The following is a 288358-nucleotide window of genomic DNA, read 5'->3' as shown; positions in this document are numbered from 1 at the left end:
TTTTTTATGTATTTCGTTCATTTTTTTTTTCATATTTACATTTTACTTAAATACTATTCTATTAAACAAGCCTTAAGATTCTTTTTATGGAAATATACATACATAGTTCATTTTAAAATAAAAATTATGTTTTATGCAAATTAAAAATAAATAGAAATGTCTTACTTGACATTCAGGACAAATGTCCGAAAATTATTGTTGTTAGGTTTGTATTTTAAAAGGGCAGGTTAATATCAATAGACATGGTATAAGATTTAGATTGGCCTTAACGCATATTTAAACATATTCAAACGATAGACAAGAACATAATTGGTCCGCATATGGGTAGTCAGAAGCCAGAAAGTCTGAAAACCAGTTTTACCAAGGAGTACCGGGTTGCCCGGGTAACTGGGTTGAGGAGGTCAGACATGCAGTCGCTCAATTTGAAACACCGGTGAGACTAGAAACCCGACTCCAACATAGGAAAAGGCTAGTCAGTAGGCTTGTAATGTTATTCTTGTATTTCCAAATAGGTACCCTTCTTAAATATTACACACGTTTACGGACTAGGGTTGAAAAAACTTTTCATATATGTTCATTAAATAAAAAAATATGAGTAAAAAAGTGTGTCGCTAAGTTACCCTAAAATTAAGGTTGGTCTGAAATTACTTCATTATTTTAAAATAAATAAAAATCATACCTGTCTTAATAATGGCGTCGACATGTTTTGTCTAGATATCCGTCATGTCGAACACTGGGAACTGGGAACCTCTCACTGTCAACTCTTGCGCAGCACTTGCGTCAACTGTGCGAACAACAACCTAATATATTATATTTATTTAATAACTTCTAGAATTGCCAGACACAAATCACTTTCTGAAAAGGTGATTTAAACTTATCCATACTAATATAATATAGTTGTTTGTTTATTTGTACCTTAAAGGCTCCGAAACAACTGAACCGATTTGAAAAGTTCTAGTTGTTACTATGTTAGGGTCGGCTTCCAGTCCAACCGGATGCAGTTGAGTACCAGTGTTTTATAAGGAGCGACTGCCTGTCTGACCTCCTCAACCCAGTTACCTGGGTAGGCCAATAGCCTTTTGGTAGGACTGGTTGTCAGACTTACTGGCTTCTGACTGCCAAAAATGTTCCATCATAGATGGGAAATAGAATGCGCTCCGAAACACAGTCATTGGTGTCAAGATATATTTAGAAAGTGCATACAGACCCGGAATCGAACCCACACACTCATACTCGAGAGGATGTTTCTTTACCCACTAGACCACCACGACTTACTCCGAGTATCATAGGCTATATAATGTATACGTATATTTCCCCCGGGACGCGGGTGAAACCAAGGGAAAACAGCTAGTTTTTTTACAAAAATGACAAGTATTATTGTTTGTTTTATTTATTTATCTTGCATGAAGGATGGTTCACTCATCTTTATGTATTAATAACCTTCTACTTATCTGTATAATTAATTAATTTGATAGGGTACGGTTGCTCTGAATGGGCCACTTAACTTCGCGACCTCATAATAATATCTCAAAAAGAGTAAGTTTTAAAATAAAAACAGTTTATTGTTTTTATTTCGTAGGACATTTATTTTAAATTAAGTACTTCTTTTTTTGTTTGACCAATAGATGGCGCTATTTGTCCTGAATTTTTTTTTTATTGTTTTATTATTTTTTTTGTAATAAAACTATCCTATGTCCTTTCTCAAGTTTCAAACTATGTCTGTACCAAATTTCACACAAATCGGTTCAGTAGTTTAGGCGTAAAGAAAAGACAGACAGACAGACAGAGTTACTTTCACATTTATAATATTAGTTAGGATAAAACATTTTTTTTGTTGCTTTTTTTTACCATGGGCACGTTCATTGAACCACCAGGTTGCCATCAATGGACTTCGAGGAATTTGTTCTAGAGGTTCAATCGAGGCAACCAATTATATAAGTTTTAGTATACGTAAAAAAGTACCATTTCAAGAACATGTATGTATACACAGCAGGGCAATCAATATGGGCTATCTATTTATGTCCTCCAATGCACGGGTGTGTCAAACACCAACTTCCAGCCTACCGGCTGCTTTGAGAAAGTTTCTAAAACCCACAAAGCGATATACTTAATATTTTTGCTACACCTATATGCAACATAGATAGGTGAAATCGGTTTTGCACACATCTCAACGTCAAAATTCCTATTCAAAAAACTTTCCCTTTTTATTCAAAAAAATTGCAACAAAAAACGAGGCCTTTCTCTAAAAATATTTATAGAAGTAAGTTGGTATAGTTCTTCGTTTATAACAAAGTCACTGTTATAATATACTAGCTTCTGCCAGCGGTTTCACCCTCATCCCTTGGGAACTACTTCCCATACCGGGATAAAAAGTAGCCTATAGCCTTCCTCGACAAATGGGCTATCTAACACTGAAATAAATTTTCAAATCGAACCAGTAGTTCCTGAGATTAGCGCGTTCAAACAAACAAACTCTTCAGCTTTATAATATTAGTTTAGATTCACTTCATCTGCTTATACGGGAATAACATGATTCAAAATTACTTACTCGAACGGTCCTATTGTTATTTTTTAAATCTGGTCTTTCTAGGAAGATGAAAGCAACAAAACAAGGGATCAGATAAAAACTGACTGCACTAATGACCACCTTGCGCTGACCCTTTATTGAATCACAATCCATTGTTATATTACATTGTATTGTTAGACTAGAGTTGCAAAAAATCATTGTATCGTCTAATTAATCATAATCTCTTGTTTTCAGTAATAAATAAGGAAAGAAACCTAGAAGGGAGGGCCTAGATCTATTAATTACAAAATAACAGAGTAAAATAGATGGCGTCGTGGTGGCCCAGTGGGTAAAGAATCGACCACTCAAGTACGAGTGCATGGGTTCGATTCCAGGTCAGGCTAATACCAATGCAACTTTTCTAAGTTTTTATACATGTAATTTCTGAGTATATCTTGGACACTACCGACTGTGCTTCGGATGGCACGTTAAACTGTAGGTCCCGGATGTCATTGAACATCCTTGGTAGTCGTTACGGGTAGTCAGAAGCCAGTAAGTCTGACACCTGTCTGGAAGTTTCTTAATTGAACTACAGTAGAGAGCATTTTGTGATGGCATAGGAAGTTAGATTTATTCCTTGGATAGATCTATAGCCCTGAAAAATATCGGTAAAAATAGTCATTTTTACTTACGTGCCTGAAATCGAACTCCACACTATTCAATCCAATGACTTCCTAAATTCACTCCAATGATTTAACACACCAACTCACTTTTAATCTTCAATTCATAAACAAATATGTACACACTACTACTTATCTTTAAAAATTAAGACACTATAAACAAAAATAAAAGTACATAATTAAAACTGACGAATTTCGTTTGTATACCTACTGTATCGATTCATCAAAACTGCTCGACTAAATTGTGGTAAGACTTATAGCGTTGATACATAATACTTTATGGACCCCCACCGTAATATTTAAGTCCAGTCGGATTTGAATACCATAGTTCAAGCCTAGATCAGAGACGCTAAACCTCTGTGAGTTATGGGTTGCAACTTCTTTTAAATAAATACACATTCTCTTCTTTGGCAAAACATCTTGTCTTCAAAAAAATACTTGAATGTATTGAAAACCAAATTTCTTTTTTAGAATACACTAAAAACACAGCACACTGCAAACTTTTAATCGACCGATAGTTTGTTTGGACTCATAAATCAGTATGAAAATGAATTGCAGTAAGTACCAACTCACATTATAAAGATCAGGTATTCAGCTGGTATCAGACCGACTGAAAACTTTCACAAGAATAAAGATTTAATTAAGCAACCTACTTAAAAAACCGGCCAAGTGCGAGTCGGACTCGCGCACGAAGCGTTCCGTGCCAGAGCGAAAAATCACTTTTCAACCGACTTCAAAAAAAGGAGGAGGTTCTCAATTCGGCTGTATTTTTTTTTATGTTTGTTACTCGATTTCTCAAAGACGCCTGGACCGATTTCAAAAATTCTTTTTTTATTTGAAAGGGTATGCTTGTCATTTGGTCCCATCGTCATCAAATCAGGATCTGATGGTGGAAACCCTGAGAAATCGAGGGCATCTCTTGAAAATTGTAGGCGAGCATTTGGTAAAAACTTTATACTTATGTGTATATCTGATGAGACTACAATACTATGGAGGTTTAGGGCAGATCTGATGATGGAGACAACAGAGGATCGAGGGAACTCCTAAACGGCACATCTTAACTCTCTCGTGTTTGGGCTTATATTATTCGTATTGATGAGAACTTTCCAGTTATGCGGATAGTGACAACTATTCTTATCACTGAAAAGCTAAAAATAAAAAAGCTTTTTACAAAAAAAATAAAACCGACTTCCAAAAACATCAAAAAGCCAAAAAAATAATATAATTTTAAGTGCATCGGCCTAGAAGTCGGTGGGAAAATTAAATTAAGGACATCCGTTAGACACCGACTTCTAGGCCGATGCACTTAAAATTATTTTATTTTTTTGGCTTTTTAGTGTTTTTGGAAGTCGGTTTTATTTTTTTGTAAAAAGCTTTTGTTGTATGGGAACCCCCCAAAATATTAATTTTATTCTAGTTTTCAGTATTTGTTGTTATAGAGGCAACAGAAATACATCATCTGTGAAAAATTCAACTCTGTATGACGGTTCATGAGGTGCAGCCTGGTGACAGACGGACGGACGGACGGACGGACGGACAGAGGAGCGAAAATAATAGGGTCCCGTTTTACCCTTTGGGTACGGAACCCTAAAAATACCAACCGTCGGGACTGTCAGTGACTGTTTAGTCTGCAGTGCCTTCACTTGATAACCCCTGATGAACACTTTCTAAGAAAAAAAAATAAGATGCACTTGTACATGTAACATTTATATTTATTTTTACTGATACTTGAAGAATGACATGACGTAACTTCATATTTTGTTACATAACGAAGAATTGCTGTCATTGAACATCTTTGCCAGTCATTACGAGTCAGAAGCCAGCAAGTCTTACCTGGGGGTATTAACTCGTCTGGGTTATTGGGTTGAGGAGGTCAGATAGGCAGTCGCTCCTTCTGCATCTGGTCTGCATCTGGTTAGTTAGACCAACATAGTTTTGGGAAGAGACTGGGCTAGGATGATGTAACAAAGAATTGTTATTTTTATATTTTTTGACACACAGTTTGCTACTGACTTTAATTTTATACTAACAGCCTTTTCACACGGGTGGCCTTTCCAACGATGCTCGCGACCCTGAAGAAAAACACATATATAAGTAAGAGGATTTATTTGATTGCTATGATATTTTATGAAGATTGTAAAACCTCGGAAAACCTGCCAATGAGAAAATTCTGTTAGTCCCATGAGATTATTGTTCCGACTAGGTACTAAAACACGACAGACAGTCGTGTCTAGTTTCTCTCGCGTTTTTTAAGGATGTTTACATAACATAACCTAGATAGAAACCAAAAAAACATGGTGTAAATCAAAATGAAAGTTGATGGATGGGTTTTTGATTTTGAATTTGAATTTTAGATTGTAGTTTCATTGGGATATTAGTTATATACTTATTCAAAATTCATGAACCAGTTATTACTTATACCTAACTTTGTATTTTGAATTTTAGTTACTCAAATATAAGTTTTTTATATAACAGTAGGTAATACTAGCAGTTCCTCACCATTTCAGTTTACACCCAGGACACAACTCATTGCTCAGAGGATAATTAATCAGTGTTATCCAAGTACCTAGCGAGTAGCAATTTTTCAACTAAGCAAAACAAAGGAAAACGCATTTAAGGCTTATACAGCCTCGTGAACTTTTTGAGTTCACGCAATTTGTACAAATAGACTTTTTTTCAAACAGTAATTAAATAGTAGATACCTATGGCAAGAATGATAAAATAAAGCAAAGAGTATTTCATAACTCCAGCACGATTGGTTTTCATTAATATCCAAAGATAAATTATGCTCCTGTTGAATTACAAAAGCAAAAGTTTTTTTTTAATGACTGCGTGTTAATTTTTCACAGGAAATTTTTTAACAGATTTGTATATTAGTCTGTTAACACTTAACCACTTCTATTCTCATTGGGCAGCTAAAAATCCTGAATAATAATTAAAATGCAAAAGCCCTTTAACGCCAAAATGACTGAATCGATGTCAATAAACTTTGTGACATAGATTGCCTAGCTAGAGCTTGAGAAATAAATATATTGATATATGCTAGTAAATAGTTTGAGTTTAAGTTGGAAATGGTGTGGGACGCATTTTCCTCGAGACGCGAGTGAAACCACTGGAAAAACTAGTAGGTACTGTATAAAAACTCATTAGCGTTTACTATCATAGTTCACAATTCCCAAGACACATTCAACAGGGCCACTTAATAACCATTTTTAATAACAACGTTATAACGTGTTCTTGTGGTACCTAATCCATTACCTAAGTAGGTATTTTAGTAAACAATATCAGAGGTCGCCGGTTCAGTTCCCGGGAAGGTAGTTAGTGAACGTACGTCGTGAAGTGTACACGTAACATATCGTTTCAGTAGTTTTTAGCAGTGGAAATTCAATCGTATTTATATTTTTCAGTTGCTCATTATCTAAGTTCTAAATCAATATTATAAAGAGGTGAAGTTTGTGTGTTTGTGAGTGAGAGGTAATTTCAAGTTTTGCTGAACTTTTTGTGAACATTCGAATTGAATGTCAGGCTATATTATTTTGAGAAGCATCTTTGCGAAGCAGGTGAAACCATTAGAGTATCTTGAGCAAAAAAAAACTTCCTTAAAAGTGTTTTTCAATTACTCTTAATTTTCGAAACATTTCAATAAGTAATAATATCTTTGTTCTTGTTATGTTTACCACATACTTATTGCTCAAATTGTATAACTAGGCGCCAAAAAGTTGTTAATAACCTCTCAATAAGTAAATATTTATGTTTGCTCGTTTTTTCTAAGCCATTCTGAAATTAATCCTATTAAGTAGACAGTATGAAGGAAAAGCGTAGGGGTATAGTAACCTTCATGGATAGGTACCTACTTATCATGGAGAACAAAATGACTAGCGGAGGTGCCATAACGGAAAATCTTCTAAGAAACGTTACTGTCAACGCTCTTATACGCCTTTTATTGAACCCGATATTTTTTTGTAATACCAAAAACAGAAGTCTCAAAGAACCAAAACGCCACGCTAGTTCACTCATAACTGACACTTTCGGTGTACTTTATGTGCACTTATGTATTTGACCTAGAAGGAGGCGCCTGACCTACTTGCATTATGGCATCTCCGCTCATACATATTTCCTTACTCCGTGGTACTTGTCATATGGTCAACAAAGGTGTGTGACAGTGGGTGCGGGTTAAAGCAACTGGGTTATTGTTTTATAAGTACTAATATATCCTTTTTCACTGCAGATAGACTATTTACTTATCTATAATTTTTTCTGTTATGTACTCTCTGGTGCAGTAATTTTGGCGTGAAAGCGCGACAACCTATTTTAGTTATTATGATTTTTCTACAGAGATTTACCCCATTTTTGACTTGGTTTTCCTTTTAAATGTGGGAAAGGCTAGACAGATGAATTCCTTGTTAAATCTTTTTTAGTGTACATACGTGTTTTGGTGAGAATTCCAAGACTTTGATTAAGAATTGTTATTTCCGTGACTAGACAGATCTAAAGCCCTCGTAAATCCCGTAATGACTGTCCATCCATCCAAAAGTCTGACAGCTAGTCTGATCTTAAAAAGGTTAACTACCGGAAAAGCTATGTGGAGGTCAGTGGGCTTATTAAAATGAATGGCTCATGTGATGTTCAAACTGGGTAACATTGAGATAGAGTACCTACCTGCACACTAAAGACGAAACAGTCGGCCATCGGTTGACCAGTTGGTTGGCAATTTTTTTTAAAGAAAATCTTGATTCCAATCAAAGTTTTCAGTCGGTCTGATACCGGCGAAATACCTGATCATTATTATTTGCGCACTCTTCATACTGATATATACATATATGTATGTGCCCTAACAAATTATTATCGGCCGACTAAAAGTTTGCAGTGTGCATATAGTCTTACTCGTAAAATAGTTATGTATGTAAGAGAAATGACTCAAAAGTTTATAGATTTCTAATGACACACGAACCAATGTTTACGAACCGTATCGCAGGACTATAACATACTTTGTAAACACTCCAACTGAACCGAAGCTATCTTCATTCCGTTTGAAAACACTTACATGGCATCGTGCCATAAGATTTCTATTTATACGTCTTTTTGTTTGATGCTGTTACGTTTCCAGTCACTGCTCAGCCCTCAAGCGTACTAGCGTGATAGTAAAAACACAAAAATACTCGTGACAATATTCTCTATTATGTTATGTAAATTTCATCGTGATTGGTGCAGTGGTTCCGGAGTTATGTGCGTGTAAACTTTGGTCAATGTCAGGGTTTTCAATGTCAAGTGTTATGACTTTTGTGTGATATTGTAGTCTGTGGTTATGATTAAGGGTTTAAAGTAATGCTATGAGGTAATTTCAGGTAATTATCAGCTTGCCCTTGAGGCAGGTTTTAACCTATAAGTATGCACAGTTTTAATTTTTATCCAAATTCGTTTAGTACATACTTAAGTAGTTTTTTGCGGGAAGGATTCGAAAAAGAAAAACAATCTGTCATATGTTAGGAAAATATTTTTATACGAGTGTCGTTTTCTAATTATTAGTAACTAAATAGAGCAATTAAACATGATAACAGAGTCGAGTGTAAACTATTTCTTAAAATTGTTCGGAAAAAATAGTTTTTGAAAAGGCGGGAAACTGACAGATTTTTATTGACATAAGGCAACTTTAGGTGGGTACTCAATTATGCTCAGGCATTTAAGTAACGAAAAACGTGAAAGACTGTTTGAAAACCTACCTTATAAATAAGGTGCATCTGAAAATCTATGTAAATACAGTAAAGACTATTATTTAATTAATCGAACCAATATTAGTAGTTATTTTACGTACGCACGTAGAAACTTGTGATAACGACCTGTTAAGATTGTTTACGTTCAGTAAAATGCCTAATCAAATAGAGGTATAGACGCATATCAATAAGAAATCAAAAACCTTGAAAAATTGAGTGTTGCTTTATATCTAATCGTGTTGATTAGACCAATGTTACCTACACCTGGTCATTAGGAGATGTCATATCTTACTATATCTTGGTTGCACAAAAACAATAATTTACGTTGGTCTATATAATTATAGGCTAATCGATTAACCTATGAGGGAGAAGTCGTGGTGGCCTAGTGGGTAAAGGACTAACCTCAAGTACGAGGGCGCGGGTTCGATCCCAGGTCAGGCAAGTATCAATGCAACTTTTCTAAGTTTGTATGTACTTTCTAAGTATATCTTAGACACCATTGGCTGTGTTTCGGATGGCACGTTAAACTGTAGGTCCCGGCTGTCATTGAACATCCTTGGCAGTCGTTACGGGTAGTCAGAAGCCAGTAAGTCTGACACCAGTCTAACCAAGGGGTATCGGGTTGCCCGGGTTACTGGGTTGAGGAGGTCAGATAGGCAGTCGCTTCTTGTAAAGCACTGGTACTCAGCTGAATCCGGTTAGACTGGAAGCCGACCCCAACATGATTGGGAAAAAGGCTCGGAGGAGGAGGAGGATTAACCTATGAGAAGTGCCTATGAGCAGTAAAAAATCGTGGTGGCACAGTGGGTAAAGAACCAACCTCTCAAGTATGAGAGGTTCCAGGTCAGGCAAGTACCAATGCAACTTTTCTTAGTTTGTATGTACTTTCTAATTATATCTTAGACATCAATGGCTGTGTTTCGGAGGACACGTTAAACTGTAGGTCCCGGCTGTCATTGAACATGTTTGATAGTTGTCAGAAGCCAGTAAACACCAACCTATCTTACCAAGGGGTACTTGGGTTGCCCGGGTAACTGGGAAGAGTAGGTCAGATAGGCAGTCGCTTCTTGTAAACACTGGTACTCAGCTGCATCGGGTTAAACTTAAAGCCTACCCCAACATAGCTGGGAAAAGGCTCGGCAGTTGATGATATACTTTAGTATAGATATTATTTGGGAAATTGTTCATGAATCGAATCGTCGTGTATGTGTCCTTGGCCATGGTATTAATGTACTTACCTAGTAAATCATTCAGCCATCTCCTACGACACACGTGTCATTCATAAAGTATTTGTACGATGTCTAATTTGAGCACAAATCGAGCACGTGCTAAATATTTCCGACATACTTTTAATTGCACGTGATATGCAATATACGTTTCATGATGCTTTTATACGTAACCAGTAGGTAGTTTTCCCGCTTCATCAACCGCGTCCCGCCCGTGGGAATTCTTCCCGTACCTGAAAAATTTGTAGTAGCAACAAATTAATTAATAATTAAACAAGCATAAAATTATTCCCTCTTATTGTTACAGGTAAGGAAAGAAGTAATCAGAGAATTGTTTTTTTTTTTTTAATAATAATAGGTATAGAAAAACATCCGTAACATTTTAAGTACGTAGTATAAAATGTGGGATTACATGAGTTATTTCCACATTGCAATAATTAATTTAAAACAATTGTATCACATGTATCGTTAACTGATTTTAACTAAAATATGTATATCACAACGTACGTCATATTTCCTATTGGCAGAGATCTCCTAAAACTGGGATTTCAGAGTCGTGTGAGTCGCATGTTTTCAGTGTAATATAATAACGTGATAGTAGATACATGCGTAAACCCAGAATAAATATTACTTACATATGTACAAATATTGTATAGTAAGGTGTATCTGAAATAGTTTGACGACCTCTGTGCCAAATGCCAAATTACTGTAATTTGTAGGAAATTGTGAGCAATTACAATGACGTAATTTATTAAATCGGTCTAGGCATTTTCAAGAAACAAAAGAATGTTTAAAAATGTCTGTAGATTCTATTCTAGATAGACTAATAAATAGTTTTTAGACTGCTTACAAGCTGCGAAAAAAACTGAGTAACTTTGTGTCCCGAATGCCAAATCTTAGGAAAAGCTTATTCAATAGGTCTAACCAACTTTTCCATTACCCAGAATGTGAAAATTACATCATAGATACTACAATAATTACAAAATATTATATTTTTAATGATAATGACATGATTGATAGATTTGAGTTTGAAAATACCGAGTGCTTAATTAGTCTGGCGCTGATAATAATCAAGTGTAATGACTTGCCAAAAAACAATTCTTCAATCTTCTCTTCAATTAAAAAGTTGATTTGATACTGCGGATCAATCGGACGTATCCCAGTTATTTCTATATCTCCACGCTAAGATGACTTTATCTAAGCACTTATTTTATTAATGTCAAAAATATAAATTAGGTTGATTCTGCGCTTTTACTACGAGTTCGTTACTGTTGCAGGCTAACTCAATATGATGTAATCGCAAGTTATAAGTTTGTAAATAGAGTTACTGTTACGGCTATGTGTACAAATCTCCTTTTAAAATGAATTCTCTCCATTTAGAATTTTGGTACCTATTCGCTTGTCATTCATATTTTTTTCTATTTATTAAATAAGCATTACGAGACTACAACACAATGTTTTACAAATCGAATCAACCACCTAATCTATCTAATCAGATAAGCTGTATATCTACTCAGTTAAAAGAAATAACTATGTATACGAAACAAGACAACAGCTTTACATAACTAAAAGAATTTTCCTCGTAAAAACAGCAATTATAAAGATTACCGCCAACAAACATACATATAAAACTTAATCTCTTAAACATTACTTTTCAGACATATCAGAACCCACCACGGTCAGACCTCAGAATCTAAGCGCGTATTATCATTGGAATCGCTTAGATAAAGTTCGCGTTCCATCACAGTAGCTATGTAGTCGTCTACTCGGAAAGACTGTGATAGTGTTGTGTGGTATTATTTCAAAATGGCGAAGAAAACTACGGGATGGATCACGCCGTTCAAAAAGCAGGTGAGCTGGTGTTTTTGTGTTTATTTAGAGGTGCAATATTTGGGGCATTTGCCAAAAAAAATGTATGTTTTCAGTCAGCTCTATGTTTTTTTTGTGACTACTTTTGAATAAAATTGAGTAAATAGTGATATAATACAATATGCGGAATTCTCAAGACCGTAGTTGATGCTTATTTGGCGCGTGGGCAAAAATCTGTTTTGATAAATGATATAATAAAAAAATTGTGATCGTTTTTGTTTTTTTGGTGTTAGAAAGATTTTTGTATTATAACTGACCTGTTAAATTGTTCTATTAGAAATAGCCCCTTTGAATGTTCATATGCATGAGTACAGGTAGATTATGAAATGATTTGAACGAGACCTCTTGGTCGCCCCCCGTAGATGGCATTGCTCGATGAGGTGAGCCGACACTGATCCTAGTCTTATAGTTAAGTTTGTACCTATCTACGAAGCTGGGTAGTTTTTGGCGCCACTTTTTTTATGAAACATAGAAATTAGTAGGTATGGCTAGGCTAGGACTTTGAGACATTCCTTTTTATAATTGACTAAAATTATAAGCACATTTAAATTCAATCCATTTGATTTACTGAAACCTTTGGAAAAGTACCTAGATACCATTGGAGGTCCCTATATAGGAGCGTATCTGATGTCTGACATAATTCTTATCGATTTTATCATAACACATCTGGCGACAATAATCTAGATTCTAGATAGTCTTGTCATGCAAATTGATAACTAATTTACGTACAATAGAGTGCAAAATACATATGTATACCATTTCAAATGATATTTTTAGGTCCCTAGGAAACTACTTGCTGCACAGGGTTAAAAATTTGACCAAGTATAAGATATTCTGATGTAAAGATTTTGTAAAGTTTCTTTTAATCGTTTGTAAAGATTTCGTGTCGTTTGTTGAAAGAATGTCAAAAATCCAAACATTTACGCTGTTTTTCGTATTAAAATTTAAAATTTGGAGGGTCGACTCTTGAATATCGAGACCTAGGTAACTGTAATACATTTTTAAAGTAAAAAAAAGATGTCAAATCTGCTGATCGCGGCAAAAACTTATCAAAACTTACGTAACATTCAATCAGATAGTTTTTTTTTTTTATTTCAATATTTCGACATCTACTTATTGTAGGTAGATTGAATAATAACTATGTATCAGAAAGTAGATTATAGCTTCAATTGAAAAAATCTCTCATTGTTTCTTTTTTATTTTCCCTATTCAATATAACGTTTTTAATCCTACGTTAGAATTATAAACCCATTGAAGTTTATTATTATTAAAATATATACCAGTAGTAAACTTGTTTTTATATATCTCATTCGTAATCGCGATAAGATATATAAAACGCCTGTAAAAGTAATATCAAGCTTATCTTATCCATCACTGTTTATAGTTTAAAGCACCTTTCATACGTAAGTGGGTTTAGGGTTCCATACCTAAGTTTCTGTTGGTCTATTAAGAGGCTTTATTTCTTAAAACCGTAATATGTATACGTAATTTACTTTCATACAAGAACAAATCAATGAATGGGTGCAAAAAATCGTACATTTTCGCCATTTGATGTTCACCAGACATTTTTTCCTTTTTGCCACATGTTGATGGTCATTTGATGTTTTTAACACCATGCATAAGATTGTAGAGTTACAGAAAAACCCGTCTCCTGAGGGTAGGATTTTCTTCATGTCCATATTCAATTGTTCCCTTAATAGGGGCAAAAAACAATAACTTTTTAAAGTAACACTACAACCCCAACGCCTTTAATTTTCGTACCCGCCACGCCACGGCATGGAAATCTGACTCGCACTTGACCGGTTTTTATAATTAGGTACTCGCGTGATGTTATTCTGTTCAAAGATTAAAAATGCCTAAATAATATTTATTTAGCATATTTAGGTAATCCTACAATAATAAAACTTTAGTTCCTTAGCAGCAAACTTGTTTGACTTTCTACAACAAATAGCAAATTAGAAAAAGGTGGCTATATGACTTTATTTAGCTTGTAAACATAATAAAATCTTACACTATTACATATCGTTGTTACTAAGAGAATCTACGACCATTACTTGATTAGGTCAACTAAGCAACACATATATGTACTTCTTACTTAATGATGCGGTTTTTCTTGGCATTAATGTAGAGAGGTATTAATATCGTTTAATTGATCTCCTGTCAAGTTCTGTTGGCCTGGTACAGGGCTAAACCTATAATGAGCAACACAGAATCACTAACAGGAGGTAATTTGTTGCAGAGATGTGATCCTTGTACTTACTAGTTTTAAAGATCCTGATTCTAATGAATACTTTTAAATGCGAATTAGAAGATACTTTAGACCTTTTTATTTTTGCTGGAAAATCATCAAATGACCCCCTCTCGCGTGGGTGATTATGACTTATACCCACCATGTTCCTTCTGGAGCCTTTTATGTGCCAGGGCTGCTATAATATAACTCTTTCGAATAATCCTGCAGCCCCGGCAGGCCGGGCATCATTTTAAAACGATTTTCTATCTTGATCTTTTGAAGTAGAAATAAATGTACCTATATAATGTGTTTTTTTTTCATAAACATATTTTAATGTGTGTGAATTGTGAATTTCAAACACATTAACATTAAGTAAGTACTTATTTTTATCTGATTTTAATTTCACACCTATTTGTAGAACAAAATTGCAAGTTCCGGATTATTAGACTTTATAATGCTCGAAAGCAATTAGAATGTAAATATTTTTTTATATTGAAATGCGCGTATGTGGGAGTTTCTTAGAAGATGTGAACGCCTCAAAGTATAATTATAGTTGTATTTTTTTATGCTTTATTCATTTTGATTATAAAAAATTAATAGATTACGATGAAGGTATTTGTCTAGGATAGCAGCTCATAATTATGTCCATAAGTTTAACAATGTCTAGTAATGCCTGTAAGGTTTCACCAAAATCTCTTCAAAATCTTACTAGCGTGAAAATAGTAATAACCATCCAAACAAACATTTTTTTGTACACTTATAAGTGCTGCAATTAGATATTATTAACATAATATAATTTGCCAAGTTTTTGTGCCACGGAAGAGATCCTTACTGCAATTATCGTTATCACATAATAACATGAATCGATACCATAAAGTAAATATCGATATAGAACTCTCGAGTGTGATCGAACAACAGAACAATAATATTCATGAATGCACATGAATTATGATATAATCCTATAAATAGAATAGAATTATACATATCTTAAATAATCCGATGACTTTGTTAACATATAAATAATAGTAAAAAGTAGTCGAACATAATAATACTTACATATGTATATCTGTCGCAGGGATATGATAAAAACGGGGATTTGATCAATTCCCTAAGGGATATGATCAAATCACGGAGGATGTTAAAATAACAACACGATTTTATCTTTTCCCTAAACAAATCTAGTGAATTGAACAAATCCCTAAATTGGTTCAGTGAAATGACAAAAATAATTTTGCTTTGATATTTTAAAGGTTTATTTGGTAAGATATACCTACATAATTATGATAATCAGGTGTTTGTAATAAAAGGAAATATTGATATAAAAAATCAAAATTACTCAGAACAATTTTTTTTTGTTTTTTTGAAAGAATGAGCTAAAATTTCTTTAAAAAATAAAAAATATTTCAGTTGCGTATGATATGCCTATTTGTAATAATCACTTATTAAAACATGTAGCTGATTTGTGGCATCGTGAATTACATAAAGGAATTTCTTACAGACACAAGACAAGAACTGATATGTTTTTTTGTCATTTCACTAAACCAATTTAGGGATTTGTTCAATTCACTAGATTTGTTTAGGGAAAAGATAAAATCGTGTTGCTATTTTAACATCCTCCGTGATTTGATCATATCCCTTAGGGAATTGATCAAATCCCCATTTTTATCATATCCCTGCGACATATCGTCCTCCTTTCCTATACTAATATAATAATGAGGACACATCAGTGGCGGCGTAGCATCGGGTGGCACCCGGAGCGGACTACCTATTGAGCACCCCCCAAAAAAAAAGACAAAATATAATCACGGACTAAAATTGTAAATTAAGGCGAGGAAGTGGTCAACAATAATTCCATAACCGGCACGCGCATCTAAGGCGCCAAAAGGGGTCGGAGTGTCTGAGCGGGGCGAGGATAACAATACGCGCGCTAGCTTATAACTAAAAGTCGTAAGCGACAAAATGGTTTTGTAATTTTATTATTTAGAAATGATAATTTGATAAAAAATCCTACTACAATTTTAAAGAGTATGTATATGTCACCGTAAGATTACAAACATCGTTAGATTACAATCTATCTCGAGAGATTGTAAACTGTCGAATTATTGTGAACTGTAACATCTGATTGCAATTTAACGCATTACTTTTCGCTATATTATAATCTATCGATGAGAAATTGTCAAATTGTCAACTGTCCGAAAGCTCTCCCTGATTGGTCAGTCTTTTTGTAAGATCGACCAATAATCCGTTCTGTTCCCATTGAGTTCCCGTAGAGTTAGGAATGAAATAGAGGTGTCAGTTAAATAAAATAAATGCTCTTCAAAAATTCTTCAAGGATTTATTATTTAGTACGAGTATGTAATTAATATTCCTGACATATGGAGAGAACAAATTGTAACGAAATATTTATTCTTCAAACACAAATTGAAATTGGAAACATATTGATTTCTGACACTTACGCGAATATTAGACATTTAAATAAAACTACTTTTACGGATTTTATCGCGGTTATATTATATTATTTAATCCCGACTTTTAAAACCGACCGCGATAAAATCCGTAAAAGTAGTTTTATTTAAATGAAACTGGAAAATTATAAGAAACTTTTATAAAAAAAAAAAACAAAACCATTAGGTAGTTTGTCTTCAAACACAAATTCATTCCTAACTCTACGGGAACTCCATGGCAACAGAACGGCTGGTCGTGATTGGTCGATCTTACAAAAAGACTGACCAATCAGGGAGAGCTTTCGGACAGTTGACAATTTAACAATTTCTCATCGATAGATTACAATATAGCGAAAAATAATGCGTTAAATTGCAATCAGATGTTACGGTTCACAATAATTCGACAGTTTACAATCTCTCGAGATAGATTGTAATCTAACGATGTTTGTAATCTTACGGTGACATATATACTCAACTACTAAAAAAGTTAAGAGGCTTTAATCGGTCCCGTTTGCCCATAATATGTGAATCTCTTTTTAAAAAGAGGTATGTTTGATATATTTTTCTCTGTTATAAAAGTTACCTAATCATGTTTCTACAACTAACAAAATAAGGTTTATATCATGAACTTTCAGGTAACCAAGTTGTATTTTGATCCGTTTTGTATTTACTGAGAAAAATTGACATCCTTGGCGCCAAAAATTCCAATTCGTTCGTTCGTTCAAAAATTCCAATTCGTTCCAAAAACTTAAAAATCTTGCAGAAATCATTCATGGTGCTTTTTGCTAGGCTTAACATAAAGAAACCGGAGGCAGATCACTGCAAAGTTATAGAGCGCTAGCGAAGCGAGCCCGTAGTTTTTGAGTTTCAGGACATAAAAAAAACCGAAACATGTTTTACAAATCCAGCGTCAAATGAAAAAGCCGCGAGCGCAGAAATTTTTGAGTTTTAGGACACAAAAGTACTCAAACATGTGTGAAAAAAAGCACTGCAAAGAGAAGAAGCTGCGAGCGTAGCGAGCGCGAAATTTTTGATTTTTGGGACGCAATGATACCTAAAGAAATTAGAAAGGAGACGATGTTAAGTGAAAGGCGCGAGCGCAGCGAGCGCAAAATTTTTGAGTCTTGGAACACAAAAATACTCAAACAAGTTTGAAAAAAATAATTCAAAAGTCAAAAAGCTGCGAGCGCAGCGAGCACGAAATTTTTTGAGTTTTGGGACACAAAAGTCCTCCACCTCCTAAACAACTAACAGAAATCGTCAGCGTAGAGCGTCAGTTGTTTTTGCTACTTCGGTGCTTTAACTTTTTTTTAGATTGAGGACTCAAATAGTAAGCAGAAAAAAGTAAGAGAGGGGTGACAGCCGGACTGGCACCCCTCTCAGTGCCGCCTAGACGTCTTGCGCATGCACTGTTGTAGTTTTGTTTAAAATTTGAGTGCAGTGACTGGTAGTGAATCTGGGCTTTGCAGATTAGAATGGCACCCTCAGTGACTTCTGCCCGTACCATCCTGGTCGTGCAGATATGTGCCGACCGAGATGGCACCCCCCTAGACGTGGTACCCGGGGCGGACCGCCCCCTCCGCCCCCCCCTTACGCCGCTACTGGGACACATAATTATGTTTGTTTGTAACCTAAATAACCTAAAGGCTCCGAAACTACTAAACCGATATTAAAAATTATTTGTGTTGGCTGCTACACTTTTCCCAAGTAACATGGGCTGTATTGTATCCCGTCTGGGCAGTACTTCTCGGGACGCGGGTAAAATCACGAGAAAACGGCAAATTGTGAATAAAAACTATGACTTGAAGACTTCGCTGTTAACTTTTTAACGTACTTTTTCTTGCTAAAATCTAATCCTAGGGCGATTTCCTGGAGGCAAAAAAATAGGCCTTGAATTCTAAAGGCTGATGAGATAAACTTTTATCTCCCTAGACTCTTACTGGATATGTTATCGCGAAAATATTGCCGACAACTAGCAGTTTATATGTTAATCTTATCGTAATATTATCGGAGTGGTTGAACCATATTTTGATCAGCTGATTAAAGATAATATAATCAAGGACCTCTTATATACATTGAACTTCAGTTTTCCTAATAATGTTTACTTGTAGCTAATAATTGCAAGCCTATATTCTATAGCGTCTGTACCGGGGAGTCCCACATACCCCTCTCCCGTCAGCGACAAAAAAAGGCCTACATACTATACTTGCCTCGCATTTAGTGAAAATTTTAACTAATGACAGTTACGTAGAAATCATATTCAGGCGTTACTTTGCGTTGATTTGATTTGATTTGAAATACAATTCAAGGGAAAATATTTAGCGTTAATACTGCAAGACAATAAATCGAGGGTTGACTTGATACTGGATGTAGACCTACTATCAGGCATATGCTCATGCGTTTTTTCGTCTATAGGTACTATGTCCTATTTGGAGTATAAAACGCATTTTCTATTCCTATTTCAAACAGGAATGCCATCTAGGTAATAAGGAAATGTTTACAAATAACATCAGTTTAGTTCACGCGCCGGATACCATACGTTTTCAAGGGTTCAAAGGCAGATTGAGTTATCGATGCAGACCATGTTTAGGCCAGCAATAGATGCAATAAAAGATCGAATTAAGATCATTAAAAAAGATCGTAGATTAATTAACACATAAATCGTGCCCCTGTGCCGTTGCAGCTAGCAAATTAAGTTATTTTGTAGTCGGTACTTGCTCTTACAAATTCTATAGGCGCTTAGGTCTTTAAAGTAGTAATCATCATGGGAAACTCAACCTGTCACAAAAATTATCATTATTTACGCATCAAAACCATTTCTTTAAATTTTACTTTATACCCAGAACTAGCTTCATATAGACCCTTTTTGTTAAGATATGAAAACTTCAGATATATCATGCGCAAAATCCACGAATTTTAATTCATATAAAGCAAGTCAATCTAACCACCTTTTCACAATGTTCCAGTGCTTCGTGACCCTGGGAGTGTGCCTCAACATGGCAGCACACGGGCTGGTGATGGGGTTCAACGCCATCCTGCTGCCGCAGCTGAGGAAGCCTGACTCCATCATACCTATTGATGACTCCTCAGGGTCATGGATTGGTGAGTTTCATTTGTTTTTTTTTGTTGGGCGTGAGATGACACATAAAATTTGATTTGTTTAGTATAGAACTACATAATAGTGGGTCCACATGATACATATTTTAAGTTTCTGCAAATATTGTACGAACGTAAAGTCTGTAAAAATTGTGTAAAAATCTGAAGTTTGATTGAAAATATGTAGGCAAGATGTTTGTGCACACTTATCATTGGCTCAGACTTTATACAGAATTTTGTTGTATGCACGATTTGTTGTGCCGACAAAATTCTATGACAGCGTGTGTGAAGTTGGTATTTTGTGAACTCAGATAAAACTAGTTATGAAATCCTAAATCTTCAATCAATATTTGTTTCTCTTTCCAGCTTCCATCATCGGCTTCGCTCTCGTAGCCGGCAACTTCATCGTCCCTCCCGTCATGGCCAACTACGGCCGAAGAACAGCCAACCTGATCAGCGTGATGCCGCTCATCGTCGGCTGGTTTGCCATCATCATGGCTAAAAGCATCCCTGTCCTTCTGGTTGCCAGGTTCATGCAAGGCATGGCCATGGGTATGAGTGCTTCTCTAGGCCCAGTCCTCATAGGAGAATACACCAGCCCTCATAACAGAGGGGCGTTTTTAACTCTAATATCTCTGTGCATAGCAACTGGGGTCCTGACAGTCCATACCATGGGCTCCTACCTTCACTGGCAAACGACTGCCCTCGTCTGTGCGTGCATTGCCTTCGTAGATCTAGTCATTATTATTTATTCACCCGAGTCACCAAGTTGGCTCGCTGATCAAGGCAGATATGAAGACTGTAAGAGAGTCTTCCGCTGGTTAAGAAGTGAGGAAGAAGAAGAAGAACTGATGAAGATGATTGAAGCGAGCACCATTGTAAGAGAATCTAAAGCTGATGCTAATATATCTCAGTCACTTGGCAAAAAGATACAAAGTGGCGTCGTGTATTTAAAAACTACTTTTAAGAAGAAGGAGTTCTACAAACCTATTTTTATTATGATGCATATTTATACTTTAGGTCAATGGGCAGGAGCTAATATTTTAGCGGCGTATACTTTAGATATCTTCCATCATGTTATAGGTACTGATGTTAATATAGCTCTCTTGGTCATCACTCTCGATGCACAGAGGATAGTGTCAAATGCAATAGCAGTATTAGTGATTAAGAAAATCAATAGAAGAACAATGTTGTTCGCTACTGTTAGTGTGAACTTGTTTGCTTTCTTGCTAACAGCAGCCTACACGTACTGCAAAGGTCAGGGCATGTTGCCTCATTTCCTTGACCACCCTATGATCGGTGTGGCACTGGTCCACCTTCACATGTTCACAATCGCAACTGGAACCGTTCCGTTGCCATTCATCATCGCTGGTGAAGTCTTCCCTCTCGAATACAGAAGTCTTGCTGGAGGTATCAGTGTGCTTTTCCTGTCTTCCAACCTCTTCATAACTGTTAAAACCGTGCCATTCTTTTTCGGAACTCTTGGCATACACGGAGCTTACTGTATCTACGCCGCTGTGGTCGGCTACTGTCTTGTCATAGCTTACTTCTTCTTGCCTGAGACGAAGGATAGAACTCTTCAGGATATTGAGAATGAGTTCAGAGGTAGACCGCTTTCACCTGAAGAGTTAAAGTCTACTCAATCTTTAACGTCATGGAAGTTACATAGTAGAGACAGAAGATGCAGCAGCCCTGTAGTATAAGGTATAATAGTGATATATGTTGTGATACGTACAATGAAATTATTTATATGTATAGTACATTAAGAAATAAGGATAGCAACTTGTTAGATTAGAATAGCACATATGAAAGCCTGGATTTCTAGGTAATAATGTGAACAAACAAATGTAAATGAAGAATGTCTTGTAAATAGCGTTTGAAAAGGTAGTGATTAATTAAATTATTGACAACTTGATATTATTTATTATAGTTAAGTGTTAAATATCATTAAATAAAATTGTGAATAAGAATTTTGTGCCAGTTTTATTTCAGACCTTATTTTACCATAATGCTAGTCATTAATTTAAACAATTCAACTAGTTTTCCCCGAGGTTCAATATTAGGGCCTACTCACTTTTTAAGACAAGAATATTATTTTTCTCAGATTTTTTGTCAGTTGTTTATTTTCATTAACTTTTATTTAATGTTATATTATTATATATTTATTTTATTACTAGTGAGAATTGACAAGGTGTTATGGACTACTAATATAGAAAATGTGTTTGGCATAATATCATAATCATTTACGTTGACTAAACAGGCAATTAAAATACAATAGCGACTTGATATAAATAAATTAGCCACAATAGAAATCGAGATACCAATTCATTAAGAATTCTTTTATTTCCTTTGAAAAGCAAATGGATTTCAGAATTCAATGCTTTTTTTGTTTATCAATTTGACAGAAAATACAAGTTAATTGCACTTTGCCTTGTTCTAAATCAATAGTAAAAGATCTCTATATAAATAGTACTATTTGAATCTTGGCAGTTTTAGACCTGATTCTAGATTGGAGTGTAGTGTTTTTGCATAGTCCTTAAAGGTAAGAATTTCCTTTGGTTTTCTAAACTGATAATTTTTTTGTCTAAGTATATGAGGAGTTTCTATACATAGTGTAAACCTTTCCAGTACCGTACACTCTAGATTTTTTCTAACCAACTGTGAACTGTCGGCCGACAATTTAGTCTACAGTGGTATTCAAACTGTCTGATTTTTAAAAATTAAACTAAACGAATTATTTATTTCAGAGGAATCATTATTTCTTATGTAAATATTCAAAGAAACTCATCGTTCGTGAAAATGATACTGACGGCACTAGTATTGATAGTGGTAGTAGCAATATCTGCCATACCTGACAATCCTGATGACTTCGTGGATGTTGGCCAGTGGAAGACACTGCTGATTGTGTACCCTTGTCTCAGAAGCTACTCTTTGTAACGGAAATACACTGACAAATATTTAGAGCGTAAGTATGACAATACATTGTTCGTTTCCATACTGCAAAGAAAAAGCAAATGAAAAGGCTTGTTCCCACCAGCTCTACATATGCCTTCCCAACGGGTCCAAAAGGAACAAAAATGATTTGAAATTTCTTCCCCCGAGCTCCAAAAGATTTTAAATACAGGGACGTAATTTTGATATTTTGCTGAAATTACACACTTTTTTTTTTTTTTGGAGCCATGTGGAAGGAATTTGAAGGTAGGGTATATTTTTTTTCTAAAAAATTTTGGACCCAATTGGAAGAAATGTATGAAAACTTTGCTAACAGAAAACAGTGTGTTTTTAGCAAATGGGAACAAGCTATTTAAAAGTACTACTTAGCTGTGGGCTTTGGTGCATCAGTCTTTTCTATTTCATTTATCAATTTCAGGGGTTTGAAGGATTACTACCTATGTCTACCTAGTGATTTACATAAAATTGCAAGAGGATTAGTACGAGCATGAAACACCAAACGGTCCGCAAAATTTCCAGTTTAAGCCTACCGACGTTCCTATCCTCGGTCTGTGGCACTTAGGAGTTGACCAGCTTAATTTTAGCCCCTTCACTGGTGATGGTGGTCGATTCTGAGCACCGGCACGCATATATGTAAACCTCTACGGCAATTGCATTTTTGAGCCGTTTGGGATTGAAATCTTGGGACCATGGGGCCCAAGTGCCCACAGACTCTTTCGAGAAATCAGTTAGCGATTAGTGGATGTCAGGTAAATAAGTTAAATTTTGAAGTAAATAGGTACATATGTGGTCTTACCTACTTACGGTCTTGGTGTTACCTATCAATCTACGATGAACCAGGATCCCTATCCGATTCATTGCCTAAGTAATTGACATGACATTTTAATGACCTAGACCATGCAATCGGATTGGGATCTTTAAATAGATATAGGTTAATACTATTTCCTGAAAATCGGCTTAATTTTATTGCAATTTGTATTCAGTAATTAATCCAAAACTGCTGCTTTAAAATACTTGCGAATTCCGGTTTGCCGTATGATAGCTCTAACTTAACTGATAAACTGTTTACATACTAAAAATAATTACTGCTGTCTGTAAAGTACTTTTTAATTTCAAGGAACTGCAAGATAATTAAGGTATTAGACCAAATAAGCCGACTTTAAACACCCTTTCCTAAGTTAGAATAAAGATAAAGTTTCTTAAACTTGAAAATAACAAGACTTAGTTTACCATAGCCATCACGGGCCTGCTAGAAGAGATTGCTCCTTAAATAGGCTGTGCCTTTGTACTATCTGGTCTATGTTTCTTTTTATCTATATTCCGTGTGTGTAACTGTGTAGGTACATAAACAGTTAATTAAAGAAATAAATAATATATCATCGAAGATAAATTGCATCTCATAAACTGTAACATTATACCTAGGAAGTGATGCAACAATTAATCGAATCTAAATAACTTCAATACGTTTATTTAAATTAAAACGAACAATACACGATATACCTGCAACTTGTGATGTAAGATGGCGGATGTCATTAAAATAAAAACGTTTATGACTTCAGTTTATAAGGCGATGCGTTCCTTTGGTAAACAGTAGTGTCTTACCTTGCAGCTGCACCTCGTGTTATAAAGTAAGTTTTTTCAGTCATTATCATCATCGTCATATTGAAGCCTTAATATCTCCCAATATTTAACGCCAAGCATCCAGTACTACCATCATAAGGAAAATCCCAGGGTGATTTACTAAACTGTAGCCCCTGGCCATCACCATCTAATTAGCAGAATTAAGAAGAAGAAAATCTGCCTTAACTTTATCAAAAGTTTCAGCCCCAGACTTGAAGGTTCCAATTATTTTCGAATACTTCATTTGCCTGGCCAAGTCCGCAACCATATTAAAATAAATAACTATCGATAAGTTAAAGTCTCTTGCTAACTAAGTACGTATTTACCACACGCAAACCGCTTGAATTTGGATTTAGAATTTGCTAATGAAAACTAATCGTGATCTTCAAATCCAGTAACATAACCTAACTTGATAATTGATATTATGTGCGTATGTTAAAAAAGCAATTAACACAATTTATTTCCACCACATATCCGTGTCGAGTATTTTCCAGTGAACCTTGTGATTTTAGTATATTTTCTACTTTTTGTGTATCGAAGTTTCCATTTTTCGCAGCAAACCTAGTGTACTTTTTCATGGTTCAGGAAAAATTGAAAAGAAAGTTGAGATATAATAATTTAAAGCGCCCAAGTTAAATTAAGCCGCACTGAGGAATACTATTTATTACCTCTTCTAGGTCAGCCACAGCTGGTGTTCCAAAAGGATCAATTCTAGGACCATTTTTTTATTCATCCTTTTGACTAATGACCTTAACTCTATAATACCGATGATACAATAAATTTAATTTAAATTCGTTGCGTATTCCAGATCCTCTCATCCACAATGATCGAAGTCAGGCGCAACGTGTCCAGGGCTGTCACCATGTTGGTTCTGATGATGTGCTGGTTCAGCGCGATGGCTTTCAGGAACAGTAGCCGGATCGCCAGTAGGAAACCCAGGATCAACTACTCCGTAGACTTTGATTGAAGATCTTGATAAATGAGCGAATCAGTTTTGGTTTGTTTGATTGATTAAAATGTTTTTGTAACTGATTAATTTTGTTTTTATTTACTTTATGAGATGAGAGAGAAATGTACTCAAAATGAAACAACAAAACTGTAATAAATATTTTTATTCTGTACATTCTACTTATAAAACTACTTAATATAATATAAGCTAAAGTATAATCGAATCTAAAATGGTATGGGACTACTACATCTCCTTTCCGACATTCTCCTCTTATATTGCACTATCGGGTCTGCCTGCAGTGACTTCCTGACCTCAATCTCCTCAGGAGCCAGAGGTCTACCTCTAAACTCATCTTCAATCTGCTGCAATGTCTTGTCTTTAGTCTCCGGCAGCAAGAACCAGATGACTACCATGCAGTATGTGATGATACCACCATACACCATGTAGGCCCCATACATGCCTACACTATCCACTAAACCTGTAAACGTTTTTAGGACCAAGAAGAACGTTGCTGAGAAGGATGCCAAACTGATGGTTCCACCAATACTTCGGTACTCCAAAGGAAAAACTTCTCCACCAATCACATTTGGCAATGGTAACATTCCAGTAGCTACCGCAAAGAATTTCATGTTGATCAGTAATATTGGTATCCATAATGCATCGTACGGGAGAGTCCCTTGCTGTTTGAAGTACACATAACCAGCTAAAGCAAACTGTGTAAAGATTGAGAGACCACCAGTAGCAAACATCATGGTTCGTCTCTTAAATTTGTTTATAGCAAATACTGCTAAAGTATTCGAGATAAATCTTTGGGCTCCTAAGAATATCATCCAGAAGTGAGCATTGACTTCAGGTCCCATGACAACCCCTATGATCAAAGTTGAGTACGCAGACATGGTGGTACCACCAGCAAAGTTGACCAACACATGAGCGTGTAACATCAGAATAATTGGCTTATAGAATTCCTTCTTTTGTATCGTCGTCAACATTCTTCGTAAACGGTTCTTCTTTTTTCCAAAACTAGCTGAGATCTTCGCTTTTTCGAAGAGTAGTCTACTCTCAATCATTTCATCTAGTTCATCGTCTTCACCGGGACCTCTAAGCCAGTGGAATACCCTTCGACATTCCTCATGTCTTCCTTTTGTAACCAGCCAGCTCGGAGTCTCTGGAGAGTACATAGTCATGACAAAGCTTGCGAAAGGAAAGAATACGCAGACCAGTGCTGTCTGCTGCCAACTAAGGAGAGATCCGATGAGATGAACGAAGAATACTCCAAAGGATTGGGCTAAGGAAACGGTTGTTAGAAAGGCTCCTCTGTTTTTGGGGCTCGCGTATTCTCCAATGAGGACTGACCGAAGAGGTGATAGCATGCCAATTGATAGACCTTGTAATATCCGTGCAGCGAAGAGAATCTGCGAAAAAAGAATATTAATTCCAAAAATGATAGGTACTTTATGAATAAAAACTGTACAAATGTAAACATGTCTACGGAATTCTAAGTATTGCTCGCAGCTCCAAGCTTTACTTAAACTAAATTGAATCTAATTTAGTAGTGTTATAACAGTAACTAGAAACAGCCAGTTAGCCACAGTACTTAAAACTAAAAAATTCCAAGGTTTTTAAAACATCTATGTACCCTAACATTATCAGGGGCGGTTTCAAAAAGATGAACTTACCTCAAAGTTAGGAGCCATGGTAATGATGAACCAGCCTACCAGGTTGGGTATGGTGGCTGCGAAGTGTGCCATCCTTCTGCCGCACCTCTCCATGATGGGGGGCGAGATGAAGCTGCCCACCAGCTGCGTGATGCCCAGGATTGATGCTGGAAACAGTAATGGATACTGTTATTAATCAACCTTCTCTGGTAGGAGAATATGAATTGCAGGTGTCTAGAGACTATGGTGAAGTCGATTCTTGTACTTGGTAAATCTTAGGTACTTCTCCATAAGTATTTACCTACATGTTTAAAACTGGCCTGAGGACGTCCTACACTACGTTTGCCGAGGCGCGGTCTCCACTCTAGAACTCGTTTACCCCAACGGTTATCGGTTCTTCGGCTAATATGGCCAGCCCACTGCCACTTCAGCTTGCTGATTCGGTAGGCTATGTCGATGACCTTGGTTCTCTGACGGATTACCTCATTTCTGATGCGATCCCTCAGAGAAACGCCGAGCATAGCTCTTTCCATAGTACGCTGAGCGACTTTAAACTTGTGGACCAGCCGTACCGCACGGTGGAGTGATGACTTGCGCAAGACGGCTAGCAGGAGCTGAGGATGCGAGAAGCCGAAAATCGATCTCAGTGGCGTGCACTTGGAGAGGCCTATGTCCAGCAGTGGACTGCGATAAGCTGATGATGATGATGATGATGATAAAACTGGCAGTGTTCCGCGGATTCACCTTATAGAACCTTCCCCCCGTAGAAACTTTCTCTTGTACCCATTTAATATATAGCCTATATTAATATGTCGTGGATAATAAGGAGATAGTGTAGTTTAGTTTTCCAACTTCAGTTTCAGAGACTTTAGGGTATGGACTCTAGGATATCGATATTTTAGGGATGTCATAGCTTTACACTAGGAATGGGTGAAGGTTTGGCTTCTACTGACCAATCCATGAGGCAGCCACAGGGTCCAACTGGAACTCAGAGTCAGGTGGCAGCAGCTGCGGCAGCAGGATGGCGGGGTAGCCGATGACGCAGCCGTGACCGATGATGTTGCTGCCCACAGCCGCCGTTACGAAACACTGGAGATAACGTATATAAGTTAAAATATAATATAATAATACCTCTATTAATTTATTTGCTCAGATATTTACAACAAGGTGGTTACAGAAAGTTTTAAGAATCCTAGTACATTCCATTAAATTAAGTCTTGCATTTTTCACTGTAACTTCTTGAGATGAAAGGAACCCTTTTAATTTAATATTAAAATTGTCTGACTGACTGTCCCAGGTTCGATTCTCGAGCCTACCAAAATTATTCCGCACGCATGAGATAGAAGTATTCTGTTGTGTGGAGAGAAACTTGAAACAACATTTTATATAGGCAATTGAACAAGGGATAATGTTAAACGCGCTTCTTGAGACAAGCAGACCAGGGGCCAGTCAAAATAAAGGTAATAAGCATTTTCTTCCAAAACTTGGCAGGTTAAAAATGAAATATACTTACTTGTTTCCAAAATGGACCTCTGCTCTTTTTTAAAGACATCACAAAAACTTAAAAAATAATTGACGACACAGCTCACGATTTGCTACATTGAGTAACTTATTTAATACTTAATTCTTGGTTTATTTATTATTGTTTTACTAAACACTTTCACACATGTGTAGTTCAAAGTAAAGAATAAAGTTATATAATAACCTTATAAGGAATTATCTGCAATCAATTTAATCAGTTTTATTAAGAGGTGTCTGTTAATATTTATCTTTACAATGCATATCCTATATCTACATACGTATATGAGTACCTACGGAGCAAAGATTATAGGTGACACCCGGTTTTGTGGTGTAATTTACTCTTTATTAACAAGCTTCCAAAGTGCAATAGTTAGATGATAATATAATACAAGATAATGATGATTTACGGTTAATAACAAATAGGCTTAAATCTGCAATACGCACTAAAACTATTATTGATCAGTTTCACAGGTTTTAATATTTATAACTAAAACATGACACGAATTTTGAGCTTCGATCCCAAAACCGCACTCTTAGTTACCGACTTTCCTACCACTACACTATAAACAGTTTATCAATGACAACAAAAAAAGTTTAACCAATTATATTTTTGACTAATGTTCATTAAACTCTTGATAATCTACCACTTATTTCACCAACCACGATTATAAAAAAATCTAGCCAATTTCACGTCTAAGTATGTTAACTTCAAATATACAAATATATGGATATTCTTTACATCTTAACTATAGGTCGTGATGTATCCATTAACAGGGGTAAATAGGAGTTACCTTCGGAGCACACTTGTGTCCATCTACATATTATGTCATGTGATTCATCACGTGGTTATTAACATAATATTATTTATAATTAGCAAATCCTAACACGTATCTTAATAATGTATTTATTGTGTATATCATATGTCTTTTTAAAAACCTCTGATGCAAAGATACCTATGGTTGTCACAACACTTTCTGCATGTAAACTTCTGCTATGAACTCTTGTCATAGAATACCTATGTATCTTCATCTATAGATCGTTAACTAAGATCTAAATACATGAATTTTTAGAATCATGGGGATTGATAATAGAGAATTCAATACTTATGAATAAATATGAATATGAATATGAATACTTAAAACTTCAAAAGAAAGTTTTGTAGGAACGGAGTGACATAGTTTACATGGTTAAACTGTGTACGTTAACTGCACAAACCTAGGCTGTAGGCTGGCATAATTTAGCAAAAGGTGTATAATATTGAGAAAATCGGATCACTACAAAATTAGTGACAACTCATTAGTATGTTTTGTTCAATTGCAATAGTATTGATTTAAAAGTTCTATTGATCTGCAATTTTCTTCATTATTGTAATGTGCTATTAAATATACGGCAGGCGCTTAAAACCTTCAAACGTACTCCTGCGCATTGCCTTTCTTATATTTTAAGTTGCGATTAAGTCTCGTGGCTAAGTCGATCAAAAAGTTAAGCAATGGGCTAACTTGGCTCAAAAATATAGCACAACTACATATGTACGTCGTCGTCTTCTTCGTCATAGCCTAAAAACGTCTACCAAAAATATATATAGGCCTTCCCCAAGCTGTGGAGATTTGCTCATACTCACAGCACATGGATATGGCTGTTGATAAGAGCAGCGTGGATATTTACTTCAGATAACACAAAATAGCTGTGATCCGATTATTAATTAGTCCCCTAATACAGATCTGATCACATAACATTGTACTGACTAAAACAAATTCAGTTCAAGATCAAACATATGTTATAGTAATACAATACTTTAATTAAGAAAGAATGGTCTAGATTGTAGGCATAGTAGGTCACACATGGTCGAGATAAATTGGGTCAGTGTGGCTCAGTGTTATGGCACTTGAAACTAGTGTTTAAATATTATATTTTGTAGAGATTAAAAAGGCATATTGTCGGTCTAGTAGAGTAAATCTATCTTTTTCCTGCCATTTTCAAAGTTATCTGCGGACTGCCGTAAAACAAATAGCATAAAAATAAAATTTGGAAAAATATGCTCAGCACAGTCTGCAATCTTTACCTATGTCTCAAACTAACTACTTTTGGAGGTTTGGCAAATTTCAAATTCCTCTCTCCTGGACTGGTATATCTTCGTATTAATTAACATTTCCTCCTTCGGTAGAGTTAATCCAGCCTAGGCTGTTACCTAATCTGCTGTCATTTTTATTATTCCGCGTTGAATGCCAAGGGGCTGGCAGATATAAGGAAAAATTCCTTATGAAAAATATCTTATTAGGTTAAAGCACGAGCGCTTCTCAGAATCCATTTTTGGGTTTCAGAGAACACTACCCGCTGCATAATTTCTATCTGTTCAAAAAGAACGAGGACATTGCCAGACAAAGACAGAAAGATGTTTTTATGTGTACTAGCCGTTTTCCCGCGGTTTCACCCGCGTCCCGTGGGAGCTACTGTCCGCACCGGGATAAAATATAGCCTATGTTACTCACAGATAATATAGCTTTCTAATGGTGAAAGAATATTTAAAATCGGTCTAGTAGTTTTTGAGTTTATCCATTACAACCAAACAAACAAAGTTTTTCTCTTTATAATATTAGAATATAATTCTTCAATGACATGTACGATGTCACGTCTGGCAATTCGTAGAAAGTCGAACGGTACCTAAATTTTTGCGACATATAATTTTCCTATTAGAATTCCCTATAGAATTATGTCATTGAATAATAAATGATAGAATATTTTTAACTAGCTGCGATACATGGTATTGCTCGCTTTTTGCAAATAAAAAGAAATACGTTTATTTTTACACAATACTTTTTTAATATTTTAGTATTTGTTTACCAGTAAAAGCTCCCTGAATACGAGGAGAGCTGTTACTTATCTAAGTAAGTAGATGTAGAAGAAAAACCGTACACACAAACATCATAGTAGGATTTATCAACATTATTTTATATATGTGTAGGTATGCAGGAAGTACCACAAGATTGATAAAAATAAACAACAAGCATTCCTGTACCAATATAAAACATAATTACCTAGTATTTATCAGACATTGATATTTGTCAAGGAAAGGATACTATGTTATGATATACTCAATATACTAAACTAGTGATGTCATTAAACTTCCCGTAGGAAGGGTCACGGTTATCGATATTTTAAATTAGAATATTAAATGAATCTTGAAACAATCAAAATAATATTACGTTTTCATAAATGATGATTTATAAACAGCAGTTTTTGTGAAAAAAAAAATTATAGACACGGGTCCTACACATTTTGTACCCATTTCCCAAAAAAATTGAGTTTCGCAATATTTCATTCATAATTCTATTAGGTAGTAATATTGATTATTGTACGATAATTGCTCGTTGAACAGCTATTAAGTTTATTGGTCCAATAAATTAACGTTATTAATCTATCATACACCTACACTGTGCAAAGGAAACTGATACTCCATCAGTAGGTAATTACTTATAGCTACGAGAATTATGACTAATAGACATTAAGAGAAATGTACCTAATTATTAGTTTTGTTATTTTGTCATCATCATACTGCTGGGCACAGGCCTTCTCTCACACAGAGAAGGATTGAGCATTAATCACCACGCTTGCTCATTTGATGACGTTGATGATTTCAGACTTTATAGTCCAGGTTTCCTCAAAATGTTTTTTATCAGCCATTGGTGGACAAGATATAGGTACTTAGAAAGTACATACAAACTTAGAAAAGTTGCATAGGTAGGTACTTGCCTGACCTGGAATCAAATACACTCATACTTGAGAGATAGGTGCTTGACACATTGGGCCATCACGACTACGTATTTACCAACATTTTTTTTAATTTAGCTTATGTTGTCCCATAACTGGGCAAAGGCCTTCCGTCTTTCCCTATCGATCGCTATTTGTGGCCAGTCCTTGTGGAAGCTGTCTAGATCTTCTCTCCAGCATTTAATTGGTCTTGTACCTACTTTTAACAATTATTTTTTGTGTCCTATTTTTCAGAGTCAAATATGTCAGACCTATCGATATTTTTTTGGTATCCTTAACATTAATACGTTTCACATTCGAACGTGCCAGAGGCCACTAAAGCCAGCAATTACTTACCGGTAATTATTATGAGATGAAATAAAATGTTCTTTACAGTTTAAACCTGACTCTTAGAATTAGTGAAAGTTGATGGTAGTCAATATGTTCAATGATCATCAGTAACAAGTTATTAAAGACATGGAAAGTGACAGCTGACTGTCAGAACCCGGAACCTCGGTGTAAAGCAAAACACCATTTCGAAGAATCGAAAAGTAAATAAGACATGTGATGTTTTAAAAAAGAATCGTGGAGGGCGCTAAGCTTGTTCGTTTTGTAGTCTAGGTTCAAGATTTTCTAAGTAAAGTTAAAGTGACAAATTTTTAGATAACGCTGTAAGTACATGAAAAGATAGATAAATAGATTACTTACCCGAAACGTGTGACAAGAACTTGGTAACCAATACTTAAGCAGTTTTTTATAAAAAAAAATAAGTCCCTATTTTTTAAGTAAGTAAGTCTATCTTGTAAGTAGTTTTTATAAAAAAAATACTACCTGTTTATTGGTTACCCCAAGTTCTTGCTATCAGAAGCCGTTTTCCATGGCTAGGTATCTAAAGTTCATAGACTTTAGACTAGAATTTGATAACAGTAAATAAAGTCAAAGTGTTAAATGAAAAGTAATTAGCCTTTTCACTCAATTAGTTTATCGCCTAACTTCTAGAATAGAAATCGAGCATTTCTCTCGTTTATTTTACAGTCTTACATAACAAAGTCATGGTTTTTTGGTTACATCATTCGAATTGGCTAAGTAATTAGCTTTAACGATTCATAAGTGGAGATTAAAACTATGTTAGAAAAAATGTTAAATGGACTTTTTTGCACTTAATAATAATAATGGCGTCCACGGCCGATTTCGGCCACGGCGGCTGTTCTCATTTAAGGAGATCAGCCAGCTGCGAAGGACTTATTATAGTGCATATTGTGCACAAGCATTTGCGCAGACACAGGTGTACTCCCTATTCCTTCACTCTCATAGCCCGATGGGACGGCAATCCGACACGACCGGAAAGAGATCATCCGCAGGACTCACATTTACGTGCTCTCCGATGCACGGGTGAATCAATCACCAACTTCCAGACTACGGGCTGCTTTGTGAAAGTTTAAGAAAATCCACAAAGCGATTTCGGCCCGACTCGGGAATCGAACCCGAGACCTCGAGCACAGCAACCGCGCTTGCGACCACTAGACCAACGAGGCAGTCACTGAATCAATAATTAAGGTTTTCAATAATTAATTAATAATAATAAAGCCCCGCAGGGCATCTGAGGCGGATGACGGGGAGTAGCGACCCCGCGGGGCTATATATCCGAGTGCTCCAGGGAGAGTATACTGTCCCCCATCTCCGGCTTGCCGGAGTGAAGCATGACGGGGGATAGGTCTCCCGCCTCTTGGCTTGCCTTCATCGGCCGGTCAGAGTGGAGTCGCTAGAGCAAGGTTAGTCCTGCTCGGAGGGTAGGTGCCTCGTGGTAAGTGGCGAGTGGGCCGGTGATGCTGGACCCACAGGGAGCGCGTGATCTGCGTTTAAAGTCCGCCGAGGTATCCTCATCCTTCTCAGCCGCTCATGTCCCTGTTGCCCTCTTGTTGCTTTTCAGTGACTGATTCCCGGGGGCCCAGTAAGTGAGTTGGCGAGTCTCCACCTGCCATTTTAACATGTATTTAATACATTGTCATCGGCAGGTGCCATAGTTCCCGTAGTTTCCCCATTCCTAGTCCATTAGCATCCCATCACAATAGCCCAAGTAGTTTTCATCCATAGTTAGCAATAGTTTAGCCCAGAACCGGGGATTGTCCTTGGGTACATTTCTATAGTGAATACAGGGATAATCGTCGGTTTTATGTCACCATTTCATTAAAGTTGTCTCAAAAGGGCTTCAGCGTGTTGGCTTCGGCCCCACGTTCGCCTCCCAAAAATCCGGGACTCTGTAGTTCCGAGGTCTGGTAGAGACATACAAGATAATAATTGATGGTGGACGAGGAATAATAGACGTAGTCAACCTGCATAATAAACAAATAACGAATTTAAGACAGTATTTTTACCAACATGCACAACACTCTACACTTCATGAACTCATAACACTAGCTGACAATCGCCTTACACCACTAAACCTAGCTGACCGGAACCTGCAAAAAAATGAAAAAATTGTTGATAACAAGGAAAAGATCGCCACATGGAAGCAGAAGTCCCTGCATGGACGGCACTACCACGATCTGCAGCAACCACATGTCGACAAGAATGCGTCGAACGCCTGGCTGCAGCGTGGAGAGCTGTTCCCAGAGACGGAGGCCTTCATGATGGCGATCCAAGACCAAGTTATTGACACCAGAAATTATCAAAAATACATTATACGCATCCCGAACCTTCCTACTGACACATGCCGACATTGCCACTCCAGCTCAGAAACAATACAACATATAACGTCTGCCTGCAGAGCTCTCGCGCAAACTGATTATAAGCATCGGCATGACCAGGTAGCGTCCATCGTACACCAACACCTTGCACATAAATTTAATTTTATACAAAAGAAAACCGCATACTATAAATACAAACCAGACACAATATTAGAAAACAGCAGCCACCGCATTTATTGGGATAGGACCATTATCACCGACAAGACTATACATTTCAATAGACCAGACATTACACTATTTGATAAAACCAACAAAACTGCATATTTAATTGACATTGCCATCCCGAATACCCATAATATTCAATCCACAATAGCCGATAAATTAACCAAATATCAAGACTTAGCCATTGAACTTAAACGTCAGTGGCAAGCACAAACCATACACATAGTTCCAATAGTAATATCTTCAACAGGCATAATCCCCAAAAGCTTGCAACGCAGTCTTGAAATCCTGCAGATCCCGCTGTACACATCACACATCATCCAGAAAGCTGTTATATTGAACACCTGCCGCATCACTAGAAAATTCTTGACAACAACATCTGTATCGTCTACATACTCCATTACATAACCCACCAATCACGCTTGGCTACGGCCCGTGTGGTTGGAGTTTCATACCCCTCAATGGGAGACAAAAAAGTATATACCTTAAATAATAATAAATCTTTATTAGGCATTCCAGAGTATACAGTAATAATTTACAATGACAACCGCACTAGGCAAAGCCTGTATCGCGGCTATCAACAATACGGTTTCCTTAAGGACTAATGAGATCAAAATACAAATTCATGAAACACTGAGCCAACAAGCCTTATTTAGATCTGTAGTTTATATCCTAAAATAACTAAGCCAACAAATGGCTTCCTTAACTTTTTAATATATCTTTTACCTACCTTTACACCTCCAGGCTTCTCTGTGACATTGACATCATTATCAGCCTTTTCATTGTCCCACTGTTGGAAACAGACTTCTTCTCATACAGAGAAGGAATGTGTCAGTTTGTTTATACAATGTTACAAGGTCAGGAAATTATAGATTTTATACATCGATCCTGTACAGTAGATTATTTAGCTCTCATCGCCATAGCAGAAATCTACGCAAAACAATTAAGGATGCATGTCTTGTCACTTCCGACTTCTCCTTAGAAGAACAGAAGCTGTATGTTTTACATGATAGTGAATTAACTGATGACGCAAATGAGATAAAATAAATAGTATTTATAAGTAAGACAAAGAATTTAAAACAAATAAGCTGCGCACGAGTCAGTTTCATCATATTTTTATCAGGGGTGTGTGAGTAATTATTTATCTTACTTGGCTACCAGTAAAGTAATGTTCGATGTTTTTATATTTTTACCGGGAATTCTTATCAAAAATCCAAATCTACTTAGTACGTACCTATAGGACGCACAAGAGTTAGCCAAACTTGCTATATTCCAATCTAAAGATGTCCACTGTTGGACAAAGGCCTCGGCCAAGGTTCGCCACTTTGATCGATCTTCAACAACCCGCATCCACTGCTTCCCGGCAACTTTGGCCAGATTGTCCGTCCATCTAGTGGGTTGGGCATATAGCTTGCAGAACAGATGGTAAATGAGGCAGAAAAGTTCTCGAGAGGCGACCACAACCCGGAAGATGCAACATAGCCAGGATCCCACTGGATCTCTCATTGCTCGAGAGTATTTATTGCTATGTGTGAATATTGTATACCTATGTACGTTAATCCTCTAAAATCCGAAACAAATAGTATTTTGAATTAAGGAATAAATGCTGCTTTAGATCTATGACCAAAGTACTTTCAAAGACTTCAAGCAGCCGTCAATAAAGAACTAAAATAATACAAATAATGACGCAATTACAAAGATAAGTCTATCAATACTACCAGAAAAAATTAAGCCAAGTGGCATCTCCTTGAATTGATAACGCGCACGCGCCGGCCGCCATCTTGCTGCGTCACAGATCAATCATATAATTTGTACTCTGTTTCATAAATAATCATATTGTTTGTTAACTGTGTGATACCAGGAATGTATGTGCGTAAATAGGAATGTTGTGATAGGTTTTTTTGCAGAGTTAGTTAGTTACTGTTGTTGACTTTGTCCAGCCAGATGTCAATTAAAGATTGAAAATTATATCTGTTCTGATTATACTAATGATAAATAGAGGAGCATAGGTAGTCTTATTCTTAGGTTAGCCTATTGGATGAACACGGTAATTAAAACTATCAAAAATAAATTGATCCACTTCAGGTGCCAATCTGACCACAAATTCTATATGCAGAGTCAGCAAAAAATATGCATTAACACAATCAAAATTATCTACAAAATACTAAAATGTTGAAAACATGATAGTGTACAGGACAATCCTGTACTCAAATGGCTTAATACTTTTGGAAGACTTCATTGTTCAGGTATTTTGTGATTTTGATTGAGTTATTAAACTTCTGATTCTAACTGTACATATTAAAAAACACAGCCAAAAAAACAGATTTCTCTCTAAATACTAAATGATAAAACACATTGTTTTTCGGCCTAGATGACGCATATAAATTGTATGATCTCATTGACATCACAAACATGTTATGTTGACTTATCACCAAAGATTGATCCAAATCAGGCGAGCTCGTGTTTCATTGTCATTCCTCACAATTATCTTCTATTAGGATGTACCGAGGACTCTTACATAACCTTAGAATTAGATACAGCGTTTTTTCATAATATAATCTACTTGATCTAGCCAGAAAGTCTGATAAGTGGTCTTACTAAGGGGTATCGGATTGATCGGGTTACTGGGTTGAGGAGGTGAGGTCAGGTGATCTGCTCAGTGTACGAGTATAACATTGGTCGCACTTACCTTCGGATAAAGGAGTATTTCAACGATGGTGAAACTACGGAAATACAAGATTCTACATTGCATTTTCCTGACTTTAAAAATACTTGTGACCAAAAAGGGCCCGATTTCCTAGTTGAATCTACGATAAATATTTTTAGTTTGAATAAAAAGCATAAATATTAAAAAAAAACAGCAGTATTTTTAAAGTAATTGCTAGCGCTGATTCTTAGATGAAACCGGTCTTTAAACTCATCACGTGTTTGACTTTGAAAGCTCTTATTAGCCGTAACAGCAACATCATAGATCAAAGCAATTTTTCGTGACTGAGAGTTGCTGAGAGAAAGGGTACTTGCAAGAATATAGAGGTATTGTAAGCACGTTAAAAACCTAATTTATCTACTAATGGCTACAGAAAACCAGTTAGGAATCTAACAATTTTCAGACGTTTAACGTCTTAAATTTTCCTTGAGAAAGCATCATGATCAATTACCTGAAAACAAGTCAAGTACCTACCTGCTTCTATTACACCATCTTTAAAAATATCAGTTGTAGCCAAGTAATCTCCCCGGAAACAATACTGTTAAGGTTTTTGCAAGATTAGATTATTTCCTTTTGGCGGGATGAACTTAAGAGACCTTGAGGTTGTTCTGAAGCTGTGATCTTAACATTGCAGATAAGATACGATTCGATAGAATTGCATAAGGACTGGTTATGTATTACCGTAGAGTTTGTTACTCCAATTCTTCTTCGCACATTTAGGAGCAATTTTTTACAACCTCAGAAGTTGTATAAAAGCCGTTTTTCATCATTATCAAAATTTTTAGGTGAAGTCGGCGCACCGTGTTCTTCTTTCATACCTTCCGTTCTATCCGAACCATGAATATGAATTTAACTGAGATTATTGCAATCAACAATTCTCAGAAGACAGATGAATACCAACATTCAATTTAGTACCTAGTTGATATCAGGGCAGTGCAAAAGCTGTCTGCAGGTGGAGTTGAATTCGCAAAGTGTAATAATTTTAGTTTTGAGCAAGCACTTGAAGACAGCGCCTTTACAAACCATACACCAATCAAGATAGCCATAAATCTAGAAAGATATGATAGAGTGATACTCATGAGTATCAAAATTTTAAAGGCGTGTTAACCTCACATTTTCCCCATCTTATGTTTTTAATTACGACAAGTAGACTCAAAACTCAAAAAAAGACAGGTACCTACCTAAGCAATATCCCATCAGAGTCTTAAGCAATAGATTGCTTAAGTCTTTGAATCGCTAGGAATATTGGGGTCAGCTGCAAAACTGAGCGGCCATCACATAACCTGTCATTTCTCAATATGTTATCAAGTGCATTTAGCAAGCTTTGCTATTGAATGTGCAGCTGGTTATCTTTAGTGTGATTGAGTGTTTGAAACTCGTACAAAATATAGTCGGCCTATAGAAAGCAATGCTAACTATTCATTCAAGTTTGACTCCAAAAGCTGTCGTAAAAATGTGTGTAAAAATTTTGATTTATGTATTCGTAAAAACTATGTAAATAGAGTAATGTAATGTGGAAAAACATGTAGAAACTGTGATGAGTAATTTGTTTAGGAAAAAGGAAATGCTATAGAAAAGAAAAAGGTGGACTTTGAAGGTGGACCTCTGAAAATACGTATGTGTGAAATTTGATTTCCCAGTTTTCTCCGTGCCTTTGGGCTCGATTGTCACTATGATGATAAAAAAGGGTTTTTAAACGTGTACTGATGAGTTAATCCATATAGTATCCATAAAGTATTATGTTTTCTCAAAGACCGGCACGAGTACCGAGATATCCACGTGTACTCCAATTAAACAAGCTTTATAAATTATCCTTTTCAATAAATCTTTAACGACGTTGTTTGTTTATTAAAAACAATAAGTATACGGTATAGCGTGCGAATAAACGTGATAGATTATATTATCATCGCATTATCTGTGTCACGTTTGACAACATGCTGTACCAACCTGAGACCAGACGGTCTCAGGTCTCTGGCTAAGGCCTGCCGGGGCTGCGGGTTGTTCGAAAGAGTTACCGCGGCCCTGGTAGGTACATAAAACGCCTACGACGGAACACGACGGTTTTTAGTCAGTGAGAGTCTTAACACTCCCTCACCGCTGCTAACCCACAGCGGGACCCACATTTGATGATTTTTGACGTCGTTAAAAAAAAGACCAGACGGTATGTCATTATTCCCGTGGAAGATGGGTAGGTCTTTAGTATGGGACGCCACCGGTGTCGATACTCTTGCACCATCCCACCCTGCTAGCTCGGCGCGATGTGCTGGTTTCGCTGCTGCGGCTGCAGAGAACCTCACGGCGCGAATATAGAGTACCTATAGTTATCGGCACGGATAATGAGCTCTCGGCGGAAGAATGGAGATCACTTTGCACTTAAGGCAATAAACCAATTTATTTTTTTATTTATTTATTTATTTATTTGAATCAGGCATCTAAGGCCCATAGAAAAATACAATACACAAATACTATAACATTAAATAAAACATACACTAATACATATTTATATAAGTAACTTACGTTGTCGGCGTCGTGTTACGCTGCGAGGTGTCGCGTAGCCATCCTAAATCATCAATAAATCACTTCTGCGCAGGTGAAGGTCAGGGTTCAATATCCTTGCCGATAATTATACCCTCGTAACTATACCTTTGAGCCATTTGGGGTTGAAACCCTCCGGACGTGGGGTACAAGTAGTCATCTGCTTTATAACGATCTACCGACTAGCTGACATTTCAAGTGACCCAAGGACTGGTTAATATTTTGGTCAAAAGTTAAACATTGACATCCAACGTGGCAATGCTTTCAGCGCCATAAGATACGCTTCCAGTGGGCAGCGATGGAGAAAAATACAGGAAAATCGCATCGAATTACTTTTTATAGCATGATCGGAAATAGCTCATCTATTTGTACAGCTAAGTACATAATTGCACAAGGAATATTATGTATGCAAATAATTATTATGTACAACAAACATTTCTTTGTTGAAATTACTTATTTACACACATTGTCCAACGAGGTAATTTTTTTTATATGTATTTTCTTTCGTCATAATTCCTGGAATGTTCTCTTTTTATATCTCTATGTGACTATTATCCTTCACGGATTTGATGAAATATTGAAATTAAAGTTGCAGTATCTACAAAATATTTTTAGGTGCCGATGTACTTCAGTCATCCTCATCCTCCGAGCCTTTATTTCCCAACTACGTTGGGGTCAGCTTCCAGTCTTACCGGATCTAGCTGAGTACCAGTGCTTTACAAGAAGCGACTGCCTATCTGACCTCCTCAACCCAGTTACCCGGGCAACCCAATACCCCTTGGTAAGACTGGTGTCAGACTTACTGGCTTGTACTTCAGTATGAGCTTATGTCAATTGTTTTGTAACTTACCTCCTACACTCAGTAATTAATCAAACTGATTTGAATACAATAATTTACTAACGAGTGTTCTACTTTCTTCTCATTTGTTAATTGAGTCAAGGTGGTTCAAAGTTCCATCCGAGAAAAATAAAAGATACTCTGAAAAATACAAACAAAATAAGTACATAACTCCGATTTCCTTACTTTTAGATCCATGACATAGGGTTAGTTTTTAACCGACTTCCCAAAAAGCGGAGGTTCTCAATTCGACTGTTTTTTTTTTGTTACGCGATTACTCAGCCATTTATTAATCGATTTTGATGATTCTTTTTTTTGCCATCGACTTCTAAATATTTTAAGATACCTACGTCGAAAAAATTACAAAATTATGAATTATTAAACTTTAAAATTTTTATAGAAATTAATACAAATTTTCCTTCTAGGTTGGTTCCTATTTAAGTCTACATTATTTATCAATGAACAAAGTCCAAGATTTTTACTGAGTCACCAACCAATAGTAAAATAATGATCAGACAATACGGAAGTCCATAGTAACAACAAAACTCAATATAATTTGATAAATAACAACTTTTGAGGAAAACCAACTCCAAATGTAATTAATTTCTTATTAATAAAAAATATTTTTGTTGGTAATTTTATACTTAACTCATCTTGTAAAAAAATATGTGAAGGCAAAGTTCATTAGAACTGTCTTGAGGAAACCCCATAGCTGTTAGAACGACCAAAGTCCTTTGATTCTATACAAATATTCTTCTTAGAATGATCTTGCCAAAGTATTGGGTTATATTTTCTGGTCCAAAGGTCATTTAAACAGTATTCTCTTTTACAAAGTTTTCGTTATAAGAACAATATCCTGCTTTTCGTAAATAAACTCAAAGTCAAATTATTTATTTCATTTATGTTTTTCGGGAAGAGTGGAGCTTTCCAACCGTGAAAGAATTTTCTAATCGGTTCAGTGGTTTCGGAGCCCCTCTCTTTATTATATACTAGCCGTTTTCTCGCGGTTTCACCCGTGTCCCGTGGGAGCTACTGCCCGCACCGGGATAAAATATAGCCTATGTTACTCGCAGATAATATAGCTTTCTAATGGTGAAAGAATATTTAAAATCGGTCCCGTAGTTTTTGAGTTTATCCATAAACAATAAAAGTTTTCCTCTTTATAATATTAGTATAGAAGTATGGAAAACCTGCACACACATCACATTCTGAGAGAAATAAGTCAATAATAATTGTTATTTAAAACCTAGTGCTATCAACATCATTATGATCAATTATAAATTAATTTATCTGAACAGTTTGTTTTATAAACATTATTCGCACGTGGCTCAAGAGGTGATTGTTAATATAGATAAATAAATAAATAGCCTATTTAGATCAAAAGGTTTCCCTAATGATCTAGTCCTCCCTATTCCCTACTAATCTTATAAATGCGAAAGTAACTCTGTCTGTCTGTTACGCTTTCACGTCTAACCCACTGAACTGATTTTAATCAAATTTGGTACAGAGATAGAGTTGACCTTGAAAATTAGGATAGTTTTTATTCCGGACTTTTGAAGAGTTCTCTTGGAAACGCGAAATAACCGAACTTACGAAGCCGCGGGCGGAAGCTAGTATCATATATAAGCAAGCGCTACTTACTATAAAATCCTGGTTTTCAGTGTGAACTTGAAATATATTTTAGGATTTTGATAATCAGTTCGGCAATCCAGACTAGTCATATTTTTTTGTTTGTTGTCTGAAGAAATCCAGAGATAGCACCGCCAATTGTATTTCTCTTTGTGTTTGTAATTTCCTGTGTTTTTTATTGATATTATAATGAACAATAAAGAATAATCTATCTATCTGTCTTGAGAAAAGTCTAATCAGATTTAAATATCAACCTTCTAGGCAAATACTTATAACTAAAACGAACTTAATCGTAACTTAAGATCTTTATTACTTTTTTATGTCGCTCTGGAATCCTATAAAAGATAAAATAAATATTCCTCATACCTATTTAGGGTACCGTAGTCAACCTGAAACCCTCATAGTTTGTAGTAAGTATATGTGATAGGATTTAACATGATTAAGTACGACACGCCCGATATACTAATGCTAAACCTAAAGCTGAAGAGTTTCTTGAACTACTTTTACGATTTGAAAAATTCTTTCAGTGTTAGATAGCCCATTTATCGGAAGGCTATAGGCTATTTTTTATCCGGTATCGCACATAGGCTCCCACGGGATGCGGCTGACACCGTATATAAAAGAAGTTGGTATTCATATGTTTGGTTATATTATAAGCACTTCCTCAATATCTTCAGTTCGAGCGTCACGCTATCATTCAATCACGTTCACCCATTCAATAGAATCGGTCATGGTATGCAACAAATGATTTTAACAAAGCTTCATTCCATCGTTTCCTATTCCTGTATAACTTTGTAAGCTATCATACGCAAATGGATTATTAGTAAAAAATATATATAATATTATGTACTTACTAACTGTTCTTAGAAGTTACTTAAACTATGAATAGAAACTTGAAAGAAAATTTTTCAAAAAGCAAAATGGCAAATGAACCTTTCTTTACAAGCCCACAAATAGTTGAACTCGATAAAATTACGGTTCAAGTTAACTCTATTGTAACAAATAGAAATGTAATTATTTTGATTTAAATCAGTCGCGGAATTGAATGATTTCCTTATTGCTTCATTCATTTGTTTTTTTTTTCTATGCGTACACAATCTCTTGCGTAGGTATTGTGTGTACTTTGAAATCTATAAATAATTTCACTTTTATTTAGCTCTATTATACTTTTTTACATAAAAAATCATTTTGCCATTTGTGCTCGGTGGGAGGTGGACTGTATTCAATGGTTGCGGTAAACACCGAGATAGATCGAAAAACTGGGCCTTAAATAAAACAATTAGGTAAAAGAAATCAGGAAAAAACGAGAGGGCGGCTCGCTGCGAGACGACGCGATGACAACTCCAAAACAAAAGACGAACTAAAAAACAAAACAGCTAGTTAGCAGCCAGTGCTGCAAGGAGTTCGCTTAATGCATTCGAACCTCGCCCTCGTTGGTAATTTTATTTGTTAAAAAACATTGAAATAATATAACAAAAATTATAGTATACATTAAATAAAAGGATACACAACAATAAACTAATTACATCGTTAACACGATTGTTCTATAAAGGTTGTTGATAAATTCTCTTCTTTAGATAAATAAACTGTAGTTACAATTTTGAAAAATAGGTTCTTTTAAACAACTTATAAGCAATTTAAAAACCTATAAATTGCTCGATTTTTGAAACGCGTAGAAATCCAGAAATTCTCAGCCGTATCTATTTACTGTTTTGCGTAAAATAATAATAAACATCCGTACCTTAATTGTTAATATTTGTATTAAAATATTAATCGCGGGATTGTTCGAAAGAGTTACCGCGGCCCAGGTACCTACATAAAAAGCTTAAGAAGGAACATGGTGGGTTTTAGTCAGTAAGAGTCTGACACTCCCTCAGGCTGCAGCCACAGCGGGAAGCAGTCATTTGATGATTTCCCATCAAAAAACCCTAGATATTAATACAAATATTAGGTATTCCAAGAATAGTTAACTTTCTATGAACCTTGCGAATAAATCAATATTGGTACAACACTTGCACTAACGGAAGCTTTATCTTATTTTCTCTGACAATACACAAGACATATTGCATTATTGATAACACTACTACATTGATAACACATTGATAAGTTTGTTTTGATTCCTACGGTCTTATTGACTCTTATTTATAACCTTTCCCGTCTGTCGTTTTGTTTTAACTAGTTTAAAATCAAGTTTGGATATGTTAGAACTAGTTAAAATCTAGAAATTTTACTAATACAGACAAATATACATTGTAACTGTTGACTTATTATGCAATTAGTTATTTAATATCTTGGTCTTTACATTGTTGAATAAGAATTTAAACTAGTTTCGTACGAAATGACCGGATCCTGACTGAATCTTTGGAATATTTGTTAAATGAAGTTTTCATTTTCTCTTCCGTATCTCATCTCTCTATCGCTCTAAGGTTTGCTGTTAGAGAACCCAACTCTGGGTTCAGCTCGCCTTTGTCTTTGTCACATGTCTTCTCTGTATTGTGTGTATTTTGAATATTTTGTGTACAATAAAGAATAAAGATGAAAAAGTGCACATTAACATAATATCATCTGCTAGCTGTTCTAGTTCAGAAGAACCGGCAAGAAACTCCATATTTTTATCATCCATAAGTATATTTTAAGGAGTAAGTAGTTCCTTTGTTCAAAGTATTTGTGTAAAAAGTCCTGTCAACATTGTCAGCCCCTAGTGTTTAGGCAAATGGAGTAGATATAGTTTAGAGATCTTTCTCTATCTTCAAGGTGTGTTAACAGAATTCTCCTTGGTCTTAATTATACCTAACCTAGTACTTGTACCTAATTCTAAAATAAATAATTAATATACAATACAATCTAGGGAATTAGCACTCGTCATCATATAACGCACATTTACGAAAATAGCTTCGATTCGATAAGACTTCTCAGTTTGTAAAACCTGCACAAACCGTTTTTTCCAGTAGACGATTCTCATGAGGATTTCCCACTCTTATGAACCCTTATGAACCTACTGTATTCATGTGCAAATAAATACTTTGACTTTGACTTTACAAAAAAGATGTGACACTATAACACACCCAGAATTGCCTTAAAATTTAAATCCATTTTTTGCCTTTTACCTACTTATTTCCCATCCTCGGATTGCCCATATATTTTTTCTTCAATTTTTGTCGTATCTTCTTCCTTTGCATTGGTATAGAAAAACAAAAGATTAATACATAGCCGTATCAGTAAACACACTATTTTTACGCGTAATTTTAGCAACGTAATTCATACAAAAATAAAACACGATACCTAATAACTTGATTTACTCAAGATTTTTTAATATAAATAATAGTAACAGCTGATTATTTGACTCTGATAACCCGCAGTGTGCGTAAATGTCGAGGGAATTCAGAAAAACATGACGTATGACGTCATTTGTCACTATGCTGGTGATTAAAACCAGAAAACAATTGAAGATAGATACTTTGGAGCTATCTACGTCAGAAGGTAGGCAGAGAGAGGGCGTGTCTTTGAGAGGTAAAGTCTACCACTGCAGATAATACCTATGTATAGTTATTCAGATTAAATTAGACTTATCATAGCATATTGGAAGGTAAGAAACAACTTAAACTAGGTATTGAAAAATACTACTAAATCAGTTATGAATTAAGATTCAGGTATTTTTGTTAATATTAAAAACACCGTTGACCCACAGAAAGTTCCATGAAATATTTCAGTACTTGCATGGTTTCCCCAGAATTTTGGTAAGCTATAGCAAATAGCTTCTCCCAAAATATCTCAAGGTGTTTAACATTATAACCTTTCTAAAAAATGTATTCCCTTCATTTGACTTCGGAATTTCCAAATCGTACATCAAGATAATTTTTTTTCTTGACAAGTCACTGTTTTCTCAAGCATTAACTAGAATCAAACGAATCTATTTTTGAGTATATATTATGTACATAATTTTGCACGAAAATCCTATGGCAAACATTATTTGGCATTTTCCAAGTGGAAAAAAATACGTATCATTGGAAGAGGCTGGGAAGATGATACGTATCTTACATATAATTATTTGGCAAATATATTACAAAATTTGGTTCACAGTAAACAAACGCATATTACAAGGTAGCTAATATTTAATTATCAGTAAGTAATTAGTGTATATTCGATATTTTCGTTGACATAATTGGTCCTCATTTGTAAAGTGGTCTAGGTGCAGTATGCAATATTAAACTGGTTGGGTACCGGTCTGTTACTAGGCCAGTTGTGTTAAATACTTTAAACTTGGTTAGCAACAGCAGTTACCCTTCAAAGAACGTAATTCTATTCTGTTTTTTTCTTAATCTATCCATTTTCTGAGTTGAGAAATGAGAATGCCTTGGTATCTATCTACGACCTGGTTACTTGTGGAATCCGCTATGATTCACTCTGGCAATGCAGGTACCTAATGCTGAGATTTGAACCTGCTTCACCCGATTTCGAAGACTCAGTTCGTCAATTGTAAAGATGAATAGATCTACGGAAAAACAGCTGAACTTTCTCTGTGTAGTAATTTCCTATTTTTGAGGAAAACAAACAAATTACTGATTGCTTAATTAGCCTCAAGCTATATAATAGTGCATACAATTTTTGAACAGTTTATACTATCTACCAAACTAGGCAAACGTATGTAACCCAGTTTGTTTAGAATTAGTAAGTAGGTAATTACGAGAGTCAAATGTGGTTCCCAAAAGTCTAAGCCCTAAATATAACATTTAGTACCCGTAAATAAACTTAATTACACTTGTTTCTATGAATTATGTATTTGTATATATTTTACAAGCAGTTCGCGTGTAAACTCAGGCGCAGCACAGATATCGGACAGTCGGACACTTCACGGACTTTGAACTCTATATTCACACATTTATCGACAAAAATTATCGATATCGATAATTTTACCTAAAAGTTTATGCTTCTATCTGTGACAATTTCCTGGATTTCGTAATCTTATGTCTGAGAGTCGTTACGCTTATCGAAATATATTTACGTACAGAGAATCACTTTCATTTTATCGATGACCTTGATAGATTTCACATCACGAAGAGTTCTGGTATCAACGGCGTTCACTCATCTGAGACTGGACGTGACAAATTACTTCTCAAATAATAATAATACCTACTTTGCGGAAGTCAAGTGCACATAGGCTCATACAATATTTGTTGACTGTTTACATTTTTTGTTGCTACTTTTTTTGAGGCAAATCACTGCCGGTTTGTTTGATGGTAATAAGTTAATAACAGGCAGTTTGGTACCAGAAGTGTGGCAGATCCATTATTCACTCACTGTAGTGATAAACTGAAGTGTATGTGTGCAATTACAGAAATATGCATTTGGTATTATTTGGCCAATGAATAATGACATGTTGAAACGTTCATTATGTGCATAATGGGCATTAACATTGTCTGAAAATGATGTAACTTTGATACCTACTTTCATATTTCACTAAGGTGTCTGATGTCGAAAAATAACAAATTGCATACTTGTGTCTTTTCACAGAGATATTTTATTTTCCTCCATTCCAAAATCCTCTACCACACACACACAAAACTCTTTATTATCAAAAATTACAAATATTTTTGGACGCTTTTTGTCGTACCTATGCTTTTTACTAAAATAATTTTTAATTTGAATTCTAAATATTTATTAATTTGATTAATATATAAAAATAAATTTGTACGATAATAAATATACGGGTGAGAATGAGAACAATTTTATATCATCGATATATGCCGAGTCATTATGTCCCGCCTCTATTCGACAGACGTTCTCGGGTACACCGCTAGAGCTAGAGTTGTGCGTACTCAGTTGTATGCCGAACGGTCACAACACTAGTCGCGCCAATCGTTTCGTCGAAATACATCGCAATCGCGGGAATATTATAGTGAAATATTTTGAAAGACATAATTATTAATTTTGTATGAAAGTTTGAAGTGAAGTGTTTGCTATTACTGGTAGGTTATTTTTCTTTTTAAATTTTGAAAGTTGTTTTACTTTTGGTTTGAGTATTTTCTTTGTGAAATTATTCCTGTGACTGAAAATGTAATGAGCTGTTGTTTTTTTTCATATAGTTTATGATTTAATTGGGCATGTACCTACTGTATAACATGGTCATTGATTTTCATTCATTTTCTCTAATATTACCTGAAAACTAAATGACTTAGGACAAAGTGTATGTAATTTATTCCTCAGACACACAATATTTTTTATGGATTATTATGGATAGCGAAACAACCAAGATTAATAGTTTTTCTAAGCTTATACACATTTCAAGTCATGTGTGCAATACCCACAGACGCGACCCCATAGCGCTAGAATTTTCTTAAGCTTCGCGAATTTTCCAAACCTTTTCTACAAATATAGCTAACTAGCTATTTTTAGTGTATGTCGATCACACGCGGTTTCTTTCAGTCTTCACAAAACAATGTCATGCGTTTAATTCATGCAATAATTGGTGCAATATAACAGTTTTATTATAACTTAAGTAGGTAAATAATATAATGTATGAAAAATGTACATCGTACGCAAACATTCACATTGTCGCATGATAAGGAGAAATTATACATACTTATAATATTTTGTATATTTGTTTCCTGTCAATAATATTGTAGCACACTGCAAACTTTTTGTCGGACTCAATATAAATCAGAATGGTAGTATTATACAATTGAATTATCTTGATAGAACTATTAACATTTTATTGAATTATTAATGTACACACTATACATATATACAAACTTAAACTAAGTACTTATCTTTATACAAAACTAAAAATAAAATACTATATACAAAATGTATATAAAAGTAGGTATTATACATATAAGTAGGGGTACCAAATCTGTTGTGCAGTTGACAGCACTAAATCAAGGGAAAACAGCATTTTTTATAGTGAATGACAGGAGTGCACCAAAAAAGGTCAGACTATACACTTAAATGCGCATATGGTACTCAATTGGTTTAATTTTAAATTACAAAGACTAGGTATCCAGCCAGTAACAGACAGAATACAGTTTGATTGGATTCACAATTATAGTGTTACCGTTATCGAATGGTTTTGTGCACCTGATAGCTGTCAATTCTCAAGGCTAAATAACATTTTTTGAACTAACACAGAGGATTGTCAATTGCACCAAAAAGCGTTCAGACCCTACTTTCAAAACAACTGTCAGCAAACCTTCGGGCCAAGTGAGGACCCACCACTCACTTTAAACTGCAGATTAAGTACATATCTTGGAAAACACCTAATTTTACGGGTCATTTAACAAAGTCTCATAACACTGAGGTTATCAAGTTTTGGAGTTCAGATAGACAGTCACCCTATCAGTAGGTAATTGTTACGTGAAATTTGTAAGAGGTGAATGGCATTAACATTATGTCAAAGTATTTACAAAAAAGCTAATTTCCCTATTAATAGATTTTAATTTAATTTAACTACGACTTTGAATTATAATTAAAACAGTAATAGATAAAGTAGTCGACGAACGACGTGTTAATTTTAAATAAAGAAAAGAAAATCGACAATAAAACAACAAATTAAAGAACATTTCCTGTCAACATGACCTTATTTGTATGTATGTATTTATTTATTTATTATATTTTATGTTTTATTTATAGGTATATATTTTATGTTGTGTAGTTTTATCTGTCTTTTGTTTAATGTTGTGCACTTTTTAATTTTCTCTTCCCTATCGCATCTCTCTATCGCTCTAAGGTTTGCTGTTAGAGAACCCAGTTCTGGGTTAAGCTCGCCTTTGTACATGTCTTCTCTGTGTTGTGTGTATTTTTATATGTTTTTGTGTACAATAAAGAATAATAAAATAAATTGCCGGAAAACAAATTCTGAAAAAATTATAAGATAAGAAAATAAATTTTCTTTTCCTTCAAATAAAATAAAACTAATTAAAACACAGTGTTATCTAATGCCAATGACCTGTAATTAACTTTCTTTAATTTTCTCTAAAACTAGAAGATACATAAATTATGCTCATTTCTTTTCAGATATTTTATTAAGAATTTTCTTTTGAGCTATTTTATACTAAGGAATTTTAACTTATTCTTTACGCAAATACAGATAATTAAGTAATTATAGTGTATGTAAAACACAGAATAGTTGCGTATTCCATTTGACCTAATTACAAATTAAAGAGATAAAGTTTATTGTATTACATGATAGGTTTATATTCGTTACATATTAACGTCTGTATATAAACGATAACATATTTTATGACTAATAGAAATTTTTGATGACTCTTGCATCATTTGATCCGAATTCTGGTATTCTTATTTTTTATTTCATCATCATCCTCCGAGCCATTTCCCAATCATGTTGGGGTCGGCTTCCAGTCTAACCGGATTCAGCTGAGTACCAGTGCTTTACAAGAAGCGACTGCCTATCTGACCTCCTCAACCCGGTTACCCGGGCAACCCGATACCCCTTGGTTAGACTGGTGTCAGACTTACTGGCTTCTGACTACCCGTAACGACTGCCAAGGATGTTCAATGACAGCCGGGACCTACAGTTTAACGTGCCATCCGAAACACAGCCAATGGTGTCTAAGGTATACTTAGAAAGTACATACAAACTTAGAAAAGTTGCATTGGTACTTGCCTGACCTAGGATCGAACCCGCACCCTCATACTTGAGAGGTTGGTCCTTTACCCACTAGGCCACCACGATTTTTTTATTTAATGCGTAGTATTTTTGTATGTTCAAATAAAATGTAGCCTATTATACTATTTTATTGGCACAGTTTTTTTGTAATCTTTTCACTTCTTTCGGAGATTGCGATTTATGCATGTATGTATACGATTTTTATTTTCGTATAATATAGCATTTTAATTTCAAATACTTATACGTATATAGTGAGTACATATTTGTTTGAAAATAAAAACCATTTTTTTTCACGGCCCAACCGTACTTTTTAAAAAATCGCGTTTTCATATACCTAGTTATAATTTTACGCAAAACGTAGTTCATTCGGAGCTTGCTAGTATTACTTATATGTTTTTATATGTTACTTATATGTATGTTTAATGTCTTTGTTTGAAGTATAGCCGATAAGCTGATGGTCATCATGATAGTTAATTTTATATTTCAATACCGACTTGTATTTGTGCACGTGACTATTGAAATCGCTTCTATTTTTCTTCCAGTGTTATCAAGATATTAAGATTTTACTGAGATTCTTCCTTCCCTTCCTTAAATATTTTTTTTGATTGTTATTTTAGTTTAAGGATACATATATTTTTTCTGTAAATATTAATCATCAATAAAAAGCAATTAATTATTTACAACACTGATACAATAATTAACAGAGTTGTTTTTATATTTATCAGAAGTTCTATAGCTGAAATAATTGCCGGCCCTGAATATTTTAACACCGTTGACACAAAAGAACAATAAAAAAACCATTTCCCAGATATAACAGGGTCGGGACGCCAATAAAAATAATGTTAAGTAGGCTCGCGAACTATTTTAATGTGTATTTTCTCTCACGCAAAAACACATAGTTTTCTTACAAAACTGATGTTTACTACTCTTTCTCAGTTTGCGTTATTTCTGTTTGACCGCGACAGTGAACAAGGTTGTAAGCTCGTTAGACAGTTTCAAAACATATGTTTTCTTGTCTGTATCTGAGACGTCTAGGTTCGCTTACCCAGATAAATAAATTGATGGGTAATTTTCTTAGCATTTTTTCCTGTGGAAGCCATGTAAATTTTTTGGCTATTATTTGAACATCTCAGCACGGCAGTCGTTACGGGTGCTCAAAAGCTAGAAAGGAAACCACTCCTACCAAAGAGTATCGGGTTGTCCGAGTAACTGGGTTAAGAAATTTAGCTAGGTCGCTTCAACTCGCTTCATGCAAAACATTGGTTCTTCGCTTCATCTCGGTAAACTCGAAGCTGACCCCTAGGTATATAAGTACCTAGTTGGGAAAAGGGTAGACAGATGATGATTTTCTTGTTAGGACAAAGCCAGGAATTTGGATTCAGAATAGTCCTTTTGCAAGTACAAGGTATTTACTGCAAAACGAATCCCACTTGCGGATATTTTCTATGCTAATAGTAAACCATGTTAGTTTAAATTTTCACTTGTTTGTAATTTCTGCCGCACTTAGCGTTTATGGCGGCAAAACAGCAGTTAAATTGAATGGAAATAGCAAATAGTCTGTTAAGTGTTACAAGCACTTTAGCGAGACTTGAAAGCTGACAAGAGATGGTTATTTCAAAGAAAATTGATTGACTCAACATGGGCATGATTTAATATGATAAAAATAACGAAAAGTAACCTTAAAGTAAGTTGTATGCCGCTTTAAACTTCATTCTGACCGCACTAAGCACTAACAGATTTAACCCTCGGTTTTCCGCGTAAAAATAAACAATTGACAACTACCTGTATCTGAAGCTTTATTGTCGCACACAGGAAAGCCAAGTAACCAATCCGAAAGTATAAAAGCGCTGCCTGCCGTTTGGAACTCTGTCTACAGTAGAAAAAAATAAGAAATTATAATATTTTATCAGTATTAGTGAGATCGAAATCGATCTCAGTGGCGTGCACTTGGGGAGGCCTATGTCCAGCAGTGGACTGCGATAGGCTGATGATGTGATGTGATGTGATTAGTGAGATCGTGATGAACCATAATCATATCATGTTTAATATCAACTATGCAGTAGGTATTTATTTGCCAATTTGGACGGTAGCGAGGCGGAAGACGGACGTTGGCAGCGGCGGTCATGAAACTCGCCAGAATCAGCGTTTATTACAAATAGAGCTATTTTAATGTTTAGTATATAACACTAAATATGTGGTGAATACACAAATTTTGTATAAAGTTGGTATGCTCTGAAGTACGAAGTTTAATCAGAGACTTTCTTCGGCCTGTGAGAGTGATGATCGGTTTCCAAGTACATAGGTAATTTGCGCGTTGTATGCTTACATTATCCCATAAAAATATATAAATCACCGATAAAAATACCCAGAAATAGGCGTGTAGGTAATGGATAAATAGTATTAATTAATAAATACTTGGTAACTTGCAGTTCTCCTAATGTGACATTAACAGCATCATGACACATTACAAAACTACACTCAAAAGAGTAAGTTTACACAGCTTTGTCTTAACTAAGATTTTCGTGACATTCTTCAAAAAAATATTTGTTTAAAAACACAAACTCTCCACAGCTGATTCTACGTAAACAATACTACGAGCATATGAAAGAATTCATCAGTTCGCGTAAATTGGCAACTTACCAAACATACAAGGTTATGTCGGTTACACGAGACTACAGAGTAGCAAACTGCAGACTAAAAAGTCGGCCGACAGTTGCCCCGATAGTGGGGCTTAGCGATTGTTCGAAAGAGTTACCGCGGACCTGGTATATAAAAGGCCTGCGAAGGTACATGGTGGTTTTTAGGCAGTAAGAGTCTGACACTCCCTTACTACTTACACGCAGCGGGAGGAGTCATTTGATAATTTCCTATTAAAATAAAATTAAAAACTACCCGATTATTGGTAAAAATGCTTATAAAGGAAATCTAGACTCCAATAAAAAATTTCAGTCATTTTGACACCGGCTAAATAACTGATCTTTGTAATGTGCGTACTACATAAAGTAAATAACCACTAGAGAGCGCACTCGCCAATTTCTTCTAAGAACGCAACTCGCCGCTGCGGGCGGGGGGACGCGGCATAATCCGCGGCTACTATTGGTCAGTTCAAGGTCGAGTTGCATGAGTACGCCCAGCAAGGGATTGTATCTTTCAATGAAAAAATATCAATAAAATGCATTTCATCGTAGTAATAAATACTCAATAAAAATCGTATAAGAATATTTAATCAAATAAGTCTATAACAAAAAAGAACTCTATGCAAGACAATTATTGATTCTTAAAATGTATTAATTTAGTACGAGTTTTTCGAATTAATGTTTTAAATAAACGTCGGCATTGTTTTAATTTTTTATAAACAATCGGGAGTGAAGTGCCTCGAGCAAACAACGCTGTATTGTGTTGGGGTCCAATTTTTCCTTTTGATAGTATATATCCACTTCTCTTTTATTTCTGGAATCTTCAAAAATCTAAAATGAAAATATTTATTTTTTTCGATTACATTAAAAGTAATTTGTGGAATCACCAGGAACAGCTGCCTGTGACGTCGCTATGGTCAGTTAATTAACTCATTAGCCAAAATAAGACATATTTTTTAATTAATGTAAATGTTCTATTATCGATATCCACTTCAACCTTAAAGGTAACAGCCCAAATTTAATCGATAAGAATACAAAGGGCAAGAAAGATATGGACGTATTAGAATTTCTAAATGAAAGAAAGGGACTTTCCCAAAAGACATCAACGAGCGTGAGCGCGGTTCACCAACCACCAATTTAAATAGACCCCTGTGATATTTCGTAATATAATTGAATCAAAGCCAAATTTTGGTATTGATACTTGCCGATGCCATCCTTTTTGTAACCAGATGTCCTGGATTGTGTCCCACACACTTTCCATCACGCATGTAAGCATTTTTTTTATTTTTTACTAAATAAAATCCTCAGTAATTTAGCGTGTTCGCAGGTCATAGACTTGGTCGCTACTAAAGGATCGTACTGATCGTAGCCTTATAGTACGCGCAAAATCACTAACGTTTGGCGAGCGTCGGGGCACTGTATGCGCAGTCAAGTGGTTTTATAGTCTTTGGCGTACTACAACACACCTTCATACTGATTTATGAGCCCAAACAAATTATCGGCCGACTAAAAGTTTCTAGTGTGCTCTGAGAGCCCATTGAGACTAAACACATGTTTTTGATGGATATCATGTGTAGGAAGGTCACAATAGATATTTTATTTAAAGAACTTTTATAGTGACTTTCGTAAGAAGAGAAAGCTCAAAAGTCTGGTCGACGAGGTTTCTTTTAATCTTGATCGATAGGAGATACATTTTTAGCGAAAGAAAAAACATTGGTACTTTCATTGGTAACCTAGTCTATAGGTACTGATATATATAATAAAGAGGAAATATTTTTTGTTTCTTTTTTTATACCCTAAACGGTCCGAAACGACTGGACCAATTTGGAAAATGCTTTCACTGTTGGAAAGCTTCACTCTTGCTGAGAAACATAGGTTATATTTTATCCCACTATAGGCAGTAGTACCCACGGGACACGGGGGAAACCGCGGAAAAATGGCTAGTTATTCATATACAAACTTCGTGAAAATTCCTTAGCAATGTATTCATAAGGTTAATTTAATGAATATGATTACTACTTATTTATAAGTAACCGGTATTTATTTAAAGTTTTTACCGTTGTTGTTACCAAGTCTATAAATAACGAATAAAATTCCAAAGGTTTGTAAAAAAACAGACAGTCAAAAGCTATGTTAATCTGCGTAGAAGTTACGTAAAAGTTAGAAGAAAAAGTAACTTGTTGGGTCCAGTTACATCATTCAAGTTTTGCAACCTACTAAACAGTAACTTGTAAGTCTAGCAAAAATAAAAATATTTTTGAACAGTTATTAAGTATAAACCTTTAGTTAATATTCTATGTAAGCGTATAAAAAGGGCAATGAACTCATATTTTTTTAAAGGAACCTTGTGTAGATACTTTAACTGTCATCTTATATCTGATAAATGTCACGATACTACGAGAAATACATATTCAATACTATCGGTCACATATTTACGTACAAACTTCACTTTAATAGCAAGTTTGCGTGATTTCTCTAATATATAAGAATTTCGTTTTTGTTCGCATTAAAATAATGTACTATCGTTCTAACTAAATACATTAAAAATATACAGAATAACATAAAAATACCAAATATTACTGAATAAAGATAGGTTTGATATTTATCCAGGTGCTTAAAATAATTACTTATTTTATTTTCTAGAGAATTTTTCAAATCAGTGTAAATATTTTATATTATACTACAAATCGCTAACTAACCACGCTTGAAAAATAAACACTAAAATTAGTAATTAAGCAGTAGTAGTAAAGACCAAAATAACTTTACGACGGAATTACTAAGTTTGTCTCCCAAACAGGTATTCCTAGTACAACTAGCATTTAACTAGAGTTAACTGGTTCCGTATATAACTAACTGTAGAGGTATATAAAGTGCTCAGTTTATTTAACCACATCTGGTTTGACTGGATGCCGTCGGGAAAGGCTGTAAAATGTTAATTTTAGCTAAATATAGGCTTTTTATGAGAGCCATCATTACCAGATTTAGCCATATTATGAGAGTTTTTAGTATTAAAACGAGTTAGATGGTTTGGTTTATTAATTGTTTATCTTGCCTATATGGATTTATTGAAAAATTCAAGTTCACTTTTCGGGAAGATAGTAGCTTCCCAGATGATCGGCATCCTCGGGTGACATAGACCGATAACATAACTCATACATATGTACATATGTGACATAGGTAGATGAATTTATCCGGGTAAGTACTAAAAGGTTTCCCCGGGGCCATGATGAAACCGTGTGAAATAGCTAGTTCAAAATAAAACAGCGTATTCGGAATATTTTATAACCATATAATATAAACAGGTGGCCTATATTCTTGGAAACAGGAAAATAAACGCGATAGCAAATTAGGTATTGTCATTCGAAATTACCAGAAAACGCCCATCATGACACATCAATCGGTGCATACTTTAATAAATAATTTAATATTCGTATTGAATAAACTTTCCTCTTTTTTGTTACTGAAAAACTATGTCATATAAATTCATTCGTTTCACCGAAGGTAAAACCTGCATTTTCATAAATGTTAAAAACTTTTCTCTTTTTCGATGTCAACAAATCTTTATAACAGTTAACATTTTACATTACTAGTCTAGCTAACTTAAAACATATCTAACCAAAAAAGCAAGTCAATTATACAAGTTTATTTTTAACTTTCGATCGAACCTCAACTTTGTAACTAACTGATACCGAGACAGCGCGGTACAATCTCATTTACATAATCATATACAACGACATTTGAAAGTACCTATTACTATTTACTCCTAAAATATACTGCAGTTAAAACATAAAACTTTACTCTTTAACAAATAAGTCAGGTTTAACGTTATCGCAAATCTAAATCTAACTGTTTCTAGTAATATGCGCGTAACATTTAAATATTATGGTAGTATGTACAGTAAACTGCACATCAGTGGTAACTGTTTTAAATCTTAACTCAATAGTAATAAGTACGATTTTCATATAAAACTATTACCACTGACCTGAAGTTGACTGTACAAACGTATGGAATAATAATTAGATTTGTCTAATCTGATGGGAGTTCCTTATGAGAAGATCAGGTGACTGGTAACTTACAGCGCATTGTAAGAACCATTAGGTACTTAATATTATAAGTGCGTAAATGATCGACTTTGTGTGTTCGTTTTAAGGCGAGGAAGTGGTCAACAATAATTCCATAACCGGCACGCGCATCTAAGGCGCCAAAAGGGGTCGGAGCGTCTGAGCGGGGCGAGGATAACAATACGCGCGCTAGCTTATAACTAAAAGTCGTAAGCGACAAAATGGTTTTGTAATTTTAATATTTAGAAATGATAATTTAATAAAAATTCCTACTACCATTTTAAAGAGTATGTATATACTCAACTACTAAAAAAGTTAAGAGGCTTAAATCGGTCCCGTTTGCCCATAATATGTGAATCTCTTTTTAAAAAGAGGTATGTTTGATATATTTTTCTCTGTTATAAAAGTTACCTAATCATGTTTCTACAACTAACAAAATAAGGCTTATATCATGAACTTTCAGGTAACCAAGTTGTATTTTGATCCGTTTTGTATTTACTGAGAAAAATTGACATCCTTGGCGCCAAAAATTCCAATTCGTCCTCTTAACGCTTTCACTGTAAAACAACTGAATCTCCGAGTATGTAGAAAATGGAGAACCGAATGACTGGCGGAGATGTCATAGCGACCCTAAAGACGGTAAAATTCTATTTTATTTTCCGGATTTCTGAAATTGGCTTTTTCTACGTATGACACTATATACTTTAGAAATATTTATCTGTTATCTAACTGTCAATAATTATTAGGTAACTAGTGAATAATTATAATTATTGGTAAGCGTCTCCATCAAACTGAGTAAACAATTAATTATGCGATTTTCTAACTGATTATATATTTGACCATGAAGTACAAAAAGTAAAGACGATTGCTATTGGCCAACTAAAACTTTCAAGTGTGCAATAAAGATCGAATAACACGCATTTTTCATAAATTCTGTACCGATAATTATTTTCTGAGTAATAAATCATTTAAATGCACTGAAAAAACTACGGGTTATAATATATGTAACTGGGTCAAATACCTAGAAGAGATAAGAAAAACATTTTTCTTGTCATGAGTATAATCAATAATTAAGAAATACCTACTGAAAAGATAGCAGGCACTCTTAACTAGTATGATTACACGGGTCAGAAACTTTTATAATATAAACGAATATCTAAAATGGTTATTACGGACTTCATCTTCTCAAGAGCATTTTCATAAGGATTTTCGACGCCTTTTCAATCAAGTTGATATCCCAGTAACTCGTGGTAACCTATGTATATATTTATTTAAATATTGAAACATCAGTTACTATCTGAATATTGCTATAAATCTCGGGCTTTCTGTAGTAACTAAGTAGGTATATGTAGATACTCCGTTTGTTGCCTACCTATAAATATTTCTATAAAATAAACCATGGATATTGCGACTTAAAACGAACTAACTAACTCCATGAAATATTCATCATAAATAACTTGTAGAAATTCTATCAATTTCTCACGGTTATAAAAAATAATATGTTAAAACCAAATACCTATATAAGTAGATTAGGCCTATGCTTAACATTTTAATTGCTGGTTTTCCCCAAAGGGCAAAAGTTTACCTATAACACAGACACACCCACATTCCTTAACTTGTATTTATCTGAATGTCTTGTAATAAACTACCATCAGTTAATAAAATCCTTGTTCATTAATTATTATTATTTCATCTCTTATCAGCAGTATCCCTGAGAGAAGAATTCTATTGGTAGTTTGAAACCATCTCCTGTCATTGAACATCTTTTCCAGTCGTTACGGGTAGTCAGAAGCCAGTAAGTCTGACAACTAGTCTTGCCAAGGGATATCGGGTTGTTCGGGTAACTGGGTCGAGGGGAGCAAAAAGGCAGTCGCTTCTTTTAAAACACTGATTCTCAGCTGCACCCAGTTAGACTGGAAGCCGACCCCAACACATTTGGGAAAAGGCTAGGCAGACGATGAGTTGAAAACCGTCTCTCTTCTGATCCGTTTTGATAGAATCTGGGCCAATGCTGCTATTAAATTCTCCGACTCTATCAAAAGTAAACTAAGTCTAGTTTAGTTTTGCTTAACAGCAGATCAACAAATAAATCAATCAGTGTAGTTATAAACACGAGCCAAACATCCTCGGATAACAGTCACGAGGGCATATACTATCAGGTACTAGACGTCACATGATCACTCAGGAATGACCTCAAAGCCTTATCTAAGTTCAATTACTATAAAGCTAGTTATGACATCAGTAACTGCGATTTGTTCAACGGGTGTGTCTACATTCCTATCTCTATGATATTTTTAGTATTATTTAACTTTTTGGTGGCAATTATCAGACAGGTTAAGTAATAGATCGCTTATAATAAGCTTTAGAGTATACTACATTTACAAATAAAGTATCTTGTATCTACCAACTTTTCGGCGGCCGATAATTTGTTTAGAAAGTTGAATGGTAGTCCGCACATTACAAAATCAGGTATTTAGCCGATATCAGATCGTCTGAAAACTTTGATTAATCAAGATTTTCTTTAAAAACTTTGTTTGCCATCCATTGGGTCAACTGTCGGCCGGTTGTTTGGTCTGCAGTGTCTGGGTACTTTAATAAAATAAATGTTCAATAGCAAGACAATTTGATAAATACAACGCGACATCTCTATAACTCGATGCGTTTTCCGAGTTTCGTGATATTAAACTTATCTTAATAAATTGACACTAGCAAATGCCTAAGTAAACGTGTAGGAATAACAAAGCATGGTCTCTAACAAAACATGCACTTAACCTTTTATTGCATAAGACATGCCATCCATTGTTTCAAGCTAATTATTCCATAAAGAAGATTTACACGTATTTACTTTAAAAGTTTCCGATGGTGGAAATAACAACAACATAAAGGAAATGTTAGTCATAATAACATTGGTGAAAGTACCTACGCAAGAACATGATAATTTTGCTAAAAAAATGACAAGAAAATAAATGAAAACCAAAATAATAACATTACAAAGGCATTCTAGCTTGATAAATGCCAAGTAGACTCTCACAATGAGTTTTCTACAATCAATTCACCTTATTCCGCTACACATGCATAAAGCGCTATCAATATTGACAGACACAGAAATGACGAACAAGTATTGCTTCACACAGATACCAAGTCGTCAAGTGCTCCAGATAACAAATACTTAAACAAAGATTTATATTTACGATGGCCGATAAAAACGACGTGATACTGCACTCTTTACCTAAACATTATTTAATTAATGACTTTATTAATTGCTGTCTCTTTGTTCACAGAACGAGCATGGCGATAGGTGCAGCCGAAAAAGATGAATTATCTATAAGTGCAATCGAAAATAACAACGCAATTGCTGATGAACAAAACGCGCTAAATGATGATGAAAATGACACTGAAAAACTATGTGAAGTACATAAGAATAGTATTAACGAAGACAGTTCTAAGGAACATAATAACTTAACTAAGCTAGCTGATGGAAATGACGGAGATAATCTTAACAACAAACAAACAAATGAAACACCAAATAAATATACCAACGATAAAGAATCAACCAAATTAGAATTAGGAAATGACCAATTAAAAAATGCTAAAGAATCTTACGCAGAACTTAAAGATGCTGAAGGAAAGAAAGAAGACAAGAAGATCCCCAGGAGGACGTCGAATTACTTACATAATATACAGATGACGAATTCTTCATTAGGACTTACTCTAGGTGGATCGGAAAAGAAGGATACGGCATTGCTGACTGAATCTAAAACTGTTGCTCGCTTCTCGCCGTTATGGAAACAGGTATTTTTTACTTTCTTATTTGTCATAATTTTTTTGCTCCGACCCTAAAGAAATGCCATCGGCCAAGTAACTGATAAGTACGAGTATAAGGTAAGTAAGTCTTCAAACGCACATTTGAAGTTGTTTCTTAGCTTAGGTTGTCTCGGAGCCTCCTGACACAGGCATATTTACATGCCTAAAAGGAGACTCCAGCAACTAATTATAAGAAGAAAATTTTGTAAAAGAAATAAAGATTTTTGTATTTTGTATTTGTATAGTGCATTAGAGATTTATCTATCACTTAAAACCTCTCCACATTCAACCTCTAAATAAATAATTTTCTACTCTGTGCTTATCAATCATAACAGCAATCATGTCAAAATTCCTCTGAGTCATCGAATGCAAAGTCAGAAACTTAAAGAAACTAAAACTAAAAGAAGATGTATATTTCAGACGCTGGCATCATCAGCACCGATCCTTCTGACGTTCGTGGCTGGTCTGACGTCAGGGTACTCCGCGATCTTACTGCCTCAGCTCAAGGCGACCCCGGGACCAATACCTTCAGACGAAGACACTACGTCGTGGATAGGTAAGATTCATACTGTGTGGTTTTAAGCAATATTGTAATTTAAAATGATGATAATAACGTGACTCATCATCCTCCGAGCCTTTTCCCAACTATGTTGGGTTCGGCTTCCAGTATAACTGGATTCAGCTGAGTACCAGTGCTTTACAAGAAGCGACTGCCTATCTGACCTCCACAACCCAGTTACCCGGGCAACCCGATACCCCTTGGTTAGACTGGTGTCAGACTTACTGGCTTCTGGCTACCCGTAATGACTGCCAAGGATGTTCAATGACAGCCGGGACCTACAGTTTAACGTGCCATCCGAAACACAGTCAATGGTGTCTAAGATATACTTAGAAAGTACATATAAACTTAGAAAAGTTGCATTGGTACTTGCCTGACCTGGGATCGAACCCGCGCCCTCATACTTGAGAGGTTGGTCCTTTACCCACTAGGCCACCACGACTTTTTGACAAAATAAGTTGCAAAACAACCTGCAATAAATTAATCTCTTTACTTTTCTTATTACAGCGGCAATGGCAGCGTTACCAATGGCTCCCGGTTGCCTCGTGTCCGGTTGGATGATGGAGAAGTTCGGCAGAAAGACATCACAATACATCACCTGCGTGCCTCTTCTGCTCGGCTGGATCTTCATCGCGACCTCCTCCAACCTCGGTCTCATGCTCATCGGCAGATTTTTCACCGGCCTGTGTGCTGGGTTGGCCGGTCCTCTCGTCCCCGTCTACATCGGAGAAACCACAGAACCAAGATACAGAGGATTCTTCCTCGCAGCAGTGTCATTAGCCATAGCTGTAGGAATACTCGTAGCCCATATTATAGGAACATTCTGCACTTGGCAAACGACGGCAATCATATGCTCAGTATTCCCAGTATTAACTGCCGCGCTCTTAACATTTGTACCAGAAAGTCCCACCTGGCTGATATCACAAGGAAGGATAGAGGATGGAATCAGATCCTTTTATTGGCTAAGAGGATACGGTGAAGAAGCAAAATTAGAATTAAAAGGACTCGTCGACAGTAAGAAAGCTCTTGATAGCGCACCAAAGTTGTCGTTGAAAGAAAAGTTGATAAGCCTTAAGAGTCCCGAATTGATAAAGCCTTTAGTGATCATGATCTTGTTCTTCTGCACTTGTCAGTTCTCTGGAGTGAACGCAGTCGCATTCTATTCAATTGAAATAGTTGAGAAGGCCGTCGGGAAGGGTATCGATCATTACCTTGCAATGTTGATAATAGATTCATTAAGAGTCGTCATGAGTGTGGTCGCTTGTGTAATATGCAAACAGTATGGAAGGCGACCTTTGTGTTTCATAAGTGGCATTTGGACTTCCATGTCCATGGTTGGGCTATCAATGTTCCTTTTTTGGAAGCCCGAAAATATGTCATGGCTGCCTTTGATGTTCTTAATGTTCTACATATGTGCTATATCTATAGGTTTAGTTCCCTTGCCATGGATAATGTGTGGGGAAGTATTCCCTACAAAGGTGCGAGGTTTAGGATCTGGTATCAGTTCAGCTACAACATTTTTTGCATTTTTCACTGTTGTCAAAACTGCGCCAGGTTTGATGAGTAGTATAGGAGAAGTTTTTACTTTCCTCTGTTACGGAATAATAGCCTTACTTGGAACAACTCTCATGTACTTCATATTACCAGAAACTAAAGGGAAAAGTTTGCAAGAAATTGAAGAGCGGTTTAGAAATGGTAACAAATCTGATGGGCCTAAAGTGTAATTAAAATAGACGTATTATTTCAATTATTTGTGTTGTAATATTGCAAATGAGGCCATAACTATTAGGAAGAACAATGTACAAATTGTATGGAGTGCTACTCGCTAGAAGCGATATAATTTAAAAACTGTGATACTTAGGTAGTCAATTTAATTAAGATCGATTCAAAAGATGGTGCTAATACTGCTAATGTATCTACGAATATGAATTTAGGAGTCTAAGTTAACTTAATAAAATATATTCTTGATATTTTCAAAAGACATAGAGTGATTTTAAACAATTATACAATATTTATAAATTATTCCGAATTATTTTATGATGTTTATCTACTTGCACTTAAGGATGATTGAGATACCTATTTTAAGAGATTTTGTAACATTCCATTGTAAAGACAAAATGTTAGAAAATACTTTTATTTTAATATATTTTTCTTGTATTGTTTGCACGGTTTTGATGAAAATTATAATCATAAATGTTTAGGAAAATATCTAAAGACAATAAGAAAAGCTAAAGAGTTTGGAAAGTTTCCAAATAATAAACAAACTATAGAAACTAACATTTATTATTACAAAATTGGTAACAAAACAGATTAAAAATAGTGTCTATGTAATGGCACATTATTTAGTTAAGTTAAACATTATATTAAATGCATTTCGGTACTTTCTGTCTACGATTAAGTACAGAGATTCAATTAAATCATACATTTATTGTTTTTTCCAAACTTTTGTTTGTTTATGTACATTATTAGTTGATATTAAAACAATCATCCTAAATATGAAATGTTATTGGTGTTATTTATTTTTCGTTTCGATTTCCTTGTCCAACGCAATCTTCCATTTTTCATTCTATCATTGCATGAGCTAATTCATCAGACACATTTTTATAATCACCAGAAACAAGCGAATTTTAGTTTAACTTCTTCAGGGAACGATATCCTATAGGTAACCGAACTCTGACAAAAGCGCAGTCATATTTTGCTGTAATCCGCTCAATCTCATGCAATGACAGTTTGCTCCCTAGTCGTCTACTTGGATCTTGGCTTGACCAAGCGCGAGGCTGGCGGCGCGAACTTGGCGAAACCTTGCTGGTCAAACACTGGCAGTAAGTCACGGACCCTGGCTGACACGGTGCCGCCCGTGACCCTGGGGACAACCAAACTTTAACATTTTGTTAAAAACATGTGCTTGTGCTCAACAATATTGTGAAGGATATAGTTTATGCTGTAGAACCGGTGTATGCAATGCTTATACTGTCGTGACGGTGCTATTAGGTAGATTCAGGCATTTACTGCTACAGTGAGAGAAACCAAGATGAAAGTCTTGCTTGTGACTCAAAACACACAGAATTTATTATTATCACACGACTAACTAAGGTTAAGTTGAATTCACGGGTTGAATTTAATTGAAATTAAATCTGCATTTAACACACATGTAAAAACTTAAAACAACGATTTCTTAAAACAACTGTGTACTTTGGAAATTGAACGCGAAAATTAAAACTCATAGTAAACAGTTGTTTCAACATAATTGACGGTTATGTAGTCGGTGTACTTGAACCTTAGTTGGCTTATATAAAATAGTCTGAGAAACAAAATTACCTGCTGGGCTTGATGAGCTTAGCAGCTTGCGCCGGCGTCGCGAGCTCAGTAGGAAAGAACGTGGCGCCATAGAAGTCCAGGCCATTCTGCAGCAGGATGTTAGCTTCCTCAATGTTGGCCAGGGTGACGCGGATCACGCTGGTGGCCTCCTTGGGGATCATGCTGCTCACCAGCTCGCCGTCGATGGTGGTGAGGGCGCGGGAAGACGTCTTCTCTATCGGCTTGGGGGTGGAGGTTCCTGAAATGAAGACGAAGATATAATTCAAAACTTATACGAATCAGTGTGGGATGTTTTCTTATAGAAGATGGCAAATTGTTAGTTAATTTTGAAAAATGCAGACTTTATGGTTAGTATTTATAGTAGGAGTGTAAAAAGTGTAGATAATTAAAATGCAAAATATGTAACAATATGAATACTTAATTAAAACAAGATCATTGTCCCAAGCCTCACAAAGTATTTAAAAGACCAAAGAAAAAGCAAAGTAATCGTTGCAAATAAAGCAAACAAAGAAAGGTGCGATACAAATACCTGTACTATACCAACCAGTGTTTCCATCCTTGGGGGAGCCGGAGAAGTGGAGGCGGACCACTTCCACGACGGAGGTGAACTTGTAGAGGGCGTGACGGACGTCCTCCTCGGGAACCTCGTCAGGAATGTCGTACACGTAGATGGTGAACGTCTTCTGAGGTCGGCAGGGAATGGCGATCTGAAAGACGAAGTTGATAAAGAGTGTCATTAATTAGAATGGACTTCATAACAGCTTTTAGCTAGTAATAGACAAGTGGATGAAGACTTAGTGGAATATGAAAGAAATAAATATATCCAAGATAATAGAAAGAGACTACACATGTGATGATGGAATGAAAGAAGGGCGAAGAGCAGTTAATTAAGTCGCATTTAATGAAGGAATGACAATGGAAAGAGACAGGAATGGAAGTTTTGAAAGCGAGATAAAAAAGCAAACATTTTAGAAAATAAGAAACCAATTACCTTCCTATAAAACCTGGATCCAGTTACTTTATGGAAACCTTTCTTGAAGACCATTTGGTAGTCATCAACGCTGGAGAATTTAAAGAGGATGCCAGTAGCGGTCTTCGTGAGTGAGAAGCAGCCTTTGAACTCCATCTTCTCGCAAATGGCTGAGGCTTTCTCCATGCTGAGGCCGTGGGAGGGGGTGAGGAGGAATGCGCCCTTGGTCAGGAAGTGTTCCGAGTCCGAGATATCGGACTCGCTCTCTCCGCCCTTCATCAGAGTATGGATCTGTTCCTTCCACATGTAAGAGTCTGACATCTGGCAAGGAATTTAATATTTAACTTAAAACTTTTATTACATTAGATTCCAAATAAAAATGAATGGGAAAATTCTTAATTGTAAAACATATATTGCCAATATTTTGGGAGTGCCTCAGGGATCTATACTGAGCCCTTCGCTGTTTATATGACTATAATATTCGTAATATGTAATTAACCTACTTATTTACTCTTCCACTATATCATTATGAAAAAGCTATACATATATGTATCAACCACATCCCGCCCATCATGTTACCTTAATCGATTTATTAATGATCTAGAAAAATCCTAATAAGAATACAATAGATCCCATGAATAGTGTTGCGACAGTAATGATCTATAATCGCGATCCGCTTCACTGGGCACAGGGTGCGCACGCGCAAGAAATGTTCCGAGCTTAATTGTAGCATTGTTCTTTTAGTTTCCGGCTGTCAAAAGTTTTAAAGGATTTATGATTAAGATATTGTGCTACTGTGTCACTGAAGTTAAGTCTGAAATTAATCGACTGTGTAATGTGATGAACTACTTAGAATAAGAATTTGGTCACGAAAAAAGATATATTTTGTTTTGATTCCTAATGAGAGTGGTAAACTTCAACTATCAGAGCAAGTGGACTAAATAGTAGATATGCCACATATGGTCCTTCTCTAAAAGTTCATTAAAAATCTAATTTGAAATTGATTAAGAAAATTAAATTAGAAGCGCTATACAACAGTGCCAATATAAATGATACAAATAAAACCCATCCAATTAAAAATAACAAACTAAAAACCCAGAAATTGGCTCATAAATTGAAACTAGTGCCATCGTTAAAACGATACAAAGCGTAGGAGTAAACCCAATTACTAGAGATGATACTAACAAAACAGACAGACATGTATTGTATAATTACATAGTTTTTAAGTGGGCGACTTTGAAAACGGACAAAATTGCCATCAATTGCCATGGTGGGTCACGTAGCTCCCAATATGGTGCAAATGGCTGATACTCATTAATTGGTTAATTCTTATAGTGTGGTTTAAGGTCAGTATTTATTGAACCAATTGTGAGGCGATACATCGTGGAAATTGGTTCAGTTACCACGAAATAGGATGTCTTGAAGTTGTTTTTAATTTAAAAGTAATCAAAATCAAGGACATGTAGAAAACATGATACAAAAATGTTACAAACAATAGGTAGAGTTATTGTCAAAATTAATGAAAGAATCGTACATAGAAGATTATATTAGAAAGAAATCTCCTTACAAGGATGGAATTTAATAAGTTTTTAAGTTGGAATTTTCTGATATTAAATGAAGATACCAGTGTAACTTATTATAATTATCGAGTTTCTTAGAAATTATAGGTAGGTACTTCTTATTTAGTAAAAGTTTCTTATTAATTCCTGGTGCCATATGTGAGTACAAAAATGTATATTTTTTTCAGCCTTTTTTAACCCTTATTCATGTTATGAATATTAAAGTTAGTATGTTTTTCGAACTTTTACACCCAAGAATAGAACAGATCAAATTGATATTAAATTACATATGAAGGTTACTATTTATCCTGGTGCGGGTAGTTGGGTAGTAGTTATCTCATGACGAGAATGAATCGTGGGGAACACCTGGTGGTGAATATTGTTAACAAGGCCTAACACATAAAGCGCCTGACAATTTATGCATAGCGCATAAAATACAAGTTTGTCGTACTTAAGTTGATTGCAGTATGATATGGAAAATAAAGATTTTCTTCGATTTTCGTAGAGAGGTGTTACAACCTAAAGAAGCACTTATTTTTAAATTAATATTTAGGTAAGCTCTGTTTTTTTAAATATAATGTAAATTTCTCATAAAACAGTTAATAAGTTCAACTTTAGCTTTAGTTTTATGAACAGAAAGAAGCTCATAAAATTGCATCTTAGAAAAAGTTAAGCAAACCAAATTATTAAATCACAAAAAAAAGGTTTCTATGCTACCCCAGAATCTTAAACTTTCTAAAAACACATGGCAAAGAAATTAAATAATAACCCTCCTTATATCAAAGTCGGATAAAAATTAAGAACTTTCTTACCATTTGATAAACAATAGATTTATAAACTGAAGAGGATTTTGTCTTCAAAACTTTTCCAAACTTTTGAAACTACTACTTATTTCGTAGATTTTAACCACTTTTATCAAGGGATCTTTTTGGAAAAATATCCTTATTAATTCTAAGACTAACCTGTCTCCCTTTATCGCTGTTCTTCTTCTTATTTGTGGGGGTAGGCGTCTTGTTATCTTCCTCCGTTCGATGCTCGGTGTCTGAAGCAGCCTCGGCTAAGGACATATTGTGTCTGGCGAGGACGGTCGCTTGCCGGCTGTTTTCGTTGGCGAATGAGCGCCCTGATGCGTGGAGGACCGCTCCTAGGAGGCAGGAGTAGAGGTGGCGTGGAGTCGTGTGTGGGATGCGATGAGGTTTATTTTTGTTTGTTTGAGTGGGTGGTATGGTGAAGGTGATAGGAGTATATGAGGCATTTTAGTGCTAAAATGCAAAGGATACTGGTCTGATTAACTTTGTCGAGGGTAGGTATCTAGTGTGTAGAACAATAAAAGTTGAGTAAGATACTGGAAATATAAAGTTTTGTTTCAAATAGTTATCCCGGCCTTGATGCATAAATGCTTATCTTCGAGTCGATTTGCTATCTAAAAAGATTCTACTGAAATAATTCTTTCAAAAGTTTCTCCTGCTGATAATTGCTCAGAATTATTGAGTAGGCGTAAATATCTTAGTCTACAGGACTTTATAACATTTATTTTAAATGTTCTTTAGTACATCAAAGAAAATCCTTCATAACATATGATGATTGCATAATAGTAGATCTTTACAATACCCTTCTTAGCAATCGAGTAAAAATAAAAATACGAATGCAATTGTTCACTGAAGTCGACTCGACAGTTTTTGTTTAATTTTTATTGACAGGAACTACAGTAAGTATCCGTATGTACAACATCGTTATGTCGTAACCGAGATAGCTTCGATATAAGGGAACTTGCACATGCACTTACTAACGCTTTGCTGAACCTTTGGTTGATGATATTGATTTAAAATAATATTAATATCACCTGTTATAAGTACCTTCCTATCGAGGCAAATTACAACTACGTTGAGATTATGATGTGAACTTACTTTTGAGTAAATTATAAAACCTTTTGTATTTCTCTAATAAAACTAAGACTACATAATAAGTTGGAATACTGCACACCTAAAAGCCATGTGACCATTTTCAAAATAAAGAGCAGGCTTCTAGACTTCTTTGTTTTTTGGTAGTCGAAAATTTAAATACATTTAGGTACATTTCAAGTCATTTACGGGGTTTTACGAACAATCATGCTTGTATCCAGCAGTGAACGCAACTAAGTACAAATAAGTCCCACCGCCCACTGACACCTAAATTAGTAAACCACATACAATTGGATACAAAGCTACCTAATTGTTATGTAAACAGTATGGGAATTGCTTGGATAACCGATGAATCAACTAATAACTATTACAAACATTTATTTAATCTATACTGTTAAAAACCGCTGAAGACACAAAAGTAACATATATTCGGTATAGCGGGTTCGATTCCAAGTCAGGCAAATACCAATGCAACTTTTCTAAATTTGTATATACTTTCTAAGTATATTTTAGACACCAATGCCTATGTTTTCGGATGGCACGTTAAACTGTAGGTCCCGGCTGTTATTGAACATCGTTGGCAGTCGTTACGGGTAGTCACAAACCAGTAAGTCTGACACCAGTCTAACCAAGGGGTATTGGGTTGCCCGGGTAACTGGGTTGAGGGGGTCAGATGGGGCAGTCGCTCCTTGTACAGTACTGGTACTCAGCTGCATCCGGTTAGGCTGGAAGCCGACCCCATCGTAGCTGGGAAAAAGGCTCGGAGGATGATGACAAAAGCAACATGTGACCAACTTTCAGATTCCAACATACTGAAAGTTCCCGAAAAGCAACCAAAGAATTTAACTCGGGTTCTCTTTCGAACAACCACCTTTGGATGATGTACAAAGTTCTCTATATCATAGGGTGAGTGACTGCTTGATGAAATGCCCATAGGTCGCCAATGAGCTATGACAGTGATATAACTCTGCCGAGCCCCCAAGTTGAAGGCCTTGCTCATACTGTTCCTTATGATATTAATGAACTGTGCCAAAATATTTGGGTTCCTTACCGAAATTAGGAAAACGAGCCATTTGTGAGGGTTCTGCCAATATCTTTGAACAAAATGACGCATGTAAAGTGCGTTTCATTGAAAATAAATGCTTCTATAAAATTGGCGTATAATTAGATATACCGTAATAAATCTATTTTATATAGCTGTCGTATTCTTACAGAAGCAGTTTAAATCTAGGTCATTTATATATTTTGGTTTAAAATCACTGCTCTATCGAATACTTTTACCAGCTTCCTCTGGCAGTTTCACCCACGACTCGTGGGAACTCCTTCACGGACCGGATAAAAGTAGCATATTAATAGCCTTTCTTGATAAATCTGCTATCATACACTGCAAGAACTTTTCATATCGTTCAGTAGTTCAACAAAACTAGCGCGTTCAAGCAAATAACAAAAGTCTTCAGTTTTATCAATTACTAATTAGCATTTCTTTTGACGTGTAATCAGGAGCCAGAAAGTTTGATAAACAGTCATTAAACAGCTTTTCCGTGCACCACCTATTTCGAAGTCTATTTGTTACAGGGTTACAATTTCTGAAAACAATAAGCTGTGCCATTGTACTATCTGTTCTATTTTTCTTCTTCTCTGTATTCTGTGTGTGTACATAAACTGTTAAATAAAGAAACAATTGAAAATCCCACCCAAAACCACTTACATCAAGGTATTTTTATGAAGTACTCTCTATAATATGTGACAAAAAGCAATATTTTTTTTGTTTGTTTGTTTGTGGCTCTGAAAATACTGAACCGATTTGAAAAAATATTTTTAGTAAGCTACACTCTCCCCGAGTAACATAGGCTATACTTTATCCAGGTACAGGCAGAAGTTCCCACGATACGCGGGTAAAACCGCGGGAATACTGCTAGTGACGTATAAAGTGCAAAGTCCATAGTTGAGTTGCATGCTGTCTTCACAAAGTGTGCATTCCGTTTGGTCGTGTTTTGTTTTGCTATCAGTTCCTAATGATAAGAATGCATGTAGATTGAGATTACTTGGACAGGTAGGTGAAGGTCAAACATCGATTTCGGCAATGATAAGGATAAGATCGCGTATTGTTTCGCCTATATTTAGAAAAAATAGCTTTCTTAGATTCTATTTGATTCTAAAATTAATCAAGAATTAGCACATGAAACAAGAGTAGGTACAACAGTACCAATCAATCGAAATCATCTGACTTTTTAATTTAAAGCTAGCTTATGTAGTTTTAAAGTCATTCGGAGATAACTAGAGATGACCACTATTTTGCCAGTAAAATGAATAAAATAGGTACACTATATTTTAGTTTAATTAGGTACATTAAGCGTAGATTAAAATTAATTAATGGCCTGTTATAAAACCCTCCCCCATATTAAAATTGTAACTACTTCGTTGGAAACGGAAATATTAAAAATCTAACACTTATTAATTTAGCTCATTCAGTTTTTGTCTAGTTCTACCGGTCTTACAAGCAATTAATAAAATCGTAATTAAACTAACATGTCCGCACAATTGGAGATCTTATCTCTGACCGACAGCGAACCTACTACCACAAGGTCCGCCCTGTACTTCTGTAAAAACAGTAGGTACCTAAGACTAACCAATTTATTTATTGTCATGTTCTAATTACATTGAGGTACAGTCTCATAAAGAAAATTTTTATATTGTACAGGCATGCTGCAAAAAATTACAATACTTACCTACATCTTAGATATAGAATATTATTCGTATACGCGAAACAGATAATATTAAGTAGCTTAACTATTCATATAACATTTAACAATCATATATCATCTCTCGGAAGTCATTTTGAAGAATTTGTCAAAATATCTTTCAAATTCTTTCAAAACAACGGTACAAACTTACCAAATTTCTATATGTGAATAGGTATGCTTGATGACTTGTCTATTATTGAAATTGCAAAGCTATTGACCTTTGTAAATGCAAGTGTCGGTCAATACACCACACGTTCCTAGATTACATAATATTCGCTAAATGTTAAAACATAGTATTACGTAGGTATATAACAACCAACCATACATGTAAATGTCAATGATCAAAGATATAACATTTCTTCAACAACGCTAAGTTTATCATCTGCCTAGCATTTTTCCCTACTATGTTAGGGTCAGCTTCCAGAACTATTGCCTATATTATCCCCTTAACCAAGTTAACCGAGCAACTCGATACGCCTTGGTAAGACAGTAGTTTATATAATCCTACATTATAGTTTATGTATTTTAATTTGAATATGTTATTTGTTTGTTATGGGTAACTTCCTAAATCGGCTTAGCAACGGATTAGTCACAGTTAAACCGATTTATTTTATAAATAATTTAAATGAAATGATCGGAACAAATACCATTAAGTACCTACAATAGTACTTCGTAAGTCTCAATGACTAGTATTAAAATTGAAAGTAGTAAAAGTCAAAAAAGAAAGTGTAGGAGAAAGTCAAAAGAGGCGGTAACGAGACGGACATTCTAATCTAAAACCAAAAAGAAAACTTAACCAGCTTTCTCCCATCCTTTTTTGTTGAAAGGAAATATTCTTGAACATTCTCTAGCTGGGAAGAGTGCTGGATTCTTATCGACTGAGGGTAAAACCAGCTCATCTCCCGATAGGTAGTGAGGTGCAAACCCACCCCTTACTTCGCCTTAGGGGCGTGCCCTTTAAAACATATGTGGGCGGGACCTTCTCCTATCTCGTCGCCCCTGAACCTTTTTCCCATCTTAAGGTTCAATTTATCTCCATTACAAATGTCACAGGTATGATTTCAATCGGTTTCGACATTTTAGCATTAAATCATAACAAGCGGATTATCTGAATTTATTATAATATTACGCATTTATTACGTTGTAGAAAATTTTCTAAGTCTTAAACTATTGTTCTATTTATCTATATCTTATATCTATATCGTTTAGTGACAAATATGGCCCAAGAAATAGCAAGAAGGGCTCGTAGTTGAGCTAGGTACGCTTGTTGGAGTCCGATCATGGATGGGGTATCTTTCATAACATAGCGAGAAACCATCCATCGTGCCTCTGATCAGGCCCGCCGTAAGCGGGCGTGCAGCGCGTGCACAGCACGCGGGCGGCACGTCCTAGGGGGCGGCAAATCTAACGAGTTATCACGTAATATTTAAAAAATATTAGAAAAATATTAGATTGCTGTGTCTCGTATATAAAAGTGAGGGAATAGACTAGTTTGTAGTGCTAATTTTGCACCAGACCATGTTTTGTGTACAAGGCTGATCTTCTACTAACATAGCCATCGCTGTCGGAAATCGGCCTAGGAAACATGAATTTTATCGCGGCAATAACTCGGCTAATTTATTGACAAATCCAGACTCCTGTTTGTTACTATCAAAACACCAATAACATCCACATACGTCACTTACAACAGAGTAATACTACTTACAACATTCCTTCTAATATCTTTGCTAAGTGGGGCCCAATTGTATCGACAACCTAAACCTCAGTTTTCCTAAAACAACTGTTTACTACGAATTTTCACGTTCATAACCTCTCGCCCTTATCCAAATTTTATTTAGGGTTGGCGCAGCATGTTTTATCCTTCCATACTTTTCTATTCATGATAAATTCGGACCTTAACATACTGCAATATGTTTTGGTAGAAGTTTTACAGCCTGCCTGACGCCAACCCTCATTGGGAATGCTATTGAGGTGGTTTGTACGCCACGTTGCGGGTAGTCCAAAGTGCTGGTGGAATGCACAAGGCCTTAGCTCCCTTAGTCGCCTCTTACGACACCCACGGGAGAGAGATGGGGAGGTCATATTCTGATCCGGGACGGTCACGTTGAATTTCAAAACAAACAGTAATTTTAACAAAACTGACGTTATGTTGTCGGTGAACTTGGGCCTCAGTATGCATATAAATACATTAGAATCCAGATCACAGGTCAGCATGTTTTATTCATAGATGTAAGCAGTGTGACCAGCCTCCACTTGGTGACATTTGTGGCAATTGTGACCAAGCTGCGTCTGCGCAGGTATTACATATTCGCATTTTAAACTAATACGATATCGATACAGATTATGTAATGTGTGTTTGTCTGTATGTATGTGTTTGTAAATATAAGTAGATCGTTTTATGTTTGTAGAAAAATGGCAAACGTTTATTATCGAAAAGTTTAGTTTTTTCACCTAACACAAAAAAAATATAATCGTTCTAAAATTGCAGGTAAAAACTGGTTCTACCTTTTCAAAGTCAGTATTTTCCCTATCACGAGATAGCCTCAAAAAAGTGTAAATATAAAATGTATAAGCAGCAGGCAGAGTTTGTAGATAGGTACTAATCTCGATTACCAAAACATTTAAATTTTTTCATATTTTAAAAGCCTGTATTATATTTTTTTGTAAACCATACAACAAAACAATACTCAATGAAAACAAACCTTAACCTTTATAGTGTATGCAACACACCTCCTAATTACATTTCTAGCAAAAAATACTACTCATACTGAAAACTATTATTATGTCCGTTTGTCTGTCTTTTAAATCTATATCTAAAACTTTAAAATATACGAGTTCATTGCACCAATAGGTACTTATGTTTTGTTTGTTGGACCCCAAAAGGTTCTTCAACTGACTCTTGGTAGAAACAAAAATACTGAGTACCAATAGGTATGTTTCTGTTCAATCGGTGCTAAAATTAAACTATTTAAACTAAATTGGAAAGTTGCTTTGTTACGTTTTGACGTTTAACGCTGAATCTATAAATTGATGCAACATTTTATGATTGGAAGACAGCACTTAATTTTTATGAAACACCGGGAATTAACTTCGTATTCAAGAATGATCTAGTATGGTATATTTACATACTACATATTATAATCTTAATATTTTTTATTACATATGATTTCCACTCAAAGCCAGTTTTTTTCGAATCAAAATCTAATCAAAGATTAGTTTTTTTTTCAAGCATATCCGAGCGCAAAAAGCTGTATATAACACATGGTGGCTTACGAAACCGGTTAAATTAATATTCTGAACACTACTACAAAGTAACTTGCATTTTCAAATCAACCTTATGCCCAAGTGGTAGAGTCGAAAATTGATTGGCAAGTTAGCTAAAATAATAATTATGTATCTTTCTTAGAACAACACTGTTTAATATTTCTATTCAGTAGTTGAATGGCTATCGAATGAGATGTAGATTTTCGAAATATTTTCAAAAAATAAGTTTTTTTTAATCAATGCAACTTACTTCGGTCATTTGTGCTACTTACACGTAACTTATGTCAGTGTTAAGTTGTGAAAGTTAAGTTGCAGTGTTTCGTGTTATTTAAATGTCAAAATTAAGGATTTCACCGTTTGTTAAACAAGTAAGTTTTGTGACATTTTATTATTTACATAAAGAATAAAAATATTTTCCAAAATTAAGTAACTTAGTGCAGGATTTCTTATTTATTCGTAACTTCTCGCTGTCAAAAGAAACCTTAACCCAATTTCTGCGGGTAAAGTCAACATACAAAGCCTTGTTGACAAATAACTACTTACTTGTATTTTAAGAATGCAAGTTATTTTGAGTTTACTTGTAGTAGAATAAGATTTCGAATAATACAATAATACATAAGAAGCATCAAATTATTAAATACATTACACATTTCTGCCTAATATTAATTCAAAATAATACTCGTTAACAATTTTAAACCACTAGATACACTATAACTGATAGTTACGAAAGGTAGAATAATAATTTTGTTTCCAATTTTGACAAAATAAAGAAGGACAGTCGACCTTATCCCCAGGAACATTTTCTAAGAAGTTATTATATCCTTTCTTCAAGTTCAAAAAACAATGAGGATAATATTTACTTAAATAAATTGATTACACTTAGGGAACTTTTGTTTTTATATTTATTCAATATTCTAAGATAACATAAAATGCTTTAACTAATGCTCTGTGTTAGTTTTTTTTATATATACCTATATTGAGGACTGCATAAGGATGCAGACATGGCAGTAATATTCTAGATTACGAAATGTTAATTACATCATTTTCGAAAAACTTTTCAAAATCGAACACTCAAAATGTTTGTACCTTCTTCTAAGTTACGTAACAATCAAAAGCCATTTTGATTACCGTTAAATTAAATAACTAGGTACTTAAAAACATTTCATAACATGAATGACAGGTTACTGTGGTAATATAGCAATACTTGACACATTGACCTATTTATTTAAAAGATGTAGACAGTGTATAAATACAATTAAAACGAAAGAAAATAACTGTACCTACCTTTATTATACACCTACATAAACAATACATACATAACTACTACTATTATTACATAGTAGACACATATCATATAAAACTAGCTTCTGCCAGCGGGTTCAGTACCTAAATAAGAATTTTACAAATTGGACCAAAGTACTTCCTGAGATTAGCGCGTTCAAGCAGACAAACAAAACAAAGTATAGATGAAAACACAACTATGATGCAATGAACAGATAATTATCTGTTCATTGCATCATAGTTGTGTTTTCTGTAACAATATGGATCTGCCTAAGCCGGCCTATAATGAAATCAAGATAAATTGCTAAACTCATTTATATGCAAGATCTGATGTCCTACTAATGACAAAAAATATGTTGAAAAAAATGACGTTTTCCAAAATATCAAATCCAATATGAGAGTCTGTAATAACTTTGAAGTCGAGTTTACAGTTCGTGGCTGTCACTTCTTCTATTATCTCTCAAAATACATTCAAGAAAATAGAAAAAGTCAAAATCCAATGAAATTTTATTCCATTCAGGCCTTTACAAGCACTTATCAAAGTCAAAATATGACTAAGTTTGATTCCAGTTGCCCATTTCAAAAGTAGCTTCCTATGGAGAAGAACGGGCGAGAAACTCTATACGTACCTATTTATTTATTTAATACTAGGTAAATGCACAATGGACTTAACTCATTAGGCGGTTCCTCCCAGTTTACCTTTAGATATTTATAAGTACTTAACTTTTTCTAGCTGTCGCATTTTGGCTTTCTCTTATTTAAATATTCTGCCTGATAAGTAATTTCGCACGACAGCAATTATCTAGTCACCTTCCTATTAAGTAAATACATAATTACTGAGCGGAAATTTCGAAGGCCAATTTCAAAACAAATCCAGTTATTTTGATCGTTATACTGTTGGTACGGTTTAGACTAGCATATTAGGTAAACTAGTTGTTAGAATGTAGTTAAAATATTTATGTTAACTTTGCGGTTAACTGGGTAAACCGTGTAACTATTAACTTAATTGTTTGGAATGAGGTTTTTATAATTATTTGTTGTATTGCCTGTACATGGTTTTAATGCGTTTGATTTAATACTGGTAAGGCCCAAGTTCACCGATAACATAAAATTCAGTTTTCTTGAACAACTGTTAGTAAATACGTTTTAGAGCACACTGCAAGCTTTCAGTCAGCCTATAGTTTGTTTGGGCTCATAAATCAGTATGAAGATGGATGGGAGTACGTTAAGTCTGCAGTGAGCAAAAATTGCTTTAAGTTGTCGATGAAGTTGGAGCTTAGTGCGGTAGGTATGTAGGTATACGCGTAAGTCATGGTAATCAAAATCAAAATTCAGGTTCTAACTCAGTCATGGGGATATGATGTCATTTAGCTCCGACCAATTACTTCGGGGATTGGGGAAATCCAACCGTATTAAGATATTATACATGTAGGTGGCACATGGTTATTTACGTTTTAAAAAATATACATTTGATTTAAGAAAAATACATTTTCATACCATTATTATCATTAATGTAATTAACGCTAGGTTGGACAACGAAATATATTTAGTGTGGGAAAACAGTAGCTTTCAGCTGAGAGAGATAGGCAAGCTACAGGTAGATAAGAGTCAATAACCTGCTACTTACCCGTAAATCTACTGCCGTGAGAAGCTGATAAAACTTAAACAAGGATATTGAATAGGCCATTTGGTGTTTTATATATACATACATGTATATATATATATACATACATGTATATATAAAACTTACATACCTGTTTATTAGCTTAACTTTATAATCAACCTATACCAGCAGTTTCACTTACCGCACTCAGATTTATTATGACTTGTGTAATCTATATCACTGCCAAATTCCATCAAAATGCATTCACAAGTTTATGCGTGAAAGGAACACACGTCCATACATACAAACTTACTCGTCTCTTATTGCAGTGTTTCGTGACCGCGACGGTATGTCTCACCACCATCGGCCACGGCTCCGTGGTGGGCTTCCCGGCGATCCTGCTGCCTCAGCTGAAGGACCCTGACTCCAGCCTCATCCTCAGCAAGGAGGAGGGCTCATGGATAGGTGAGGCAACATACATTATCTTCAAAGTAGACCTAAATGTTGGTACTGCACCTGATCTCTCTCTGGTGGTGTCGGATTGCCGTCCCATCGGGCTATGCGAGCGAAGGAATAGAGAGTGCACTTGTGTCTGCGCAAATGCTTGTGCACTATACTTAATATGTCCTACGCAGTTGGCTGATCTCCTTTGGCTGATCTCCTCCGCCGTAGCCAATAATCGGCTAGGAGGACATCAATAGAGAGAATATATGTATATAGGCTGATCAAATTGAGAGTGCCTACTTAGTAAAAAGTAACGCTACAGAAATATTCAGTGAAATTAATACTGTCAATTAATCAAACTTATCGTTGAGACTATTATTATACGGAAGTTTGACTGCCTGTAGATGATACCGAATTAGATAATTCTGAATATATACAGCTTATTGTGCATTTGTAGGCAAAATTCAAGGTTAATGAAGTAGATATTTCTCAGACTAACAGTAAATATAAAGTCTAGACATTCCCAGATAATTTAGTTACTTCCTGAGTTAATGAAAGATGAATACCAGTAATGCTATGCGTGGGAACTATGTTATATTGCCAATATCTGAATGCATCTGCATTAATTTGAAGTCTAAACAGTTTTCAGTACCATTAATTCAAACAGTTAAGAAACGCAGAAAAATTGTGTCCATTTCGACCGCGCGGCCACCTCATAATTTTTGATGAAACTTTGCCAGGAATTAGTAGTAATTTGTTACTTTTCACTCCTCTTTTCCTGAATTTGTTACAAAAAAAACCAAGCCGCTATGACAAAGAACAGTTGGCCGCTAGAACCGCCACTTGCCGTAGTCATCGCCCGTGATTACTCAGAAACTATACAATGCAGATAGACGAATGATACATCAAAAGAAAGGTCTTAATTTGTTAAATTTGTTACAAAAATAAAAAAGGTCAAAACGTAGATATACAAAAAGTTATGCAATGTTAAGTTTTCAGGTTATGAGTAGGTAAGTATATCACCGTAGGCACCAAATTAATAGAGGCTAATGTGTATAGAAAATTAGTCTTTAATTTGTTACAGCGAAAAAGACAAAAATACTAGAAAGCAGGTTCAATAATATGTTAGAGTCGATTTTAGTTGGCCGCGCGGACGGCAATATGCCTAAAATACAATTTCGTTTTTCTCGTTATTAAAAGTAGGTTTTAGCTTAATTAAAGTACTAGTCGATGGGTAACGTAACCTAGTTTGAATAAATATAGCGAATTTAACTGCAGCATTCGTATTTTAGGAGATATTTACAAAAACACAGTGGTATGAAACTGTATGAGAGTAGGGTGTCCATGCATTTTCACATATTCGAAATTTTCGTTATTCACGTCTTATTTTTTTAGGGAGAGTGCATACTTTATAAAAATCAAAGTCACAAATAGATTAAAATTTCTTTATTCACAATCAACACAAAGGCAAAAAAATCAATTGTTTGCCTTTGTGTTAACACAATGTGTCAAAAATGTGACACAGAGTTGAAAGGTGAACTTAAGCTAGGCGAGATCATAACATTTGATTTAAACGGAGCTGCAGACTCAGTTTTACTCACTGAATTGCCGATTACTCTTGGCATTAAGGATAATTATTATTTTTTAGTTGGTACTATAGAATTTATACCAGGCACAAAAATAGGCCACTATAAATGTCATTTTTTAAATAACAATAAATATTTTTGTTACGACGACAATTCTTTTAAAATTGAAATAAGTACCTCTAAGAAAATATGTCTACATTGTGTAATAACGAAAATATGTGACACAGAATTTATAAATATTATGTTAGTTTATGAAGATTTTATATTTATCTGGTTGTCTTTTATTACTTGATTTGTTTGCCTTTGTGTTGATTGTAAATAAAGAAATTTTAATCTATTTGTGACTTTGATTTTTATAAAGTATGCACTCTCCCTAAAAAAATAAGACGTGAATAACGAAAATTTCGAATATGTGAAAATGCATGGACACCCTACTCTCATACAGTTTCATACCACTGTGTTTTTGTAAATATCTCCTAAAATACGAATGCTGCAGTTAAATTCGCTATATTTATTCAAACTAGGTTACGTTACCCATCGACTAGTACTTTAATTAAGCTAAAACCTACTTTTAATAACGAGAAAAACGAAATTGTATTTTAGGCATATTGCCGTCCGCGCGGCCAACTAAAATCGACTCTAACATATTATTGAACCTGCTTTCTAGTATTTTTTTGTCTTTTTTCGCTGTAACAAATTAAAGACTAATTTTCTATACACATTAGCCTCTATTAATTTGGTGCCTACGGTGATATACTTACCTACTCATAACCTGAAAACTTAACATTGCATAACTTTTTGTATATCTACGTTTTGACCTTTTTTATTTTTGTAACAAATTTAACAAATTAAGACCTTTCTTTTGATGTATCATTCGTCTATCTGCATTGTATAGTTTCTGAGTAATCACGGGCGATGACTACGGCAAGTGGCGGTTCTAGCGGCCAACTGTTCTTTGTCATAGCGGCTTGGTTTTTTTTGTAACAAATTCAGGAAAAGAGGAGTGAAAAGTAACAAATTACTACTAATTCCTGGCAAAGTTTCATCAAAAATTATGAGGTGGCCGCGCGGTCGAAATGGACACGAAAAATTATCTAGCTTTACCATTATACATGAGTAGGTATATGTTGTTTATCACATTAAGCAAAGGCTATGAATCCAGTCTTTCAATCCAAATTAAAATGGAAACTATTGAAGAAATGCTCATATTCTGAATGAAAAGTAGAAGTGGCTAGCTTACTAGCTTCCGCCTGCAGTTTCAACTGCGTCCTGTGCTAACTGCCTTATTCCGAAGCCGGATGGCGACAAAAACTATCCTATATCCTTCTCCTGGTGTGACCATGGGATATAGGGATTCATTTTTATTATGTATATTAACATGTCAAGGTCATTATTCCAGCGTCAGTGACAGCGATCTCCCAGCTGCTGGGCAGCTTCACCACGCCGCCCATCATGGGCCGGCTGGGGCGGAAGGTGGCACACTTCGTCGTCATCGCCAGCATACTGCTCGGCTGGACTGTCATATTGCTCGCTAAGAGCATGGAAGTAAGAAATTAGCTCTAATTATTTTAAATACTAACCGGGCTTGCACTTGCGTCCCGTGGGAACTACTGTCTTTACCGGGATAAAATATGTATAGCCTATGGCACTCAGAAACATACATCAACTACATATCAGTGAAAAAAATTTGGAAATCCCAAAAGCGGTTACAACGATTACCCCCTTCACACAAACTTACAAATGCCTCTTTATAATATTAGTATCTCAGGAGTGATACATAGTTATCCTACCTAACATTTTAGTAATATTCTAGTTACAAGGAGAAGTAGCATTTATAAATAATAACTGCAATAGATCTAGGTGTCCTTATTTTACGCTGAACGATAAATACAGACGTTAACGCGTCCATAATTGGCGTGTACACCTTGATTACGTTCAAGTTTAATTGACTTATTGACCTGTTTGATATGCACTAGTGTACTGACTTCCTGATATTCAACTATTGTGTTTCTTTCCAGGCAATGGTGGTAGGCAGAATCATTCATGGCATGTCTTTTGGATTGATGCTGCCTCTACGCTCCGTACTCCTCGGGGAGTATACCAGCCCAAAGAACAGAGGTGCATTTCTCACGACAATCTCCGTAGCCCAAGCCTTTGGGATTCTGCTCGTCCACCTCGTAGGATCTCTGGTTTCCTGGCAAAAGACCATCCTGATCCTTATTGCCTTCCCACTGGCCAGTCTACTCATGACTTTCTACACCCCTGAGTCTCCAAGCTGGCTCGCCGCAAGAGGGAGATATGAAGAATGCAGGAAAGTCTTCCGATGGCTCCGAGGTGACGGAGAAGAAGAGGAATTAGAAGAAATGATTAGAGCTAGATGCGAATCGACAAGTACCCCGATATCTAACTGTAAGGATCTCATGGTGTTGTTGAAGAAGAAGGAGTTTTACAAGCCTATAGTTATTATGATACACAGTTACCTGATGGGAGAGTTCTCAGGCGGTGCCCTCATGTCCTGCTACTCCACAACAGTCATCACTCTTCTGGCTGGTCCTGAAGTGGATGCTCACGTGTGGATGATAGCTCTAGACACCCAGAGGAACATTTCCAATGCTATAGCAGTATTCGTAGTGCACAAAGTGAAGAGAAGAACAATGTTCATGGCGACGGGAGGTCTCTGCATCGCCAGCAACATCGCTATAGCTTGCTATGTGTACGCGAGAGTTCTCGGTGTGTTGACATACACGGCAATATGGCTGCCAATATTACTCATTAATATACAGTTCTTCACAGTAGCTGTGGGGATGGTTTGCCTGCCTTATGTCATCGCTGGAGAGATATTCCCCTTGGAGTATCGAAGTGTTGGCAGCAGTATAAGCATAGTTTCCATAGCTTGTGGGTACTTTCTAGTCACGAAGTCTTTCCCTGCCATGGTGGATAGTATAGGTCTGCATGGTTCGTACGCGGTTTATGCAGCCGCCATGTCATATAACTTGTGTGTGGTCTGGTCCCTGTTACCTGAGACCAAAGGGAAGACCTTGCAGCAAATAGAGGAGCACTTCAGAGGAAAGACGTTGGTTCCTGAGGAGATAGAAGCCAGGCAACATTTGAAAGATAAGAAGACAGATGTTGAGAAAACTCACACTGATGTTTAGTGTACAAATGATTTAATATAATTGTGAAACTGGACTGTCTGCGATGTAGTATAAAATGTAAATGACTATTTGTGTTACACGATGAGAAGTAAGTAGTTCCCAAGTTTAGTTACCTTCCATGAAAAAACTGTTTGAAATTCAATAATTCGATGAAAGCTGCTAACCAGAAAACTAGAGAGCCTGTAACCTTTAAAACCTCCGTAAACATAATTTAATTACAAAAGTGTTGTACAAACAACATTATTTTCTCATAGATAATTCTAGAGATCTTTATTGTACATTGATAGCCTGTAAGGATTAGATTAGATTAAGTTAATAAAGTGAGGATTTTGTACATAATAACAAAGTTATTGAATTAATCGTACTTATTAATTCGTTTTATAATTAATTTTGATAAATAAATGTGATATTGCTAGATACTTAATGTAGCCACTCAATTGTGAGAAACGTAGTTTTATAATTTTTATCTTTTGTAAATAAACAAATAAGTATTTTCTGATTAAGATATATTTTTTATTCACGTTATCTTACACACATATTATATTCCCTCCCATTCATAACAGAACTTCTATTTCTAATCCTTCAATGTACCTAGCTATTTGTTTTACAGTATCTAGACTTAATCATATAATTAGCAATGAATCAAATTACAAAGCTAAAAAAGGAAACCGAAATTACAAAACCATACTCCATTATCCTTGACGACCCATAAATGTCATTGACACAGTCACTGCGCCATGCGATCTAAAATTAAGATTGCACGCCGTTGTATGAACGTTCAACTGTTTACAACTGAATTGAAATTCAGTTTCAAAGTTGAATAATACATCTTGTTTCAGTTTGCAAGTTGGTTTGTTGTGACCATACGAGAAGTCATTGTACTTGAAAAACTCGATTCACGAAGTTCGTTCCAGTGACTGTTTCGCAAAAACCGGCATACAACGTGACCAAAATAAACATGAGTCGGCCTTGTCGTTCGCTTTGGGAAGTTTTATCATAAAGTAAAGAAAGACGTGAATGAGTGAAGTGTATTCTTAATTTTTCATTTTGTTAATGGATGGCAGAAATCCTGTGTTTTAGACTAATTGAACTCTTGAATGGTTCAGTAGTGAATCTTGTGTAAATGTTGGCGTTTTGTTAAGTAAACTGCTATTAAGATTATAAAGATTATGTTCCCACTTTCTAAGTTGACATTGCATTCAATTCGGCGTGTGTTTAATCTTAATTTTATCATGTCTGATACCGAATGTAGATCAGATAATTGCAAATATTTTGTGGTGAGGTAGTAGAATAGTGCTGTGTATGCTTTTATGTCGTCTCTCGGTAATGGCGAAGAAGAAGGCTATATTTTCGCCATTTTTAAAACAGGTGAGTGTTTCTTTTACTTATTATATGTGTTTATTCTGTCTCCTTCCACGTCCGACTGCACACAACCTCAAAAGTTATCAGCTTGTAAAGATTAAGATAGCAATGTGTTATCACATTTTTGCATTCGTGCTCGATTATGACGAGATCCTAAGCGGTGGCTCCCGAGTTTGATTAATTACAATAACAACACTTTAAATATATTGAAATAGTCATGTTGTTCATGCTCAATCTTTCTCTGCGTGATAGGAGGCATGTGCCCAGTAGTGGAACGATAATAGGCTGGCGATGATGTTTCTTTCATTTATGCTAATGCATTAAACACCATACTTAGACATCTTCTCTACAAATATCATATTATCTTCTGGTATTATATTACTTTTCTCTGATGACAAATTATAACGAAGCATAGAAACAGCCAAAACGATGGCATGTTATTTTAATAAGGCAATGCTTTACTGGTGTCTTCTAACAGTGTTTCGTGACATCGGCGGTGGGCATCAACCTGATCGGCCATGGTGCCGTGGTGGGCTTCTCCGCAGTCCTGCTGCCGCAGCTGCACCAACCCGACTCCGGTATACCCACCAACAAGGAGGCCGACTCTTGGATAGGTAAGCTCTTCCACATAAAGTGAACCTTTACCAAATATACTTACGAATACATAGTAGGAGAAAAATGAAAGACCATTCGACTTGAATCAGATATAAAGGGTGTGTTCTTACCAAAACAAATTTTAGAATAACAAGCATTTCCGAACCTCTGCTGATCACATAAAGTTTTGCGAACTACATACTTTCAACACACCACAAACCAAAGATGTTGAAAACTCCTTCCATGGCTTGGCTATAGCCGTAAAGACCTCACAACTTATATTACATGTTCCAGCATCAGTAATTGGTATAACCCTGCTGATCGGCAGCTTCGTCGCGTCTCCGATAATGGGCCGCTACGGACGGAAGGTCGCCCACTACACCGTCAGCGCGGCGGCACTCGTGGGCTGGTTAACTACTCTCTTAGCTGAGAGCTTCGAAGTAAGTATACCTCCTACTTATAAGTAGTTGCAGCCCACCATCACATGTGCAGATAAACATGAATACTAAAATGTTTCAGGTCATCCTCCTAGGAAGAATCATCGGCGGCCTGTCATTTGGCATGATGCTGCCCCTTCGTTCCATCCTCATCGGTGAATACACCAGTCCAAAGAACAGAGGAGCTTTCCTCACCACCATCTCCCTCACGCAAGGATCAGGCATCTTCTTCGTACATCTTGTAGGATCCCTCCTGAGCTGGCGAAGAACTGTCCTCGTGTGCCTCTTCCTACCATTCATAAGCCTCGTCATGACTCTGTTCACGCCAGAGTCCCCAAGCTGGCTGGTCTCCAAAGGAAGGTATAATGAGTGCAGGGAAGTTTTCCACTGGCTGAGAGGTGATGAGGAAGAACAAGAATTAGAAGCCATGATTCAAGCAAGAATCAACTTCGAAAAGACTGTAAAAAATCAAAAGAAGTTGGATGTAGTAGCAACTGTGAGGAAGAGAGAGTTTTATAAGCCAATTATATTAATGGTTCATGCGTATGCCATGGGACAGTTGTCTGGAGGAGCCAGCACGGCTGCCTACGCCACAACTATCATCAAACTGATCATGAATCCTGACGTCAACGCTGACGCGTGGATGATAGCCCTCGACACTCAACGCATCGTTGTCAACACACTAGCGATCTACATCATCAACCGATTCAAGAGGAGAACTATGATATTTGCATCAGGAGGACTATGTGTCGCCAGTCATTTGGCTATAGTAGCTTACGTATATTCTAAGCAAACAGGGTTTTTGACATACGAAGCTATATGGATCCCAGGTATTCTGCTAAATCTGCATTTCTTCTCAGTGTCTGTGGGCATGGTGCCTCTACCCAGCGTGATAGCTGGTGAAGTTTTTCCATTGGAGTACAGGAGTATGGCTGGTAGCATCAGCTTGGCGTCCGTAGCTGGAACGATGTTCTTAGTGCTCAAAACATTCCCTGGTCTGGTGGCGAGTGTAGGAATAACTGGAACTTACTTGGTGTATGCTGGATTGCTGACGTATTGTCTGACTGTCATATGGTTTCTGATGCCGGAGACTAGAGGCAGGACTCTGCAGGAGATAGAAGACGAGTATAGAGGCAAAACGGTAGTTGATGAGGAGAGGCAGTCGTTAAAGCAAGCGGAGACGGAAAGATGACATGAACACATTGTTAGACATGAGTAGAGAAGATGTCGTGAAAAAATACTCCCAAGTTTTATTGAGTTTTGAAATAAACGTATTTATAACTTATACTTATTTATTATTTTGATCTACTTGTAGCGAACAATATAAGTATGGAAACGGTGTAAATTGCTGAAGATGATTGCTGAGTAAATTGTTTATATCCTTATTTACGCTGCTATCGAAGCTTATAGTTTATTGCCATTTACCGCTCCATTTACAACTCTTTACACCTATGTATTCATAGAAACAGCTGATTATTGTTTATTTATCGTAGACTTCAGATAATATTCGGTCGTCTGATAAGCAAGTGTGATTGTCCTACTTAATCCATGTCCTACGGAAAGCAACAATAAACTTTATTGTTCAATAACGTGACGTTGTTTGTTTTCTTCATTGATAACTACTTCGTCTATAGTAGGTTATTATTTATCATCATCAGTCTGCAGTAAAGCCTTTCTAGGAGACCTAGGGGACACGTTAAAAATAGTTGCGTTCTAAGTTTGGGCACCAATGACTGTGTTTCGGATGGTACGTTAAACTGTAGGTCCCGGCTGTCATTGAACATCCTTGGCAGTTGTTACGGGTAGTCAGAAGCCAGTAAGTCTGACGCCAGTCTAACAAGGGGTATTGGGTTGCCCGGGTAACCGGGACGAGGCGGTCAGATAGGCAGTTGGGAAAAGGCTCGGGAGATGGTGGTTAAAAATAGTTGCGTTCTACTAATGCCATCTTCCATCTTCGGATTGGTTTTTTGAAAATAAAAAAGCATCTAGTGTCCTCAATTAACGTCATGTAAGGCGATAACCATGAACTACATAGATACTTATCTGTGATCCTTATAATTTGCTGCAATAAAGATATTATAATAACAATTAGTAAAACCGTAAAAATGCGAATGGCACTTTTACGACCGGTGCAAGATAATAAGCGTTTACAACTCAACAACAGGTGTAGTTTCCCATGCTTCATTTATTTTTCATTTTGTAAATTAGATGTAAGTAAAAAAATATAACCTTTCGAGAAAATAGGTACCTTTTTAAAGAAATCCAATAAAGTCAATGCAAGAAAGTATGTTAACTACTGGTAAAGTTAAATCAAGAAATACTGAAATAACTGGAACGAAACTGCTCACAGCGTGAACAATAAGTGTTCTAGATTCATCTATAGGAACATAAAAATGGGGAAGCGACTGGCTGACACTACGAGTGACCCAAGGGCTGGTTTTCATTTCGGTCAAAAGCAATGCTGCCAGCCTCTTGGGTACGCTCCCGGCTCCCGGTGGGCAGCGATGAGGAATTTTTCGACGCCCTGTAATTATTATGTATTTATATAATTATAATAATGTGAATTTTATTAATGAATCAAATTATTCACACAGCAACTACACCCTTCTTTATATACCACACCGTTTCCTCTCGCAGAAGAAAACCATTTCACATGTGACATCGGCTTATTTAGATTGATCCAAAACGATTTCATGCAGTCGAGGCATCTCCAGTAGCTAGTAGAACATGAAGTTCTTTAGCCTAATTGTCGAATGCAGGCCAGTGTCACAGTGTCAAGATGCTTATCATCATGTAGTAGGCATTGTGAGACAGGTCCTCACCGCGTGGACCACAACCTATCGACGTTATCTGCCGATAAACCTCAATAGTATCGCTTAGTGCCGCTATTGTGAGCGATAGTGATCATTGTTAGGCTTAGTCGACATCGACGGACTTTTGAGATGAATGGAATTTTATATTTTGTTTTTTAGAACGGATTCTATTATACACTAGCCGTTCAGTAGGAGTTACTGCCCGTACCGGGATAAAATACAGCCTATGTTACTCGAGAAGTGTGTAGCTTTAAACCAGCGAAAGAATTTGACAAATCGGTTCAGTAGTTTCGGAGCCTTTAGGGTAGAATCAAACAAAATGTTTATTGTGTTAGTATAGATTTTGTACATAATTGACACGAATCATTTGTTTATTGATCTTTTAAAGAAAGATTGTTCGAGTGCATAATTACCTCTAAACAAGTAATGATTTTGAAATTAAAGAAAACGCTAATCCAAATAATAAAATTCTAATAAAACTTATAATGATTTTTTTATCAACAATTACACTTTGATGTATTTATTTGTTAACCAGTAACTAGCTACTTATTTCTGTAATATCAATCATTTCTATAATTATGAATTAAATACCTATACAATTCACTAACAAAACGGATTAAGTAACTATCTTTGTTGTTATTGTAGGTACCTAAATTGCACAAAACAACAAAACACAAACTAATTAATAATCGAATAGATAAAACGTATCTGTGATTGCTTTCCTTCACGTTAATTAATATCCAACCGGTACTGAGGTAATAAAGCATCTAGAATATTTGTACGTCTATGCAGAATGTGTTGGCAAGCTCACAAATATTACTATGACCGTGTTGATAGGCAACACATGACTTAAGATATACTCATTATCTTAATTAGTTGCAAAATCACACACACTCACTCAACTTATCAAAATTATAATCTGAATGATAAATCCATGAACGAAAAATGGACAGTTTGATTCTCAATAGTTCACCAGTGCGGATCTGCCCTTACAAATATCTTTATTTCCATATTATATATAATCCTTTGAGTGCAGTTAAAATGATATACGTATATTTAACATTTTATAGTGCTTGTCATAAACATGTGAGAGCTAATCGGATAACAAGGGACTTTCGTTAATAGCTCTTTTTTAAGAAATTCTTATAAAAATGTGCTGATATTCTTTATTGTGATACTAATTTTAAAGTACCTATTATTTTATATTTTTATAAGTTAATTAGTGCTAGTTTATTTGTGTTTAATTTAATGGAACTGTGACGAGTGTATTCACAATGGGAAAAAGAGGAATTTCGCCATTTTTGAAACAAGTGAGTACCTACAGAAATTTTGTTTTCTTATTTATAAATTGTTACATACCTATGTATGTTTAAAACTGCTATTAATTGGCAAAGAAAAATTACACAAGTTCGACGAGATACAGCAAAAGTAATTGTCTATCAGTCTTTCAAGCAAAAATATCGAACAGATTTGGATGAAAATAAACGTATTTTTCTAAATAAAGTTACTAAGCTGAAAAAGTAATAAAACGAACTTGAACGAACGAATCTTGAACTATAATGAATTTTCTACGGAATATTAAAAAAACGCCTTAATTAGATCAACCATCTGTAATCACTGAAAACGAGAAAAATTAACGGTGCATTTTCAGTTTAATATCTACGTATTTGTACAAAACAAGTCAAGCCTATATAATGATCTTGATGTAGGTCATGATATTATCAATTAACAATTCCTTAAGAAGAAAGGCCTTTTGCCTTTACGGATCAACAGGACTGCACCGATTCGAAAAAAAACAACCGTTCTGGAGCTACGGCGACATTGACCGACAGGCTTTTTTTTTTTACCCCAGGACGTTTGAAATCGCAGAAAACCAGCTGCTTTATAATTTAAAAATGATATTTTCCTCTCAAAAGAAAAATAGTTATGTTGCAAGTTAGTTAACTTGCTTACCATATAAACTTTTCCTTCTCGTCTCAATTCATGCTAGGGTTGTCTGGAAAAGATCTTTGAAGCTTTGTCACCTAATTTATTTTTCATTAAGATCAAAAAGGTCGTTAGTACCTTATTAATATCTATAACTTATTTACTTACCAGTGTTTCGTGACGGCGGCTGTGGGCAGCAACATCATCGGTCACGGCTGCGTCATCGGCTACCCCGCCATCCTGCTGCCGCAGCTGTTGGTGCCAAACTCCGAGATACCCATGACCAGCACTGCTGCATCATGGCTAGGTAAGGTTTCACACTAGATATGTGTACTGGAACTACAAATGAAATGGTTAAAGTTACAACATAACGCCCCGATGATCCTTAAAAAATGGCCAAAAGTCGACCGGTGTTCGCTGATTCGGTTCTTTTAAAGTTAATTTAATTTATAATGTATTCTTAATTCAATTTATTCTACAGAAGAAAGCGTTTTTCCTATTGCCTTAATTACACAAACAAATCTTCATCGGGCTGCTATTCAGCCAATCTACATAGTTAAGACACTATCATTAATATTTCCGAACACCGAACAACAAAGCATTCAAAACCTCAAACAATATCTTGATTATTATTATTTAACTTTGAGCATTGTATCTGTTAAACAGCATCAGTATTAGGAGTGACCCAGTTGCTGGGCAGCTTCGTCACGCCCCCCATCATGGAGCGATTCGGCAGGAGGACCGCGCACCTCGCCGTCACCATGCCGGTTCTCATCGGCTGGTTTATTACCATGATGGCTACTACTTATGAGGTAAGCAGAAGTCTTAGTTTTTACTTCTTCTCTGGTAACATCTCATCACAAGACAAAATGTTCAATTCTTTAATTTGTATGATCAAACATCACAGCTCATTTCCACTATGAATTAATATACTTACTTTCAAAATTCTTATTAGATTGTTTGGTTTCAGCCTTTACTTGTGGGAAGAATACTTCAAGGTCTGTCGATTGGCATGCTCTCACCACTACGATCAATCCTGATTGGGGAGTACGCCAGTCCCAAGAACAGAGGGGCTTTCCTCACGACTGTCTCCTTAACACAGGCATTTGGTATTCTCTTCGTGCACGTGGTAGGCTCCATCCTCAGCTGGCAGAAGACTGCGCTGATCTGCGTGTTCTTCTCATTCTTCAGCCTCGTCATGACCCTCTACTCCCCTGAATCTCCCAGCTAGCTCGTCGCCAGAGGACGATACGACGAATGTCGTGAGGTCTTCCATTGGCTTAGAGGAGACGACGAGAATGATGAACTAGAAGAAATGATAAATGCCAGAATGATGTTCGAAAAGGCTAAGCAGGAGCAAAAGCAGGGCAAAGCACCCAACCGAGTGAAGTCAGCCATGGCGACTATACAGAAGAAAGAGTTCTACAAACCCATCATAATAATGATACACGCGTATGTGATGGTGCAGTTCGCTGGAGGCACCACCATGGCGGCTTACTCTACCACTATAATAACTTTGATCATGGGCCCCAATGTAAACCCACACTTCTGGATGATATTTTTGGACACGCAGAGGTTTATCTCCAATACTGTAGCAGTATTCTTAATTAACAAGATAAAGAGGCGGACTATGATGTTCCTGACTGGCGGGCTGTGCGTTGTGAGCCAGTTAGCCATAGCCTCCTACACTTACTTGAAGCAGGAGGGCATCCTAACTTATGATGCGGTGTGGATACCAGCTCTGCTGATCAACCTGCAGTTCTTTACTGTAGCAACTGGTATGCTGCCGTTACCAAACGTGATAGGGGGAGAAGTATTCCCCTTAGAATACAGAAGCATTGGAGGGAGCATCAGTTTAGCGACGATGTCAGCTTCCTTCTTCATCGTGCTCAAAACATTTTTAGGATTAGTAGAAAGCATAGGAATATATGGAACGTACTGTTTGTACGCATGTCTTCTCACATACTGTTTACTGGTGATCTCATTCCTGCTGCCGGAGACGAAAGGGAAGACTTTACAACAGATCGAAGACGAGTTCCGAGGCAGGCCGCTGGCGCCTCGGGAGATTGAAGAGAGGATGGTGTTCCAGTCCTGTCCAGTGCTCACCTATAAGAGGGAAATGTCTGCCAGGAGGTGCAGCACACCGTTGTTACATTAGGTTATTTAATTTCTAAGTTATTGACATTTGTTTACGCTTTGATGATGTTGTGAGTGATAATATATGGATGACAAAGTTTACCTTTACTAAATGAGTTTTCTTATTTATTTTTATTTCTATGAGGTTTTGTATACCGAAGAAACAAGGTCATCGGTAATGTCTTTATCTTTAGAGTATTTATGTGGTAATTATAGGCTACTTGTAGGACACAAGTGCGGATGTACACAGCAGTAAACAATTAAAAGCTCTTGTGAATTGCGATAAAATGAACGTGCTACCACTTGGCTTTGAATAACAAGTACAAAAGTAAGTCAAGAGCCTCTTGTCTGATGAAACATCACTTTTCAATAAAAATAAGTGAAGATGGAACTTGACACAATTTTTATGACATTTATCTGTTGAAGTGTACCTGCTTTGATTTGGTTCAGTAGGTCATGTCACAAAATACAACAGAAGTCAATCTCATGTATGTACTTCACTTTTCATGCCCAAACTCGGCGGTCGCGCTAGGGCTGTCAACTTTTTTATAAAACTAACGTGGTAGTGGTAAACCAATACCTAATAATAAAATATTTAATGTGGCTTACAAGAGGTTAATAAACACTTTCAAAGGAAATTCGTTTGAACGAGATACCGAACTTTTGTAGAAACCGCAATTTATAATTTTGTTATTCATAAATATATACTTATCCTACTCTTTACTTGCGAAAAAAATATTTTTGTATGTAATGGGTTGGTACAGTCCCTGATCTAAGCTTGCTTCTGCCTACAGAAACCTTGATGTGCGAGTTTTATTTCGTCTACCTTACAACATACTCTTGCCATGATCACAAAAATTATCAACTCCTACTAGTAATAATCTTTGAGGGTAGGTTGGGAAGTTCCCCTGGGTCGACACTAGCAAAACTTATTACGGCATTGGGTCAGAGGCCGCCGGGCCGCTTACCTACCCACCTAACTGTACCTACCAACAACTAACTGTACCTAACAATTTAATACGACTTTTTTTGTTGATCCATTATTACTTTTTCTTTTGTTATTGAAATTAAAAATATTACAGTCAAATTACAGTTAGTATCACAACGCGTGCACATTTATTTACCTTGTGTGTGGCGCGCGTATCTCAAGAAAACGACAGCCGCGCTCGCACTGTTTTGAGTTGTTTTGAGACAGCGCGTCTGTGAACACGCACACATAACACCTATGTCTGCGTGACTCGAACGCGCTTTGTATGTAGATTGACTTCTGTACCTATGTATTTTGTGGTCATGTTTCAGAGTTAATTGCGTATTTCTTTACTTTCCATTATTAAAGAAACCGACTAAACTAAAGGTGATAAAAAAGAGCATAACAGAATAGAGGCGAGAGGGGACAAAGAAACTGGTTTTATCAAGCTGTGGATTTAGCAAAAACATCTGAATGCCAATCATACAAATCTGTAGGTATTATTAGGGCCATAACAGATGTGTTTGGAGGAAATTGGGACTTACAACAATAACAATACTGTTATACGTAAATAAGTATCTCTCATCTGATAAGTAGCCTATCTCCAAAAGACGTCATTTGAACTTCTGCCGAAACACACAAGTTATCTACGTGCGTATTTTCGTACTATAATAGGCACTCACGGTCATTTACACACTCGTTTAGCATATCGTCAGTCAACAAAGCACAGAAGAGAGCAATATTGTTTATCTTCGACAGCACTCATTCTGATAAGCGATTTGCGATCGATTGACAACTATAAGTATGTACTTCACTTGTTTTGTTCACAAAAATATTATTATCATATCGATATTTAATACATTGATATAGTTTTCCCGGTTGTTAATGCTTCGTGCCGATGCAATTTAGATCTGCTCTGGAGAAGTATATTGAGAAATAACTTTGTCATACATTTTTATACTTCTCAAATGAGGACCTACATATCTATTCAGTAGCGTGCTAATCATAATCATCAGCCTTTTATCGTCCAACGGCTGGGTACAAGCCTTCTCTCACACAGAGAAGGATTAAGCTTTAATCACCACGCTTTGCTCAATGCGGGTTATTTATACTCATACTAAATCATAACACATACAACTACATGCTAATCATAATATATTCCTAGAAATCTAAAAAAACTACTGCAGAATCATCATGATATTTCCTTTCAATATATACAATATTCATTGAGCCTACTGTTACTATGTAGTTGCACGTTACCACGCGGGCGCAAACAAATCGGAATCGGTAATTATCTACGTATTGCACGATAGCTAATTGATTACTTGTGATGTCACATAATTGATCGATTGTATTGTTTTGTATGTTTACTAAACTTGAAAATTATAATAAATTTAATGGACTTATCATCATCCTCCTGCCCTTATCTTTCTATCTTGTTTGTGGTCGGCGCAGCATGTTTTCTACTTCCACACTCTTCTATCTGCCGTCATCTCACGAGTAACATTTTTTCGAACCATATCGACTTCAATATGTGGACTGGAATAACATTAAAAACACAGATAATATTTTTCTATAATTTTCTATATTTATTTGGTACACAATATGCCGATCTGTCCAACGATACGGGACGACATTCATTCATTTACATTTAAACAATTTAATTTTACACTAAAATACTATCGGGTATAGTACACGAGCCTCCGGTATTGTTGGACAAACGTAGACTTTCACTTAACTAAATATATTCTGTACAATTATGTTTGCGCACTATGCGCAAGTTTGCGCAAATAGGGGGAGGGATTTGAACGTCATAATTATTACTTAATTCAGTAAACTTGGCACGTTGATAATTTAGGATAACATATTGTGAGACCAGAGAGTAAGTATTAAGTTAATATTTATGTACCTACTTACGTCTATTTTAGTATTCTATTAAAATGTTAATCTCTAGTTGTCTTATACATGTCTTTCTAAGTAATTAATGCACCTACCATGTTATCTCTGCATCACCTTAAGGTTGACTGGAGAGAATGCCCATGGCATTAAGTCCGCCTTTGTAATTGTAAGATTGCATAAAGTTAAATAAATAAATAAATAAATAAATAAGTAGTAAATAAAAGTGCCGAATTCGATCACAGGATTTAAAATTGAAATCGAAAACAATTAAAGATATTAAGTAGACAATACATTTTATAAACATGATTCAGTTAAGTACCCGCTCCCCCTATTCGAGAAACCGTCGCGTGCGCAGTAATCGGCCATACATAAATACAATTATATTAACATAACATCAGATCGGACGCGGGCTGGCAGAGATCAACACAATGCGGTCAACTTTGTATTACAGCCAAAGCGATGGTCATTGGTTTGACTACGACCATTTTTAGGCAGTTATAAAGAAAATCTGCTTTAGGTAAAGTAATTCTAACGGTATTTGTTCTGGTGTAAAGCTGTATTACCTACTGAGAGACGATTGGATTTGTCATCTGCAATTTTAGTATGGTAACTATATACCATGTACCTATAGTGTGACAAAAAAGTGAGATACATTCGATCAGTTGTTCTTAGTCAAACCAATACCACCACGTCAATAAAAACTAGCAACAATCCAAACAGTTAAATGTAACGGTTGAGACTTAGCGCTAAATGGCTGGCGGCTTCAGCCGTCTTTAACAAATATAAATCTTGTCTACTAAGCAATAGAGTTCATATTGGCTTTACAATTTGTCATACTGATATATCTCGATACGATCACAACGGCACACCTCTGCAAATATTAGAATTAGTTTACTTACAAAAATAATGAATTTATTATTTAGTGTAAAATACTAAAACTCAAAGGAAAAGTCGAAATATGAATTGAATTTTATATTACACTTAAATAAAAATATAATGACTTTGATTCAATGAGCAGTAAGTAAACTTTTCTATACACCAATAAATAATATTAATTGTGAATTAATTTAAGTAATAATTAGATTAATGTTATGTAGAGTTGTGCCCGTGTGATTGTGAATTAAGCATAGATAATGTACTATGTTTACAGCGAGTTGCTACGTAAATAAATATATTAGATACCTTACCAGAAGTAATTTTTATCAAATGGGTTATTTTATAGAAAGTTGTCGGACCCTTTATCATTGTTTTACATTTGTTTGAAGTATCTTTGCTTTGTGTGACAATCATTGTTGTCAAAAATAACTACTATTTGTAAACGCTAGGAAATAGGAAAGAAGGATATGTTATTTAAATTGACTCGCATCAACTATAAACAAATTGGAACAGAAAAAGAACATCTGGTAAGGTATTAGCTTTATTTAATCGTCTTAACATAAACTATCATATAAACATTGATTCACAAAAGGAAGGCCAGTGCATAAATATTCTCCATACAAACATATTAGAACAGATACTAATTCAGTCAAATATACTTAAAAATACCTCAAAATTCTCTGAAGACATTTTTTTTAATATCTGTAAAAATATGTGATTAAGGTCAACTCACACGTGCCAGACGCATTTGTGGAACAATGTGTGTGGTTAGTGTGAGTTGTCATTAATATTTTCTTACAAATGGTTAGGCGACAGGGTCGCAAGCTCTTACAACATTACGCTAACAAGTATGGCGTCGGCGCCTCAATATACATACATCGAACTACATTTAAACATTATTTACAATATGATAAACGATTCGACCAATATCAAGCAGACGTAGGGTACTAATTGGTCTTGGAACTCAAGCAACGAGGTGACTGTGCCATATCTTCCCTATCAACATAAATAATTTTGTAAACTGTAACTTATATGCCGTCGTAAGTACCTTCTCTAGTTTGTGTTGTGTGTGTATTTATCTGTACAAATACTAATGCAGAATGTTTTTAAGTTTAATGTTGATAGATGTAAAGTTTCGATCGAAATGTTTAGAGTAATATAAATACAGAGCAACCACGATTACTTTACATAAACTTAATAATGTTTTAGTGTAACAGTGTAAAATGTTATAGAAAAGTGAATGTAACTATTCAGCTCGTCGACATTTGTTTTTTTTTTCTTTATTCTGTAAATTCTGTTTAGACATATTTGATAGATTTTTTGTCATTTTCGGCACATCGAGTGGGTTATTTTTTATTGTTTGTTTCCATATTGTTGCCGTGTATTGTGGTAGTTCGACAGTGCCTTATTTCACACACAAACACGCCTCACACACACACCTACTTACACTATCAGTTTCTTGCAAAAATTTCCATTACAATAAAAACTTTTTAATTTTTTTCGCTAAAGTTTTTTTAAAAAATATTTACAAAATGTTCTCGTCTAACCAGAGACCTTGTCAACTTGCGTCATTCTTATAACATTAACATGAATGTGGCCAAACTCAATAAAATACAAAAAGATTGGTTAAAAAAAAAACTTTTTAAATAAAATAAGAATTAGTCTAAGAATACAAATAGTTAATATTAATTAATCAAAATGATATAAGATTCACTAATTTTAAACGATATTGTAGCAAAATAAATAAAGTACAAAATCAGTAAAAAAAACACTTAAAATATTTGGCTACATTCAATATTAACATTCGACAGGACTGGAAAATGCATTTATACATAGATATATTTATAATTTCAATTAACAATTAATTTGGTATCAAAACTTATGAGATGGGCCTTATTACATGCAAGATCACAAGATTACTTCATTTGAAAAAATATGCGTTCAAGCAATAATTTTGCTACAATGATTTTATATCTATGATCGAATTCCAAAAGATTTAATACCAAAAAAAAACGGTTAAGGACTAGTCATACTTACAAAACTTATGTTTTATCCTATCAACCGATACGATATTTTGCGACTTTCTTACGCTAGTCCCTTTACATTTACATATAATACATAATTTTACAATTTTCCCAGTCCCGATACCTTAATTATTTGTCACGAGTAATAAAAATAATAACTCTAGCTATCCCGCTCGCACGCGCTCGGAAGATACCATCCTTGTAAAGAGAGAGAGAGACATGTATATTTTGCTAATATATTTTAACAACAACATTGGTTTAACATCGATATTGAATATATTTGGGATGGAATATTTACTGTAGGGGTGGATAACATCTCGTATAAGTTTTTTGTTGTGTAGTAACAAGCTTTTAATTGTATATTTATAGGTCTTTTATATACAAGTTTATCACAGCTTATCTGCGGTCTTGACTATATTTTGCAATCTTTGAATAGCAATTATATTCTATACACCTTTCTCAATCATTTGATCGTTAAATGACTCAATAGTTCATGTTGAAATAACATTCAACTTTAGGTAACTTGGCAACGTTTCATAAATATCTTCATATGGGTTCTTTCGAAAATAGTACGCTAACCTAGGGCACCATTTCTAAGACACATCGATATATACTCCCCTTCTAGTCACCCCTATAGTAAATATTCCCCCTTATTCGGGGAGTGGGGGGACACTACATACACCGATTTTACGTCCAAGTGTCTGACAACTAATACCATATCAATAACAGCAAAATTGAATTATATTTGAACACCTATTAAAACATTGAATGACTTTTAAATTCACTACTGAGCTCATCTTTATCATGACACATTTTATTTCGACATAGTAGTCTTTTATTTTAATTATCTTGGCAAATGTAGCAATTATTTCAAACTGGCAAATATCATATTTAACTTGGTTTCCTGTGTCATAATAAATGAAGGCTTAAAAATTCATTTAAATCTGTTTTAAACCACATTGAGATAATTTGAAAACATTTATTTGAACTACAATTAATATTTTGTGATTTTAGCGCTGGTAACATTTCTCTTGTCATATCAACACTGCAAAAACTCATTGGACTGCAGTACTTGCTCGAAAATGCTTTTCGCTAAGTAATAACTCTTTCATTGTAAAATCAATCGTATGACTTGGCAATAAGCGTCAATTTGTCGCGTTCAGTAAATCAATTGCTATCAAGTTGTGCCTACTTTTGTCTCTCTACCCTTCCGGAAATTGAGGAAGAATCGAGCGAATATGACATGTATGTATAATCTGTTTTAGTTAGTACGTATATTTATTAAGTCTTTAAATTGTCTGACTGAATATAACAAAGATTTTGAATCATACTTTCTCAAATATCATATTTGCTCGAAACTTCTTATTACAACTCTGTATGTTCAATTTACTTTCAGAAATGTTCTGAATACCAATTTATGGACATTATTCATGTAATCTGTGTTAGGATCAAGTAAACATATTGGAATATAGTCAAGTATGTTCACCTTAATTTATTTCGACATGTTTGTATAAATTGATTTAGTTGTCAAAACAATTTTATTTAGTTCTCGACTATATTCCATTACATTACTTCTCACCACTGTCAATTTCAACAATAGAAATGAAACCCATTAAATATTCCGTGTTAGAACCACATCACTGTCAGTCAACTACTTCCACATAGTCCATGAAGGCAGGCCCCGGGCCCCGGGTCCCTGGGCCCCTACTGGCGGGGCCCGCGGGCGCAGGTGCCGCAGACGTAGTCGTCGTCGTCCCGCAGGGCTGCGCGGGAGAGGCCGACGCAATGCATGTGGAACCACTGGTCGCAGCCGCCGTCGCATTGCACCCAGTCGACTTTGCCTGTAGAGGTGGATGCTGGTTCAATTAGTATACAGGGTTATTTATAAAGTTGTAAGTAATTAAAAGTATAAAAAAATAATTGTGAGCAGGTGAATCAAAGAATTATTTAATTGATTAAAATGATATGATATATGTGTACATTTGACGTAGTAATATAATTAATGAGTCTTATAATTGTGTGTACAAACATAATTGAGTAAATAATAACTATTATTCAAAAATCTAAAATCGTTTATTCAAAGTTGGCTGCAAAACAGCACTTTTTGAACGTTAGGAATTAACAAAAGACAGGCCCCAAAACAAACTCCCCAGCAATGCATATTATGACTTTCTTTCATTCTTTACATTCTTGTAGATTATCTAGGATTTTTTACATGTACACGGTAAAAAAGTTAAAGTCAAATCATTTATTTCAATTAGGCTTTTACAAGCACTTATGAACGTCAAAAAATATAAGTAGGTTTGATTCTAGTTGCCCATTCCAAAAGTAGCTTCCTATGGAGAAGAACGGGCAAGAAACTCCATGGTTACTCTCTTTTAAAAATAATAGGTATTACAGTTAGTATGTATTGATACGTACGATAATAACATGCAAAGATTATGTAGAATCAAAAGAGTTCCTTATAAATACATCGGATCGCCATGTAAGGGAGCACATAAATGTGTTGCAGCATACATACCAGTGGGCCTGAGGCAGTTGTGCGCGGCGCAGTCCTCGTCGTCCTCCGCCGACGACGCCGACGACGAGCTGCTGCGCCGCGACGCCGCGCCGCGAGCCGTGCTGCCCGCGCCACCCGCGCCTGCTGCCGCTCGGGCTCCGGCTGATGGGGGAAATGTTATTGTTAGAATACCAGCCCTTAAGGGTACTAAAAAGGAACCTCATTGCTAAGTCTCTACTATTCGTGGTTTTGTTAGAATTCTCCTAAGACTTGGTGTCTAGTCGGTGCATGTGTCCATACCCCACTACCGACAATAGCAAATCTTCAGTACTAACGACAAAAAACTTAAGAAAAACATAGTTAATGTGTTTTTACAGGTTTGTATCCTTTATTTTATTTATATTATATATCCTTAGACAAATAACAATTACATGATTACGTATCGTCAGGAACAAAAACGTACAATTTATAAGAAAAGTTACAAATTAAATGTATAGGATCTTAAACGAAACTTGGAACTTTGTACTGTTGTAACGACATTTAGGATGCGTCCAGAAATCAATGTTCCGATACAATTAATGTAATAAGGAATCCTAGATAATAATATGAAACTTACCCATCCTAGTCTGTCGTGGATGCTTCCCTCGTGTGGTGGCGGCGAGTCCTCGCTTGCGCCGCTCCTGTCGCGCCATGTAGTGCTTACGCATCATCAGACCTGAGCCTGATGATACTCCCTGTACACCAAACAATACAACATTATATTTAACTGATTATTTAGTAAATGGAAGAGACTTCTAAGGAAAACCATAATATCTAAATGATACTTGAAATAAAATATCTTTAAGAGTTCTAATGATATTTTATTTCAAATATGACATGAAAAACCTTAAAACGTTACTTTGACATGCATTTAAAATTCTTATTGATTGGATAGCGTGTTAGAAATGTTATTAAAAAGAATGCGTACCTGTTTCCTATTTAGATAGTTTGTGGTGGTTGCTGTGCCTCGTTTGAGCGTTGGTTTTGCAGTCGGTTGTACTGTAAATAATAGAAAAGTATTATGAATTATTTATATCCCAACATAGAAATTATAGTTTATGATGTAGTGACTAATTATGATGAATTTAAATGTTGAAAATAATTAATAAAAATAGTTGAATTTGTTTACTAATATGTTGAAGTCTTATTTATTATTATTGATGCTATGTTGCCATTACCACGAGTCTAAAACGATCATATAAAATTTAAATTCTCTCTAATTTAAGTTTTATATGATTGTTTTAGCACATTCAGCACTGTTTCAACATCAAACAAAAAATAGCATCCAAAACACCTGTTCTTTTTTGCTGGGAAGAAAAAGTTGCGCTATAAATTACCCAACCAACACAATTATCAGTATGTTAGGTTTAAAATATTATACTACAACAACACTCCATAACAAGTCAACTAACCATGATGATGCCTAGTCCTGGTCCTCTTGAGCTGGTGATGGTGCCTGGGCGCGCGCTGGTGTCGCTTGCGCCGCCCCGCGTCGTGCCGCGCCGCGCGCCGCCCCTCCGCACCCCTGCAGGCTAGGACGGCGCCCCAGACTGATGCTTGCTCTTCTAGACGTACCTGTAGGTAATATACGGTTTATATCTTGCACTATTTCATGCCGTACCTATACCAAAAAAAAGTTGGCTATCGGTACAGAAATACCTATATCATCGCATACGGTTTTGCAAAATAATATCGTTAAGTAAATAAAACAATATTAATAAAAATTATAACCATTTTATAGCAATCAGAGAGATATGTACACGCAACGCAAATCTACAGATAATGGTTGTCTGCGCATAAGGGTTGCAATTTCAAGGATACATTAAGGTGGATCTCGATATTGTGAGACATAATCCACGACACACAACAAATGTCTCGCCTGGAGGTATACAAATTGAAAAATGATAATAACGTAAACTCATATCGCCTTCGTTTACGAAACATGCTTCAATTTTGCTTAACTATGTAAATTATAAGAAACGTTTACGAACCACGTATCGGCGAATACCACTCCTTCACTACATCTTGCCACTACAACCACAATATAAATAAAAATATAAGAATTATACCTCTAACAAATCTCCCTCCAGCATAAGATCTTCTAATTTCTGCAGTAGTCCGGGAGCGACTCTCGCGCCCGGTGAGCGCGGCGTCGCACTGTACGCGTGCTCCACACTCGCTGATGATCTGAAAGTTACAAATACATATATTAATAATAAACATATAAATAAAGAAATAGTTGCTGTATGAAAATAAAGAACTGCTTCGTTTCGGGTACATGAAAAAATCAACAATTAATTATTCAAACATTACTTTAAGGACTGTAAAAATTAACAAAAGACAGCCCCGCAAACATTCACTATTACCACTTTTTCTGTGCCTTTGCTGGGAAGAAGTGGTGCAACAAACTCTCCAGCCTCCAGCAACACATGCCTATTTAAAGGTTAGAAGAACTTTAAAACATTAATTTAAAAATTAATATTTGCTATGTTCTTTTTATTCAAAATCAGCCTTTTTACCTCAAAAACAAAATCTATTGATTACAAAAATAAAATAATAACCTAATAAATACAAGAACAAACCTGGCATTTTGTGCATTATGTGAATCATGTGCTCTTCCGGTAGCCTTCTTGAGCTCAGCGTTAAGCTTGTCGGCCTTCTCCCGACTGCAGGAGAGTGCGGGCAGCGCGGGCAGCGAGGCGAGCAGCGGGCTGGCTAGCAATGCGCGGGCGGAGTCCTGCCACGCCATGGCGCGCTCCGTCACGCACTGTAAGGCTTCGCCCTCCGCTAGACGGACTGGTAACTTTTGTAGCCATACCTAAAACAACAATTTCAAATTGTATTTTTTAATGTACAGTAGCAGTATTATGACCATATTCACGGTCAATATAGGCGGAGTCATAATAAACAGATTTTACTGTAATTAGTATGTAGTTGGAATGTAATTAGAATCCAATAGACTTTCCAGTTGGGAAGACTGTTTATTAAATATACATACTATCTTTAAACCTAATTGTAAAATCGGAAAAAAGATAATTTTTGGATAATAAGAATAGGCTATAGAAGTATGTAATTACTTCTTCACGCTAATACAATATTTTTAGTTATAATTAAAAAAAAAACTGGCAATCGAGTCGTAAGCATGTTAAAAGATAATAAAAGAAATAAACTATTATTGCCAAAAAGTACAAAATGTAAAAAGTAATAACTTACCAGTAATGCGAGTATACGATCAAGCCTGGGTCGTTTGGTCCGCATGCAGTCGGAACATAGGAACTTGGGTTCGGTGTTGGGGAAGGGAACTTCTATCCTCTCCGGGGATTCCTCGCGATCTTCTTTAGATGCTGCTATACAGGATGCTGTAACAAATATAGTACAATACAATGAGTTTCATGTAAAATTAGAGGCAAGTTCGACATGAACATTCAACTGACAGGCTAACATTATTTCAAGATAAGATTGGCATAATAAGTTACTTTGTTTGTCTAGCTGTTGCAAGCGCGGCTGTTGGGCACGAGATCGCTTTGTGGGTTGTATAAGCTTTCACAAAGCAGCCCGGAGCCTGAAAGAAGGTGATTGATACACACGTGCATCGGAGAGCACGTAAATGTTGGTCCTGCGCCTGATCTCTCTTCGGTCATGTCGGATTGTCGTCCCATCGTACTATGAGAGTGAAGGAATAGTGATTGCACTTGTGTCCAAGCAAATGCTTGTGCGCTGTAATATGTCCAGCGCAGTTGGCTAATAACCTTACATGAGAATAGCCGCCGTAGCCGTTAATATACTCGGTACAGTATAGTGTAGGTGTAGCTTACCATGGAACCAGTCCTTGCAGAGCTCGCACTGCGTCATGACGCCGTACTGGCGCTTCTGGCACGTGCAGAACGTCACGCCCGCAGACACCGGCGCCCGCACCTCCTTGCGCAAGTTGCGGGCTCTGCACACAACAAAATCATATTTATATTGGAACTATGGCTTATATGATAACATGTGTATTCGTCAATATGACTCAGTATTCTGGCCAGTAGAGTACTTATAACGGCATGAATACGACGCTATATTGTACTTTTGAGACAAATATTTCAATATGGCGTTGATTGGTGATGTAATAAGCACTGGCGAGTAGACAGTGTTATGTTGTCCCTACTATTGTATATCCTACTATTGTATATGCTGTGCTCGACAGGGTCCGTAACTATGACATAAATTGCCTGTATACCAACAACTGTAAATATTACGGTACTCATATGGTATTGAGTATAGAATTTGTAATGATTCGGCTGATATGATAAAATAAAATATTACAAAAGTCATCATCTGCCGAGCATATTATGTATTATTTCACAAAAGTAAGGTTGTACATTGCAAGGAAGGAAGAATACAAACATCATTCAATAATACAACAAGAAACAGAGTCCCAAAAGAAGCGTCATAATCAAAACTGAGTAAATTTTCAACGTTATGTCTACGAGCATCCTAACGCCTATTGTTTATAGTGCTAATTGGGAATAATGTGAAATGTGAGAACATGATAATTATTATTATTGTTTGATTTGTTTGCTGACCTGAGCTCCTTAATAGCATGCAGCTCCTGCTGCTCGGCGTGCTTGAAGGCCTGCACGATGTCGGTGGGCGTGGAGTCCTCGCTGAAGTGGCGCAGGAACAGCCCCGCCTCCAGCGACGACGCCTCGCCCGCCCGCGCCCGCCGCCGCCCGCCCTCCGCGCCGCCAGCCTCCACTCGCGGCGATAGGGCTTCTAGTAGTGTGTACTGCCAGTTCTGTGGACAGAGGATAATGTGTTATTTGGTATACAGGGATTGTTGTTGAATAGTTTCACACGTATGTACTTATGGTAAATGATAAATCATTTTTCCTTCACTAAGAAAACTACAATGATTTTTAATCGATTTTCATATTTATTAGTATTGTTACACATAATCCTGGCTACTGGCTTGTAAATAAATGTGTTGGCCATTTTAAAAACCTCATTTAATTGAGATGAGAGAGTACACTATACTTCCCGTATAGTGTCCGTGTATCCCGTATCCGTGTATCTCTCCCTCTCCCTGTACTACATTGTTAGATCATCCTCCGAGCCTTTTCCCAATCATGTTGGGGTCGGCTTCCAGTCTAACCGGATTCAGATGAGTACCAGTGCTTTACAAGAAGCGACTACCTATCTGACCTCCTCAACCCAGTTACCCGGGTAACCTGATACCCCTAGGTTAGACTGGTGTCAGACTTACTGGCTTCTGACTACCCATAACGACTGCCAAGGATGTTCAATGACAGCAGCTGTACTACATTGTTAGATACAGGATCCAAAAAGGTATTTTTTTATTGCTTTTCGGTATCATGACAAGTTGTCAGTTTTCCTATATATACCTATTAGAAAGCTCTGTCTCCTCTGTTAACTCAGCCGTGTTTTAGAAACATTTCAAACTTACTCATTTAACATCATATTCTTGTATCCTATAGTGTAACATTACCTGTTTGAGGAACATGTCAGCGGCCCCGCGCTGCCAGTCCCGCGCCGAGTGCAGCGCCTGCTGCAGCTGGTGCTTCTCGTACAGCTGCAGCGGGATCTGCTGGCCCTTCTTCACGATGCTCTCCACACTGTGCATGTACGGATACAGCTCTTTCGATTGCATTTCTTCCACCTGAAACATAGTGAAGAAAAAACTTAGTAGTTAGTTGTGAAGGATGTAATGCTGCATAGTACACCGAGGTTTTGAAAAAGGTGCTAATTACCGGGATGGTTTGGGTTCATTGGGAAAGGCCCAGGTTCAACAGGAGACGGCAATTGGCTGATATAATAATGACGAAAAATAGAATTTACTCTACGAATATTGATTGCTTGCTCTAGTCACAGTATGGAGCTGTTTCAGAGGCTTGTAATGGAGACGTGTGGCCGTATGTAGTTACATAATCAGTGCTGGACCACTGGAGTATCCAAGAACGTATATCGTGTAGTGGGGTTCCTGGTCCGGTTGGACATGTTCTGCTGCACAAGCCTACCTTGTTGAGCCAGTCCCTGGCATGCGAGACGGCAGTCTGCAGCGCGTGGTAGGACGGCAGAGCGGCCTCGATCTCCTCGCCGTCGGCCAGCAGCGCGTCCAGCTCCGACAGCGTCGTGTACTGGGGTTCCTGGTCCGGTTGGACATGTTCTGCTGCACAAGCCTACCTTGTTGAGCCAGTCCCTGGCATGCGAGACGGCAGTCTGCAGCGCGTGGTAGGACGGCAGAGCGGCCTCGATCTCCTCGCCGTCGGCCAGCAGCGCGTCCAGCTCCGACAGCGTCGTGTACTGGGGTTCCTGGTCCGGTTGGACATGTTCTGCTGCACAAGCCTACCTTGTTGAGCCAGTCCCTGGCATGCGAGACGGCAGTCTGCAGCGCGTGGTAGGACGGCAGAGCGGCCTCGATCTCCTCGCCGTCGGCCAGCAGCGCGTCCAGCTCCGACAGCGTCGTGTACTGGGGTTCTTCATCCGGTTGAGGGTGTTTTGAGGTGTCGATTAGAACTGCACGAGCTCGGGTTTCCCATTCTTCGACTTGTGCTGGAAGATAAAATGTAAAGAATAAGAAACATGAAATGTAATGAAATAATTAGACCATTAATTATGTAGACGTTCACGTACGTAAACAACTGGCTGACTATGAATTTTCACATTAAATTTTCAACATTAACCTTTATTAAAAGAAAAACGGATAACAAATGCTGTATTGAACATGGGTCTCTAAAGATATAGATAAATAAATAAATAATATTGGTCAAGATTTTTTGCAGATCAAGTGCTGCCAACAGGTCACCATATCTTTTGCGGTCGGATCATTGTTTCACTGTTCCTAACCAAACAACACTTCTGTAAAACAAACAATAATACATACCTTTCAACTTATACAACAGCGACCTCTCCATTTCCACCCTATGATGAGGCACAACATTGTCCGCATCGTTCAGTAGACGCTGTATAACGTCCCTCGTGAGAGTGGAGCAGTCCTCCCGGTAGGTGCGGACTTCCTCCAGGAACCGAACCTGGGCGAGTCTGGCCTGTAGGGCGGGAAGCGCGGGGAGGACTATGCAGAGACGGGAGCCGAGTTCTGATGTCTGTGGAGAGAGATATTTGGTCAAAGTAAAATAAAATTGTGGGTAATGGTGAGACATATTAAACGTCGGACACTATCTGTTTGGACATAGGTAATGCTAAACTATACTTATTTGGCACTACCATCCATTTACATTGATTGTGTAAATAAATATTTTTTCTTTCCCCTTTATAACAAAATTGGTTTCTTTAAAAGTTAATTTGTGGAGAAAAGGTGTCCATCTTTGAAATCAAACTGAAACAGTTTTAGTGAAAGTAGAGATTTTCTAAAACATCATGAAATGAAAGAGCAATCATGATAAGACTATAGACATACGAACAAGATATAGGTATAACGTACCTCTTCTAGTTCTCTGACGTAAGTTTGATCTGTCTTGTCTAAATCTTTGTTCAGTAGTTCCGTGGCTCGAGTCTCGAACTCCGATGTTTGTCGTAACACTTCTTTTACTGCTGATCCTGTCGAAAGTCAAAATAAAAGTAATCAAACATTGTACTTATACTTAGTGTACAAGACTGTATTTTCAGAAGAGACTTTTGGAAACAATATTTTGCTACATGAGACATAAGCGGAATTGTGTGAGGAATTCAGTTTCATTTAGTTTTATGAGAACTAAATTTGTTTTATACAGACAGAATAAATTGTGTTGCTGGGCAGATTGTTCCTCCACTTCTTCTTCCCAGCAAAAACACATAAGTGGTGAAGGGCGGGCGTATTGTTCCTCCACTTCTTCTTCCCAGCAAAAACACATAAGTGGTGAAGGGCGGGCGTTTTGGGGGCTGTCTTTTGTAAAAGTTACCTTCAAAATGTGCTGATTGATATTCAGCCTATACAATGTGTCCCGGGGATAAGTGACCGCCCGAAATTTTTTGAATATTTGTACAAAATTAAGGATAATTTCATTTATATTTTTGAAAAAAATCATTAAAAAAATTTTATTGTCAGGCCTGTTAATAACAGGTTTTGCTCTTTTTTTTCAAATTTCAACTGACTGTATTTTTGCATTTGTTTGAAATAGCAGCAAACATTGCTGTGAGCTTTTGTAGGAAATATCATGTAGTTTATTAATAAATTAAAAGAAAGTGATATTAAGGGGGCATTTATTGGACTTATTTTGAAAAACCTGAAAAAAAGGCGTTATTTTCTTTGAATTTTTATTTTCTTTTTTTTCTAATAAATGTTTTATTACATTTTTGTTATGTTTGATAATTTTAATTGATAAACTATGATGTCGGCTAGTCCATAAAGAAAAAAGAATTTAAAAAGATGTAAAAACTTAGGAAATATCTTAAAAAAACTGCAGCACGTCACAGTATTTACTAAAAATCATTAAAAAAAAACCAAAGGCGGTAAGTCCCAAATATAAGGGAAATTATCCTTCATTTTGTACAAATATTCAAAAAATTTCGGGCGGTCACTTATCCCCGGGACACATTGTATATTTGGCACATCCTTGGCAGTCGTTACGGGTAGTCAGAAGCCAGTAAGTCTGACACCAGTCTACCAAGGGGTATTGGGTTTCCCGGGTAACTGGGTTGAGGAGGTCAGATAGGCAGTCGCTCTTTGTAAAGCACTGGTACTCAGCTGAATCCGGTTAGACTGGAAGGCGTACCCAACATGGTTAAAAGGCTCGGAGGATGATTCAGCCTATAGTGAGGGATTCTAAGAGCAATAACTCTGATTTAAATAATATTTACCTAATTGTTACTTAATCATTGTAAAGTTTTATGTTGTTTATATTTTTTTTCTCTACATATTTTTAAGTTTCCTTTGTAAGAAATTTACTTACCTACTCTGATTTATGTAAGTGACTTTTAAAGTCGTGTAAATCAAATAAATAAATAAAACTGTTACCTTCAGGCAGCACACAGGCCAGGCCGTCTATCTCTGCGGCAAACAGCGTGAGCTCGTGTATGGTGAGGCGGTACTTGGGGTCGTGCTGGCGCGTGCGCGTGCGCATCTTGTTGAGGTCCAGCTGCGCGATCACTGACGCGCACTTCTCCGCGTCCTCGATGGCTGTCTCTAGAGCTCGGACTAGCTCTGTTTTGTGCATCTGTTGGTGGAAGATGGAAATAATGCTAGTTAGAACTGACAAATACTTTCAATTGATAGAAAGAAGACTACTTTTTATTCTATTTACTTATAAATATTGCATGTTACTTTAAGAAGTCTAGAAGTCGAAATACGACTTCTAGACTTAAAGCGAGTCAAAGCTTACATAGGCATAACATCGATCCCCGTTAAATTTTGCGGTAGAATAACAGCTGATTTTCAAATACACCTTTTGATTCTACGGAATTAAAATATTCTTTTAGACACACAAAAAAAAACTAAAAGTATCTTTTATTTACAGTAGAAAACAATATGAATAAAAAACAAACAGTTGAATTTACAAACACCATTTTTGGAAGTTAGTTTAAAAATACCAAGACTCCGTTGTTACCTTGAGATCATGAGCCCTCTTAAGATGGGCCCTCAGCCCGTCCAGGTCGCAGGTCTTGGGCGTGTCAGGGTCGAGAGCGTTCTGCACCGCCTCCGCCCACTCGCGGAACTGCTCAGACTTCTTCTTCAGCTTCTCCAGCATGGCAGGCAGCTCGTCGAGGGTGTAGCGGTATCTGAATGGGGAATATGTTGGTTAGTATAAGGGAGAGAGATAGGCACATGGGAAAATTCAAAATGATACTTGTATTTTATTGATATCAATGAGCTTCTTTTCAGAGGGCGACATTGTTATGTCAAAAAGTAAAAACGGCGATTGTTGAGAATTATTATTCTTGACAATATTGTATTCTTATAGATATTTTGCGTTATCTTTATGACTCGCAACATTTCCCATGTCTGTACCGTGGAGTACTCGACGATTCCCCCTAAGAACTTTCTTCATACCTAAGAATCACCCTGTAAAGATAATCTCTAATATACACACTCCGATCGTGTCGGATTTCCGTTCCATCAGGCTTTGCGAGTTATGAAATATCCCTATATGCATCTGTACCTGCGCAAATGCTTGTGCACTACAAATGTCCTGATCTCCTTTTATGAGATCAACAGCTGTTGCCGAAATCGGCCTTTGATCCTATTATTATAATTTTTTACTCTCGGTGTATGTCAACATGACTCGCGAAGATTGACAAAGTAGCACTGAGTCGTAGTTTGTACGATTTTTACATTCTCTTAAAGCTTGCGAACCTGTCGAACATAAGTGTTTCTAATAACACAATTTCCCATATACCTGAGCTTGTGTTTGTGCGGCACACAGTCGCAGAGCTGCGTGTAGTGGCGCAGACACGCCACGTGCGGCGTGCACGAGCACGTCACGCACGACAGGAAGCACGTCGTCTTGCACAGCTGGCACTGCCGCTCGTCGTCCGGCAGCGCTATGTACACACTGACCTGAGCTTGTGCTTGTGCGGCACACAGTCGCAGAGCTGCGTGTAGTGGCGCAGACACGCCACGTGCGGCGTGCACGAGCACGTCACGCACGACAGGAAGCACGTCGTCTTGCACAGCTGGCACTGCCGCTCGTCGTCCGGCAGCGCTATGTACACACTGACCTGAGCTTGTGCTTGTGCGGCACACAGTCGCAGAGCTGCGTGTAGTGGCGCAGACACGCCACGTGCGGCGTGCACGAGCACGTCACGCACGACAGGAAGCACGTCGTCTTGCACAGCTGGCACTGCCGCTCGTCGTCCGGCAGCGCTATGTACACACTGACCTGAGCTTGTGCTTGTGCGGCACACAGTCGCAGAGCTGCGTAGTGGCGCAGACACGCCACGTGCGGCGTGCACGAGCACGTCACGCACGACAGGAAGCACGTCGTCTTGCACAGCTGGCACTGCCGCTCGTCGTCCGGCAGCGCTATGTACACTGACCTGAGCTTGTGCTTGTGCGGCACACAGTCGCAGAGCTGCGTGTAGTGGCGCAGACACGCCACGTGCGGCGTGCACGAGCACGTCACGCACGACAGGAAGCACGTCGTCTTGCACAGCTGGCACTGCCGCTCGTCGTCCGGCAGCGCTATGTACACACTGACCTGAGCTTGTGCTTGTGCGGCACACAGTCGCAGAGCTGCGTGTAGTGGCGCAGACACGCCACGTGCGGCGTGCACGAGCACGTCACGCACGACAGGAAGCACGTCGTCTTGCACAGCTGGCACTGCCGCTCGTCGTCCGGCAGCGCTATGTACACACTGACCTGAGCTTGTGCTTGTGCGGCACACAGTCGCAGAGCTGCGTGTAGTGGCGCAGACACGCCACGTGCGGCGTGCACGAGCACGTCACGCACGACAGGAAGCACGTCGTCTTGCACAGCTGGCACTGCCGCTCGTCGTCCGGCAGCGCTATACACACTGACCTGAGCTTGTGCTTGTGCGGCACACAGTCGCAGAGCTGCGTGTAGTGGCGCAGACACGCCACGTGCGGCGTGCACGAGCACGTCACGCACGACAGGAAGCACGTCGTCTTGCACAGCTGGCACTGCCGCTCGTCGTCCGGCAGCAGCTCGAAGGCTTCGCGTTCTGCTTCCGTTACACCCTGGTGGAGAATGAAATGTTTGATTAGATTAAATAGCATTAGACTAGAGCCCGACGTAACAAAGTTCACAGAAAACATAAGAGCCCGTTGCTGCTGCCAGCCCGCGCACGCGATTTGGTCGTGTTTGTCGCAATGTTTTCGTTGTCCGCGCGGACATAGTGTGTCCACTAGTCGCGTAACGCGGCACGTAGATTCTATGTACAAAATAGTTGCAATGTTTATTCATTTGTCTCTTTCCTTGTGCCACCAACAGAGGCTGCATAATTACGTCAATATAACACTTGATAGGATAGCTATACGTGCATGTCTAAATCTGCCGTACTCACCCAATCCAGCAGCCCCTTCCTCAGCTTTCTCTCATCATGCAGCATAGTCCTCATATCTCTATAAGCAGCTAAAGCCACCGTCAGGCTGAGGGTATCGGCAGTCAGCGCCATCTTGCAGACCAGCTCATCGTGCGAGAACACGCAGTTGCGGCGCAGGGTGGAGTAGTGGGCGATGCATTCGCGGCCCATTTTAAGCTAAAAGAAGAATTATACGTTGTAATAAAGTATGTGGAAATATTTTGTCGGTCTTAGCAACGATAAGCAAAGACATAGCACAAACGTCGGTGTTTAGTGTACAAAGACTATGCTAGCACAAGTGTGTAATGAGAGTTTAATGAGAGTAGAGGAAACACCATTATTTTAGTCAAAATATATGAAACAATTGTACACTATAAAACATAACTATTTTACATATACATATTTATTATTGGATAAATACAGTTACATAAATAGCGGTATCACTAAAAACCTTCACTATAACTGAACGTATATTGTAGACAGATTATCATATTTTCTGCAACATATCAGAATTTGTGGACGCTATAAATTCCCATTAATAAGCTGATAATTTACAACGATAAATAAGTTATCCTTACCCAATCAGCAGGTGTAAAGTTAACCGCCTCAGCGAAGTTGTATCCCTGGTTGAAGCCGGCGTGGTAGGCGCGCGGGAACGTGATCACGAACTCGCCCGCGTGTTGGTCCATTCTGAACACGGAAAATATAGTTAATTAGATACGTCCTGTATCTGTATATGTAGAATGATACTTAAAAGACATAAATGTACGTTTATATGTCATAGGTCTTTGATTCTTAATAACGCTATAAGTGGCTGAAAGAACGATGAAACTTTCACTTTATATTTTTGAGCAGAAAGTAACTTTCTCGGGAAGCTGGTGAAAAGGCGTGTAAAAGCTAGTTCGGTGAACTTTAACATTGGCCCTGTTTCCGCATACTTTGTTTGGTTGTTTTTACCTTTTTGCCGACATACATTGCCGACTACACTGTAATTTTCACCACCTTTAGAACCTTCCTTACCTATAGACAGGCACTCCAGCCTTCATGAGCACGTTAGGGTTCATGATGGTGACGAGCTGATGCAGCAGGTCCGGCTGCAGCTGGAACAGCTCCGGCGCCTCCGCCTTCATCGCAGCCTCGAACTGTTCCGCCTTCGAGCTGGTACTCCACACTTACCTATAGACAGGCACTCCAGCCTTCATGAGCACGTTAGGGTTCATGATGGTGACGAGCTGATGCAGCAGGTCCGGCTGCAGCTGGAACAGCTCCGGCGCCTCCGCCTTCATCGCAGCCTCGAACTGTTCCGCCTTCGAGCTGGGGACGCCGTACCTTGGGGGGAAGATAAGGTATTGATTAGGCACTGAGTTGAAAATTTCAAGGATTTGAATATTGATCATGGACTGGCAACACTGGCCGGGTGACTTGTCAAAAAACAGCTGTGTAATTTAAAATTGAAATAAAATAGAAAAATAGGCAAAATAGCCCTTAAAAGTAATTAATATAGTAGTAGTGGTCATAAATATAGTGTACAAATGTTTGTGGCGTCATTGTAGAAGGATAACTGATAAGAATCTTCATCACACGGAGGCGGTCAGCTGTCAACCGCTCAATTCAAATTAATTGGATTTTAACGGGAAGTATCGTTCTATTATATTTGTGTCACACTTTACTGCATTAGTTCCACAACTGCAGATTGTATTATTTACATTACATATCAGTTTTACGTCAAAAAGTCAGCCTTGTAACCTACCCTAACATTGCAATAAAAATAAAAAGCGAGTAAAAACCAAAGATAACTTTCTCCTGATTGCTTAAACAATTAAATCAATATATTATCGGGTAAATTACATGTTCCTTTAACAGTTAATAAAGTTAAATTAGGTACACATTTAATAAGCATCACGTGTACAGAATAAATAAATATATCTTTTAATATCTCTTCATTTCAATTTCGTGCATAATTCTTTATCAATCATATGCTGTTCTTTGCTGTGTAATCTTAAAGCTACGGAATACATACTTGAAACTATCAGTCATCTAGTGAACTTAACCTGCTATTCTTTTCTGTCTTTCTGATCTTGGTTACTTCACGCTTTCAGTAAATACCTGACACCATGTCCATTAAGACACGAAAGGCTACTGTCAAAGACATGGAGGTAAAACTGAAGGACACCCTGGAAGAGCTGAAAACATCTAAGGAGCTCTGTGATCAGCTGTTGAGGGAACGTGATGAGAGCGAGGAAGAAATACAGAACATAATTAATAAAAACTCAGGATTGAAGTCTCAACTTGCCGAGTTACACATTCAATATATGGATATTCTGGATCAGCGGGATAGGTTACAGGTTTTTGTAGGTTCTTTTAGTGAATGTAGTGATGCTCATGAGAGGGCTTTGAGTCGCATTACTGAACTGGAGACAAGCCTAAATGATGCTCACAAGTCGTTGACATGCTTCAAGCAAATTCAAGAACAACAAGAAAGTGACGACACTCATCGCCTTTTTAATGAGCTTGTTGCATCAAATTCACTAAATATGAGTCACAAAAAAATAAAAAAATACATTAGAATAAACAAATTGATTCAAAAAATTAAGAGAGTGTGTCACAAACAAAAATCTTCATATAAATTAAATAATTTACTTAAAAGTAAGGTTAATTTAAAACAACAGTTAAATTTGTGCACTAATCAACTTTTACAAAGTAGGCTAATGTATGACCAAGATACACAGGTTCTGCAACAGGAGATGCTTGATCTGCAGCGTGAGTTAACAAAATTACACACAATTATGAGGCAGCCAAATATCAAATTAAGGCACATATTCTGGCTACCGATGAGCTGCTCCAGTTAGGTAGTGAAAATATGGACCGTCTTGATTCTCTTAAAAACAAATATAACAACTGTACTTGTTCTCAACCAACAGTACAAGCTGACCTACAGTTAACACCGCCTAGTACTATGCAGTCAGCTGTGAACAGTGACACAACACCACCTCATGTTACTGTTCAGTGCAATATTCCACCATCAAGCATTTCACATAAACATAGTTCAGGAAATCAAAACTCATCACAAATATTTTCTGATAGATTTGGTCTAGGTTTTGGTAAATTAGTCTCTCAATACTGTAAAAGTAATATAATAAACAATTGTTCACCCGGTGCCAGCTACAATGAGATTATAGAAAGAATTAAATTGACTAATCTTAATACCACTTCAACTGCCATTATGCTATTTGGAGATAGTCTAGCAGTCAAAAAACAAAATATAATAGATTGTATTGAATTAATGATAAAATTAAATAATGAAACAAATTGCAAGTTTATCATCTGTGCCTTACCATATTCAAAAAATTTTACTGAAGAACAAAATCAGTACATATTTAATTTAAATCTATTAATGTACAATACAACTAGGCATTACAATAATAGAATAATGTACTTTGATACAAATAAATTTATAAATAATTTTGTAATGACAAATGATACAATGTATCTAAGTTTTTATTATAAAAGACAAATTGCTATATTGATAGCAAATAATATACAAATTGACCCGGGTTCTACTACGGTAACCTCTTCTTTTAGTAGCATTAGTACTTCTACTAATACAACTATTGATACACCTGATAGTTTAAACTACATGGTGCGACAAAGGGTGGGCCACATCAACTGAATGTTATACACCAAAACATTCAGGGCCTTTCCGGCAAGGATCTAGAATTAAGTTTATTCATTGAGCATTATATGGTACAAGTAATGTGCATAACTGAGCACTGGCACAGAAATTCTGAAATAATATTCCTTAATAATAGTAATTACACAGTACAAAGTGCGTTTGTTAGAAAGGAAGCCATCCATGGTGGCTCTCTTATAATTGTGTCTAATAATATAAAGTGTAAAGAACGTTCGGATATAGTTAAATTATCAGTGGAGCGCAACATAGAACTGTCATGTGTTGAACTGGAGCGGTTTGTTATAATTTGCGTGTACAGGCCTCCTTCAGGGGATTTTAACATCTTTGAATCGGTAATGGAAAATTCCCTTTCTAAACTAAGTTCAAGTAGTAAATCACTTTTAGTTTGCGGTGATTTCAATGTTAATATTTTAGAATCTTCTCCCTTAACTATAAGGTTGCTTAACTTATTTAAATCATTCAACTTGTTTAATTTATTTCTAGAACCAACAAGAATTACGGCAACCTCGTCAACCTGTTTAGATAATATATTTAGTAATTGTACCGCCACGGAGACTCTGATTACCAATGGCCTTTCTTCCGATCACTGTGGTCAACTGGCACGGTTTCCTGATAGACAGCATAAAATCAAACGGGAAATAACATGTCGCCCCTTAACAACCAGTCGTTTTAATACTTTCAAAAATAATATAATTGCAAAACTAGACTATGAGATACTAGATAATGACAATCCCAATTTAATGTACGGAGCTCTGTTCGATATCATTAAATATGAATTTAATTCTAGTTTTAAAACCAAAACTTTCGTAATAAAAGAAACGGCTAATTTCAATGAGTGGGCAACCCCCGGCATTTACAAGAGTAGAGCTAAGTTGTATGAGCTGTATGGAATGAAAAATTATAAATTTGATGATAATTTTATTACATTTGTTAGAAATTATTCCAAATTGTTTAAGAAAGTCTGTCATGCGGCAAAATCAATGTATTTTAGTAATAAAATTAAGAACAGTAATAGTGTAATTAAAGCTACGTGGAATATTATTAATAGTGAGACTGGAAAAAATAAACAGCGTGATACTCGATACAAAATCGTTAATGAGAATCAAGTTTATGAGAAAGATTCGGATGTAGCTAGAGAATTTAATACCTTCTTTCTAATATTCCAATAAAGACCACTAGCGACTTAGACTCCTCTACCACCAACGCAGAAAAACTTTTACGAAGTAGTGTTAGCCAATGTGAAGCCACATTTACTTTTAGTTATATTACACCTCATGATATAGTTAGAACCTTCAAGTCATTAAATTCAAAAAAAACAGGTGACTTGTGGGGTATCTCTGTAAAAGTTATAGACTGTATTATTGACGATATTGCACCCTATTTGGCTAGTATATTTAATGAGTGTATTGACTCAGGTACCTTTCCCGAACTTATGAAATACAGTAAGGTTATACCACTCTTTAAATCAGGGAGCAAGAATGACCTAGGCAACTTTAGGCCGATTTCAATTTTACCCGCGTTAAGCAAAATTTATGAAAAATTATTTTAAATCAGCTACTGCGCCATTTCAATTTACATAATATTTTACATGCCGAACAATATGGTTTCACTAAGGGTCGCTCAACAACGGATGCCGGAGTTGCTCTACTGAAGCACATTTATACCGCGTGGGAGAAGTCGCAGAATGCAATTGGGGTGTTTTGTGATCTTTCCAAGGCGTTTGACTGCGTCCAACATGAAACGCTTACCCAGAAGCTTAAGTATTATGGTATTAGAGATAGCGCACTTAGTGTTATTAGCTCATATTTAAGCGGCAGAATGCAATGTGTTGACGTTAATGGTGTCAAATCTTCCAATCTACCCGTTCGTTTGGGCGTACCGCAAGGCTCGATTCTAGGGCCTTTTTTATTTCTTGTATACATTAATGACTTGCCATATTATTTAAAATCATTGTGTGATGTAGTATTGTTTGCTGATGACACGTCTCTAATTTTAAAGTTGATAGGAATAGAGTAGATTTTGATGACGTGAATTCGTGTCTGTCATTAGTAACGCACTGGTTCACAGCCAATAATTTGGTTTTGAATGCGAAGAAAACCAAATGTATTAAATTTGCTTTGCCAAACGTAAAAAATCTCGGCCCCAGTGTAATTTTAAACAATGAGGAAATTGAAACGGTCCAAGCTACCACTTTTCTAGGAATAACTGTAGACTCCAAAATTCAATGGGGTGAGCATATAACTGGCCTCACGAATAGACTAAGCTCTGCTGCGTACGCTGTCAGAAAGGTAAGAGCTCTCACCGATGTAGCCACGGCGCGTTTAGTGTACTTCAGTTATTTCCACAGTGTTATGTGCTACGGAATTCTTATGTGGGGCAATGCTGCCGACATAGAAAATGTCTTCGTGTTACAGAAGCGCGCTGTCCGTGCTATATACCGACTAGGTACTAGAGTCTCCTTAAGGGAAAGGTTTAAGGATATTGGTGTTCTCACTGTGGCGTCTCAATATATTTATGCCAATATAATATATGTAAGGCAAAACATAGAGTTATTTAGTAAAAAGAGTGACGTGCACAATTTCAACACCAGAAATAAACATAAATTAACCGCATCCAACTATCGATTGCATAAAGTGCACGGTTCGTTTGTGGGCCTTTGTATACGCATTTATAATAGAATCCCAGTTCATTTGCTAGAACTAACGGACAGTTCTTTTAAAATCAAAATTAAGGATATTCTGATTAAAAAGGCTTATTATAACATTAATGATTATTTCACAGATACGCGCAGATGGCAGCTCTGAAGTGGACAACAAGTGTTTTTTATATATATTTTTTTGTGACTATAATTTGAAAAGATGTTGAATTATATAATTGTAATTTAATTATATTTAATTGTAATAGACAGCTGTGTTGCTGGGAAGTTTGTTCTTCACCACTTCTTCTTCCCAGCCACAACACTAGGAAGTGGTGAAAGGGGGGCGTTTTGGGGGTGCTGTCCTTATGTATTACTTGACGTGAAAAAGTGCTAGAAACTAGCCTATTTTCAATAAACGTTTTTGACTTTGACTTTGACTTTGAAAAAAAATAACCTATTTATCCATTGTTTTGCTTAAAATAAGAGATAGGAAGAATAGTGATAAATAGATCGTAGTTATTGAACTTCAATTAAACAAGACGTAGAACGGAACAAGTTTTGTTACAACAAACTGTAGTACATGAAATCTATTTATCGCTAAGCGACGTCAGCAAAATGTCGTTGTTTTCCCATAAGTTTACTCATGTGATTATTTTTTATTATCGTTTCAATCTATCTATCTTCACCATTCAGTTTGTTCTGCCAGTTCTTGCTTGCATGAACCATATTATGAACTGACCTACAAAAAACAAACAGTTGCAACGCAACTTACCAAGTCTTGGGCTCTCCCCAGTGCAGGTAGTTGATGGAGTAGCTCCAGTGGTCCTCGTTGTGCCAGCAGAACGTCGCGAAGCACATACCCACGTACAGCCAGGGGATCTGAGAATAATGTGACAAGTTAGCATATACGTACCTAAATTGATATGTAAAATATACTTGACGTTAAGATTTAGCAGTAACTTCCTACACTGTATATCCTACATATGTAGGCGTGAACTTTGTAAGATACAGCGTCTGGAAATACATTATTTTCCGGATTTTCAAAAGGTGGCAAAATGTTATTTCCAAGGCTATTTGGTAACAGCGTTGTCCCTTAATTTCTAACCTCACCTTCTTGAAAATCGCAAAATCACATAGGTTATGTTAAACCCGCTTATATCCCAATTTCTGCTACCCTGGTACAGCTGGGTACAGCTACGTTGGAGACATACCTTCATCCCGGAGATGTCGGCGTTGATGTGTCCGAGCACGGAGCCCTCGAGCACGGGCAGGTTGTTGAGGTTCCAGCTCGACTCCGCGTACTGCTGCTCTCCAGGGTACAGCTGAGCATGAGACTTTGTGGGGAAACCTGGGAAAAAGGGATATAGTTTAGTTTATGGTAACTGTTTCCACAATCGTTACAATGGGCGAATAAGACAAATATAGTTTGATAAACAGGGGTGTTCTCGCCAAACTTTATGACAACTCGAAACACTGCGCGAGTGGCGGTGCAGTTACTATTTAGAAGTGCATATCTGCGCCCCGTATGGGCCCATATACGCAAACCTGTGCTGCGGAAGTTAATTGCGAAAAGTCTTCATAAAACCAACTTCAATAAGGGTGAGAAAATAAAGTATTAGAAAGTATTTAGTGCAAGATAAGAGTCAATTTAACTGTACAAAATGAGAAAACACCTGGTCACTTACCAGATCCATGGTCCATAGAATGCAGGTCGGCGCCATACTCCACGGTGACATCCTCATCAATAGATGATACTACGCGCCAAAACTCTTTCTCCACCGTCGATGTTGGCACCATCTAGCGGCACAAAATATAAAATAAAAAACAAGTTCTTCTAAAGGCGTTTATTATTTAGCTCACCACAAATTTAATTTGATACACAAAACTAATTATGTACTATCGACCAATAACCAACATGTATATGTCGGCGTCAGGATCCGACATCGTTTAATAAAACAAAGAGGTCTTCACACAATCACTTGGTTTATTCCAATTGACACAATATTAGTCACTACAATTATTTATCAGGAATTTGTGGGAGGTGTGCACTCGGCAGCGGTCGGCGAACGAATGACCCGAGTCGTGCGCGCGCGCCGCGCAATATAAGGTTCACCGTTGACAGATCGACGGTTGAAACATCGACGGTGGCGCCGTCATATATAACATTTTGTCTAAAAATCGTTCGAAACTGTTAAAACTATTGAGTAGAAACTCAACAAATATTATAATCTACCACTACACAATGTGTCACATTGTGTAGTGGCAGTTTTTTCTATAACTGAATTGTCGATCCATGTCTGTAAATAGTTCTGTTTTTTTGCAATATGTTATTATTATTGGCTCTATGCTCCGCTCTCTTTTATTTCCAACAAAAACTACCCGCCTTTACAGTGCATCATGCCCAACTTCGACCTTATATTTTTTATCGAAAACTTGCTCAAAGGGTTACAGTATATCATTGGCTGATAGTACATTTTAACAAGAACCTCCTACTGTCATCTAATAAGAAACTTACATGAACAGGCATATTGAAGTAATCAGATTTGAACTGGTCGGCCATCTCTCCGAACTGTTGTAGAGTATACTCTCGCGTCGCCTGCTCGAAGCCGAACGCTTCCGTCGGTTTTGATACCTGTGCCAATGGAGAATGTTATTAATATCAGTTTATGATTATTATATTGAGGCTCGGTTTCACTGTTTACCGCTGAAGTGTCAGTTAGTTATCCCAAAGTTCATGCTATCTGCTAGATAAAGACAGCTAATAACTTCTGCCAGATATTGCTAACCTAACCGTTTATCTGTCAAAGTTCTTGAGAGACTATCAGAGACTTTATCAGTAACTGGTGAAACTGGACAAAGTGATATAAATACATCCTTACTCTAAAGTACATAACATAAGCAACCAACGTACATCAAGCGCAACATTTATATAAGTTTGCGCAAAAGTTGCGCAATTCTGCGCAAAACTTAGCGCAGTTTTGCGCAACACCCACCTCCTCAGCCAAGCACACGGGGCACCTCCAGTCGCCCTTAGGCACGTCAGCGAGCGGCGGCAGCAGACAGAAGGTGTGGTAGGAGTCGTCACATCCGTCGCAGAGCAGCATCTGTTCTTCTACGTCGCCGCGACCGCAAACGTGGCACATGTACTTCGCCAACTGGACCGATTAAAACGTTATTTGTTTTTGGTTGTTCTTTAGTAAGGCTTAGACTGACAGTAGGAAAGTGTATGTATGTGTAACACATTTTGGAAAAGAAGAAGTAAAAAGTTGTGACACTGTTTTAATTTTACCTTCATAAAATATACATACAGAAACACAAGTACTTACCTAAAGTTAATGCTTGAGTATGTCAAGATAATAAGTACCGACTCCAAAATCAATCCATCAATCAATATAATTTTAAAGTCTTTTACCAATATCAAAATTCATAAAGACTTGTAACTGAGTATGTCGCCTGATTTCCTGTGTTTTGGAAATAATACGAGGGTCAAACTGAAAGTTCTTAGAAAATCAGAAACTGGTTACATTAGCCAGTTATTCGTTTTATTATATGTTTTATTGTAGTGTTAGTACGTCGAACACAGCATTTGAGTCACCTCCGTTAAATCTTTTAATCATTTTACGGCACCAATCCACACTATGGAGTTTTTAAGCCTCAGTCAAATTATGAGGTATCCACCAGGCGCAAAGCTTCCTGACCGCTTAATGTTCGTGGAGGATTTTGTGCACTTGACTCATAACGATGCCTAAGCTTGTCCGAATCTGCTGATAGGTCACTCTTCTATCAGTCTCTATCATACGCCGCACAACACAGATGTTATCTTCAGTCGTCGCCGTAGAAGGCCGTCCCTCAGGTAAATCATCAGTGAGATTAGTGCGACCACGTTTAAACTCATTAAACCAGTTGTAAACAGTCGCACGAGATGGGGCTTCATCGTGAAAGGCCAATCGTAGTCTATCATAACTTTCTTGTTGACTTAAATGACATCGAAAGTCATAAAAAATCATTGCACGAAAATTTTCTCGTGTTAAATTCATGTTGACGTGACACAGACAATTTTCAATTTGCCGCCAAATCGTAAAACAAATGACAAATGAATTAAATATATACTCAGTAATATTGGTAAAGAGTTCTATTTCCGAATTTTAGAATTATTTTTTTATTATATTGTTTATAAGTGGCCAGTTCTAAAAACTTTTAGTGTGACCCTCGTACAATAGGCTGATACTCACCTATTTTTCTGCAACAGCTTAGCAAGAAATTCTCCTGTGTGACGCAGAGTCCACAATACATAACAGCTTTTAGGAAATAAGCTTGTGTCACTGTGCACACATTTGAAAACTATTTCTTGATTTAATAGATGAATAAAATCTACCTCTGCCATCTACCAATAACATTTAACAGTACCCTAATGTTATATCTTGTGGTAATTTTAAATTTTTCAAGTAAAATACTGAATACAAGAACAAACTTAAAATATGTGTAGGTTTATATTTCATTGTCATGTATGTATCAAAATGTCTTACAAAATTATCTATGAAATAAGTCTGAAGACTCATAAAACTGTAGTAGATGCAGTTTGTCTGACCATCTCTTCAAACTTTTCCAAACTAGGAGTGAAGTCTTTACTGGTTCACAGATGTTTTTTTACAAGATTCCTCATGATGTGCGAGTAGTACAAGACAGCTTCAGCCTTTCTGATTAAATCCATCTAAAGTTCATCTTAAGCAAGGTCTCAAGAAACATAAGGATGTTTCAAGGCCACAAACTTTTGCAGATTCCCGCAGCCAGGCGTACACTGCAGTAAACCTGCAACAAAATCCTAAACTCTATAATATTACCGGGTCATCCGGGTGCAACGCGTGACTTGAAGGCGGTGCGGGCGTGACGGACACCGTCATGTTGGACATGCGATGTTCGCGCAGGCGTGTTGATCGCGTCACCCGGGACCGGGCACCGCAGCTGCCGGCAGCTGACATCCATTTGTTTTCGCGAGGACCTGTGACAAAGGCTTTTGTAGTAAACTTTTTGGCTAGGTCTATATCTTCATTCTATGTATATCTTACTTCACTATTTAAGCAAACTCTGACTCATGCCACCTTATCATAAAACGTGGTTTTAAGAAGTACGGCTTTAGTAATAGCTTTAGTCCACTGATTTTGTTCCAGACGGTGGTACAAAAGCGGGATTTTTTTTTAAACCACGTTTTGTAATAAGGTGGTAAAGCTTGAAGAGGCTAATTCTATACTAATATTATTAAGCTGAAGAGCTTGTTTGAAAATTCTTTAAATAGTCCATTTATCGAGGAAGTCTTTATATGGGTTTGTGAAGAGGTTTAACCGGAATGCGGATGAAATCGCTAGCAGAAGCTAGTCTACATAATAAGATGAAAATTATGAATGCAAAACTGTAAAAGAAGTGAAAACCTACTCAGTTTGGTTTAGTTGCAGATAATATCTATCTATTTTGAATGTACTCATCATCAGCCTGTATTTGAATGTACTATGTTATATCAATATTTAAGTACCTACTAATAAATAGTAGATTGATTATGCCATAACTCACAAGTAATACTTTTTCAGATATTACTTTGTATTGGCTATTAAAGGCAGCATAGCCTTGGTTAATATTGATCAATGCTTATTTATTTAATTAAAGACGCCACTACTTTACTACACGTGACTATCCGATTAGTTATGAAAAAATATAGAAATTAATTATTATTTATGGGCATTTCATATTTAATTATAATTTTTTAGCCTTGACCCGTTTGCCTGTATGTAGTTTTATGGCAGAACAACTCATTATGAATGAAAATAGTGTTTCACCAGATACATCAATTAGTCCCTTCAGAATGCTACTGAATACCAGCTTTAAACACAAAAAAAGACAGTCCATGGAGTATCTTGCCGGTTCTTCTCAATGAGACCAACTCTTTGGAACCGTGCAACTAGTTTGAAGTTTCGAAAGCGCTTTTATAGGCCTATTTGAAATTCAATTTTTTGACTTGACTTGAAAAAATTGAAAGGATTTAATACATATATTTTTTTTCAAAAGAATACTCACTTCTCCTAGTTTCTGGGTTCTCTTCCTTCACAGGAGTCTTCATAGCTTCTTCCTGAAGCTGTAAAGGGGTTCGGTCCGCCGGTACGGTCTCCGAGGGGGTCGGTCCGTCGGGATCCGGTTTAAACCGGCGCGCGGGGGGCGGGGTGGCGGCCGCCGTGCATTTGCTAGTCGAACGACTGCGGGCACCACCTGCCTTTTCTGGTGTTTGGTCGCCTTTGACCTCGATTTTCTGTAGGAGTTCATAAGTATTATGGACATGAATATTATTGTAATTGAAGATTTTAAGTCTTCTATGACAGAATGATGAAAGATCTTCAAGCTGAAATCCTATAATAGTGACCAGTTTGTGAACACATAGTGACAACTCAAGATAGAAAGCTCACAGTTGTACATAATCTATCTGTTTTCAGTGTGTCAAAATGTGTATGTGATGTATTTATGTGAGCAATAAAGAATAAAAATGTAAAAAAAAAATGTAGGGTGATATTTGCCAATAACTTTGCCTTAGGACCAAATTATAGACCACAGAAACAGAATTAGATGTTCATGAAAACGAAAAAAAAAAAAAAACAACTGTATTTTTTATAATACTCCATAAGTATTTCAATCAAACTTACAGTATCCTTATTATCGACAGCGCCATTATTCTTGAACACATCGTATCTGTATAAGATCTTCTCATAGTGGTTCTTGAGTATGGAGCCGATGCCTTTACCCTGGGGGAAGCCCATGCGCCGCGCCACCTTCGACCACTTGCGCTCCGCTGAACATACTTCGAAACCACCTGGAGACAAAGGGTACTCAATAATTAATTCCATGACTTACGTATAAGGTTTAATTCTTCTTAGCTTCTTAGCTTCACTACAATAAAACTTGTAAAATGTCAAATGATGCGCTACAAATTAGTCATAAGTAGTTGTAATTGCTCTGAAGTAGAAGCCCGCCCCCGTTGCGCCTAGGTTTAGTAGGTACTACTAACTACTTAATCGATTGGAAAACCACATGAAAATGGAGTAGTTTTGGACTTTACCATGGTAAATTGACCACTTATTCATAATAGTTTATATGAGACTGAAGTTTTCTGCAGAGACAAATTACTGGTAATAAGATTTGAACAACATACACAAGGAAAACCTGTTAAGTTTAATAACGCCAAAATTATCATAAAGGTACTCACATAGTGAACAATCTAATTGCTCATTCAGCATGCAATATTATATGTATGTGTGTATCTGTGTTTGAGCAGATTACTAGATAATTTTAATGTTCTTCTAGAACAGCTAAGTTGAAGAATAGGATGTCTATGTGCCCTAAATACTTTAAGATATAACCAACTTACAAATCAACATACATATATTCCAATGCCATTATCAATAATTATACAAGCAATTTAGGCAATAGCATTTATGATGATGATGACATCAAGTTACCATCATCAGGGCAGAAGGAAGAAGTTGCAGGAGGCTTTTCCAATCTCTTTAATATTGAGCAGCAAGTTTGACATTCTATGTGTTCAATACATTGTGTACATACCTGCTTCTTTAACAATCTTGTGTAGAGCATAAAGGTCGAGTGGCTTCCGTTCCACAGTGGGGATCTTGAGGACAGAGCCCTGCAGCTCCCAGAACTTGATGATCTGGTCCAGGAAGTTCAGCTTCACCCGGGTTATCGCCTGACAAACAAAATAGTACATGATGATTCAACTGCAACCTGTTCACAAACTGAACAAAATAAACAATGCGGTAAAAAGTTTCAAACAGTTTGTAGAAATTCATCTGAAATAAATAAACTAAGTATTTGAATTGAATTCTGGAAAAATTGTATTACTTTTATTTGATAAACACAAATCAGTCTTTCAAATTCTCTAACATGACTCAGACAGCATTGTTAAAATTATTATCTGGATTTTCCTATGCCAACTCATATGAGACCTCTCTTCTAAGAGCTACTTGCTGCTTATTGTGCCCACCAGAGTCCATAATTGTATACTACCATTTTATATGTCAAAGTCAAAGCTCTTTATTCTGTGTTCAAAGGTTACAAAGATACATAATATTAAGAATCACTATACCCTGCTCGTAAAGCGTAGAGAAATAATAAGTAATTATGAATATGAATTTAACAAGTCTTGCATCAAATGAGCATCAGTAATTAAATCCCGCAGCTATGTATGACAATAACCTTTCAAAGTAGTGTTGATTATAGGCACTAACTCAACCACTAGACAACTACAAGGGCACTTACATAATTATTACGAGTGAGCTAGCTAACTGAAGCCTGCGAACACGTGACTTTACAGATTATTATGCTTCTATCATAATAAGGATATGCTAAGGGAAAAACCAACAAATACTTTTTGGGCAAAAGTACACAAAAAAACTTTTAGGACATGTTACAGAGAAATAAAATCTGGTTTATCCTGTTGATAAACCAATTCAAAGAAATTTTCTAATCAAAATGGTTTGACTATGGAGTGTTGTGGGCTCATTGGAGGAAACAAAAATTTATTTCTAAACAGGAAGAAAATACACCATTAGCCTAGAAAATTGGTATAAATACATTAACCAATGAACTAACGACCTGTCAGTATATCCTTTAAAATATCTTTTCATTAGTGATAAAATTGCATTAAATGATAAACATTTACAAGATAAAAAATTTTGAATCAAAATAAACCCTGATAGCTGATAAAAATTGCCCCTAAGAGTATCACAAATGCAATATCCGAAAAGTCATTATAAATAAGGTTTTGATGATGCTGCCTTTTTGCTCTGCCAAAAATTACTTATTGATACAAAGACTTTACACTACATGAGTTAAAAGTTCCTTCAGCAGTTTTATTGCTAATACATTTATCTATCAATTAAACAGTAAACTCCTTACCTCCAATTCATTCAGTCTCTGTATCCTCGGTGTGAAACGTAACCGGTCAACATCCACGGCAAACGGTGGCTGCCAATGCTGCAACAAATCATTGTACATGTTTATAATATGTATCTATTTATAAAATACTAGCTGATCCCGCGAACTTCGTATCGTTTGAACCTTCCCTGGACCTCTACAAACATTTTAAAACCAAAAAAGCCAAATTGGCCCAGCCATTCTCGAGTTTAGTTTTTATTTTATTTTTATATGTAACTATATGTAGTTCAGCAGTTGTGTCAGCATCCATAACACAAGCTTATATATTTATTAGCTTACCCTAGGCCTAACTGACCATGTGTAAAAGGTATCCTTGTAGAGCTACATAAAATATTTAAAAGCTAATGAGTAGGTTTCTAGGGCAACCACTATCAAATTCGTAACAACATGTTTTTGTTTATTTTTTAAATGTGATGATGATTGTTTTTATTTATTTTTGGTTATCTTGCAAAATTATTGTTAGTTTCTTTTTATAAATTGGCAATTTATATATTGTTGGGACAATTCTTAGAGGTTCATAATAAATGTTACTCTGTAGGAAGTTGATAGTTAGTTTAAAGACAACATAAACTATCAATCAATCAATTCTTTAGAGTTCAGATTGAAAACAAAATAGTACTTCAATGCATCCTCAGATTCATGTCAAGTACTTACCCATGTAAAATTAAAGATTTAGACATGGATGGAAGTTAGCAATTTTAATTAAAAAGAAGTTAAAAACTAGTGCAAATTATACCTTTAATCGTTATTTACAAAAAATATGTACTGGATCAGCTTAGAAACAAAATATTACACTCTAGTCCTAGATATAGAAGGTATCACATTTCCAGTAGCTTTGGTATACAACTATACAGCTGTTTAAGAAATATGACACTACCAGTACCCAACTACCATTTCCACTAAATAGGTTTTAGTATCATATACTGAATGTATGTTCTACTTTAGCATGTACGGTGAACACAATTTTGTTGATACTTAATGAGAAAAATAAGTATTTACAAACTTATGATTTCCCAGCATGAATTCTATGTTAGAAACTTAAAAAATTCAGTCAGTAGGTTACTAAGTCAACTGACCTTCAATTTTTTTACTGCCTTTGGTAGGTTGCTAACTCTAAATTCAGTAATAAAGAATATTTAACAAACAATTTGTTGTTCCAGTGCCAACCTAATTTATTTCTCATAAGATATTTTGTCAGACCCTGGAAACCTATGCCCTGATAATGGATTGTGATGGTGGAAAAAGAATAGAACATGGAACATTATGCAAAATTTCAGACATGGAGTTTTATTTACAAAGAAACTTATGAAGATAATAGTTGTTTACATTTTTTTAGATCTATTAACACTAGAAATGTTGTGTATAAAAATTATCATACAAAAAATACTACTCTACAATATAATTTAGTTTATTTATCACTTGTGTAAATGATAAAATACTTAAGTGAGTGTCAAAAACCTGTTGCAGAGAATGTATTGTGCAAAAATGTGTTACAACCATTTGACATTAATGACCTAGAATTTAACCCTGACAGATTAATTAATATTTATCATTTTAGTTTGTGAATCTGATAGCAGTAATGTTTTTCATTAGGATACAAACTGTGGGATGCCCCGTTATACATATGTTATGCTACCTACTGCAATGCTGTTGTAATTTTTTTCATTTGATTATCATAAATGATTGAAGTTTGCTTTTATACTTGATTTGATGTCTCAAACATACGCAAGTACCTGTCAATAGTGAATCATGACACAAGTTAGTGTAAATAAAAGAACTTCACCTACTACTAAATTCATACTTAAGAAATTAAGTGTCAGATATTGTACATTGTATATAATTGCTGTGACAACATATTTCCATGTGATGGACAGAAGCTATAAGGTATTTACATGTTTTTTCTACCTAACTAGTAATTAGCTGTGTCCCAGGTAATTTTGGTTTCAACTAATTGTTATTTACTTATTTTCTTGAGTAGTGTTAACTGAGTTTGACATTAGCATTAATTTATACTTATATTAGGAGGACAAATTGCCCAGTGCTATATCTTATGAATCACACATACTTGCAAAAAGAAATTAGGTTTGTCACTATTTTACTGTACCCTTACCTACTTGGATTATTCTAGAACAAAAAGTGCCTTTTGTTTCAAAGATAGATTTTAAGCCACTTATTACTTAGGTCTGTTACCGTATATTTTCTATCAATCTAGCATACATGGGTATCTAGTCTATTACTCAATATTTACAACTTTTTATGGATTTTCGGGCAATGTGTTTAATTTTCACTGTCTAGGGATTAGCAGTTTTTGTCACTAATGGTTAATTGCAGAATGAGCACTAACACAGTTTCTTGGAAATTATTTTTCAATAAAGAAATAGTTTCAATCAATGCATTGATTTATATATTCACAGTCCTAGAGGTAATTGTTCAAGTTACAGCAATAGTTCTAGAGTGAGTAATCTTACATTTCAGTTACAGTAACTGAATTTTAAGCAAGTACTGTTACTTTATACAGTTACTGGATGGATATTTTGTTAAATTTCATTGTTTCAGCTCTGTGCACATTACACCAATAAATACCTATTTCATGTCATTCTAATTGTTTGTAGAATCATTTGGATAGTTTAAAAATATTAAATTATTGATTTATAATAAATGTTATGCAACAGCCAACATTTTGATTTCATCCCATTATGTAGAGTGCACCATTTTTCTGGTATTTTTTTACAAATGATACCATCACTTTGTTAAATTCCTATTTATTATTTCATTGAATGACAAAGCAATCTGGACCAAGTAAGTCTCTCAAACACTACCATGGTCAAATATACAGAAAGTAGGTCTTGCATACCAATAATTTAGTTGGTTATCTATAGCAATGTGCATGTTCACTCACTTGGTGTCTTTGCAACCATTTTAAATTGATATTTTACTTGTGCATAAGACATCTTTGTCGAATTTTAGTGTAAATTCTACAACCAGTGGGCATTACAGTTAGTCACGACAAAAAAGTCGCAGTAGTTCTTTTTTTATATAAACTATCGTAGGCAGGAGGGCATCACACAAAATGGCAACCAGCCTCTACAATACAATATGCAACTGCATTTACGACGAATTCAATACGGAAATATGTTTTCAATCGTATTCAGAGAGCACTTGACACGTATTACATGGGATTAGAAGGTAAAAATTAAATTTAGATAACGAGCAACTTATTAACTCGAGGTAATATGGTTGCATCACACGTAATTCGTGAGTGCTTTTATGGTTATAAAACTGCTCAATATTCGTGTTTTATCGATAGAAACGCCCTGTAAAACATCTATTTACTGACACACTGGTTGTTGAAACAAAGAAATTCACTCACCGCTGGTGGTTTTATCTTGCAAATGCCCGATTTCTCAGCGATTGGTCGTATTTTGCTGATGTATGCCAGGGGGTCCAGGAACTCTTCTGGCGTGGGTTCGAACACTGGGGCCTCTGGAGGCGGGGTGAACGAGAAATTATCAGGTTTCATAGCAGGGGACGCCGAGTCCCCCATGCTAACTTCGACGTTAGCTTCGTCACATTTTCCCATTTTTGAGAAACACTATGCAGTTCACACAAATGCAACTATAAATAAAACTTAAGCATCATCTAACGTTAAGGAATGAATAAAGCACGTCCACAAAGAAATAGAAGCATCAGAATTAGTCTTTCCATAGGGAATCACAACGAGATAATAAATGAAATTATCACCAACAAATAACAGAGTTCACTTGCACGTCCGCCATGCGAAATTGAACCAAATTGAACTTTCGAAACTGCGGTGTTGCCAAGTGGAAAATTAAATCATTGCGCACAATATTTTTTTTTGTTCGGTGCATTTGCGAAGTGTAAAAAAATATTCTTATCATCTTTCATCTCATGTAGGAAACCAGCCACTTGTGTATCTGAAACTTTGGCACTTCTTGATATTACCGTTATTTCTTCTATCTGTGTAAACAGTGGTACTTTGCTACGTTAAACAGGAAGCCGATAACAACATAGTTGAGCAAAGGCTAGGCAGATGATGAGGTGATCTACTATCATAATGTGAGAGTATATATGCATGCAATAATGTGTGTCCCGGAAACCAGGAGCGGGCCAAGAACGAAATTCACCTGTGGATAGATACCCAGTGACCCGTGCGTGACAATGGAGTCAGCAAATTAAGTTGATAATGGCAGGGTTTTATTTTAGAGGCCCAATATTTAGCCATGTACACGGCATTGTCAGTACATGAATTACCGTATTTTCATGTACGTGGGATCTCACAGAGGATAACTATTCATTTCTGGAAAAGGTTTTATTGTAAACTAAATGTTATCTCGCGGTTCCGACCGCGTCCTACTACTGGACACCTGTATCTGGATAAGTGGATACGCTTTGTTAGTAAAACATCGACAACAACTCATTTCTAATTTTATTTTACTGAAGTCTAATAAATGCCTACAGCTTGCAATTAGGTTCAGTCATCGCTAATGAATCTAGCAATCGCCAAAGAAATGTATGCGTACCTATAGCATAACTTATTCATCTGGGATAAAAATAAATAGTCAGCAGAAAACCACAACATTAATGTTGCCCACTTTTACTAATTCCTCCCTGTTTCTGAATTCTCCCTGAATAGTGCCTTGTAGTGAGTCAGACGTGTAGTTATCTCTTTCTTACTTCTCAGTACTCCAGCATGAAAGAAAGAGATGTTTTACGAAAGTGCCATGTTATTTTTTTTCTGTGGCTAAAGTTGCCTTTAGCAAAAACCTAGTTCCCTTTCAATTTAACATTCGAAAACCACTGCTGGGCATTGATTTCAATTGTGAGCATTGCATTTGCTTTAAGTTTTTTACACACATTTCCTGTTTTGTTTCTGTGTCTGTTTTAATGCCAAAAATAATTTGAAAAATTCTCCCACGTGGTTAGTGTTGCCAGTGAATATCTATCTCCAAAGCCAACTTCGTAAACGAGCTGGCTCGAGTGCAATCGATGAACACATCCGTCATACGCCGCCATTTGCGAAAGGCTGATCGCTGCTTAGCAGCGCGAGTGTCATCGGTTTGATTATGTCGAGTGTTTAAATTGTTATTTTCGTTAAAACTGTGAACTCAGTGCGAGGATATAATCAGTTAAAATGATTGTGAGGTTTCTGAGCGTTTTGTGCGTCGGAGTTTTGGCGACTTCGGTGTTCAGCGCTGAGGGAAACAACGACAATGAAGGTACGTAATTTTTACGTGTGTATTATTTATTTTGTTATCATTTACCCAATTTTACCGGCCTGCGTAATAGAGTAACTTGGGCCGAATTTATTTTTGTTGATGAAATGAGTCATTTTTCATTCAGAAATAATATAACGGTGTGTTCTAAATTCGAGATGCAGTTTGTTCTTTTTTCTCGTGTTATAAATTTATTTTAAAATGAAGATGGTTGAAACTGGTGTGTGAAGCTTGGGTAGGATTGGCTGGAGGTGTACGCGGTGCGGTGTGGCTCGAGTGTCGAGTGGGTGTTAGATAGTGGACCGGCTTGACGACTTCTCGCCATGCACAATGCACACACACACGGGAAGGCTCGCGCCGCGACTCCGGCGCACCTCTCGTGCCGTGCCCGACCGCTGCCTTCGTTTTTGCAGTTGATTCATTCACTTTATGAATGTTACTCACTGTTTTTATCAGACAATTCTGTACATCTATTACTGGATCTTGGGATCATGTATTAAGTCATCAAGATATTCGTCATTCTGGTAGTTTGTTGTTGTTGCCAGAGCTTTCAGGTGTTTTCATACTGAAAATAATCTTTTTCTGTCCAAATAATGTATTGTTTAATTCTGGTAAAAGCCATACAGGAGCTACTATCACACGAAGGGACCTTAGACTAACATTTCCTTAGGTAATTGTTAAACATTTATTCTTCTGTAGGGTACTGGCACAATGAGTTCCTAAGTAGTTTTTTCAGACGAATCTGCTTCCCAATAGGTCATCATCTTTATTGTTCAGCTAAACTGCCTCTCATTTATTGTTTCAAATCAACTACTTTATATCTCAATAATTGTCTATGTAACAATATTCCTTACTAGCTGTTCTAATTTAGATTTATAGTCATTGCAGGTTCAAAATTATACAGTAACTTGAAAACAATTTTTTCACAAATAGTCTCCCTGAACCATGAATCATAGATGCAAGCAAGATTGTGCTTACACTTAATTAACAACAAATGCTCCGCAATTAACACTAAATGTGTAAAAAGCTTTCATTCCGTAACTGTATTCTATGTGGAAATATGTATGATGGAGGAAATTTTGAGAAACTACTATTAACCTGCAATAAATGAAGAAATACCTTAATAACAAAAAGAAATTCTTCATTATGAGGCAAGATTCAGACAAAAATTTTTCTTTCAACATGTAGAACCATTTCTTCCAATAAATTTAATTACAATATTGTTTACTGATACACATTTTCATAATAATTTATGATTAGCGTAGTTTAGCCTATAAAACTTTTTCATAGTTCATCATATAATAGTCATACACCATGAGTTGACTTTATTTCATAATATATGGCATTCCTAATATTGTCTCAACCTTAAAACCATACCTTGGCAGTCTAGTTAACTAGTTTTACTTTGAGTTCAAGGCTTGAATATGAATATATCATGGTCCAAGTAGCGTTGTTGCCATGGTAACCACATACTAAACATTATAACAACTAGTGTTGTTTCATATTTTTGATAGACTATTAGGTTCCACACTCACTGAACTAAGCTTTTTTCTAAGTACTTGGTTTTACTCTTTGTATCAATAATCATGTTTATAGTGAAATTTAATTGGTATAAATTAACCATAGTTTTCTGAAATTTCTCAAAACAATAAGTATAGAGACTACAGTACTTACTATCAATATGATGTTTCACAAGGGATAAAAATATATTATTTTAATACTTGGCTGGTATTTTGCATAATATCATTGCACATGAATGAAAACCGAGCTTTAGTAGACTGAGATATAAATAGATATGTAATTAAAGATACATGTAGAAACATAATGGTGAGAAAAATAATTTATACACTAAAAACCTATGAAACTAGGTATGTTAGCAAAAACCTGCTTATAAAAGTATAAAAACTGATGTTAGTAGGTAAAGTTTGCATACTATAAGTGATTAAATAAACACAGCATAACTGAACACTTGACCTATTTGTGCACTGTTTGATTTTTTGCTTTTTAAACGTAGGTACTTAATACGATAAAAATTGTGTACACAACCAGATAATGTTATTAAAGAAGTTAGATTGCGAAACAGGTGTATAAAAAAAACATAAATAACACGAGGCGTGTCGCGTGCCACGATTATGCCTTAATGTTCTGAAGAAAAAAAAACGATTCTTCCAAGGAGGGTGTTTTTACGTTGTTAGTAGGTAAGTAATTGTGGCACGAGGAGCTTAGAATAATCTAAATGCTTCTACATTCAGGATATTAAACTAACGAAGGCGAAATTTTCAATCGACATGCATTTATTCGTCATCATAGCTAAAGCGTTAATCGCGTCCCATCTCGATCGCTACGTACCTATTCTTCGCCTTAAAAGAACAGATTAACCTCAACTACGCCTTATAAAGCCGAACAAAACAGGAAGCTTCAAACGGCTGCATAAGAAATACAATATACATGTACATTTTATTACAAAGGAGACACGGCCATTGATCGACAACTCTGTATTCAAAACACAAATAATTATATCATACATAGGAACTACATCCCATAATTTAGGCAACATTTAGATTCTAGACTTCCTCAGGTGCTTAATAGGTGGCCGAAAATATGACGAGTGGAACCAGTGGCTGAATTAAACGTGAATACATTAGTAATTTGCATAATTTTGAATGTCTCCTCAACAGGTGACTAAAGAAGCGATTGGATGTCAGAATTATGATATACCTAGGTAGGTTCATTATTGTAGAAATTGATTTAGAGTACGATGGCAATGATGGAATACGTTCTCTTTGTTCGTTATTCTTCAAACGCTTCAACTCTAGATAAATATAATCTAAATACTATTTTAATAGGTAATAAGTGAGCCAATAGTATCCAAGAAGGGAGTCAATAATATCGTTATACGAATCCGTAGATTTATACAATTGTAGTAATTTGATTCGATTACGAATTGGTAAAAAAGGAGGGAGGCAAATCACAAAGTCCAAATCGAATAAAGGACGATGATCCGTGGTCTAGCTATTAGCACGTAACTGACTGCAGGTTCGGAATGCTAATACTCACCCAGTTGGAGAAGATTGTCTGCGAATCAACGATGTTGTAATAAGCCATAAAAGGCAGCTACAATGTAATAAGGCGAAAGAGAAACAGTTATGGCCCAGTATTTATCTCCATGGGTTATAAAAGAACCATAAGTCTGCTATTGTCGTGATAGAAAATGCACCTTCATAATATTGACGGCACTTTGAATCTGTTTCTTTTACATTTCTCTACGTATGCTTTCAACGGTCCCGCTAGTTTCGTGCCTTGTCGTGACGTCTCTCGCGAGTCTCAAAATCAATTTCACGGAGCCCTGGCGTCCTCAACACTGTTGCTCAATCGTGGACAAAGTGCCGTAAGATAAGAGAATTTATGACGAAAAGATTGTATCTTGTTGGAATAAACGAAGTCCGTGGAAGATACAAATCTTTAAGGGAATCAAATAAATGAACTCTTTCAGAGCAACGTGAACTTTTTATTCGTTTAAGCAAATATTTTGTACCAGAAATGTAGAAAAGAAGACTGCACACAGTGGATTTATGTGAATGAAACTACTAATGAAACACTGTATTCTAAGGACGTCAACACAAGGCGACACAAACTGGGCGGTCTAAAAAATATTGAGGTTATTGTCTTCGCAAAAAACAATGCTAAAGTTCAAATGACTGAACGGGCATACAGAAATATGTAATGAAAACTGCTATTTAATATTCACATTACATAACATTCCTGCAAACAATGGCAGAGACGATACATACACACTTGTGTTAGGTTCCTCGGTTACTCCATTGTTGCCATAAACTCGGTACATTGCTGATTTAGTCTGGGATGAAAGGGCTACTGCTGGAGTTGAATTTATGCTAATTGCTACACCAATTTCACTAAGTAAAAGGATTAGATTGTAGTTAAGATTATGTGTGTAATTTATCGTCTCAGTGTTCGGGTGTGGCCGCAATTCAGGGCTTCAAGTAGTCTTAGTTTATACTATCATATTGTCTTTGTTTATAAAGCTCATCAATATAACTTGTTTGACTACACCTAATTTGTGAATATTGCTAGCATCCCGAGGTAACTTAATAACGTAATAAGTCAAATGATCGAAATTGCTTTACTGTACGGTAGCGCATTTGCAACAAGGCGATAATTTCACGCTATAACACAATCGGCATCCCATGAGACACTGAACACAACACAAAAGCATTTGAACTGAAGTTCCATTGAAAATTCAAAGTATTTCGTTTGCAAAAGGGCTGCTGATAACGTTTCACCAAATAGGCTTATATCTGATCTTCATTGATTTTGCAGCTCTTAACACACTGCTCGATTTTTTCAGATATTTCCTTATTTACTAAAGTAGCGGTACAGACTCGCGCCGAATTCGTGAAACAAGATGAATGATGACACCTCTTAAGATGATTGTAAAAACATCCAATCTCAAGAAGTTTTTGGAACAATGTACAAGCGTACCTAGAGCAGAGATTGAAAATTATTAAAAAGAAACATATCAAATCGTTGATGACGTATGATAATCTACAAATAGGTGTCGATAGAATAGTTTTTCAAATAGATAACGAATAGCTACCGTCAATCAGGCAGATAACTGATAATACATCGCCATTCATCCTCGCGTCCCGATCAGCCTTGCCTATATTGTGTCAAATTGAAATGGTTTCAGCTGCATACATGCATGTTTCGCAAAAACACAGATTGGAAAAGGGAGCTAAACTGGCTACTCGTTTTTCAACCGCGCGGTCTGTGAGAAGTTTTATTTTTTGTGCACACATTTTAGCTTTGATGATATTTGGCACACGGTGATATGTTGGTTGAATTTGGCGAAATCCATACAGAGTTGAACCGTTGTGCAATAAATTTTGCTATTTCATCGAATGTGTGAGGCATGTTTTTACATCCAACCACGCTAGGTCACGATGTCTAGTGTTGGTTTTGTACGATTGGGATTCGGAATTCTAAGAAATATATTTGAATATTTGAACTTCCTTTGTGTTCTGTAGCTTTGACGTCGCCAATAGATAGCACGGTTCCAAATATGCATTAAGGTTTTGTTCGTAGTAACCAAGTTAAAAGCGAGCCATGTATCCTGCATGTGGTTTTGATGACCCTGCTGTTGTCAATTTGCAGAGCAATTTAGAATCGATCAGTTCGCAAAAATGTGTACGGTGTCGTTTTATCAAAAAGTTTGCAAGCTTTTGACGTTACGCGGACGATCTCTCAGCACCTTTGCATGGCCCAGATTTTTACGTCCTGTCGAGTGCCAAACATGCAGGTGGCGTATTTTTTATGGTTCCGACATCTGCTCGCTGCGTATTGAATTACATTATCCGCGTACTGTGTGCTCTCCAGCGACAGGAGAGCAGGTGGTCACAGTCACGCCTACTGTTTGTAGAGGCTCGGGTTGACGTGAATAAGTACTCCTTGAAATAATATATTTTTAAAAGAATAGTACCTACTTACTGCTCCGAACAGAGCTGAGAACGTAGAAATGATTTATGAGAACCGAGACATTTGTCATAATTAGTTTAATTAGAAAGAACGATGAGTTCTCTCTCTTCAAATATTCATCATTCCTAAAGAGGCATTTAGAGGAAATAAGGGTGCCCGCCTTTATGAATATTTAGGCCTAATTATAATAAAAATAATTTAAGTTGTTACTCAGGTAAATAACGAAGGTAAACTAAGCAATGTTAGCTCGTTTTCTGTGGAAACAACGGCTCTCCCGTAAAATCTTATCGCTACTTAAAGTAGGACAAACCTTTCATTATAGCTATCAGAAGCGGTAATTACCATCTAAGAGTTAGATACCTTCACAGAATAACTCGTATTTTAAAGTCACTACAAACTGTCCGGGATCTTTGTTTAACGTGTAAACAGATAGGATTATATCTGATACTTCCATTAAGTTAAGCCGAAGGGTTAAAACTTTCTTATTAATTCTAATACTTTTTTAAGAAAAAGGCCCTATTTAACTTTCCCTTTGCGCTCTGTTAATACAGGTGATTACTTGTTTTAATCATTTAGGTACCTACTTAATTTGAACAACAACATGCAAAATGTAAAACTGAACACCTACATAGGTCTTTGTTTGGAAACATTATAGGTATTGAAGGTAATACCCAAACCAATAAAAAAGTCCGATACATAATTAAAAAATAATTGATTTAGTACGACCTTTTGAAAATCCTTCGTTCGGTATTGTCAACTGAGTTGTTTTTCCCTCATCTAAATCACGATAATAGCTGTGTATACAGACTTACTCAAAAGGTTTTCAGGTTTGATTTGAACTGTTTACTTGATATTTCTTTTCCTATTTGAAAATTCTGGTTTTGATCTTTGTCGTAGCTTTATTTTCAACATGCCTTTGATTCCTCTGAAACTCTTTGAAAATTAATCTGAATAACGAATCGGAACTGCAGTGGCAGTACAATTATAATACTCCACAAAGTTGGTACAAGTGGCCCGTATGCGCATAATAGTGCTCAAAGCAAACTGAAACATTTGAAGCTGTTTGAAACTGCACTGGTAATTGTCAAATGTACGTATTACAAGCTTGAAATGCTTTGAAACTGTCGACACTGTACCTAATTGCTTCGGAATATGAAAACTTTATTTCGGGAATTCCAAAACAAACAGTGAATTTAAAAAGAAGTGTCAAAATTAGTCATGCGTCAGAGACCCTTTTGATTTAATCTTGGCTTCTTGAATCTTGTAGAAATAATTCCTCTAAGAAATAACCCGTCACGGAACAGAAACGGAAAAGATTATTCTTTTCATCGAGCTTTCTATGGCATGGAAGTCAACCGAGCGTTTTGAATAGCGGAAAATTACTCACCTTTTTCGAACTGATAAAAAAATGCTAATAGGAAAAGTCGTAATTGACTGCAAGGTCTGCAGGGTGTAATTACAATCTCCTCAAAAAGATTTGACTCACCGCAGACAATCTTACGGATCGGCTATTGATTAGTCAAGAGATTGAAGAAGCGTGGCTTCGTGACCTAGTTACGGTCTACTTTACCGGCGATTTAGACTTATTGTCCATCCGACTCGTCCCACCAATACTATAACGAATTATTCAAGGAAAACGAACCGTTTAGGGTTTGAGAAGTCTCAGGAAACAAAGACATGAGCAATAGTGTGAATTTTTCCGTCAGTTTGAAAACCGTGACAATGTAATCAATTAGATGATGACATGTGGTATTAACTAGTCTGCTCAAATATTATAGCTCGTTTGGGTTCCGGTGACTGCACTCTAAAACACATTCTTATGGGCAGACGGGGCCCAATACCTCTTTTGTTTGGGAAAACACGTGGGTCGCCAGTTATGACGACGCCTGTGGTCAAATTATGACTTTAATGGACTTTCTCTAATTTTTGAATAATCCAAGATAGAGCTTTTGCTGTAACGATTATGTTGAAAATTAATAACACAAAGGTTACGCAGTAAATTATTAGTTTGGGATCGTACAAACTAAGATATCAGAAATTCGTTTTTGTACCTCTATAAAAACCTGAGACGTTATAAATCAAAGGGCACCTCTGCTGCTTGCCAAATCCGATATATTTCTTGCTTGAACCGTACGTTTTTCTGAAACCTTTTGGTAGAGCGGAGTCAATAACTGTACATTTCTTTTTCTGTACATGTCTACCATTTGTCTTCTATAGAAACCAATGTAATGATTTTTTGATAAATGCGAAGCGAAATCCACTTGTATATGCAGCGGGAGTCGATGTAATAAATCGCATTTGTCACATGAAACAGTTCGGTTTCCGGATCCACCCGGCTCCAGTTTCACATTCGGTGATAAATTCTCCCCTCCAGAAGTGCACAACAGTCGAGCTTCGTGGAAATTGGAGATAGGATCCTATAAAAAATAATAAAGAGAAAACGTAAACGAGACAAAATAAGAAAACAAACAAACCGTGCAAAAGGCATCGGTTGAGCGCAACTTTTTCATTTGGCAACTTTGATTGCCTTCGTCCTCTGGCAGATTGGTGTGGCCATGGAATTTAAATGATCCCTTCGCCTGCATTGCTATTTATTTAGGCTACATTCAAATGCATTTCGTTGTTTAGGTAATTATAAGTTAGTTAGCATTTAAAATAATTTTATAGGAAATAATATTATAGGGTAACGAATTCTGATAATAACGTCGAAATATCATCGTGCGAAAAATGTTTCAATAACTCACGTAGTCTGCTTTGCTTACTTTTTATACTTCCTGTTTATTTAGTATTAACGACGTACCCTGAATCCCGTCGATGCCTTTTTACGCTCTTTGACTAGAAAGAAGAATTCGTAAAGTTTTCTAACAGACGCCATTGAATCTGAATATTTTTACTCGGTTCGCACCCAGAACTTTGGACCGTATTCCTACTGTCACAGGACTTCAATTCAGATAACTCATATTTCTGCTCCGAACGAGACCTAGAAATAACGAGTCTCCAAACCTGTTTTTTTATTGTTGAAATTATTTTTTCTCCCTATCTTTTGCGTTTGATATATTCTATCGGGCATACTGAATCTCATTTGGGTTGCGTTTGTGTATTTTTTACTAATAGACATGTTTTTATGGTTGGGATAACATATTTGATGGCAATAAAGGTGGATGCTCTTGCTCGTGTAGGTTCTAAGTAAACAGTGGAGCATTGATCAAACAAATAGTCGGGTGGAATAGCTGCGACCGGCACAGTTACAAGAATTAACACTTGTGCAGCGCTTGTAGGTCACTTGGTTCTCGTTATAAAAGCACCGTGAATTTTGATTGCAGTAACGAGCGCTTTTGCATGTATAATGACTGGAGATTTAAAAGGAAAACTCTTTTCGTTAATATTATGCTTGTTCGCAACACAAATTGCAAAGTGGGTGTTATTTATGACTGTGTTATTGTTAACTTGAATTATTCACAGGCATTTGTGAGAATTGGCTATCAATAATATCTATTCTCAGTATAAATACTTCTATTATGATTTCTTCAGTAGTGGGTGGGGGCATATTAAATGTTAAATTATGATCCAAAAGTTAAGGTGCTTAACCGCACGCACACGAGCCATTCATCTTTTTGAGAACGCAAGATGGTTGATAAGCACATTGTCCCGTCTTGAGCCTTATCGATTTTTAGTTTAGTTATCAAAAACGGCATCAATTAAACTTAATATTAGTTTCTACACGGTGAATAACTGTTAGAAAACCCACAGCCGAGTTTATAACACCGCAACGACCATTAAAAGCTTTTTACTTCACATTGTTGAATGTTTACTTTAATTATCAGTTGAAGGAATGTGGCTTCGATGCCACGGCGACGTCACTATACCAATGAACGTATTGTGTTAGTAATATTAGTACAAAACGAAGTGTTTCGATTTCACTGAATAAATTCCTGCTTCATCACGAACGGGATTGAGAACCTATGACGAAATGCTGGTCATTGCTTGTTGTTCAGTAAATGGTATTAAAAAATTGTGATAATTGGAACTTGAAATACACGTGACAGGTATTTTTATGATTTTTTTAAGTAGGTAAGTTCGTTTTTTTGAGCTTTCAGATATAAACTGCCTGTTAGCGTTCCCATAGATGCAAAAATTTCAATCCCATCTAGATATAACTACAACTAAGGCAATAAACAGTTTTTATTCGTTATTAAAACAAACCTCGATCTTAAATGAATTCATTTCACAGAAAGAGCGACATTATTTTGAATTCGTAATTGACGAAGACCTCACCTTTTAGTTGTCTTTAAGTTTCCACGACGTAATTAAGTATTCAGACTGCTTAGCTTTAAACTGTTCTCGGCGAAATGGTTCCATGTATTTCATTACTTTAATTGATGCTTTTAATGGCTTTGGTAAACAACTGTGCCTTTATATCAGCGGAGTTAGATGTGGGAGTTATTTATGCAAAATATCGCTGAAGTTGTCTGCTTTCGCTCCTAAGATTTCAAACTATCTTATAAGAACACTGATGATTTATTTATAGTGCCTGTTTGGCTTTTTTATTTCATGTTTAGACGTTTATGGATTTATGGATCGTTTACAGTTTTAAGCTGACATTGAAGTTATGGTTCATGATTTATTGCCCGGCCCATTTTATTAATGTTTTAAGTGTATGTAAAATACGATGTGGCATATCTTGCTTGTTCGTTAAGTGATTGACATTTTCTTTTACGAGTGTCTCTTTATATTCTTAGATTAAATTCGTTTTTGTGGTTCCGGATCTCATTACAGTTTATCTTTCTTGTTAAAGAAATATTTTTTTAAACATTGTCGGAAACCACACCTAGATATCTGATACTTCCTTTTTATTCTAATGATGACGTGTATGTATTGATTGAAGTTGTCATGGTATCCAGTCCAGGCAGTTCTTAGAACTCTGTAGGAGTATAATAAATCTCTCCTTTATAAACAAAGTACATGCGCCACGCCCACAGTCGAGACTTTCTACCATGTAATTATACAAACATTAATCAAAAATGAAAAGACTTAATTTTTTTTTGCCACAAGACATCATTTTTCTTTAACGGCCGCAAAATTCTTAATTTAAGACATAAAAGACCATCCGTTGCCTAATATTGGTCTTTATTATCCAAAAGGTTCTTATTGTTTAGAAAATGTATTGTCTTCAACTTATTTGGTGAACTAGAGGTCATAGGTAACTTTGCCCTGTAATATCTTCGAGACTAATAACCTGTGACTTACGGTTCTTAAAATGAATCTTCAGTATTGCTACGAGTTACTTGCCACAACATATAAAGTGTTTCGAACCTGATTTGAATTTCAGCAAAACCAATCGCAGAAGGAATAAATTTGAGGTCGTGTAGCGTGTATATCACCCAATTTAGACCCAAACAGGTCATTAGGTACAGTCGCCAACATCAATGGAGTTTGAAAACGATTCTACCTTTGATCCGGGCCCTTATAAATTGTGCTTAATAAGCTCTTCAGGTATGGGACGTATAATTTATAGCGAGATGAGTGCAAACGTAAAAAATAGCAGAATCGTGGGCGGACTGTATAATCAGTTCCCTGACCCGAGTGGCGTGAAATTAGCACGAAATATGTTAATTTTATCCGTCTGCTTCGAAATGAATAGGGCACAATTAAGTTATCTTGTCTAAATACCTTATAAATATAAACTCTCCAAAGGCTCAGGGCGAGGGTCCAGCTTGGTTATGCAAAATAATATACAAAGCAACGGAACTGGCATGTAATGAAATTTGAATTAATTTACGACTACGCTTATGTAGCAATGTAAAGCCTTCTCTAAAATAAGTCTTAGATACTTATCGTCACAGTTTTCATAAACTTGTGGAGCGAAAATTCGATAGTCTTATTTGCAAAAATCCTGCCTAATGAAGTTCCATAAAACTTTGAAGACGACCAACAATTATAATTAGATGAAAAAGTTAAAATTTCCCCGAAGAAAAATAGCATTGGATTTTAGTTCCGAGCCGTGTTCCCTCCCTTTGAGACCGTTGAAATGGAATTACATGGTTATTTTCAATTCAACGCAGTACCAAATGAATGAATGAATGAACGAGTAAACGAACGAATCGAATCATATTTAGAAATTTGCTTTCTCTCGTTTCCTTTGTATACGTTGCTGGACAAATCCTTTGGTCTTACAGAATCCCTAATTGCATAATTACCATATTTGATTGTTATAAATTGTATGTGGTGGTAGTTAGCAGATAAAGTTTACTATTATTTATGACTACAATGTAGCTTATGTAATTAAATTCAATAAAGAAATCAAATAGACTAAATACTAACGTCCTTATTCTAACTTAGCTACAACAAACGTAGTTAATCACACTAAATTCCTAGAGAACGTTTGAAATACCCGCTTATCTTGTAAGCCGAGCCATAAATGCAATGTCGCCACACAATATATCTGTGCATGTCTTACGTAACGCTCGCTATGAAGCCAGACAACGAGCTGATGAGACAACAGAGATGCACTAAGCAAATATAACAACATAATCCGTTTTAGATAACCTAAGTAAGTCAGCGCAACTAGTGGCTCAGACCAGGAATGCTTGCGGTCAAACCTCGGGTTGCGCCACTCTTAACCAACAGGTTGTAAATGCACCTAGAAGTGGTGTATTAATACGATACTAATGTTAAGTAATATGTGGCTACTTTGATGTTTGCAATGATATTGTGGTTAGCAAACAGTAAAAGATGCAGAAAGTCGCAGCGAAGTGGTAAGAAAGAATCATCATCTAAACTTTTTAATAACAAATACTTCGCTGTTATCTTCAAAACAAATTCCTGCCTCATACATTCAATCCAAACATCTCAATCTTCCGAACTCGGAGTTTTAAACTTAACACACGTTCCCTAACAAGCGAAAAGTGGATCTCATCAGTTCCAAAGAAAATATTCATAACGAATCCAATTCATAACGTTTGTGAAGCTTCTCGCACAGCACTTTAATACACTTGACTTTCCTTACGGCCTTATTCGATGTGACATCTCAGAACGATTGATTTTATCGAAAACTTGAAGGACGTTGATTGGGATCGAGTGCTTCTTCAAGGTTCCGAAACTTTGGGAACGTTAGAATTATGGCATCAAAGTGATTTGGGGCGTTGTTACAGGTCCGTCTTTTGTGTTAGACTCGTACCGTAAGTGTCTAAAAATGTTAAAACTTTTCACCGTCTTTAGCTGAGAATACGGTAAAGGTGCAACATCAGTTCGAACGACCCGAACCGATTTACAGAAGAATAGAATTAGGGAATATCAATTTTTGAAGTACATATACTCTTCTTCCTGATCTATTTACTAGAAGTACGTGTCAGTTCCTCCCACATATTTCTAATTTCTTAACGAGACTTTTAATGAAAAGCTGAATTCACAAGAACCTAGTTTACAAGATAATTATTGTCGAAAACACTTCCTCTTCATTGCTTTTAAAATGGCGTCGAAAATGGCGCGATGTCACCGAGGCGGGAAAAAAACAAAGCATCATGGCTCCGTTTACTAAGTGTTCAAGATGGATGAAAAAATGCTGCGCTAACTTAATTGAGTGGAAGAATATTACTTTTGATGTCCAGATAAAACATTAAAAGCTTTCAATATTAAAGCGAAAACCTCAAGGATGTGTCTCAGTGGCCTGAGTTATTGAGGATGAGGCTAACCGTCTTATATTTGCCTAAACTCAGCTTCCGGTGACTAAATTGCTTATACATGTAGTCGTTTAAATTAAATAATTAAAGCAATCATTAGCATTTAACTCCGGAAGTATGACCGATATTGATTAGCAGAATTTATCTTATCTTTGCTATGCATTTTTATACTTTTGAACCATCATGGCGCTTATTTTAAACCCGAGCGTCCTTATACTTTTTAATATTTGATCAACGAGGCAGTATGAGGTCGGTTTCAAAATGGCCGCCAAGTTTGCAGATATACTCGTCGTCGACAGTCGAATATTATTTATCGATGTTTAAAGCCATCTTGTTTCCCAATATCATTTTGGATGTTCGATGTTATTCTATTTCGATATTTATAATATCATGTTTTATGCATTTAAGATAAGGTAAGCATTTAGGATAGTACTAAATCTAACGGTTCGTCGAAACGATTTAACGCGAATGATTACAAATCGAATTCCTTATTCGGAAAATTGCAAATATAAAGGCAATTTCCGTAGTCGTATCTGTTTATGGTGTATCATGGGGAAATGAGGAAGCAAGAACCATCGTCGCGGGCTCCCGTCGTTATAAATAGCTTTTATATGAAGGGGCTTTGAGTTCGCATCATGAATATTTATGTTATAAAAATAAACAGGTGTCTGAAATGTTATTATGCGTGTTTGTTAAGTTATGGCGACGTTGAGAGGTAATTTCACGCTCGTCTGCCGATGATAGCAAAATTAGATGGATTATACACTTCAGCTTTTAAGTTATGGTTATCGATTTACTGTTAATGGATACTCTGTAAATGGGTTATTAGCTTCTTTTGAAAGTTTTTTCCCCCGTTGATCGTATCATCAAATTGCATTGCATGTCTTGAATAGTTGTCATCAAAAGCAGATTTAAGTTAATGTTGGATGGTATATTGCTTAACTGATGATAAAAGTTAAGGACACGTAAGGAGGTAGGTATGTAAGACAAGTCTTCATACTATAAAGTAGGTACCTTTCTGGAGTAAAATACCAAAATCCAATAAAGCTCCAGGAATATCATTATACTTTGCAAAGCTGCGGTATTTAGCTAATATACTTAATAATATACAGAAAACAAATCTTCCTTCTGCAAGATCATAATATTATACAATAACAGGACACAATAATAAAACAGGCGACCCATTGTCATGTCTAATATGTATACAGATATAATTGTACCTAAATAAATTACCTGTTATTGGACCAGCTATCTAGCAGTAGATAGTTATCGCTGATTTATGTGCTATGCATTCATAAATATTAACAGCCTTCGGGGTAGCTAATATACGAAGTTATTTGATATTTTGTTTGTCTAATATTCACTGTGTACCTGTATTATAATAACCTCGGATGCTGAAATAGGTACGAAATATATTGCTGCCATATTTGATAATTGAGCTTCTGAATTATTCTTGCTTTTAAAATAAGAATCTCAACTAGAACATCTGTAATTCGTCACTCATGTTGAAGTGATACTAGAATTCAAAGCTCCTCTACTAGATTTGAAAGAGCAATGATAAGTATGATACATTTCCCAAGCTGTTAAATTGATCAAGTGCCAAGAAATAGTTAATAACTGACACCAGAACACGCCTTATATGTTACGGAAGCAAGTAGGTACCTACATGGAAACTGGTTGTTGTGTAGCTCATAGGTAGGTTGCCATGGCAACGAGTTTCTATTTGCGCGCTATTGATCTTTAAACTCAATATGGGTACAATCAGCGTTAGTTTGCCATGCTTAGTCACTGGTTCTTGATAAGTAAACTATTGTATGTGACTTGGGTAACTTGCCAAGGAAATGTAGCACAGACAGCCTCTAAGCTTTACTCAAGTCTTTCATTATTATACCACTTGTGAATTGAAAACCTGTACTCTCAGAAGACAATAATTTTACTGTACACAATGAAAGAGAATAAACTTCAAACAGATTGAGTCCCGTAAATTCCAATAGCCTAGTAAATATCTTCCTTCCATTGATTACAAAATAATTTTACAGCTGTATAATTTTCTTTAGAAACTTTACAACGATGGGCACAATGATACAAACTGTAGGTTTTATTAGTACCTCGGCTCGGCCTAAATAAGGGTACGTCTGGCTGGCTGCGACCCTGATTAGTGACTCTTGAGACCTCAAATAAACCCTGTTTCTAATTACTTTACTGACTTTATTCTTCAATAAGTTGCTGCATGAAGAAGTCATCCCGCAAGAATGGTGCAGTAGTTCGCTAGTGCCCATCTTCAAGAATAAAGGGGATGTGCAAGATTGCGGCAACTATAGAGGGATAAAGCTCATGTCGCATACTATGAAAGTATGGGAGAAAGTGATAGAGAAAAGAGTGCGAGAAGAGAGTGAAATTACCCAAAACCAATTTGGGTTTATGCCAGGTCGAGGAACAATGGACGCCATCTTTGCACTTCGCCAATTGTGCGAGAAGTACAGACGTGTGCACAGGAATCTGCACATGGTGTTCATTGACCTTGAGAAAGCGTATGATAGGGTGCCTCGGGAAGTGTTGTGGTGGGCCATGAAAGAGAAAGGTGTGCCTGGGAAGTATGTGGAGTTAGTTCGTGCGATGTACAGGCAGTCCTGTACTTATGTCCGATCGTCGGCCGGCAATACTGACCAGTTCAGTGTGGCTGTGGGCCTGCACCAAGGGTCGGCTTTAAGTCCTTACCTCTTCCTGCTTATTATGGACGCCTTGACGGCGGACATACAGGAGGAGGCACCCTGGTGCATGCTGTTTGCCGACGACATCGTCCTGGTTAGCGAAGACGGACCTGAGATCCAGAGCAGATTGGGGAGTTGGCAACAGAGACTGGAGAATGTTGGCTTAAAAATCAGCAGAACCAAGACCGAATACATGTTCTGCGATTTCGGCGGTCTCTCCAGTCCTGAAGCCATAGCGCTGGATAGCGCACTTCTTCCAGTCTGCTCCGATTTCCGGTATCTCGGTTCGCTTATTCAGGGTGATGGCGAAATAGATCGGACAGTTACGCACAGAATTAACGCAGGATGGATGAAATGGCGGCAGGTAACGGGAACAACTTGTGACCCTCGTATTCCCTTAAACTTAAGGGGAAAATTTACAAGAGTATGGTCAGGCCTGCTGTCTTGTATGGATCAGAGTGCTGGCCCACAAAAGCGACGAATGAAAGACAATTGCATGCGGCAGAGATGAGAATGTTAAGAGGTATGTGTGGAGTTACGCGAATGGATAGAGTGAGGAATGAGTATATAAGAGGAAGTTTGAAAGTAGCGCCGGTATCAGAAAAACTGCGTGGAAACCGGCTGTCGTGGTATGGGCATGTGATGCGGAGGAATGAGAGTCATGTTGTGAGGAAGGTAATGAGTATGAACGTGGACGGATATAGTGGAAGAGGAAGACCAAAGAAACGATGGATGGATTGTGTGAAAGTAGATATGGTAAGAAAGAATGTTACATGTGAGATGACGGCAGATAGAAGCGTATGGAAGAAGAAAACATGCTGCGCCGACCCCAAATAAAATTGGGATAAGGGCAGGAGGATGATGATGATTTCTAATTACTATTGCGTTGAAATGTTCAGCCATTTTATTAAGTAGTGACGTAATAAAATGTCTACAGACATTATTGTATTTTAGTTTATTATGGTAGGATTTCGTTAGATATTGCTTTTAAGTTTAATTGGAAATGTTGAATAAACTTAAAAGCGTGGTCACGGACTTATCTGATTTGTTCTGGTTTGTTGTCCGCCGAGTTGGAATCAGCTTTTAGCTCATTTGAGGAGGATAGCTTTCTTGAAAAAAAGGTCCAATCAAGACGCAAGAGAAAATAAAGTGATCCAACTAGCTTAGTTGGATGTAACAAAGACATGCTTGACAACTTAATGAAATTGATAAGAATATTAACTACTTTTAGTGTAGAACAATTCTTATCAGGACAATCTTTAGAAATTCCAATTATTATGTCTAAGAAAATTTGAAAACTGAAGAATTATAGAGGCGTAACTAGCAGCATTACTGCGAGAATTTTCAGAAATTCACCGGTGGAGAAGCACCTGCGACTAACGCGCGGACGGCCTTAATTTTAGGGAGAAAATTGTTAAGGCAATTCCCATCCCTAGAGCGCTGATAACGAAATCGAGTTCCGAGTTTTTACAGGTGTTCCCAAGTAAAATGGGTTTTGTTTGGGTAACGGAAATGTTAATACGGTGTGGCTTGGGACCCGGCGCACAGGGTTGACAGAGCTCGTGCCTGCAGCGCCACGGCCCGGCTCCGATGATAAATGATCGAGTGTCCGTGTCGCCTGTTCTTGTGGTCGTTTTTGGGCGCTATACTCCGAATAACACGTTATAAAGTAATCTATTTTCTTCATACTCGAGAGGTGTTTTGTCAACAAACAAATGGTTGTATTTCTGTACTGCATTATGACGGGGTTGTACAAATATTTTGTGTTGCCTTGAAAATTCTCGTCACAAAACATTTGGTAAACTATAAGGATGGAGCGGAACAGGAAAACTGATGAATATAATAGAAGATTATATTTGATGCTTGATAAAATGAGAACTAATGAAATTAGAAGAACTCAAAGGGTTTATGGAACTGTCTTTGAACGATAATGGTATCAGATCAGTTTTGTCATGTATTTGCAGTGAAATTAACGTAGCAGCCCTGCACGTTGTTTATCCTAAGTCCACTATTCACGCGCTTGTGAATAAATGTTCCCGAATAAAAAGCAGCCACCTCTAACTGGGGTCGTGCAGGTACCATTTATTCAGTTAGCCAGTTTCGGCCCCAACATAAGTTTGTTACAAGACTCGGCTTTATCGAGTTAGCTATTTACGACTGAACTGAGCCAGGCTACTGGATTCAATTAAAATAATTGACAAGTTTTCTTTAGCTTCTTTAGTAGGTCTTTCGGCAGTTTTGAGTTTAAGAAAATATTTAATGCTTTGAGGCTGGAAAACTCAATTTGTTTCTATTATCTTCTATAGATAAGAGATTTTCAGATAAAGGTAATAATCTGACATCTTATATCACAAAAGATGACTATTGTCTAGGTTGCGTGTAAATCTGTTTGTAGCCAGAGAGTCAGCCACACTGTATGGTTACAGCGCCCGACATAACTTCATTACTCCACAGCCATGGCAACACGATACCCTCCCATTGTGCACGCCTTTCAGCCACAGAGCCACCTCCAAATCCCTCGACGCTAACAAAGGTAAAAAACGACACGATTTTGTATAAGGTTACTAAATTTCCCCGCGAAACTAATTTGATTCCAACAAAGTGTCAAAAACATGGCGGCACCGACCTTTGTTTTGCTGGATATTATTTATAATGGTACTTTTGTGTACGCCGTTTGCTTTCACGACAAATGGACTATGTAAAATATAGCATATTATTATTTAGGTAATTCTGTAGCAGTTATTGCGTTTTATGTGTGGATAGGAATGGAAATGAAAGTGTTGACCCTTCTCCAAACATAAAGTTATGCTTGTAGTAATTAAAATTTAATTGAAAATCTTACAAATGTTACACTAGCCATATAATTTTAGAACCACCACTAAAACCGCAACCCTGAAAGTAGCAAAGTACATACTTTTAAAAAGTATGTAAAATGTAGAACATTTCCTTGAATATTGGATCAAATACCGCTCGACCACTAACGGTCGGGAGTCACCTCGGCATTCGGAATATTTCTTCATTTATATCTTAAATCTCTTTTAGCTTCTAATATGTGCTCTTACTTGACAGATTTTATATTCATGACAAGAATTTTCACTATTTAATACTGACTTGCATTCGAGAATCATGCAAGTCAACAATGATTTAGCTTTTATAATCTTTGAATTGAATACATCTTTTATGCGAGATACCAGGTTCATGCAACGAAACAGCTCTTTCTACGTTCCTTGAAGCTTTTATATACCTACCTGTTATCTTTAATACAAGCATTATTTTGACATTATATGACAAGCTGATCACAAGAATGAACAAGGATTGACTATGTATGACCTAGACTTAATCATGGATTTAAAGTCTGCTACAGTCTATCTTGTGTTCCTTGTTAACGCGGATATACCAGTACAGACTCGACGTTAAAAGGAAAATTAAATTGAGCTATTTGTTCAAGTGTAGGACTAGACGTTACCTCGCCATCTTTATTTGATTTGTGCAGACATCGGCAGACATGCATTGTTGGAACATCTGTGACCTCCGATATAATCTTGTTTGTATATTTCATCTTAAAGTTTACATAGTTTGAGTTAGGTTTAAGTAGACTCTTACTTTATAATTTAGGTATTTTAAAGCTTACAATAATTCTGTTAATTCAATTAAACTTAATTAAGTACTCTCTATCATTTCTTACAGAATGTATATCTCTGTATAAGTCGTTGAATTTCTAACTAAATGTAACAATTAGCAATAAAATGTTGCCAGCCCACAATAAACAATACACTAACTGTAATCGATCGTTTGACGTTTCGTATCTGTCAGATGTCAGAGTGATATTGTTTCGTGATTAGTTTTGACAGATGAACGATTTGTCTTGTAGGTAGCAACAATGGGAATTACAACCACTATTGTTCTGCGTTTAGACGTTGAATCATAGCGGGCAATTATTAGCAGCGGTACTGAGACTTTATGTTGCTGTTTGAGAAAATTTATTTTTATAGGTGCGCTGTGGTGACGCATCAAACTGCTGAAGAGAAAATTTTAATATAGGTCACAAAACTAGTTTTAGAAGGTGCTCTTTGATTCGGTGTGATAAGCTGATGAAAGAAAATCTTTGAAGCTTAAATGAGTTTGTAGACAAATAGTTTTCTGTTATCTATCATCATAAGCCATCAATTCGAGCAAATATAAACAGTAAAGTTAATTAAAGCAAAATAATTTTACAAAATATATTGAAATTATTACAAAGCTCTTTAAAGGATTCTCATTGTTTATAAAGCTATCGATTAACAAGTTTTGTGTATTGTTAGTTGTGTATGAAAGTCAGCTTATTCTGTGCAAAGTCAAGGTTTGATGCTAATTCTTTTCGGTCTGGCGCGTTCGGGCTAAGTTCGTTGACTTATTGGCTAGATCGATAGGACTTAGTATCGGACAAACAAAGCTGGTTATTAGGGTACCGTAAACTAAAATTAGATTCATCAATACAAATTAAAAAAAAATACTGCAGCTACATAGGCATAGGTACCTACATACAACTACTTATAAAGGTACAATTGTACTGCACTTAAAAACAGAATAATCTTAAAACTGTGTGGTCGCTGTATTCTCTCTAAATAAGCTGATTGTTCTACAAATATAGATGCGGAACCTTCTAGCTCAATTCTGAGGTTTTTTAGCGTTATCCAATAGGGAAGTGGACCACCCACTGAACAGTCATGGCTTTTGTTGTCTATTTATGGTGGAAACGGATCTGAATCGAAACTGCGTGCTGTTGCAGACTTAGGCAGAAATAATAGTCGGCTTAGGAAGTCGGGGCTGCGAATTCACAAATTGGTATGTATCGGCTAGGTATTGGGCTTACTGTTACGTAGTGCACTAGCATCCTACGTAGCTTTAAAAATAATGATCAATTTAAACAATGTTTTAAAGTTTTCTTTTAAATTTCCACGTACGCAAGTGGACACTAAGAATTTAAATTGGTTTTCTCATTGAGATCAGCTTTTAGAACACAAAGGAGAGCTTCCGAATATCTTTCACGTATACGAGAGCTTTAGGTGATGTTATCGAAAGTTAAGATCCGATGGGAAAACGTTACAGGAACGGTTATAAGAAAATAAACTGGATTTTTTTCCCTAAAAGCTTATTATAATTTTCACTTTCATTTCAGTTAATATAACAACAATTTCCATCTACAAATGACACAGCAAAACATGCAATCCATAATTAAAATCACAGGGAGCGACGCCATGACACTTTTTATAGTGTTGTCACACGAAAAAATAACAATGTCCGCTGTCCGAATTATTAACACGGAGTTGTGTCACTTTTGTGTCATATTATGTCGTATAAAATATCACAAGAGACCTTTATCTCTGAGTAATTTGGCTTGTTTCCTTGAGATGAATCAATTTTTTTTTATATTCTGCTTGTACTGAACGCTGTAATTTAAGTGACAGATGAAATGGGCAACAATTTTCCCTTGAATTAAAATTTTCCTGAAAAATTACTAATGACGGGGCTATTGTCATCGTTTTAAATGTGTTGGCTCTTGTTTTCGCAGAATAAATGTATGAGCATTAAATAATGTGCCTATTTGAGCCATTCCCTGTTTCGTCGTGGTACGCAGAATTCATTAAAATTGTACTTTATAACAAGTGCTTTACATGGATCAAATATAACAACGTATGAAGCATTATTTATGAAAATATTTAGTACAAAGCCAATTTCATGTTTATTTTTGAATCATTTGAATGGAACTACAAACACTATTATTAATTAATAATTGAGTACATGTGCCATTAAAAGCTTAAAACTAAGTATAATTTAATTTTGCAACATGTTTCGTTCGGGAATTAGGCATGAATTCGATACTTAAAAGTAGGTAAAACTTTTCAACTGACATATAATTTATTGAAGGCTTAATGGCACCATTCTGAAACGAGTTGTTTTATAAAAGTTTTTAATTTATAGTCCACACAATGCGACGAACGTGTTACTTGATGAAGAATAAGCAGTTTTTTGGTATTATTGAGAATTAAATAATGCTACGCCATATGAAGTTTGAAATAATAACATTGATTCTTACAGTGCAACTGAGTTCAACTTTCAATAAATGCGAGAAAATAGCCGATGCGATGAAGATAAACGATGAACAAGAGTTGTGAAGTTGTATTAAATTCCATTAAAATATTACGATAAGTTTACCATTGCGGTGGTAACTTGTACAACAACTGATGATCTGACCTTACTTTTAGGTCTGGGTTAATGGAGTCCTAACTTAGAAACTTGATAAAAAAATCTTCCCTCTATCCGGTCTGTCTGGAAAGCCTGGCCCGAAACCTTCCTACCTAAGTACTTAGCTGTATAAAAATATAAATTATCAGATTAGTTTAGCTACTTTATACTACCGGACTGCCAAAATTACAAACACATTAACGTCGAAGCAACTCATTAGCGAAAAGCATTTCCCGCCATTTCGCGTTTGGCGTGTCGGCCATAATGATTTTACGAAATTAATGAATCGTTACACGTTGCCATCAGATATAATCATTTGATGTTTTCGCTTTAAATAAAATCAATAGTTATACATTGTTTGGTTACAATTATTTAACCGCAAATCTGTTTAAAATTGTTGAAAGGTTTTTGGTTACCTATGTATTTTTTGTTTGGCAACAATGCTATTGAATTGTCACATTGACGGATAACATTGCAGCATTCATTTTGTAGGACATGTTTTCATCTAGTAACTAATTGATAGATGGCTTGCCCCACTGCGTTTCTCGTGTTCTGACATTCCACAATTATGTACCTATCCTACTTTGAAAGCTCAGGCTGACGTCCTGTAATATACAATCTTAGAAATTATACACTGGCAATGAAAATAATCAAGGTCAAATCATTCTGTAATCATTTAGAAGGCAGGTTATCAACCTTATTGTTAGATGACTGCAATAATAGCGCACGTTTATCTCTTATCTCATTAGTTTATATACGGTGTGTATAAGAATAGATTGTCGGAGATTTTGTTTGCTTTGTTGACTGCGTCACGTGTTGTGTTATCTTAAAAGACTTCGATATTTAACTGAAAGATCTTAGGTGATTTGAAAAAATCACTTCCCACAAAGTCTGTGCCCATTTCACTTGAATCTTAGATCTATTTTATTCCCAAAGTTTCAATCATCACCAAACCTACTTTGTTACAAAGTAAGTAGAGGTTATAGGTCGACAGATGTCGGAAAGAATTACCAACCTGTGATAATGCTATAACTAGATTCAAGCCTATAACCTACAGAACCCTGACGAATTGTTTTGCCAGTTTTACATGCATTGTAACTAGAAGTTTTCCCGAGCCGATCGTAAATCTTGCCTCAATTAACTACGGTGCCCGCGTCTTTTGATACGGTTAAATGTTAGATAAGCTAGGTATCTTTAAAAACCGGCCAAGTATGACGGGGACTAGCTCTTGAAGAGATTCGTACCATCTGTCAAAACAAAGACAATTATGTCGTAGTTAAGCAATCATAGTATTCAATGGAGAACGTAAGTTCTTCATAAAACGCGAAATGACATGTTACTTGAATCATTTGAAGATTACAAAGCCTAACAGCGATGCTCCCACTCGACAGTAAAACAGTTTTATTATTTCCACAAACGAGTAAATACGCCGTAATCAAGAACAAATTATTCCTGCTCACGTAGAATCGAGTCGAATAAGGAATGCGACGCATATATTATCGTGTACCTACCTATACTGCAACGCGTGCACCGTGTAGGGCTGACAGACTAAAGAAAAGTGTCCTTAACTTTTATAACGGCACCTATTCAATGAAACCTTTTTGTATTTTCTTTGACACATTGATCGTGATTTAAGCTTGAGTTTGTGAAGCTTTCGGCCATATTGGCATGCTGTGTGTAAGTACAACTTGATGTTCAAAGATAAAAAATGAAGTCTCATTGAAAAATCACACCATATTTAGCTCTCGCAGTATTGTAAAAATACTACCTACTCGTATTCGTAAAGGAAGGGAATGAATACTTCTCCATAGGTGTTGACAGCCCTAGCCGCAAGTGACATTCCTTCGGTATCAGATGTCGTGATAGCCTAGTTTGAGGCGCCCCACTTTACACACCTCGCTTTTATGTAGATCTGTACCTACAAGGAGAATGTTGACTTCACTAGACACCTGAAAGGCGAATACAGGGTAAAGAAACTTGTTACTAAGTGAGATAGATTCTTAATTAAGTACCACTTCATCATTAGGTTAGAGCTCTACTTCCAATCTAACAGAATGCAGATAAGTTCTGATAAGTATTCTAAATAGAGATACTGCTTATTTGAACTTCATCTGATATTGACAGGCCATATATCGAAACGCCTTGGTAAAACTGGTCTTCAAAGTACCTTTACATATGGCTTTTGAATACTCGTAAAAAGATTTGAAATACCATTGGAAACAAAAATTTTTATCCATTTAATCGTCAACAAACTAACAAAGCTTTGTTCTAACGCTCGAATGACAACTGTTCTCTCCATATAAAACGGCACTACGAACTCGAAAGCCGGTAGCAAATTGTCAATAATCCCATTTAAGGTGCGACATGGAAGTCCAATCGACCGTCCACACGACCCACTGTGCCAGCTTACGGCATTTGACATAGCTATGTAATATACTAGGAAAACAAACAAAGTATCGGATTGAATCGGAATAGTTGGCGACTACCACAAACCGGCTGTATTATCCGTAACCTATTGTAAAGTAATCGGTGTCCAGTTAAATGGAGTCATGAATGAAGGTGATTAGTTTGAAACTTGTCGATCCCATTTCTTTTGTACTAGCGAAAATCTTTCAAAACTTACATCATGTCGTAAAAAGCTGAAAGTACCTAGATAAAGCTAAAACATCGAATAGATAGTAAATTCTAAGGAGGCTGGAATTACGATCCTTTGAAGGTTATTTGGAATGCAGTATTTGCAATAGGAATCATCAATTTGCTTTCATTATCATATCTGCCATAGTGGTTTACGATAGACAATACCAATTATGTACACCATATGTATCGCACTCCACACAACATAGTTCATGATTGGACATTTGGAATAGAACCAAATCGTAACATCGATATGATCACATAAATTCAACATTTTGAACCGAAGTGTTGAACACTTAAACAATGCTTAAGACGCTTGCCTGCAAATCAGTCTTAACTAGACCCTAATGGTGTTGCCATATGCATTAACCCATTTAGACGATATGTATATTATGCATTAGCAGAACGCGATTTTGAATGCGTTTGCCGCCTATTAAGTGCAGTGATTAGTATTTGTGGCAACATTATTTATGTACTTAATGGTATATTTGGTTAACATTACGGCTATATTATGTAGGTCGATAGGCAGAGTTTCGGATGTTGTAATAACCATTTATTGTTTGTTATTCTCTCAAATGTTTACTGCTCAAATAAACATCGAGGAGTGTTTTGTAATATTATACTGAATAAGCTTTTCTCTATAGATAAATTCAACTGTCTTGAACTAGCTTTTAACTTTCGACTGTTTTTAATAACCTATTTATCCTTTGTCTCTGTTTCTGTAGATGCGTTAAGATCTTACTTATTTGTCCACTTTATGACAAAATTATATCTTGTTGTAAAAAAATCTATGGACATCTAGGTTATTGAAAACAGTCTCAAGTTAACGTCAACTGGTGTAAAATTCAATTTGTTCGCGACCCTGTTCGCAAAAACAATGGTAAACAAGAAGCGTCCAATAATTTTAACACTTTATTTATTCTTGTTACAGGTAAACAGTCGGAAACCCTGTCGTCATCACAACTAATGTCAACAAATGTCGGACAAACAGCATCCTTTCGTTTTGGAGGGAAACGGTAAAACATTATCATAATGGCGGCCGCATATAAAATTTAAATAAACCGTTTTGCATAATCTGCTGGACTGGGGAACTATTTGTTTTACAGCGCCTAGACTTGGCAGACTTAGCTAGAAAACTTAAGGGGTCTTAGAAATATAAAAATTGGTTGGAAAATGCACAAGAATTTCCATCCGGAAGAAAACTAGAATGCACTGAGTAGATAAGCACTATATTTCATAATCGCTTAATCTCTAAGAATACTATTATGATCATATTATAAAACACGTCTGATACCTCTGTTTTATTAATAGAATGAACTGGTATAAAACGTGCCACCCATTAATATCGACAGTCTCATAAAAGTGTAATAAAACATTTCTAGTGTCCCCATAACGTGCTCAAGACTTATCTATCCTTTCTGTACCTAGAATATCAATTTGGACAATTTAACACGCTTATAAAAGAAAAGAGTATAAATGTTACATAAATTGCCTCAAGCAATTACGCATCGAGACAAGGCGAGCAATTTAAACAATCATCCACTCAGTTGATCACGAAAATTGTTCTGAGCAACGACAGCCCGGGAGACCGATCCGAGAAAATTTCACGATTTATTAATGCCTCAGTTTAAAGGGGTATTTTTATGAGCCCGCTGTTTATTTCGTGTGTTTAATTGTTGTTTCGCGTTTTATGCGAGAGCAGGAGATGCGCCGTCAAAATGTACAACAATAACCGTATTTCATTGTTATAAAACAAAAGTCTGAATAAAAAGATTACTTGTGTCTAAAGTTGGGAGTGCTTAACTTTTCTGTCTATTGTCACACTCTGTTTTCTCCAGGCTAATTTTTACAATTAGAATACCAGTCCGGTCGTTCCTCTTCTTACTTTTTCGAGGCTTTTGTTATACAAAAATCCTTTAAAGTTTGTTCAGTTAGGAAGTTTCCAGATAAAAATTCCTTTGAAAAGTTTTAGCATTAAAGTCTACGGAATTGCTTGAGAATCAGTCTGAAACAAAAAGGTAATGAGAAGCGGAATTAAATTAACAACATTATGTTTCATATTATATTATTTTGTATTTATTATTATCTGTTAGAATTCAATTTAAATAAAAATATTTTTCAAAGGCGTAACGAACTTAAAACGTTCAAAGATAAACGTTCTACACGAGAATATTTCTGAAATTCAGCTTGCCTTCAAAATGCTGAGATTCCTGAGCAAATACTAATATGTAAAATCTGTTAAGCCTAAATCCGAAAATATGCCGAGAAAGCTTCGTTATTTGCTCAGAAAAGCAAAAAATCGTGTGTCAGTTGTGCCAAGTTCGCTCCAATTTTTTGTTGACTTAACACTTAACAAAGCACAGTGCCGTGGCGTGCTTGACATTTAGAACGTCGCTTTATGCCATTCTGCGTGAACAAATCGAGTTTTCCAACTATTTTCTGTGTATTTATGAGTGTTGGAAGTTTGGACGCCGAGTGGATTTCATTTGCTCACGTTGGTTCGCTGTGATAACTAATGAGTTGCATTACTTTACGTGGAATTTCTGTGGCTCTAACAACGCTAGTGGCGCCAAGAATTTAAGCTGTAATTCTAGAAGTTGCTGTAAACTTAATTCTTAGTTCTAGTCATTATCAAGTTAATATTTTCTTCATTAAAAAATTTCATTATTCCGAGTTCCGAGGATTATATGAACATGCTTACAGAAATAATTAAAATCGTCACTTAAGTGATCCTGTCAGGCAGGTGCCTTACCTGTGCTTGTAACCACGTGTGTGTAACGGAACAGCCATGTTTACAATTCCGAGCACCGAAGCAGCTACGCCTAATTAAGTGACAGACAACATGTTAGATGCTACTCACATGATGTGACCAGCATGCTACATGTCTTGGTGTATGACGAAATAAGGGATCATTTACTTGCTGCTAAGTACTGCTGCATCATGATGTCCGCAGTTACCATAATGGTATCGATACGTCATCATCATCGGGCTAGTTTCATAGAATGCATACCTTAAAAATCGTTCTATGGGTGTCTCCTAACACCAAAAATCATGAAGCCTTAAAACAAAATGATCTTACTACAAAAAGAAAGTAAACAGACGTTCGACATGTGTTTAAGGTAATTCTTCATATAACATTTTCTTAAGATTATATAAGACTGGCGATATTGATAAACGTACAAACAGAATGTTCTAGCCAGTCATGATATTTTTTCTTCAACCTATAATGGCGTGAAATGCAGATTATTTACAATTTTCTCCATCTTCACTTTGCATCATTAGTCCTAATTAAGTCGTACTATCAAGTTCATCTCACCGCAATCGGTTCTTATCGATATAATTGGAGGCTGCGTGCTGCCAAATGCCGTCTATAATCCCCAGGCGCTCCTCAACGCGAGATGAATCTCGTATGGTGATTGGGGGATTAGTATTTACTCTGGATTTCGTCTCTGGCATACGCACATGGCTGGGTTTACGCAAAGGATAATAGTAATTGGGCTTAGTTTGGCCCCGTATTTTCCACGATATTGTTTTAAAGGGGATAGTTATTTTTGAACATGAATTCTGAATGATATTTGTGAATGAGATACGCGTATAGATATATACATATGAGTTTCTATTTATAAATTCGTTGGAATTTAAAAGAACAGATACAAACAAATATTGATAAAAAAACCCACCCGCGTTTCCAAAAACTATGGAATGAGTTGTTTCGTAGGAACTCTATAGTAATAATTTTTTGTTGACCCAAAAATATTTGAGTAAGTTTTGATACAAAGTCTATACGAACATAATGTAGTATTTTTTTCTAACAGATACATTTAACCGAACCTAAAACCATAAACACCATAAATTGACCACTTGACAACATAAATTCTAACCATACACCGTTCAAACCATCACCACATGGGATCCATTCAACCGCCTTGTTGACAAACATTCAGACACTCCAAAAAAAACTCTCCTGTCATTAGTGTAACTACCTGAGAGTGACATAACGGTTACAACCAGTGTCTGACACTGACCAGAGACATCTAGTGACAGATTATACGCAGGTGCTACCGGAAGGACCACTTGGCTCTCTGCCCAAATATTCTTTGGTAGTCTATGGATTTAGATGACAGGATATTATGGCTCATAATTGGGTTACGAGATTTTTGTGTGTTATGCAACCATGTGAGTAAAATTGGTTGAAAGAATAAAAAGTTTATAAATATCAGGTTATTTATGTGATATGTAAACGTAAAGTGTATTTATAGGGTGTAATTCTTTAGATTATTTTTCCGACCCAAATATCGACCAATAGAATTGCACCATTCGACGTCACGTGGTACAACCTACATGGTATTATACTGAAAATTTTTTGAATATTTTCTCTGGTCGTTGCTACGTCAAACTGACAGGTTGTGGCCGACATTTGGGACGGAAAAATAATCTCCCGAATACCACACGAGCTTCATAATTATCTGGCATTCCCTCAGGTTCCTGCAAACAAATAAAGTCGTCAAGTTTTTCAGGAAAAATCACTCGCGCTTCGCGCTCGTGATTTTTTAACCTGAAAAACTTGACTCCTTCATTTGTTTGCAACGAACCTATCGGAAAATACCCGATAATTTTGAAGCTCTTGTGGTATTATAAGTGATAAATATGTTAGCTTTGCGCTCCAAAAATTAAAGTCAACAGATTTAGAAAATTCAACATAATATTGTATGAAACACAGATTGAAACCCAAATCTCGTCTGGCAGCCGTTAAACCATTCTTAAGCTTGAAAGTTCCGACGTTATTTACTTTAACAAAGGGTATCAGCACGTCAATAGCACATTATGAGGTATTACAATGTTGTCTTTGCCTAAAACGTAGCCAAACTTCTTCATTGTAAGTCTTGTCTTTGACTTTACCACAGATTATGTAAGGACAGAAGTACTAGTCTAGATTGTCTGAGGAAAAACTGACATTCGATTCTTATTCAGGAGGTTTTTTTTTGCCTGGGGTACTTGTGTTTGTCATTGTTAACTACTAACCTATTTACCTACTGAAATCGATCGCTTATTAAATTAATCCTTTTCGGTTCTTAAACAATCAAGAGCTATTTACAGTTAATAGTAATTGGCACTCAAACATGAACGTGTGTAGTTGCCAGACAAGAACTTTTATAGTTGCAATTTAAAGTGCCTTTTCAGTTTAAACATAAGTGGTTCTTCTGTTCGCGTCTGTTTCACACCACAATTCGCTTATTGGTCGTAATTAAATTAGTTGGAGTTTAGACTTGCGATGAAATTGTATTTTCTAACTTGATAATGGCGCCGCGGAACTTTTATGTAACTGCATTAAATTTAGATAAGTGGAGTGGCAATATTGGACCTCGCTTGTCGAATGTTCGCGATTTATCTGAGCTGTTTATAAAGTTCTGCTTTAGCTATCATTATAACTTCGGGCATAACGGTGGATAAATAGTAACTTTCACAACATCGCAAATATCGCAATCGATATGGTCTCCTACAGATTCCACTTATTAAATACAACATTATGTCAATATCTTATGTATGAAACAATAACAAAAAAAAAACGTTACATCAAACGTTGAGAAGATAGCCCTGTTTACGCTGAAGTAGGTACCTTTAACATCACAAAAAATAAACAGCATGCATCAAAACACGAACCGCACTTTAAAAGCCAACATTTTCACATTTCACAAACTGATCCACTTACAAATTGCTTACTCAACTATAAACAGTTATTAAGTTACCATTAATTAAAAACATGGCAGAGTATCGAATCTCGATAAATGTCCGCCATTTGTATTTAACAGCCCTTCGGCCCGGGTAATTGACAATCAATCTGTATTGCACTGAGCCTCGGAGCCTCGGAGCCAAGGTCCAGGAAGGACCACATGGTTGGAGTAATTGGACCACTAATACTGATTAATTTGTTAAATATTGTGCCAGTGACACTGTTTTGGTTTAATTAGTTTTATAGTCTCGTGGGTATCGTGGATGGAAATGTTTCTCTAATTATGTTTGAGTTTTGAATCGACCATTTACTTCGTCGTCATCATAATCCTTAACCCGTGTCATTTCACTGCTGAATATAGTCTTTATTTTGCAAAATACTTAGTACATACTACTGCCGTGGGACAAGCGATATTTCTTCGAAGAGTATTCAATCGACATGATAGCTAAACATCTCATTTCGTTCCATACTACGCAAACATATTTTCAAACATTTATCTATTCCGTATTCGCTGAGTTTTCTAAAAATATCCTTTATTCAAATGTCTAGATGCAACTGGGTTGAACTGGATGCAAGGAGTGGGCTGATGTAGACGGACTTCAGATAGCTTTATATTTTATTTCTTTCAAAAGATAAATAGAAGTAGAAACAGCTCTAAGAAACCGTCACTCATTTTATTTCAAAGTAATTTTTACAGAAAAGGTCTCATTAATCAAAACATTATAAGAAAGGATTAAACTTTAGACTTGGAAAAAATGTCCTTACCTGCAACCATCCGGTTTTTAAACCGAGGCTATTATAACAAGAAATAAGAAATATTGACGTCAGTAACTAGATGCATATCAGGTAGACCTGGTATATTCACAGCACGACGAGTGACTAACACAGGATATCATAGTAGCGACGCTCGCGCATTCTAAATTACTTGACTATGCACAAACATACTACATCACTTCTTTTTATATACTACAGATGATTTGACTTACTATCTGTCTATAGCTGGAAGACAATGTTAGTTTTGTGATTTTGTCATGCCCTGCGAGATTTCCATATCTCTAAGTACAATGATCTTTAGCAAAGACTTTACTTGTGGTCTTTAGATACCTATTTTTTTTTGGCAGACGGTGGAACCCTTATTAAAACTTTTAAAACTACTGTTGTGTATTAGTGAATTTAAATTATACAATTAAATGGCACTTATTCAAATCGAATTGCTTCGTTTCATATTACAAAATGACTAATGTCGTGTATGTTTTTGTTGTCATTCATTCAGTAACGTATGTGTTCACAGACACTGCGTATCGTTGCTCCAGTTGCCAATCGGAAGCGTGATGTATGACGCGACGCCGACGGTCGTCCAATGACGGACGTTTAATTTCCCGCCGCGCTTCTTCTATAAAGCAACTTGGCTCGGAAAAATATGTATTGAGTAGTATGAACTATCTATAAACGACTGCTGTCGACTATTGTAGGTTATTGTTCCCTGTTTCTCTATATTGTGTAATTTAAAGAAGCAACTTTTTAATAAATTCTATCAAATTTCTGCTGACGTCAAGTCTTCTCTTATCTGATGAAGATATCGGTAATTCGATATCTTCCTAAAATAAAATTAACATTAAAATAACTAATTCATGTGACACCGACCCCATTAGGGGCATTATGCAAAAAATTATAGATCATTTAAAATCTTTATGTAATGCATTAAACAGCAACTTTTTACACCTGGCCTTCCAGTTCAAGTTGTATACAAAAACATGAGGCGCTTACTAAAATCAGATACTCAATATTTTTTTTATCTACAGACTTTATATAATCAAACAATTAGCCTTTACCGAGTGGTCTACTGGCTCTAACAGCCACAAACCAGATTAAAGAGGTTCAAACAGGAAAATACCCTTTTTAGATGGATTAATTACAAATTCCTGCTTTAATGAAAACGCAGATTGAAAAGCTCCTAAAGGTTTTTTAATTTGCTTTTTTGTTCATACATTGAGCCTTTGTCTTCGAGGAATAGATTCCCAACCTTTTGGCGACATTGCTGTGATTACGCACATTCTTTTTCGTTGGAGAACACGAGTAACTTTTGTTATTGAAAACATGGAAGATAAGCTTCGTATTCCGAACCCGTTTAAATGCGGAGTTGTATCATTTACTTACTTCAGTGAACTAGAACTGAGAAATGGTTTTATGTAAACTATGTGCAACACTATTTTGCACATGATCAGCTGCAACCTCTATTTATGTTACACGGCTTGCACTTAAGCTAGCCGGGATGTTTATCGACAAGGTAAACTTAGCATTTCTCTGCCAGAATTTTGTATTATCGAAATTGAACTAAGCGTGGGCATTAAATCACAAAAGCGATGCATATTCATGGCTTTCTCCAGCGGGCGTCGGCTTATTCAGGCGCGAGCCGCTCCGAACCGGAATTTTCCGGATTACTACCGCTTATGGGCGGATATAATCGATTTTCTTTATCGATAGTTTTGGATGAAACGGGTTTTTTATGGCCCAGTTTTATAAGCTTTTTGGGTCAGGTTTTATTACCATGTATGACCTAATGTCTAGCTTGTCTACGATTATATTTGAATGCCATCCTTAATTGCAGTTACATATCTTCAAGAGTAAAACACCTGTATAAGCATTTTATCATTTGAAATCTAGGCTTTTAGGTGAATGTTGTTCAACAGACATTACGTTTTCGAAACGTTATTTATTTAAGATCTTCATTTGATAATTAACTACTACTAGGTATTTATTAATAAAAGCAATACTCGTTCCTCACAAAAAACCCTTACTAAATAACTAACGAACAATAAATACCTATAAAAGATTATACAAATCCAACATGGCGATTTCAAGCTCTCTGATATTGGTACAAAGCTCTCAATCCGTGCAATCCTGCAAAATACGAGAGGCCTCTCACAGTGCAATAACGTTCGAGAGCCGGTGCATCCAGCCGCGGCCGGGTTATACCCCGCTTAGATGTCGTATTACATGGTCGCATATTTCTAATATTGCATGTTTGAATACACGTTTAAATGGGGACGATATAGAAAATATTGGCGTATTGGTATAGTAGGGATGTTGTTATATTGGGACTAAGAATTTACAGAGTTACACTTCTTGCAAATCTGATGCTACTAGTGTAGAAAGTTCTAGTACTTTAACTAGCTACAAAGCCGTATAATACTTGATTCGGCTAAAACTAGCCTCAGAACAGCCTTATCGTTGTAATTGACAGAACCAATCGGCAAATAACTTCACTTAACTAACTTGACGTTTTCCCCGATCATGTTTCAATTCAAGCTATCGTGTTTCTGTTGTAAAATCAAATGACGCGGCTATCAGCAAAACATCGGCTTTCGCAATTCGCTCATATTACTGGAATAACATCATCAACCTACACAAGTGTGCTTGCATACGAATGCAAATCTATCTTTTTGCATTTGAAAAGAGTTTCGACGTGATTTCGATGTTTTGACGCGTAAATTGTAGTTCATTTTTGAATTGGAACTATTATTTAGTCATATCAGTAAGCAAAAAATGTACATATGGTCTCTTTTTATAATTTCTCGTATTCGCATTTAGGTGAGAGATATCTTCCTGAACACTACGCAAGTGTCCAATTAAAAATAAACTGTCTTCCATACACGCAGGCTATCTGGGTCACTGAAATATGTTGAGCTGAGCTTACACATTTTATAAAATATTCTCCTGACCAGACAACATTTTATTGGTTTCGGCTCCGGGAACTTAGCTTGATTTCTCAAGCATTTTCCTGTCTAGAATTTTAAAATGAATGAAAGAAGATAAAAATATAATCTGTGCGGTTTAAGCCCGCAGGTGTCCTATACATTACTATGCAGGACACCACTTGTAACACTGAATAAATAAAATATGTACAGTGATAGAAAAACTTCTTTGAACATGAATAACAGGAAAATGAGAAATTTTAAACTTATTTGCTGGACTTTTTTTCTTTTGAAGTTGCCTTCTTTTTTGGCGGTGCAATTTTTTATTTCTACTTTCTGCAGTATGGTTTAAAGATAAAAGGCTGTGTCTCTGTGTCTCGTTTTTATGACACAAGTATCATGGCAGGCTTTGAGCCAGTGAGATTTGGCACCAGTCTGACATTCTGCAACATTGAGCGCGAACACCTGCCGCCATGTTATCGTCTGAAGTCACAGGCCATTGTCATAGCATAACAACTCGTAACACTCTATTGTAATGCTGTTATGAAACTTGCTGTAACTGGAGATTTATGTATTGTACTCTATCGGGTATCTTTATGATATTGTGTTCGCAAGAAAGTTGAAAAGTTGTATTGTTGCTATTTGGCGTGGTGCTGTTGTACTCTGAAAAGATGGATCTGGACTAGTTGATCTTTTCCAAAAGGTTTGTACTGTATGTTACTTTTTTTTATAATCAGTGTATCCCGTCATGTATACATATTATATCTATGTATCTTTGACTTATGGAGCTCCAAATAGATGGATTGGCACCCCTGAGGTTGAACAATAACTCAGTGATTGGTTTCTGCAGTAAATTGCCTCGACTCGATACGAAGCATTGATCGCCATCATCACGAGTCATCCCATTATCTTGTACGAAACTAAATCCCACCTACAAGCAATTTGCGCCGCCAATAAAATCCGTTTCTGGATCACAACAACGTGCAAACGCTTAAAATGAAAATGCTTATTGCGTCGGATGGCGATAATAACCCTTCGAGGCAATAGCCCGGACGTAACGCGCTGTGAGCGACTCGCCTAATCGCATTATCGATATTGAGTTTCAGTACATCACTAGCTCAAATAAAACTTTTCATCATCGATACAATTTCGCCGAGTCCGCTGCTACAGATTTTTTTACAGTTTATTAAATTATGTATTTGAAATTGATTCAGAGCAAAGAAACGAGCATAGAATTTTAATACTAAAATTAAATTCTTTGTTGTACATTTTTTGCAATCTAAAGAAATAAATAAGCATCATCTTTGTGTCATTACCTATCGCTCCACTCAATTTTCTGAACGATGGATTGAAGCGCGACTCCGCAACAAGGAGTCGTATTGCTATTCAAAACGAAGCAACTATTTTAATTGAGATGCCAACGACGAAAATATCTCAATAACCCATTCCCATGTCTCAACATTGTAGAAATAAATAAAAAGCTATAACAAAATAATCATTCGATAGGCACCTACAAGATAAACGTCTATTCTCATTGGCAATTTATTTCTTTACCACCTCAAGCGGTTAAAAAGGTTGCCAGGTGTAAAAAATACATACGAATCTATTCAGAACCTTTTAAAGTAGCTTGGAGGCAATAGATATTGGCAATAGCCAATTGCCTTCGATATATTACCCAAATGTGACTTAACTGCCTTTTTTGGACTTCTCTGGGAACCTTTGGAAACCCCTAATGAGGCGGATTTCTTTTAAATTGCCACTTTTGTTTGTTTTCCTACCAATCTCGCAGAAAAGATTTCCTTAATTATCTAGATACTGGAAATAGTAACGAAAAGTCAACAATCTTAAACATAAATATTAACACATACTCAACAATTCTAATAGGACATTACGTAAATGTCTATAAATGACGTCAAATAAACTGAGATGATACATTGCATCATGTCTACATACTGTCTTTTCCAATTCATAACGATGTATTACTGAAATCCTAACATATTTCACTTAGGTGTTAGGTACATAGGCTTGCCTCGAAACCTGGTGATATCTACTTTGGCACAGTGAAGACATTGTGGCCAATAGGGATAAACAAATAACGAGTTCATGAAGACAATCGGACTTTCTTTTATTTAGGGAATAGCTCACTTAGCATAAGATTATGCTAATTATGTATTAGTAGGTACTGTAAACTTAAGCCCCAAAGAGTTGCTAGATCAGAGGTAGATAGAATCGCACAAAAAAATCTACTAGCTCTCAAGATTTTCTTTTCTTAAAAGAAATTTTCAGCGTAACATTAGTGTGTATAATAAATAGTTGATTCGTTTTAATTTCCCCGGGGCACAGTGTCCGTGATTTAGATCCGTTTAAAGAGATAACGCCAAGAACACTGTCCTTCCCTGGGTAGGGTTGCCTGCAATACGGCGACTTTAGAAATCAGGGAAGATTTCTAAGAATTTAGATGTCAAGCCTTTGAGGCAATTTTTGTAGTTACCTCTAAAGCTAACAGACAAATTATTGGTACGAAATGGGGTGTGGTTGTGATTAATCAGTTGCCTCCAGTCCAGTAATACTTGCCAACAATGAAAAGACAAATGTGCCAGTGGCTATCTGATTGCGCACCTACCATTTATAATTCAGGAATGTCGTTTGCGACTGCCTTTAATTCGCTGGCGTTGTCCAGTTTTACCTTTTTCATAGCTAAAAATACCTTTTCAATGGTACCTATTTCAGTAAACATTTGGCTTTTTCGTAGATTTTTTTTCTGTTTCATACTCGTGTGGAGCTTTCAAGCCTTTTTTGACCCTTCTCAGAGTTTCGAGACTACCTGACAGACGATATTATTTCAAATGTCGGTGGAGTCGTGTTCTCTTTATAGAGAAAATGAGGGCATTTGATTTCATACCGAGTATTCGACAAATATTGTTTTTATACTCTAGTACGCTTCCTATCAATACAGATTAAAAATGATACCAGTATTACGCGAAGTAACTTGTCTTCTGAGACGTCAGATTAGCAACTTATAACGATATCTATTAGCTCATCAATTTTGCGGAACTTGAGCGGAATTCGGCCGTCGACTTGAGTCACATTCTTCCACTAAGCGCTTTATCGAGTTAATGAAGATTTTACAAATATCTTAGCTGACATTAAAAAGCAATAAAAAGGGTGGATAAATTAAGATCAATCTTAAAATCTTTGAACTCAAAAGGGCTGATCGATAAACAATTATTCGTTAACTACAAATTATAGTCTCCATTGACGTAAGCAAGTAAGTACATCTATGAGAAGGTTTGGCTTTGTTTAAGGTCTGTATCGACCATTCTCCGATACCACACAAAGTTAACTAAGTAATTAAGTATAGTGCGATTACTGTTACTCACAGACACTGGACACAAAGCTTTGACACAACTATATAACTAGACAAATTTCACAGTTATATGTATGGCAGGTACGGATGGCTTTATTTGTGCAACACATACGAAATTACACTAAAATATATTCTGTACATATTTGCTCAGAGCAACTAATGTGTTCAATTCATTTGTGTATAAACTGGAGTATTTGATTTCAGCAAAATGAAACAGCGAGAGTAGCTATGTTGTGTACAAATTACACGGATTTTCCTCGAATTCGTTGAAAATCGCATTTGGCTACCCATTTTCGTTCATAAACCGGATGAGGTGTTTTTATAACAAAATTACTCTTTGGCATAATGTATCATACTGTTACAGCCTTTTTATCGTCCCACTGCTGGGCACAGACCTCCTCTCACATGGAGAAGGATTGAGCATTAATCACCACGCTTGCTCAATGCGGGTTGGTGATTTCAGACTTAAAGTCCAGGTTTCCTCAAGATGTTTTCCTTCACCTTTTTATCAGCCATTGGTGTCTAAGATATACTTAGAAAGTACGTACAAACTAAGAAAAGTTGCATTGGTACTTGCCTGACCTGGAATCGAACCCACACCGTCATACTCGAGAGGTTGGTTCTTTACCCACTAGGCCACCACGACTATAATATAACGTAATGTATCATAGAGTGTACTAATTGAAAGTTGCTTCGCCATCACTTGGGTAATGGTTGGCAATTTGATCTAAACTGCTGAACTTAATGTTTGGTCTATTACTAACAAGTTGTCTGCAGCCGCGGTAGTTAGCGAGAGATCGGATATCATAACTGCAGTTTAGAGATAAAGTGCAATCAGACAGTTTTCGTTGAATTTGTGTGTTGGCTAATCCTCATATAGCGAGGTAGCGATTATAAAATTATAGGTTATTTCGAGCCTTCAGTAGAGAAAGCTTCACATTTTGAATGAGCTCAAATCAAAGCTAAAACTTGATTTCTTGGTAATAGTATTGTAACTTTCACACTTAGCTGGAATGCAAATATACAACATAAAATATATATAAGGCTTATAGTGAAAATTCTCAGTACTAGGCACTTACTAGTAAAACCCATTGACATCAAATTGAAAAGCCAGCTTTTCTGATAAGATACTATAGCCGAACACTCCCAGTGACTATTTAATGATCACAGTTAGTTGCGTAAGCAGGACATCACGTAACCAGAGTCCACAAGCATGACTTAATAATGTTTTTAGCGTCTGCCATCAAGGTTAGCTGGCATTAGTAGAAGCTATGCGTATTTACTTAATAGCGTATGATTTTGCAAGTCAATAAAATCTTGATGCGGTAACTACAGCAGATATAAGTCTGACACGGAAGGTAGAAGCTAGCAAAATTGGTTACAACTTTCTTGAAGAGCTATTGAAGAAAGCAAAAACTGTCCAGAATTAAGATTGAAAGTTCGAAAATATGGTCGCCGCAACGAATCCAGTTGTTATAGAAATCCAATTAAAACAAGTTGAGTTACAAATTAATTGAGTTTATAACAAGCCTCCAGAGACAAAGGGAATTATGGATTGTATTGACAAATCTGAATCACTAGGTCGATGCATACTTAAATAGATTATCGTCTGGAATAAAGATAATTAAAATTAATGTCTTCTTTTGAAATTACCGACTCGGTTAAAAATACTGACTAATTTTCCATTTAATAATGCGTCAAACGAAAATAGTGTTGTTTATCTATAATATAGAGATTTAGGCACCGTTCCTTTAATAAGAATTTAACAGTTTTCCAAGTTACCACACCCTCGTTCACCATCCAAATGAAGCTAATTACTGGTACCTACGTCACCTTACTATTATATGGCCCTAGGCCTGTTTCAAGTGGATTTCCATATAAAGGAAAAATTAAAAATGCTAGCTACCATACAAAGTTTAATATAACCCGAGCTAGACAATGGACAAGTATCGACGCGGCTCGAGGCTGAGTCAGTAGGTCGAGTGCCACTCAAGTTTCTATCATTGTTAACTAGCTATATTTGGAGGCTTGGATTAGACGCCGCTGTTGAAACAATGTGTTTCAGTGCCAACTACACATGATACAAAACCGCAAAAGGTTTTATGGAAATGTATTACTCCATGACTCAAAATAGAGAAGTTTATTCAAAGTTCAATAACATTAACCGCAATGCTTTTCGTTTATTGGAAATCTTCAAATAACCCCTCCCGCTGTGGGTGCAGCGTCAAAGTGTCAGAATCTTACTGACTAAAACCCACCATGTTCCTTCTTAAGTCCTTTATGTACCAGGGCTGCAGTTACTCTTTCGAAAAATTAAACACAATGCTTGCTTAATCTCCCACATACCTTCACCATATTGGATCCAGTATCATTTTCCACCCATTAAGAACCTACATGGGTGGTGTCCAAGTGAATACGGGTTTAATTATATCGCCAGCCATTTTGGTTCGCAGCCAGATCATTACGGCGCGTACCGGAGCGCGCCATCTTAAGACAATGGGGTCTACATGACCTGATACCCATTCACTATTAACTGGAAATGGACAGAATGCCACTAATTACTCGGTATGATGGTTAAATTCCGATTGAAACCCAATAATGCTCATAGCACACACTGAATTGATAGAGATTGTTTGCCGAATTCTAAGAAAACGCTTTTGAATGGAGTCGTGTCAGTGGCATAGATTCTGTTCGTGAACACCTACGCAGTGTACAAATGAAATCATAGCTTGATGTAAGTTTTAGATAAACGTTCTCTCTTTTATTTTCTCTAACAAATCGACAAAAAAATCTCCATTAAGTTTTCACTTTTCAGGTTCTTTGAAACACATCTGTGTCAATTTTCTAAACTACAAATAAGAAGATGTATAAAACACAAGCCCTGTCTAGTACAAACGAAAATAGAGCTATTAAAGTTATTTGCAATGCTCCCATACAGCTTGTTATTGCTGTAAACCACGACTGTCAACAACTCGTCGGTCTAATAGCTGTAGAAATTCACCAATCATGTCTAAGCGTGGGTTAAGCTGCTTACCGTCTTGTAGGCTTACGTTGCCAAGCTTGTGTAACAGCGCTCTGTTGATACCGAGCTCCGTAAACACAGGTTTACACCTACCACTATTACCATAACTTTCTCTTATTTATTTCTGAACGTGTTAGAAATTCAGCTGATATTTTCCACCTTGCGACAATTCTAAATATATCCTGTACAGTAAATAAGATCAGTATATAGGATCTATAAAGAGATTCTCCAAATCCTTTCACTTATAGAAATGATGTGTGGGTGATCGTAACATGGGCGTTACCGTGGGCAGACTCTAGTTGTTAAAATAGAAACTTAATAAAAGCCAAAGAAAAACAAACATCAAAAGCCTGTCAGTGGAAAATAATATTAATTAACTGGAACATTAATTCGTTCAAGTTAAATCATATACAGCGTTCGGCAAAAAATAACAGACGGAGTTAATGAGACTCGAATAAATACAAATATGTTTGTAGCTAGTAATTTTACATAAATATGTGTACCTTTGTTATGTTTGTTTTAGATAATTATGAACACAGACTTTCTCTTTTTTTGTCCCATTTTATTCCACTTTCAGCTGTATTCGAAATAGTAATATTTTCAGGATTGAGTATCAATCTAATAGCGAGAATATCTGCGCTATAAAACGGAATATCGATGTCGATATCTGTAGGATCGCAGATTGGACAACCCGATCGACGGCAATTAGTGCCGTACCGATATTTTATTTCGATTCCAATATTGGTCCTTGTTAATAAATGTGACGATACAGAGAGACACGATACTAGAATGAAATACATGGTCAAAAATAAACCTTAAAGTAGTCAGAAAAGTAAACAAAAGCAACCATTTTGGATGAAAACAAGACAGGCTTAATCCAAGCTTACGCTTCTGAAAAGAGTTGCAAATAAATGTTTTCTATAGAATTTTGTACAAAGCGATCTGCACAAAAATGTATGTGACTAAGTTATTGATTAATGGCAATCTTGATGGATGAGGACCATTGATGAATGGGAAAAAAAGAATGAATATAAAGTGGCTGGGAGAAAGAATATTCATATTGGGCCTCTTAGAATTAGAGGTTAAAACTAGATTATTAGCGAGTCTGGCAACTGTTAAGTTAGTTCTCAAAAAACTCATTTTGAAATAGAACCATTGCATAAAGATTGTGTATTTAATTTAATAAACGTGACTTGTACGTATAGTTTAAAGAATTCTATAAGCAACCGAAGATATGGGTGACATGAGTCATGCTGCAGTTATAACCGCTCGCCTTGAACCGACGCTCGTTAACCGTTCGCCTTCACCCATTTCATATTTATGCCTAATATTAGGGACACCGCCAGTTAATTATACAAAATAAATACATGTTAGTAAACTCGTAATTACAATATTGACCTACCAAAGTGTGTTCTACTTAATACTCGTCTAAAACACTCGTATTTGTCTATAAACTTCCAAATAAATGTTATACATGTTCAGCATCGATAAACACGTTTAAATTCTCTACACATTTTTATTTATCAGAAAAACCCTTTTGAAGACTTAAATAAATTGAACGCTTTCACTGAAAGTACAGTGAATTATTAAAGAGTTTTATTTTTCTAAATCAAAAGCAGCTTGATCATATTCATAAGTTTAACTAAGTTTCTTATGTGAAGAGATTCGAGTATTTTAGTTAGTGATTTATTATTTGTCTGCTACTCTATCATCTGAAATTATTTTAAGTTTTCAGTGTCATTTTTGACAGCATGATATCTTATCTTTGTCTTTGAAAACGATGGAGTAGGCCTTTAGACGTCGTCCTAATTGGGAGCGATCGCGCGATGGCGCGATGCGTTTTTCATCTCACGATCTCACTATCTCACTTGCGAGGTTCAAATAGGACACTCTGATGAAATCTGTATGTTTGAACTCATCGAACGACGAGAACGCATCGTGTCATCGTACAATCGCTGTCAATTAGGAAAACGTCTTAGATGAAAAACTCATCGCGCCATCGCACGATCGCTCCCAATTAGGACGACGCCTTAGCATGCAAAGTTGTACCAATATTGTGCCTGGTTTTCATCTTCCTTAATGTTCACTCCTTAGGTACCTTTTCAAAGACACTGTAGGGACACACACAAATGTAGCACCGGGCACACATTCACAGTCACTTAAAGCAAATGTATTCGATTGACGATTAGAGGTACAATAATATTAGGCTCAACTTTCTCCTGAAACACATCTAATAGAAACGTGTCTCTCTCTATATGTATTGCAGAGCCTACACACGTAAGCTTTTTGGGTGTATGTATCTAGCCTTTCACTGCAGTGGCCGGACATATCTGTTTCAGTCAGTGCAAACGACGTTAGTCTGATACACTGTCTTTGTGCATCAGAACTTAGTATCAATAAGACAGTAGTCCAAAGCATTCCTGTGTACTGTCCCTTAATTTTCTGTTAATATTTGGGAATGACCTGGGAGGCAATGAAATTAGCCTTAAGATGACCGCTAAATATTACTTTAGTACTTAAAAACGGTTGCAAGCTGACATTGGTATTAATGTAATGAATTAATTTATTGGATCTATGCTAATTCGTTAGAACTAAGTCTGAACACCTGGGACGGCCGCGTCAACTTGATTAATGATCAGATTTGGAGTTTTACTTATTTTAATTAATGTTATTCCATTATTTGTCCTGTTTGTGTTGAGATTACTGAATGGAACAATACTTAGCAAGTTTGTCACAAAATAAAAAATATGTAGTTATGCTATTGTGTTACCTGGCTAGATTGCGGTGTCGAGGCAAGGTTAAACAAAATGAAATATTTGCCTAATCACCTGCTTCGTATAGTAAGTACAAATGGCGTGTACTATGAAACTTTAGGGCGATGAACTTATGATATAAAACTAATTTTATTCCAGGTCTATAGGCGAGAACTTGCTGAATAATAAATGCGAGGCACGAAAGAGTTCTAACGTTTCTACTTTCTCAAAAGTAGCTAAAATAAAGTTGGACTTGACGGTAACGTCTCGTTCGATTCAGGTCAACAAACTCCAAGCATTTTCAATAATAAATACCAGGAGAGCATAATTGGAAACATTTCTCACGTTTCAAGTTCCTTGCTAGTTGTTCGAATAGAAGCTAAGCTTAGAACGGCATTGTCTGTCTGTTCTGTTTAGTGTCTGACGTCAGAACTAGCTACGTCCAGTTGCAATGCGGTGCTATATGGAAGTATACTATTTGTATGGATATGGTGGAATCCACGCGAATATGATGAATGCTTTGATGTAGAATTTTATTGTGAAGCGGTTCGGAATGTCAGAGAATTTCAGTTTTGAAGCTATTGCATACAAAGAGATGATGTGGGATTGGATAATAGGAAAATTGAATTGATTAGGCGTTGCCTGTTTATTTTAAAGTTTTTTTATATCTTTTGCAATTGAGATTTGTTTGTGAACTTTTCATACGTTGCTTTGATACCCATTGTGCGCGCTGTCTTCATGTTAACTAACACTCTTGTTTACTCTCAAAAACGCCTGGCTAAACTTCAAAGCAATTGCTTACTTAGTGATATACACATTATCCTCAATTAAAGATGGAAAATTTGCAAAAAAAATACTCCGTGGTTTTTGAAAACGATTCAAAAATTTTACTGGACACTGATGATAGTTTGAATTTTAAAAGTTGTGCAAAACTTTTCTCAATGCATTTAACAGCAAGGTGTCAGCTGGAACTGCGAGCGACGTTCCCGCCTTTACTTCGCCGCCATCTTGGATATTACGTGATTTGCCTACATATTTCTAGGTTTACTGCATTCAAATTATAGCAATAAATTCTATTTAAACTAGGTAAACGAGCTTTTCTGTGAAACCCTTGATTGTATTTCATAAATTTAGCGTGATGTAATAAATGTTTATTGTCTTCATTTGACTTGACAAAGATCACCTGTTTCTAATTTTAGTGCCTCTGTCTGGACTGGCCCTAGAAATACAACATTTGTGCTAAAAACAAAAGCTCATCCCTATGTAGTAGACATACCACACTATGTACATGTTTTACCATAGTAAAAACAATTTTACACTATCCTTTGTTTTATTCTTTGAATTTCAAATCATAGTCATACCAAAATGGTTTACCTACAACAACACAATATGGAATGGCAGCCATTGTTCCTCAAAAATAATTGAAATCGCACATCGAACTCAAAAATCTATACAACACAAAAGCAATAGCCTACAGTACGTCCAGTATACCCTGGCACCTGGTGGATTATGGTCGATATTTCAAAGAAACCGGACATTTTGTTAAGCTTCAACGTGCTTCTGCGCAGTCCTGGGATCTCAAATTAAAATGGCTGCACTGTAGCGTCGTAAAAGTGGCGCCAAAAAAAAGAGTTGACCTCAAAAAGAGCCGGTCGACAATGGCTCGTTTTCCAATCCCAAATGTGATTCAGTGTGGTCGCTGCTGGTCGTTGGCAGGCCTTATAAGGGCGAGGTGACATCACTATGTGACGAAATACCCTAAACGCTAGGCAGACTGTTTCTTTTGCAAGCTTGAAGTTCTTTCAAGATTAGGTCATCGTACAAGAACTTATTTATTAAATGTTGTATCAAAGTTAATGTGCATGGTACAGAGATTTAAGTAATAGCACTTTAATACTTAATCACGCATTTACATTGTATTTAATGTGCAATTTATGATGTTCAGTTATTTACCTAAATTGCTTTTTAACGTTTATTGAGGTGATTTTAAACAAGTCTTTTATCATTTTTGACGTGTGCCATGTTTCGAAAGCAGTTTGTTAATTTCACAATGTTAGTTAACAAATCAATCTTATAATTCTATTTTTATTTGTTTCAGGTAAATTACACACAACAGAAAAAAAAGGTTTTTCAAATATTTGAACAATCAGTCAAACCTTGTCAGGCTTCAAAGGATTGGTAAGATATGAAATAACTAAAGAAAAAGCAAAATAATGCATAATCATTTATTAAAATAACTTTTAATTTGGAGTCGAAATGAACATCCTAGTTATGAGTTTATATGAACTCGGAACCATGGTGGTATTGGTTGCCGAAACCTTGCTGACCAGTTCCGTAGCCCTGGTGGCCGTACATGTTGTGACCATGGTGACCCATCTGGTTGACGCCTCCGATGTCGTGGCCGGAAGACTGGTGGTGGTGGACCTCCTGACAATAGAAAGTAGCAATTAAATAACATGGGAATACTTGATGACGACAATTTCCCCAGAAGATAGAAGCCAAGAATTTGATGAAGGTATTTAGAACTCTTGGGTACAATCTAATATTTTGGTAGAACAGTCCCAAAAAAATATTCCTTCATTTCTTGAATGACTTACCTGGCTGAAGTCGCTCTCCTGGTGACCGATGTCATGGCCAGCGCTCATGGCACCACCTCCGTAGCCAGCGTCTCCGTACCCTGACTCTCCTCCAGCATAGCCACCCTGGCCGTAGCTGCCACCACCACCGTATTCTCCACCTCCGATACCTCCTAGACCAATGCCGCTCCCGATACCAGCTCCGAGACCGCCGAGGCCAAGACCTGGTACAAAGTCAAAGGTTTTAATTGTGTAAATCAAAGAATTTTCTATAAACTTTTCTCAATGCAATTTTGCTGAACATCTATTAGAGTGAAGTGGTTTAAAGGGCTGAAACGGTTTCGTATAAAAACTGTCGTCTCTGGTAATTATTGCATCAAAGTATTTTCTGATGAGCTTACCTCCACCAATGCCTGCACCAAGACCGCCGAGGCCTCCCCGGATGCCAGCTCCAAGACCGAGACCACCTAAGCCGTAAGGCTTGGCTTGCACGGCAGCCACCAGGGCCAAAGCTGCGACAATCTGGAAGTAGCAAAAGAAAAACTTTAGCTATTGCTGGTTCTTTCTCCAATGGAAAGTTGATAAGAAAAAATTGTTGAACGATAGAAGTGAGCCCATTGAGACAACTTACCATGCACTTCATAGTTGCTGTTGTTTCGAAGCTGCTAACACAATGCTCAAAACTACACCACACCTATCTTATATACCTGTAGAATATCAAAAATCAATTAGTAATTAACGACGTCTTAATGACCCGGCCTGACGACCGCGTAATATGCACGAATTTAGGGAATTCTGCCACAAACGAGCTGTTCTTGTAAAACCCTAATCGACTCGTTTCCCAAATTATGCAGTTTTACCGGGAAGTGTGACGTTTGATAGTAACTGATAAGAGATCGATAGTTTTCCGATGTTTACGTTACTCAGTTTCTCGTCACCTGCCTGATCTTACAGTTCATTGTTAGAATTGGTAAATAGAGTGATTACAATTTGTCTTACAAGCAGTGCGTTAATATCGTTTACAGTGTAAGTAAATAGTGCATACAAAAAGAACCTGACATAGATATTTTCTTGTTGCATTCATAAAATGTAAGACCATTCTTTAGACAGTTAGCCAATAAAAGCAGTGCTGAACAATAAGCTCATGTTTGATGTTGGTCTAATTAAGTGAAGCCTTCATAAGAATTATTGTCCCATTATTCCGGTCGAAGGAGTCTTTAGAAAAATTCTAAATTAGCAAACGATATTCATTGAACGTCATCCAGGACTCTATGGGGAATACTTACAGCGGATTTCTTTGCTGATATTAATTAAAGCTGGGACAGGACGCCATCATTGAATTCCTGTCTAATGAATAGGTAACGAGACCGGCTGCCCGCTGCGGCCTGGGGATTAACTTACTCAATATACTGCAGCACAATTTTATAAGAAAATTATGAAACTATATTTTAATTTGCAAGGTACAAAAGAAAATTAAAAGACTCTCGAAAAGACGTAGAAAATTTTCTAAAATAAGCAAAGCAAATTTTCATGGACCGTAGGCAGATCCTCTCTCCCTTTTCGATCTATAAATAGTTTGGGTGAGGTTTCGTTAAGTACTTATGGGAACATTAACTTTCAACTCCTACAGACTGCTATAATTATAATCAATGTAGGCGAACATCAAATTGCTCATGAATTTCAACATCTTGTGACAGAATTACAGAGAGTCTAATATATTCGATTCCTAGGCAGCAATTAGTTCACATAACGTGGTTTTCTCGTCTTTGAGTTGAAATTCAATGTTGTGTCTATTGATGTAACTAACTAGTGTATTTAAGAGGTACCTTGTAATGCTAATTCACGCAAATGAAGTCACGTATGATACTGTTTAGCTCTGAGGGTAAAGTTTGTTGGGAATTGCCATGTTTGTGGTCTGCTTCTAGTAGACAGTTCACAGGTCAATTTAGCTCTGGAAACAGCCTCTGAAAACCATTGTAATATGTTTGGTTTGTCAACGTTATTCTCTTATTCGTGTTCAAATTCACTGAACTACTCAAAAATTTTTATTGTATCATCTAAATCATCATAAATGATTTTAGCAGCACCTTACTTGTACCTACATAACGACACATTGATTGGATTTACCATAGAAATAGCGGGACTCTTAACTAGTCGTGTTGTGTAGTATCGACACTTCATTTTGAGGTGTACCGAAACCGCTGCATGCTAACCCACGACTATAAAATCCCACAAGAATGTAAGTGCCATAGTTCCACAGAAACTGCAAGTACTCGTGTAAATAAAAGTACCGCTATATATTCATCAGCGGCTGATTCAATTAACTGTAGTAACCTTGGCTGACTGTTTACATTGCGTCTATCCCGTTGTATGGCCACCATTAAGGGCTAGCGAGTCAGGCGCACAAATAGATGGAGCTAATGGCTAGTTAATGGGAATAGTGAAGGTTGTGGGTGCTGCTGTGATATTTTTGGAGATTTTCTCTCGATCGGGACGTACTCTACGATATCTTCTTAATAGCAGATGATGTAGTGGTTTAGATGCATTATCAACTACTAATATCATATCCTACCAATGTTTATGAACTGCAATTGCACAATAAGGCGTGAATTGGTTTTCTAGAGAGAATAATGAGACTCGAAACAAATGAACAGTTTTTGTGTCCTAAAGAATGACTAGAATTGTTATATCCTTGAAGATATCTGGTAGTTCTGGTACCCTATTTCTTAACTTTAACAACGAATAATAATCGCTGGAATTTGGCGTTCGGTTTATTTTCTTACGTGTGTTTATGCAACAAAGATCGTTGACACGTTTATGTAAATATATTATATTTAGTAGGAATCTGCTAACACGTGGTTCCACTCGAAAAATCCACGATGCGACCAAAATATTCATGCGAAGTACTTACGTCTTTTGGGTTCATAATTTGGGTTTTCCAAAAATGATCTCTAAGTAATTACCATTAGAGCTCTCATTACTCATGTAGTACGAAGTTTTGTTTATATCTCATCAGTTTTGGCAATTATGGACTTTAATGCTTTGAAATAAAGTTTATATTCATTAGGTTTGGTACCTAAGCTTTTAAGAACATGCATGTCAATATGTTTGATTTTGCTGTTTTTACGGAAATCGAGCATGTGATTTGGTTAAACAATTCTGGGAAGATTTGGAGGAAAATCATTACATTAAATGAGGAACCATAAAACTAATATGAAACAAGGGCTTCAGTTAATACAAGTCGACAGCATTCATTTATTAAGTTCTCAAGTTTTGACTGTTACAAAAGTTTCTTTGACATCCCAGTGGATTGAATAACAAGCCTGTAGGTTGATGACACCGATCATCAAAACACCATAAACTAAATAACGGACTTGTAACCACTTTGTAAAAAGTTTTTGACGTGACAACGTCTTATAAATCGATGGAGCCGGCTGCACGCACGAAAAAACATGACTCATGCGGCGTTACCTCGCTCTGAGGCGTTACTCCGCGTTATCTCGCTCTGAGGCGTTCCGTTTAAGGCTTGAAGTGCAAGCGAGAGCACGCAGCGAGCGACAAAGAGGCACAATCGGCAGCTACTCACGTTGTCACGTTCAACTATCGTCAGTAAAACGACTTTACAGACAATGGTTTTTTTTTATTTATGATTATTACTTGTGTAACTTATTACTGTTACTTTTGAAGTTTCATATTACTCTTCATGTATTTTTTTTGTATTGTGTAATTTAGGCTAAATATGCCATATAATTCAGAAATTAATTTGAATCAAAGTGACTTGCATCCAAACTCAAAAGCTTGCCTACTTAACTCTAAAAATATTTAGAAAAGTCTCTTCATACGTGCATACTTCCTAGGGCATACTATTTAAACCACAATCAAACAAACATAATGAATAAAGTCATTAGAGCTGATTGCATATGATTTGATTGTTCTCTAACAATTATCACGTCTCCGTTGATAAGCAAAAAACTGCCACGTGTATCTCCTAACCGGTCCTGATTTCATACATAAATAGAACGCCTAGATCGTCAAAAGACCTTGTGGGTATTCATTGTAATTAATTTACACAAAATTAATTAGGACATGTAAATGTCATTCCAATTAGTACTGCTAAAATCTTACCATGTATTTGATCTACATACCTAATTCTTCAATAAACTGAGCATGAAAGTGAGTTTTCTCATTTCTGTCATTTTCCCAGTGCAGTGGTAGTTCTAAATATAAGTACACATTTGTTTGTACGGTGGGACGTTCTCTACGAGGTAAAATCAGTCGACACATAGAAGAATTAATTACAGAAGGCACATTTCAAAACAGATGATTCTCTTAAACTTTGTATGGATGACCAAGATCCCAAAGTAGCTACAAATAAAGCTCAAGCAGATTTACTCCAAGGCTGTAGGCTGATAAGTCGACGAATATAGCAAAGATCAATAGGTCAGACTTGAATGAATGACGCAAATGACAGCCGTACATAGCTAGAAAGGAAATAGAAGTAGGTATGCTGAGTTACTTGAGTATAAAAAGTCACTGATTTTATGTAATCTGGAAAACTGTATTTAACCAACTTCTTAGGTACTATACAATGAAAAGGAAGGTGTTCTTTAGGAAAACTGAAGTATGATCCTTTAATTCTCAGTCATCGCTTTGTGTAGTTGTTCTGAGCGTTTTGTTTTCACATGGCGCACATTCTCTCGGCACGTTAAGTACGGAGGTAGAGCAAACTTAATTACTACCCTCACGTTATCTCGTTCTCTGGTGTACCCTCTTTCCTAGCCCCTTAGTGGAAGCTTTGTAGTCTGCCTGGTTTGTTCTTTTCCTTTATTACATTATTATGGGAAATCGTGGTGGCCTATTGGGTAAAGAATCAACCTCTCAAGTTCGAGAGCGCGTGTTTGATTCCAGGTCAGGCAAGTACCAATCCAACTTTTCTAAGTTTGTATGTACTTTCTAAGTATATCTTGGACATCAAAGGCTGATAATAAGGTTAAGGAAAACATTTTGAAGAAACTTGGACTTCTGAACCTGGACTGGAAGTCTGAAATCACCAACCTGTATTGTGCAAGCGTGGCTATTAACGCTCGATCCATCTCCGTGTGAGAGGAGACCTGTGCCCAGCAGTGGGAAGATAATAAAGGCTGTAACGTATGGGAATAAAGAATAATCTGAATGAAAAGCGTACCTAGTGTTGGTAGGCCTTGACCTGAGGCCTGGTGTGGCCTTGGCGAAGGCCACAGATAGTTGTTGAAGGCGAACTCCTCAAACCATTAGAGAAATCAATAGAAAAGCTTTATGCCTAATAGTTCTATATTAAAGCTTCCGTATTTATTTTCTACAAAAGTATCTAGATATCCCTTAATATAGATATAGAGGGTCCAAATAGGTTGCCAATTCTCCAATACATAGTTTGGGACAAAAATAACATTTGAGAGTTCGAAAATTAGATTCAATCAGAATGTAATTCAGTAGCGACCTTTTAATTTGTTATTTTCAAATGCAAAATAAATTAATTGTGTCTAAATCTAGGCATAGATTATTATCGAGCCAATTAGCTTTGTTTCGCTATTACGACATTTGATCTGCGACTGTAGGCTGTGGGAGAGAGATAGATGGCCAGGGGGCGCCACCCCATCCCCGTCCCATTCCTCAGCGTCGGCCGGCATCTGAGCGTCATTGCCAGTATACACTCATAAATACGTGGTTACTGCACACATCATCATATGATGTTATTGCTTTGATTTATAGCTTTATTACATTGCAAGTTTTATTTTGTGTACATTGTGATCGTAGGAGCCATTTGAAGAAGAGTGTGCTAATCGCGAGTGTAGAAAGTAAGGGCGAAATATTCCAAGGGTGTTATAAATATTATTTTTAACACAATAATCGCACAACATTTATTGTGCGGTTACGCAAGAATTATGATTCCGTAAATGGACGCTGAAATTTTTGAGGAAAATGTCGGTTTAAATATTTTATTTGGTCGACTTTAACGATGTTTTTCCTTTTGTATTGTGATGGTGCCTTTGGGGTTGCAGCCCCTCGGCTTTTAGCTGCGATGGCACCCTTCGTCTGATTGATCTGCTAGTACTCAGCAGATTGAAGGCAACACGTCTAATTAATCAACTGGTTCTGTGTAGTGATTTGTGTTTGCGTAGCTCAAGAGATGAAAACATAAGGACTTCAGATGCAAGGAAACACGAACTTTTACGTTTTATTTGCGAGTTCAGAAAGTGTTAAGTGCCTAATTAATCTGGATGATTAATGTGAATAGCTCAAGACGTTTGCAACTCCATACCAGGCTTTATATCGAACTGCTGCTATAAATAGCTGTTAATAAATAGCTTTCACAATGGAGGACAAAACTTAAAACTGCATTCAATCCTTCCTCACCGTTAGCAAGAATTAATTACCAACATTTGCATTTTCCAAAATGAAATCCGCTACCTCGTGACCAGCTTTTATGTCCAGCTAAAATTAATATCTGTCCGTTTTTGATGTCTGATCCGGCGTCTCCCCCCACTCCCCTGCGGCCGCTCCCTTCGTCCCCCGCCTCCCCGCAGACTCTGTGATCGCGCCCTTCTGCGGCACGCACGTCAGTACCATACCTGATGAGGTACCGATCAGACGTATCGGCACCGCATCTGGTATGGTACAACAAAAAGCCTGTATGTACCTACACAGCTGTGCCTGTGTGTGTGTAGACGATGCGCCCGTGTGTGCGTGCGTCTACATTTCGTCCTAGGATAGCTTATTTGTTTGTTTGGTAATAAAGAAGGATTTTACTTGAATTATTCTTGGGGTGAATTGATTTTCGACCTAAATTGACAGGTACTGTTAAACTGGGAGATAAGTGAAATGTTCAGGTTGATTATTTCTTTTCCATTAATAATGAGCATTTAAAACGACTGCCAGTAATAAATGGACTGGAGTTCCTTTTATGCAGATACAGATATTTCCAAAGGAGAGTAATTCTAAATCTTGCAAGAATGCTTGCATCGCTTGGAAACGCAGATACATGGTTGGCGCGTGTCCCAAATATCATACAGCGTTTCGGGAGGTATTTTAAGAAGTTGAAATTTATTTCGGAGGTCCTACGGGGTTCTGTGTTGACAATGTTATTCATGATTCAGATCATTTATACCATTTACTTGAAATAATGTATTATTTCAAGTGCATACTGGTGAAATATGACGTATGGATATGGCGTAGCAGTCTTGAAGGTTTTTGATGCTGCTCGAAAAGCATTATTCAATTTTCTTCAATCGATAAGGTGTTCACTATTTGCTTAATATTGGGTTCGAATATAACGTAACCTTCAGTCCTGTACATTCTACGTGCTTTAGACTAAGCGGAGTATTCATACTGGTATTTAAGATAACCATATCGACTGCCTGTTTGAACATGCTGATGTTGCACTGTTGCAGTAGACTCTCACATAAGATTAGTCCCACTTTGTTCCTCTTTCAGCAGTATGAGATTCTGCGACAAACAATAGGTCCGAGTACGTGGTGTTTATGTTCCATAAAATGTAGTTTATTGACAAAACTGTCATGAATTTAAGTGAAATGCTTTAGAAATTTCTTATTTTAAAGCCTTCAACGGAAACTTAAGAAATAAGTAAGCATATGAAAAGGAAACAGGTAAGAAAAACTACCGAAGGTATATGCGATGGTAAATCACTAGTAAATAATGGTGCTAAGTTAGAACATAAGCTCAGTGAAGTGAATAAAATTATCTCCGTATCAACAACCCTTAGCAATATAATGGCTAAACTAGCGCTTCTTGCTTATAATATTACGATATTACAGAGCTGGCACAAGTCCACTCTAAGCAACCACTTCACATAAAAAGCAACTTACTGCACGAAATACAAGATCTATTATCGTTCACAACGTTACGCCGGAAAGAAAAAAAAATTTAAGAACGTTTTTGAGAGCACTTTTGAAGAGTACTCAGCATTTTACACAGTTTTCAGGGGAGAGTTCATCTGGGGGCTGTAATTAACACCCCCAAATACACGGATCTACGAACCTTTGATAACGAACATTTTTAATTGGTCCCTTTGCCCGTAATCCCGTGCTGTGCATGTTTTTATTCGGCGTTTTCATGTCGAGCGGGGTTTTATAGCTTATGGAGACCAGGTGGAACTTATTCAGCGAAATATGGACGGTTAAATCTGGTGTTTTTTCAGAAATGATGGAAATTGCGAATGTATTGCATTTTCTTTTCGGGACTGTAAATCAAATTGATAGTTACTGTGCATGAATTGCCCTTTTTAGAATTCACTGGTATGTATATCAAGCCACAAATGAAGGATGATTAACTTATGTTCACCTTTTTGTTAGGACACTAAAAAAGGTGATACAAATAATAAATGGTACGTCAACCCTCGTTCTGTTTGGAAAAAGCCTGTAACCTTTATACATTTGTAGACTGATGTGAAATATTTTAATTGAGGGTACGTTTTTGTTAGACGAATACCGAAATTACTGTTATAGGCCGCTTCAACTTGCTATTTCCAGTTTCATTACATACCTATCGTTCTATTCTATCTTCGGTTTAACAATTAACTGCTATTACTTCCATCCAATCAATGCTATTTATTCCAAAATATTTCACTACGCTGGAACTAAACTTGGACCATAACGATTCACAAAGCGGTACCTAATTAACTGCCATTAGGGATATTAGGGCCGTTATCGCTTAGTTTAGGAACTCATTACTATTGGCAAACTTTGGCCGTTCTGTCAAGCAAGTTTGTCAGCTATTTATTTACTTACTGTATGTTACTTTTGCTGTCATTGAACATCCTTGGCAGGCGTTACTGGTGGTCAGAAGCCAGTAAGACTGACAACCATTCTTACGTCGGGGTGCTTGGGTATAACTGGTTTGAGGAGGTCGAATAGGCAGTCACTCTTTGTAAAACACTGGTAATCAGCTGCATCTGGTTAGAGTGGAAGCCGACCCCAACATAGTTGCGAAAAGGCTCGGGAGGTGATGACTTAATGTTACTTTTGCTTAGTTGATTAATTGTCTCTTAGTGCTGAAAGGAGATAGGCTCCCTAGTGTTTCTCTCATTAAAAGAAACAGGTCCACAGTTAACTTCTGTTCTTCCCAACAATATTCAGCTTCATTGTAGAAAACTCGTTAACATTCATGCAAATTCCATTATGCTTCGTTTATCTCAAAACACTGTTTTTCTTTTGTTACTTTGTGTTTCTGGAAATTATTTTTTGTTCCTAAACTTCATTACTGTGTTTATAACGTCCCTAGCTATTCTTTTTTCTTTTTCTCGTTTCTATAGTAACAAAATGAACATTTGGGAAAAATTGAGGACTTCGGTCAATTCTGCAGTTGGATTTGACCCGTGTTTGGAGTGCATAGGTTATGCAAACATTTCTGAATATTCTGCAGATCATTCAGGACTGAAGAGTATAATAACATCGGTTTGGGGCGGCTGCTGAGCACCGCATCCATTAGTGGTATCGATCCAAGCTATTGTTTTACTTGGGGTTCGGCGCTTTTGCTAGCGATTAGCGATTAGATCTTGGGAGTTGATGGAATGCTTTATCCTTTCAAACTAAAATCAGGAATATATTAGGTGGGCGTGATTTTAATCGTTAATTGAGGATGTCCATGTTGGCTAGCGGATGAAAATGAGTATGATGTGTAATTAAATAGTGGGGCTACTTAGTAACCTCCTCGGTTAATTACAAGAAGTATTGTCAAGTATTAGGTATATAAGTAGATATGTAATAGGTATTGTTTGCTGTGTAAATGAAACAAAGTCTTTCCATGGACTTTTATTAGAAACCGATACTAAAAAAGAAAATTACCAGCGACAAGATCTCAAGAGAAATCTGTGTTTAAATTGTGAAAAAATAGGAGATGCGCAAGATAATTCAAGTTTAAACTAAATTAGTCCCCAGTGGGGATCGCTAGTTATTATGACAGCAACAAAGCAGATAGTTTAATATGTATATTATTATCATTAAATGTAGATAGGTATTATATTGATCATATTTACCCATTGTATTGTGAGGTGCTACATGCGTATTTATTAATACTTAATTATTGGCTTCACTTGTACTGTATAACTTCGTCGTTTTTTTAGAAGACTGTCTAAGGAGTTTTTGCCGGTTCTTCTCTATGAGACCCAGTTTTTGGAACCGTTCAACTAGCTTGACATTAGAAAGAGCTGTCAGAGGCCTATTTGGAATTAAAAAAAAATGGACTATCTCTCCCCGCTAAGCTATCCGCCCCCGCCCTCTGTATGACCTCATACTCTTGAGCCAACTGCGCTATCATTATCCAGTTACATTTTCCATTGTGGCGCTGAAATTTTGGAGAAAATTTATTGCCGTAATACCTTCATTTTAGACAGTTTTCTAATCCACTGTTACAACTTGAATGATTACAAGTCCACACGTGCTTGCTATTGTGAACATGAGCATTTTCAGAATTTCAAAAAAGAAGTGTTTACAAGAGTAAAAATAATCACATTACACAGTTTTAATAACCGTAATATCAGTATATTTTTATTATATTGTAAAGTATTGAATATTTTACACAAAATAATATAATAAACCTCTCTTGTTTACATTTATAAAGCTTTTTCAGCACAATGTGATACTCAATATCGCTGCTTCATATTTAAATTACTATCGAAAATACATTTTATCTTGTACCTACGTTGTATTACTAGCAAAAAAATGTTGAATCAATAAAATACTTATGTATTTCAATTTTGTGACGATTTTATATTTCATATTATATTATTGTCTACGTTTTCAAGACAGCGGTCGCTAGAGTTTTGTCTCGTCTGCTGAATTTCAGCCACCACGTATTGCGATCATATTTCTACGAGATATTGTTTTATTGGACGCTTGTTGATACAGAATCTTTTACTTTATTTCTTAGTATTGTGGTGCCCTATAAAGTTTTATAGACACTATTACATTAAGTACAGAAACAACCTTTCTATTTTTTTATTGCTGCTTTTATATTCATAAGGTACCTATAAGAGTAATTAAAATGTCAAACAGTGCCATATAAAGCCTTGTCCATTCGGAACTTCAACATGGAATAAAACGTGTAGCGCCTGTCAGAAATATCATAGCAAGTAACAGCAGAGCATCGGAGGCGCGGAGTCACCGCAGGCGCTTGCAAATCTAACTGCGAGCTCCGAACAGAGTTGTGGCTTGTTTTAATTAAACCCCACTTCCGACTTAGTTAACGACACAAAATGCTACTACAGTGTTAATTGTCACAGTTACTATTCCCTAACTAATGATCTTCCAGACTACAAGTCTTAGTCTTCCCACCTATCTACTAATTTTAGAACTTTATAACTGCGCATGAATCTTCCTAGAATATTGACGTGTGCCTAAAACCAATTTCATCAAAGCAAATCATTGCTAAGTTTCAGAAATAGCTCCCGAATTTATTTGTTTGTTGAGTTCATTCAATTAGCAAATCGTCTATTGAAGGCGTATCAAACGTGGAATTTTAATGGAAAAAGCAATTTGTCTACAGATAAAATGTACCTAATATTATTAACACAGCTTTTGATATAATGAAATCTATGAAGACCGCACATTTCCTTCATAAGACTTACTGCATATGTCAGGCAGTCCATCAGATAAACGTAACAAAGTAGAGTCAGTTTCGTAGATAGTGTACCCACATTTGTGCGAACGCAATCCGAGACTTCATTGAGAAAGAGCTGAATTAACTGCACGCCATTTATTAAACCGGCTAGCCAGAGAAACGTAACGTTAGGTGGAAGGTCAGGCGAGGGTCACAGATAGTGTTTGTATTTGAAGACCACTTTAGCGGAAAGTATCGGAATAAATCAAAGACATTTCGGCCAGAAATACAAGGGGTTTCGTCGAAAAGGTGCTGTCTTGTTTGCTCAACCTACAAACTGTAATAATAGTACCTACATTACGACTTGTTCTGACTCATCAATTCGTACTCCTGAAACCTTAAGGGACCTGGTGCTACCAAGAAAAAGCAATAACTCTAAGTGATGACTAAAGGGATTTTGGAATGATAAGTGGTATTCAAATAAACGCTCCCTAACCGCAAAAACAAAAAATAGAGGAGGCTTATTAAAATCGAGCCCGCAGCTGCTGTTTGTTTAACGAAAACATTAACAAACACAGTTAAAATATGTAATAATAAAACATCACGTTCGCAATTTTATAAAAGCCTTTTGGAACATTAATTAAAGCCAGGTTAATGTAAGTATGGACCGCAGTGTTACGAATAATAATAATAACCGCTTCATATGTTTCGATGTTTGATTAAGTAAGAGTCCCAAATGTTGTAGGAATAATTAAGTCGTTGATTTTTTGGAACACGGTAAAGTAGGTATTGTATGAGTTTAAAACTTTTAGGATACGTTTAGTCTAAGCACACCTACAATAATAAGACAGCGCAATATATCAGAGTATCTATTTCAAGATCCGAATCCCTCATTTTTGAAAGGTATAAAATCGTCTTAAAAGTCTTTTAACTTAATTTTCCTCTTCCTAAAAATGAGTCCAGACAACCTTATTGGCGAATTTGTGATGGAAGTAATACCTAGGGGATACTTGTAGGGCAGATATGCGTGGGGGTAAAAGGAACACAAAAATCCTATAAATACATAAAGGTTTCAAGAAATAATTTTCAATAGTCGTTATTGCTGGTCCAATAATACTAGAATTACTGGACCGTGGCCTCAATAGGATCTTATCGTATTAGAAATAACTACGATCTGTTGTAATGTACCGTTATTCGTTATCTGTAAGTCGGTTATCGTCAATTCAAATAAATAATATTACAAGAAAGATTCAATCGAAACATGATTTGATACAGGTCTTTGTAATTCGATAGATATATGTAGGTACCTAATTTTATCTCCACAATTGTGTTACAATATCTTTGGTTTGTCGAAACTTTAGATTAGTCTATATTTGAAAATCATTAGGCTCGTTAAAACAATATCATTGGAAAGTCTTTCAAAATTCCTCTGTCATTGACATTGTTGGGAGTGATGGCCTCAGGCCACGGCCGGTACAGTCGAAACATTAAGAGAAAACTCATAAACCCTGGAATGGGCGTATTTCATAGTTTTACGTGCCCAGACGCTGCTGTGATTTATAACGCAGATATTATGGCAAAGGATGCTTTAAATAAGTACCTAAGTTATTTCTGTTGAAGATTTTTGTCTGCGAATGTACTTGGAACTGAAAATGCACTGAAAGTTCGCTGTTTCGAGAAGTTTTTGTGCTGTTGTTACATGGGAATTGAATGGCCTAGATTTTACTATGATTTATGTTTGTTTTCCTAGTTTTCTCTAGTCATATTTTCTAGGAACTGATACATTTATGATTTATATGATAGAAGTATAGGTATGGACCTAAGTTTAGAACTGTGATCGATTTTCGTTGTTTATAATGTTCAGAATTACCTCTTTATTAAAAGACTGTACTCAAAGTCAAACGTGTCTATTTTCAGTGTTTTAATACTCGTTTTTTATTTGTTTTCAGGTAATTATCTGACGTTATTACAGAAAGAGGCTTTCAGGCGATGCTGCGCACGTGAGTTTCACTTCTCCGTTCGTTTCGACGTTTATTTTCAATTTACGTGTAGCGTGGGAGAAGTACTTTTTACTCAAGTCTTTTTCTCGCAATAATATACTGCATACGAGTCGATTTGATCTCCATTGTATGTAGAAATAATTGATGCTCATATAAAACTGAAGACGATTCCGACAAATGTTCTAGATTTGCCCTTTAGTAAAATTAAAGACAAGTTCAACATAAATTGGATGAGAATTAACAATAATGAACTAGTGAGCTAGTTATACTACCTCAAAAATATCTTCCAAGAAATGAGAAACGGTTCCATTATCTACAGCAACTTGTTAAAAAGGTCCTGAAACGCGATTCAAGTGAATGTTTCAAAGTAAAGCGCGTCGTTTGTTTCTTCATAATTTCGATCGTTGAGTAACCTTGTCCTCGTTTCGGCCCTCCCTTTATTTCACAGGCACGTTGTTGTTTAACTTGGGTAAGCAGTAAATTGTTGGGTTTGCATTGTGATTTGTATCTTCCCTTATCGTTTTTGGCATTTAAATAAACTGGAGTTTTGGATGAGAGAGATTTAACGGTATTGGAATAGCAATGAGATTCTAAATCTTTAGATTTAGTTAGACTGTGTAATAAGTGTAAAATTACGATCCCGAAATTAGAGGCTCAACTGGAACTTATCATGGATTAAAACAAAAACAACTCTTTGTAATCACACACACACAAAACTGACAGACTACTTAAGCACATTACCTATCATAGTTCATACAGGACAGCTCCTATCACAGGCTGGCACGATGAACTGCAACAAGACCTGACTCCATGTGGAACAGCTAATGCCATTATCTGACAATTGTCAGGACATGCACAGGCGAACACCTTTGTTCTCTGCAGGGAGTTGACACGTGGCGATTTTATCTAGCTGTGGGAAGTTGTGTTGCTTTGTGTGTGTTGTGAGAGTTAAGACTGTTTTGAAGGTACCTGAATTTACTTTAGTAGCTATTACCATTATATTATTGCTACTCAAATTATAAGCTGACAAGTGCAAAATATGTATCAGTACTTTCAAGTATAAACCTTTCTGCAAGTTTTAATAACTTAGCAGTTTTCATGCAAATAATAAATACGGAATAAAACAATAATTTACATGATGTATGCTCGTGTTCTGGCGAAGACCACAGCACGAGATTCACATACATATTCACACGTGTTCTTATTAAAACATGTACATATAAATATTTGTTTCAGCAACATGTTCTCGCGATGTGTTTTTCAAACCGAAATACACGAAGGAAAATATTGGAGGGAATGCAATGTTTTATTCAGTTGTATTGGACTACGAATTTATTGGAGCTGTTAGCACAATTTATTTTTACTGGCTAAAGATAATATTGATCTGCTCTTGATATTTTTATTTTGAACTTCTTACAAAATCACGCGCGTCACTGCGGGATCAGTGTGCCATACCTTGCGTTTCGCCCCGCACCTACGCGCGGGGGTGCGTGTTTCTCCGCATGTATGTGCGTGATCCGCATGAACGCGCGTAGATGCATTTTCAGTGTGTTGGACTTTGCGTGTTTTCCATACAAACGGAGATATTTCCATACAACGGAAAAAAACGCATCCACGCACTACGCTGCATCATGCGGGGCAGTGTGATAATCGCCTGTATTCATCTTCCCGGAAGAAACCTATAACATTATTTGGGAAATACTCACGTTCCTATTGCGACATTCCCTCACACAAAATACTTGTCACGGTAGCTACAAACTTGACGTTTAACCCTTCGTCCTTGATAATAAGGCAAGCGAAAATACAAATATGTATGTATGTACTTGACATGGTCCCGTCACGTCGCCGTATCGTACGTCCGTACAAATATCGTAACGATCCCGTCGCGTGACAACTTATTTATATAATTACTGCTTGAAAACACGCGTGGGAAGTGGTTTTATAACATTTTCAGTACATTCAAAACGACTCGTTTATTTTGATAATGTAGTTCTTTCAGGCTAGCGTGAGGCTTCGGTTTGGGCGTGTCCTTTACCTATTACGTACTATAGCCATGTAGTTATTGTGATTCAATTTAATACAGTAGTGTGTCGATTTGCCAAATCGTTATGTTTTAATGTTATTTAGGAATCTCGATATACGCATTTCGATATTTTTGTTGATCACACAACCTAATTATTTCTACGAGCACTATTCCAATAGATTATTATGAATTTAGAGGACTCATTCATGCAGAACGAAAAGGTCCATCCGTTATTATAATACGTCTGATGAAATTCATGTCGGAATATAAGTTGCGTTTAATATATTCAGAACACTAGTGGATGGCATCGGCCCGTGGAAGGGATATCGGCTATTATCATCGGTTTGCCAAAATATCCCATATAGAACCTCCATTGAATTTTATTTTGACATTTTTGTTATACCCCGGATGTTTGGTTCGAAAGGAATTTATATTGGTAACGTTGTAATTGTGTGTTTACTGTATTATTGGTTGTTATGATGAATAGGTATTTTTACCGTCTTTTTTTTGTTGGGGGTTTCAATGCGGTATTTTAAAATATGTATTAAATACGTTTGTTATTCCACTTTAACCAAAAATAAGTATTTCAGCTAGGCGAGGTTTTATGTTAATTTTGAACAGAGTAATAAAATTACTTACAAAAGACTTTCGTTTTAAAAAGACGAAAAAGCTTGAAGTGTGTTCACTGTCAAAGTTAGTGCCCGCGGGTATAACCAATTCAATGATCAAGAGAAGTCAAACACTCCGCCGCACTCGAGCAGGCTCACTCCTCGCGAACCTTTCAAACTGTGATCCTCGAACTTGTGAACTCGTTCAAGGGATGGGGTTGCCAGCTCCTGAGATTTTTTCCAATTTGAAAAACTTGGCAAGCTTGCCGGCCTCCAAACTTATAAAACTTGGAGAATTTTAAAGTTCCATAGTTGCGAGTCGAGTGCTTCCTTCCCTGATATTATAACTTGTTTAATGAAATAAAGCTCCCAAATTATCAATTTTGTTAATATTTCTTCGTTGTTATAATGAAAACGTGAAGTTTGTTTGCAATATTTTCGTATAAAACCCATTAATTAAAGTTGAACAAAGTTTAATTGAAATGCCTTTATTAAGAGTTAATATCACAGCGTATACGACGCTCTTCTTCTAACCGTTAACGGAAGAAGAGACTTTCAATTTATTTTTATTACTCTTTTGTAATTCTTATGAAATATTATTTTCCGGTGTACGCCACTCATAAATACCGTATTGTACGTAGTGACAAGCCCAGGTAGACGGTAAGACAGCGCGATGCACAATCGCCTCCCGCGCAGCGCAACAGCGATGCGCGCTGGCGGCGTGGGCGATGACGTCACCCACTTAGCTTGTGTTGATAAAATTGGACGCGTGACTCGACTCGTCGCTCAGTCCATCGGCAATGCTGCCCGCTTCGTGTGCGCGAGGCCGCGGGTTCGATCCTCGCGGCACGCATGACGCATAGATAGTCGACTACTCGATAGTCAACTCATCTGCAACTCCATGCAAGAGAGGAGGAAGCTAAATTTGATCAACCGACATCTTCGAAGGTTGGGTCTGTGTACACTTCCTACATTTTGTAGGTGCACGGTCTAAACTCGCTATTAGAATGAACAATAATGTACTAATTAATTAGATATTTCATTAAAACAAACTACATTCAATGGGGCGCATTCAATAGGGCATGGTATTTCATAACATAGCAATGCGTTTTGTCGCGATCTATTTATTAATTATTTCTTTATCGTCCGTTAGACATTTCTTAAGTTCAATACCTAAAGCAGAAGATGGCGTGGTAGGTAATTGGGTTAAATTAAAACATTTTACGACGACTGCATTGCGTATAGTTTTTTAATAAACTTCCAAGTTAAAATTGACCTCGTGTTTTAATAACGGTTAACGGCCCAGTAAACTTGAACAGTTATCTAGTTTACCTATATTTTTTACTTCGTTGGTAAATGACTACTAGGACAATAAGATATAAGCTTAAAGAAAGTTTTCAACTTTAAGTGTTCTTTGAGTGATCAAAAATGTAAGAAACCATTACAATGTCTGGAGTCAACTGAGTGTCATATACATTACTTAATTACACTTTCGACTTTAATTGGGGGCATCACTTTTACTTGAAATTAGTTCAAATAACTTTGGGTCTATTGATACTATTCCAAGATACTTACGACTCAGATGACTTACTCGCAAACCCATTGAATTTCAGAATAGAAATATCAATTATGAAAACAATTTAGAAACGTTTTATTGAATGTACCTAAAGAGAATTTAATATAGAATTTATTAAAGTCTATTATGGAATATTTGTTCTCATTTCAAATTCTAGGTAGCTAGGTAAATTATAATATTTTCAGCAGATGTTTCAGGAAGTCATTATAATGGCAAAAGCTGGGATTTCCCACTATTTTTACTACGTAGCAGTGGAACTTTCCTCGTACTGATACTGGAGTAAAACTTCCTATAGAACTGAATTTATATAAAATTGTTACATAAAAGGCAATGTTGTCTGAAAAATTTCGAAACATCAGTCAACTCGTACTTTTATCTGTCGTCGTCATTTGAACTTTTGAATAGCTGAACCGTTGTCTAACAGTCTCGGTCCCATTGGAAGGTATTTCAGCTGAAATGCTGAATTATTGATGCGCTGTAAAGCAGTATTGTGTCGGCACTCGGCTCGCGTCAGTATTAGATGAGAATTCATGCTGAGGGTTGAGGGATTAATTGCTATACATTATTTAGATTCGATGAGTAAGTAAATAAAAACAATCCAGTGATAACCCTTTTGCAATGGCAAGTATTGGAAAGTTTGAACCAAAATTGTGTGTTGAAAGTGTGACATTTATTGTTGAAATGTAGAATGTTGCTGTTAAATTGATGTGTGAATAGCAGCTGTAAATCTTTTCTTTTATATCGTTAGTTTTTAATTCTTGGAAGCGACTCGTATAATGTCCTCCATAAACCTACTTTCTAATACGTTATTTAATTATGCCACGTAAAGAATTTGGCGCAAACGCAATATTTTATACTTAGCATATAATTTGTGTGCATAAAGTAAAACACCATGGCACGCGAAACTTAACAACACAATAGCAAGTTTTCACGGCATTCACTAAGTTATGAACCAAGTTTCCGCTAACTTTTCGCTTACTGAATAAAAATAAAGGCGGAAATTCGCAAATTTTCTGCTCAAAGAGTAAAAATACGAGCGCATTTTGTTAAGTCCTCCAATATTGTATTACATTACAAATGTCCGTACTTTGTGAAGCAAAGGGAAGTCGAATTAAAAAGTAAAGCGTCCGCCATTTGGGTTGACTATTAGTTTTTACGAGGGCGAGCCAGCGGGCCTTCGGTCCTCAGATGTTCAATTGTTAGGGCGCGTCGCACCAGCCGCCCCGGGCGCCGGCCGACTACGAATGACGACATTTTCATATCCTCGCTAAACCATATCTCTTTGTGTTGATATTCAATTGTTGAAACGGCGAAGACAATTTTAGAACATCTATAAATATAGGCAGCTATTTGTCCTGTTGAGGTCGGCACAGTCAAATGGCAAACATAGCTCGTCTCAGTGCTCATAATAAGATCCCACTCATAATAGGTCGTGTTACATTCCCATTTTCCAAGAATTAGCAGGATGTTCAATGTTCATACCCTATCAAGGGTTTCCTTATTGGATGTAAGTATTAAATTAATTGGTTTTGAGTTGTTATCAAAGTTTCCTGAATTACCCTTACATGTTGTGTGGGTTCACTTTACACAGCGTATTACACGGGTTAAACCACGTGGATGTAAAGACCTTGATTCTAGTTTGTTTTGAGAAAATTGCGATTACTTTCGTTTAAACACACACAAGTTTTAATACAAAACATAAACAGTTGATCTTGAAATCAAACACAAGTAACCCAGATTTTTCCCACTCATGTATGAGCGAAACAGATAGGATTTTCCAAGGTAAATAAAACTCGTAGGCCGTAGCCACCGCACGTGGGAATTAATTGGTTCGTGTACTAAATAAGAGCTAGTCTTAGCCCGATAATCTGGGCTAGCGGTTTCATTAGCTAAGTGGGAGGGGGGGGGGGACCAGGTGGGTGTTTGAGACCGCTGGCCACAGCGATAGAGTTTTATTTCAATGAGGGAATAATGCATTTGCAGCTGATGCAGCGATGAGATACTATACTTTGTAAATACATACAGGTATTTTATAATCATCACTTGAAAAAGAAATGATGAATTTAATCTTTAAAGGGTTATCTGCATTATTTGCTCGTTATTTTAACATTTATCAACACCCCGCCAGAGACAGGATAAGACAAAAGAAAGTCATCCTTTATCCTTTATTTTTTTTTTCTTTTTTTTTTACTTAAAATTGTTTAGCTTTAATTTATAATTTAATATTTTGGCTTAAGTAATTAATTTAACCATGATATTGAATGAATTTCGATGATGATGAACTTGTATGAAATTTGTAATTTTCAATTTATTTATTTTTTTCTAAGGTTACTAATAGTCTAAGCACGTCCCACTGTGATTGATGTGCATACCTTTAATTGATTTATTTACACAGGCCCTTTTTATGTACAACCTAACCTTTAAAAGTTATTGTGAATAAGTTGTTGGTGTGCCTTATTTAAATAAATAAATAAATAAATAAATCCTTGAGACATGCGTGATGGAGGAATATGACGCAAGGAAGAGGAGAATTTTATCATTTATTACCTCAATAACAATCTAAGATCTGTTATTGGGCGGTTATTGGGATAACCACAGCCGCGGTCTGCCGTCGCCGCGGCTCCTGAGTAGCTGTATCGAATTAGCCTCAACCACATTGTCTAATAGATTTAGCGGGAACTACAGTTTAATCCGGACTAGTTTCTCGGAGTATACGAACCACATCCCGGGATGTATCGCTTGATTTATTAAGACGAAATGAATTGGCTTTTCTTCCAAGTTAATTCATTTGTCCAAGGACTTCTTTCTAATTTTATTTTTAGTACTAGCGACCCGCCCTGGCTTTGCACGGAATAACAGTATTTACTCACTATTTAATGTACTATTGTACATATAAACCTTCCATTTTAATCACTCTATCTATTTAAAAAACCGGATGAAAATCGGTTGCGTAGTTTTGAAGATTTAAGCGTACAATGGGACATAGGGCAGAAAAGGCGACTTAGTTTTTTATACTATGTAGTGATAGTAATTCTATGTTTTAGAAAATGTCCTTAAAGCTCATTTAGTATGTCTTCAGTAACTGCTATAAATGTTTCAGGTGAAAGCTCTGAGGTCGTCACAAGATGACACTAACCTTCAGGTGTCGTGCCTAGAACAATGTTTTTTGATTAAAAATATTTTTCGAATACATTTTTGATTAATAAGCTCGTATCAGTAAAATTCCGATGGGTAACATTTTAATAAATTAAATATGTATCGAATTTGAAACTTGAATTATTTTTAAGACCTGATATGGGTCGAGGTTAGGAATATTTAATACAAGCAGTTTGAGTATAATTACAGTTTGTAAATACCAAGTTATTTGCCTCAGTATTGGTTCACCTAACACTTAAATTCACTCTTAAACATATCGATATCAATAAAATAGCTCTATAAATCAGCTTAATAAATATCTTTTAAATTGAAGCTGTAAATAAATTGGTAGTTGTAGTGCGATCCAGAACATTCCTCTACGTCCCGGTACTTACAGTGCATGTGGTCAGTGCCCACCTGGGTCACGGGTCGGATCTATGTCACAACACAGATATATGCAAAAGGTGCAGTCCACACAAGTTACCTTTATTACTCTCTGACTAGGTAACATTGCGTAATTAATTGTACTTCTATGTACATTTTGAAATTCTTCCTCTTCGCCTCCACAAAACCTTTCAAAATAGCAATATAGCCATTTGTTAGCATACATCTTTGGGGCATTTAAAAGGTCATCTTGGGTTATCATCAATGTAATTGACAATGGTCAATATAATGAATGTTTTAAGAAGTCAAGACCCCAGCGTTCTTAAAATGACATGTCCAAGTTGAAAATCAAACGATTTCATTTAATTTCGTTAAAAGCTTAAAACACAGTTTTCTCCATACATTTTCTGAATAAACCTTCTGAGCTCTGCCCGAGTGCGTCGCGAGTGCTCGTGTACCTGACACGGAACCATGTTTACACATGCTTCATATGAATATTGAGTTTATTTTATCAGAAATCCCTATATTGAATTTATTTGCAGGGGAGTGTGAGAATTTAATGGAAATTTTAATGAAAACACGCTTGTAGTTGAACAGGCATAAATCACCGATATTTTTATACGTTCACCTCCGTGATATATGATTTTGAAGTGAATACGATTACTGGGGAGGTATTAGGTAGATATTAAAAATGGAAATGATTTAGGCGTTATCTAAACACTGCCTTACAATGTAACAGGCAATGTATAGTAACAGCCTTTTGAATCATCATTTCACCTACAATGTTAAGAAGTGCGTTAAAGTTCTTTCTGAAGTTATAAAAACCCCTGATGCAAAAGCGATGCTATTCGTTGCAAGTAATACCGTCATAGGTATCATAATACGAAACTTTTTCGTTCCCCCGTCGATTATCAAGTCATCTGATCCCCCTCCAAATATAGCAATTTCCAATACATTGGCCATATAAGTACGGCATCAAATACGCGGTATCCATTGCCGGGCGGCCGCGGCAATTCACCCGAACGGCCGAACTTACAGAGCAAGCGATACAAAAGTGACACCGTATTACCGACCCCGGGTAATAAGAGGCATGCTATGTGATACCCGTCGCAGTTTGCCATATCAATGACGTCACCAGGCTATCCCGGAGCGAGGCTGTAGACTTCTTTTGTCACAAGTTTCTGTTTATTGAGATATTTTGGAGATCCTGTCGGGATAAGTTTTGGCAATTTTTGGGGGAGTTTGTATGCGAAATATTTTTTTCATGTGAGCTTTCTAGTACCTATGTTTTATTTTAAATAGTCGAGAGTAAATTAGGTATACCATTTTCGATGACAAATATGACCCATCTGGGGAATTCCTAACGCACCTAGGAACAAAAGGTAGATCCACAATTAAGGATAATTGCCATAAACTTAATTATCATAACGAGTTATTATAAAGTCCAGACATGTTCGCCTCATCAACAATAATGACTACCCTCCTAATTTTACGACATCGCCGCCATCTTGTTCTGTAATACGCCGACATTTTGTTGCTGTTTGCGCCATATTTAAATCACCTGGCCTTAATTACCTAAAGACCTTAACATTATAGTAGCCATTTAAAAGTCCACAACTTCATAAAATCAGTAAATCCACTAGCTACTTACGTTTATAGCGTAACTTTCAAATAACTACTGCTATGTAAATTTTCATCTCGTGAAAACAAGGCCTAGAGACACTATGAGAATAGAAGTCTTTAGTGAAATGGCTTCACTTTTCTCTCAATTTTCATTAAGGTCGAGATAATATAAAATAATAGGTGAGCGCACGATGTGACAACTAAAGTAGGTACTCAGGTACTCACCTCTATTCAAGATTGTTTAATTTCAGTCTCCAAAGGTCCAAAGAGTGCTTTCATTCAATTTTACTCCGCTACACGAAATGATTTCGTGAAATTACTCAAAACATTATTCATTTATTCAACTGATGGATTTTCCTTGTAACATGTTACGCCTCCATTAACCGTAATAGAATTCGCGCAGTTTCGTTTTATGACCCTTTTCGATATTTTGTGGAAAATAGTGGTGAAAACAAGGATAGTGAATGCAATTTGAAAATCGGTCCGCGGAAGCTTTTCCGGTAATAAATCAAGTAGTGACGTGTGCGCATGGTGCAGTGCGCATGCGTGGCTCGACACATGTTGTCATTTCATTCAGATGGTAATAATTTCGTTAGTGCGGATAGTGTGTCGTCCACAGGTTTGGATTTATGCGTTCACAGCTTGTGTTGCGTTTTCAACATTCATTGTGATAAATGGATGCTAGCGGATTCAACATGTAACCGATGGCGAATATGGTTTTGTCAAGTTATTGAACTTTCAAATAAAAATCCGGCCATGTAAAGAAAGACCCATTGTATCTCCAAGTAAATACAAATTCAGCATTACCCTAGCACACAAGATATATTCTGAAGAAATATCAAAAGTCTACTTCCTCCATGAGTGCAGTGAAAATAAATCGCGACTCCGTATGAGACGAGCGATCGGTAACGTTTGCTCAGGATCTCAAATAGATACCCTAGTAATACTGGAAACGAGAGATTGTCAATATGAACGGTTTTATTGCACTGATTTTCTTTTGCAAATACGGAACGTATATCGTAAAACAAATGTAGGTACAATAGACAAGAGAAATCGCTTGCTTTCATGATCCGAACAACAGGGTTTATGTTCAAACCCTCAAGCAAATCCTGGTAGTATTTATTTCAATAAATATTCTACTTCTTTTAGAAACTACTGCCCGTACCGGGATAAAATATAGCCAATGCTACTCAGGAAAAGTGTAGCTTTCCAAAAGTGAACGTATTTTTCAGTTTGGTCATGTAGTTTTGGAGCCTATTTATGGTAAACAAACATCTTTCCTCTTTATTTAATGGTTAGATAAATCAATAAACCATTTCGCTTTTCGAGGCCCAAAGTGATAAAGCCCACAAACAATGCAATTCTACAGCCATTTACAGAAACACAGTGGTCATATCGCCTAATTGTTTACCCGTACGGTCATTTGTTATTCTATCATTAATTATTAAAGCATTGGAAACTAATGTAATTATCAGGAACGCAGGTAACTAATATCCCCTGACATCGCCCATTATCGGGAACTGCGCCCAATCTGGGTCAGTGGGCATAAACGCGCGAAATGTGGGTACAATGAAATATTCAATGTGAATGATGAGCAATGCTTTTTTGTGTTCCAATTATCATTTTTTCGCTTTGTTATTATATTTTTTCATTTCGTGAGCGTATAATGTGCGGTGCTTTTCATTGTTCTCGCCAATTTTATGAAAATGAAGAATTGTTTATTTGCTCTTTTGACTACGTCTGTACTGATACCTCTCGTGTATTCTTTTTTTACAGAGACAGAATATTATACAGAGGAACTTTATATTCTAAGTTCTCCTAACAACGAGTCTGATGTCTCTTGATCAAAGATCTTGAAAGGATAGAATGTTGTCAAAACTTTCCAATTATCTAAAAATTCACAAAGTGGCTTAGTTACTTAGCTACTCAATTTGATAATGGTACTTTAATCATAGCGTTGGTCACCAAACCACAAATACTTTTACATTATAACCTAATAAAATAATTGATAATAATTCATAACAATACATTATCTGCACCGGCTGCAACCGCCACAATTTTGAAATCAATTTGTAACTATTAGCAAGCACTACTTATTGCCATAATACAAACATTGTACATAATCATAAAAGCTTTAATGAAAACACTAATTTAATGTAGCTATTGAAATATTTGTATCACTAGGCTTTTGTATCGGTTTTGCCTGTGTGATATGTTCACAAACTGTTGTGTAATTCCACGAGGAAAGTTTTTGGCACTTAAATCGTTTGTATATAATATAAATTCTATAAGTTATCTTACATTATTGTAAAACACTGTCGTAAGTGTCAAAGCCCATGTGGTAGATTGATACCGTGTACTTACATTAAGTCACACAACGTCCTCTGTGCCAATGTGTAGAAGTATCAATATGTTCACCGTTCATTGACTCCATTCATTTACAGTCATTGTTCATTGATTTACAGTCTCAAGATGCAGCTCCATATAGCTATCAATCAGTCTTATATTTAACTACATAAAGTAATTAATCCCCTCCTTTTCTTACAACGTGATACTAGAACAGTTGTTAACACGTAAAAACCCAGTACACAGCAAGTGCATTCTACTATTATTGTCTCCCCAAGCGCATGATGTCCATCTATTTTGTATGCAGCACACGCTGCCTGGGATGTGGTTGGTGCAATAACTTGCCGAGTGCGAAAAGGAACGCGATTTTATCTACTCCTACCACAACGCATCTTGGGTTATTGTGAATCGCGGTATAAAAGAAGAAAGGCATTTATGGCACCCATAGCTTTAGTTACTCGTATTGCCCATTCTCCCCGAGTAAATACCTCGTCACTGCTTTTGATTGAGGGTTTTATAGTATTTTTACGCCACCATTTTACGTACTGCTACATGTTCTGTTCTTTTAAATTCTTCCATTATGTTTTAAACTCAGGAATAACATAAAATGAAAGCATTATATCCGATGATGATGAATTTTATTTCCAATACCAATAGAGAACCTCATATTTATGAGTAAAGCGATCCAATCAAATAACTGGAACGTATGGGCAGCACAATGCCACCCTTTTCATACTGCCAGCATATTGTAGGACGCTGAAAACAATGCCGCTGCCAATAAGACCGGCTCACAGGATACCGCCATTTCTGTTCGAAGCTATTTTTCTATATTTTCTTGTTGTGGCCCGTATTGTTCAAAGGGGTTATTGGAAGCCTTTTGAGGAATGAAGCATACTTCATCCGTATGTTCGTGGAGTAAGGACCTTTATAATCAGAGGTATAGTGACCGCCATTAACGTTCACTGGGAGTATTTGTTTGAGTGTGCTTTAAGTATAATTGGGAGTAAAGGTCAGGTCACTGCATAAGTAAATGTTAAGTTTATTTCATAATACACACATATGTTGTGTGAGAAGATATTAACTGTCTTATGTCCTTCATTAAAACGCCATAAGTCTTTAACTTTGCCCATCAAATAGACATTAAAATATTTATCGACAGAATATAGCCGAATATTGCTTTTGGACGAACTATTCGATGAAATAGTCTACAATAATGACAACAATTATAATTGTTTATTCATAGTTGTGTTGTTCCAGTACAATTAGCGGTCGCGTCCAATCGGACGGGATCGGAGGGGAGTATTCTGGTGTTTTGTCAACGCAATCGATATCGGTCGTGAATATCACTCGTTATTCTGCTCCGTCGAGCGACACTAATGTACAGTTGACACTGGCCTGCCGAGCAGTCTGTACCAGCCACTAAACAAATGCTAGCCTAGGTACAGAATGAATAGATAATTGACGTCGGAGACGATGGACGGTAATTTTGACTTTAATTTTTAATAGCTTTTAAGTGGTTCGGGGAAATATGGAGTCTTTAACTGGCAGGCACTGTTTTCTTGCCGTGAAAGTTGTTTTTTCTGTAGTGTCTGTCATGCAGTAAAGAAGATTGCAACATTTAATGTGCAACACTAACATCGACACAGTATTTTCATTGTTCTTGTAAAAAAACTTCATTATTTCCCGAGCTTTTTCCTTTAAAAAGCTTATTTCGTAAAAAGCCAACTCCACAATTTAGCAATTTCACTTCGTACATAATTATAATTAGATTTCCATTGCTGCGTGAACATGACACATGTTACATCGCTGCCTCCGATACCAGACACCGACATTGTGGCGAATCCGTTTTCAGCAAACACGTTTAGGCTAATTACATGATTACTCAAATTATACTGTTTTATGCTGCGCCACACAGAATCTGTCTCGTAATAAACTGAATAATATAATGCCATCATTTCTGTGGGTTGTGGTACGGTAGATGCGTAAAGAAGACAATTTCGTAAGAAAGGCAACAAATGCGGTTTTGTTTGTCTCGCATTTAAAGGGTTTTATCTTTGGATTGAAAATATGGATATTTGTTTAAATGGCCTGCCCTTGTTAATAAAGTGGTCTTTCACCGTTCATCTTTTCTGAACTTTTGTAGTTCCGCGTCTTCTCTCTGGACGTGTGCTCTGCCGCCTGCAATTGCTAAGCATTTACTGAAAACTTAGGAAGTTATAATATTTTTCTACCCAATTATTTTGTACTCGAATAAGAAGTTACATCAAGTAACTCTATCCAATTTAAAGTTTACCTCCTCTGTTCATTAATTTTTTAATCCTTTCTCAGTAATTATCACGTAAGCTCCAGGTAAGGCAAGACGCGAACACGTACAAGTATAAAACCAATTACCCATCTATGAAACAAGACGAAGCACGTTATTCAATAACGCCTTGTAACGCGCCGAACGCTAATTGGCGCGTTTGATACGTTTAGAGACGCGCTGCCATTGTCGCGCGAAGCGTCTCCTTGTCGCGTCATTCGCTGTGTGCACCCCGCCTAATTGCTCACACAAATTACTCAGCGAATATGTACGTGCACTTTACTATGCATGTGTCGAGTTCTAGACGCGTGGGCAGACGGTCAAATTAATTAATATTAGATTTAATGTACCCCTCGGCACTATTTAGTTGGGGTAAACAATTATTTTAATTGAAGGTACGGTTAGAATTTCATAGCTGAAATTGAAATTGTTTCGTAGCATTATTTGGAGTGTATTTTGTGAAGCGGTGCCTTATTTTCGTAATTACTGTACGTGACGTTATTTACAAATATTTGTTTAGAGCTTGTTAAACGGTTTTATTTAGCTTACCCTGTTTGTTTTATTATTTATTCTTTCTTGGGTCAAATTTAGTAATTCAAATTTAAGTACCTTGCTATTGTCAGATTGATCTGAAATTTGGTACACACCTTTAATTCCGATGACAATACAATATACTAATATCAATAACATTGTAAATCCAAGATGGCCGCCGGTACAAAATGGCGGATTTTTCACTACCCCCTCAATATGGGTATCAAATGAAAGGGCTACTCAAGTAGAATACTGTCAGCAACCCCAGCGGGGCCCAACAGGGCCAAGGCCTGCCTGGGCTGCGGGATTATCCTGGTACATAAAAGGCCTACGACGAAATACAACGGTTTTTAGTCAGTAAGAGTTTGGCACTCCCTCACCGCTGCTGACCCATAAATAGAATGAGGAATATTCGGTAGGCATTTTCATTAAATACTAAAAACTAGAAAATAAAAAATCGGTAAAAAAACTTTTAAGTTAAACGGTTTTATCTTATGTGCACTGAAAACTAGAAAATAAAAAAAACTGTTACTTACCTATAAACCTACATAGGTGGTCCCGGTCATATTAGACTAAAATAAAAACGTGGGGGCCCTCTGAAATCCTACCTATGGCAAAGCATATCTTTATACTTTGGTAGATCGTGAGCTCGGCGTTCGCTGGTGAAGCCGCTACGGCTGATTATTGATTGTCAAAATCTCCAGTTACGATTATAGTAAGTAGAAATCCACACCTATTATACCTCTAGAAGAAAGTATTACAGCAATAGTTAGGTAATGGGCCCCACGTTTTTATTTTAGTCTAATATGACCGGGACCACCTATGTAGGTTTATAGGTAAGTAACAGTTTTTTTTATTTTCTAGTTTTCAGTGCACATAAGATAAAACCGTTTAACTTAAAAGTTTTTTTACCGATTTTTTTTTTATTGTATGTAATAAGTATCCAGCTACAAAGTTAAAACTAGCACAACATTATTTGAAACAAACGTGAGAGTGGAAACAAAGGCTTCTCTTTACAATACATTCTTGTTGAATTGGCCGAGGCATTGACACGAAAGCGCACATTCACACCTAACAAAAGTAATCTTAGTAAGTCAAACTATGATGAATCCAGTCGTAAATATCCGTGTATCGGATACTCTTTGTAATTGCAGTGTTGCCATCTCCGCAGATATCCGCGATTGATTTGTTGTCCAGCCCCACAGAGTAAAATATGAGCGGAGATGCCATAACGCAGGTAGGTCAGGCCTTCTTTTAGGTCAAATTTGTACGGTGGGCATGACCTAAACGATCAGTTCCGAGTGAAATGACGAGGCGTTCTTGTTGTTTGGGACATCTGTTTACAATTTTTTGTATTACGAAGAACGGTCGGGTCCAAAGAATGCTTATAAGGGCGATGACAGTAACCTCAGTCTCCCACACACCCGAATTTTGGTGCGCTACTTTCTTAGGAGATTTTCCGTTATGGCACCTCCGCTAGTCATTTTGTTCTCCATCTCCAGCCCTGTCTGCCCCCACTCCCGCATCCGGCTTGTCCGGGATTTCATATCGAATGTCCGATGCTATAAATAATTTTGGCGCGACCCTGTCCATACTGGTATTGTCGGTCGCGCTTTTTGCCCATCAAATATTCCGTGAATTTCCGACTGGTATTTTAATAAAAAGACACCGTAATGACCGAATAGATCACGGAAAACATTTATTTGCAAAAACCTGAGATTGGGAGTAAGTTATTATAAGAACCTTAGACATTACAAGAACCATAGGACAGGAACTAAAAGTATTTGAACGGACATAAGTTGTATCAATGACTCGACAGATATCACTTACATAGAAGTTTTGGCTGTTTTGTAAGGCACTGGAAATTAGGTACCATCGCTTCAGATACAAAATGTTCAAGCTTTTCAATACAGAAAGACCAGCATGAAACTCTTATAAGTATAGTGAAATATGCATGAACTGAAACCAATGTCCCCCGAGGTCGCCGTGTCTCTAATGCATGCGACCGCAGTGCATCGGCCAGGGCTGGCAGAATGTACGAAGCTTTTCTATTATGACGACACAAGGCCGAATATTCACCCTTTTGGCTGCCGAATTGTGGCATGAGTATTTTTACCGTAATGCGGTATTAGTTGGTTCTAAAGCAACAAATCATAATCAAAGGAACATAATTATCAGTATGACATATGACTGCGTGGGTATGATTCCAGGTCAGGCAAGTACCAATGCAACTTTTCTAAGTTTGTATGTACTTTCTGAGTATGCCTGAGACACCAATGACTGTGATTCGGATGGCACGCTAAACTGTAGGTCCCGGCTGTCGTTGAATATCCTTGGCAGTCATTACGGGTAGTCAACAGACTTGTTATACAAGGAGAAAATATTATTTACGGATAGCGGATTTAAGCTACACGATAAATATCCGACGTTTATTAGGTATTACAAATAACATCCAAATTCCCCGGCATGATTTATGTTTATTTATTAGCGCAGGATTCAATAAGCAGTACATTTGTGATCGGCATAAGCTGTGTACCTTCAAGGTCGTTTGCGACTGCTGGCCAGACGGTAGACCATAAATCATAAACTCCTCATTTATCAAATGCTACCAACCTTAGTACTTGTCCGCAGATATTTATTATTTTGATGGCATTTGCGGATACGACGGGCTTTGAGTAGGTTGAAGTTATTATGCCGTAGATAAGCTACTGATGTTTGTCTATCTAGGTAAATGACTAAAATTAAAACTAGACGTTTTAGTATTTAGTAATATAAAGTATACGCAGTAAGTATCTATCTACACGAGTCTTCATTTACTCGGTCTTATTGAGTTCTGGATTGCAAAAAATATTTTTAATAATCTTTTGAAGTGATGTGACGTGTTCAAAAGAGCTCGGCTGTCATTTCATCGGGAGGATGGAAATGAAACACGTGGATGATGGAAGCTGTGGAAATATACTCTCACTGACTTAAATATGATCCTTGAAAACGTGACACGTGCTGACTTATGTTAAGCCGTCTGTTTTCTTTCCTTTTATGTGTGTTCTATAAACGTTACGTGGAAAGAAGTTCGTATTATTAGTATCTGAAGCAAATAATGTTGTTTTTAAGGCTCAGTGACTATGACGCAGGAAGGTAAATAATATTCCTAAGGAAATTCAAATTACGAGCCGAAACGGAGATTGGTATTTGACCATGTCTGACATTGTTGCCGGTGTATTTAGGGCATAACTTACTTCGTAAGCCGAGGCCGCGTAAACAACATAAATCATTAGGAAACAAAACTAACTTAACCCTAAAATGTTCCAGTTTCAATTACTAAGCGTTACGCGTGTAAAGTTTGTGAGAGTTGCTCGCCGCGAACCAATTAGAAGGAAGGAAATTAATTCGGTGACGAGACGCGTCGGCACGTCTGGTGACGACGAGCGACGATGCCGAATGCGAACATCTACACGGTAACATACAACTTTTTGAATTTGGAACTTTTGGTGCTTAGAACTTTTTTTTATGTGGAGTTCGCGAACCGTTTAGTCATCAGTTTGAAATATGATGGCTCGACATGAAATGCTGCAGTCCAAACTACCTGCATTACCTAGCATTAATCACGCCTCGTACAAAGAAGTATTTAAGATTAGCGTCTTTCTGCACTTACTCCCGAGAGATCTATTTATTAACTCTGAGAACTTCTAAGATTTTCTTATTTCTTTCTACTAAATACAGTTGAATGAGAATACCTCGCAACTACATAGCGAAATCGAACCGTTTCCTATTGAAGTCTAACTCCAACTCTTTGCGTTCGGAGCGAACTGTATAAGCATAGTACAAGACGCACCCCCTAACGAATTTGTATGACACGCAGAATTTGGCACTTTGCAGTCATAGGTGCCACTAAATAATAAGAGCAAAAGGCCCACACTTCTCCATTATAATGACACGAATGAACAAAATATCAATTGTTAAGGAAACTAAATAACTACATAGAATTACTACGCTGACATGTCATTTGCAACAGAACCCATCATAAAACGTTTGTAGCTTTGGTTTTTATTTCATGTTTTATATCAAAACCTTCTTCAGAATTCCTTCGATCGTTGTCACGACTAAGTTTTCTGTGAATTTTCCTTTGATTTGTGTCCTTAAGGAAAACTTGAGCAGTAAACGTGGCTGATGTATGAGCGGGTAATTTTACAAGCTTATGAGCTATGTCAACCTGACGGAACGATGTCGGAACATTGCGAATGATTGCTTCGACCTCTTTGTTTCTTTTACTGAAGATATTATAAATGCGAAAGTAAAGGGGAGGGTAGGACATGTTTTCGGCTGAAGGTTATCAGGTCGTGGAAAATAACTGGGAATAATATTTAGCAGTTTTGGTGTTGGTAATGTCTAGCATTAATTTTCATATTTCAAGGTAAGCTAGGCTCATAAGAATTGATGTATCACAAGACTGGTTTTCATAACGTCACTCATTTTTTTGTTCTTGCGGTGTAATATCTCGTTTTCTCAGAATTTATCTGCAACAGAGCGTGTTCTGTATATTGCACGAAGTTATAACGAATTTAATTGCAGAATCGTGTGTGTAGCAAAATACCTCAAGCTCATACCTTTGGGAACACTGGCATTAGTTAGATTTATCCAGCATGAATTTCAAGCGACTTCAATTCGCATGTGAGTTTCCTTTGAAGTAAACTGTTCCAGTATTTCTACAAAGATAGTAGCCGTGGTATTATGGAGCGGCCCGCGGGGACCGCCATTGATTAATATTGGCTGTAGAAGTAATTAGTTTGGCCCTGGGCATCGGACATAGGACATCAATTAGTTACACTATGAGGACGAGGCCATCTAATTCGGCCTGGTAGTTGAGGCCTGCTAATGAATGGCCCTTGATTAATGTGACGCTTGTGAGGACTTCTTTGTCTCCTCATGGACGATTCAAATGTGCAGTTAAATGGAATGTACCAATTAGGAATTGAATGATGTAATTTAGAATGGATATTCTTTAGTAACGATCTATCAAACTGTCAAGCGACGATAATTAGGTATCTATTTACCTCATCCAAACAACAAGGCTAGAGGAAGCTCATTTGCCTGGATGAACCCGATATTTTCCTTAAAGTAAGATCCAGAAATAAATATATTTTCGGTTTCAATTTCAACTTATTTCAAAAAGTAATGTAGGCTAACCTAACTCTTACAGTTATCCTGAGTCCTGACCTTCTTAACTTGTTCCACAAGAGGCAAGCCGCAACACGTCATCTGAGATATGCTACTTTCAGAACTAACAGTTTGTTTGTTAGTTTGTTATCATGACAGTTGTAAGTGATGCATCTACTTGTGACCGAGGGTGTACTCGCTCGTACCACTGGGCTGTGGTACACCACTGCAGATTACTTGCTACAATTGTTTTTGTGTAGGCTGGATAAGTATTATCTGGGGACGCGGCAGTGTCTCAGCCACTTTTAAAACTTGTTATGATGGAAAGATTGTATAGAAGTCATCAACTGACCTCTCCCGCTGTGGGTGCAGCGTGAGGGAGTGGCAGACTCTCATTGATAAAACCCATCATGTTCCTTCTTATGTATCAGGACCGCAGTAACTCTTTCGAACAATCCCGCAGCACCAACAGACATGAAAGTCACCTCCAAGACCTTTCACTAAGATAGCACATAAAATACAAATCATTTAGCGAAGTTAGCATAGGTTTAGTGTTTGTGAAAGTCAAACGCCTAGGATGAAATATGTTAGATTCCAGACGTTTGTGACCTAACTAGCGACAGTTATGAGCCTAATATGACTTACGACCCTAAACGGAATCCCTCGTAAAACTTTTACGAGTTTCACGAAGGATAGATTTATGTAGCTACATCATACAAAAATAATGCCAAATCGCACCCTTCAGTGTTACTCTTTCTGTTTGATTTTTCTTTATGTTTCTTGTTTCTAGAGTCGTTATAGTCTTCAAAGGAGTTATTGTAGTAGTAGTGTATTAACAACTAGACTTCTCTATACATGTGTGTATATTTATATGTATTCGTTTGTAGTCAAGCTGTAAGCTTAACATTATTAAGTTTATTGCCATCAAAATCTTAATTAACCCCGCCATTTTGGATTAATAATGGATAATAAATCCCTGTAAAAGCACTACCTTATGAAGCGTATCCCGCGAGTCTATTTAAAAATGAAATGCAGGTCGTTCATTGGATATTAAATTTTATTAATTTTGATCGCGCTCCGGACCAAATTGACGGATTTTGTGCGCGCCAGTGGAGCGGAGGCACTATGCTGTAGGGTTGATAACGAGTTACATCTGTAATATCGATATAGCAAATTAAATTCTCCTGTTCTGTTAAATGATTCGTCTATTACTTGACTAGTATAATCAATGGCCCTTACGATATATAGCGTTTTAGTTCTACTACCTAGAGTCCCTAGTGCGTGCACGCTTACAGCAAATCTATTGTTTAAAAATAATTATACTCAGTTTTCCTCAATGTGAATATGTACTACCTATCTTCAGTAACATCCTTAGTCACGTAAACGTAACAAATGTGTAATTTATTACTTAAGCCTTATTTACACAGACAATACATATAAAAAACTATCCTAGTAAAAAAAATCACCAACACTTAAGCCTGTATTGTAATATGTATCAAAACGATGTAGGACAGCCCTGCCTAGTGTTGTGCCTCGGATAGTGCTGCCCCAGTCGATCATCATAATCGTTTTGCGAAATACGCTGAGATCGAGTGAATTGCAGGTTTTCATACCTATGTGCGTTATTTACAGTTCAAATGAAGCTTGAGTTCTGCAAATATTTTGGACCATTCACCCATAAACGTACTGGCATATAAGAAAGAGAGGAAACCGTGACCACCCGTAAGATGTATGGAAAACCATTCTATATCAATGTAGGGGTTGATCCCATGGGTAAAACGATCCCATGCTTCCTCCCAATAATAGCCGATCCCATAAATGTCTGCAATACCACCAATAAGATGGTCACACCTTTTCTTAAGGAATGTAGCTGAGAACCGCAGCAGACGTGGTGATGATGATGTCACTCTATGAGAACCAGGTCAACCCATAGCACTCATGGAATTCAATTAATGATTTTATGTCGCACCGCTATGGAAGCAATAAAATAGATTTCAATAATTAAAATCACGTCCCTGAACGGTGTTGAAATATACACTTTAGAAGTAGTCTTGGACATTAATCTTTCAAAACTGTAACCTTACTTCTGTGTAACCTCAACAAACAAGAAATCTCAGTTCTTCTCCACGAGGTCCGGAAGCCAGCCCCAACCCTTTGCCTAACTGCCCAATCCGTTACTTAAATAAAGTGCGCAACGACCGCGGGTTCGAGTCCCGGATGATTACCATATAAATTGTGTGCACAGGCCGCCGACGCCTCTCACTAACTTTATTTGGGTGTAAATAATGGACGTATATTTTAAGGCAACAATGCTGGAGGCTTTGAGAAATGCATATAGTAACGTTACGGGAACGAAGCTCATAGAATTTTGAAGGGAACAATTTATTGAGGACGTTTAAGGGTCGTTTTGCGGACTTAATATTTCATTGGTACTGCATTGAAATTACTCTTAACACGAAGTGTTGCATTGCAAAATGGGATTCAGTGGGCACTGGACATAAAGTTTGTTCATATCTACTTCGACTATTTTATATGTGTACTTTTTGTTTGCCTGTCATTCAATCACGCTGTCTGCAATAGTTATGCAAATATGATGTCATAAAGCTATTAATGGTAAATATTCCTATCTTGCAACAATTATATAAATATCAATGGGCGGTCCATACAGCATCAACCCGCTTACCTATATGACAAACTTATGCAGTATCACGAACCAAGTTAGTTTCTCTTACTAATAGTTTGCAACTTAAACATAACTTCGCCAAACGCCATCTATCGGGTACTCGAGAAATTACTTTGTAAAGAAAACAGCGCTTGAGTACTTAGGTACAGTCGAGTGTGTTCCACCTTTCTCCACTTCAAGTTTGTAAGTAAGCAATTAAAGATAAACTGAACATAGTTAGCCAACGACTGTAAGTTGGAAAGGCCACAGAAGGTTCTAGCAATTGAGTTAAGCCTTTGAATGTAGAGGACCTTTCATCATCACGCCTACCAAACGGACTGCCGGATTGCTGTAATTAGCATATTAGATACACTCCAATCCCTTTCATGTTATCACCTTCTCAACAGGCCTACTTGCTTTTACGACAACATTAAAATAATATTCGTCTTTGAGTTTTATTCGTCCTAAGCTTTAGTACCTAAGCTATATAACCTGTGCTAACGTATATCGAAATAACATCAGTTATTATAGATACCCATAATCGACTTTCTCAAGCTAAATACAAAAAAAGCTGATACAACGCCGTAAAAATGAAATTTCTTAGTCCACATAACTTCAAGCGATAAAGCGCTCGGAGCAATACTGTGAGCGATAAAGCGCTTGGAGCGATCGCAGCTGTATCCCGTCAATGATGGGAGCGCTTTAACTTAATGGCTTGTCTTGATTGTTTCTTCAGTGCAAATGAAGCTTTTTACTGTAATGATCGCTTTAAACGACAATTTGATGTATGGTTTGGTGATAAGCGATAGCGTGCAGCGGGACATATTCATCAGACATGAGTCCAAATTTATCAGACAATGGCTCCTGCCAGCGGTTTCGGCCGCGTCCCTTGGGAACTACTTCACATACCCGGACAGAAGCTTTCCTCGAAAATGGGCTACTAGACACATTTTTTTCAGATTAGCGCGTTCAAACAAATAAAGAAACTCTTCAGAAATATCAAAATACAATAGTTAATAAACGCTTATATTTTTGCTATCCTAAACTAAATGGCAACTAGCATAGTTAATTTTCCACGCAGAATGGTTGATTGCTGTATTTGATCAACTAATAAGCTTCCAATGAAGTAGTCAAGAGACTCGTCTTCTTGTTTTGTCTCTATTTCGCCGCTTTTTCTTATCAATTAAACCACACTCTAAAGTGAGTTGATTCTCTCAGCTCTCTTAACTGAATATATTATTCCGCTGCGGAACTGTACTGTATTAAGAGAGTTAAAGACATATCCGTTGTCGTATAACCTTTTATTAGTCAATCGGACTATTAACTAAATGTTACGAATCTTTTATTTCTACATGCGTGGTTTTGACATCTGCAACATTAATTTTAAAAATATTTTGAGCAAAAAATGACTTTCATCCTCTCTCGTTTAAAGTCTTTCATACTTCTAAGAATTGTTCTAACTTTCGCAGCCTCACGTGAATTCCTTAATGAACAAATAACTCACAAAGCAAGCGCACGTTTCTTACTAAAACCTTGTATTTTTAATTAACCCGAGCACTGCAGTAACAATATTTAATTTACCCTACTTTGTTGCAGGTAAACACGAGACGACTTCAAAAGAAACATTACCCGGAAGTGGGCAAGTAATCTAATATCCCCAGGTCACCTGGTTTCCGGAAGTGCTTTAATAAAGCCTCTGACTACCCGTAAGCTTCTATTTCCGGTTCGCTAATGGACCCTGAGTGGGGTTTTGGAATTTTGATCGAGTCTAAGAATGTGTTGATGAACTCAATTATCGAAATTGTTTAATGGATTCCTATAAATAATACAGTGGTTTTAGTAATATCTGCAAGTAATAATAAATTGAATACGAATTCACGCAATGCTTTGGTAATTAGTGTAATTGTAATTACATAATTAATTCACGATATACATTATTCCAGAGAAGTCATTATAGCCTCATGAGAGGGAAGTTTAACAGTTCAGTCTTGTTAACTAGTAAAACTGCTTATATATTCCATGTTTTAAACAGTATACGTTGTAGAGAAAAATGCTTTAGTTATTTGCTTTGTCAACATTTAAACCAAGTATTTATTTAACTAACATTTTGAACAAAATACAATCTACCCGCATGGAGCGCAGGTGGTGTATTAAATTGAGATAGCAACTGAACATTTTTACACTGCAAGTTCACAGTTGGAAACCATGCACACATCAAAAACACATTTAGATAAATGGCGGTACTGCAAAATATTACACATTTTTGGCTGTTTTGAAAATCATTGCCGTTTTTTAACTTTAATATTTACAGAGGGCTGCTGGTATCGAATTAGTAATAGAATTTGTTTCAGTACTTTAACAGAATTTTCATATTCAGATGTTGAATAAAACTGCTATAGAACTGTGTTTATATAGACCCCGATATGACGCAAAGCAATCTTCCAAGTACCCTTGCTAAGTAAGAAATTCCTGTAACTGTTATCTCTTAAAGCATTTGATCTACGAGCTTAAGAGGTTTAATTTAATTCGATACTGCGAATTGCTTCAATATAACATCGTTAAACCTATAATTTACTGATGCAATACAATATATTAAACCTAATTAAAGTCTGCCTCTCCAACTTTCTTACTGGCGCCCACCGTGGGACTCGTTTCCATAAATTGATATTTGCTTGTAATCTCATCTGGATCTTAATAACAGTAATATCATTACGGACATAATATATATTTTATTGCTTGCTGAATTTTCTTTCCTCGGAACGGATTTTATTAATTTCGTATCTTATTTTTCCTCTGAGTTTGGTACTCGTCGTCTCTCTGTTCAATTATGTGCGACTGTCATCCGCAACTAATCCTCTTAAATTTTAAGTTCAATTTAACTATTTTAAAGTATTTATTTATTTGAAGAAAAACTTAATACAAATTGTTTAGTTTCACAAGGCATCTGACATAAACTAAACAAAAAATAAATTTATGATAGTAATTCCAAGAAAGTTGAACGCCAGATAATGAAAACATTCTTGACTCTATTCTAATCTCGCGAGCTTATTATCCCTGCTATGGCATCATTATTTACTTGGTAATGTCTTTGTTTACACGCGTCGTTGCTAATGCTCCTGAAAAGCTGAAACAGCACGTTTTAGTGCTCGATTTAAACTTGTTTCGGGTTTGTGAACAGCTAATGACCTATGTGAGACAATGTTTCAATCTGATAAAATTATTTTGGTTGCATCTCTGCTTCGATGACTTGGTTGTAGGTTGCTTGCAAGATCATTTTTTAATATTTTTTTAGCCTATGTTGTCCCACTGCTGGGGAAAGGCCTCCCCCATAGCCTTCTATCTTTCTCTATCCATCGCTGTTTGTGACCAGTCCGCGAGAAAGCTGTACTAACAAGTCTTCTCTTCAGCGTTTCCTTGGGATTCCGCTCGGTCGCCTTCCATCATCAGTTGTCCATTTCGTGGATATTTTGGACATTTTGTGCTAGATCAATAGCTGTCAAAAATATTAATTTTCGTTGCATTTGGTGTTGGCAATTTTCGAAAATTTCGAAGAGCACAGCTCATTAATTCCCATAGCGTTGAATACAGCGTTGGATCCGTAACTGTGTTTGAGCTGAAACTCATCAGCGTACACTCGCGAGATACCGATCCATCACCGCGCCGTGTTGTAATTAGCTCATTAAGCACAATGCACCGAGCCCACATCAAACGCTTGCAAACGAAATTAGACCCTGAAGTGCTTTACATAGAGACAGATTTTGCACATCAAGATGTGACAACAATCTTGTGCAGTATCCAATATGGACACTTATGGCTTGATTATCTGATTAAGGAAGGAAAATAACTACAGAAGATTAAAAGGTCAAGCCTACACAAATCTGGTTCAGTCATTAACTGAACCGTAACAGCCTCCAGTTAACCCTTTTAACTCAAAGGTCAAATAGGCGTAGTATTTACTTTTAAGCGTTAGCACCGTACCCTAGGCTCCATCAACACAGATTACAGTATTAACATAATGGCTCCACAGATTATGGTAATGTTCAAATAATGACAGCTCTTATCGTTGGAGGGCACTATTAAGTAATTTTCCTTTCAATTTTATAACTGTTGCATGTTGCTACCTGATGTGATGCAAATGCACCTCTTGGAAGCTCTTAGAAAATAACAGCATTAAGTAGACCTCATTTGTCATCCCAATTTCTGCAGTATCTATTAATCGGTGCCATTTAATATGTTCATGAGACGTACAGCTAGTTAGGCGGTGTTCAGACTGACAAACAGCCCCCCCCCCCTGTCCAGCAAGAGTGATGACGCGGCTCGGACAAACAGGGCGACGGAGACGGATGGCCGCGCCGACACTTAATATTTGCCGCCATTAGTCCCGTGTACGGAGACAAGATTGAATTGCCAACTACTGTTTGTAGTTTGTGGTTGGACTTTCATATACTAGTGTTGTTGGTCTGGGGAGATCAAGGATTCCTATTAAGGTTTTGCAATTTTGAGATTCGAGAGAAAACTTATGACAAGTTATGGAGACAACAAGGGCATTTTAAACCATTGTGAACAATATATAATGCTAATACATACTCCTACTTGCATTTTCTTTTATGATCTTCTCAACATTTGGTCTTCTATCACTATTTTTCGCGTTACATTTGTCTCCTCCTTCCTTCCTTCTCCGGGTTTGAGGAGGCCCGTGCCCAGCAGTAAAAAGCAATAAAAAGGCTGTAACAACAATTTGTCTCCACAATAAGCTTTGTGAAATGTTACATAAACATGGAATAAAAACTATTTTTCATTCAAAATATACGACAGGCAGCAAAATTTAATATATTTTCAGCAGCTACTTTTCATTCTTCGCAAAAAGAATACCCTTACAATTTAGCGACGTATCAAATAGTTGCGGTTGTTCCGCCGGAAGCGCTGGCGGCCATGACGGCCCGCCATTAGCGGCGGATGACGCGCGCCACCCAACTTCCGGCCGACGGTACCTACATCACTAAAGGCATTTTCTTAAAAATGTTCTTTGATATAGGCTTGTAATGTTACATGGTTGAGGTATCGTTTTCAGACAAATGTGTTAAGTTTTTTTTTTATCATTGGTTGATGAACTTATAAGAAGAATCAGTATTGATTGTAAAATGGTGACTTATTTAACTTAAAATTCATTCAAGATTTTTCCGGGAAACGTCCCACGTTAAACAATTTATATTAAACTTAAAATATAAGCGAACAAAGTTGATATTCTCTTTATAAAATGCCATTAAAAAACTTGTTTAAAGTCTTTAATAAAAAACACAGTTTGATTTCCCGTCGCCTCGGGGAAATCGAGGGCCGTTACCTTTACGACGCCATCTTGAAGTAATAACGCTGTAAAACGTCAGCTGGCAAGTTTAAAACCAACGAGCTTTTAAATATTTGTAACTGGTTCATTCACCATGTTTTATACCCAAAGTGTTTATTTAAAACTCGTAAAAATTTAAAACAATTCGGAAGCCATAAAATTGTTCACATTTTCGGAGTTGGTTGGTTGGACGAATTAACCAAAATACCATTGAAAATGTTAATTTTAACTCAATAATTGCGTAAAAAGCTCGATTATGGTAACACGGTGGCTGTACAATAAAGCGCAGTATTGATCAACTAAAGAAAACTTACCTTTACTTAAGATTAGAACTCCTGCAAACTTCTAGTTACTTGAGAAGCACAACTGTTGCGAACTAACGATGCACTTAAGTACATTTCACTGCTTGGAAATTTTGCTACAGTCAAGAAATTACATGGAACCTGTCTTAGCAACTGTTCAACAAGCAATAGTTATCTATCTTTATAAATAAATCCTTTGTTCACGCCATCACGCGTGAACGGCTGAACCGATCAAGCTGAAAATTATAGGAGAGACAGCTTAGACCAGGGAGAAGGACATGGATAGTTTTTGTCACCATCCGGCTACGGGACGCACTTATCTCGGGATGCAGGTGAAACCGCAGGCGGAAGCTACTTAGAGATAAATAATACGTCAAAGTACCCACATCACGCGATCCTACAATATCTCCCCACATAGATACATGGTTGCTCCCAAAGGCACAGGATTAGTATGCCGCCGTCATCCGCGAGGATCAAAAGTTTAACTTATACGCGCGTCATAAATAAATAAAGTGTTTCTTGACGGCCCCATAAAAACCAGTAGTAGCACTTTGCTGAAATATTAATGCAGAGAGTGCTAAGACTAGTAAGTTACGTCGGATTTTCACTTTATTAAAGCGAAAGTCAAGGTCCTTATTGCTTGATGTTTTCGGAGAATATTGACATGTTTACCTGTAAGTCTCTGACTTTATGCTAGATAGGTACTTGAATATTCAACCTGGTAGGATACCTTTAAAATGAAAATGGTTTCTGTAGAGTTCTGATTTTGTCGATATATAATAATTAAAGCAGTGATTTTAACAGGACTAATTTCAATTTATAGGTACTCGCGAGAATGGGTAATATATTATTCCACAACACACTAAAAAGACAAAAAAAATACATACCCTCGCACTATTTCTGCATTGCTTTCACACATTTCTCTGCCCCAGAAATCTCGGGGGACGCGGCCAATAAGAAGTAGTCAATATCGTCAAACAACGCGAGCTTCTATCGCAATAATATGACACGGTGTATGTTTGTCACTTGTCATTGTAACGTCGCGTCGCACGGAAAGAGACGCGTAATTCCTATTCTTACACACCTGCTTTTGTTTTTCTCGCGGTCTTTGATTTTTTCCCCTGTAAAAACAATCACTTACCTTCTTGGATTATGTTTTGGAGTTTTTTTATTATTTAGTTATTGGAGGACCAGTCTTGCTGTTATGTTATGTCTAAAACTACAAGGGCAATAAACCTTATTCTAAAGAATAGTTTTGTAGAACCTACAAGTTTTATCATCTCAGCCGTAGGTCGTCCACTGCTGAACATAGGCCTCCCCCTTAAATAGGTACGGTAAATTCAAGCAGAGGCTTACACTTTGATGCTAACAATGGAAAATAAATCATAAGTGTAAGTCTTACTTTACCAGTAACTCATAAGCCCGATTTGGAACCTATACAGCATCCCATAACGCATCTCCTTCCGCCATTACTTGGACTTAACTCTCAGGCGCATCGTTACGTTTGATTCACGACTAGCCAACAAAAGGGCGGCCAGGGGGTTAAAGCATCGATTTTATCTCAGCCTTGAGGCTATAGGTCCAGTAAAAAGTTTATATTATGGTCACTTTTGTATTGTACAGCTATTTGATAGCGTTTAAAACATCTCGACCTAATCTTGGAACGGGAAATATCCTTCCTCGCTCGAAAATCATCACTATGATTAGTTTTTATCACAAACTTGCTCCTTTGGCATATAAATATTTACTAGGCTATCTTTGGAGCTTGTTCTCTTTTAGGATGTAATGTCACCAAAATAGTTGCCAGTATAAATGTGTTTAAACATTTTGCTTACTAGCTTTATAGTTAGGTGATTACCCAAAATGTTCTTTACTCGTATAGTTGTGCCCAGCGACTCGGAAACCGAACTGCGTTCAGCAGCGATTGTCAAAGGACTCGAGTGGGTTCATTGTCGGACCACTGGACCGAACCATTCCACTTTAATTATGAGCGAAATCAATACATCTGCGACAGTTATAGCAATGCGATATAAATAGTAGCAAACGGAGCTATTAGTACTTGATAATTTTGAAGGTTCAAAACACGCTCAAACAAAGTATACTTTATACAAAATGTATGAAAACAATATCGACATTCTGAATATAGAATATCATGATAGTTTCAATAAACATATGATAACATGGCAGGGATACAAAAGCCGGATCACCCGGTCGCAACGGATCGCCCCGAGCGGTTCCATTAAACATGCTGTTTGTCAATTTGCCAAAACTTAACAGCGCGAAAAAAGATATCACGCTTTCGTAACAAAATGTAATGTAAGCTTTATGCTTTATTTATCGCCATCACTATATTTTACGGGCCATAGAATTGTCGCAAAGTATACGAAATAAGAGGGAAATGCAAACGAAAACACATAAATCAGTGAGCCTAAATTATTTTAGTTCCACGTTCTGCATTTAAAATCCAAATTTAATAAGCCAAAGTTGTTTATTTCGGCCGAAGTTTGTTATTTATCGCGCGGAAGCCGCCCGGAGCGGACGTCGCGTGCCCTGCGCTGATAAGCCGCTGGATAAATCCTGGATTATATGTATGGAAGACGAGAGCTACCTCTGATTTATTTGTCCACGTTCACTGATTCCGAGCCTAGGCTTTGTTAGCTACCCTTTTAGCGCTAGCTCTCAAAGGAGATGGGATTATTTATGTACATACGTTTTTCGCTTGTCGACTTTGAATTAAAAGATTTTTTGATCTGATGCAGACATTTGTAGAAAAAGCTGACTTATATTTTCAGTACTTTCGAGTCAGTAACAATGCTTTATTTAAAGTTGTATTATCTATTCACAACCTTTATTCAAAATTATAGAGCTAATTAGATAAAAAATATTTCAGCCTTTTATCTGAAAATTGAAAACATTGTTTCTTACATCTTTATTTTATATAAAGGGCCAAAGGTTTTTGATCTGAAAGAACACAATAATCCTAAAACTTCAATAGGAGAGATCCTGCCTCCGGGCTGCCAGGGCTTTTACAGGATAGATGTTACTTTCAGCTGTAAAAGGAACGGGTGTAACACTCCTGACCCCGGGATACAGGGTCGGTTTAGTAAGGGTCTTACGGACACGGGTAGCTAAGTAGTGCTGAAATGTTAGTCCCTTCCTCACTGACGGTTAGGTTTTCAATAATGCTTTATTATATTTAGACCGGACCTCAAGTAGTTTTAAAATAATCTATGAGTCTTTGTAAATAGAGAGACAAGTATAGGATGGGTGTTCGTTCGTTTTAAACATGGAGTATTACAACATGGCTTCCAATATGCAACTGTCCCATTTCCACAGATTCCAGATAAAGGATGTAAAACGTCACAAAAGACAAACGTGAAATAAAGAAAAAAAATCCCTTTGTTCCAGTTTTACGGACGCTATTTAATGTTGCTACTGAAAACACGATATATCGACAAGTTTTGTTTCCCTACGTTGCTTTGTTTGGGGGTACGCTGACCGTCATAAAAATTGGATAAGATGAATTCCGATGGTCAGATTCAGTTATGAAGTAGTCCCACGCTGGGCGCCAATATATTTTTATGTTCATGATTCATTCATAGCTGTCACAACTCACACCTGGGACTTGTGAAGGGTTTTGTAGTACGTATGTCATGGATTTAGTATAAATCATAGACCTGTATAAAATAGTTTCGATTTGTAAGTAAAATAAAAAGAAATAAATTACTTATTACAGAGTACAACACAAATGGGCAATTAGATCATGTCTAAGACGTTACTTCTATAATGTAATCCATTATAACTGGTAGTAAAATACATATAATAACGGGAAATAAGATGAAATCTAAATTATTCAGGCCAAGCAATATTATTATAAGTACGTACATGGCAAGGAAGTGATCTCGAGAGCAATTCTGTCATATTTTTCTGATAAAGGCGCCGCTTTCCCGAGCATAACCGAACGAAATGACTTGTCAATCAAACCGGTTTCTTTCTCAACAGTAAATCAACATTTCTGTTTATAAATAAAACCAAGGAAATTGGATCTTATTCATTACCGTTAGGAAACAAGATAGACAAATTGGGAGATAGATGGGTTTTTTGTATTAATGAAAATAATCCGATACAAAATTACATTGTTACTGACATTTTTAAGTTGTATGAAACATAATGTTATTTGTAGTTTGGATTCCCGTCTACCAGTTTCACGTAATCCCGCAATATATTTCATTTAACAATCGGAGTTTCGTGATCCCACATAAGCCTCGGACAGAACTTCACAAAAACATCGCCCACGTAAATAAATTAACCTTTTACCTTCTACAGAGAAACTGTCTCACTCAAATACCGGAACGCGTCAACATTTTAAATCCTTTCCGCAAAAACTGAAAGCCGACCAGATTCAGGACATCGCGTGTTCCGCGAACGGGGTAACAGTGAACAGTTCACTTAAACTCGCCGGATTATCCGTGTAAGCGGCCGGATTAAGACTGACAGTCACGCCAGAAGACGGGTCTTCAAACTCTTATCTTGCTATTTCAATTAATTCCGTTTTCAATCCCTCGCTGCCCTTTCTACGGGTGCAACTGAACCTCGGCTTAAACCCTCTTCGTCGAACTTACGACTCGTCCGAACATGTATGAACTTCACCATGATATGAGGGTACTTGGAATTCTTCGTGTATTTGCTCCGAGGAAAGTAATTAAAGGAAGGGTGTTACTTTAAGTTTGATTTAGTACTTGAAGTGGGTTTCAAATATGTTTCAAATTATTACGTTTCTGACTGTTATTACTTTTGCTGTGGTTAATGGTGTTGGGTAATGGGGGACTTATACAATGTATTAAACCATTAATTGTTAAGAAACTATCATAATAACCATTCGTCAGAGATGTTAAAGTTCAAATATTTGTGTCTTCAAAGTCGCACGATTATGCTTTCGTGACAAAGGTCATAGTAGTAGAGAGTCCCACGTGGGCGCCAAAACAAAAAAATATAAAGACATGTACAAATACTACGTACAATAGCAATACGCTGTTATGCACCTGTATAATTTTATTTTGAAGTTGTTAAATTTTATGACCGCAATCATTTCGCTGGAAACCGTGTATTCTTGAGGAGCTGTTCCTATTCAAACTTACGTAGGTTTAATAACTTGAGTAAATGGCGTGTGTTTGTGTTTTATTGTGTTTGTTCAGCGTTCTTCCGCTTCGGGCACTTCGAAAGGATAATGAAAATGGCCGGTAAATGACAAACAGTAATTATTTCTACAAGTACCTGCTGTTCAACCTTAAAATATATAAGAAGACTTCGATATCATAAAATAACAAATTCGTCAAAAAACGTCGTAATCTTTCTATTTAATCTTTTCAATATTTTTGAAGTTTACCGTACCTACACAACTCAGACTTCTCGGTTAACTTAGTTGAAGGAAATTTTATCATAATAAGATCTTGAATACTTAAACGAAAGCTATCTTTGTATCAAAATACTTAGAAATATTCGTATTTATTCCCGAGCTTGGCTAGCAAGCAGTATTCTACAATAATAAGACTAAACAATAAAATGTAATGGAATCAAATATATTTCACTTAATGTTATTTGGTATTTGTATTTCGGGCTTTTGTTTTAAGACTATTTCGAATTTAAATAATACGTAAGACGGTTTTCAGTGGTCTCTAGGAAATTATAGAAAATGTCAAATTCCTTGGTTTATTAAAAACAGCTTCGTGCTAAATAATATACAACTATTTTTATGTCTTTCTCTCAGTTAGATATAAATTCCGTCCGCCATGTTGTTCTGTTGACAGCTGTCACATATCCGATCGGTTATTTGTCGGCCATGTTCCATCGCCCACTTTGTGTCGTCTTGCTGTGTTTGACTATCGTTTCCCGTATCACGTATTGTTCTAGCTGTCACGACCAACTACTTCCTGGATTCGCCTTTTTGTTTACGAACGAAAATGTCGCTTGATAATTGGATTGATTTTTCTAGCAATATCTTCAGATATAAGCTTGTTTTTCTAGGTACGCATAATATTTCTAAATCATCATCGATATTTCCGTTGTCATATTTCATGATTACAAAGATAAGATTGTTTTGCTCTTTCTCCCGAATCAGAAATATTTCCTGTACATTTATTTTGTTTCCGTTGTTTGCCAAATAAAATATAGTTGCGATAAGTGCGGAGTCCGCAGAAAGCGCTCGAACGTATAGGGAGGTACCCGTGATTATACCGACAGTTTCACGAGCCACTATTTGTATGGAAACATTATTACGATCCAAAACAAGACGTGTTCCGTATTTATTGTTTACGATTATGCTATTCTGAATAATATTGAGAATTGGTTTTGCATTGTTGTAAGCTTTATCGACGAATATATTGGATGCTTTGTTCGCTTTTATTGGATCTATGAGTGCATTTAGCTTATTGCCAATTACAGTGGTATTTTGTTATAGCTCTCCACATACGTTCAATATTGAGTCCACAAAGCATTGAAGTGGTGGACATCAAATGATCAAAGCATAATTAGGATATTGCGGGTTTGATTTTCATATTCATATTAATTAATGATACCTGGCATCATTGACAAAGCAGTTAATATATTCACAGTTACCCTTTGTGGAGGTGGAGTTAAAGGGTAAAGTTATTTTTAAACTTATAGACCAATATTTCTAGAAATATTTTGTTTTTGGTAAATATTTTTCTGGACGTGTATTCACTCCGCTCGGTGTAATATAACTTACAATAGTTTACGGATCGTTTATGGGCGCGGTCAGATCGATCCCGACGGAGCGTCATTATTCAAACATCAAGCCGTGAAAACTCGCAACATGACGCAAACTGCGATATTTTAGATGTTTTTAAACCATTTTGAAGTGCATTGGCTGTTTTGAATAGAACGAAAATATTTCTTTGTAAATATAAATAAGTCTTTTAATACTCCTTTGATATGTTATCGAATGTTCCGGTTCCCTAACCTTGCCCTCAATCAGGAAATAGTTGCAAATATTGTCGACCCTCAACCCTAATCGTATGTCGAAGTCCCCTTCTAATTCCTGCCAATAAAATTGCAATTTAGCCAACTTCAAAGAGTGTGTTGACAAAGACAGCGCCCGTATTTTCGCTGAACTTTCACGAAGTTAACCGAGGCGGGCGAAGTTGGTCCGTCAACAGTGCGCGGGCCGCGGTCGCAGCCACCACAAACCCAATTACCTGACTCGCTATATAAACAATGGTTCAAAGTGACCCGTGACAAATTATTATCCCGGTTTACGTTCGGCGCAAGTGACGGACTCGCCAACTTTGCCTCATTGCCGTAATTGACTTGGCCAAACCTTGTAAGAGTTAATAACATTAAATAAGCCGACAAGTTTAGATTGGACTTTATTGAATACACGCGGAGCCCTGAAACTTGTAGTCGAGAACTTAACAAGAACCCTTGATGGCAGGCAATTTGCTTATTAGTTCTATGAAGTATTAAACCCTTTATTGGAGATGATTTCACGCGCCTACACGTCACTTGACGTAAAGAAATCGTATTCTGCTTGCGAAAATCTTGTTATATCAGAATGTGTCATGTTCACTGACGAACGTCTGTGTGGGTGTTTACATATTTAGCTCTTGAAGTACAAATACGACCTTTAGATTTACTGAATCAAGTGACACTTGTGATTCAAATACAATGGCGGATAAAACGTAGTCTTATACCTGACTATCGCATTATATTTTGACAATAGATGTTCGGCGATAAACCTTTTTAGTACAAACTTTACATCAAATGTCGAATCTCTATTTTATTCCGCGAAACTGCAAGATATTACTTTTATATACTATTGACACTTGTTTGAGGTTTATCTGTATACATGAAGTAATGTAATAAGTTAGGCGCAGTCATATTCGTACGAAGGTGTTTAGGTGTATTGCCAAACTGGCAATAACCCGGGACTTTGATGTGTGTTTCATCGCTCCGTGTTACTCGTATGATTATTAAAATATGCTTGATATTGGAGCGATTCGGTCTCCACTCAGAGGTTATGACGACAAATTGTTCTCGTTCCAAACAAACTATTATAGGAATTAGTAGACTTTATTGTCTAATTATAGTTTGTAATTAATTTTACACCATGTGGCTTCCTTATAAATTGTAACACAATTAGTTTATTTATACCACGAGTTTATTGCCTTCTTACCATTAAGGAAAATGCTTCTAACGAAATTGGTTCTATTACTAATAATATTTTATGAATTGTTCCAGGTACTTACACTGAAGCAGTAATATTAGGAATACATTGTAGTAAAATAATATGAAGGTAGCGGGTACACGGTATGGTCCTCCAGGGAGCCGGGAATACTTCCCGCTCACGGAACTAGGTGGATAAACGTAGATAATACGCCGTATTTATCCGTACTCCCACTCACAAAATGGCTAGACGTAATGACCGCCGCCAGGTATAGAAAAGAAATTAAATGAAAACCCCTGCACAGTATTGATAAATAAATCGCTGTACTCAGAATAAACGTGGGTAATTTGTAACCGATTGTGGGCGTTTCGACTACCCACATAATAAAGAACTTATATTTAACTGTTTGAATATTTTCAGGACACGTCCTTCCCTTTTCGCGTAGGTACCCAACTCGCGAACTATCACTAACAATTTTGCGTTAATTTCCAACATAGGAAACTGTTAACATATCGACAAGCTTCGGGAATCCTTCGTCCTTCATCCAAAAAGGTTATTTAGCAAACATGTCCGTCACACGTGGACGTTACCGAACCGTAATGAGAAACTTTCAACGACTACCCGCAAAAAGTTGGCAGCTCCACCAACCTACCGTTTTGGACAACTATCTGTAATTAGACACTAGCAGGCCTGTTTGGCAGTTTTACCTGCTAAGTAAAACTGTAATTTGGCCTTCGTTTAGTTTTATTTAGTTAGGAAAAAGGTTTTCGCGCACTTTGCACGTTTCGCGCATGTTAATTAGAACTCAAAAAAGACACCTTTAAATGTAAACATGAAGATGGAAAGTTGAAATTGGCCTTTTGCTTAATCTCATATTCGCTAGCAGTGACCCACAAGCCTCAAATCTTGCAGAGTCGTCGCGTGAGAGCAAGCAACTGTAACAAAGTAAAACTAAAGCAATAGCGTATTATGGCGGCGGAGTTGTCAAACTAGTGTATTGTGACGTCATATAACAAGTAAGAAGCGGCAGTATCTTATTAATACGAGGTCTGCATTGACGCGGAACTCCGGACTGCGGGCGACTTGCCGCAGTTCTTGTGGAGACCTTGTTGCTTCTGTAGGCAGTTTGTTTGCGGTATTTGTATGTTACTCAATACTTGCACCATTATATTGTTTTATGAGTACAGTAGTAGCTTTCCTCAGTGTGTCAAAGCTGTTCTAAAACTTAATGAAACTTAGGCTAGATTACTAATTCAAAATGAAACCATTGAAAATTGTGACGTCATGACGGGATTCAGAACTTAGGTGCCGTGACGTCACTTAGTACGTCATTACTATCAGCGCCGACTCTCCGTATATTAATTATGTGAAAGTTCGTATAGTTTATAGTTGCTAGTTGGTAGTTAGAACCTCGGCGATGTACTCATTATGGGTGAGGTGGCTTTCAGCCGAATAATATTAGACCGAGTTACAGTTTCATTGGCTAGTTGAGTTTGTACGAGTTTGTTATGCCAGGGGAAATTATTTTGTCGTTTGAAAAGCTTAAAGCTCGTTATGAATATTTCACATTTTCTGTAACACTTTTGTGTAATTTTGCTACACAGTAAATCATTATTATTATAGTAGATGCTAAAAACAGTGGGATAGAAACAATCGCACAAAACCTCTACGGATTGTTATCTCTCAATACCAAAAGGATTGTAATCCACTCAATCTTCCGTAGTAACACATTGGCAGGCTGAATCAATTCCTCAGCGACGTTGGTAACAGTTTTTGCCTAATTTTCCCTTTCTACCCTCCTCTGCAGATCCACAGATGCCATGTGGAACACATGTACCATGTTTGTGCGAAATTAACGAGTCTGGGCTCTCAGTCTCCCTTAGTATTCCGCGAGGGGCTTTCATGAAAATTGTTATGAATAAGAGTTTTTATTCGCGCAAAAGTATACGTATAAGGTTGCGTAAGATTTGCTTTTGCCGCAATCTGGGCTACAAGTTTTTGTTGAAAGCTGTAGGGTACAATAAAAGCTAGATGACAGCATGTTTTACTCAGTGACTTGAATACTAAAGTGGACCTAACCGCAGATGGCAAATATAATTTTCTTGTGAAATATCTTGTCATGAATGTTCTAATTTCGCTTAAATGAAGATCAAAGTTGCTAGTTACCTAGTTATACTTAGAAAGGTCAAAAGCAATAATTTACAGTGAAGATTGAGGTATTTCATAATGTTGGCGCCCACCGTGGGACTGTTTGAAATACAAGCAATTCATGTAATTGTACATTTGTCCCGAGAAACTTAAGTCAACCATTACGTCTCAAAGTAGCGAAGGCAACCGCGCATGCTATTAGACTAAATCGAGTAAAATGTAATTCGGCATCAAAATGGCGACGCCGGAGCCATAATGGCGACGTAATGGCACATGTAATAGTGTTGTAAATAATTTCTGATGTGGGCCCTTTAGCACAGCTCCGCGGGAAAATATTTACACCAATTTTGTACGGCGCTCCTACGTTGTGAGGATTTTAATCTAGGGTGAGAGTTAATTAGTTTAATCATCTTATGAGTCCAAAAGCTGGGTAACTGCGGAGGCGGTGGAGCTCATAACTGATGGCATTATCGCATCACTTGTCACATTGTCCTCAAACAATTATTCGCTAAGTGTTTGTGGATCAATAACTTGCGATGATGATGTTTGGAATCGTGCAACTGGTTTGACGTTGCGAAAGAGCTTTCATAGGTCTATTTGAAATAAAAACATTTGACTTTGACTTTGCGTGGTAGTTAAATAAATGTCAATATAAATAGATAAGCTTTATTTGTAAAATGAGAAAACTAAATGAATACTATTTTATAATAATTGCTTTTCAAAGATTTAACACGCCTGCGTATCCCGTGTAACTGACAGTTAGTAAACGAAGCGGTTTACGAACAAGGGATTGCTCTTAACCGCCGCCCCACATTCGGCCGGTTGTCCGGACCTCAATCTACCCTCACATCGCACTCCTCGCCAACCCGGTCATAACCGTAAAAAACTTACCTACACTACTTTGGGGGTAATTTGGGGAATTTTCAAAATTAACCTCTCCCGTCGAAACCGGGTTAGAGTAGTTTTATATGTAGGTATTTTTGCCGCGTTATGGCTTCTAGTGGGTAGATAAAAATGAGTTTTAGACATGGATTAAGACATCGTTATGTAGATAAGCAAGTTTGCTTTAAAAAAATAGACTCCATTTTAGTAATTTTCTCCTTTAAAGTATGTTCACCTGCAGCCTACACTTAGCAGTAACACCTACAGGTCTTGTGTCTAGAATATTAATATACAACAAGAAAGTGATCCGCCGTCTGGTGTAACGACACGTCTACCCTCTTTATTTCAAAAATAAATCGGTTTACATACATATGAGGGTGACGTTCAATAAATATGTTTCGCTGTACTTGAGGACCTTTTGAGAATTTTTTTCTTTCAGTTAAAGCTTAGGAGACGAGAAGGTCATTGTTTAATTTCAAAAGGTTTAGTTTTTAAGTAAAGTGTGTCTGGGACAGTAAAGTAAAAAAGTTCTCAGATAATCACATATTTCGACGCAATGCGTATTTAACGAATTTAATCCCTGAAATTCATACATGAGCCGTATTTGCTCGACTTTCGAGAAATCCTTTCAGCTTAATGAAATAATGTAGTAAAAGCATATTCGTACATCTTTTTATTTAATGCAGTCGCTGAATTTATTTGAGTTGTGATATCAATTAAAGAGTAGGGTATAAGTTAGCTGCGTATTTTATTTAGTTTTAGTGTTCGCCATAAACTATTCCATGGTGTGAAGTGGTAGTTTATATATTTTATTGCCACTACAATACAGTACACTGTTTTGTGTACTACAGGTCATTGAACTCTCACACATTGTTCCGTTAAGCTCTTTCTACGTTCGTTAACGTTACGTAGGAAACTGTTAATTAGTTGTTCTTAAGTTTATGATAGCTTCGACTTATTTTTTCTATAAAATTAAAACCTGCATTGTTCAAATGTCAGATTTACATGGAAACATTATAGTCAAGCGTGAGTATCGTAAATAGTATTCGTTGTAATTAGTTCGAGAATATATTTAATTTCGCACGTTTAATTGAATAAATTGATAGTTACGCAAGCTCGCGCTAATTTGATATTTTAAGTTGGCGTGAATTTCAAATTGAACCAATTTGTTATTAATTACAGATCGTTAATTGAACTGTTTTAATCAAGTGATAAGGTTTCAAAAAATACCTTCGTTTCAATTCGGATTTGCTCAAAATAATGAAATTTTGAGGTCGTTAAACTTTCGTACACGCAAAACAATAATTTGTTGACCTTAGGTACCACCTGCGTCATAGTTTTTTTGTATTAAAATATGAAAAGTCTCCTACATCTCACATCTATATCAAAAAGAAATTCCTTAAACTACTTAACCTAATTCAACTCAAAACGAAAAATAAACTCCACCATACTCGCATTAAACTACGCTTGTCTCGAGAACATTTTTGAGAAATATGTAAACAAACTCCCAAAAATGTAGTCTCGCGTCTTGCACGGTAGCGACATGTCAAGCGCAGTGGCTGCCAAGTTTTCTAACTAGCGTGCACCGAAACTTGGCAAGTTTGGCGAGCTCGCCAAGTTTTTCCTGTTGCAGGCACTCGCGTCATAACTTTATGACTTCAATGGCCAAGTTGGGATAAGTTTAAATTTGTTGCCAGTTAGCGGTGTACCAGAGAAATGTGTTGTGTATGGAAAGATTTTACGCATTAAACATGCAGGTGCTTGTGGGGAACTTGGATCGTCCATTTTTATTCTCTTTTACTAGTATATTATATCTTCTATCTATCTTCGCAGAAGCCTTATTAACCGCAAAATACCTCGCTAAACGTAGAGACTACATTAAAATGTATTAATTATGCCCATTTTCACCAACAAATACTTAAATTAAGGGATCCCCTAAGCGCATTTACGGAACACTTAATAAGAATTTCGTTTTCACCAAAGTTTAGATATCCCTTATCCATAGCCATTTATGTCAAAATTGGGAGAGCCCTTATTCTAAGTGGCACTTAGTTAAGAGATTGTTGGTGAAAATGGGCATTAGTCCACCAGTTCATTGTCCGCAGTTCACAAGTGATTCATTTTTGTAGATAACTGTAACGACCCGTCAGGGAATACTGACTTACTTCTGTTTACTATAATGTGTTTATTTTAGCTACAAGTTGTTCGTACTTAAATAGTTTCATAGAATTCCACTGGTACATGTAGGTATTTCTCGCTGAAATACCTAATTAATGCAACGTTTAATTTTTATTCACCGAATTCTTTTGTCAATTGGTTCCATATTAAAGAACCATTGTTTTACTATTTACACAATTATAATTATGCTTCCCCCTCACTGCAAACACGATAATAACAACACGATAAAAAGAAAGAAAGAAACATTTATTTACATAGAACATAGTGGTACCAGTACCATAACTAGAGGAAGAAATAATCATCATTTAAGTAATATAAGATTATGAAGTAGATAATCTCGGTACCTGTATAACCACATGGTAATAAAACCATCCATAAATTCACTTGCACCAAAATGATGATAATGAAAGTCCAGTATGCTGCACTGGCAGTATCCTGGCCACTGCACTGGACCCACAGCCCTGCTATCATGAAACCACACAATACATTAGTGATCTCTGTTTTAGTCCTGCCTCCATTTCACTAGGATCTGTTATATAAGCGTTCTGAGTCGTGTTGTAGATGAGCTCAGAAGGACCAGTCTTAGTTTATATTTAATGCTTGTGCATTAGCTAAGCTTTAGTAGACTCTAAAGTGACTGTTATCAACAAAGTATGGTTAATTTTGATGCAACGTGGTGATCATTAAGACTAGTCTCTTCTTGTTCCTCGTAAAGTGGTGAATGGTGGGCGTTTTGGGGGCTGTCTTTTGTAAATTCCTGACGTTCAAAAAGTGCTGTTTCTCAGCCTTCTTTGAAAAAACGGTTTGTGATTTGATAGCCCGTCATCACCCGTCACACAAATACCAGTAGATCATCGTACACATAATAGGATTAAGGTTTGCATCGAAGTGGTCCTTTTGGTTCTATGCTTCGGTATGATGTCCATTTCGCTAGATATTAGTGCTTATCAGAGCCGAGGGTTGCTCGCAGGATGCAAATGTGCACAAATTGCGAACTGCACAAAGGAAAATACTGCTGCATTCTGTGCACTTTTTAAAAGGTTATAATTGCATGTTGTGATAGCTTCGTTATACAGACAGAAATTAGGCTTCGTTATACGTTATATTAAATAACCAATATTTTGTAGCTATTAACAAGTACTTGCAACTCCATTATTATCGTTAATTATAAAATAATCCCTTCACAGCAAACAATGAAGCTACTTCAATAGGTACAATTCAAAGGGCTGACTGCTTATACCTTCACAATGGTTTCCCGTCAATGTAACGGATTTCACATGTCAATTAACAATATAAACTGAGCCTTGTATTAATACCTACCCTCTCGAATCTTGGCGACTGTTTCAGTAATCGAGAGTGGAGCTGAAAGCCTTGATCTACTATATTCGAGAATATATCGATTTGGTGGCATGGAATAGTGATTATATGGAGAAGTCATACGAAGGATTTCGATAGTCTTCTAATCCGAATTGATAGGATACTCGCGACGTCATTATGTCTGGAGAACAATAGTAGACAGTGTTTTCAGATCTGTATTATGGTATCTTTTCTTTGATCTTTGATGAAAGCTAGATAAGAGTAACTAGGGGTAACTTGTACAAAGTTTTGTTAGCACTTTGTAAAAGTGAAAGTAAATAAACATTATTTTTGTTGATAATAATGCTACGATCTACGAGATGTTGAAATGAAAAATCGTAAATTGTTGATCGAGCTTTCATCAAAGATCAAAGGAAAGATGTTACATTACAGATCTGGAAACTAGTTTTGTCCTACACAACAACTTACCTATTCCTGATCTTCGCTTTATCCATTGTCTACATACTCTGTGGTATAGTCTAGGCAAGTAATCAGAGGTCTAGCAATTATTCAGTAATTTGTCATACGTAGTGCCACGCACGGAACACAATGTACTAGTGTCCGCCATTGTTTGTAAGCGTGTCGGCTAATGGGGCTGGAATTAATTCTGGTTTATAGATGGCTCTATATGGAGATCTTTAGAAGCTAGGAATATTGTGTTGTGTCCCTAATGGTCTAGTGCTAGATAAAATAACATCTTTAGATAAGAAGTGACAGAACTTGAGAACTACTTTTTGTTACCTTCATTATACTCATTACTTTTTAATGAGGATCTTAGTGTTTGAAATTGATACTTTTCGATAGTATAAACTTTAATAGCGTAGATAAGATGAGTAGAGGAAACAAGGCTAAGGTCTGTAGGCTATGTAAATAAGGATAATCAGAGTAAACGAATGATTTTTAAGAAACACTTCAATTAGTCTCTTTAAAAGCCAACTAAGCAAGAACCGAGTATTCTACAATTAAGCCAGAACTAGAAAAAAACGACCGCTGGGAAAAACTATGGTCCTCAGTTTCTCTGAAGTTTTTCAAACGAAAGGACTTACGTAAGTTAGGTTTCTTCTTGAAGGAAATAAGTAAGTACGGTGGGTCTTTTAAGTACAGTCCTTTGTATGTCTAATTCCAACTTCGTGTTCTGAAAGCTATGCACTTTCATTCAGTTCTTAGCTACCTAAACTTATTTAAGCCTTTACTCGTCTTCGTCTTTATCTTCGTCTCAAGTACTTACTCGAGACTCAAGAAACTGTAGGACCTTTAAAATAGTCTCAAATGTGACATGTGACGTACACCAGTGGGGGCCACTAGGGCTAAAGCCTGCCGGTGCTGCGGGATTGTTCGGAAGAGTTACCACGGCCCTGGTACATAAAAGGCCTACGAAGGAACATAATGGGTTTTAGTCAGTAAGAGTCTGACACTCCCTCACGCTGCTAACCCACAGCGGGAGAGGTCATTTGATGATTACTGTTACAGCCTTTTTTATCGTCCCACTGCTGGGCACAGGCCTCCTCTCACACGGAGGAGGATTGAGCATTAATCATTTGATGATGTCCCATAAGAAAAGTACATACTCTTATTAATTACGCTTAAGAAACTCCTTCAAAATAGTCTCAAAAGATGTGATGTGAAGGTAAGCAGCAGTATACAAGTAATAGGTTTGCAGCAGTGTTGTCGGTGGTCGATAACCGATATCTTTAATGTTTGATCGGCTAACGTTCGCTCGAGACGTGCCTCGCTCAGTGTGCCTATGCCTTATTTATGTTGTCTGCCTTGTGAGGCAGAGGCAGTTGCTTTTATAAAGTTTGCTTTGGAAATTAGTTTCTTGGGTATATTTTGTTAATTTATATAAATTGTTTTCTGGTTAGGCCTTTTTGTTGATAAACTCCTTTCTTTTTGCGGTTATGAAATGCTTGTTAACATTTATATTTAAAAACGGAAAAATTGTGGCAGTCATTAATGTGATAGGCAAAAATGTTGAGCTAAAAATAATTTCTGCGAAGTAAAATTCCATTAATATTATTTTTCCGAAAAACAAATATCCATAATGCTGAAGAGGTAAGTGAACAAAAGTAAAAAATATCGTCCTGTAAAAATTCATTAAGTAATGGCTCCCACGCAATGTTTCAATCTAAATGGAAGTGTTAATGTTAGCTCTGAATGACAAACATTATTGATGTGGGCTTCAGTTGAAATCTACTCTAAAAGTCAGAGTTCATTTATATTATATGATGATGATGATGATGTCCTCCCAGCCGATTATCGGCTACGGCGGCTGTTCTCATGTAAGGAGATTAGCCAACTACGCAGGACATATTATAGTGCACGAGCATTTGCGCAGACACAGGTGCACTCACTATTCCTTAACTCTCATAGCCCGATGGGACGGTAATCCGACACGACCGGAGAGAGATCAGGCGCAGGACCGACATTTACGTGCTCTCCGATGCACGGGTGTATCAATCACCAGCTTCCAGGCTCCGGGCTGTGAAAGTCTTCTAAAACCCACAAAGCGATTTCGGCCCGACTCGGGAATCGAACCCGAGACCTCGTGCTCAGCAGCCGCACTTGCGACAGCTAGACCAACGAGGCATATAAACACTAATGTTAATTATATAAACACTAATGGACTTACTATAAAAAAGTTTTATAGCGTTTTTCACGTGTAAGAAAATCGTCCATATAAAATTGTTTAAAACACGTGACATCTGCTAAGTTTATGTAACGAGACCATACTTAAAGTATAATCAATCACAGTGGTTTTACAGTTTAACCAAGATCCCAACTACCGTCCAAACAGGCCGGTAACCAATGCGGTACTAAACGGAATTGGTTTATCTCTAACCGGGTAGGAAGTTAGACAGCTGCACCCAGCACTTACTTAATGATAGATTCACTCAGAAGGAAGGATCGATAAGGGAGATTATGAATATCTGTTGAATTGGCTTCTTATTCTAATGGAATTTGTGAAATTGGCACAGTTACAGTTGAGTGGGTCAAAGTCCAGTCATCTGCCTAGTCGGCTTCCAATCTAACTGGATGCATCTGAGGAACAGTACTTTTCTGGTGCTTTTTTGGCTTTCGAAAATGTTACTACGTACGTAAAATTCTCGTACGTAAGTTTCTTCAGATTTCAAATTCTCATTCAAAAGAAGCTTAAAGAGCTTGTTATTCAGATCCATCTTTTCTGTTTTTGCTTCCAAACTAAAACCTGTCGTATATTGTATGTAGTACCTACTTTTTCCTTTAGATATAACTGTTCTACTTTACATTTCCAATTTTCTTCTCAACCTATCATCATCTTCTATACTATAACAGCAATGTTACAAGCAGGTACATCTTAGGTTAGTGGCACGTGATTTGCATCCCCAACAGTCTGGCAGTTTATCCCTAATAGTAATTTAGTGCGGTCGTACAGCAGTTTGTATCGGCCTAGGGTAGACCTGTGACTGATACCAAGCTGTTATGTAACTGAAGAACTTATCTTACTTTATCTGATCCTAATTGATTCAGCAGCCCTTTAAAAAACTCGAATGACTTAGAAGAGCTTGCCAATTTCCGACGTTTCCGTTGAATTGACTGTTCTTGTTTACACTTTAGTAAAGTGAGTTTTTAGTGACCTCTACTTCTAAAATCAAAACATGTTTTTCGTTTAGTTGTCGCCCGGTGACCTTAACTTTGTTTAGTAAACAATTTGAGGGCATTATTTTTCCGTCCATTTATTCCTTAATGCTGTTGTAAATCAGGGTACTAGGAAACGTGTAAACGAAAAATGCCAAATTACATTACTGAACAAGGAAAATCGCTATCACGTCCTCAAACACACACACAGACACACACATACATACAAAATGGAAGGAATTTCTCCCAAAACACATTAGAAGTGTCTGCAAAATTTGAACAAAACTTGGGTTATGAATTATTACCGAAAGTAATCCGAAACGTCTCAGCATCGAGATGTATGTGTGAGATGTGGGTAGGCGCAACTCCCATTTGCCAAATGAGCCTCTCTTAAGGCTGTGTTCACACGACAATAGTGACGTAGTGTTTGTTCAGGCGAGTGACACTGGAGCTTTTGTGTTCCTTCAGAGGTTTAGGAAACGATTAGGCGAACGTATATTGGATTTTAAGATAAACACGCAGGTAAACCTACAGTGAATAATTTTCTTCACTTTCATCGCGTAAATTACATATTCTCGCAGAAAGTGCAGTAAATGTCACCCACATTGCCAAGAGCGACACAGAAAATAACTGTAAACTAGATACTAAACGGCTTCCAACAGTGCAGTAGCCGCACCAGCGACATAAAGCAGGCCAGTAGCAGCTAGCTAGTAGCTAGAGCGAGCTAGTGATCTACTGTCTGCAAGTACTAGTCACGTGTGGAGGCTGCTCGTCAAGCGAGACACGTCTCTGCCGTTATCCCGGTCCGTCACTGTGACACCTTTACGGCTTCTACGGGAACCTTTTTACAAAGGCACGTGATGGCTTTGTACGCAAACGGGCCTTCGACACACGAGATAGACCCATGGAGTAAGGAAAGATGAGCGGAGGTCAGGCGCCTTCTTCTAGCTCAAATTCGTACGGCCAAAAAGCTCAGTTACGAGTGAACTAACGAGGCGTTCAGGTTCTTTGAGACATCTGTCAACTATTTTTGGTACTACAAACAATTTGGTGAAAACAGGAGCGTTCCTCATCCTCCCTCACCCGTATTTTGGCGCGCTACTTTTCTAGGCGATTTTCCGTTATGGCACCTCCGCTAGTGATTTTCTTCTCCGTGAACAGACCTCCCCCCACTAGACAAGTGTGAGCTACGACTATTAGACCCTGGATTTAAATGTTAGGAGCGGCAAAATTACGACAATAATTAGGTTAGGCGTTTGTAATTAGGTCTTCTGCGTGAGTCCTTAGGACCAGATGAGTTTACGACATCGCCCGTGTAGGAGTTAGGACGAAAGTTTCAGATTAATTTAACTTGTAGAGTGTGAGGTAATCTTTTACTACAAAGTAGAAGTAATATAAGTTTGCATAAGTGTGAGTTATTCAGCGATTTCTTAAACTTATGTTGCAGAAGTTAATGTTGGCCCAGGGACCAGGGATAGTGTAATGAGTTTTTGTACAGTTCATTATTTTTTCTGTTCCCAGTGGTATATGCCCAACGCTACAGTATTAACTATTTTTACCTTAACAAAGGTCTCAGGACCATGATACCTTCATAATACAATCCACACAATAAACTATAAGACTTATACGAGACCGTTATAACAAACACAACAATTCGAGATCTTGAGCTAAAAATCTAGAAATACCCTCCAATTGAAATGGAACTCTGCGCAAACGGAGTAGAGTAGAAAATTCTTTGTAAATAAGAGTCTAGCCTCGGGCTATGCTATTTCAAACGCCGTGTGAGCTGAGTCGTTTTAAAAATTCACTGCGAAGAGAACTGAAGGTGAAGTGAATTGGTCCTTAGTACGTCCGTCGTTATTGAGTTGTGTACCGGGAGTGGTAGGTACCTGGTACCTCACCTCGGGGACCCGTGGACCAATCACTGGCCGGCTAGGATTGCTCGCCGCTACAAACTATGTACTTAATACGTGTTGTCTTGGGTACTCCTAAGCGTCTTGGAAATCTATTTTCTGCTGGAATTGGCCATTCCACTCGCGAGGATAATAGTATTATTTAGAGTTAGGCTATAAAATGTGCTAGTTTCTTTTATTGCCACAAGAATGGTTCGTTTGAGACTGAACTGAGGGCTTTGAACTTTATGAACTATTGATACAGCCAATAGGATCAAGATAACAATAGATTAGCTAATTAGTGTATAGTGAAGCAGCACAAAATACATAGGTACAGAAGTCAATCTCATGTATGTACTTCACTTTTCATGCCTAAACTCGGCGGTCGCGCTAGGGTCGTCAACTTTTTATGCGCATAAAACTAACGTGGTAGTGGAACTCGTATCTAATTATTTGATTTATTGTTGAGAATAAAACAGGAAAAATGAAATATAAACCAATAATAATAAAATATTTAATGAGGCATACATGAGGTTAATAAACACTTTCAACGGAAATTCGTTTGAACGAGATACCGAACTTTTTCGGAAACCGCAATTTATAATTTTGTTATTCATACATATACTTATAGGTACTTACTTGCGAAAAAAATATTTTTGTATGTAATGGGTTGGTACAGTCCCTGATCTAAGCTTGCTTCTACCTACAGAAACCTTGATTTGCGAGTTTTATTTCGTCTACCTTACAACATACTCTCGCCATGAATTATCAACTCCTACTACTTAGTAATAATCTTTGAGGGTAGGTTGGGTGGTTCGCCTGGGCCGACACTAGCAAAACTTATTACGGCATTGGGCCAGAGGCCGCCAGGGCGCTTACCTACCCACCTAACTGTACCTACCTACTGCGTTTATTAAAAGAACCATCGAAATATGAGAAAATAAGTAGGTCCATAGTATAGGTAACACGGCAGGCTAAAAAACGACAGTTCACTGTTTATTGTTGTATTAAAACAACCGTCCACTGAACAATTACATATAATACGACTTTTTTTGTTACTCCATTATTACTTTTTCTTTTGTTATTAAAATTAAAAATATTACAGTCAAATTACAGTTAGGTAGGTATCAAAACGCGTGCAGATTTATCTACCTTGTGTGTGACGCGCGTATCTCAAGAAAACGGCAGCCCCGCTCGCACTGTTTTGAGTTGTTTTGAGACAGCGCGTCTGTGAACACGCACACATAGACACCTATGTCTGCGTGACTCGAACGCGCTTTATATGTAGATTGACTTCTGTACCTATGTATTTTGTGGAAGCAGTGTCACCTGTCAAGGACAACAGTATCAGACGTTTGACATACAACTGTGTATTAACATTAAGTGATAATCTCTCGGTTGAAGCACATCAAGGATTCCACGGGTAATGTTATCTCGATTATCTTCAATTAATTAAGATAATTCAATGCCTCTAAGCTAATGATCTTTAGTATTATTAACTTTAGATAGATAGTATCAAGTTAATCAATATAACAGAGTATTAAGTTTTTCACATAAATTTCAATTAGCCGTATATGTGTGAAAACTCTGAACAAAACACTCTATTCAGTTCCCACTTCCGCGGAAACATAAGATTTATGAACTAATATCTCTTATAAGTTACCGCACTATCGCGCCCGAATGTTTACTCACTACAGCCATTGATTCACTTAACTAAATGCTGGAAGATTTATATCCACTTTTATGCGTAACGTGCAAATTGAAAGCATAATAACCCTCGAAAATTGTAGACAAACAAAAATTTTCGCTTTCAGATTTTGCGAAAACGTATTTAAGTAGCAATCTGCTCACTCGATTTAACTTCAAAGTGACGCGAAATACTTGAACTCGCACTGACAGTGTCGTTACACAGTAATTCCGTCGTAACCAGCCTTTCTTTCTGCTTCGAGAGCCTTCGAGCGACCTCTTCGCCTGTCTTTGTCACGCACTTCGCAAGAGAAGGGGTAAGAGGGAGACAGGTGGTGGTCTCGTCAGGACTGGAATCAATACTACATGGCCTGAAGAACATGCTGCTTGCCATGCATAATGTATGTCACGACGTTACGTTATAGTGCACAACTTGCTGATTCTGATTTAAACTGTTACAGCGTTTGACTTACTTGGGAAGTTTGGTAGAGAATTTGTGTGGGTCGAATTAAGTACTCATGTGATCAATAGTTTTACCCATAGATAATTAAATAAGCAGATAATACATTGCAGAAATGGACTCAAAAAAGAAGACTCTAGAGCCGTTCAAACAATCATAATTTAAACTAATTCACAAGCCCCTTACGAAACATAAATTACATTTTTTACTCAAAATGTCTGGCAACAAAGCACATCAATTGTTCCAGCAGCAGGGGCCATAGTTTATAATCCCCCAAATCCCACCGCTCAGAACTTTAGGGTCTGCGTCTCAACAAACTAAGTGATACTGATGAGTCCTGCCATGTCGTGATGCTGTAAAATACGCAACTTTTGTAGGTGTTTCTCATAAACTCATTATATCGAAGGGTCTCTATTTACCTTATCTTGCGCGCTCGGGTGCTAAAGTGTTCATGGTGACCCTCGTTTTGTGGCTGCTTCATGACGTCATAGAAAGGTTATTGTATCTTTGCATATTGACTTTGGATGCGGGAAAAGTGATATGTTCTATTCTTTGCTAGGATCAGTTACCATAAAATCTTGTAGACATGAATGAACTACGAAGGTACATGTCAATGTTTCCATTTTTGGCATAATCTCTGAATTTAAAGTCCATAAAGTTTAACGGCCCGGCGTAACAATAAAAATCTTTACCACTCTACCGCTTTCCAAACCGACCAAACCGCCGAGCACCCATACGAGACCATACTACCCACTTTTCAGCCTTTTAAATAATTTAGCGTCGATTTTATGGTCCTTTGCGGCGTATCTGCATTTATGACCTATTCTCCCAGGATCGGCGGGTGCTTGGAGTTCTATCGGGAACTTCAGAGGCTCTACAGGGTTGTTATTCAAATCCAGACGCCGTAATTGTCACATTATGTACGACCCTGACTGACATATGGCGCCAAGATTAATGGTCGTGGGTTTCCGATCCTCGCGTACGCCAAAAAGGGTTTTTTTATGCTCCCTTCACGTGAATGAGTAATTGAAATAAATGATCGCCTTCCGCGTCTGTTCGGATGTTGTTGGAAGTCAGCGTTTGTTATAAATTGCTCGTGTGATTTTGATTTCTTTTCAATTAGCTTTTTGCTTGGGTAATAGGCTTATTATGGCCATATCTACCGTGCTTTTCATGTTTAGATAGATTATACGTAAGATGATGTTGTAATGCATCGACATAGTGTTGGTTTAGGCACCGTGCGCCATCATTGCAACATTTGTGCAACCCACTGGCCGAGCCGCAATCGCTTATAGTCAATTTGTTTTCACGCGATGCTTACCGTGCATACATACAAACATTCATACCTCTACCATAGGCATTACTCCCAGAGGTGAGTAATAAACGTGTCCATTCCATTGTGATGTAGATACAAAACTGACATGCAAGGTTACTTGCATCAAGTGGAGTTGAAATGTTTTAACGTAGCACCAAGCTTATTTTATACACTTTTACGCATCAACTATATCGTTTTAAAATAAAATATTTTGAACAACGTCAACAAATCTATAGAAACGGCAAACATTCAACAATACCCGCACTGGTTACTATTGGCGCCCACCGTGGGACAAATCTAAACTTTTTGTCGTCGCGAGCACGTTACAGGGCCAGTACAAAGGCCGTTCGTTTTCCACACTCCGCCTACCCTCCGAATGTATGTCACTCCGGTATTTAGCGAGTCCATTTGACGCGAAAACTACACGTGTCATTTCTTTTTACGACAACTCCTATTTCGAGCAGTATGTTTACCGACAAATGTCAGAATTTATGTTTCAGTGTTTGTGTTATTATTTTATTGTAAATTGTTCGTATTGTTGTTAGTCGTAAACGTTTATGTACGGTATTGGAAGGATTTTGTTTTACTTCTCTGGAACAAACAAAGTATTAATAAAATATTTGATGTATCATTCAGCTTTTATACAAACAGAACAAATTTTCAACTTGTACTTAAGTTAGTAAACGAAACATTTCGTTGAAAAAGGTCACTAGACTTACTCTTTATGTAACTTTATTCTAAGCCTAGTATTGGCGAGGCAGGACACTGCTGCATAAATGCCATGATCAAACATAAACATTTACAATTCTTAAAGCATGATGCTCACATTGTATAGAAATTATTAATGTTCCGTCCGTGTTATTTCAGTACACCGCTACTCGCCTACTTAATTAACAATGTCCTTTCTAATTATGATTACCTTCGTACACATTTCCCGGACAAAACTTGATGTCCTCCGTTTACACGCAAACCAAATATTAAGCTAAAACAAAAGATTTACGTGTGAAATAAATATCTTAACTTGGACGTAATAATTCACGTATCTGGGTGTAAGTTAGGCCACTTTCACACGAAGGCCGGGACCGCAGCGACACCGCCTGTGAATACCAAATAAGGTCTGTAGCATGACTGACTACCTCACGAGCCAAAATAAAAAAAAATATTTTTCCAACTTCTTTTTTGCGAACGAAATTACCTCTCGTTTCACGTAATGACCCCTTTTTAATTAATGTAGTAGAAAATTTTAAGCTTTTTTGTTAAAGTGCGCAGTTTACATGTTAAGTACTCAATGTCGATTCCGAATGAGTTTTTGTATTCTATGAACGAATTGTAAAATGAAATTTTTCTCTCATTTTTCTGCAAGTGTTGGTTCCAACAGTAATTTAAATGTTGTGGCGAAATACGACTACTTGTTTAATAAGAGGAAAGTTCCTGCTAATCTCGGTTTGAAGAAAAATCCAGAACATGGAAATTGCTATCTTCCTGCGCAGTTATAATTTAACTGTAGTGGGTGCTATGTACTATTTATATGTTGAAGCAAACACGGTGCATTGCGGACTTTCTTAGCACCCAATTAAAACTTATATGGTTATATTACACTTTTAACTTTCCCTTACTCAAGGGATACAATGTCTCTGAAATTCTAAAATACTAAAGCTATTATACTATAGAAAATTAGATTACAATTTTGTTTTTCGCGTTTCGCGGTGCTACGTTTAGGCAAACCCAATCCAAAGTCTGACATAATTTACAGGCGACTTCAGCCGATAAGCCGACGTTAATATTCGTTAAATAGGCAATTTTTCTACTCCCGCAAGATCCTCGTTAAGACTTATTAATGAATTCTAATACGCTAACGAAGTAGCTCTTAAACCACCTTATTTCGGAATAACGAGCTCTTGAGTTTTTCCACCAAAGTCTAGTGAAATATTGTAGGTAGGTCAAGCCTCTTTTTGGCACACGATGAGAAATGCTAGCGATTCAGATACAATGTCTTCCCTATCAAATGTTTGTTTTGTTGATGTAAACAGATTTTATGCCAAGAGATTCCGCTGGAGCACATGAATTCAGGACCACTTGAAATTCAGCAAACTTGTCTTATAGCAACTTTGGTTGCCTTGTAATCTTTTTGTTTTTTGGTATTTACTCAACTCTTGTTAGGATTGCAAACAGAGCTGCCCTAAATACCTGATCTTTAGAAAGTCACAAAAGAAATCACGACCTTTAGACCCGGATTTTTGCTTACCCAGCACATATTTGCACAGCAACCCGAATTTGAGTCACATTTCTGTAACACAAACAATTGCCACCGTCTCAACCCTTCGGGCCGTAAAACTGGGAAAAATTTCCATTATTCAAACAAAACGCAAGAATAACAGGAAAAGTCGTGGCATTCGCGTTTGATCGCTGGATCACGCGACCAATGTGCCACAAATTGCCTGCGGCGGGCGAACGTAACGCGCCTGTAACGAGCCCCAGCAATCCCTGCTGCTGTGAGCCACCCTGCGACCCTGGACCTTCTCGTACGATTCCAGCTAGATTATGCAAGCTGTTGTCGTAAACGCAGCGTCAAGTGTCAGCGGGTCAGCGTTTTACGAGCGTATTTTTATCTGTATTGGACCGCATTGTTCGATCTGTTTACGTGTTGTGTGTCGGGATTTATGCTCTGTTGTTGTGGCTCTAAAATACTACTAGCAGGAATTTACAGACGTGAATTTACTTAAAAAATAAGTAATCAACATAACAAAATCAACAGTTCCCTAATGTCTAAACATATAAAATAGGTTAGCATGCATGCAGGCAACGATACTGATCCGCCTCATGGATTTAAATGACACCCCATCCTTATCACAGGCGCACATTACACGGGATCGTCCCAAAAATGGGTCGTCAGTGTCTCCAGGCCGGCTTTACACTGCATCGGATTGTGAGGCGAAGGCTATTTCATTAAAATCTGCGGGTCCCTCTTCGCTGGAGAGCCTAATAGCCTCTTTAACGGTTATAGCCTGTTCCGGACGCCGAAACCCTGGTCCTTCCACCAAGTTATTAAATTTTATTACTGAATATTTAATGGCCAGCCCTCTTGATTATAATGAAACGAGTTTTTCATTACAAAGTTTTTACATGTCACGGCCAGGATTAAATATTGTAAAAGTGAGCTTTAACTATTAATCATGGTCTTGCTTGTTTAAAGTTGGGAGTTAATGAAAATTACTGTATATTTTTTGTTACTTTTGTTTTAAGTGTCATCAATCTTTTTAAAAAGCACTTTTGTCCGACGATTCGTAAGATAAAGCTTATTCTGAAATTTCTATTGTTTGCAGACATACCGTACCTGGAGTTGGCGGAGCCTGAGGAGGGCTACCACGGCCTGATCAAGGAGAACGAGACGCTGGTGGAGGTGACGCCGCCCATCCGCGCGCGGGGGCCGCTCTGCTCCTTCCTCATCCTCAACAACAAGCACCATGGGGAGGCTCCATTCGAAGTTAGTACTCCTCAATTTTTACATAATAATATGTATAAAATACACAAGCTTCAATACTACGAGTCGAAATTAATTTAGATGTCTCGTGCTGGAATAGAAATCGTCACAAAGCAACGCAATAGCAAAAGCTTTTTTTTTTCATAGTAAAGTTTCGTCTTCAGAACATCCTTCTGGAACATCAAGTTCTAGAAGTCTAGAACCATGGTTTATCTTTCTTTCACCTTATCTTTTGTCGGAATCTAACAATTTACATTGTACAACTCTTGAGGTCACTGGAACTTAGGTCGTAACTTAGTCCTGAACAGCGGAGGTCAGGCCGAAAAGTTTGCTTCTTCATAAAAATATTTAGGCATTAGTTTCCATCAATGTGTTTCAGTAAATCAGTGTTAGTGGTCTCCTGAGGTTGTCTGGCTCGTAAGTTGTAAGCCATGTTTGTCGTTCTAATAGCATTTTGTGAAGTAAATTAGGATCGCTCGTTTAGTCATCAGTTGAGAAACTATCTACTGCCCTGAGTAGGTAGGTATAGAAGAGTTGAATCTTGCAGAGAATAGAGCTGTAGATTTGTAAACAAAGTCACGAAACAGAAGATAGGATTGTTTTAGGATGTAAATAGTAACCACGTTGTCTCGGTCAAAGTAGACGAGTCCCTATAGACTGGCTTACCACAAACACACACCAATAGTTCGGACTTACAAATCAAGCACATCACATTAACCCTTGTACCGCGATACCAGTAAACTCATTAACGCATCCCACTGACGGCACGCACGCGCCGCGACTCGACACTAAATCAACAGAAGCATTGCGCGCTCAGCTCGTAAACAAGGCCCATTTGCAACGTTCAGCGCGCCAATGTAACTCACACAATGCGATATAAACTCTCCTCGGTAATAAACGTCGGTATGGCGTGCACCAGTTTTATTGTGCAGCACACGATAACTAGAAATGGAAAAAGTTGGGATTGCAAGCAATAAAGTGCATCAATGCAGGTACGGTGGACTGCGAACTGTTTAAAGCACGCCTTGTTTTTTCAGGTGCTATGGTAACGATTTGGCTGAGTGGACTTTTGTGCAACAAACAACTTTGTCGATAGTGGTTGGCTAGTGTTTGTTATTCCATCGAAAGCGAAGCGCTCACTTCCCAGCCCATTTATTTTTCAGTACAAGGCCTCATCTTATTATTATTTTGGGTAAAATTCGCTGCTAAAAACAAAAATAAAAATGAGAGGGCACGATTTTAAAATGTAACTTTAAATAAGGAGTGGCAGGTGTCAGACGTGCCACTCGCAGCAATACAATTTCATCCGACATAATGTTCCTAGTGTTTATTTAGCGTCTCCCCTAGAAAGCTAGTTAAATATTTATAAATCTCATTTTTCATCCGCGCCGTCTAAATAAAGGATTGCTTGTTTTGTGAAATGCTCGTATGCGGGTAGCTCGCTTTTATTATTGAGCTATATATTCTAGTACCTAGTCAAAGTAAATAAAATAGCTTTCAAATAGGACAGTATATTTTAAAGCTTTTTACATATTCGTTTTTCATTACAGTTCTCTTTTATATGTGTCCGAATCAAAGAACTAAAATATTAAAGAAGTTAGCATACAAAACTGATAAGCTGACAAAACTTAGAAAATGGGAGTCATGTAAACCACGACGTACTCATACATATTATTATGTAGAGGAGTTGCAAGTTTCTTCAGATTGCACCACAATACTGCAAAGTTTCACGGCGGCGCGATTGCTGGGTAGGCAGCGATGCAGGTGGAGTTTCAAGAGCCAATAATGTAACTTCACATTGCAGGCTTGCTTCCTTGTTGCATTTTACCGTCAACTTCCACCGTACCTTGTAAAATGCTCACAAACTTACCTATCTTAGCTGCCTTTATTCCAGATATTTTCTAGCACCATCTTTTGTTCCTTTTTTATTAGCCACATAATTGAGTTTTCATAACCAAAGTTCATTTGTTTTTATTTCGAAGTTATCTCTCAAGTTTAGGCATATTATCCGGTCGTTTGCGTTATCAAACCCAATTATTATCTTCGACTAAAGTTGAGACGCAAATTCTTGGCGGTCGGTACGAAATTCTGGGGTCTATTTTTGGTATTTACGGATGTATAAGAAGGGAAGTGTAATTATTTTGGGCTTTTGAATTTGAGCTTCACAAATATCTTATTGGTATTGGTTAGTATTCGTTAAAGTTTCTTGTAGGGATTCCCATAATTGGGCGTTTTCTTTATTTCGCCTAGGTGGGTGTATTTCGATAGACTTATTCAAAGCCTCATCCTTCCTGTTTCTTTTTCCCTTCATTCACGCCGGGAAGGATTTTAATCTTATCAACCTCTGGCATGGCAGTACATTCATGGCAGTACATCTGGTGCCCACAAATGTGCCACAGTGTACAAACAGCGTCTAGTGTGCAGTACGTCAACACTCGAGATCCCGGGAACACGTCAACATTGCTGTAATATAGCCTTATTGTGTTGGACCTCTGTGTTTGAGACCTCGCCTGTTTGACTGCAGGATTCAGGGTTCTACAACTTCTATACCAAAGTGGTTTCACCAGCTTTGTGAAACACATAATTGTAATGGACCTTTCAAGAAAATTGGTCACTTATTTCCTCCTCTGAAATACATAGATGGTCCTTACGCAGCTAATAAAAGCAATATAGAAAATATAAAGGGCCCGTACTCGATAAGCTTTCAACAAATTCTAATGAATATCGAGAGCTCTCATCCTGCCCTATATCGGCTGTGTGGCTACTGGATGCTCATATAGTAGGCTGGTTGCGATGTGCGTATATAGAAATTATATGGTTTTTAGACTCTCCCATTTTACCTAGTGAAGTCGACAGAATCTATACTGTCGAGTCATGCAAATTCGGTAGTCTGCGAAGAATTATTGTAGCTGGTGACGACATTTTAGATCCTGCATTTAACTTTTATGTACTACCGATACAGTCTAAAGACCATGATCAGCTCGTTTCAATAACAAGACACAAAATACATAAATCAGTCCATTAAACGGAGGTATATTGTAAAGCCGAAGTTCTGGACGCGAGCGAAGTTGTGTGATTTAGCGGCGGCTGTCCAGCACGGCCGCACTGCAGCCGGCTTCTGACAGCTAATCGATGGACGACACCGGATTACAACTTATCTCGACCCTTGCAGTTCATGTAGCAGCCACGGATGATTTGTTGGGGAAATTCACCCTGGAAATTACCATCAAATTGATGCTGTTTTAGATTAAACTAGCCGGTTTCCCGCGGTTTCATCCGCAAAGTACTGCCCGTACCGGGAAAAAATGTAGCTTAAGTTACTCAAGAAGAGTGTATCTTTCCGACAGTGAAATAATTTTTCAAATCGGTTCAGTAGTTTTGGAGTGTAGGGCACTAACCAACAAAAAAAGTGTTCCTCTTAACTATATTAGAAAAAAAGCATATAGATACATACAATAACAGATTATAGCTGGCAGCCTTGTGCCTGTCAGCTGATTTATTTGTAACCAAACTATACCAAACATTGTAATGTACTACTACTAAATTCTACGAACTAGGAACCCTTTAGCTGTCGAATTTGTTTATTTATAGTTCATGCTTCAACCAAACTACCAAGTCGTTTATCTCGCACGCTGTGAAGACGTAGGACATGAATCTTAACAAGACTAGAGTAATGAGTAGCCCTACCCTTAAACGTAATTCAATTCTAATGAACTGCTACATTTCCTGTAATATTTATACTTGTTGTGTTCTCCATAGCGTCACAAACACGCGACAGGTAGACCGCATCCACACCGTCCGCAAACAAAACAAAATTTATTTCGCGCATTAATCACGGAACCATACAAATACCCTCGTCCCGGCCCGTAACCATGGCAACATAACAATACCTTTGTCCATTACTGACCGGAATGATTTTCATTATACCTACAAATATTTTATGGGTATTACGGTGCGTCCGGATAAGTTTTCTATTTTGTCCGGCCGACTGGATTTGATAGGTTGGTACGCCGGATGGGATAGATTGGAGCTCTGATAATAGGCCTGTTATTGTATTGTGAGTTATTTGATTTCACTTTATATTTCAGTGTATAATCAAGCGTGAAGGTTTAGGAAGATGAAAGTTTGTTGTTATTATTTATATCTCAAACATAGGTATACGAATCACTATCTCATTACAGTTTAACGAAATGAATTCTTGGCTTCATTAAACAGACCTCAAGTAAGTCGTTTACCAGCACTCCCCAGAAAACTTACCTACATATTTAAGTAACCCCTCCTTTACCAGAAAGAATGAGTTATTAAAATGATTATTTTGTGTTGTTTCAGATAATGGTGATAGACGAGAACGAAGCTCGGCTGCGCGTGCGATTCCCGCTCAACTGCGAGAAGCGACGCAACTACAAGTTTGATATTGCCGCCGTGGGCTGCGACGGCTCTTATTCAAACACGTAAGTTTATTGTATTTTCATCATATAATTGTTATTTATTTCATATTTATTTATATCTAAACGTAGCTATGCAGTTGATTACATACTACAAGTGGCTATTTGATGCTGCCAAAAAGTATTGCAGTTTGCGTATTCGGGCGGATACTTATCCGATTGTTTTCCGTGAATTTACTTAAATTCACGGAAAACAAAATAACATTGACAGTGCAGTGCGTCCATGGTTACATAAAGGTCTGAAACAAATAAGATCCAGTCCAAGATGCTATGGTAAACTGCGCTATGGTTAAGATGTCTGGTTATACCTCGGACACTTCCTCCAAATCGTTATTACTTTAAAATAAATCTTCAGCAAGCAGACGGCTCTTTAAAAGACTGTATCACCTCCATCCCCAGGGTACCGGTGCACATAACAGTGACAGACGTGAACGAGTTCGCGCCGGTGTTCAGCGAGGCGGCCTACGTGAAGGCAGTAGACGAGGGTCGCATCTACGACGAGATCCTGCGCGTGGAAGCCACCGACCGGGACTGCACGCCGCGGTATGGAGACATCTGCAAGTACGAGATACTGACGGACCGGAGTCAGCCGTTTACTATCGATAACGAAGGTGAGTGCTGTTGGAGTGTCTTGTAATGTAGAAGCTGTGTAGTCTTGAGGTCATAAAACTTAAGCTAACCTGTCCTAAAAACCTCGTGCGAGGATTTCTGATATGAGGGATTTTAATTTTGCTGTAAACTTCCAAGAATGAAAGACCGTTTGACATGGGGACGTAATGATAAAGGTTCACAGGTTTTTGCACAGTTTCATTTGGTGGTGCAGTGTTTGAGTAATGTTAAGAACAGATGACCAACGTCTTCCATTCCCTCCTAAGCATGTTATGCAAAAATGCTATAGTCGACCAGCAGAAAAAACACCGCTTTGAATCCTACATTTTCAAACGATGCAAAATGACGATTATTATATGGCGCTTTATCTTCAATGTAATATTTCTTCCTCAGGTGTGATCCGCAACACAGAAGCCCTGGATTACGAGAAGTCTCACAACCACATCCTGTCGGTGGTGGCGTACGACTGCGGCATGCTGCAGTCAACTCCCGTCATGGTCACCATCAAGGTCAACAAGCCTTGCATGGCTGGATGGAAGGGTGAGTACACTTACAAAGTAATAATTGGTCCCAATTACCACCATTTACTACTACTTGATGAGATTTTTAGCTTCAAAAATATACAAAATACATATCAGATGGTTGTTACATGTAGGTCCCATAATGGTCACTTTTGGCAAATGATGAAACTTATGTATATGTATACTCAGAGAAACACTTGGAGTATTTCCTTAAAAACGTGTTGCATAGTTGATGAGGTAAAAGAAAAATCCGTATTATACAAATTAAAATGCAATCAAAGTACCAACAACCCTAATCAATACAATTATATTTAAAACAAAACATAGTCGTCAAAGCCAGTTATTAATGTTTAACATTTAAATAGCAAGGAAAACTTGGAAACTTGAATTCCAATCTACAAGTCAACGCAATTGTTTCTTTAACTAGTTGCCATTCAATGAACAACAAACCGACAAACAAACTATAAACAAACCTAGTAAAATAATAGATGTGCCCCGGGGCAACTGCCTGCCCCGGGACACCCCGGGCTTACCCCGGGATTATTGTAACGAAGTGTATTTGTCCGAAGCCGCGATGGCGATATTAATTCATTACGGAGTCTGGGCGCCATGCTTACCGTTAGTGGCGACTTTGTACCCAAGCTTTTCAAAAGAAAACTTATTTAAAGATTAATTTTCTTTTCTACTCGATTGGAAATTCTACAAAAGAAAAGTTTATTTTGTGTTGAAGCTATTAGTTTTGCAATTTAATTTATTTGTCGTTTTATTAGAGAAGTTGATATTATAATTTTGAAAAGAAGTACTTACATACTTTTTTAAATCCTTTTTAAGATGCACGTGTTGAAAATTAATTTCCATGCTATAATTTTTAAGGTCGTACCTTTCCCAGGGTCAGTCCTGAGAGTACCTATATTATATACTGCTCTTATGTAAAAAATTACTTTGACTTTAAAAAAGATTTTTAACTTTTATCCTCTGTGGCGTGAAAGTCTCAATCTATGAAAGGGCTCCCAAACGAAGAAGTCGTTTTACTTTTTACCTGGTAACAACTTAGGTATTTATATGCTACATTATTTTTAGGTCACACAATAACATAACAATATTTTTCGCACCCCCCCAGGCGTGGCTGAGCGCGTCGACTACGCACCAGGCACGGGCCCGCTGGCCCTATTCCCGGGCGCGCGCCTCGCAACGTGCTCGTCGGACGTGCGCTGTCCCGGCGTCACGCGCATCCAGGCGGCGGTCACGCTGCGTGCCGCTCGCGCCGGCGGCTGCGATAGGGACACGTACTCGCTGCACGCGCAGAGGACTATTTGTGGTATGTATTACATATAAATAATGTGCTTCTCTGAAGGTGACTACTGTGACAGATATTGCGTATACGCAAGGCATCATGTAGCTAACTTCAGATGCAGTAAATAATATAAACACAGAAATAAGAAAAAATCATCTTGGTGTTTTTCTGTATGTATATACCGCTGTTATTTGACGAGTACAGCGACTTTCATCTTGAAGTTTGTCTTTGGATTATCCTGAAGTCTGATGCAAGGCGGCATGCTTAAGTGTAATCTACTGTGGAGATTCTAAAAGATCTACTGCGGAGCCAAGCAGCTCAGCTTCAAGATAACTGAGAAATGACAATTGTGTTGTATCTACTTGGAATTTTTTGGTGCTGAACAAAGGTTGTGTATTTGCAGGATTGGACCCGAAAACGATCGACCTACTACCGAGCCCCGGAGTTGGAAACGAATGGGCTAAGTCACTCAAACCAGACTCAGGTTAGTTACATACAATTAAACATAATTTTCTCTTTCATCACAAGTTTTAAGAAATTCTGGAAATTCCGATGTCTTTTAGTTTTGCCTTTTCCATTTAACTATTTACGTACGTAATTTGAAACATGAAAGAAGTAAAATATAAAATATTATACTGCTTATTTCTTATGAAATCTCTTTCCACACTGCAGTAAGACAGCTAGAATACACAGGTGTAGATTTTTTCTTAGCCTCTCTCTGTTATATAGTACAGTCCACAAAAAGATCACTTGAAACATCTAGAACCTTCCTCCCCATCTCCCCAGGCCGCGACGGCGAGCAGATGTTCGAGTTCGACGGCGAGACGACGGCGGCCATCGTGCCGGAGTCGGTGCTGCCTCACTCGCTGCCCGGCAGCTTCAGCGTCAGCACGTGGATGCGGCACGCGCCGCCGCCCGACAATGACAAGCATAGGAAGGAGCATGTGCTGTGTCTCGCTGATGATCACAGTAAGTATGATTTTGCTATGAAGTTTTGCAATGAAAATACCAAAAACCTCTGATTGATACTGCCTGCAACCGGATAAAAAGCAGCTTTTATGATATACTGATGTATACCTAAGCTACATTACTGCCAAGTTTCTTTAGAATCCGTCATACAGTAATAAACATGCGCTCACGCATGAAGACACACTCGCAAACCTTTCGCCTTGTTGTGGGAGAACTGTGATGACCTCAAGAGCGTGAATAGGACCTGACAACTTGTCGAGGAAAGTGATATTCAACTGTCACTTCTATCACAATTTTGGAGCAAGAAAACTTGCATTCTGATGGTTGCACACGGTTACTTGGTCATTGTATCATACATATAGTGATTCAGGAAACATACTGTAACAAAAGATTTGCCATAATAAGACTAATATTCACGTGCTTGTCTACAGAAATGAACCGCCACCACTACGCGCTGTTCGTTCGCAACTGCCGGCTGATCCTGCTGCTGCGCCGCGACTTCGGCGAGGGAGACCTCAACATCTTCCGCCCGGCCGAGTGGCGCTGGAAGCTGCCTGAAGTATGTACTGCTATGTAGATAAATAGCATCAGGTGTTAAGTTAATTGAATAAGTAGTCTTCTCATGTGTCTGCTATCATGCTCGATGCTCCTTTGTGTTATTTTAACGGGCAAAGTTCACTTACACATCATTTTTGACGTATGTATGTAATTTTACCTGTGCTACCAATATTTGTGTTTTCTCTATCTATTGAAAAAAAAACGCATCAAAATCCGCTGCATATGGACCGAGAAAGCGATTTTGTTTCATACTATGTAGTGACGAGCTTAGTGGCATTTTTCACAAAGATGACAAATCTAACAAAACCTCTGAAGCTAAAATACAAAGCCTTCCAATGGCGTTTCCAATAAAACACTATCTACCGCAGTCGGGTAAAAAGTAACCGTGATATTTACCAACATATTTTCTCCAGGTATGTGACGACGAATGGCACCACTACGCCGTGAACGTCCGCTTCCCTAACGTGGAGCTGTTCGTGGACGGCGAGCCTTACCGCGCGCTGGACGGCAAGGGCCCCGAGGTCATTGATGACTGGCCGTTACACCCCGCCCACGGGGTCAATACTACACTCGTTATTGGTGCTTGCTGGCAAGGTAAGCTGTCAACACATGTCTATTCCATGATATTTATCAATCATTCATTTATTCTCCATAGGTACTCCATTTGTATATCTTACCGTCATTATTTATTTATTTATTGTCATATAGTTACTTTGCCATTATAGATGTAACTTAACCTAATTCGACATGTAACTTACGAATATGTTTTATTAACTATATTTTCTTATACACACACATATCCTTACATGTTACACACTTGCAAGATATGAAGAGGCAACCAGCTATTTTAAAAACAGTCGCTCAAAAAGCGGTTTACTATTGATGGTGTTACTTATTATATCGTCTTGAAGCAACAAGATCAATTTCCTTTTTACTCCTTAAAAAGTGGCCCTTAGTCACACTTTTTTTATCTCTTCTCTTTTCTTCATATCTCTAATTTTCTTTTCCATCTGTACGGACAAATACACCTATATCTATAGCAATATGTTCCAATCTCCTCAGGCACAGAGAGCGACATGAAGCACCACTTGCGCGGCTGGCTGGCCGGGCTGGGAGTGTCACGTGGGACCGTGCAGCCGCCGCGAGCGCTCGCCTGCCTCGCGCACTGCCGGGAGGGACTCAGTCTCGCGCCTGATCTATGTGAGTATATTCAAAAGAATGATTACATCATGTATTTGTTGTTGAACACATTCTAAACGTTTAGGGTGTCTCTAAACGGTGGATGTAGCTGGAGCAAGTCAACATGCGTAAGACAAGAGCACGCTGGTTGGTTCTTGCCTTGGTACATGCGCGAGAATACATATCTAGAGCACGTAAATGTCGGTCCTGAGCTTGATCTCTCTCCGGTCGTGTCGGATTGCCGTCCCATCGGGCGCAGAGAGTGAAGGAATAGTGAGTGCACCTGTGTCTGCGCAAATGCCTGTGCACTATAATATGTCCTGCGCAGTTGGTTAATCTCCTTACATGAGAACAGCCGCCACGGCCTTCGTTCTTGGACGTATCATACAATGTAACTTTCTGTCTGTCTTTTATACAGTTTTTTACATGAATGACTATGTTTCAGACCTGAAGTCGGTGTCAGTGGAGGGCGACGGCGTGGCGGACGTGGAGACCCTGCTGCGCCGCGTGGCGTACGGCGACGCTCGCGCCTTCCCCACGCCCGGCAGGCGGAACGTGCACGTCGCTACTACCATCACGTATGTTGTAAAAATACGGTTGAATTTAGTACTAGAAAGAACTAATTAGCTGGAACCGCCAACGGTTTCCCCCACTTCCTGAGGGAACTTCTCTCTGCGCTGGGATTAACTGTATTTATTCTGCTATATGTATAAGGTTCTGCCAAATTTGAGTTCTGCCAAGAGGAACAGACATCCATATAACCAAATTTTCGCTTTTATTTTAAATTGTGATATTATAAGAAGATTTATGTAAACATTGCAAATGGTCACGATTGTTTACCATCGACCAGAAACCAGAATATTACTAGAAAGACGATCTTGTGGGACATAATAATACATTAACATTCTCTTGTTCTTTTCAATTGCTCTTTGCGATTCAGCGCTTCATTAATTTAATAAAGAAAACATTAATTTATGCTACGTTTTTGTCAAACAAAACGAGATAAAAATCTAGTCCCACAAGTTCCAGTATTAAACTTATCTTTTCCTCTCCTACAGTTGCGACAACGGGCGTATAATCAAGGCTCGCCCAGCAGAATCCTACATAATGGTGCTGGCGCCGCAGACGCCCAGCATCCTGCTGAACGGCAGCGAGGACCTCGCGCGGGACTACGCGCACTTCCGCGCCGGACTCACTGTGTTCCCGGACCTGTCTGTCAGAGTGCTGGCTGGGAACTCCCATCCGATTGCTGGTGAGTAACCCTACTATATCGGAAACAATAAATTTTTAGGTGTTAGCGGGTACTAGAGGTGCGTGAAGGGGTATGGGACGCATGTGAGGAAAAACTGTATATCAGTTTAAAGTGGTAATTTGGGGATGTAAGGCCAGCAATACACGAACCGCTTGAAGCAGTCAGGGGCCCGAATCAGTTGCGACTGCTCGAGCGGTTCGTGTATGTGTGTCCATAGAACTTTGCAGCTCACTGTGCAGTCGACAGCTTGAAGCTGTCGCCCCTAGCTGCTTCAAACGGTCAATGTATTGCCGGCCTAAGAAGACCATAAGGGTCAATTCCCACTGAAAGAGCAGCGGCCGGCAGCGGCCGTAAGAGCACGGAAAATGTAAGAGCGCGGCGCGGTGTGGCGCCGCGCGGCGCCGCGCGGCCCGCCGCGCTCGCGCTCAATCCCTTGCAATTACGGCCGCTGCCGGCCGCTGCCGGCCGCTGCTCTTTCAGTGGGAATTGACCCTAATAGTTTTGACTGATTTAATTTCCTAGGTACTTAAATTCCCGCCATGTTTCGAACCACCATTAAGTTTACTTCTCATCAACAGAAGCGCGCCAGAAGCTGGACTCGTGCGTAGTATCAGTGTACCCGGCGCTGAACCCCGACCACGAGGCGCTGTCGCTGCGCTGCGCGGCGGAGCTGCCGCAGCGCTACGACATCCGCGCCGCCGTCACGCGCGACGGCGTCATCCTGTCGGGCGCCGACACCGTGCATAACTATCAGAAGGTACGCATATGTTATTGACAGAAGCTGGACCCGGTGCTGACTACAAGACTTTATATTTAGCAAACTGTGTGCAAGTCCTGAGAAACTACTACCCGCACACAGACAAAAAGTAGCGTGTGAACTAAATTACTGCTAAATTCTATCAAAATACATTTTGCTCGAAAAGGGAGCAATCATCTCTTCCATAACATATACATACTTTTAGATTTGTATAGGTATTGGTAGGATTACTGGAAGATGACAATGACATCTCGTATCGTAAAGTGAATGAATGAAAAGAATTCTCCAGGTTCCCAACACATATGCATAGAAAAATATCCTATTTTTCTGAGCAACGTTCTTCGTGGTTGTGGAATGTCTTTTACGTATTGTAAGCTATCAGAGTATATGGGAATAAAACTAAAACTGACTACTTATGTTGCAGGTGCTGCGTGAGATCGAGTACAGCAACAAGAAGCCGGCGTACTACCTGAACCGCGTGTTCAAGCTCACCTGCTCCGAGCTCAACGGCCGCTTCACCAGCAACGAGTACGTGCAGACGGTATGTACAGACTTTACATATTGTAGTTATATGTTGGTAGTTTTACAGATTACATATATGCAAAACACGGATAACCTGTCTTGTTGTATATGAGCCCTTGTAAGGCCAACATTGTCTTATTTCGAAATGACCACAAGATACGTTTTTAGTGTTCTGTTAAGGATCTTAACCCTAGTTTCGTTTTAGAAACAGGTACAAGCACTTTCGAAACCTTTTAATTTATTTTCTCAGGACAGCTGAAGGAAGACAATCACATCATTGTTATTTTTCAACACTTCTGTATTTAAATTGCTGTTCATTTGAAGGGAATGAAACATTTACACAAGTGACGTCGTGGCTTGTAAATGACATTAGAACGTCGTTCTGCATACGTGTAGGAAAGGGAGAGGGAAAATAGAACGATTGAATACTCTCGTGTGTTCTTCAAAACTGCGATATTGTTAATTTACTATTCCTTTCTACTAATGTAATATTATTGTGTCCAGCTGACAGTGGTACACCCGCACATGTCTGGCGCGGGCGAGGCGGGGCTGGCGCGCGAGCTGCACCCCAGCGGCGTCGCCGACAAGATGGACGCCGTCGCCAGGGACAAACAGGTATGTGCTACTTATATGTAAATTAACAGACGGGTAGAGTATTGGGAGTAGATGTTAGAATCGATGGATCGAGGCTTAACATGTGTACCTACTCAGCTCATTTTAGTTCAAGATAAGGGACCGTCTATATTAGGCCCGAGTCACACCGGAATGGCAGCGGCTGGCAGCAACGTGGCGAGCACTTTCAGTGTGAAATAATTTTCAATTTTAACTCCATATTTAAAAGCCTAGTATCGCTTTAAAAGCTTGAACGCGGCGCCGTGAGCGGCCGCGCGTCACTCCGCCATTTCGGTATGACTCGGGCTTTAGAAATTATATTGTGTTTTAGTTGTTAGATAAGAGAAAATTATAAGAAGAGAGGAGTTTATTAAATCCTGTTTTCAGTACTATTAATGACTAGCAGGGTAGAGAAGCTACATAAATGATGATCATTGTGAGATTCTTTGTACTGATAGTTATATTTCTCCCCGTACAGTCTGAGCACGGTCACCACGGGCACGCGCTGGCGCCGCGCGTGTACGCGGCGCACGCGCTGCGCGACGCGCACGCGGCCGACGTGCCCGCGCCCCGCCTCATCGACCTGCACGCCGAGCCGCACGCGCAGAGTTAGTATACACGCATCATATATGGTATTCAGCTAGCCAAAACTCACATAAAATATTATAACAGGGCTTTCAAAGTCGTTTTATAAAATATTAATTCAACGTGTACCTACATATTTATACCCTCGATTTAGCTTGTAGCTTCACATAAAAAATGTTAAAATTTAAAAATTATTACACACACATAAAGTTATTTGCGTTTATTTGTTGTCACTCCCTCGACTTTGTAGCTTATTTTAATTTTATTTTATTTATTTAACCATTTGTGTACACAGTAAACAGATGAAAAAAGAAGTAACATAAAATAGTATAAAGGTACTTCTCGTTTCTAATGAAATCTCTTCCAGCCGACCCTTAGTAGGTTAGAATATAGAGATGTAGACAGATTGTGCAAAAAAATTATCTTCAAAACATCTTTCACCAGTTTTTATAGTGGCAGTAAGGACTCTTAACTGCATTCAGGATAAAATACCAATTTCCTTACCCTCAGATCACGTAGCCCTGCTAATCGGCGTGGTATCGTGCGGCGTGCTGGTGGTGGTGGCGGGCGTGGCACTCGCACGCGCCCGCACTCGCACGCGCGCCCCCCGCGCGCCCGCGCGACACTCGCACGCGCTGCACGAGCTGAGGAACAGGACTGACGCAGAGATGGCCTGGGATGACTCCGCGCTCACCATCACTGTCAATCCTATGGAGGAGGTAACTATGTCGTCATATCTCACTAATACTATACCAAAAATGATACATATTTTTGTTTCTAGATTTTAAAACGTACCATTTATATTACAAATGCAATGGTCTTCCACCTAATCTTTGCCCCTACCACTGCTATTTCTCCACCACCCTTAGATAGACTGGGAGAAAACGCTTAAGGCGTTAAGTCCGCCATTGTACAAAATGTGCAGAAGCATTACATAAACAAATAGTTGAGAATATCAACAAATGCCTCATATTTAGCAATGTTTAACTTGGCCCATGATGAACTTAGATCTTCAATGCTTTGAGCAACATTTACGCCATTTCTAATTTTAACTTTAATGACGAAATCCGCTACAGTTGTGATCATATCTTATGGCTATGTAAAAAATAAGTTTATTGCTTCAACTTAAATAACTTATACTTCATGAAGTTTTCTAAATAGAAAGAGTGATTGAAGAGGAAGGTTTATGTGTATTATAACATCCATTAAATAAGAAGTAGTGTAAATACTGTTATCCCGTGCAAAGCCGGGATGGGTCACTAGTAAATAATACAAAGTAAAACTACCTAAAATAATGCTCATATCTCTGGCTAACAGCAAGCAGTGCCGTCATGCGGCACGCACGCGGGCGCGGACAGCTCGGACGGCGAGTCGTGCTCCGACTCCGACTCCGACCACCACGACTCCTCCGACGACGACGACGAAGGTAACACTTACATAAAACTGTATACTTTGCATATAGGACTAGCTGCTGTCCGCGGCTTCACCTGTGTCTCGGGGGAACTTCTTCCCGTAACCGGGAAAAATATAGCCATGTTACTCAAGGATAGTCTAGCTTCCCAACAGCGAAAGAATTTTTCAAATCTGTTGTATATCACTTAAGAAAAAATACCACAAATAATGTTTACTTAACTAACTTTATTGAAAAGCAGTTCTTAATTCTGCAATGGTTATTTGATAAATCTGATAGTAGAAAATACTCGAGGTGAGCCAAAAAATCATTCACATGTTACTTGCACATTTGTACAATAGGTACTTTTGTATCTATCAAATCAAAAATTTCATGCTGACGACGACATCCCGTTTTCTTTCTGATAACTTATTATAGTAAGAATCACGACATGGAATCACATAAATAAATACTATTTACACGCAAAAGATAATTATTATTTATCCACTCGGAAAAACATAAACTAATTAATACCTTTCACTTCTCATTCCAGTGATGCCGGGCAAGGAGCACAAGTACAGGAACATCAGCCAACTGGAGTGGGACAACAGCACCATGTAATGCGTCCGCGCACCCCCCCTCGCTCTGTCCTCTCTCGCCCGCGGACGACCTTGTTTCTATACACGACTTCTACTACTTACTGAATCATAAGATACCGTCTCACGCTGTGGTAATTTGAACCCTGGGCCACGAAATTAAGATTTAAAATCGTTTAATAACATTTTATGTTTTATAATACAGACTTGAGTTTAACTAACGCAGTGGGAATTTGAACCCTGTGTAATAGAATTAAGATTGAAAATCGCTTGATAATATGTCTTGTTTTTTACGACAGATTGGATATGTTTTTTTTTGACACTTCTTGTTTCTCGCTTGCTTGTATATGTTATAAATATGACTTTATCGATTATTGACAAGTTGAATTCTTCTATCTTTAATGTATCTTTGGATACCTGTTTTTTTATTTCTCAAACAATCTTTTGATTTATTTCAAGCTTTTACTAATGTCTTGAAAAAAGTCAATTGTTGTTATCTCTTCTTTTTTCTATATTTCTCATATCTGTATAACGTAAAATGAGAATTGATGTATAGTGGTGAAATGGTATTAAAGATCAGGGAATTACGATCAAAATAATGTATTTAGATTTTAATGTTTAAAAGTACTTAATAAATTATTCGAACAATGTCTGTCCCTGTATCTGCAACTTAGATGACTTTACATTGCAACTTTGAAAGTATAGTGCGCAGGACGTACTCTGGTAATATCGCCCATTTTACTACAGTGTCGTGTATAGAAACATGGCCAACGAATCGAAGCGAGATATCAGTACATTTCGGTAACGGAATTGATTTCTATAACCGGTCGGTTATTGTACCTATGTAGTTTGTATGGAAGCTTTCGGCACAAACACGCGTGGCACAAGACTTCGTGTGCAACGCGCTTTATGTACGCACGCGCAAAACATTGAGGCAGTTGTTACAGCTACGATATTTGAGATTATTTTATACACTTGAGATTATTGAAACACGAAAATCTGGCTATAATATTTGTATTTCATTTGGAATCTTCAGGTTTTCACCAGCTGTCAAACAACTGTCAACGTCATAAATGTCATTTTGACGTTTGTATCGAGTGACGCGAGCGCGATGCGTGCACAGAGCGCGGCCGCATACATTTTATTTGTAGTCTATTCTAAGGTCTTTAAAAAATGATCATATCAAATTTATACGTAAAACGAAATATTATTTGACTCCTCGCTTGCTTTCGTAGAAGGAAATATGTCGTTGTTCTAAAATATAGAGCTCTTACACTTTTTCTATTCGTTTCTACACTTAAGACAAATGAAAAAAAAAACTGTATGTATTAAATCGTAGTCGTTGTAATTTCGTATGGAATCGGTCATAAGAGGATAATTAGTATGTAAGCGGTCAGATACTATGATTGTATATTATTGGATACATAAGATAACGTACGCTTCACAGATTGTAAACCGTTGTGTTGCGAGCCGGGCCCTCCCCGGACATTCCGCATTTAGTTGAGTACAAGACAAAAGACGCATTTATTTACGGTACAAAATGCTTCGTTATTCCCCCAAGTGTGTAGTTTTTAAAGTATTTGTCTCTCGACAAAAAATGTCCAACACTTAAACCCTTTACGAGCTTCTCGACAAAATCGGCTTAAATGTATATTAGGCACAGAGTTATTTGAAAAAAAAAAAATAGATGTACGATATTATACACATTATACAGATGGTATCGGTTTAGGATCAGCTACTATATAATGAACTATATTAATTATATATATATTTTGAATGCGTTAAGGGATTTTTACTAACAATTAGGTACTAAGTGGCTATGTGTTAGTGACGCTCGCGACCTCTGGGAAATGGCAAACGAGACGCGTCGTCGAATAGGCGTAAGGTTAGTTAGTGGTCAGTCGTCAGGCAGTCGTCAGTCTGTCGTCACGCCGGCGTCCCGCTCGGACGTGCATATCAGGACCGTTTGCCATATTAGCGTAGATGTGTGAGTGGGACGTACAACGGTAAGCAATGTTGTGGACATAATCATCGGTGTACTCTTGTAGGTGACGTCACGTGTTGTTTTCTCTATCGTTTCTCTGTTCTGACTGCGTTGTGTTTACGTTAAGTTTTGCTGTGAAGCCGTCTCTAGTGACTGCTGGGACTGTGTCGGAACGCGCATACAATTATAGTAAAAGAGCAGCTAAACTTGTCGCGTGATGTCCGCAAGTCACAGGGACGCTTCACACGGAGGAGCAGCGAGCAATGTGTTTGGGTAGGTACTTGTTAACTTTTCTAAATTATTTCGTTAGTAGATGAACAATTTTAGTGCCATTTAATATTTCATACAACGAGTTGTTTTCCACCAAACGGTTGCTCGTTGTTCTCGTTATTTGTTGATGTCCACCCGACAGCCGTCCAGTGCCCATTTCCCCCGCCTCCCCCCATTTACTTGTTAAGATCTGAACAGTTGGAGTCCAAGCTCAAACCCGCACAAAGCAGGCATCCCTGAACATTCAGTCTGTCCTAAAGTATTACTTGAGGTAGCTACTTATATTCTTTTTTATCATTACTATTTTATTGTAATACATTTTATTTTTTCTTTTTGTATTATCTCGGTATTATTACTGTATAATTAGGGAACTTCTTTGATGTATGAATTATTATATTTTAGCTAAAAATAAAGTTGGTTTAAAATATTTCTTAGTGTTTTATTTACCCCATACAGCACATACAACACACGATTTACTTACACTTCCAAAAAACAGACAATAATGCTGTAAAGAACATAGATAAAGGGCCCGTGTCTATGTTACGTACCTAAGTAAAGTAAAACGCGGATACTCAGCTGCACTTGGTGAGAGTGGAAGCTGAGATCAGCATAGTTGGGAAAAGGATAGATGATGATACCGTAGAAAACAAATTGACGTAACCTGGATCTCAGAGGAGTTTAGAGGTTTAAACATATGGAAAGGACCCATTATTGCACCCTGTGGAATACCCCCTATAAACACTGTTTTTAAATAGCGTTGAGCAACCCTATTCTATATTTTACCGTGTACTTCAACTTTATCTCGACTTCTTAAGCACACTCATTGCAGATGACAATATTTTGGTGAACTCTATCGAATGCCGCAGAGAGAGCCTTGCCAGACTTAACATTTACTTAATTAGTTTCATACCGTAGTGCTGACCGCGCGTACCATATACCATACCGTACCATATACCGTACCGTACCATATACCATACCGTACCGTACCATATACCATACCGTACCGTACCATATACCATACCGTACCGTACCATATACCATACCGTACCGTACCATATACCATACCGTACCGTACCATATACCATACCGTACCGTACCATATACCATACCGTACCGTACCATATACCATACCGTACCGTACCATATACCATACCGTACCGTACCATACCGTACCGTACCATATACCATACCGTACCGTACCATATACCATACCGTACCATATACCATACCTTACCGTACCATATACCATACCGTACCGTATACCATACCGTACCGTATATATACCGTACCGTACTGTATACCATACTGTACCGTACCGTATACCATACCGTACCGTACTGTATACCATACCGTACCGTACCGTAATTATACCGTATTGTACCATACCATACCGTACCGTACCATATACCATTTCGTACCGTACCGTACCATATCGTACCATACACCGTACCGTACTGTACCATATACCGTACCGTACCGTACCATATACCGTACCGTACCGTACCATATACCGTACCGTACCGTACCATATACCATACCGTACCGTACCATATACCATACCGTACCGTACCATATACCATACCGTACCGTACCATATACCATACCGTACCGTACCATACCATACCGTACCGTACCATATACCATACCGTACCGTACCATATACCATACCGTACCGTACCATATACCATACCGTACCGTACCATATACCATACCGTACCGTACCATATACCATACCGTACCGTACCATATACCATACCGTACTGTACCATATACCATACCGTATTGTACCATATATACCATACTGTACCATATACCATACCGTACCGTACCATATACCATACCGTATGTACCATATACCATACCGTACCGTACCATATACCATACCGTACTGTACCATATACCATACTGTATACCATATACCATATACTGTACTGTACCATATACCATACTGTACCATATACTGTACCGTATATATACCATACCGTACCATATACCATACCGTACCATATACCATACCGTACCATATACCATACCGTACCATATACCATACCGTACCATATACCATACCGTACCATATACCATACCGTACCATATACCATACCGTACCATATACCATACCGTACCATATACCATACCGTACCATACCATACCATACCAATTCAAAAATCACAAGACTTACAATAAGTTTGGGTACTACAACGCTAGGCAATAACACCAGGTACACTACACGTAACGAAAGGCAGTAACGCGACAACTCCACGAAGACTCGACGAAGCTTCGACCAAGACTGAGCTAAGACTGAGCTCCGCGGACGCCACGCTGACCGCCACCACTCTGCCAAGCGCGCCAAAATGTTGTTTCACCGGAAACGCCGCTAGAGGGCGCGCTTGCGTGACGTTTAGTGTCCGTACTATTGACAGTCTCCGACACGGCCATTCTGACAGGACACACGTCCTCGTGTGTTAATCTGCAACAGCACAAACACAGCACAGTATACACAATACAGCCTCGGCCACTCCTGACCACAACAGTAACTCTCGATCTTCGTTTTACTCTCTTACTTCTCTCAAGGAAATTAAAAAAAAACTTCAAATGGCCTCAATTAGGTCTTTAACAAACAATTTAGGTGACAACTAGTTCTCAAAAGCTATACCCTGAGCAACCGAGTACTAAACTCTCACAAGCAACAAAACAAACTACATTGAATTGGGAAATGATCAATGAAAAGAAAGAAAATAATCGTTTCATTACAATTAATTCAGAATCAAAATTAGGAATTTCAAAGTAAAACTGATCACTGCCTCTTACAAGAGACAATAAACTCTAAATTGATAAATTAAAACAAAACATTTAAGCTCTACATGTGACCATGGCTACACTTAGCCCAGTAACCTCCAGTTACTCTTTACTGCGAACCTCACATAGGAACGCCGAGTCTACATTTCATCATACAAGACATAGAATTGAGTACCGGCTCTATATTATTTCTAAAAATCAATCAAATACCAGTTCAGTTCATATAAAACCCAATTGATCAGGTAGCAAAGGCCAGTATCGTAACACAACAAACTTTTAGGTAATCTGTATCCAAGCACACACACCAATTAGACCTATACGGCTCTGCTAACCCAGCAACTCATGCTTATGCAATCCATCTACCAGGATCACCGAGTCTTCCCATGACTCTACGGTCTAACCTTTTAGACCCGACCCCCGCCAGTGTTCACTGCAATACCGCGGGCTCACGGTGTACTACCCAGAGGCTAAGCGTACATACCGATTTCAACGAACTACGGCTACAATGACACTACTGGTGCGGTCAACACATACGGTCACACTTGACCCGGTCTGCAACTGGAGTATCTAGCTTGGAACAGATTAAATCTCACAATTTGACTCATCCTCATTAACTTCATTTGGTACCTGACCACTTGGCATACCTCTGATCAATCTAAACATTTTCAATGCAATAGAATGCTTTCACCTTGTGCGATGACATGCGATGTCCTGGCCTGCCGCAACTCATACGGCCTCCACGACGAATCTGGGGGAGGACGACGCTGCAAACAGCAACTGCAGCGCACCTCGCCCGCCGCTTGACTAGTAGACCTCGTCCTTTTCTCCAGGCTCGGTTCACCTTAGATGATAGGTATCTGTTAAGCCAGAAATAGAAAGTGCTTAGGCATCAAATATTGACAACATATGGGCCAGCAACAAACCTTCTCGTTTCGTAAGATAGTAAGACCTACACACATGTTACAGATTTAAAGAATAGCAATCACTATTCAAATGAAGAAACTAGATACCTACCTTAAAAGCTAAGCACGTAATCAAAGAAAGATCGAATTGCTAATCAGACTCAACTTGTAAATTACTAAATCGCTAGGCTTCACGTGACCGTTGTCCCTTAGCCGAGATCTCAGCCCATTCTGGCCTCCTAGGGACCACAACCATAGTGATATGACACCAACTGTACCACTGATGTATACGGGTCTCTTCTTGGTCACCCCGATACCATCACACAGGCCAACGGGTCTTTTCCAAGTCACCCCGGTATCCACCATTGGCACAAATCAGTACAAATTAACACAATGAAATTACTGAGCAGGTGAACGTAACACCTTACTAAAAATCTATAGTCTGATGCACAATTCAATCAAATGTCGCAAAACTGAAATATTCTAATTTGAAGTTTTAGTTAATAACATCAGAAACCAGGAAACAGAAACCAGGTAATCCCTGTGACCAAACATAAGATACACACTTCAGCTATCACTGTGACAAGTGCTCAACGGCAGTTATCTCTGTGACTTCCAACTTAACAGTCAATCAACCCTGTGATTGAAGCGCAACACACAACCCTGTGAACCTAGCTTTCATCATCTTTTTTTTTTTTAACGACGTAAAAAATCATCAAATGACCCCTCCCGCTGTGGGTTAGCAGCGGTGAGGGAGTGTCAGACTCTTACTGACTAAAAGCCGTCGTGTTCCGTCGTAGGCCTTCTTATGTGCTAGGGCCGCGGTACCTCTTTCGAACAACCCGCAGCAGCTTTCATCATCTACGATTTCATTAATTAAAAAAAAAAACTACCATCATTAATCACACATCAACATCTCAACACATATCGCGATTCTACACAGTGCTTCCATCAAGCACTATTGTTTGAGACCAAATTCTAAAACCCACAAAGCGATTTCGTCGCGACCCGGGGATCGAACCCAAGACACGCAGTCACTCTTACGACCACTAGGCCAACGAGTCAGTCAAACAGTACAATGTACAATGACAAGCCACAATAAAATTGGATTGATCTCACCATGTTTATCATTCAGGCGTCTCTTAACATCTCTGTGCATAGCGTCTTGTGTATGTTCAGGCTGAAATCCGGCACGCAGAAGCCAGGCGTCGCGCTCGCGGACAGCACAGCGACGAACTAGCAGACTAGACTTCTTTCACTCGAAGCAGGAGAGGCTCGCGGGATTATCACATGCAAAAGAAATCGGAAATCAGTTAATTTTATCACAACATTTTCATAACAACGATGACAATATTACTATCATGGCATAAATCTTAATTTCACTGATTGACGATTTTCCCAACCACGCAATTCATGAAGGTCACGTCAACATTATGTCAGGTCCTGGACACATTCGGATCAAAACAAACCTAACAGCAGCTTTATAAGGAAGCTTGTGGCAATGAATGCTCCTTAAACCCAGGCAGTTCATAACCAACACTAATCAGCGAGACTGAGACTGCCTCTCAAGTTTATAAATGTCATTCATATGACAAATAACCACAAAAATAAACCAAAAATGGATCGGTCTCACCGGGTTTCCACTCAACGTGCGTGACGATGCGCACATCGCTATGGCGCGCAGTTCAGCAAGGCTTTCGCGGACGTGAAGCCACGGAGATGCACGAGCACCAACACTCCGAACTCACGATGACACGTCAGGCTCCTGGCAGGCAGCTGGGATGCTCCGCAGTAATTTTGTCGCCAGATATCACAATAACCACCGTCATCGTTGAAACATGAAAAAAAGACAGATTCGGTTAATTGTATAGCATACCCTCAATAACTAGCTTGACATGTAAAAATGGAAAACGATACCATTACCATAACCGTGGTTACCATACTTGCACCTTCGCTGAAATTCTTAATAAATCTTCCACCACAAACTCCATTTCAAATTATCGACGTGACATTCCTCCTTTTTTGTTTTTTTTTAGTGGGTAGAAATTTATCTTCACGTGGCGAATTCGAAACGCATGTGGCCATTCGGATTGCATCCCACTTCTGATGTCGGAGGCGTCATCAGGATGGCACTATCGTCCGACATCAGTTAGGGTAATCAAGCAAAGAGATAACTCAAAGAAACTCAAAACTCAAACAAACTAAAAACTCAAACGTTTATTCAAATTAGTCAGAACAAAAGACAGCCCCCAAAACGCCCGCTCTTCGCCACTTCCTACGTGTTCTAGGTGGGGAGAAGTGGCGGAACAAACTCCCCAGCAACACATACCAACCATTACAAAACATACAAATACCACAAGAACCATACCATAGACCATAATACCATACCATAGCATACCATAGAAGAACCATTACAATACAAAAATCACAAGACTTACAATAAGTTTCGGTACTACAACGCTAGGCAATAACACCAGGTACACTACACGTAACGAAAGGCAGTAACGCGACAACTCCACGAAGACTCGACGAAGCTTCGACCAAGACTGAGCTAAGACTGAGCTCCGCGGACGCCACGCTGACCGCCACCACTCTGCCAAGCGCGCCAAAATGTTGTTTCACCGGAAACGCCGCTAGAGGGCGCGCTTGCGTGACGTTTAGTGTCCGTACTATTGACAGTCTCCGACACGGCCATTCTGACAGGACACACGTCCTCGTGTGTTAATCTGCAACAACACAAACACAGCACAGTATACACAATACAGCCTCGGCCACTCCTGACCACAACAGTAACTCTCGATCTTTGTTTTACTCTCTTACTTCTCTCAAGGAAATTAAAAAAAAACTTCAAATGGCCTCAATTAGGTCTTTAACAAACAATTTAGGTGACAACTAGTTCTCAAAAGCTATACCCTGAGCAACCGAGTACTAAACTCTCACAAGCAACAAAACAAACTACATTTAATTGGGAAATGATTATTATTATTCTTTATTGTACACAAAAACATAAAAAAACACACACAACACAGACAAGACATGTACAAAGGCGAGCTTAACCCAGAACTGGGTTCTCTAACAGCAAACCTTAGAGCGATAGAAAGATGCGATAGGGAAGAGAAAATTTAAAGTGCACAACATTAAACAAAACAAAGATGAAACTACATAACATAAAATATATACCTATAAATAAAACATAAAATATAATAAATAAATAAATACATACATACAAATAAGGTCATGTTGACAGGAAATGTTCTTTAGTTCGTCTCTTGAAGACATCTAACGACTTGCTCTCACGTATACTGTGAGGCAGAGCGTTCCAAAGCCTCACAGCGCGCAATGATCAATGAAAAGAAAGAAAATAATTGTTTCATTATAATAATTCAGAATCAAAATTAGGAATTTCAAAGTAAAACTGATCACTGCCTCTTACAAGAGACAATAAACTCTAAATTGATAAATTAAAACAAAACATTTACGCTCTACATGTGACCATGGCTACACTTAGCCCAGTAACCTCCAGTTACTCTTTACTTTTTACTGCGAACCTCACATAGGAACGCCGAGTCTACACAAAATTACATTTCATCATAAAGACATAGAATTGAGTACCGGCTCTATATTATTTCTAAAAAATCAATCAAATACCAGTTCAGTTCATGTAAAACCCAATTGATCAGGTAACAAAGGCCAGTATCGTAACACAACAAACTTTTAGGTAATCTGTATCCAAGCACACACACCAATTAGACCTAAACGGCTCTGCTAACCCAGCAACTCATGCTTATGCAATCCATCTACCAGGATCACCGAGTCTTCCCATGACTCTACGGTCTAACCTTTTAGACCCGACCCCCGCCAGTGTTCACTGCAATACCGCGGGCTCACGGTGTACTACCCAGAGGCTGTACAGTACATACCGATTTCAACGAACTACGGCTACAATGACACTACTGGTGCGGTCAACACATACGGTCACACTTGACCCGGTCTGCAACTGGAGTATCTAGCTTGGAACAGATTAAATCTCACAATTTGACTCATCCTCATTAACTTCATTTGGTACCTGACCACTTGGCATACCTCTGATCAATCTAAACATTTTCAATGCAATAGAATGCTTTCACCTTGTGCGATGACATGCGATGTCCTGGCCTGCCGCAACTCATACGGCCTCCACGACGAATCTGGGGGAGGACGACGCTGCAAACAGCAACTGCAGCGCACCTCGCCCGCCGCTTGACTAGTAGACCTCGTCCTGTTCTCCAGGCTCGGTTCACCTTAGATGTTATCTGTTAAGCCAGAAATAGAAAGTGCTTAGGCATCAAATATTGACAACATATGGGCCAGCAACAAACCTCGTTTCGTAAGATAGTAAGACCTACACACATGTTACAGATTTAAAGAATAGCAATCACTATTCAAATGAAGAAACTAGATACCTACCTTAAAAGCTAAGCACGTAATCAAAGAAAGATCGAATTGCTAATCAGACTCAAATTGTAAATTACTAAATCGCTAGGCTTCACGTGACCGTTGTCCCTTAGCCGAGCTCTCAGCCCATTCTGGCCTCCTAAGGACCACAACCACAGTGATATGACACCAACTGTACCACTGATGTATACCACGGGTCTCTTCTTGGTCACCCCGATGCCATCACACAGGCCAACGGGTCTTTTCCAAGTCACCCCGGTATCCACCATTGGCACAAATCAGTACAAATTAACACAATGAAATTACTGAGCAGGTGAACGTAACTCCTTACCAAAAATCTATAGTCTGATGCACAATTCAATCAAGTGTCGCAAAACTGAAATATTCTAATTTGAAGTTTTAGTTAATAAACAGAAACCAGGTAATCCCTGTGACCAAACATAAGATACACACTTCAGCCATCACTGTGACAAGTGCTCAACGGCAGTCATCTCTGTGACTTCCAACTTAACAACAGTCGATCAACCCTGTGATTGAAGCGCAACACACAAGCATACACAGATGTCAACCCTGTGAACCTAGCTTTCATCATCTACGATTTCATTAATTAAAAAAAAACTACCATCATTAATCACACATCAACATCTCAACACATATCGCGATTCTACACAGTGCCTCCATCAAGCACTATATGGTTTGAGACCAAATTCTAAAACCCACAAAGCGATTTCGTCGCGACCCGGGGATCGAACCCAAGACACGCAGTCACGCTTACGACCACTAGGCCAACGAGTCAGTCAAACAGTACAATGTACAATGACAAGCCACAATAAAATTGGATTGATCTCACCATGTTTATCATTCAGGCGTCTCTTAACATCTCTGTGCATAGCGTCTTGTGTATGTTCAGGCTGAAATCCGGCACGCAGTAGAAGCCAGGCGTCGCGCTCGCGGACAGCACAGCGACGAACTAGCAGACTAGACTTCTATCACTCGAAGCAGGAGAGGCTCGCGGGATTATCACATGCAAAAGAAATCGGAAATCGGTTAATTTTATCACAACATTTTCATAACAACGATGACAATATTACTATCATGGCATAAATCTAATTTCACTGATTGACGATTTTCCCAACCACGCAATTCATGAAGGTCACGTCAACATTATGTCAGGTCCTGGACACATTCGGATCAAAACAAACCTAACGGCAGCTTTATAAGGAAGCTTGTGGCAATGAATGCTCCTTAAACCCAGGCAGTTCATAACCAACACTAATCAGCGAGACTGAGACTACCTCTCAAGTTTATAAATGTCATATGACAAATAACCACAAAAATAAACCAAAAATGGATCGGTCTCACCGGGTTTCCACTCAACGTGCGTGACGATGCGCACATCGCTATGGCGCGCAGTTCAGCAAGGCTTTCGCGGACGTGAAGCCACGGAGATGCACGAGCACCAACACTCCGAACTCACGATGACACGTCAGGCTCCTGGCAGGCAGCTGGGATGCTCCGCAGTAATTTTGTCGCCAGATATCACAATAACCACCGTCATCGTTGAAACATGAAAAAAAGACAGATTTGGTTAATTGTATAGCATACCCTCAATAACTAGCTTGACATGTAAAAATGGAAAACGATACCATTACCATAACCGTGGTTACCATACTTGCACCTTCGCTGAAATTCTTAATAAATCTTCCACCACAAACTCCATTTCAAATTATCGACGTTACATTCCTCCTTTTTTTTTTTAGTGGTTAGAAATTTATCTTCACGTGGCGAATTCGAAACGCATGTGGGCATTCGGATTGCATCCCACTTCTGATGTCGGAGGCGTCATCAGGATGGCACTATCGTCCGACATCAGTTAGGGTAATCAAGCAAAGAGATAACTCAAAGAAACTCAAAACTCAAACTAAAAACTCAAACGTTTATTCAAATTAGTCAGAACAAAAGACAGCCCCCAAAACGCCCGCTCTTCGCCACTTCCTACGTGTTCTAGGTGGGGAGAAGTGGCGGAACAAACTCCCCAGCAACACATACCAACCATTACAAAACATACAAATACCACAAGAACCATACCATAGACCATAATACCATACCATGCCATACCATACCATACCATAGAAGAACCATTACAATACAAAAATCACAAGATTTACAATAAGTTTAGATACTACAACGCTAGGCAATAACACCAGGTACTTACACTTGGCATACGTCTGATCAATCTAAACATTTTCAATGCAATAGAATGCTTTCACCTTGTGCGATGACATGCGATGTCCTGGCCTGCCGCAACTCATACGGCCTCCACGACGAATCTGGGGGAGGACGACGCTGCAAACAGCAACTGCAGCGCACCTCGCCCGCCGCTTGACTAGAAGACCTCGTCCTGGGGCCCGATTCTCCTAAGTTAATAATGTCAAAATCTAATAGAAATCGAATCGCAATATGATCGTAATAGCAGTTTTAACCATATCGGGCATTCTGCTACTAATAAAAGACCAATCGTATTCGATTGACATTTGATTGGTTTGCGATTGGTCGGCTATTTTGGTGATTTTGGTCTATACGGTAGTTTGATCTACAATCATATTGCAATAGTTAATCATTTTCAGACAAAATGATTCATTATTGAATGACAGAAAAGGATAAAAACGTTTATTTCAAAGAAAAAATAGCGGAATGCCACTTACGTTTCAATCGTAATCGAGTCGGGATTGGATCGCAGTCGAACGTAAATCGAATGTTTTTAAGTAAAATTAGGAGAATCGTGCCCCTGTTCTCCAGGCTCGGTTCACCTTAGATGTTATCTGTTAAGCCAGAAATAGAAAGTGCTTAGGCATCAAATATTGACAACATATGGGCCAGCAACAAACCTTCTCGTTTCGTAAGATAGTAAGACCTACACACATGTTACAGATTTAAAGAATAGCAATCACTATTCAAATGAAGAAACTAGATACCTACCTTAAAAGCTAAGCACGTAATCAAAGAAAGATCGAATTGCTAATCAGACTCAACTTGTAAATTACTAAATCGCTAGGCTTCACGTGACCGTTGTCCCTTAGCCGAGCTCTCAGCCCATTCTGGCCTCCTAAGGACCACAACCACAGTGATATGACACCAACTGTACCACTGATGTATACCACGGGTCTCTTCTTGGTCACCCCGATGCCATCACACAGGCCAACGGGTCTTTTCCAAGTCACCCCGGTATCCACCATTGGCACAAATCAGTACAAATTAACACAATGAAATTACTGAGCAGGTGAACGTAACTCCTTACCAAAAATCTATAGTCTGATGCACAATTCAATCAAGTGTCGCAAAACTGAAATATTCTAATTTGAAGTTTTAGTTAATAAACAGAAACCAGGTAATCCCTGTGACCAAACATAAGATACACACTTCAGCCATCACTGTGACAAGTGCTCAACGGCAGTCATCTCTGTGACTTCCAACTTAACAACAGTCAATCAACCCTGTGATTGAAGCGCAACACACAAGCATACACAGATGTCAACCCTGTGAACCTAGCTTTCATCATCTACGATTTCATTAATTTAAAAAAAACTACCATCATTAATCACACATCAACATCTCAACACACATCGCTATTCTACACAGTGCCTCCATCAAGCACTATATGGTTTGAGACCAAATTCTAAAACCCACAAAGCGATTTCGTCGCGACCCGGGGATCGAACCCAAGACACGCAGTCACTCTTACGACCACTAGGCCAACGAGTCAGTCAAACAGTACAATGTACAATGACAAGCCACAATAAATTTGGATTGATCTCACCACGTTTATCATTCAGGCGTCTCTTAACATCTCTGTGCATAGCGTCTTGTGTATGTTCAGGCTGAAATCCGGCACGCAGTAGAAGCCAGGCGTCGCGCTCGCGGACAGCACAGCGACGAACTAGCAGACTAGACTTCTATCACTCGAAGCAGGAGAGGCTCGCGGGATTATCACATGCAAAAGAAATCGGAAATCGGTTAATTTTATCACAACATTTTCATAACAACGATGACAATATTACTATCATGGCATAAATCTAATTTCACTGATTGACGATTTTCCCAACCACGCAATTCATGAAGGTCACGTCAACATTATGTCAGGTCCTGGACACATTCGGATCAAAACAAACCTAACGGCAGCTTTATAAGGACGCTTGTGGCAATGAATGCTCCTTAAACCCAGGCAGTTCATAACCAACACTAATCAGCGAGACTGAGACTACCTCTCAATTTTATAAATGTCATATGACAAATAACCACAAAAATAAACCAAAAATGGATCGGTCTCACCGGGTTTCCACTCAACGTGCGTGACGATGCGCACATCGCTATGGCGCGCAGTTCAGCAAGGCTTTCGCGGACGTGAAGCCACGGAGATGCACGAGCACCAACACTCCGAACTCACGATGACACGTCAGGCTCCTGGCAGGCAGCTGGGATGCTCCGCAGTAATTTTGTCGCCAGATATCACAATAACCACCGTCATCGTTGAAACATGAAAAAAAGACAGATTCGGTTAATTGTATAGCATACCCTCAATAACTAGCTTGACATGTAAAAATGGAAAACGATACCATTACCATAACCGTGGTTACCATACTTGCACCTTCGCTGAAATTCTTAATAAATCTTCCACCACAAACTCCATTTCAAATTATCGACGTTACATTCCTCCTTTTTTTTTTTAGTGGTTAGAAATTTATCTTCACGTGGCGAATTCGAAACGCATGTGGGCATTCGGATTGCATCCCACTTCTGATGTCGGAGGCGTCATCAGGATGGCACTATCGTCCGACATCAGTTAGGGTAATCAAGCAAAGAGATAACTCAAAGAAACTCAAAACTCAAACTAAAAACTCAAACGTTTATTCAAATTAGTCAGAACAAAAGACAGCCCCCAAAACGCCCGCTCTTCGCCACTTCCTACGTGTTCTAGGTGGGGAGAAGTGGCGGAACAAACTCCCCAGCAACACATACCAACCATTACAAAACATACAAATACCACAAGAACCATACCATAGACCATAATACCATACCATGCCATACCATACCATAGAAGAACCATTACAATACAAAAATCACAATCACAAGATTTACAATAAGTTTAGATACTACAACGCTAGGCAATAACACCAGGTACTTACACTACACGTAACGAAAGGCAGTAACGCGACAACTCCACGAAGACTCGACGAAGCTTCGACCAAGACTGAGCTAAGACTGAGCTCCGCGGACGCCATGCTGACCGCCACCACTCTGCCAAGCGCGCCAAAATGTTGTTTCACCGGAAACGCCGCTAGAGGGCGCGCTTGCGTGACGTTTAGTGTCCGTACTATTGACAGTCTCCGACATATATTTGATTGTTCTCATTATTAAAGTTTAATATTTTGACAATAATTTAATGTATTTTTTATTCAGCTATCCCGTTTCTCCTTCAATTTATTTTCAAAAAACAAACTAGTATTCCAAATATGCTTCAGTTCCTCTACTATTTTAAGTTATCTACGGCAAAAATATCAAGGCGCTTTGATACCTTTTTTAAAATATTGGTTTGCCTTTGTAGTTAGGTATATGTCGCAGCTAGATTGTATGATTCGCCATAAACCTACATTACCTACGGCTAGCCGTTATCAATTCTATTTATTTGCGATTATGTATCAAAATCAAAACTGATCTAAAATGTTGCGATTTTTGGCCATCACTAATTAAGTTGTCTTACTGCTAGAGTTAGTTTACGAAGGTTGTAAATGAACTTTCCAAAAGGGCTGTTTTACAGCCAAGTCTGAACAGGGAAAATTAGTTCTAAAGATACTCACGTAAACTAAGACTGATAAATGTAAGTATGTAGGGCAAGTACCTAATTATTTTACTTTCAGTGGGTTAAATGTAAATAACTGCAACCGTCTTGTAAGTATCTGGTAATAATCGATAACGATGTCGTTCGCGTGCACTTGGAGAGGCCTATGTCCAGCAGTGGACTGCGATAGGCTGATGATGATGATGATGATGTCGTTCGCGGTGAAAAAACATGAAGATTCGACAAACCGACAAATCAGAGAAGATGGCTTCGATAAATTCTACAGATTAACATACTTACCGTCGGTAAACTCGATAGTACAAGGCCAACTAGTAAGCCAAGTAATAGTGAATTCTCTGTCACGCCCTACTCTGTGCATCGCTGCGCAAACCTTATAAAACGTTCGCCAAACACTGCATAATACACGACAGGAGACCGGCCTAATGAGAGCAAGCGAGACGCACTTACCTAACGCATGCAAGTGGAAGAGAGGAGGAGGACAAAATGTAGTAAATGCGCAACATGGAGCGAGAGAGCGCGCGGTGGGGCGAGACGGGCGGGAAGGCGAGACGTGTCGCAGTTGGTCGCCGCTGCTGAATTATTGAAGCGGGCGACCGCCCTTTGGGCAGCGAGTGGCGGCGGGCGAGCGGGCGAGCGGCGGGCGAGCGCGGGCGAGCGGGCGAGAGCGCGGGGCGACTGTTTGCCGCGGCCACTTGCCGCGCGCCTTTCCGACGTCACACCAATTTTGAATTTGCAACCGCCATCTTTGGCCAGTTTTTTGGTTTTGGTTGAGTGCAGTGACCGGTGCGTGGATGTTCACTTAGTGCTGGCTGTCACTTTGTAGTTGTTTAGCTTGTTTGTGCAGTTCTACGGCTATGGATAGTGATCACTGCTGACTTCGGAGTGACATCGGATTTTGCAGGTTTGTCAGTTTTTACATAATTTTTGGTAAACTCCAAATATTTTCCAATGAGACTTCAAAATGTTCCAAAAAATATTTTTCTGCGAAGGAGAATCAAGCTCACCAAGATTTAGCAAAGCATTTAAAGCGAACGTTCTGAACGGACGATTATACCTAGTCTGTCTTCAATAGATGGACTTAGCTCAGGCTCTCGCTTGTGAATTTTAAGTAAAGGCCTAACACGCGCTTCAATTCTTCTCCACTCGATGTCTAGGTAGGATAGGAAAACTTAAAAAGAGTTGTATACCTAACTCCTATCACCCGTGAGTAGCTAAAAATCTGGACAGCGTCGAAGGTACACTGAGAGACCCAAGAAAGAAATACCTATGATAGGAAAGATATTAAATATACTTACCTATCTTATGTCAATATAATCCTTACACGAAACCTTGTAAAATTATTTGACCCCCAATTAACACCTAACGATGATAATAAATAAAACGAGAAAGAGTTTCGTATACACTCAATAGGCACCTAATTCTGCATAACAATCATCTGATACTTACTATGGTTTTGACCCAAAATTCACGTTGGCACATTTTGCGCGCATCCCACCTGAAGGACTTCTGTATCTAGTTAGTTAGTTACAGCCTATTTATCGTCCCACTGCTGGGCTGCGGCCTCCTCTCACACGGAGAAGGATTGAGCATTAATCACCACGCTTCTGTATCTATCAATAAAAAATATTATCAAATTAGATTAGTTATGGACTCAAGCAGGTTTCTTGTGGGAGAACTTGGCGTCTGCAAACTTTTCGGTAGCTATAAGCTTACTTACTGGCTTTTGTATCCTCCACTGAAAAGTTTGCCTAGACACCTACCGCCCTGTCACTGATACACACCTGCTCAAATCAATCCACCCACTACTAACTACTAACCCATCCTCTAAGAGGCAGTGTGATGAGCCACTTTGCTAAGTATATAAGGACAACTTTAAGACAATTTCGAAACGTCGAGTAGATACTTCTGCTGAGCTAGCTCTGACTGCTTTCTTTCCGTCGTTAAACCAACATAGGCACCGTTTCAGGACAACAGTTTTAGACTCATTCGTCTGCCTGTGTCTGTGCGCTCCATACAGCTCTCCTCATGGCTGCCTCTGAGGTGAAGCTGTCATCAGAGTCAACAGCATCGGTCAATTATTATATTTTTAGTCGTAAGCCAGTCATGAAACCGCAGTGCAGACCGCACACCGTATATAAACGTCAATGATATAATCGGTCGGTCTCTTATTTCCGTCGGCGATCCAAATCTAAGTAGTTATCGAGCTGTAGGCTCAAGTATATTGGTCTATTGTGACAGCATATCGTTATTTACTTGGAAAATGACGCAGATGACGTCGATATTCTAACGCCTCTCAACTCTCTACTGAAACTACCTCAACCCGTGCAAATAAATCTGGTAGTCTAACCGGGTGATATTTTTGAGTCGTTTAAAAAACTGTCCATTGTGTATAGGTAGGTACTTAGTTACATAATATTCTATATGCCTGAAGATGGAGTTTCTATAACTCAATCTCAACTTAGATTGTGGCTTTAGGAGCGAAACGACTCAACAGATCAGTCGGCCGCGCAGCGCAATACTTAGTGTTGTCTGTAAGATGTATTGACAATAAGAGAAAATAACGGAATTAAAATACTGCCAAATAATAGATAGGTACCTAATTCAGTACCTATGCTAATTAATCAATAGCAATGCATCACACAGACGCCTTCATTAGCTCCTACACACCAATTGCCATAATATATGCGACGCTTAAGTATTAGGTACTTAAAATAAATAAATTTGAAATTCATCTTTAAAAAATCCCTATAAAATCACTGAAGTAAAAACTTTAAATGAAAAACCGTGTGAGTTGGCAGACGCGTCAGACCATGAGTAACGTATTTACAAACAACATCAGAAATTAGCCACGAGCCTCACACATAGTCGCCTACACAACGAGCCACTCGTCTGTAACGCGTAATCTAATAACTGCCCTCCGACCTCCGCCCTCCGAGGGTTACCTGCGATCAGGTGACACGGAGGGTGACAAATTAGCCATTGTAGGAAATTAGTGGCTATGGGTGAACTCATCTGCAGAGGATCATGACACCCCTTTCAATGTTGTGGAGATTGTGCAAGGATTATGTCGCTACTCCCTCGTTCATGCAGATATTGTAATATTTTTATGTGAATTTTTCACAACAGAAATAACCATGTTGGGAATCATATAGGTAGATATCGTAGATACCTATCTTCTTCTTTCTTACTATGAATTCATTAAAGGAATATTATAACTAGGGACAACACTTTTTTCGTCTAAGGAAGTAGGTAAGTAGTGTAAACCAAATGTCTATGTGGAGTATGTAAGTGGGAAATGAGGTAACATATTATAATGACCGCTATCATTATATTATGTTCCCTCAGATCACACTTACTTACACATGATGAATTATTGAGAAACGAATGATAAACCAAGATGTCAGTTATACAAGCTCCGAAAAGGCCTAAACTAAGAATTCTTTCTAAGTGCCTCGACCTTTTTAAGTTGTAAGAACTTTTATTTGGCATATTTGAATGCATTTATTAGATTTTTTATTTATGTGGCTCATAATATTGTATATTATTGAACTTCTATATTTAATGAGTCGATTACTCTTAACCGACATAGCAAATTTTTAGGCCATTATTACATCCATCTCCTTTTATACCTACCTACTTATTTTTCAGTAGGTATTTTCTATAATTCCCTGTGGACCCAAGATGCAACGAAACGCATAATCAAAACAAATATATAATCTTCTCTTATTGTCAACACAAAACTACATATTACACCGCTAAGTGTGGCTGTCAAATATTTGCGGGCAGTAATTGGCGCGGTCCCGGGTTCGCTTCCCGGCTGTTGCCACGTTGGGGTGACGACTCATGCCAAAGGGAATATGTCATTACTGTGGGTAATTGGATTGTGGCTATTAGGGCATTGATTAGATTAAAGGTTTTGTACTGAAACAATTTACCTACTTATAGAATCTAAGTTAAATCTTAATATCTTCTTATTAGCGTTGATCCCGTCTTGGGTCCACTTTCCGTATCATCTTCTTCCACTTCGCTCTGTCCAGGACGTCTTCCTCTTCGAGTTGGCAAGTTTTAATATCTAATTTATTTTAGTTCCATATTTCTCAATAAACATTTTTACGCCTCATTATGACAGACTATGTTTGGAACTGAAAATGTCTTACAATTTCTTTCTTCCTTTCTTGTATTTTTGCAAGTTATACTTAACTGACACTTTTTTAAATGTTCTCTATAAAAAAAATCTTAATAAGGTTCAACTCCTTAAAATTATAGGTACATAAGTACCGAAAGATTTCAGTTTCACTCCAACATGATTATGTAACATCATACTACTTTATTGCAAATTGCTGCAAGTGATTAATAAATTATGTAGTACTTATTGGATGCAGTTTGCTCACAATAACCTCAAACCATCGGAATTCAAAACATCCGTGTCCTTTCTCCGACACTATCATTATAATTCAAGCAGAAACATTTGATCCTTCTGTAGAAAGTGGCAAACATATCGCGTGTATAGTAAACACCAACACAATGCCATTCAAACACTTCCGTCGGGATCTCCGACACTACCGGACACTACCGGACATTGTCGGACAGTGTCGGACACCGACAAAGAGATTGTAGTGGATTAACAGCTAATTGTTGTTATAATCCTTCATCAATGACAATTTGTTGGATAGTAATGTGGTAAGAAATTGAATAAATGGTCCAATTAATAAGAAGTTTCCTAAGTATATTGATTGAGCAATCTTCGAAGATGACTTACACAGAAGGTCTTATTAGCTTAGGTAGTCGTTTCACCTATTGTTGCAAGCGCAGACTGGCTATTTAATTACGGGTGCTAATTAAACAGGCTTCTTTTTAATATCATTATTCGCCCCCAAAAATGTATGTTGCCTTCTAAATTACTAAGTCAGCCACAAGCGTCGAGCATCTAAATAATACTATCTTAGCCACGAGTTATCTTCCACTCTAAATACAACTCAGCATGATGGTTATTTTTTTGCATCTAAATTTGTAGCATGCATTCTAACATTAAGCTTCTTAAATACTAGATATTAAGTGACATCATAAAAATATTTATTTAGCTTCTAATTTTTTAACTCGTACAAAGTTTTTTGTTTAAAATATAACACATCCGATATTAATTGACGCAGCATGGAAGTAAGCATGCAATATGCAGCAAGCATGGCTTCTGTCACGGCTCCGGCGCTGCGTGGCTCCGGCGGTCCCATGCAAGCTTATCGTCGCAGATGGTTTTCAAGCTCACCACCGCAGCTTCGGCTTTCTGGCCGGCTCTGCCGGCCAGCCTCAGCCGCGGCGGCGAGCGCTGAAACTACCTGCGCCTCAGCTCTCAGGCCGCCTCGCCCCTCCGCGCCTACGCGGTTTTGAATTGCACTCTAGGGGTAGGGCAGACAAGACTACGTGGAGTCGGTTTTGCAGCGATTCGTTTTCGTCACTGACTTCAATTTTTAATACAATGTTTTTTTTATTGAAGGTTATAAATGGCAATATGCTAAATAAAATGAATCCAAATTAAATTCTACCATCAAAAAAAAAACGAGCTAAGAACAACGCTGATCTCGTTTTTCTTGGCTCGTTTTTGGAAAAATGGGGCCGAGTAAGTAAATTAGATGACAATGTATAAATAAGAAGAACAAGTTACAATAATTGATGATCTTTTATTGAAGCTTTCTAGTAGATGGCGTTGTAAAAAAGACGAATTAGTTTATTAGAGGCTATGTCATTTCCCCGTTACTTAGTTATAAAATTAGAAGTTTAATCATGTGTCCAATAAATAATTTTGTGGCTAGACTTATAATTTCCCTTTAATTACTACATCAACTGAAAGTTACACAAACATTGAGAGGCATTAAAAATGTAAAGGTTCCTTTGCTCGCTGTTTAGTAACTCACCTATGAGTCGAATAACAATAGGAAAATACTAATAAACCTTATAATACTTGGCTGTATAAAAACGCAAAAAATCCTTGTATCATAAGATCACCGAGCCGAAGTAAGATTATTCTGCAAATTGTTTATAATCCTTTCTAATCCCGATCTCTTTCACACAGCTGAATAGTCAACCGACGGAAGTAGCGGTCATTGTCGGATGTTTGCGCATAAAGTGATACGTTTGCCACTTTCTCTAGAAGGATTATATTGTGACCAATATCGTTTTTTCATCACTGGTTTGATTACGGCATGTTTGAGATTGATTTCAATAGTAGAGTAAGTATTTATATTTATTTACATTTCTAACAATTATAAAGAAATAAATAAAAGTAAGTAGGACATGTACCTATACGTAGCGCTTGGTGTCGGACAATAGCAATAGTATATTATTAGGTGTATTATTGTGTTCAAATACCTACATAGAAAGTATCAGATGATGAGATGATTAAAATCGTGCCCTAGTAAGCGTCTGCGTCCCGTGTATGCAGACGCAATAAATAAAACATTTTTTTCAAAAATGTACTTTGTTAATGAGATCTATGAAAAACGGACCTACAATCTTTGTAAGCATATTTATCACTGACCTCTATATTTACTACTGGACCGGCTGTTCCGTACGTTTGACAGCAATTTTTTTGTGCCCATTTGAAGCGCCAATATCGTCTCAGCGAGTGTCCACAGAACTAATTTTGACGTATAATTTCAAATGGCTGTGAGAGAAGTGTTTGTTCATTGGTTCACTATAAAATAATTTTAGTACCACGGACACTCGCTACGTCTAACAACGCCAAAATGGCTATTATCACGGGCACCAAAGCACGTTAACAACAGCCTGTCCAGTGGTAAATATAGAGGTCAGTGATATTTATACATCGTTTATTAAGAGTTGCTTAAGCAAAAAAAAGTAAAATTGATGTAAGTACCTTTTTTATCACAAGTTCCTCTGGACCTCGGAAAATAGGCCAACAACAAACTAACGAAAGCCTCCACATCTCCCGCGTAGTTCCTGGTAGTGAAAGTGCTCTGCTGTGAGCACTTTGAGCGCCGCTCGTTACAATAGCTCCCGGGACAAAGCTAGCCACTGTGACGTCACTTCCGACGGAAGCGGGGACACTAAGCGAAGCCTTACACCGGATTACATAATATAAGGTGTTTGGAGATCATTACGGGCTTTTGAAATTAAGCTTATTTATTTGGCGAAGGATAGAGATAAAAACGTTTGAGGGAAACAAACTACGAAGTTGGCGAATATCTACATTGCCATAAATAATGGTGAATTTTACATATAAATAATATTTTTTTACATTTGATAAAAATAGTATTAATGGCAGAAAATATTTGGTATAAATACCTAAGTATTAACTAAATAATAGGTAGGTACACTAGATGAACTATAGATTACCTACTGTTGTTGCTGAATCTATAAAAGATTCCCACAAAATAAATTACAATAAAAACACCTAAAATTATTAAACATGCGAAATAAACAAGTAAATTAGTTCATTTCAAAGTTTTTCTTCAATGGTTGATGACACAAAGCCGGTTCAGTCGGCGCGCACAAAGCGACGGATTACACCGGATCAGCGCGCGGCTAGCGTAATAGTTGAATGAATAGTAGGCGGAGACTGTTAGGGTGTTTTTATGAACTGTTAATCGTAAGTATTGCAGAATTAATTGTTGTTAAACTGTTGACAAACGAAATTGCTTACATCCCAGATGATTAAATAAGATAAAGATCTCAAAATTTAATTTTGAAACATCTGTACTTTTTATTATACCTACAT

General features: G+C 37.3%; 12 protein-coding genes and 2 long non-coding RNA genes across 17 annotated transcripts in view; 9 read left to right on the top strand and 5 right to left on the bottom strand.

Moving 5' to 3' along the window:
* The window catches only part of LOC110382164 (facilitated trehalose transporter Tret1), a 5913-nt gene extending 3346 nt beyond the window's left edge, over positions 1-2567 (bottom strand). The window contains exons 1-2 of the mRNA XM_064041859.1: positions 2549-2567; positions 680-784 (exon numbers count right to left, since the gene is read on the bottom strand). Of these exons, the coding sequence (XP_063897929.1) occupies positions 680-703 (24 nt within the window). The 5' untranslated portion in view covers positions 704-784; positions 2549-2567. The remainder of the gene's footprint in view (positions 1-679; positions 785-2548) is intronic.
* A 9123-nt stretch (positions 2568-11690) lies between these two features.
* Positions 11691-21732, top strand: LOC110382162 (facilitated trehalose transporter Tret1-2 homolog). Its single transcript, XM_064041805.1, has 3 exons — positions 11691-11974; positions 19633-19768; positions 20129-21732. Exons 1-3 carry the CDS (start codon positions 11930-11932, stop codon positions 21463-21465), a joined length of 1518 nt encoding a protein of 505 aa, XP_063897875.1. The 5' UTR covers positions 11691-11929; the 3' UTR covers positions 21466-21732.
* A 3733-nt stretch (positions 21733-25465) lies between these two features.
* On the bottom strand, positions 25466-29171 carry LOC110382159 (facilitated trehalose transporter Tret1). Its single transcript, XM_049849615.2, has 4 exons — positions 28452-29171; positions 27892-28027; positions 26960-27105; positions 25466-26695 (listed from the first exon to the last, which is right to left on the bottom strand). The coding sequence occupies exons 1-4, from the start codon at positions 28488-28490 to the stop codon at positions 25508-25510; spliced, it is 1509 nt and encodes a 502-aa protein (XP_049705572.2). The 5' UTR covers positions 28491-29171; the 3' UTR covers positions 25466-25507.
* A 19460-nt stretch (positions 29172-48631) lies between these two features.
* Positions 48632-65013, top strand: LOC110382156 (facilitated trehalose transporter Tret1). Its single transcript, XM_021342651.3, has 4 exons — positions 48632-48790; positions 61426-61936; positions 62369-62504; positions 63015-65013. The coding sequence occupies exons 2-4, from the start codon at positions 61433-61435 to the stop codon at positions 64229-64231; spliced, it is 1857 nt and encodes a 618-aa protein (XP_021198326.3). The 5' UTR covers positions 48632-48790; positions 61426-61432; the 3' UTR covers positions 64232-65013.
* LOC110382157 (uncharacterized) lies at positions 64775-69502 on the bottom strand. 4 transcript variants are annotated; one of them, XM_021342652.3, is made up of 5 exons: positions 69317-69502; positions 66817-67116; positions 66355-66532; positions 65826-66063; positions 64775-65385 (listed from the first exon to the last, which is right to left on the bottom strand). In XM_021342652.3, exons 1-5 carry the CDS (start codon positions 69419-69421, stop codon positions 65253-65255), a joined length of 954 nt encoding a protein of 317 aa, XP_021198327.1. In that variant the 5' UTR covers positions 69422-69502; the 3' UTR covers positions 64775-65252. The 4 variants fall into 4 exon arrangements, with proteins under 4 accessions (XP_021198327.1, XP_021198330.1, XP_021198328.1 ...); XM_021342655.3 differs by having other exon boundaries at positions 64775-65370; positions 69317-69501; XM_021342653.3 differs by having other exon boundaries at positions 66370-66532; positions 69317-69501.
* Positions 69503-76420: 6918 nt separating this feature from the next.
* Positions 76421-84831, top strand: LOC110383252 (facilitated trehalose transporter Tret1). Its single transcript, XM_049849593.2, has 4 exons — positions 76421-76631; positions 79477-79612; positions 82577-82722; positions 83196-84831. Exons 1-4 carry the CDS (start codon positions 76596-76598, stop codon positions 84330-84332), a joined length of 1455 nt encoding a protein of 484 aa, XP_049705550.2. The 5' UTR covers positions 76421-76595; the 3' UTR covers positions 84333-84831.
* A 403-nt stretch (positions 84832-85234) lies between these two features.
* On the top strand, positions 85235-88314 carry LOC110383249 (facilitated trehalose transporter Tret1). Its single transcript, XM_049849602.2, has 4 exons — positions 85235-85700; positions 86173-86308; positions 86583-86728; positions 86808-88314. Exons 1-4 carry the CDS (start codon positions 85635-85637, stop codon positions 87915-87917), a joined length of 1458 nt encoding a protein of 485 aa, XP_049705559.2. The 5' UTR covers positions 85235-85634; the 3' UTR covers positions 87918-88314.
* A 2138-nt stretch (positions 88315-90452) lies between these two features.
* Positions 90453-93702, top strand: LOC110383251 (facilitated trehalose transporter Tret1). The gene is given in 4 exon segments (XM_021344017.3): positions 90453-90848; positions 91636-91771; positions 92131-92276; positions 92435-93702. Coding segments are annotated over 4 exon segments (1506 nt in total). The 5' UTR covers positions 90453-90812; the 3' UTR covers positions 93623-93702.
* A 4165-nt stretch (positions 93703-97867) lies between these two features.
* LOC110383250 (lysine-specific demethylase 5) lies at positions 97868-133002 on the bottom strand. The gene is made up of 31 exons (XM_064041847.1): positions 132568-133002; positions 129159-129236; positions 127809-127947; positions 126893-127059; positions 126276-126504; positions 125051-125208; positions 123203-123364; positions 122725-122841; positions 121895-122006; positions 121421-121557; positions 120982-121088; positions 115057-115209; positions 114459-114570; positions 113863-114057; positions 113358-113536; positions 111448-111619; positions 110859-111057; positions 109347-109462; positions 108789-109008; positions 108255-108457; positions 107394-107564; positions 106471-106682; positions 105721-105842; positions 105119-105264; positions 104488-104723; positions 103975-104092; positions 103318-103480; positions 102834-102904; positions 102483-102600; positions 101888-102028; positions 97868-101207 (listed from the first exon to the last, which is right to left on the bottom strand). The coding sequence occupies exons 1-31, from the start codon at positions 132775-132777 to the stop codon at positions 101071-101073; spliced, it is 4800 nt and encodes a 1599-aa protein (XP_063897917.1). The 5' UTR covers positions 132778-133002; the 3' UTR covers positions 97868-101070.
* Positions 115277-120640, top strand: LOC135118808 (uncharacterized). Its single transcript, XR_010277795.1, has 2 exons — positions 115277-115719; positions 115980-120640. It is a non-coding gene; the product is annotated as an uncharacterized LOC135118808 (long non-coding RNA).
* A 1193-nt stretch (positions 133003-134195) lies between the features above and the next one.
* On the top strand, positions 134196-267064 carry LOC110378856 (calsyntenin-1). Its single transcript, XM_064041691.1, has 20 exons — positions 134196-134434; positions 248937-249097; positions 253424-253545; positions 253939-254150; positions 254542-254688; positions 255790-255987; positions 256367-256447; positions 256750-256932; positions 257364-257491; positions 257904-258084; positions 258553-258690; positions 259115-259247; positions 259728-259921; positions 260500-260678; positions 261103-261219; positions 261705-261815; positions 262291-262420; positions 262908-263116; positions 263715-263823; positions 264341-267064. Exons 1-20 carry the CDS (start codon positions 134350-134352, stop codon positions 264406-264408), a joined length of 2886 nt encoding a protein of 961 aa, XP_063897761.1. The 5' UTR covers positions 134196-134349; the 3' UTR covers positions 264409-267064.
* LOC110378866 (acanthoscurrin-2) lies at positions 179953-181081 on the bottom strand. Its single transcript, XM_049849752.2, has 4 exons — positions 180949-181081; positions 180719-180839; positions 180339-180541; positions 179953-180168 (listed from the first exon to the last, which is right to left on the bottom strand). Exons 1-4 carry the CDS (start codon positions 180958-180960, stop codon positions 180019-180021), a joined length of 486 nt encoding a protein of 161 aa, XP_049705709.1. The 5' UTR covers positions 180961-181081; the 3' UTR covers positions 179953-180018.
* On the top strand, positions 186019-230517 carry LOC135118797 (uncharacterized). Its single transcript, XR_010277786.1, has 3 exons — positions 186019-186151; positions 217850-217959; positions 230156-230517. It is a non-coding gene; the product is annotated as an uncharacterized LOC135118797 (long non-coding RNA).
* A 14160-nt stretch (positions 267065-281224) lies between the features above and the next one.
* The window catches only part of LOC110383298 (fez family zinc finger protein erm-like), a 14149-nt gene continuing 7015 nt past the window's right edge, over positions 281225-288358 (top strand). Inside the window, exon 1 of the mRNA XM_049849613.2 lies at positions 281225-281527. The gene's annotated coding sequence lies outside the window, so the exon portion shown is untranslated. The remainder of the gene's footprint in view (positions 281528-288358) is intronic.

Source organism: Helicoverpa armigera, chromosome 26 (genome assembly GCF_030705265.1).
Source record: "Helicoverpa armigera isolate CAAS_96S chromosome 26, ASM3070526v1, whole genome shotgun sequence".
Classification (NCBI taxonomy): domain Eukaryota; kingdom Metazoa; phylum Arthropoda; class Insecta; order Lepidoptera; family Noctuidae; genus Helicoverpa; species Helicoverpa armigera.
The sequence above is the reverse complement of the archived record's forward strand: the minus strand, read 5'-3'. Positions and strand labels throughout refer to the sequence as shown.

Bases quoted from the DNA above. Each gene is read 5' to 3' on its own strand.
- LOC110382162 (XM_064041805.1), top strand. From the start codon at position 11,930: ATGGCGAAGAAAACTACGGGATGGATCACGCCGTTCAAAAAGCAG. The intron at 11,975-19,632 runs GTGAGCTGGTGT...ACAATGTTCCAG, and splicing joins TCACGCCGTTCAAAAAGCAG to TGCTTCGTGACCCTGGGAGT. The intron at 19,769-20,128 runs GTGAGTTTCATT...TTCTCTTTCCAG, and splicing joins CTCCTCAGGGTCATGGATTG to CTTCCATCATCGGCTTCGCT.
- LOC110382159 (XM_049849615.2), bottom strand. From the start codon at position 28,490: ATGTCTTTAAAAAAGAGCAGAGGTCCATTTTGGAAACAA. The intron at 28,028-28,451 runs GTAAGTATATTT...CGTTATCTCCAG, and splicing joins GAGGTCCATTTTGGAAACAA to TGTTTCGTAACGGCGGCTGT. The intron at 27,106-27,891 runs GTCAGTAGAAGC...TACTGTTTCCAG, and splicing joins TGTGGCTGCCTCATGGATTG to CATCAATCCTGGGCATCACG.
- LOC110382156 (XM_021342651.3), top strand. From the start codon at position 61,433: ATGGCGATAGGTGCAGCCGAAAAAGATGAATTATCTATAAGTGCAATC. The intron at 61,937-62,368 runs GTATTTTTTACT...TGTATATTTCAG, and splicing joins TCTCGCCGTTATGGAAACAG to ACGCTGGCATCATCAGCACC. The intron at 62,505-63,014 runs GTAAGATTCATA...TTCTTATTACAG, and splicing joins AGACACTACGTCGTGGATAG to CGGCAATGGCAGCGTTACCA.
- LOC110382157 (XM_021342652.3), bottom strand. From the start codon at position 69,421: ATGTCCTTAGCCGAGGCTGCTTCAGACACCGAGCATCGAACGGAGGAA. The intron at 66,533-66,816 runs GTAATTGGTTTC...TTCGTCTTTCAG, and splicing joins GATCCAGGTTTTATAGGAAG to ATCGCCATTCCCTGCCGACC. The intron at 65,386-65,825 runs GTAATTTTGTTT...AAAATGTTAAAG, and splicing joins AAGCTCATCAAGCCCAGCAG to TTTGGTTGTCCCCAGGGTCA.
- LOC110383252 (XM_049849593.2), top strand. From the start codon at position 76,596: ATGTCAAAATTAAGGATTTCACCGTTTGTTAAACAA. The intron at 79,613-82,576 runs GTGAGGCAACAT...TCATTATTCCAG, and splicing joins GGAGGAGGGCTCATGGATAG to CGTCAGTGACAGCGATCTCC. The intron at 82,723-83,195 runs GTAAGAAATTAG...GTTTCTTTCCAG, and splicing joins TGCTCGCTAAGAGCATGGAA to GCAATGGTGGTAGGCAGAAT.
- LOC110383249 (XM_049849602.2), top strand. From the start codon at position 85,635: ATGCTTTTATGTCGTCTCTCGGTAATGGCGAAGAAGAAGGCTATATTT. The intron at 85,701-86,172 runs GTGAGTGTTTCT...GTCTTCTAACAG, and splicing joins TTTCGCCATTTTTAAAACAG to TGTTTCGTGACATCGGCGGT. The intron at 86,729-86,807 runs GTAAGTATACCT...AAAATGTTTCAG, and splicing joins TCTTAGCTGAGAGCTTCGAA to GTCATCCTCCTAGGAAGAAT.
- LOC110383250 (XM_064041847.1), bottom strand. From the start codon at position 132,777: ATGGGAAAATGTGACGAAGCTAACGTCGAAGTTAGCATGGGGGACTCG. The intron at 127,060-127,808 runs GTATGTACACAA...CTTTGTCTCCAG, and splicing joins CAAGATTGTTAAAGAAGCAG to GTGGTTTCGAAGTATGTTCA. The intron at 113,537-113,862 runs GTGAGTACGGCA...ATTCTCCACCAG, and splicing joins GGAAGGGGCTGCTGGATTGG to GGTGTAACGGAAGCAGAACG.
- LOC110378856 (XM_064041691.1), top strand. From the start codon at position 134,350: ATGATTGTGAGGTTTCTGAGCGTTTTGTGCGTCGGAGTTTTGGCGACT. The intron at 259,248-259,727 runs GTATGTTGTAAA...CCTCTCCTACAG, and splicing joins CACGTCGCTACTACCATCAC to TTGCGACAACGGGCGTATAA. The intron at 261,220-261,704 runs GTATGTACAGAC...TATTGTGTCCAG, and splicing joins GCAACGAGTACGTGCAGACG to CTGACAGTGGTACACCCGCA.
- LOC110378866 (XM_049849752.2), bottom strand. The intron at 180,542-180,718 runs GTAAGCTCATCA...ACTTTGTACCAG, and splicing joins TGGTGCAGGCATTGGTGGAG to GTCTTGGCCTCGGCGGTCTC. The intron at 180,169-180,338 runs GTAAGTCATTCA...TTCTATTGTCAG, and splicing joins AGGAGAGCGACTTCAGCCAG to GAGGTCCACCACCACCAGTC.